This window comes from Salminus brasiliensis, chromosome 11, assembly GCF_030463535.1.
Source record: "Salminus brasiliensis chromosome 11, fSalBra1.hap2, whole genome shotgun sequence".
In the NCBI taxonomy this organism is placed as follows: domain Eukaryota; kingdom Metazoa; phylum Chordata; class Actinopteri; order Characiformes; family Bryconidae; genus Salminus; species Salminus brasiliensis.
The window spans coordinates 18,365,402-18,645,937 of NC_132888.1; the positions used below are offsets into that span (position 1 = coordinate 18,365,402).

The 280,536-nt window shown below is 41.3% G+C and overlaps 13 protein-coding genes across 20 annotated transcripts in view; 7 read left to right on the plus strand and 6 right to left on the minus strand.

Moving 5' to 3' along the window:
* Positions 1 to 3,199, minus strand: part of klc3 (kinesin light chain 3) — a 10,283-nt gene extending 7,084 nt beyond the window's left edge. Inside the window, exon 1 of one of the 3 annotated variants that reach the window (XM_072692047.1) lies at positions 3,151 to 3,199. In XM_072692047.1, the coding sequence (XP_072548148.1) occupies positions 3,151 to 3,172 (22 nt within the window). In that variant the 5' untranslated portion in view covers positions 3,173 to 3,199. Of the gene's footprint in view, positions 1 to 2,928 lie in introns of all 3 variants that reach the window. The other 2 variants (XM_072692050.1, XM_072692048.1) reach the window with 2 other exon arrangements.
* An 8,924-nt stretch (positions 3,200 to 12,123) lies between these two features.
* On the plus strand, positions 12,124 to 15,360 carry ckmb (creatine kinase, muscle b). Its single transcript, XM_072691158.1, has 7 exons — positions 12,124 to 12,180; positions 13,245 to 13,454; positions 13,582 to 13,736; positions 13,845 to 13,977; positions 14,147 to 14,442; positions 14,561 to 14,750; positions 14,865 to 15,360. Exons 2-7 carry the CDS (start codon positions 13,265 to 13,267, stop codon positions 15,041 to 15,043), a joined length of 1,143 nt encoding a protein of 380 aa, XP_072547259.1. The 5' UTR covers positions 12,124 to 12,180; positions 13,245 to 13,264; the 3' UTR covers positions 15,044 to 15,360.
* Positions 15,361 to 15,936: 576 nt separating this feature from the next.
* mark4b (MAP/microtubule affinity-regulating kinase 4b) lies at positions 15,937 to 72,221 on the minus strand. 3 transcript variants are annotated; one of them, XM_072692053.1, is made up of 19 exons: positions 71,131 to 72,221; positions 55,814 to 56,011; positions 54,914 to 54,967; positions 39,929 to 39,977; positions 38,291 to 38,356; positions 37,058 to 37,128; positions 36,821 to 36,877; positions 36,190 to 36,426; positions 35,624 to 35,743; positions 34,983 to 35,082; positions 34,660 to 34,769; positions 34,179 to 34,362; positions 33,585 to 33,796; positions 32,709 to 32,812; positions 26,078 to 26,353; positions 24,360 to 24,442; positions 22,015 to 22,059; positions 21,588 to 21,621; positions 15,937 to 19,914 (listed from the first exon to the last, which is right to left on the minus strand). In XM_072692053.1, exons 1-19 carry the CDS (start codon positions 71,179 to 71,181, stop codon positions 19,581 to 19,583), a joined length of 2,385 nt encoding a protein of 794 aa, XP_072548154.1. In that variant the 5' UTR covers positions 71,182 to 72,221; the 3' UTR covers positions 15,937 to 19,580. The 3 variants fall into 3 exon arrangements, with proteins under 3 accessions (XP_072548154.1, XP_072548152.1, XP_072548153.1); XM_072692052.1 differs by lacking the exon at positions 21,588 to 21,621 and having other exon boundaries at positions 19,752 to 19,914; XM_072692051.1 differs by lacking the exons at positions 21,588 to 21,621; positions 24,360 to 24,442.
* A 7,655-nt stretch (positions 72,222 to 79,876) lies between these two features.
* LOC140565735 (uncharacterized) lies at positions 79,877 to 80,926 on the plus strand. Its single transcript, XM_072691784.1, has 2 exons — positions 79,877 to 80,800; positions 80,898 to 80,926. Exons 1-2 carry the CDS (start codon positions 79,966 to 79,968, stop codon positions 80,924 to 80,926), a joined length of 864 nt encoding a protein of 287 aa, XP_072547885.1. The 5' UTR covers positions 79,877 to 79,965.
* On the plus strand, positions 80,907 to 82,942 carry LOC140565304 (uncharacterized). The gene has a single exon (XM_072691159.1). It carries the CDS (start codon positions 80,950 to 80,952, stop codon positions 82,342 to 82,344), a length of 1,395 nt encoding a protein of 464 aa, XP_072547260.1. The 5' UTR covers positions 80,907 to 80,949; the 3' UTR covers positions 82,345 to 82,942.
* Positions 82,943 to 83,394: 452 nt separating this feature from the next.
* On the minus strand, positions 83,395 to 87,872 carry LOC140565872 (uncharacterized). The gene is made up of 4 exons (XM_072692055.1): positions 87,559 to 87,872; positions 86,287 to 86,497; positions 86,045 to 86,151; positions 83,395 to 85,803 (listed from the first exon to the last, which is right to left on the minus strand). The coding sequence occupies exons 1-4, from the start codon at positions 87,703 to 87,705 to the stop codon at positions 84,409 to 84,411; spliced, it is 1,860 nt and encodes a 619-aa protein (XP_072548156.1). The 5' UTR covers positions 87,706 to 87,872; the 3' UTR covers positions 83,395 to 84,408.
* Positions 87,873 to 89,614: 1,742 nt separating this feature from the next.
* LOC140565871 (uncharacterized) lies at positions 89,615 to 95,766 on the minus strand. Its single transcript, XM_072692054.1, has 5 exons — positions 95,436 to 95,766; positions 94,369 to 94,579; positions 93,586 to 93,665; positions 93,396 to 93,468; positions 89,615 to 91,963 (listed from the first exon to the last, which is right to left on the minus strand). The coding sequence occupies exons 1-5, from the start codon at positions 95,595 to 95,597 to the stop codon at positions 90,519 to 90,521; spliced, it is 1,971 nt and encodes a 656-aa protein (XP_072548155.1). The 5' UTR covers positions 95,598 to 95,766; the 3' UTR covers positions 89,615 to 90,518.
* Positions 95,767 to 97,930: 2,164 nt separating this feature from the next.
* Positions 97,931 to 127,222, minus strand: exoc3l2b (exocyst complex component 3-like 2b). The gene is made up of 13 exons (XM_072692056.1): positions 127,005 to 127,222; positions 121,772 to 122,254; positions 121,090 to 121,316; positions 111,999 to 112,656; positions 110,255 to 110,369; positions 107,810 to 107,920; positions 106,956 to 107,056; positions 106,290 to 106,403; positions 106,051 to 106,186; positions 103,948 to 104,070; positions 103,505 to 103,660; positions 101,267 to 101,388; positions 97,931 to 99,310 (listed from the first exon to the last, which is right to left on the minus strand). The coding sequence occupies exons 2-13, from the start codon at positions 122,230 to 122,232 to the stop codon at positions 99,031 to 99,033; spliced, it is 2,604 nt and encodes an 867-aa protein (XP_072548157.1). The 5' UTR covers positions 122,233 to 122,254; positions 127,005 to 127,222; the 3' UTR covers positions 97,931 to 99,030.
* Positions 127,223 to 136,757: 9,535 nt separating this feature from the next.
* On the minus strand, positions 136,758 to 158,466 carry ppp1r14ab (protein phosphatase 1, regulatory (inhibitor) subunit 14Ab). 2 transcript variants are annotated; one of them, XM_072691160.1, is made up of 5 exons: positions 158,373 to 158,466; positions 157,564 to 157,767; positions 140,923 to 141,003; positions 140,769 to 140,801; positions 136,758 to 138,623 (listed from the first exon to the last, which is right to left on the minus strand). In XM_072691160.1, exons 2-5 carry the CDS (start codon positions 157,759 to 157,761, stop codon positions 138,489 to 138,491), a joined length of 447 nt encoding a protein of 148 aa, XP_072547261.1. In that variant the 5' UTR covers positions 157,762 to 157,767; positions 158,373 to 158,466; the 3' UTR covers positions 136,758 to 138,488. The 2 variants fall into 2 exon arrangements, with proteins under 2 accessions (XP_072547261.1, XP_072547263.1); XM_072691162.1 differs by lacking the exon at positions 158,373 to 158,466 and having other exon boundaries at positions 157,564 to 157,854.
* A 5,841-nt stretch (positions 158,467 to 164,307) lies between these two features.
* Positions 164,308 to 174,001, plus strand: spint2 (serine peptidase inhibitor, Kunitz type, 2). The gene is made up of 9 exons (XM_072692057.1): positions 164,308 to 164,791; positions 166,347 to 166,517; positions 168,008 to 168,070; positions 169,217 to 169,267; positions 169,526 to 169,681; positions 169,779 to 169,820; positions 170,039 to 170,209; positions 170,651 to 170,698; positions 172,311 to 174,001. The coding sequence occupies exons 1-9, from the start codon at positions 164,407 to 164,409 to the stop codon at positions 172,484 to 172,486; spliced, it is 1,263 nt and encodes a 420-aa protein (XP_072548158.1). The 5' UTR covers positions 164,308 to 164,406; the 3' UTR covers positions 172,487 to 174,001.
* Positions 174,002 to 199,891: 25,890 nt separating this feature from the next.
* Positions 199,892 to 248,390, plus strand: plekhg2 (pleckstrin homology domain containing, family G (with RhoGef domain) member 2). Its single transcript, XM_072691786.1, has 16 exons — positions 199,892 to 200,505; positions 214,807 to 214,884; positions 221,869 to 222,263; positions 230,591 to 230,691; positions 238,852 to 238,918; positions 242,869 to 242,915; positions 243,819 to 243,969; positions 244,296 to 244,427; positions 245,781 to 245,963; positions 246,104 to 246,196; positions 246,635 to 246,721; positions 247,032 to 247,065; positions 247,558 to 247,650; positions 247,876 to 247,974; positions 248,073 to 248,111; positions 248,374 to 248,390. Exons 2-16 carry the CDS (start codon positions 214,836 to 214,838, stop codon positions 248,388 to 248,390), a joined length of 1,587 nt encoding a protein of 528 aa, XP_072547887.1. The 5' UTR covers positions 199,892 to 200,505; positions 214,807 to 214,835.
* Positions 248,378 to 254,590, plus strand: LOC140565875 (uncharacterized). The gene is made up of 4 exons (XM_072692059.1): positions 248,378 to 248,619; positions 248,796 to 250,296; positions 250,401 to 251,415; positions 251,558 to 254,590. Exons 1-4 carry the CDS (start codon positions 248,512 to 248,514, stop codon positions 253,422 to 253,424), a joined length of 4,491 nt encoding a protein of 1,496 aa, XP_072548160.1. The 5' UTR covers positions 248,378 to 248,511; the 3' UTR covers positions 253,425 to 254,590.
* A 4,020-nt stretch (positions 254,591 to 258,610) lies between these two features.
* il15l (interleukin 15, like) lies at positions 258,611 to 272,819 on the plus strand. 3 transcript variants are annotated; one of them, XM_072692060.1, is made up of 5 exons: positions 258,611 to 258,826; positions 259,439 to 259,777; positions 261,991 to 262,038; positions 263,061 to 263,174; positions 270,128 to 272,819. In XM_072692060.1, the coding sequence occupies exons 2-5, from the start codon at positions 259,616 to 259,618 to the stop codon at positions 270,251 to 270,253; spliced, it is 450 nt and encodes a 149-aa protein (XP_072548161.1). In that variant the 5' UTR covers positions 258,611 to 258,826; positions 259,439 to 259,615; the 3' UTR covers positions 270,254 to 272,819. The 3 variants fall into 3 exon arrangements, with proteins under 3 accessions (XP_072548161.1, XP_072548163.1, XP_072548162.1); XM_072692062.1 differs by having other exon boundaries at positions 270,134 to 272,819; XM_072692061.1 differs by having other exon boundaries at positions 263,064 to 263,174.
* The last annotated feature ends 7,717 nt before the right edge of the window (positions 272,820 to 280,536 follow it).

The window sequence follows — 280,536 nt, forward strand, 5'->3', positions numbered from 1 at the left end:
ATAAATGAGGGGGTGTCCTCATGTTTTCCTCAAAGGAAAATAGCATTTATATTAATCACATTTTACATGTTTTTCTGCCCTAATCTCTTAACTACAGCATAATGAATGTGTTGCTCAGTCTGCAATACACTAGGGGTGTGTGAAGCTAGATCTCATGGAAAAACAGAATTCAGTAATGAAGTATATACTACTGTTCAACATAGTTACTAATGATTTGATTTTCCTTGTTCCTTTATGTATTTCTTAATTATATTTATTTATTTAGTACAAATAATGCACAAAAAAAAGATCTGAACAATCTTTAAAGCAACAAAGCATGATAAAAAAAAAAGCACAAACAAAAGGCCTTGAATCTCTAGACGTTTTGCCGTCTAGAAACAAAATTAAGAGCTTGGTCTGAATCTGATTCTGTGTTTAATAAAAGACAACATAAAAAGGAGAGTTTCTTCTTAAACGTGTCAGAAGGGGGAAGCATACAAAAATCAAGCTATAATCAGCACAACAAAGAGCAGGCCAGTAATATCTGACACAAAATCCTCCAGATAAAGACATGAACTACATTATGGTTTAATGACTTGCCATTATGTTGAGTGAAAGTGGTACACTGCAGTTATGCATTTTTCCTTTGCCCAATTAACCAATTAATTATAGACGGTTCTACTCAGTACAACACTGCTCTTGCAATGCAATGCAATGCTCTAGCAATCATTTCATTCAAAAACAGCCACTCTGTGCTATTTAATAAAACATGTAAATTATGGATGCAATGGAAAGGGGTGCACTGACAGTTGTGGGCCGGTGCTGATTTTGTGGGCTGGTGCTGATATCAGATTTTTCTCATACATACAATTGTGCTTGAAACTTTACATACACTTGTCATGGACAGTATTAAGCCGGTACCGGCATTCTGCCAGTTTTGCTAGACATCTGGTCAAAGGGACAACTGACCAAATATTAGGTGCACGGTGTGGATATTAGATATATTTTACCTTAAATGTTAAATATTGACCATGTGTTGATTTTTAGAAAGCTTTTCTTTTCTATTAAAGATTTTGTACACTTATTCTGCCTGGAAAAAAGGTCAGTTACAGAAGTCACTGAAGGCATAATATTGGCATGATATTCATATTCATGATAAGTGGGTATATACAAACCTCTGAGCACATCTGCAAAAATAGCATACAGATGTAAATATTTAACATCCATAAACATTTAATTACTTCTTCAGGGTTTCCACCACCAATACTGATAACCAGCTATATAAAAAAATACATGAAAATGGTAATGCAGTTTAACCCCTCAAAGAGCAACAGAAGCGTCCTAAAACAAACCCAATCCTGAAACCCACTATCTGAGTCTTTAAAACACAATGACCAGACATGACCTCATTTTCTCCACTTTCATTTCATCCTCAGAGATGAGATGTTATCAACACTGCAGAGAAGGCTTTTTTAAATCAGAACAGTGGTAAGGCAGGGAAAGGGTCTCTAAACTGAATAATGTTTTACAGTGTTTGTAGATGTGTGAGACATTTCAAAGAAAATGCCTCAGAAATAAGCTCACCTGTCACCACAATGTTTTTTAAAAACATGTTTACAGTCTCTGAATGAAGGACTCGGAAAACAGTGTTTTGGGGCTTTCTGTAGACACATCTGACAGCGTAATGAACTGGTGTGTCATGCTGTTGCATGCTGTTGAAGTTTTGACAGAAAACCTCAAAAGTCATGTTTAATGTCTCAATAACCCACTGCACACACACACACACCTGTCTCTATAAATGGTCATTCACGACACACACTGTTCCTGGAACCAAAGCATGGGGAGGTTTCTGTGGTACCACCTCCAAGTGATTTCTGCAGTCTGTCAGTTCTCATTTATGGTTGTTATACAATGAGATCAGCTGTATTAAGGTAATATATATATATATTTTTTTATTATTTAAAAAGATCAGTCATTTCCATAGCAGGACATGGTGTAAATGCCACTCATCAGTAATGAATTTATACTAAAAGCTCCAAAATGACTTAAAGAAATGAAACATTATAACATCCACTGAAGGTTTTTCATTCCTCTGTAAGGTTTGGAGCCATTTTTGTTATTTTTTTTTATTTTACTGAAATAACTGAACTAGCAACCAGCTAGTCTTGAAAGTACCCAGTGAACAGTAACTAGTTTTGGTTACATTGAGTTTCATCAAAGTTTGATCTTGTCCACATGTTTACAAGACAAATTTGAATAAATTTAGTTTAAGTACTTATCCCATTAGACTACATTACAGTCATAATTACCATCAGCTCAATAGGTCCTAAAATAGAGTCCTGTGGGACTCCACAAGATATGCTAGCTAAGTCAACCTGTCACCAATAATCCCCAGTTAATAGTTAATAATAACTGAATAATAAACACGGGGATGAACGTTTACGATGAGTAAAGCTTGTGTGAATTGAGTACACTGTGCTCTCACGGCTGTAAACACACCTCTGACAGCCATCAGACGACACTTTCCTGATCTATGGGAGGTAGATAAATCGTCTATCGCTCAGCGCAGCAGCTTAAAATAGGCTCCCTCTCTCGGCCTCAGGGCAGCCGGAACAGACCAGTGTGAACAGACGAGGCTCTAACACAACAGAAACTGCAGACAGAGCAGACAGACTGACCATGACGACGAGCAAACGGTCAGTTTAGCTGAAAACCACACTCGTCAGTCACCTCGACCTACAACCAGATTAAAGACAGCCGGAGAACAACAAGCGCTCAGACTAACAGACTCGACCCGACTCGACTCCACTCGGCTCCACTCGACTCGACTCGGCTCCCCCGAGCTGAAGTTAGCTTCGTACTTCTCTGTTTCTCCGTTAAGGACTGCAGTCAGGCGAGGGGAAAGGGTTTAATCCATGCGGCTGGAGAGGACAGTGGACATGGAGTTACCTGCCAAAAACTCCCTCTCACACCCACACACACCGAACAAGTGATGGCGACGCGTCTGGAGGGGACAGCCGCTCCACACGGCGCTAAGCACGAACCGCAGCTCCAACGCCCCCACGGGGTCCTCACGTCTCCATCTCCTCTACGCGCGGTGGATAAAACAGCATAAGCAAAGTGTTGTAAACAGGTGTGGACATCATTCACACCCCACACCAGCGACTCTACCTGACCGGGAGCTGCCCAGCATGCACAGCGCCGTGATGGACGTGTGTGGAGACTCCGCCCAGTCTACACCTTCATCACACATCCACTGGGACTGACTGACTGACTGACTGACTGACTGACTGACTCTCTCTCTCTCTCTCTCTCTCTCTCTCTCTCTCTCTCTCTCTCTCTCTCTCATCTTATTAGTTCTTAATAAAAAGTAATAATAATAATAAAAGTTTACACTTTACGGAATTTAAATTAAGATGTCATACGTTTTATTATGCAGTAAATAATATTTTTTTCCATTGAAGTATTCATTAAAAAAATTCACAGCATTTTATTAGTTTACTGTCGATTGCTATTTTTTTTTACCTTGTTAATATTTTTTACAAATAAAATTGAATTACTGTAATTTACTACTAATTTACTACTATATCAAAAAATAGATATCAATTATACAATGACATTATTAATGTATTAATTATTAATTTTAACAATAATTATTCATTCATTCATTTAAACCTTTAATATGGCAGATTTAATTGTTCACTGCGATATATTATCGCAATTATTTAATTTCTTTATTATTTAATTATAAGTATGAAATTATTTTGAAATGTCATTACTGTTATCCTTCAGTATAGTTTTACCATGTTTTATGCATTATATATATAAATAACTTAGTAATAATATTAGGTTAATAACTGTAAGTTTAAATCTGTCAAACTTTTGGAGTTAACTGTATTATTACACTGTAATTTCACTGTAAGTTATAATAACAGAATGTGTACATCTGTGTTAGTCACTTGATATTTAAGTTTAATGCAATTCAGCTACCATTTAAATAAAACAACAAAGTAATTTTTTATTGGTCTACTATAATACTTCAGCATTATTTTAGGAATAGGACTTTTATTTTTCTGTCATGAACACAGAGACAACACGTTCATCAAACCTAACAGACTAGTGGCTGAACAAGTGACTGTGTGTGCTTGTGTGTCTGTGTGTGTGTTATTGGACACTGGGGGAGGGAGGAGTCTTCGAATGACGTCTCTCTGGCACATTTTCAACAAAGCGGCTTAGGGAGGGCAGGGAGGGATGAGGTTCCTCCGGATGAGTGAAATAAGTGGCATTAGTCTGGACCCGCCAGACTTGCTTAGCTTGACAAGCTGCAGCTACACCAGTCAGGACACACTGATGTTTTTACCAGCATGCGAGTAAAGACTTACAGCTCGGACTTGGCTGTTAGAGCACGAGGGTCGGAATACTGCTGGGCCTTTGCACTCAAAGCAGTTCGACAACAGGCGAGGGGTCAAGAGCAAGAAAAGAGTGAGACACATGACCTCACAGGAGAATAAGAGTGAACAGAGCAGGTTTGAAGGGTTTAGCCAGACTGGAGCTTTAGGGAAGGCGAGGGTGAGAGCTCAGAGTGGGAAGGTGATGCAGGGGAGCAACTGTGGCCAGGCAGATATACGAGGTAGGGCTGATTGATGGATCAGCTGCTGGACACACAGGCTGGGGGAGGCAGACTCATGCCATATAAGGGCTGCTTGGCTGAGGGACGGACCAACGCAGCTCCCAAGGGGGCAGGTGGCACTTCTCACAGGGGGGGAGCCCAGGTCAAAAGATCCACCCGCATCTCTCCCACATAAAAGTACATATGAAAGACATGCATAATGTAGGCCCAGGCTGTAATCAGGAATATCTTACTATTTTTGTTCTTTCTTACATTGTGAGGACCAGGATGTATGTATATCTTCTTCATCTTCTTCCTTTCTCCTCTTTTGGGTTGGTCATCACATGTTGCACAAATTTTCCATGTAATTTCATATACTACCAGTGACTCATTGACCAGGTTTAACTTTGACTTTCCCCAAGGATATAAAACTTCCTACAAAGTACTGGATCTTTGAAAAGAACTTATAGAAAAGAGAGCTGTAGGTTCTCTGAACCACAATTGCCTGTGGGCTTAAGGACACTGGGAACACACTAGCTTTTCTGGTTTAGGTGGTGTCACCAAAGAGGATATGTTTACTCTTATACAGACTTCAGTGTTATGTTTCATTTAGGAGGAGAGAGAATAGCTGGGGGAAGAGCCATTATTTTCCATAGTGCACTGGAGGCATTAAGGCCTGTGTGTGAGTGTGCAAAAGAGGGGCTAAGAGGTATAAAGAGCGCGGTATGCAGTCAATGCGTCTGCGTCAAGCCTGTGTGAGCACCAGGTGACTACAACCACACAGCTGTTAGTGTACATAGTGGCCACCTTCACCAGAAGCAGGACTGGGATACGTGCTGTGTGTACGGTGCATGGATTGAATGTGTGGCCCGCTGCATGGCCTGCAGAGCTTGTGTGATGTCTTTGTAGGTTTTGAGTGTGCCGCACAGCTCCAGGGGCCTGGGGTTGTGGGTTTGATCCTCACTTGGGTCACTGTTTATGAGGAGTTGGAAGGTGTGTTCTCCTTATGTCCACATAGGTTTCTCTGGGTACTTCTGTTTTGTCTCTTAGCCATGCTATATTTCCCCCTTAGTGTGAGTGTGGGAGTTAATGGGTGTGTGTGCTACTCTGTGGTGGACTGATGCCCTGTCCAGGAAAAGTATTTCTGCCTTATGCCCAATTATTTCAGGAAGGCTCCAGGTCACGGACTGCAGCCCTCACCAGGAAGAAGCAGATAAGAAGATGGACGGATTGATGGACTTTAGCACCAATGCATAAAGTCTTCAAACATGCAGTAGCAAGTATTTCAGGATGCATTATTTCACAGCCCAGTGAACAACTGACATATATGTGACCCACCCACAAATGCATCACAATGCAGGAAGTGTACGAGCTTTGGATTTTAAAATGCAGGGATGCCAATCGAGACCCTATTGTTGCAGCTAGAGCATTGGCACTGTTCTGTTATTTAAAAAACCACTAAGCCTTTTCATTGAAATAAAGTGAACATCTAAAAGTAGGCTATGCATATGTCTGAGTGCTGTTTCAGGTTAAATGTGTTTCAGAACCGGACAAACCCTTTTCAATATCTGATCCAGCATCTGATCTGCTGATGCTAGCCTGATACTGACATGCCATCTCTACAATGTGTAGGCATTTGCAGCTAAACTAACGTTACCTAATGTAACCTTTCACATGCAGGCAAACTAACTAATCTGAATACTCCATTTATGCTACGCACACCAAGGTATTCTTTTAAATCCTATTAAAAACTCACACAACTCAGTTCTTTTTGTTACAATGCGTACATTAGAGCGTGTTGAGAACTGCATGATTTTTTGGCTATGTTCACAGTACAAGCCTCATTAATCAATCAATGTGGCTATCCTGACAGTTCCCATTCATACATTTAAATGACCTGTATCTGTCTGTAATGTAAATGAATCTGTACCGGAAACGCCACACAGATGCACATCAATACATTCATGCATGTCAACACCATCACCAACAACAAAAGCTGCCATATTAAACTGATTCATTTCCCCAAATATCATGCAAGATATTTGCCAAACAAATGCTTTGTCCTTTCGCTGACTGTTGGTGCTGAATGATCATTGGTACAGCCAAAAAGATGCATAAAATCCAGTCTGACCTTTACATTCATATTGTATGCCCACAAATCAGATGCCTTTCCAATCTAGGAGAATATATTAAAGTGATTTTGAAAAGATTGGATTTTACATGTCCACACAGCCCTGAGAAAATCATATCTATGCCACATTAAGGCAAAAAATTGTATTTGAGTCACTGCAGCCTTAGAAGAGTGTGAGAAGGCCACACTGTTAAACCAGGTGTAGTCCAGTGTGTCCAGTGACCATAGAAGAACCACTTTTAGTTCCCTACATAACCATTTATGAAAAGGAGATTTATGAGTGTGAACAACATTGTGAATATTCGCAGGATGTAACCGTTCTTTAATTCTGTCGTGCAAAGACAGACTATAGCATTAACACGGTAGCCAATTTGTTGTATCCAGAACAGCCTAGTTGCAACACAGCAGTGTTTTGCAGTGACTCTAGACACAGTGCCCTGTCAAATATTATGTAAAGCTTGCCAGTAGTTCTGCATGATATGTCAATTGCTGAATTCTCCACAATATTTTGCTGTAGTCCACAGGTATCCCTGTGGCTTATCACGCTTCTGAAGTGTCACTATAGGAGGAAGGTAACTCTTCTCATTGCATTATCTATAACCACCATCGTGCCTCCACACTTACTGCAGCTATTCCCTTTGAATTCCAAGGGCAGAGGTCAGTGGAAGGGCCAATAGATGGGTGGGTGGACAGACCCTGAGCTGAGTCAATGCAATTCAATCTGGCAAGCTGGCAGGGGGAAACTGACAACCTTGCGACTAAACATAGCACTGGGAGCACAAGGCGGTGGAAAGGCTTCAGTTTCAATGGAAGAGTTTCCCGTCCAATGACTGTGTGCACTCACACAATTCACATACGATGCAGACGTAGCAAATGTATAAACATCAAGATGGCCAGGACTGCTTCCTTACATTCAGGGTCAAATTCAGGTCCTGGATGGCAACAGCTCTGCATCGATCCTTCCCTCTGCTAACATTCTGAGTTATGAACTCTGCAATGCTTCAGCCCTCCAGGACTGGAGTCAGACATCTCTTCTTTATACCATGTGACCATGTGACGCAAGTCCCTCCATCTTCTTATGTAATATGGAGTGAAATAAAGATGGCCACCGGCTGAAAGCAGGTTAAAACATATGTATCTGGTTACTCCGGCCGTTGAGGCGATAGGCTTGTCAGTAGATGCTATATTGGAGGCTGGGTTGGCAGACCCTGCTGCCAATGTCCTGAGACTGAGGTGCAGGCGCAGGACACAGTGCATATATATACACGTGTTACATGTGCACTTGCTGTACACACAGTATGCAAAGTGATCCACAAAACCTAAAAGAGGTATCATATGGCAGCACAGCAACATGTGGAACAGGCTAAATATATCTGACATCGTTTAGTACTCTGAGCTTTCAAGAAATTTATGGAGAAGGTGCAGATTCAGGAGAGTGTGAAAGGAAGAAAATAAAAAATAAACCAAATGCTCCCAAGACACCATATTAGTTGACACAGCAAGTACTGGTTGTTGCAAAGCCAATAAGTTGACAGGGATGGATTCCCATTTCAGGAGCAGCTGCTAGTAAAGTGTGAACATACAGACGGGTGTCAAATTCAAAACCTGAAGAAATGAGTGGAGAAACTCAGCCAGTGAAAATGCTTCCTGACAGGTGTACTGTATGATACCGTTAAACAATTAACAGCCACCCATGCTCATCTGCTGCATAGATAAAATGTGTGGGAGGCCCAAGTGACCTTGATTTTGGTTTCAGATGGCAAGAGAAAAAGGTCTAAGCAGATCTGCCAAACCTTCACATGAGCTTTAAGAATATTTGTATTCAGAAGCTCTTGGGTTGCTTTCATGGTATGTTCTGGCTTATTATCCATCTGTACTGTGAAGCACGGTCCTATCAGTTTTGTAGCTTTTGTCGGAATCTGAGAAAAAAGGAATATCGCTATACACCCCAGTATTCATCCTGATACGTCTCTTAGCAGTAACACCATCGATAAACACCTCTAACCTGGTTCAATAAGCATTTATACATGACCATGCCATAACAGTGCCACCGCCATGTTTGACATATTATGTGGCGAGCTTTGGATCACAAGCCTTTCCTTTCCTTCTCCATAATCTTCCTCGGTCTTGCATGACCACTCTGTTGTTAAATGTTACCAGTGGTTTCTTCTGCAGTTAAACCCTCTTTATTTACATTCATGAAGGCTCTCTTGATTGCATTTTGGCACTGTTATGCTTGAGGGGTTGTTTTGTTTTTTAGCTTCCGCTTGCATCAACACCACCTTGGGCTGCATATTGAAAGTTCCCTTTAAACAGCGACCAAATGCAAATTCTCATAATCAACCCCAGACATTGTATTTCCCAATACAACAAGGCAACAAGCCAAAGTAGAGACATGGTCAGATGAGCCTCCCTTCTCCAAACTCTCCACAAGTGGGTGAGTGCATGTGTGGCATAACTAAGAGAGCAGTACAAGCCTGAAAACTACACTCTGTTGTAGATGGTATTTTGCTGGCATGCTTTGGGATCACTTGCCCCCTGAAGAAGGAAAGGGATGCTGCAAATCAGTTTAATATTTAATCTGACAATTAAATATCTTTATCCTAATGGGAGTGGTTTCTTCCAGGATGACAATGTCCTCCTCCAGGACACATTAGAGACAATGAAGGGCTTAGAGAGAATGCAAAGTATTGACAATATGATACTAATTATGTGATGACTTTCATAGTCAGCAGATCTCAACCCAATGAAACATGAATGGGAGATTCTGAAGCAACATGTTACTCACTCTCCAACACCATTCATTAAAACACCAACTGAGGAAACATTTTTTGGATGAACAGTGTTCTAGCCCTCCTGTCCAGAGATTTGTAGAATCTATGCCAAGGCACATTGAAGCTGTTCTGGTAGCTTGTAGTGGCCCAAAACCTTATTATCTTATTAGCATATACCCTATATTATCCTGTAATCCTATTATCTTATTACCTTATTAAATGTCAACTGCCTGTATTCTGTACTTTTTTACATATAATATATAGAATATAGATATAGGATATAGAAGACACAACATGAATAACTTGAGTCCCTTAATGTGTGAAATTCCAGGGGAGAACCCCAACTAGCCCCAGCAGACTAGAGCAACCTTGCAGCCCATGCTGAAAAGCTAGCGTGCATTTAAGGCCTTGAGAAATTCTTTGGATAATCTAATGAGTTGCTGACCTTGCAAAGAAGTCTTTTGAGAAATCTTCTGAATTGCAATAAAAAAATGGTCTCTGTCCATGTATTGCATGTTTTATTTTTATATGGAGAAATATTGTTTTGAGTAGATACATCTCGATATATCATTTGAACAACATGACAGATCACATGCTGTAGTCACATGCTTAAGGCTTATGCAAGTCTACATGTGGAACATACAGAGAAACATGATACTTTGATGTACACCGAGCTCTTCAAGGTGCAGCGGAGATCCCCTCCTCCACATCTTTTCCCCCTCAAGCTGCTTATTCTTGTGAGGTGAAAGGGGGTTTCTCCAGTGATGGGGACCCCCACACAATTAGGCACCCAACCTTCAACATAACAGTTCTTATGTAACTGTCCCCTCTCAGCACCAGGCAGCTGGAGCCTATTGGATACTAATTTTGGAGCTAGGCACTGGCCTAGACGTCTGCTCTTGATTTCTTTTCACTCTCCCTCCCCTTTCCTAAAGTCCAATAGATTTCACACCTTACAGTCAGACGAACTATGTGATAATCCTAATAAACAGTAATCTAGGATTTGATGTTAATTATCTCCCGTACCCCACCCTCATTAGTACATAAGTGTATAAAGCAAATGTGGTATGTCACGTTCAGTCTAATTTACCATGGGCTAGATGGGCCTAGTGGAAAACGGTAGTAGAGGATTGGTACAGGAGTCAGAGAAAGCACAACTGTTTGTGGCTGCTGAGGGCTGCATCAGTGACAGATCAAAAAGAGGCAGTGGCTGGCTTTGCATGTATCTGAGGAGACGTGATGAACAGGTGAGTTATTTGGCAGTAACACAGAAAATAGGAAAATAGGAAAAATTAGACAAATTCTTAAAAAAAAAACAACTGAATTAATATCAAAATGTTTCATTATGAGGCTGACTGCAACAATCACCGAAAAGAGCAACTGCTACATTTCAGTGTTACATTCTTACATTCTAATTATGCAAATGTGCAGTATTGAAAAGCCATTTTTCTTGAACCAATCACAAACTTCATGAATATTAAAATGAGTATTGTCTTTATAAAACTATCAAACTAAAGGTAGCAAGACTGTACCACGTTGTTTAACAACAGCTTTAATGCTAAAGATTGTAAGATCACATCTCTTGTGAGATCCACATTTAACTATTAAAATTTAATTTTTTCTTGCGGACCTTCCCTCATACCCCATTTCTCTTCTACAGAGCATTTAGAATGATGTGGCTCTTGTCTGGTCCATCATTTACCCTCCTCCTGGCTCCCTGTATCAGCAAGCTCTGGTTCTAATTTTTGAACGCAGAGATTCACAGCACCTTCATCCACACTTCTGTTTGGAACTACATACCTGTATGCAAGCTTAGGTCTTCCACTTCCAGGCTTTTGATATTGTAAGGGGATCTTCAGGGAATCAACTTACCCTAATATTTATTTTTTCCTTAAAAACTCCTCTGTATTTGGTCTCAAGGTTGGTACGTAATTTATAATGTCTTTTTCTAATATATAATATCTAAATACCTCAGTTCGGCCTCCACTGGTTGCACATTTTGTGAATTTCCAGATAAGAGTTACATATGCAAATTTCATGGGTAACCTTGAAGGATTAAAAATGACTGCAATCCTATCTGGGTTGTCATGATATTTCAGCAATTACTAAAATATGTGTCATAACTCACCTTTATGACAACAAAACTGACTAGACCTCTTCCACCAAAAACTCGCAAATCATACTCTAGCAAATCCCTCACTTGATTTGCCAGACCCTAGAGGAGCTGGTGTGGAATAACTACACTATATATAACTACTATGAAATTTAATCATTAAAAGCATGATTTTAGAACGTTCATAAGGGACACAGGTGCCTGAATGCTTCAGAAACAGGACAGGAAGTGAGTTTTGTGCTTTGGCTAATTCTCTCAGAGCTTCTCTCTGTACAGCTTGAGACTTTCAAATCACTGAGCAGTTGGGGACAGGCCACTGTAAAGGGGTGGGGACAGCGGTCACCCTGTCTCGGGTGTGGTGATGTAGGTTCTTTCCTTTTAGAACCTAAAGCTGCTATCAAGGAGAACTCCTCTCCAATAGGTTGAGAGCATCCAGGCACAGAGCAGCCAATGGGCATTAAGCATTGGAGTATATAAACCATGGTCTGACATCTTGCAAAGTTGGGCAACCCCTACATTGGCTTTGGTGAACAGGATCTGATCCCAAGGACTGTTACCACTTTCTCTCATACAGGTAATTGCAACGCTGGCTCTGCAGGTTGAAATGGGTCGGAATGGGGCAAAATGAAAAGTTTCAGAAAAAAAATATTATTATTATTATTTTTTTTTTACATCTTTTAAATTTGGTTGCTTTAAAGGGTAAACAGCAGTTTTTAACAAAAAGAGACTACAAGCTCATCTATAATATGGTCTTGCAGATGCAATTACTTGCAGCCTTCTGGAATTTCTCTTGTGGCATTTAGAAAAATGTTCAGTTCAGTGTACCACTAAAGCTAGTGCTGGGCCATTTTTCTCACACATTGAGAAGAATGTAAAATGTTGCTAGGTTTACTGAACTCGTCTAATTCAGTAAAAAGAACTGAATTCAATACAAAAATTTGAGAACTGCACATAGTGGTCTTTCTGTCGGAGGCTGGAATTAGCTGTGCATGCCACACCTGTTGTGCAATGTCAGCTGTTGTGGCAAAAGGGCACGATGGCACGACTGAATTAGGGTTTGGTTTAAAAGTGTCTGGAATATGTGATCCCTTTTCGAAACATAATATACGTAGCAGAGCAAAGAGTGTGTTGAATAACAGCTAACCACAGATTAGAGAACACTCCGTGATTTCTCTTAATTCTGCAGAATACAGTGCATGCAACAGTGTTCTCATGCTACAGTAACCTCCCAGAACTAAAACAGACAAAGTGCTTTTGATAAAAATGTCAGCATTAAAAGAATATCTAAAAGAGGTTCTAACTTTGGTGTGGACATGCACATGCCCACACACACACACCACCCCCTTGGAAACTAGAGAGGTCCATTTGCTATCTGGAGTGAGGGTTTGGCAGGCGTGCTAAAAATATCTTGTGAAGCCTGATACATTTAAGTATGTAGGCCATGCCCCCACCACTGTATGCAGAAATATGAAGCACTGGTTACAGTTAGCAGGTCAACCAGTTACTATGAGACCAGGGTTTGTCACCCATGACCGCTAGGAATAGCATAGGTACTTCGTTCATCTGTTACCTGTGTTACTTGCTGAGGAACAAACCGTAACGCCAATTCTGTCTCCTGACTTTATGTTCTTCAAACAGATCATCTAAAAAGTGCAATCATGACTAAGAACTGCCACAACGACTACAAAATGAAGTTCTCTCTGGAGGAGGAGTTCCCTGACCTCTCCCAGCACAACAACCACATGGCCAAGGCACTGACCAAGGACATCTACAACAAGCTGAGGAGCAAGTCTACTCCAAGTGGCTACACTCTGGATGATGTTATCCAGACCGGTGTGGACAACCCTGGTAAGAAGGCCTGCTCCTTAATTAACCCAAGTCTTCCATAGTGATTCTGGGTCAGTGAATGGTAAAGGTACAGTGCTTCACGTCAGCATCCTGTTCCATGACCACATTCTCCAACTCCTGTCCACAGGCCACCCCTACATCATGACTGTCGGCTGCGTTGCCGGTGACGAGGAGTCCTATGAGGTCTTCAAGGATCTTCTTGACCCAGTCATCTCTGACCGTCATGGTGGCTACAAGCCCACTGACAAGCACCACACTGATCTGAACTGGGAGAACCTGAAGGTAAAAAAAAAAATTAATTAATAAAAATAATAATGTCTTCTTTGCATTAGAGGACAAAGACAAGTGTCTTTTTTTAATCACATTCTTCTTTCCTTTGTTTTTTCGCAGGGTGGTGATGATCTTGACCCAAACTACGTTCTGAGCAGCCGCGTCCGTACTGGCCGCAGCATCAAGGGATTCACCCTGCCCCCCCACAACAGCCGTGGCGAACGCAGAGCTGTGGAGAAGCTGTCCATTGAGGGTGAGCCTTTGTCATTGAACTGCAAGGGCTCATATGTAGGCCCACACTTCAGTTACCCATATTAGTTCCACAACACATTAGTGTAGTAGAAGTTACTGAACAATCTGTTGTTTCCACTCATAATAAACAAGTAGTATAGCCAACCTTGCTTTGATCTTCCCTTTCTCAGCTCTGACCAGCCTGGACGGTGAGTTCAAGGGCAAGTACTACCCCCTGAAGGACATGACCGACAAGGAGCAGGAGCAGCTGATCGCTGACCACTTCCTGTTTGACAAGCCTGTCTCTCCTCTGCTGCTGGCCGCTGGCATGGCCCGTGACTGGCCTGACGCAAGAGGAATCTGGCACAACGACAACAAGACCTTCCTGGTCTGGGTGAACGAGGAGGACCATCTGCGTGTCATCTCCATGCAGCTGGGTGGCAACATGAAGGAGGTCTTCAAGAGGTTCTGCGTTGGTCTGCAGAAGGTAATACCTATATACACAGCTGTACGACATCTGGAACTTGGTTCATGCTACATGATCAGATGTTCTACCATCTTATATGAACGCATTGCTGAACTTCATGTTCTTTACTCTGACATAGATTGAGGAAATCTTCAAGAAGCACAACCACGGATTCATGTGGAACGAGCATCTTGGCTTCATCCTGACCTGCCCATCTAACCTGGGAACTGGCCTGCGTGGTGGCGTGCACGTCAAGCTGCCCAAGCTGAGCACACACCCCAAGTTTGAGGAGATCCTGACCAGACTGCGTCTGCAGAAGCGTGGCACAGGTGCGTTTAAAACCAGCATGGGTTAATGCGATGTTTTAGCCTGTTTTGGACAAGAAATCTTTACTGAAATCTTCGGGCCATCTGCTTCACCATTCGTCTTTACTTGTGCTCCAGGTGGTGTGGACACTGCCTCCGTCGGCGGTGTGTTTGACATCTCCAACGCTGACCGTCTGGGTTCCTCCGAAGTGCAGCAGGTGCAGCTTGTGGTTGATGGTGTGAAGCTCATGGTTGAGATGGAGAAGAAGCTGGAGAAGGGAGAGGCCATTGACAACATGATCCCTGCCCAGAAGTAAAGTGGATGTAGTGTTTCTTTGCTTTTTTTTTTGTATCTGTTCTTATGAGAAACCTCGTCATCAAGCAGGAGAAAAATGCTCTCGCATAACTTTTCCAAGAGACTCTCCTCCCTGCTCCCTATCCTTCTTCCTCTTTATCCCTTCTCTCTTTCCTGTTGCCTCGCTTTCCTTTTTATTCTCCCCTCCTTTTTACTGTCACCTTCTTTCCCGTTCTTTCTGTAACATCCTGGGATCAAGTCGCCGCATAGCTGGGGAAACTCTGACTATGCTGTCTTCACCTGAACACTTTTTTTGGTTGTACAAATTGAGTAAATAAAAAGCCCCATGTAACAATCAATAAATCTCATGTGTTATGGTTGCTGTTTTTAGGCCAAGCCAACTGCAGAGATGGACATTTTACAGTACATGACACACTTTAAAAAATAAAGGTGCTACCAAGGGTGATTCTATACAGAACCGATCCTGTAAATTGGTAAAGAACCTTTGCATTCTTTAAAAGGTTCTTCACACTTCTTTACGGAACCAAATATGGTTGTTCTATGGCATCACTCCAATCTAATTTCCTATAAATACCATCTCAACCTTGTTCACATGCCTATGACAAGTCTTTGCAACCCTCCACTACCCCATCACCTCTCCATTAACCCAGGCACCGATCATTCCTGGCTCCACGTATCGGGGGGCCCAAAGTCATCAGAGCTCTCTTCCCTCTCTTCAGTCTCCTCCCAGATCATCATAAGCTGATGGCCTGGTCTGAACTAGCAGAGAATCTTCTGAAGCACCTGTAACCAAATGTAACCAGTAATGTTACAAAACCACAGTCAACATCAAAGAATTGATCAAAAACACTTAAGAACCAATGTTGGTGGTAAACACAAAGAGCACAAGTAAGCTTCAAACTCAGTGAGTTTATTCTTCCGTCACTTCAAATGTTCCCCTTTCCGTACATTTAAAGGCAAAAGAAATAAAAAATAAAAAAGCGCAAAAACTTTCAAAAAACAAAACTAAATTCAATCATAATTTACTTTTTTTCTACAGAATTATACATATTTAAGTAGTCAGTTAGCTTTGCAGGAGCGGAGTGACAGCATGTGGTGGTTTATCTTCGAACATGATTGCTAATGAAGTCTTACTTGTCGAGACATCTTAACTAGAACGTTTTCGTTTTCTATGAGAAATTGCATAAACATTGCGCATGAAATGTTGCTTGCTGTCGAAAGGTGTAAAAAATGCCTCTTTTTTGGTCAGGATAACTAAGGCAACTTCCTATTCTGGTATCAATGCAAGCTATTTCTCTACCATGTGCCCAGCAGAGAGTAATCATTTTACTGACTGTAACATCTTTTTTGACTGATGCAACACATTAGAACACATTATAAACCAATGACAAACCGAAAACTACAGTGTTTCTTTTTCCATTCACTCAACACTCATTCACTGACCCTCTCCACTACACAGACACACACATTCTGCTGAATGAATCAGGGTTACCCTTTTCTTTTGTTTTCTTTTTTTTCCTTTTAATTCTGGCTGGGTCATTAGGAGCCACATTCCTTACTTCTTCCATTGTTATTCAAATACTAGGCCTTTACATTGACTAAACCTGCACTGGACAAATCCCTTTTGCACCAATAACCTGGGTTCCTCCGCTGGTATGGTCCCTTTCCTCACAGGCTAATTAGTCTGATCTGTTACGAGCTTCGAAAACAGGCTGTAAAATAAAATTAAATAAATATGCCAGAGGTTATGCATTAAGACTGAAGACTGAAGTTTATACTGACATATCAAGTCAGAAAAGGTGCCAGGTCATCAAAGTCATAGACAGGATGGATGGTCTAGATTCAGATCTTAAAAAAGCATGAGGCAAGGGAACCCAGGTACATTCTGCAATGCAGCTAGGTGAACAGATCCATTGTATTTAAAGGCATAATGGCATTTACAGCTATAAGGTTCAGGTTAATTCTGGTTCAGCTTGGTTCAATTCAATATCACCAGTATAAGTCGGGAAATTAAGTAAATCCAGATTTTACTGTAACTAAGATACAAGAAAGACAGAACTGGCTTTAGTGTCCTCACCTTTTTTAGACACCACAAACTAGGATGCAAATTCAAATACAGTAATGACTCGATACAGTAATGACTCGTTGATACAGAGAATTCAGAATTGAGAATTTTAGAACTCTTACAAGTGATATGGTTGCGGCTCACAATCAAACAATTACAGTTTTCAATATTTTTGCAAATCCACATTTTTTTTTTTCTTCTTTCGTTCAAATCTTGGCGCATACATCTCTACAGATAGCCCTTGTGCCTTAGCAAATCCAGAATGGTGCTCACAGGAACAGTACAGCTATAGTTATCCTTAATAAAGGATTTAATGAAGGATATCTGGTGGTCAGCCCATCTCTACAACACCCTAACATCACTAGAATGACCCATTACGAACAGTAATCATGACAGTGTTTTAAAGGGGCCTTTGGAGCTAAAATTACAAACAAAGTCATTTACAAGAAACAGTACTGAGAACGCATCACAGGAGAATTTGGCAGACATGTTTTAGCACCCCGACACTTCTTGTCACATTATCAAAAATAGTACATTTACGACTGCTAGATGACTCGAAGGCTACAGCTAGACTTGCACATTCCAGGCTTCATACAAATGCTGTACTAATCCATTCCGCACAGTGCAGGGAGCTCTGCTGGAGAGATGTCTTCTTTAAGGTCATGATTTGCTGTATTTATTCAGTGGTAAACAGTAAGCAGTCTCGTGTCCATTTAGCAGGGTCCTCTTTTGGCCATGTGACAGAGGCTTCTCACCAGCGTAATACTTACAGGAGACAAGCAGGACGCTGAAGCTTCGACTTGGCTCGACAGGTGTGTTGTACCATTCGAGGAAGAGATACAGTTCAAAGGAGGTGGTGGTGGTGCCTAACTCAACCCTAAAGTGCTACTGAATGACAATGAAGATCAAATTAAAGAAAATCAACTGCTGAAACGCAGGAAAGGGGGAAAAAAAGGCTACACAATGTTAGCGGCTCAGAAAAGCAGCCGATGCCAATTTCCAGCACATCTAGTGACTGCTTTTATTCCTGTTGGACAGCTCCTATGCCTGTAGTTAGGCAGCTGTTCACCTGGAAAAACGTTAACACAAAAAAAATATGCAGAAGAACCAGCAGAATGCAGCTCTACAGGACATCTGTACTGGAACTGAGCAGTATAAAGTTAGATGATTCTCCTGCCAGGTGTAAGTAAATGAACAGAATAGCAGCTGTTTAAAGGAAATAACATGAAAGGCTGAGACGTTTTGGTGTGTCTGGAAAAAATTGGAATAGAAAATAACTTGGCTAAAATACCTGACAAGTGACAGCGGGGAAAAAGGGAGTTCTCTCAGCAGGATGTGTGTATGAGTGTGTGTGTGTATGGCAGGCACGAGGCTCTCCGCATTTGGGTGTGTTTCAGAGTCTGTGTGGGCTTAGAGAGGAGGTGGGCTTTGGGCAGAGTCCGTTTCAGAGTCTGTTTGGGCTTAGAGGAGGTGGAGGGTGGGCTTTAGTTTTGTGGAGTGGGAGGTTCCTCCCAGGGGGTAAAAATGTATCAATTCCAAGAGATGATTCAAATGCATCGTTTTTGAATGTTAATTAGAATTCTTACAATATTATTCATATCAAATACGTTACTCATCATATGATGTTATATACTAATTAATATATACTTCTGGTGATCTAACATAATTATATCTTAATATAATGTAGGCATATACAATTTTCACAGCTTTCTATTGATCCATTCATCCTAAAACTGAAGACCCAGTGATGAGATACATACATACATATATATATTCTGGAGTTTTTAAACACTGTGTCCACTCACTGTCCACTCTATTAGACACTCCCATCTAGTTGGTCCACCTTGTAAAGTCAGAGACAGGAGCTCCTCTGTTGCTGCACAGTTAGTGTTAGTCATCCCCTATTCTTTCATCAGTGGTGACAGGACAATACCTACAGGACGCTGTCGGCTGGATATTTCTGGTTGGCGGACTATTGCCAGTCCAGCAGTGAAACAGTGAATACCCAGAAAATAACAGCTCTGTGGTGGTCCTGGCCATTGGAGAACAGTGTAAAATGAGGCTAACAAAGTATGCAGAGAAACAGATTGACAGTAGTCTGCACTTACAAAACTACAAAGTGCTCCTATACAGTAAGTGGAGCTGATATAATGGACAATGAGTGTAGGCATAAGGAGATGGTTTTAATAAAGTGGCTGGTCAGTGTATATTACTATTATGCACCATTTTTTTGTTTTTTTGTTTCCTCCAGTCAAATTTAGGAATTGAGCGTAACAGAATTGAACAGAATTTTGAACTGTACCCAAGTAATCAACTCAAACCAGATCAATCTGAGATTTATAATGCACTGAATCATTTCCTAAAGAATCAAGATAACTGAATCGGTCCTACATTTACTCCCCTGGTCTCAACACCCAACCATCCTTTTTCATTCTGTCCATCCTGCCCATCTCCTCCACCCCCTCCGCGGCCCTTAGAGTTCCAGCTCTTTGGACACTTTGGTGGCAATGTCCCGGAAGGCAAGCGGCGCCCCCCACAGGCGTCTGAAGCGAACGCCGCTGGTCTCGGTGGGGCCGGCAGGCAGGTGGCACACCTCAGCTTCGAATGCCACTCTGGAGCCAGCGGCGCCGTGCGTGCAGGACAGAAGAAAGGGCCCGGCCTGGTGCACCTGACAACCGCAGCCCTGCGCCGCCTCCCGCAGCGCCAGCACCACCTCCGCAGGGTCCCGCGGGCTCCTCACTCTCACATCCCAGCCGCATCGGGGGGTCCGGGGCTCTGCCGCTTTTTGATGCCCAGATAGATGGCGACTGTGAGGAAAGAGAGGAGGGGATTGTGGGCCGTGCGTGTGTGGGGGTTAAGGGGTTTATGGAGGGGCGTTGCAGATGAAATGAGGAAGATAAAGGTCAGATGACGTGCATGTGGGCGAGTGAGTGGATGAGAGGGGGAGGGGAGAGAGAAATAGATTAGAAAGATGCATAACAAAACATGTCACATCAACTTAACTTAAGCAAAGTGTGTGTGTGTGTGTGTGTGGGGGGGGGGTGGTTTTGCAAAAGAAGGGGTCAATACAAAAGGTTTAAAATGCCCCGAAATCCCCCCCCCCCGTGATTACAGTAATTTTCTTACTGTTGGGAAGTTATCATTTTAATGATCTGAGATTTTGCCATGATAGTGACAAGACGTTTTACATTTCAGAGGAATCAAGAGCTCTTTTGAGAATGTTGAAGGCACATAGCATTTTGTCGCTGTCACGCAAAAAATCTTGTATCTCACATTATAGTGATCTTTATCTAGTAACCTAATACTGAATTCCATGGGAAGTTCTTCTCCTGTAAATTTATTTTTAATATTTTTTATTTATTATATTTTGGAGATACAAGGTTTTGCATGACCGTGAGGATTTGCCATTTGTTCAAATTACCATGGCTGACCTATGATAGTTCATTAATAACCAGTCTGGTGTCATGTGCCTTCATTTTTAGGGTTAAAGAAAAATTTAATTTACACAAAACATGAGTCTGCAGGGCTACATTAGCCGGGTAATGCCAGAGGTAAACTAAACAGTAGTAATCATATTAAAGACAGCCAACATGACAGGTCTGGTCGAATTCATCTGGCATAAAGGGAAAACTGTGTTGTCAAAACACAACAAGGGTACTAAACATGCCATTACTGTTGTATGCTTACTCACAGCTTAAAAAGTACTATAGAGTGCTCCAAACGTGTGTATTTATCATGCATCCCAAATGCTTCACCTCCTGGATCAGGTCTGCATACTTATACTTTGACAAAATGCTTCACGTATGTACACATAATTACCTTCACCAGCGTCATGGACTCATGTTCGTTCAGTCACACATGATCGTATAATAAACAAAAACCAACAGGGATGTAGCACTACAGTACTACAGATGAACACCATCATTCATTACATTTAAAGGCTGAGCATGTCCTTCATACCATTCCATGATTTTTAGAATGAGTGTCCCAGTTATGAGGTTTATATTTCAAGCAATATCCAAAATTATGCTCTTAAAAATGAAAGTGCTTCAGAGGGTACTTGGAGCGATGCCGTAGAAGGACCACTTTTGTCCTTCAATGGTGGCTCAAAGCGCTGTAGGGTCCGGGAGCAACAAATCCCAACTTTAATGTGCCATAGTGTTGCTTTTTTCACACTTGTTTACTCTCTTAATTACAAGCATCTCTATTATCAACATTTCTTTATGGGACCAAAAGTAGTTCTTCTATGGCATTGCTCAAAAAAACGCTTTGTAGCACCGTTGTTTTTAAGGGTGTAGGGGATGCTGCTCTGTGAATCAAACACTGTTACAGGTCAAAAGAGGCAGGACAAATGAGGAGAGAGGGTCTATTCTAAATTATTCAAACAGTTAGTGCACTCCACAAAACTGTCACACAGTGAGTGTGTAATGCTATATACTCGGAGCAATGCTAAGGGGACCAAGCACGAGTTACACGTTACCTGGTATTTTTAACCTGATTTTTTGCTTCTGGGGCTTTGGAAGGGAGGGGAGAGAATCAGTGTGAATAGTTAGAGCCAGATTTGGATACATCTCTGGATATACAGGTTTAAGCTAGTCTGTAAATTTCACTGTGTTTGGAAAACTGGCCCTTAAAGTCTTCAGGTGAACTTCTAAAGGTTATATTATGTATAAACGTGAATGGAAGTATATACAAGAATTTTGCTGGGCTACAATCAGCTGCCAGCTTTGATTTAAAAACTGTTGATACAAAAAACTACAAAACATTTGAATACATATAAATAAATACATAAAAAACACTATATTAATAAGGAAATTACTGCCAAATTAGCCTGATTTGAAAGTAAAAGTAGGGTAAAGCTATGTAGGGCATGAAAGTATGTAGGGTAAAGCTATGCACACACTCACCTTGTGACCGGAGATCTGCAGACTCTCTCAGGTTCGTCTGTGACCCTCAAGAGGAAGACAAAGGTTCGTGTTAGGAATCAGCTGACTGGATTCAAAATGAGCATCTCTCACCCCGCCCTCTTCACTACACCACCCACACAATAAGCTTAAAGCTAAGCCGCTCACAACAGAGTGTTGCGGGGCCACAGTGACATCCTCACAACAGCAATCCAAACACATCACCACTATACAACACAGAAAGCAGCCAAATACAAACTGAACTTAGGGGTGTGTTCTGCAAGTCATGATTCAGCTCTTCTGGGATGTACAAACCTTTCATTGCAATGCAGTATGCATAAGCTAGCAATAACAATAGCTTATGTAGGGCTGTTGGATGTGCCACAATCTATCTTGATCTTCTTTTAGGCAGTAAAGCTGGAAACACTTCTACTTAAAGAATCAGTTTCATAGGCCCTAACTTGAAACTGTTACATAACAATTCTCAACTGTTTCTGCATAGGATGGATAACTCAATAATGAATCTAGGGTTTAAGGGGGTTAAGTACTAGATTTGTTTATTAATAAAACCTTCAGTTCTTTAATAAATATCTGCACTGTATTCAGTTCATTTACACATTGTGTATGTTACTCCTGGTCAAGAGGTTCTATCACTGTCTCTCTGTCAGTAGCCAAGTGAACAGATGATGAACTGATCTCCAAAAGGCATAGTTAAAGATGTTAAAGAGGAAACATTTTCAGCAGGATCAGAATATTCATTTAGTTTTGTGCATTTTTAGAGTGAAAAGAAGGAAGTTTGGGCACCCTGAGAGACTTGCGATTTCAGCTAAATTCTACCAACATCTAAGATATCACATATGCAAGCTTTATAAATGGCAAGGGGGAGAGGGGGTCAAGCACTCAGAGAGAACTGCTCGTAGCATCCCTAAAAAGGCCAATCAAAACCCAGCGGTGGTGCACTGTTCTACTGTGCAGAGACACCCTCACAAGTATGACCTTTATTAATCCCTTATGCTTATTATAACCTTAGGATTACTATTCATTAACTGCATGCAAAGTTATGCAAACTGGCGGAGTTGTCAGAACAGTGGGGAGAAAAGCCAGGATTCAACAGTGGGTTCAGAGAATTTAAGAGGTTAAAAGAAACAAAAATAAATAATTAGAAGAACTTATCATGCTTTGGGCTTGTGAATGAACTCAACTGAATACCAGCAATTTCTGGAAGCAATCACCACATCAGATAATGATTCTAAACACAGCTAGCATCTAAAAGCTGTGATGCTTGCCAAAGGGGGTCTTACGAAGTACTGACCATGCATCCTAAAAAAGTAAAAAACCTTTAACTATTTTATCTATTCCCAGAAAGAGACCATTTGACCAGGATTGCCCAAATGTTCGCATGCCACTGCATACTGAAGTTAAACCAGCTTGCGTGCAATTTGACCTGCAGCCACTTGAGGTCACCAGTGCTCCATGTAGCACTTACAGGCCTCTGCTCAAGCTTTAGCAAACATGACAAAGCAGAAGTCTACCATGCCCTGTAGATGCTCTTCATGAGGGCGTTTTCCTCCTTCTGGACAGGCTAACTCTATCAGGACGTTTCTGAGCTCTCCGAATATTATTGTATGGAGAGAAAGCAGATGTGACTGGCCATTTCAATTTGCCTCAAGCTGAGAATGGGGTCCTAATGAGGATAGAAAGCTGGTTACACAACTAATCCAGATTTAGAGACACCGGATACTCTCTGCTCTTATCAAAATGGACCAAACTTAGCACTCCTGAGGTGGCACAATACCATAAAGAAATAGGAAGTTCACCAATGGCCTTTGTAAGAGTCTCAAGTTGGCCAAAAGGAGCTCAACTGGGTGGATGAGTTTAGAGCTTTATGGTTCAGTAGAGCTTTTCACAAAGGAAGCCACATGATGGACCATGACATGAACCGGGCTAAGCCCAGCATTCCACCTGTGAATGAGCGGCGAGGGAGGAAGAACGAGATGAAGAAACACAGCCACAGCAGATGGATGCAGTCCGTGGTGCTGTGACGTAGAGTGCCCCTTGGTAACCAAACACAACTGGGCCTGCAACCCATCTACAACAGGCTCGAAGCCGTTAGGGACGTTTTGTCCTCTAAAACTGCAGCGGATGGTGTGTCACATGCATATCAACAGCACTTCCTGTCGTGATTGGAAGCTCTTCTGGTATGGGCCACAAGGGGGAGCTCTACCCAGCTCCAGCAGCGCAAGATCTGAACAGGCAGTGAAGATGGGGTGTGCTGGCAGGGGAGTGAATGTGGACAGGCAGATAGGAGGAGGGCGGGAGGAGATGGAAAGATGGGAAAGAAGACTTACTAACTGTTTTCGATCCGTGTGGCAGAGGGCAGCCCGAGACGGACTTGTTTGAGCTCTGACGCTTAGAGGGGTCAAGATTGACCCTAGGAGATGAAGAGGGGAAAGAAAGAGGACAGCGTGACAGGAAGCAAGAGAAAGAGAGAGAGAGAGAGAGAGAGAGAGAGAGAGAGAGAAAGAGAAGGAGAGAGAGAGAGGCAGGAAAATTGACAGAAATAAGACAGCAGCAAGGAAAAATAATATAGAGCACCCAACCTCAGCCAGGACTAAGGAAGAAAGGGATATGTGGGGATTTGGGGGTTAGAAGCTGTTGGTTAGAGTTAATGCAGGAAGGGTTAATGCAGAGTAATGCAGAGTAAGCTCTCTAATGTAAAGGTCATCTGAAGAACTTGCACTGAAAAGGTATAGCCAACCTTAACAGCCCTGTCTACTGAGACTGATCTTTAATATGGCAAGAATGGTGTGAAAGATGCCTTTTAGAGGTTTGTTTTTTTAATAAATCCTATAAAAAAACACATATCTTCCAAAGAACACATTATAGTTATAACTGGTTAATAGAGTCTAGTTATGGTTCATGGTTAGATGACAAAATTTCAACTTGTTTAGCTAATGTTTGCCTAGATAATTTGATGATTTGATAAGTCAGCTTTGGCACTTTTTTTTCAAACTGGAGAAACATTTAGCCGTTTAGAAGAGTGTAGAGATCTTCAGCTGTCTGCTCTTATAAACAGTGAAAAGTGGAAATGCCTCCATTTTGTATTCTTTTCTAGTTTAATACAAAAGGTTTTATTGCAAATGATTGTACCTGCTTCTCAGCTTGGGTAAAATGTAGAAATCTTGAAACTACAACATGAATTTCCTAATTTCTTGGTATTTAGTGGTGTCTCCTCCTTTTGCTTTAATGACAGCAAGCAATTAGGCCGCATAGATTCCACCAGTTTGTGAAAAAGTCTCTGATAAGTAGATCAGATGCACCTAAAAGTTGTAAAAATATGAGCTTAATTTAAAAAGCTACGACCATGATGCGACCATGATTCACAGTCATAAATTTGAATATATCTAATTAGGTCTGAATATTTACCTAGAAATAGAGCAGCATTTTACTGGTCATAACTTTTTTTTATTATAAAACAATTAGGTCTTCATTTCCCAAAAAAATATAAAAAAATTTTTACACAATTTTTACTGCTTTTTAATAATCTAACAATGCCCCCCCCTATATATTTCCTGTTTTAGAGATGCAAGGTTTTTATACTGCACCAATGATCAGTATGAGAGGGTTCGTCTGGCACATTTGTGCTTAGAAAAAGCGCAAGTGAGTTCACTGCTGATCCAGCACAGCGTTAATGCTTATTGCTGTCTGTGCACCCTGATGAACATTGCTTCCACTTGTCTGTCTCAAAATGCAGATCTAAGATGTCTGCAACTCCATCCGCTCGACAATTTTACATTTCACTCAACAATTGATAAAGAGGCGAAAGGAAACTAGGTAATCGATTAGTGGGACTGTCTGCCAACTGAGCCTGTGCCTCAGTTTTAAAATGCTCGATTAGCAGCAATACTGTTGTGCTGCTCAAAGGAATTTTTTATTTTTTTTTTAAATCACATTTTGTGAGAAAGATACAGCTGAAGACTCCAACTCACATTTAGCATATTTAAAAAAAATGCTAGTGTTTAAGGATGTGTGTGACTCTGGCCTGCATCCTGCTCTCTCCTCTTACCTGCGGGTGAGCTTAGAGGTGAGTTTGCTGAAAAGGTTGGAGGTGGCACGGCTGCGTGCATGGGGCAGGGGACTGGCGTCGTGGGACAGGGTAGGGGAGGTGGGCGGTGCATGGGTAGGGGTCCTGCGCTCTCTGAGCTGGCCTCCATGGAAGGTGCTGCGGACGGTGGATCCTCGGGTCAGGCGGGAGCGCTCGGCAGAGGAGGAAGTGGCCACTCCTGCCCCGGCGATGCTGTGGGTGGAGGGCGAGGCCGGAGGTAACCGGTGAGAGAGTGAACTGAGGAGAGAACAAGAAAATAACATTGTTTTAATACTTGTATTGTACTATATTTTCTATAATGGTTAAGGAATAGTATTTGTATTGCCCAAAACAGGAAGTTCTGATGCAAAAGTATTTCATTAGTGAAGTCACTGACCCACTGCAAATGGCCAAGCTATGTTAGTGTTAGAGTGTTAGAACGACAATTTTTTTACGAAGGGTATTAAAAACCCTCCCAACAGTGATGGAGCTCAATCGATTACCTTTGGGATAAGTTTGTGATCTCACTAATGCTCTTGAGGCTGAATGCGATTAAATCCTCACAGCTATGTTCCATAGTATTAAGCCTTTCACAAATAGCAGATGCTTTTGCTGCAGCAAGGGGGAAACAAACTCCCCATCACATTTTTTGGTTTCAGAAGAAATGTTGGATAAGCAGTTGTGGACATACAGAGGGCATTGTATTGAAATCACTTATCACCCTTTTATCGGAGTGGCAAAACATTCGATTACAAGCGATTTAGCAAGATAAAGGCAGTTGGATTCAACACTGATTCATCCAAATTATTAAACAACCAGCAATGTGTAGTCAGGAACCTCCAGCTAACTGAGGCTCAAGTCATATATGTTTGGAGGATAAAGTCTCATATCTGAAAGCTTAGAGATAAAAGCATGATCTTAGGAGTGTTTTTGACTGCTTTCATGCACATTTAGTACACTGCTTTATCCAGGTTTGCTTGCTCTCCCTTTTAATTAAACTCAGCACACTGCTAAACTCGCAACTACGGTGGGCTTGTCTTTTTCCCGACTGTTTTTAGAACGGGACCTCATCAATCAGTGAGCTCCCACACGTTTGTGTGCCTGAATTCTCTATTGTTTCTGCGAACTAGAGCAATTCATTTGCTTTTCATTAGCTTTGTGCATTAAAAGGATACTGTAAAAAAACTCTAGCACTGCCTACCAGTCTTTTTGCCACTTAATGGGAGTCCCTGCAGAGACTTTCCATCTATGACATCACCTGCGTACCCTCTAAAGCGTATACTGTAAGTGATACTGCATACCAATCCGTCAGTTCTGACATCCGATTTGATCTATGACTTCTAAAAATGCAGACAGTTCACTTTGCAAGAGTGTAAACATCTACACTCTTAAAAGTAAAGGTTCTCCTTATAATAAAGCTGTTTATGTGTGAAGAACCTTTGAATTGGTTAAGCAAAAACAAAAAAACCCCACCAACAACCATTGCATCAAGGTTCTTCAACCTGTATGCGCTTTTTTTGGAATTGTGAATGTCCCGACATATGCTGAATTTGCTCAGCCATACTGAGACCAAGGCAGATTTTCCATCAGGGCCAATAAAGAACATTCAGCTCTAAGAAAAAAAAGTCCACAGAGACAGGTACAACAGGTCTCTATGTGCTAAAGGCACTGAGGTCGTGCTCAAACCCAATATCCATGCTTCTGGTTGGAGTTCACATTGGAGATGGCCATGATTTAATCAATGGTACATGACATACTGAGAGCAATAACAAGTCTGAGGCAATATGATCAGCTTTCAGATCAAACAGATGGGGCCCTCAGCGAGCCAGCGCTGGCTGCGCAGTTAAGCGAGAATGCGCAGCGCAGGATGCTGAGTCACCCAGCTATGAGATTTCACTTTCTCGCAATCTCTCACTCACTCTCTCTCTCTCTCTCTTTCAGAGCACAGAAACAGCCAGTTGGGCCAAATTAAAGCACAGCCTTTAGCAGCAAGTGCACATGGCTGCACATCTGATCATCACAGAGCAAATGAGGAGAATGCTGAGGGGAAAAAAAGCAGTTAAGAGAACCTTTTATAGATTTATAGATTCTGTCTGGAACACGTGGAGACCTACAACACGAAGACACACGCAAAGACAAATATAAGGGAATAAAAAGAGTAGAAAAGAGAAATGAGCAGTATTAGGGCTGTGATGGTACACACACACACACACACACACACACACACACACACACACACACACACACACACACACACACACACACACACACACACACACACACACACACACACACACACCACAATTTGAACATCACAGTTTGGTACAACTGGGAAAAACAACAGAATCCTTCAAATGTATAGTGCAAGGTTTCTGTTAATTGATTTGATCATTGACTAAGTCCCACTTAGTTCCACATAGTGTTTAGTGTATAGTCCCCCTGAGGTAGTCAGTGCAGCCAGAACATACACTTGTCGCATTGATCATCTTTTAATGTAAAAATTATTTAAAAAATATCCAAACAGTAAAAAAAAGTTATGCATTAGTAGAAGTGTTTCTATTTGTTCCACTTAGGCTGTATGCAAACATGCAAAGCTTAAGTTCTGTAAGTAATGTTCTGTTACACTGCTAATAATAAGTATAAGATAAGGAATAAATATAGTCAAGAAAATTACAATAGGACCAAATTTCTGTTATGATACCAGTAAATAAAATAAATGACGAATAGTTGGAGTATTATTATAAAATCATTTCACCACAGGGACCTTTTTTTTAAAAATAATACAGAAAGAACTGATTCAATGCTTTAAAGGTAATTCTACAATGAATCGCGAACAGGCCCATGAACTAAGAAGGTAAAAAAAAACAAAGGTCAATTTTGATTTCAGGCTGACCTCAATAAGGGGATAGACATGGGTCAGCAGCAGGACTGAGGGAGATTGGGTGAGAAATCCAGCTAGAGTGAGGGAGAGGGAGACAGATTTGCAGCAGAGCCAGGCTGGGTTACTTCAGTTTAGGTCTCTGTTGAGCAGCTCTTGGTGTCTGGCCTGCTATGCCCTCTCAGTGGCTCTGGCTTTGGCGCTGCGCTAACAGATCTCACACGGTGCCTCAGCCTCGCCACTGGCCCGAGGCCACTTCACTTAACGCTCTAAATAACCCCGCACTAAAAGAGCTGCCTCCACACAAATGCACGCACATAAACACACAGGCTCTAATGGAGCCTCATATAGGAACTCTTTTTGGACACCCACAGTGTGGTCATTCTCTGCAAACCTGGGGCAGCTTTTTTAAGGCACAGATGAGCATGTTTGCACACAAATGTCTGAGTGCGGTACGTCATTTCTTATTTGTCAGGTCTGTAGGAAGACAGGTCATGGTAGCTGTGTTGATCACATTAAGATTAAGATAACACAAATACTTTAGCTTCCATTACCCCAAATGTAGTTGATTAGTCAATCTCAAATTTCAGAGATGTGAAAACAAAAGTGGAAAAACAAACAAACAAATCAACAATGAAATACCCAAATGAACAAATAAGTGTATAACAAAGTGTCTAACCCTAAAGAAACAGTGACTGAAAACGGCATCAGTCACTGCAGATGCAATCAAACTGTTTGAGCTGCCGCAGCAGACAAACAACGGAAAAACAGTCGGTTGAATGGATCCATTTTATGATTTCTACAAGCGATTAGATTAAATATGCTCAAGAACTTCTCCACTACTGGTAGAATTCCACTGGAAATACATGCTTGCCTGCTCTTTGTTGTCATGTTCTGTAGACTTGCTAGTGTAACTCTAATAATTGTACATTTACATTTACAGCAAGGACTGCTATTGGTGTAGTGTGGTGTGCTTACTTACCCAGTACATCAAACCCTAGTGCAGTGAAGGTGTTTTTGTTGCCCACTGTTAGGATTTTACTATTACTATTTACTATTTTACTTTATCTAATTAAAACAGGTCTATTTAATGTCCATTGCATGTCTGTTTATGGATAAAGTCCCACCCTTTTAACAAAAAGAGACAATCAGCTTGCTGTTTACGACATGAGCAGAGGAGGGTCCACACACTAGTGGGGAAAGCGTTCCTCGATGTGAAGGTCTCCGCAAGTGCAGTAGCCAGAACAAGCCAGAGAATCAGGTTTTGAGAGCATCATTAAGCCAAACACTACAAACTATTGATATGATTGATATGAGTTTTTTTTTAAGATTTGATCAGTGAGTCAAAATGATAATTTGAACTTCAAAACTCATTTCAAATTGTTTGGACTCTTACAGTTTCTAGAGATTGGAGCCTGGTCTTGTGTGACTGGATGGCCACATAGTGAACAGATTTGTCTATAAGGACTTTGATGCAGCTCAGCCTTTTTGGTAAGATGTCCCTTAAATTTTGTTTTTGGTGCATTACTAACAGCTACACTGCAGAATGATATACTAGTAGCAGAAACCACATAAACAAGGCTATGTGAGATTACTTAACAACTCAAGAGGGTTGAGGCAAGTGTGAGATGACGACGAGGGATGCATTTTGCACCATGCTAATGGGTGATCATAAAGTCCCACTACTATTTAGCTTTATTGGCCTTGTAGCTGCAGTGCAAAACTAAACAAGCAAACAGGTCCCTGCTGATTGAGCTTACTTACTTACTTAAGGATCAAACTGTAAATGAGATTTCATTTATCCAGTAACTCATCCAATCATGTAATGCTGTATAATAAAGTATTTCTCAAGCACACTTTTCTAAAGGATTCCCTGTATCTGCATGTCACCCAGCACAAAAGTGTGCATCCTCTATGTAAATATGCAACAGACAGATGTGCCAGGACACTTGTCTGTGTGTACAAGAGCCTGCATTCAAGCATGCCAACAGCCTTCACTGCTCTAACAGCTCGTGGGTGAGACATGTGCTTGACCGACAGTGCTGTGGAGGAAGTGCTGGGTCAGGCAGGCACAGTGCCAGCACAGCCAGCCTCACGAGCTGCAGCCTCGACCAGTGCACTCACCCTCCCTCTGTCAAGGTCACATGACTACTGCCTTCTGCTACACCCCAGAGACATAAAGAGAGGGAAACAGACAGAGACAGACAGACAGGCAGACAGAGAGAGAGAGCGAGAGAGAGAGCGAGAGAGAGAGAGAGAGAACAAGCCAGAGCCAAAGAATACCAACTGTGGAACAAATGCCATCTGCTACTGCTGAAATACAGAGCATCAAACCAGATCTCAAATAGGCGGCTGTTTTTCTGACTGTTTTTTAACAGGTAATATCAGCTTTAAACAATCCACCCCGTCACAGATCCTCTTATAGGCGTGGAAGACCACAACTATCAGCATTAGTGTGATAATGCACTGTGTTAATTAGTTCAATGAGAAACATTTGCTCATCATGCTAAACAGTAGTTATTCACCTGTAGCAAGCAGTTGGCTGTAAAAATTTGTAGTATAACGGTACGTGTATTTGGACTGAACGGTCAAAGTACGGTTTGGTCCATACAGTCGTACAGAAAATACACAGAACGTGGTAAACTGAAAAAAGGCTGATGAACGTAATGCTGAACCAAATTTGCACAGTATTGTGGGAATTGTAGTGGCTAGTAGGAGTAGCGTTATGATAATGGTAGTTCTGTTAGCTCTTCCCCCTCTTCCTCATTTCTTCACTCTCTCTGACCGCAACATCTTGAGAGAATGGCTCACATACATTTAGTTTTGTATACAAAGTATTTCACATTTTATTATCTGTAATGAGGACCTGGGAAAGGGTGGTATGTCTGTGTTGTTCGACAGTTGTACGGTGTGTGGAAACAGATGCAGCATGTTAATGTTAACATTTTACTGCTTAACAAACTACAGGCTGTATTAACTAACTCAAGAGGGAATATATATGGCACTATGTATAATAAACTGTAATGTGCAAGATTGTCTGTTCAAATTGAAATTGAAGAGTTCAAAGTGAATTTCAAAGTGAAATTTAGAGGGTTTCGTTGTTTATTCCTGTTGCACCCAACTATTATGGCCAAACTGTGATATGAACCACAGTACCACATGTACCTTTCCACCCTTATTAAAAATAACACCGTGCTTGATATGGTTCTGCACATCAGTTAAGTGACCACTTCCTTTCAAAGTTAGTGGCTCTCTCAACAAAACCCATAAGCCTTGCTGCTAAAATAAAATACACTATATAGACAAAAGTATTGAGACACCTGGTCATTCATCGTTGTAGTTTTGACTATCCAGAGAAAGTTAATAACGAGATTGTGGAGCATTGAGGATTTGAAGATTTGATTGCATTCAGCAACAAGCAACTTAGTGAGGTCTGGATGTTGGATGATCACCATTCTACCTTATTCCCAACTCATTACATTCAAACTCATTTCAAGTATTGTTTGGAGCATCATCACTCCAGGGAAAACACTTCCACTGCTCCACAGCTCCACAGCTTTATACCCCTTTAGCCTACACCTGGCCTTAGGCAGGGTGCAAGTAGGTTCGTGTTCATCTGTTTAAGAAATTCCTGATATATTCATAAGAAAGGGTGTCCACAAACATTTGGACATACAGTGCATCTGGCTTGTGAGACTAGTTAAAAGGGAACAGTATTCACAAAAACACACTTACCTGTTCTCCTTGCCGTTCTGCAGTAAAGAGTGTCGATCAGTGCTGGAACGGTCTGTACATACATATGTGTTTCTACGGGTCATGGCACTTGCTGGGATGTTGTTCTGAAATAGGAAAATAAATACATCAATAAATGAATACAGTCAGGAGCAGAACATACCCGGTGCACAGATTTAGCCTGTAAACATATGAACAGAGTAAAAACACATCACTGTTCTTTCCATTTGTGTACACATATACAATACATGAGCAGCATCTACTACAAACCACAATGCCAATTTTAATCCAATCCTTATAGGGACCTCGAGCCAGTTTACATTTCCGTTGTGATTTCCTAACACACCTATGAAAAATAACTAGCACTTTATGTCCCCTGATAACCTGATTGAGTGGGGTTTAAATCTAAACAACCAACAATCAAATGTGGACTGGTCATAGATCCCCCGGACTGGATTAAAAAACCCTGCAATAATAAGAGTGTACATTCTAAGTAAATATTTTACATTCGGGTAATCAGAAAAAATAACCGATGGATATAACTAGAGCTAAAAAGTACAATTACTAATGCTGATGAGGACTCGCCCACTAGATTGATCGCCAGGATCTCTTGCTACCTGCATCAGACCAGCTGCCCACCCTCCCCGTACTGCTATCTGCCTACTAATTCCACTGAACTCCGATAGATTATTATTATTATTATTATTATATTATATTATTATTTAATTTAATTATGATTTATTATAAATGATAATTTATAAGGAGGATTGGTCCCCCTTGTGCAGGGTAGGGTTCTAGGTCTTTTTACATTTATCTTTAGTAACAATTCTTCTCATCACATCCTCATGAACAGACAGTCTGATAAAGAGTTTCCCTCACCGTGGTGACCGTGACGTCCTTGCGGCGGTCAGGGATCTCCGCCTTGTTGGGGTTATTGGCCGTGCTGACCATGGGGCTGGAAGGGGGGATACTACGGCTGCCCACCACACTACAGCTGGTCTTCCGTGCAGCCAACCGCTCCTCTTTCAAGTCGGAGTCGCCCGCACTGGTGGGGCTGCGTTTAGGGTGGGCTGCCGGCACTGCAGGACCACCTGAGAGACACAGAGAGACGATGTGAATCAGAGAACCCAGAGAACCAGGAGGATTTATGCCATCTCGTAAACTAATACAGACGGGTTCGCTCTTTAGTACTCTGGATTCACACTAGTTTCCTCGCTTTTAATAATATACACAAAGGCTCTTAAATGTGCCATAGTGGAGAATCCTCACACTGTATAACATGAGTGAATATGCATGTTACAATTCAGGAGATGCATCAAAGCTAGAATAGGGTCTTTAGTGTCATCGACCCTAAATATTGTCTGGAAAGTACTCAACCAGTCTCTGACTAAGCAAGCATGCAATTGCTGAGCCATTAAGGGTCAACCATCCCAGTTTTGCTAACGCAAATGAACTAGTGAAGTGTAGACTTACAGAAGTCGCTATGTCTCCTCTGGCGGTGGTAAGTGGAGGCGCTGCGTTGGGTCTTGCTGTGGGTTGAGGCTGAGGCAGAGCTGGATGTGGAGGTGGACGAATGTTTACTGGTACCATTGGTTATAGGACTGGGCCGCATTCGTGCCAGAGACAGACAGCTGCTCGACCTGGAATCACTGCCATCCTATGTAAATGAAGAGTGTAGGTAGACAGATGAGAGGTGGGCTGCACCAGAAAAACTGAATACTGAAGACTTCTGCTTTTTTTTTTTTATTTGATCTAATCTGGTAGTCATGTGGACCCACATGCTAGTCAGCTTGGCTATATATCTAGTGAGGCCATGAGCTACAGATCAGGGAGGGGAAGGAAAAAAAAAATGGAAAGAGAGTTTTGTTCAACAATATTTATATAACAATATTAATAACAACTTTGAATGTAGCCATAAAATCGGCTTGTGTAGGTCTGACTTCAGGTTTCGCACCTCACTCTTGCGGCCCAGCAGCAGGTAGGTAGCAGTGATCTCGTTGTACTTCTGAGTGGTCAAAGCTTCCCTGATCTCCTCACGGGAATAGCCCATGCCTATCATTACCTCTGTATTGAGAAAAAAGCAGAGGAAACTTTACTTTACAAAAACAAGACGACTTAAAATAAAATATGGCAAAGGACTACAGGTATGGTGGAACCCTAATGCTAATAGAAATCGTCAGAAGCATTCCGTGTAAGCCTGAGCTAGAACAAAACATGGTAGATTTCCAGAAGCAGGTGTGGTTGCATCGGTAGTAGAGAACAATAAATACCACTCACCTATCCGGTCTGGATCATTGTAGTTTTCTACAGGCTCTACGTGTGGTTTCAGCTCATCGCCCTCATATCCAACATTCATCCACTTATCCTTCATGATTTGCTAAAGGAGGTCCAGACAAAGACAAAGGGAAGTTAGACACTAGAAAAACAGGGATGCAATCCAATTGAATACCAACAGCATGAAATAAGTGTACTAATTAACCATTCAAGATGACAGTATTCAAATAATGGGATACTTGCTAATTTGTGGGAGTAAATATGTTTAATAATTTACTCTTCTACTCTACAAATTCTTTAATGTGAGCACACTGTCAGGGACATGGTTGTTTAGGAGGGGGCAGAGATGGTGCAGCTGTAACTATTCTAGGTGAGGTTAGCTAGATGTTAACTACTCTAGCTGATGTTAGTTGATTCAGAACTGCTGAAAACCTATTTTTCTGACAAACTAATGTAGGAACATCGCCAACTGAGAAGATAATCATTTGTGTAGAAGAGTTGCCTTTAGTATCCAACACTACTGAGTAGAAGCGCTAGCACAGGAAGCGTCCTTTTCACACCTGACATGAAAACCTAGTGAATCAAGTACAGTCAAAGATTTAGCACAACATTAGAAGTTACGAGTTGCAGTGAGTCCTCCTAACCTCTAGAGTGCAGCGCTTGGTGGGGTTGAGCACCAGGAACCTACGCAGGATGCCCTCGCAGTCAGTGGACATGTAGAATGGCACTCGATACTTTCCTCTTAACACTCGCTCACGCAACTCCTAATGGAGGAAAAAAAAAAAAAGTAGAGAGAGTCCAGCCTTTATTAAACACCCCTTCTGACCAGGCCTGCCTCTACAAGTCCCTCCGGCGCTCAGAGACAAAGAGAACACACTTGACCTACATTACATTTAACACAACAGATAAGCGCAGAGCAGTTCATGCACAATGTGTCTACATGTGCCTCAAAAATGCTTTGCATAGCCTCAAGAAAAATTCCAGAAATAGAATACGTGCTGGAGAGCAGCAAGATGCTGTATGAGCTGTTTGAGCAGACGCTCAAACAGGGTTCAATCAATGCAACTCAAAAGCACCTGCTGGCCCAAAAAACGTCAAACCATTAAACCATGAGGAACCACGTCAAACCATTAAACCATGAGGAACCACGTCAAACAATGACTAAGAACCTGATCAAATATTAGAACAAGAAATACTCAAACTTGCTGACCTTGAGGTTCTGCCCATCAAAGGGTAGGGATCCGCTGACCAGCGTGTACAGGATGACCCCCAAGCTCCAGATGTCCACCTCAGGACCATCATACTTCTTCCCCTGGAAGAGTTCGGGGGCAGCATAAGGGGGGCTGCCACAGAATGTGTCCAACTTATTGCCCAGTGTGAACTCGTTACTGAAGCCAAAGTCCGCAATCTTGATGTTGGAGTCTGCATCGAGCAGGAGGTTCTCCGCCTGAGCATGAGGTGGTGACAGAGACAGAAAGATACAGAGAGAAATAAATGAGAAGGGAGAATTAGTAATAAAGTATGGTGTGAATCAGGGTCTTAAGTCTGAATTTAATTGAATGTAGGGTCTCTGATCTCTGATTAAGGAGTTGAATAAGAGTTGACTCTTGCACATATGTGTTTCTAGAAACGGAGGATTCTCCAAAATGAATAAAATAAAATATTTTATTGTTGAAAACTAACCAGTACAAAACTAGTAACCATTTTGGAGAAACCCGGCTTTGAACTAACATCAAGGAAATGCTTAAAAAAACAGTCAACTAGAACATTTAATGGGCTATTATTATCATCATTATCATCAACATGCTCAAATGAACTGCCAAGAACACAACAAAAATTACCTTCAGGTCCCTGTGAACAATGTTTTTCTGATGACAGTAGTGAACAGCAGACACAATCTAAAAAGGACAATAGAATAATAAAAAAAAATCTCATTATGTTAATAGCATTAACATTACCAACTTTCTATAAATAATACACCATCAAGACAAGACATATTTAGACAGTCAGGCTAAATATGACTATGGTTCAGGAGTGTGAAGACAGGCCTTGGAGATTACTATGGGGATTGCTCTCACCTGCCGAAATTTAGCTCGCGCCTCCTTTTCCTTCATTCTCCCATGGGCCACGAGGTAGTCAAACACTTCACCTGTTACAGAGGGAGAGAGGCGTAAGCAGAGTATTAGGCACATTAGGCTTTGTCTTTGTGCAACAGATCAGCTAAATACATGTGAAATGAAGTGTGAAGAAAAATTGACGTTCTTCAATACAGCTGCTTCGATTGACCCTTTTCATAAGAACTGCAGTACAGAGAATTACTTTAGAAATAAAAACAGTAAATGAATGTTTGGAAATTGTTATTTCTTACAGAGTTAAGGACAGTGCATAGTGCATACTGGATAAGGCTTCTAAAGTGCACCTATATTGTAGACATACTCAACAGATTCAGTGTTCATTCACTAAATACACTTTGACAGGGTAAAGAGTATCATTTATGTGTGGTCAAAGTGGGTGTCTTCCTCCAGTAGAAAAGCAAGGGCTAGATAGCGAGTGACCATAAAGAGATTTAGGAACGGACGAAGGAACAGTTTGCCGGTTGGAAGATTTGTTAGCATGTTCACACACGTGTCTCAGCCAGGACAGATTGGGCTTATAGTGTGAGTGTGTGGGCTGCTAAGCTGGCAGCAGACTCGTAAGCCGGCAGTAAGAGTGGAAGAGTAGAGTGGGTGAGACACGCTGGAGTTAAAATAAGCTTCATGTAACTAAGAATAACCTTAATGGTTGGAGCGGGGGCTGCTCCCAGAGCCATGTCCGGGCTCATGGAAGACACTGTGTGATGTGATGCTGGAGGTGGAATAGAGATTGGCTAAAGAGCAGGAAATAGGCTAAAGAGCTGCTCCCGGGGCAGAGGAGATGATTGACGTGACAGATGCATGTATTGTATGTGCATGTGAACGTGTGTGCAGGGAGTGAGTGAGGGAGGACTCCTCAGTCTGAATGCATGTTTGTTCATGTATGTTCCACAGCTGGAGGGGATAAACAGATAATAAAGGGACGCTGCTGTATTTCTGCACACATTTGAGGGCTTGCCAGTTCATGTTTGTGGAGGAAGCCCCAAAAGTGAGGTTGGAGGAAAGAAGGCTAGTTGAAAGTAGTAGTAGTTCCGTAACTGACCTGAAGGTCAACACTAAATCTGAGGCAGCAGACATTTAAAAGTATGTGACGAGATTACCCTTAAGCAAAAAATCAGGTTAGTCTTGATTTTGCTTGCATTTGCATTCTAAGATAGTGTAGACAGAACATTTCCTTACCGCCACTGGCATACTCCATAATAAGGTACAGCGTCTTCTCAGTTTCAATCACCTCAAAGAGCTGGACTGTAGAAACAAAATACAGAGAAATCAGAAGGTGAATCAGGACCTGTTCACATATATTCAGATATCTGCGAAAACATGTTTGGGTCTTTGTGTTTTGGTATTTGGTCCAAATTAAAATGCAATTTTTCATATCAGGTTTCTGTAAACAGAGATCCCTGTGTTTTCATGTAGGTGGGCAAAATGCAGCACTCTGTTAAGTTGTACATGGTGGTGGTTGTATTCATTTTCTGAGCATGCATTTACTTTCTTCATTATACCACAGTGCAGGGGCATGAGAATTTATTGCACTCAGTTCTTCTTAATGGAGTATAAATATTAAATCTCAAAGACATACATGACTTGATCATTATTAAGTCAGATTTGAAAAAACAACATCATCAAAAAAACCTAAGCTTGATCAAGACTGCCCTGGAGTTTCATAGACAGCATAGCTATGGTCACGTAAACAACCCCAACGCTCCATTCTGATTCTAAATTAGAACATCTGTAAAAAACAATTTCTCACATCTCTTCAAGGATAAAATTCTCATATCTAGACGACAATAGCAGTTCCAACAGTATGTAAATGTGTTTAAATTTTTATCAAATTAACATTTTTTTAAAAATTTTTAAGTTTTCATTTTGCAAATCGGAAAGTCTTTAATATCTTCCAGGAGATCTTAATCGTGTGCCTAAATATAAATAAGCTTGAATATAAATAAGGCAGAAAACAGTAATAAAATCACATTCTGTGAAAAAGAGTATTCTGCCAGAGGCCTATGTAAATGTAATAGTGTCTGAAGGAAGATTAATTAGATAATGAAGGTTTGTTAGTTGCAACATCATGTGATTATTAGAAACTTTTTTTGTTGTTGGTACAAATACCTCTGCTTTTGGCTTCACACTCTGTATTCTGGGCGCTATGCAGAAACGTAATGTTCCTCTTAAGGTGCTGGATATCAAATTTTATGTCAAATGTATTTTTAAGTATTATGGAATTACTGGATAACATGCTGATGTGAGCAGTTTAAAGACTGTCTTTTTTTTTTTAAATGTTGTTTTCAAAAATAGGAAAAACGCTGTTAAAATATCAGGATGTGTGAGAAAGATGCCTCAGACAGTCAATAAAGCACAGCGCCACAGCGGCAGGTGTGTCTAATCCTGGACTGTAGTCTTGTGTATTCAGTGTAGTCGTTTACCCACGGTCATAGTCACTGGTCTGTGAACAGTAACTATGAACATAAGCATGAACCATGAATCGTAGCTCTGCTTCTTACACTACCATAGCAACGTGAGACACCACAAAAACATAGACTTTTGAAATATTATACAGCAGTTTGCATCTAAAAGACTGATGAGTGTGCAAAGTGAGGATGGTGGCAGAGTGTGTTGTTGGAGAAGAATGGCATACACTCTACAAACACACACACACACACACACACACACACACACACTACTGCAGGGGCAATAAATTGAAGCAGTCTCCAGAGCCTGAGCCAGGACAGCAGCTTGAAGGATGGAAAGAGGAGGGAGTGGTTTAAGGTTCATGGTGGTTTAAGCTGTAAATATTTGCCTAAAAAACACAGGACTCACCTATATTTGGGTGGTTGAGGCCCTTCATTATCCGTACCTCTCGAAAGAGCTGCGGGAGAAAAGTATACACATTAGGAAACTTCAGAAAACACACTTTCTGCATTCAACACTGCAACACTGGCTTTTCTAACAAAATGAGCAAAGACAGAAAAGACTATCTGTTAAGATGGAGGTTATATTAGACACTGCAGCTTAGCTGCAGGAATGTTAACATGGAGAACCAGTACTATATCACAATATCCTATAATAGTATATTACAGTATTTTGGTATCAGATAAGATTTAAGTGTATATTCATAAAGTTAGGGAACTTGCCGAATGCTGCTACTCTATGCTACAAGAAGGTCTTGTAGTTCTGACATCTTGTTGGTTTGTCTTATAATGACACCAAATCACACCCAGATGCTGGTGATCAGCCAAGACAAGTCTGATATCTGCCATGTACTTTTTTGAGATGCTAAGTTAACTTTGCTTACCAACCTCATTTACATAAATTCAAACTAAGATTTGTATAAATTAATGTGAAAATCTATTGTAAAACTGCATAAAAAAGTAAAAAATTGCTTATTTTTGTTTTTTATAGACTAAAGACAGTCATACTGTATGCTAAACCACACAAACAGATTTAGATGTGCAAAATGAAAGGTTTTACTGGCATATATCTACTAAAATGAAATTGGTGACAGTCTAAATCCATTGTTTGTTAGCTGTGTTAGCCTAGCATGTCCCTAGCAACATGTCTTGGCTAATCGGCTCGACCTGGGGTAAGTGATAAGTCATGTTAGTTTGATTTTTCAATAGACTACTGCTTTAATGCCACTGTGTCACAGCAATAGTGATACACCGGTATAGAGGGGTCAAATGTTTGCAGAGGGCAGTCCACCCAAAAACCAATGTGAAATAAAACGAGACGCAGTGAGTCCAGGTGGTGACTGTAAATGAACCATTCATAATGCGACATGTACTGATGTTTAATCAGTGTACAGACAACCCCCCACCATTACCATCCCGTCGACTGCCCCCCAAACCCCAGCTCACTAATCACTCAACCCTGGACAGCAGCATACACCCACATATTCCCAAAGGAACTGAGGAGATGAAGAAAGAGGTGGTGTCTTTAGCCTCTGGAGAGCGTCAGGCCTTTACTTTGCAGGTTTGGGGAGTTCAGATTTGTTCGGTCAGCGTCTGTTTTCACAGCCAACACAATGTTTCCACCTTTGGGCTAAAAACACTGTTCGCAAGGATCTGCCAGGCTCCAGGAGTTTCTGACTACACAGCAGACAGCTACACAGCAGTCAGGCCCATCACAAATGAATGAATAAGACGTCCCCATAAAAATTGGCTCCCAAAGCGTCATCCTCTATTACTGTTCTCCCGGAACCAGGAGGACGCAGGGAAACAGCGTTCAGAAAAACGAGGACAAAACTCATTAGCTTATGCTTCTACCGTTCTGCTTCACCCCACATGGCTTTGTTGTTTCCATGTCTTCTGAAAGCACGAAGGAGCAGAACTTTCCACGAGTTCCTCTGACATTGTTTTAAAGATCAGAGCCGCTTCACCAGCCAACTGCTTTTCCATCTGCGCTCCCGCTCTGAACGCTACACAACTGGTTTTCCAGACACAAAGCCTTGCTCCTGGATTACGTTACTCTGTTAACGGCAATTCCCCGCTGACCAGTCAACGACGAGGCTTTTTCTGGGCCTGAAATAGCAGCTCTTTGTCTGTCCAAATACTGACTGATTGAAGACATGTCCCCCCCGGAAACACGCACTCATTCCCCTTCTTACGCCAGCACACTCTCTAACCTGACAAAACAGGTATCGCAGCAGGCCTGCTCTTTATTTACATCACTGATAGATAAAAGATTGTAATCATCCTCTACACTCGCTTCAACAGCTGGGTCCGGAACACTCTTTAGTGCAAAAGAAAGAACTATTCACTTCTACAGTGAAGCTAGTAAGACAGTACAGAGACCTAGCACAATGATCTATTGTAACACACCCTTAGAAGTTGATTTGCTATACTATTCTAATGTACAGGACTGACTAGTGACAGAATACATGTTACAAAGTGTTACATCTTTACTGTTACAAAGGCTTTCTTGAGATTATTCATGTAGAACAGCCAGAGTCAATTGAGCAAAAACTGCTACTACTTTGCAGAAGAAAATCAATAACTTGATCTAAAACCGATTCATTTAAACTATCACCTCTTGCTAAGGTTATTATTAGTAATATTAATACAATTATTTGATATTCATAGAGTTCTTACCTATGTTAATGTGTAACATTTTATTCGAGCAAACACATTTTATTTTATATTTTGGGAGGGGAACAAAATGAGATACAAAGTCCCTGAATGGTTTTGATAAAGTTTACACTCAACCTTTTACAAAAATAAAAAATCAATTACAAAACAAAGGATGCAAACAGAAAGTAACTATGCTGTGTGGCAGTTATGAGCAGGATAAAACAGTGACCAGGTTACAGTTGCATTATAAAAATAAGATGATTAGTGGTTCAGGCATATTTTAAAGTTATGGCTGTTTCAAGTCCGATCCAGTTCCGATCCTTTGTTTTTACCACTGTTTTCTAGCAGGCATTATTCACATCCTGCCACAGTGAGGAGCATTCTGAAATGGTAATAGAACAGTTTATAGCCTGCTGTGTGGAACTGAGTTTCAGTGGAACATAAAAAATTGATGTAATATATGTGGGCATAACAGCCAAACCTGGAATGAAACAAGTGATTATCTGCTCAAGGTAAAAAACAAACAAACAACAAAACAGTACAAAAGTAACTGAGGCTCAAATTGTACACATTTAGAGGACTAAACCTCATACCTGTGAGCTGTGACTGTTTTAGTAGTATTAGTCATGTACACTATGTTAAGAATACATATCTTTACCGTCAGTATTTCCTTTATTAACACACTCAATACACAAATTGCTTGCTCTACAGCTCATCGCTGGGGGTTTTACACTCCTCTAACACTTTATTAAGTTACCATGACCTATTCATTCATACTGCTACACTCTTATCACATAGTGTGATCATATTGCTGCTACCTTTTTTTTTTATTTCATTACTTTTCCCATGTTTCATATTTATGTCTACTCCTTTTACATTCTATTATTTTATTTATTCAATAATTGCTGTTTGGGTGCAACTGGGACCTTGAGATCTTGAGATTTTTTTTCGTCCCACCCTATGTACCACATGTGATGTGAGTGACAAAGTTTCCTTTATCCTTTAACCAATGTTTTGCACTGGGCATGGTGGCCTTGGACTCATGTGAAGCTCCATTTTATTAACAGTGCTTTTCTATGGAGGTTAATACAAGCACAAAGTCGAGTTTTGACTGTTTTCAGGCCGGTTTAGCAGACTGGTTCATCCAGGTCATAATGTTGGCTTTCCCTTTCAATCGAACTTAGCATGCAAACTATGGTGGGCTTGTTTCACCCCCCCCAACCACCACCATCACCACCTGTGCGTGACTTTACTTCTCCGTAAACTCTCACACATTGTGGTGCATGGATTCTAGTTGTTCCTGTGAATTTTTCCTGTGAAGCAGTCCTTCTGTATCTTTCAGTAGTCTGTAAAAGGATCAGAATTCCTACTGAATCTGTCTGTAAAGCCAATCGCATAACAGCTCCTTCCCGTTTTTGTGCTTTAGCGGCATTACATTCAATGCTTAATCTTACATTTAGAAAATAGAATAAAATAGTCTTAATATGTTATTGTAGGGCAGCCTTTCATATAGAGTTATATAACCTAAATATCATCTGATACTGTAATAGATCATTAAAAAAAATTATGAATGAAATTATACAATTAATATTTCAGCCACAGTCAGATCCAAACCTTATATCTCCAAAACAGCAATTTAAAGACAGAAGGAACAACCCTTCATAACTATCAAGGAAAGTCAATATTAAAAGACTGTATTCTAAAGCATTTCTATTGGTCTATTAAATCAGGATATATAAACTGCTAGATTCACATTATGTCAAAAAGTGGCAGAAATGCAGATATATGGTTTTTGCGTGACAGCGCCAATATTGTTATTTCTAAGCACACGCTTTTAAATCACATCCGCCATCATTGCACAGTTGGTTATGCTTATTCGGTGACTGTTTTTCAGTCATATCAGTTTTTGCAATTTCTGAGCTCCATCTGAGCTGCTGGTTAACCTTAACTTAACCTCTCAGCGTCAAAGCTTTCCACTGAACATACTGTGCATACTCGCACAAAACACTGGCCTCAGCTCGCTAAGCTGTTTATGTCACGCCCGTATGGCTCACACACACGCACACAAACACGAGAACACACACACACACACACACACAAACAAACACTGCCGCGAAAGACAGGTAGGTATATTACATAATGTTGCTGTTAATGTTGAGAGGATTACAGCCGGGCCTTACGGCAGAGTGAGCAGCAGGAGATGTCCACATGCAAAACCCTTACCAAGGCTGCAACGGCACGACACTTCCATACACAGAGCAGCCCTGCACTTAGGTTGGGTCATGTGATGCCAATGCTAACTCAAAGCATCCCCATCCACATGACCTCAGACTGTAGGACACTGAAAACACTCAATCCCCCAAAAAGCATGTACATAAACACACAATCACAAGCTGTCCCCTTGGGACAGGCTCTAATTGAATTGCAGAGGCAAGCGCATCAGCTGTTCACCTGAGCTCTAAAGATAATAATCACATAAGCCTGTCTGCTATAGCGCTCTCTACCTTTCTCTCTTTCTGCATTTCTGCCTTTCTGACCTCCCATTGAGTCGATTTGATAACAACTGTTTAACTGGTTTAATGAATCTCAAATTACAGGGAATCCTGACAGATAAGACCTTTACGTCTTAAAACAGCATTCATGTTCAAGACCGCTTAATATGTTGTATCAGGGATGTGAACTAATATTTCCAGGACATTTTTTTATGATTTATTTCATTTTCCAGATGGTTTCATGAATGGACAATAGACTCTAAATGTCCAGTTTTACCACATTTGTACAGGATGTGAGAGAACTCTGAATATTTAAGATGTAGGTTAGCTCTGTTGGCTTATCTGAAGTGGAGGCCTCTGTTATAATACCCCAGTCTTCTGCCTGCTAAACGTAAGCAACTGCATTGATCACAGTCTAATAATTAATGTTTCTCCTTATGATATGCTGTAGCTAAAGCTGGAAGTGCTGAATAATAAATTTGAGTTACATGATAAATTAAGCTTACAGAGGAGGAGATTGTGGAAGCCATGTGGTGCCACAATGAACATGAACCTACTAGACTTCAGTTTATAGTAGCTTGATTTTACAACATTTTAGTAGTATTAGTCATGTACACTATGTTAAGAATACATATCTTTACCGTCAGTATTTCCTTTATTAACACACTCAATACACAAATTGCTTGCTCTACAGCTCATCGCTGGGGGTTTTACACTCCTCTAACACTTTATTATGTTACCATGACCTATTCATTCATACTGCTACACTCTTATCACATAGTGTGATCATATTGCTGCTACCTTTTTTTTTTATTTCATTACTTTTCCCATGTTTCATATTTATGTCTACTCCTTTTATATTCTATTATTTTATTTATTCAATAATTGCTGTTTGGGTGCAACTGGGACCTTGAGATCTTGAGATTATTTTTCGTCCCACCCCATGTACCACATGTGATGTGAGTGACAAAGTTTCCTTTATCCTTTAACCAATGTTTTGCACTGGGCATGGTGGCCTTGGACTCATGTGAAGCTCCATTTTATTAACAGTGCTTTTCTATGGAGGTTAATACAAGCTGTGTGCAACACTAACAAAAAAAAGGGTGTCCACAAACTTTTGGGCATTTAATGTTTTGCATTTATTGATTATATTCATTCCAATTTAAGTTATGCATGCAACGTTAATGCACTTACTATTTTTAGCATTTAAAAAAAGGACTGATTAACGCTTCATTTAGTTTTATTAAAATCAGTCAGAATTAATTCTGCTGTTCAGTTGAGCTTTTATGTTCAGACTCATTCACACACCCGGTCTCTCTCTCTCTCAATTTCTCTCTCTCTCTCTCTCTCGGATAGAACTTCCCGGTTCGTTTCCCAACGTCACTGTTGTCATGGCCACCTGGTATTAAGGCCAGCCCCGTTCTCAGCCTGTGCGCGCTCTCTCTCTCGCTCCGTTGTCCCTCGGGGCCGCTGGTAAACCTGTCACTCCTCCCTCTGTCGCTCCCTCTTTCTCTCACTCTCATTAGACAACATTAGCTGAGGGAGAGCAGGGGGCAGGGGAGGACACCACCTACCCACCCCCCATCCCGTCCTCTCGCTGACAACAACTGCTTCCCCCCCAAACTCACAGCTAGGCAGTGCTAATCAAGTCCCAAGCTCGTTTTCCCCCCTCACTACTTCTCCCACTAGCGTGAGGGATTTACACAAAGCTGCTTATAAAGTTGTCTTGCTCTCTCTTTCTCTTTCATTGCTATTGTGGACGGAGGGTGACCGCACAGGCAGCACTGGACACGCGCATTTGCCCAGCAAGGCGCTGTGTTTTTGTCTCAGTGCCCCCTCTTATACCTCCCACCACTTAATCCAGTTCTTGTGCCAGACTTGCAAACCTCTGACTGTATAACGTAGGGTGTTGCTCGATTACTTCATTAAACAAGAAATCACTGATTAACCTTTATCTGCTTTAGTATAATCATTGATTATACTGTACCTTACCTCTATGAATAAGAACATAGTAGCTTATTTGCATGACAATGATGTATGTAATCATTTTCCTCTCCAATATATATATATATATATATCTCAAGGTAACACCAGCTAGACCAGTAACATACACTGCATGGACAAAAGTATTGAGACACCTGCCCATTTATTGTTTGCTTCAAAATCAATACTCTTGTTTTTAGAGTTTTTAGTGGTTATTTCTGCTTTTTTATTTCCCAACTCATCCCAAATGTATTGGATCACCATTATTCCAGAGAACACGGTTCTACTGCACCCCTTAGCTCAATGCTTGGGGCTTCATACCCTTCTAGACCATGACTGGCATTAGGCATGATGCCAAAAGCTTAATAACATCATCTAGAGCAGCTAATATCTAGCTAACATCAGGTAGATAACATTATCAAGCATATGGACAGCAATATCTAGAGTAGTTAGCATATAGTTAACAATTGGTAGAGTAGTTAACATGCAACATTTTTACTTTAGAAAATAGCCCATTTTATTTTGTCCAAGATAATAAATGCAAACTAATAAAATATTACATATATGTATTTGATCATTGTTATGGATCAATTTTAACATTTTAAACTTGGCACAGAATTTCCGGCCACCTTTGTGTCAGGATGCATTAATGCATGTTACACCTCTATGACCCACCAAGCACCATCTAGACATTAATGTTCGCGCCCTCCCACACACCAGCCTCCAGAGCCAGACAAGCACGGAAAGAGTGCGCGTCAGGGGCTATGATAAATTTCCATACTATAGAAGTGACATGTTCGCTTAGTGTCGAAGCTCCCCTACAGTTAATGGCCTATAGGATCAGCAGGGTGATGCAGATGGGGATTCCCACAGTAATGAGGCGATGCATCGTCTACAGTGCAGCACTAAAGCTAATTAACAAAACCCTGACTGCATCAGTAAGACTCACTCCAGCCTATCAAAGACAGGCAACATGATCACATGAGCTGAGCAAAAGCCAGTCCTTCTCCAGTGTCTCCCGCTGTTCCTGGGTTACGCAAATAGCGAGGTGTGTTTTGCATGAAGTAGAGGCAACACAGCATCTGGCACCTGAAACAATTGCTCTCACAGCAAGTGAGTGTCACAGTGACTGATCTTCAGACTGAACTTCAGAGCTTTCATAGAAGCAGTAAGCCCCCGGGTTAAAGGAAGGGTTCACAGAAAAGCACATTTACAGTTTCCCCCTTTACTCCAAATAAATGTTGATTAGTCAAGACGTTTTAAACTGGAGCTTCGAGACTAATGTAGCTAAAAGCAATAGAGTTCTACATCACCCAAAGCCTTAAATGATGCCAGCCTCTTACCTCTGCAAACCTAAAGGCAAAACTCCACACTCCAAACATCTTTTCACCAAATGAGGAAACTGTCAATTAGATCGGTCAGTTAACTATTCCTTTACATTTGCTCCCATAACCCACAATAACCTATTGTATAGCTCTTCTTAGGCTTAAAGGAGCTTTAAATGGTTCTTCAAATGATGCCATTAAGCAGGGATGGGCAATTCTGGTCCTGGAGGGCCGAATTCCTGCACAGTTTTGTGCTTTTACCTGCTCAAGCACACCTGCTTTAACTCCCCTGTTAACTGCCAGGTTCAGTGGGTCTGTTAGAGCAGGGAAATCAGCTCTAACTCCGGTCCCTGTAGCCTACCCCTGCTATAGACTAACCACATTGAAATATAAATGTGTGAGAGAGTGAAGAACCTTCTAAAGGTCTAAAGAACAATCACTTGTTGTAAAATTTCTTCTACAAACATGGTTCTTTAAGAAACCAAGTGGTATTTCCCTTTAAAGCACCTATATATATATTTTTTTTATTTATATAAAAATGTGTAACATAATCATTAGCCCTTTCCAGACATGCTTGAACTTTCCTTACCCAGAGGAGGTGACTTTCTGAACAATTCACAGTGGGTGTGATAATGACATTTTTTCTTTTGCAACTGGATGCTATTTCTGCAGCATGCTTTTTTACGTCATGCCATGCCTCCTGCAAGCACTACACAGGTGCCGCCCCTTTGCCTAAACCACAAGGAACATTTCCTGTAGTGACAACATAAAGTGTCACTGACACAGAAAATCTTTAGCTGTGCACTGACCAGTGAATAATTAAGAACTCCAGTTTTGTAGTGCAGTCTGAACCATAAGGTCAAGCATTATTATCTGTCTCAACTATCTATTATGGCACCAAATAGTCCTGCATGATGAGGCCTTGAATCAGGAAACAGGAAAAAACAGAGAAACAGGTTCTGAGAAACAATTCGAAGAAATGTCTGAGCATTCTGTCCTAAATGATGTGTATATATTTCCAATATAGTCTGAAATAAATCCTACGATTAAGCTGTATAGCTTGACCTGCACCGGCCTTCTACTCCTTAAAACAGAGCAGAGGAGATATGAACCCAGCCTCCAGGCATCCAGATTGTAACTCATGTAGATAAGGATGAGACAGAAGACAGCCAGCAGGCCAATTAATTCTCTCAAGATTTACATTCATATTCTCATATACACTGAGTAGAGGCAGCACTAGATCGCTTTCTAGTTTTCCTTTTTCTGATATTGATACACTAAAGGTTTTAGTCTCTGTAAGACCATTTAATCTGACATTGCTTCTTGAAAAGCTACTATGCTTTAAAAGTGAGACATTTTTTACTTGAGCACTATAATGCCGATCATGATATATACCGTACAATATATAGACATCACCTCAGCCATTTTTGCTGACCTCAACATTGTCAATTGTGTTCACTTGCAAGCTTGTTTATACAAGAATGAACATCATCAATATTTTTGCCAGTCTTTTTTGTTTTCTGGTTGTGACCAGCCTACTCACCAGCAATCAACCCTTCGGTCCAAAATGTGCTTTTAACAACAGTCTGGAAATGAAAACTATATATCACATCATATCACAACATTCAGGCAATGCTTCTTGTTCTTACCAAGAAACACTCTAATGAACATTAAGCGGAGAGTCGCTAGCTGACCTAAAACTAAATCCCAGCTTCTAAAGCCTGACTGCCTGAGTCATGTTTTAAATTGTTGTGAAAAGCATTGTGAAATATCATCACAGTCATGCAAAATCCTTCCTTCTCCAAAAAACAACTTCTTTTTAAATGTACATGACCTTATTCCAAGTCATTTTGCAGCATTTCTATTTGCCTATTCATTGTGAAATTCACACAATGTAAAAGAACTGACAGATCTGAATAAAGCAAAAAAAAAAGTAAAGTAAAAGTAGTAAAAACAGAATAAAAAAACAGAATAAATTCTTGCAAAATAAAAACAAAGGCAGTTAAAAGAACTGTGGCTTGTTTCATTTTGTAGTAGTTTTCTTCTGAACTAGCTAAAATACAAAAGTTTGGTTCTAGATTTTTTATCGATAGCCAATTAATGAACGTGTAGTTATACAAGGTGCTCCTGCTTGCCTGCAATGAAACGGTGACCCCGGCTCGAAAGGAAAAACTCAAATATGGCATTTTTCTGCTTATGCATATTTTAGAGCACAATTTCTATTGTTTTTCATTCAGTTCTTGTACAACTGTATACATACAGTGTATATTCTGTAATTAGAATATACACTAGGCACACACAAACACACACACACACACACACACACAAATACAAAGATAGATTGCTTTCTCAGGAGCTGGTTCCTATGTCGCGGCCCCTTGGAGGTCCTTCCCCACCCCCTCCGGGTCCAGCTACCCCCATTGTTCGTCTGTCTGGAACAGTGCTCCTGGCCGCAGGAACTTGAATGAGGAATACCCAACCCCCCTCCATCGCTCCTCACCCTGGCGGCCTCCCAAAGACTCCTTTTTATTAAAGCAGCACTCCTATGATAGGCCCCATCAAAACCAGCATCACCCCCTGCCTGCCCTGTGTGTAATAGTCTTGTCTCCCAGGCCTAGCAGAAACCCAATGGCTGGGAAAGTCCATGGTCAGCTGATTGTGCTTGGCCCCTCCACACCTAAATGGGATTAAAGTGAGGGTCTTAGGAGAAAGAGAGAGAGAAAGAGGGCGAGAAAATGAAGTTGCTGGCCCACATCCAGCCCTGTGGTCGTGTCAGATTAATGCTACTTCTAAGATTACGCCAATCGCTACTGCAGGGCCAGTTACAGGGGGCTGACATAGCCTAACTAACTAACTGACGGAAAGGAGTACTGTCTAGTTCCGTGGCCATGTGGGTAAGGGACCGCCCAAGCATAAATCTTGAAAGAAAAGTGCCTACTAAGTTCCTGTAGCTAATTTATTTACTTTATGTTGTGCTCGGACACGGCTGTAGATCACAGTAGGGGTAGATGCTTTGTTTAAAATAAGTCATTAGCTAAATAGCTTCTGGTTTCAGCATGGGTGTGCAGAAGGATGCCGTCAGTGATACAGTCTTGATTGACAGGTCGTCTGAGCAACAAAAAAAAGGTCACTGTTTTATCAGCATTGGTAAAACAGAAAACGCTGATGAAAGCACTAAGAGTTAGAAATGGCTTGCTTAACAGTGTACTGAATAGGGGGGCTACATCACTATAATTGAAATGAAATTATTGTTGATTCGCTGTCTTTCATGATCTGAGGTTTATGACTTTAATAATGCTTATTTATTGGACTCTTAACTTATCTGCCACTATTTATATTACCAATATTAACTATTCTCATTACTCGCATTACTCTTACAATCACTGCCATGACTATATTAAGGTATACTAGACCATGATTATTATATTATGATTATGATAAGAACAGTTCAACAGTATAGATGGTTTGGTAAGTTCTATCAATAATTTATAAATAGTTCTGATCAGAGGACGACGGGTTGGGTCCCCCTTGTGATTCTTGGTTACTCCCAAGGTTTCTTCCTCCAGCTCTGAGGAAGTTTTTCCTTGCCACCGTCGCCGTTGGCTTGCTCACTGGGGATCTTTGATTTTTCCTGTTTTTATGTTATTCATTTTTTAATCTTTTACTAATTACTAATAAAGCTGCTTTGTGACAACAACAGTTTTAAAAAACGCTATACATAAAATCTGACTTGACTTGACTTATTTAAGGATTCCATTGTACAGTCAAGACAGATTATAATGTGGATTGTCAGTCTGGAAACGAATTCCGGGATGCAACAGAAGAAGGGTCAACATGTCAAAACATGCCTGAAGCATGTAAAAATAAAAAGGTTTTGGCCATAATGAACAAAGAAATATTTGCAAAAAAAATCTATTGGAGAAAAAAAAAAGAATGCAGAATATCATAAAAAGATAAGAGAAATCCTTGAGGAAAAAACAAGTGGTGCAGAAGAAAGGAAGCACGAGAAGGGAAGAGAAAGGAAGTTAGTGAGATAGAAAACGGGGAGCGGCAGGAGGAGTGATCAGCTGCAGGGACAGAGAGGGAGAGAGAGTGGAGAAGCAGGCCAGAAGGTGTCACCTAGTGTATTCTGCTCAGGGGAGATAGTGCTGACGAGACTGCGGCCAGACTGCTGCAACACTACTGAACTACATCTCTGCAGCTCACACAGCACCCTGATCTCAGTCCCACCCTGCAGCAGCCACAACATAATACAAGCCCATCCCTCTTAAATATTTACATACTACTTATAACCAATAACAGGTACTGAGAACATGTAAACACTGGGTTTATAGTATACTGGAAAGCTGCTGCTATAACAGCAGCATTTATGTAATAATTACCCTAACCCTTGCAATTCTTTAATATTGTAATTTCGTAAGAATTTGCTGTTTTGGGTCCACATAGATGACCATCAGCATATTAGACTTAATTGGTCTTAATGTTTTGGCTCATTTGTGTATATACAAATGCTCTAATAAAATCTGATTTCCTTTCAAATCTAAACTTACTTTAGTTTACAGAGAGCCTAATAATCTATAGCATATGCCTATAGATTGTTAGGCATATAAAGATATGTTGGCTGTTTATATAGTCACGTGAAAAACAAAGGACACCCTCTTTAAATTCTATGGTTTTACGTACCAGAAAAAACGGGTCCTTTTCATATGAGGTAAATACAACCTCAGATGAACACCACCACATGAGAAATTACACTATTCACCATTATTTAACAAAAATGAAATGAAAAATGAAAAACCTAAGTGTGAAAAACTAAGCACACCCTTTAAATCAGTAGAATCTTGTAGAACCACCCTTACTAGCAATAAATTGAAGTAATCATTTCCCGTATGACTTTATCAGTCTCCCACATCATTCTAGAGAAATGTTGGCATACTCTTCTTGTTCTTGCTCAGTGATGTGCCAAAATCGCCAAAGGCAATAATTTAAGGTCATGATTTTAAGTAATTAGTCATTTTTGTGCAACCCTAATCAAGTCACAAACATGAATAGTTTGATTAAACCTTATTGGACAGTATAGATGCTTTGGAGATCCTTGAAGTGAATAACATTCACACAAGTATCTATTCAAATCACTTCCCCCTAAACCTGATCCTAATCCTAACATTAAGCTCAAGTGTATAAGCGTATAATGCATATAAAGTGAGACCACTAATTTTGCCATAATGCAGTTATTCCATGTAGGCATATTTTAATGATTCTGCTATGGTCCATTTTAAGCCTCCTCCATTTTCAAGCCTTCATTTTACCGCTGTGCTGCTGGTAAGGCGCCATAAACAGACATTACTAACAATCTCAAAAGCAGTAATAGAAATTTTCACAGTTTTACGAATGGAACATGAAAAGTCAGTGTGAGATGGGCTGCACAGTACATTGCTTCAGTATCGGCACTGCAGCGTGCACATGCGCAATACTCACGTCGCAGGACGCGCAACGTCAAATTATATCAAACACTTCACGCTACAACTTTGCTGCTTGATAAATGAAACTCTGGTAGATCTGTCATGAAAATGAGAACAGTACAGATGCAGATTATATCTGCCCAGTATCATTCATTTTGCTCCGATCTTGGATACCTGGAGTACATTATTAATATCATGCCATGTTGGATCACTGACTTCTGGTGAAAATTCCTGTATTTTTAATATTGCAATATATATTTTATATGATATATCATTTAATAATATTGCAGATTTTTTTCTCCCTCCAATATCGTGCAGCTCTAAGTATCAGTATCAGTAGTCATAGTAGTGTCATTGCATCATTGCAAAAAAATGTGACTTTTTCACCACATCATACAGTCTTTTAAGCATTTCATGAGACCAGTCTCAGCAAAGCCAAAGCCTCCCTTGGCAACAAAGCAGCGTATGAATGATCAGTGCCACTAACAGCAATTCACACATCAGAAGTGTGAAATTCACGCGCTCTTTCTCTCGTACCAGCGCATACTGTTGTGTCAGACTACAGTTATGCCGATCAAATGAAAACGCTTGCTTAAAAGGTGTCCAACATGATAAACAAGGAGTTTCCAGTGCTGTGGCTGGAAGGACGGCGGGCATTAGCAGATATTAGCAGTCGATGGCGAGAGCATTCGGTCCTGTGCAGAGGAATATTTAACACTGAATAAATGAGAGTATTGTTGTGAACAGTTGCTGTTCAGCTGTGGCAGAGATCTGAATGTGTATTTAAATCCCTAAGCTGCACCTTCGCCAACCCTCTATAGAAACCTGTCGCCTTAAGCGGCATGCCTATTATACAAATTCAGTCAACGCAGAGCTGGAGTGGAATACACTGTGGGTTTACTGTAGGTAAGTACTGAAGCTTAAACTAAGAAGATAAACGCGTACAAAACATATTTCCCTCTTTTTTCCAATCGAGCCGCTCATTTTATCTGGAATGACATTTACCCGTGGATTAACATTTACCCCATTTAGCTTCTGTAAAAGTGATCAATGGACAATGCACTGGGGTTATCCAGATTTTATGCAAACTGGAGAGATTAACAATGCAAACTATGCGGCACTCTGATAGCTCTGAATACAACAGCACTGCATCACTCAGCATTGTCTAAAACAGCCATCACACCAACACCACATTGAAATCAAGGGGCTTCCAGGCACAATATCCAGGTCAGAGTTCATGTTTTTACAGGCAGTTTATGCTGTAAGTGTCTGAGAAAACATCTCAACAAAGCCTCTGATCCAGACCTTGTGATATAAGACAAAGGCTTATTGCAACATATACTGCAATACATTCTACATTCCTTACGTTCTTATCCTATAGGAGACCACTGGTTCCTTCTCAGCTGCACATCCTACTTTTGAAAGCATAAAGAACAGGAAGAAAAAAGGTTCTTACGTCAGTTGGAAATCTTACCTTTTGTAGGCTGGTTGGGTTGAGTTGGGTTTTGTCAATAATCTTTATTGCCACCTGAAGATTGAATAAAAACAGGCCATAAGTGGTTTGAAGGGACTGTGGATTAACATCTACCTTGCATATAAAAAAGGTCACATTTCACACTGCTGTAAAAGTTGCAGCAATTAAACACACCCCATATAGTTGATCATTCATTTGTGCTCATTCTTGGTCAAATGAGGAAAAAAATAGCTTTGAAACTTTACAGGTTTCTAAGGCAGGATCAGGGACATCCTCTAGGGCCTAAAGGGTCACTACAGCTTCCCTGCTCTGAACACTGAATTGTAATTAAATACAAATTATCTTTAAAAAGAGCCATAAAAGTAGAGACAGACAACAATTAAGGTGGGTTCACATTCAAGGAGGTTGTACAATAGAGGAACCCTTTACAGGACTATATAGCAGTGGTTCCACACCCTGGTCCTGGAGGCCCCCCTGCCCTGCACTGTTTAGTGGGTCCCTGCTCCTACACACTACCATCAACTCATGAAGGGCTTGTTAATTAGCTGATTAGCTGGATCATATGTGTTTGGGAGCAGGGTAAATACTAAAATATGCAGGGCATATTTGTGATTACTTCAAACTAGTTTGAGGCAAGTATGTGACACGTATTTGCATGATGCTAATTGGCAACTATAAGCTTTAATTTCTTGTAGCTCCAGGGCGAAACTAACGAAGCAAGCTATGAACACATTTCTTGGCAGATCCACTACATTCAAAGTAAGAGGAAAATTATGTCACATTTTTGCCCAAATTATCCCTCTAAAGCAGTAAAACCAGTCCACTTCATGTGGAAGGGAGCAAACCAAAATCTACGATAACCTGCAAAGGCAGCAAAGTAGCAAGATACACAAGTCTTACCTCTCTGCCAGTCAAAATGTGGCGTGCCAGCTTGACCTTGGCGAAGTTGCCCTTGCCGATGGTTTTGAGCAGGCGGTAGTTGCCAATGTGGGGATGCTCGTCTGAGCAGGAGGCGATGGAGTTCCGGCAGCGAGCTCCAAGGGAACGGTTTGACCAGGCCGAGCCCTTCTCTGAGCGACTGGCCGAGAGAGAGGCATGCTGGGAAGAAGACACAAGAGAAACATCCTGAGAAACGCCATGGTTAGCAGCAGTGGGGTGATCTCTGTATGGAGTTGTGCTTAGCTTGGAGCTAACTAAGCAAGTAGCAGACTCACTAGTGCAGGGACCATAAACCGTATAACACAAAAGTGGACATAATCTGTCATAATATGTTTTAGTATAAAACAACGTACAACAGCTGTGGTTGCCGGCAATGGAGTGATTTACGTTAACTGTAAATGTTCAGCACCACTCAGCTGAGAAGCGAACATAGTGATTAGCATGCTAACTAAAATAACTTGTTAACATATAAAAATGAGCAGATTGATGCCAGATAATGAAATACATGCTACAGTACAGTGGAGTGCATTGCATTTTACTATAAAACTGTGACTACAGCTCCTATCAGCGGAGAAGGTAAATTAGTGATTAGCATGCTGACTAACTCAGCATGCTATAAAGAGTAAAATCACGGAAACATGATAATACTGACTGTCTGCAGTTAATCTGTTTAATCCGATTATTTAGAGTCAGTGGGGAAGAAACGTTTGTGCTCAGACGTGGTTAACATTAGCATTTCCTCTGCTTTGGATCTTCAGATCTTCTTTAGAGGTCAGTGGAGCCAAAGCTGATCCATTATTGGTCGTGTATGCGAATGACAAGGCATATTTACCATAAGACAACCATATTTACCATTGGCCTCCGCTTTTATCCCATCCGTGCAGTGAACACACACATACGCACCAGTGAAATACACACAGTGGACAGTGAGTACACTGCCCGGAGCGGTGGGCAGCCATTGCTGTGGTGCCCGGGGAGCAGAGAGGGTGCAGAGATTGGCCAAAGGGCCCAAAAGTTGCAGCATGCTGAGTCCGGGCATCAAACCCACAACCCTGCCATCAATAGCCCAGAGCTCTAACCACTGAGCCACCAAAGTTTTTGTGCATAAAATTTATTGGGCCCTGAAGTTGCCAATGCGAATCTGTGGCTCACCATGGCAAATCCAATTGAAATGGATTCACAGTAGAGAAACAGACTACTTTTCGCAGCTTATTAGCCATAAATGGACTGTATGGACGGGAAGGGAGTGGTGTACTTTGAGACTTTAACAGGGTTAACATATTACATAACTAACTTCCATCCTCACTTTTGACTTGATCTCAAAGGCATTAAGAGGCATGACCAGCACATGTTCATACATCTGGCACGCCATACTTAATAAAGTGACCGGATGTCACGGCTTCTTAATTTGTCAAGGACAACTTTTATAGAGGGATTTGCCCAGTGGATTAATTGATTAGCACTGCATGGAGCTGAGTGGGGTGTAAATTGTTAGAAAACACTCGTTGATTGGATTACAGACAATGCTCTGGCTTTATCGCACAGGTGTTAGTAGCTTCTAGAGCTTTGGAAAGACAAGCTGATCTGTTTATGCTATGCACCACCGACATGCTGGACGTTTTGCTGCCCTGTTTTAAAAAGCAAGAATGAGGGTGCTGCACAGGACCTCAATGCCATCTCAGATCTAATCTATTCTGGTATGTGCTACGCCATTAAACTGCCTTTGCACGCTGACGCTAAGTGACGCTACAGCATTCTTTCCTCCTATGTGCATCTCCCTGGTTTGGCCCACTTCTCCTAAGTCAACACGCAGTAAATATGCAAGGCTGGGTTGCTCAAGCTTTCATTTGGTATAGCTGATTCCTTTTTATGAATGCAGTAGAGATTGCTAAATGAGGGCTATATCCATACATAAACTAGGTTTGCCAGTAAGTGACTCTGAACTTTAAATCCACTGGTTGTTATGAAAGGAGACCAAGTCAGGGTGGACGGAGGTGGGGGATGGTAGTGTCTACACAGCAGACACACTGTAGGTCTTGCTGTTCAACCTAAGTATGCCCTAACTAAAGCTCCTTTCATATTATACACCCCTTCATTTCAGAACATTTAAGAAACAGAGCTGTAATGTGCAGCACACATATTTTACTGATTGCACGGATCGCCAACATGACCCATGAATTCTCTGACCACGTACCTAGCCTTGAGAACATTTATAAGCCTAGACATGTTTGGTACAGAAAAGCACAAACATATTCGAATCATATCGGATTTGGCAGAAAACGATAATTAGGCAGATTCTTATATCCAATACCAATAACTGTGGAGCTTACTCTGCTAGTGTCTGCATTACGTTTGTTTTCGTCTCCAACATAAAATCTTGTCAAGCTAATTTAATGGACAAAAGTACTGGGACACCCGATCAATTATTGTCTCTTAAGGGTTTAAAAAAAAAAGGTTCTCCTGCTTTGGTTGAAGTGACCATCTCTACTGTCCAGTGCAGTTATTCTACTACATTTTGGAGCAATGCTGCAGCATTTGGCATTAGGCTGATAGGGTCTTGTTTATTTGCTCCAGAGAGTCCTATTCTATTGGCAATATTTCTCTACAAGGACTAGACAAGCTGTGTGAGTGTGTGTGCATTTGCACACCTGTGTAAGCAATTGGTGCAACTTAAAGTAGCTGAATGTGTTCATTAAAAGAGGTGTCCACAAAGAAAATTCTCACATCAGTGCATCCTGAGATCTATCTATAGTCTGCTTCTTTAGTTTGGATCTTATGCTGGAGGCCTAAAACCACCACATACTTCTCTAAAGCTGCGTTAAGTTGCTTATGAGATTTCTGATCTGGTATATTTATAAATACAGTCAAAATATGAATAAAATTCAGGCAACGGCTACGGTTTACTTTATATATGCAGTGTGCTTCTTGTTTTTATAGATTATTTTTACATCCATGTTTTTATAGAAGCAGGTTATTTATTTACTGAAACCTAATCAGCCGCTGTTGTTTTTTTGAGGTTAACTCTTTTTTTTGAGACAGTGTGTGATGTTTAAGGACTGGGGTTTACAAAGGGCTAAGTGATGCACATAAGTTTCCATTACTTGTCTGCTTCATTAGCTCCTGAGCATCAGTGTAAAACTAAAAAAAGCAAAAGCCGAGCGACTACATTTGGAACAAGAGGGAAATGGTACCCCTTTGATTTTTTCTGGAATTTCACATTTTACATTTTACTTGCATCTTTGTCCTTTAAACAGTTTGTTTAAGACTGATACCCCATATGCCCAAATGTCTGTAGATCTTTTTGCTGAATGCAATCAAATCCTCAGAGCAATGCTACTACTAGAACGCCAAATCAAGTAGAAAGCCTTTTTTCCTGGACAGTAGAGACAGTTACTCCAACAAAAGCAGAATAAACTTTTTTTATACCCTTGTTACAAAGGAAACAACGAACGAGCAGGTGACCCAATACTTCTGTCCATATAGTGTAAAATCAAATGAGCACTGTTCTGATTGGCTGCCTTGCTTTCAAACACCCAAACGATCAATGTGAACAGACAGGGCTAAACTGCTGAAGGCTGAATAGACAGTTATGTAAATGTGCTGCTTTTCCCCCCTAACATTAAAATGGGCTGTGTTCGCAGCTTAGCGTCCATATATGGATTGTACGGAACGGCCACAGAATGCTACTTTTTTAAAAGGGAGGGGGAAAGGTTTTCCATGAGACTGGCCCTGTAACTCCAGTGTCCTCTGTGTCCTGTCTGCTGTGTCACTCTCCCGTCCCCCAGTCACCTCCCGTCCCCCCAGGCTGACGATTATCTACAGCCCAGCTCTGACCTCCATGAGGCAGGAGCAACAAAAATGCTTAGTCAGGTCCTTTCGCCCTTCACAACCCTTCACACAACACACACATATGCACAAACATACCCTACACTCAAACTCCAACCACATCATCCGTCTCATGCTGCCATCCATTTTCCCATTTCTAGCCCCCACTTTGGTTGTCCTTTCCACCCCCACCTTTCATTTTTCCCCTTTCAAGGAGAGCACATCGATTCTCCCACAGCCTGCCTCTCTGATTGCCACACCAATTTATTCAGGAGTGGGGGTGGGGAGATGCAAGTAAGGGGGGGCAGGCAGGCAGGACGAGGTTTGGAGTAATGCAATTTAGGATGGCGGGGTGGGGGTTTCCACACCTAAAAGTGACACATCACTAATTGCAAGAGGATGCTATGATGACCATGCATTTCAATTGAGCTAGGCATGCTCCACCCACAAATGTGTTCCTTCATAGTTGGTGTCGTGAGGCTGGACAAGCTTCAAAGAATGCTGGTAAGAAAAATCCCATTTAACCTAATGGAACAGTGGAGCACCCGATAGTTTAACCGTTACGCTGTCAAAACACCTACATTTAATGTGTGTTTTCCACACATGGGGAATGCCTGGGCTAAACTTCAGCCCTGTTAACAATATCCAGTATTTATTTCCTCCCATTTTTACAAATTCCAGAAAAAGTAAATGTATTATAATTGTTCTTTACATGCAAGAACACACAGTGTCACTGATTTGAAGCATCACTATTTGCCTGCGGTCATTTCCACCACCTAAACCTCCACTTTAACCATAGTCCATGAGGTGGGCCCATCTAAAAATGAAAGATTTACCATTCAAATAAGGTAAGGGAATGCTAAGGAGTTCAAAAATCCATGTGTTAAAAAACCTCCCCCGATTTCACCTATACTCCCCCCTCAACCTCTAGGAATCACTGAAATTGCAACTGCCTTAGGAACATGCGTACCACAGTCCTCTGTAGTCTGTGTGGTTTGTCCGAGTGCAAATTTTCACGATCATCCACCAACCTGACACCTCGTCAGCTTAGTGTGTCTGGGTCTTAGCATGGATTAGGTGTAGATCATCGGATGTGTAATTGAGCTAACGTTAGAATGCTGGAAATTTATATTTTGTCGTCATTTCCAATGAGCTTGGTTTTATTTAGCTACAACAACATGGCCCAGCTCTGTAGTGTAGCATTTCAAGCTATAAACTCAATGTTATGTGGTAACTCTACAACAGCCACATCGTAGGGGTCCTATGTGAATAATTTATTTACTCGTGCACTACAGTTTGCCATTAAGTTGAATACGGGATAGAGAATGGAATGGTCCATTATTCATCAAAAATTCCAATCCTTATTACATTTACAGAGACCGATTTGGGAATAATGCTATCTACAAAGTAGGCAGGAGCAACCAGAAAAACAAGCGGCGGCCACTGTTCATTTGTTCTGTTCCTACAAAAGCTCAGCCTGGCATAAAACTGTCCACGAATGAGAGGATACACTGCTTTAAATGGAAAAGATGTAAGCTGATTGTTTGGGAACAAAAGGCACGCTAGGTGGAGCAGAAACAGATGACGTTAGCTCCCTTATAAAGTATGTGTGCACGCCTCAGCGGAAGTCTCTACCATTTTTAAATTCCTAATTACCTCTCTGAATAAAGCCTTCCAGGGTGATCTGCGTTGCTTTCATTTACTCTGTCGTTTAGTTTAAATTTTAATTCGTGTATCTGAACAACTGACATTCAGTACCATTAATATGTTCCACCCCAATGGTCTGTCTGTGGCTTTCTTTCCTTTTCACCTTCATCTTTCTGTTGAACACTTGCCGTTTTCCAAACCACATCATGTTCATCACAAACGAGGGACCAGAGGAGTTCAAACTGGCTTGAAGCAGCCATACTTCTCTAGTACAGGCGAGGGAACTTTGTTTTGGACGCTTGACTGAAGTCCCATGGTCATACACCCACCCCTGGCTCTGGACAATAGACCTTCCCTTTGGGCAGCATCCTGCCTGGGCTAAGCCTGGACTACAGAAGACTACAGGGACAGGTCAGGATTTGTTCATCCCGTCACACACACACACATCCGGCTACTCCGCAACATCAGTCATCTGTTCTACCTTCACTCTCTCTGTTGTACGTCCTGTTTTCCACAACAGTGTTACACCCAAATCGAGCAAGTTCCTCATTTTAACCTCTTCTAAACTCCATTTCCCTGAAAGTGATGACTCGACAACAACCGAACCTGCTTGTTTACAGCAGCCATTGCTGCAGGACGTCATGTCATTTCCGTTTAACAAAACTTTCCCCCAACACTAACAAATATCAAATTCAACATCCAATCTGGTGGATAACAGAACCAATAAAACAAACATACATACATACATACATACACATATATATATATATACCACTGTCCAAATAATTGTGGACAGTACTGAATATTGTCACAGTCTTAAGAAAACCTTACACCTCGAAAAACAGCTACAAATGTTATAGTAGAAGCTAAAAAGGTAATGAGGCTGGTAAGGATGCAATAATAAAATGTGAGCTCATGTAACTATCTGATCATTTTCACTTACATATGTATCTGTTGATATTGAGACAAACATAGGGGTGGGTGAAATGAAAACCAATACAATACAATACAATACAATACAGACAGCCATGATGTAGCCTACTCAAAGTGTGTTGTGAAAATCTAATCACAATACAGATTAAATAAAAGCCATATTGCCCTCCTCTAGATAAACGGTTATACAACGTAAATAAAAAGCAATATTCAAAACTGGGAACTGTAGAAACTGGGACTAAAGCTACCTGGATTATCATTGCAGAGAAATAAAGGTGGACAATAAGACAATATTATATCAATATCATGATGTATTTGTTTTTGTAATAAATTATACACTTCTGAGTATATTGTGGATAAAGTCACAATTGTCTGCTGTCCACACGAGAACGGTCACTGAAAATAGAGCTTTATGAAAACGTCTACATTAGGTAGCACTACATTTCAGATTTCTGCATTTGAATATTTGTAAATACGGTTTTATTAAAAATATATAATGTTAGATTTAAAGTCAGTAATTTTGTGATTTGCGTAGTACACTACGTAGCGATTCCTGTGTAATTTCCTTCTTCGTGGAGGTTTGATGTCTCTTTCAATGAGGTACTGTCACCCCATTGTCACCCCATGTCTCATGTTTATGATATTTTTAAAGAAAAAATCACTATTAGTGCATTTAGTCTGTCAAAATATTAAGATTAATATTGTGTATGGCAAAAATGTAAAAAAAAATGTGAATATTGCTATATAATATTTTTTAACATTTTGCCCAAAGCTACAGAGAAATCGAACATTTATTCTGCAGGGTTACAAATGCTCGTTCTGCTTTTCTCAATGATAAGAAATAATAGTCAACAGACATCTCTCTGATGTAGGTAAATATTTAAAAGAAATCTGTCATAAATAAATCAAAATAAAGCACAAGAAAAATGGAGTGGACAAAGTGACGACACACTGAAAAAAGACAAGTCACTGTTTGCAACATAAGGGAACGTACAAGGAATCCTAAAAAGCTCCTCCTGTCCTGGTCTTTAATTCTAGGCCTGAGAATTTAAGGCCACGTTTTCCTGACTTTTGCTTTCAGTCATTGTCTAGACGAGACCAACATTGTTTACAGCTAGCTCACGGTTTCATTTTGGTGTGAATAATTTAAAGTCCTTTTCAGAGTGGGTGTTTAACAGATGACCCATAAAGTCTGCTGCTATGCCACTGCTTCTGTACTGACTCACGCTTTGTGACTAGAACGCCCCAGTCTAAAAGCCCGGTACACATGACTGTGTGCTGTTGTTTTTTCTCCTGTGGTAACATGGCCCAGCAGCCATGGTAAGCAATGCAGGGCTCTGACAGCCAGTGACAGAGAGCGTTCGGGCAGCTTGAGAAGTCTCACCTTGGCATCAGATGAGAGGGCCAAACAAAAAGCCCCAGCTGAGACCCATCTGGTAAATGCACAGTGCACAGAAAGCCCATCCCCCACCCCTCTCCCAATACACAAAGGGACGCCACCAGCATCAGCTGTCAATCGCCACAATCAGCATGGCAAACAAAATCATGATGCAATCCCAGAACAACCAAAGAGACTAAATAGAGCTGTTACAGTCCTGTCTTTTCAGAAAACATTATTTTCGCTTATTCAGAGTTTCATGGTCGAGAACGTAAGCTTTTTCTGCACTGGAAATTAGTTCTAATGTCAGCAGTGATGTCAAATAGGCTTTATCTGAGCCCATTGCTTACAATTTATAGCATATAATGTTATTAGGCCTAACAAATGCCTATGGAATACAGCAAACTACTTAGATAACAGTCATTTAAAATGATTACAGCCAGCTGTCAACTATTAACCCTCTGGCAATAGACAGAAATCATTCAACCAAATAAACTGCAGTCTGGAACTATCTGTGATTTCTACACGGTTCCCACAATACTGACAGATGCACCTATATGGAATTGTGAGCCAATTCCATTATCTAATATTTTTCATGTCCACCTGGCAATGCAATACATGAACATTTATCAAATGTGTCAATTGGGGCTACACCTATACATACATACACCTGGACAAGCATCATTAAAGTGACATTATATGGTATTTCAGCTTATGACAACAGCATCAAAATCACTGTAATAACCTACTGATTGTAATAGGGAGGATAGCGCCTCTGTCGTTGCCACTCAGCACTGCACTCATTTGTGTGAAACCTTGTAACACTACCCTACTGCAGTCTACCATATGCTTCTTTCACTTCAGATGCCAATTCAGTATCTCTCAGCTTGTCCAGAAATGTATGTCTACATCATACATTTCTGAACAGCATGCAAATGACACTTCCTGACTGTAGGGGGAGCCCAAGGGCAGGACATAGCAATTGTCGCATAATGCTGCTTTAAAGCAGTAAAATAAATTAAATGCAGATATTTTAACAAACTGCCACTATTCACATACTCATGGGCTACACATTAATTACCTAATTACAATAGCACCTGTCAATGGATGGGCTATATGAGTCAGTTCACTCAGTTGGAAGCAGGCAAAATGATCAAGCATACGCATCTAAGCCACTTTGAAAAGGACTGGTACTGTGATGACTAGACGACTGGGTCAGAGCATCTCCAAAATGGCATCTCAGGCAACAGGGTCATGAGCGACTATGGCTCACTGACGCACGTGTGCACACAATGTAAAAGACAGCTGCTGTTTTCAAATGGTGCAAAAATACAAACAATGAATAAATGGAGTTACAGGGTTTTGCTGTAACTCAAAACAGATCTGCACTTCCGATCATTCTTATTTACAGAATAGAAATAGGTCATTCAGATTCACTGGTTTCTAAGAAACAAGCAAGGCCTATGCTTTCCCAGTCTGTCTGACCTCTGTGTTGGATTATCAGAGGTATGCAGCTAATGGCTGGTTGTCTAGCTTTTCCTGAGGAACCCTGAGGAAAAAAGGAGGGGTTTTCTGCTAGTTGGGTAATTGGACATAAAATGTCCAGTTGTTGAAATATATGATCAGATTTCTTGTTCCTGTAAGGGTTGAATTCCAAAGCACACACTTACAAACTTACATGCATTTGGGCACACACACGAACTACGAAGGATTAGGACTGATTATGAGAGTTCTTGATTATGTGCCACACTTTGACTACCTCTGGTTTAGAGTCTATACAGACTGCAGGTCACACATCGGCTAACCCTGGAACAGAGTCTACACAGACTGCAGGGCTTGCTTTGTCTAACCCTGATTCAGAGTCACTACAGACTGCAGGGCACGCTTTGACTAACCCTGGTTTACAGTCTATATAAACTGCGGGCCACACTTTGGGCAGTCCTGGTTCAGAGTCTGTACAGACGGCAGACCACGCTTTGTCTAACCCTGGTTCAATGTCTATACAGACTGCAGGGCATGCTTTGACTAACCCTGGTTTACAGTCTATATAAACTGCAGGCCACACATTTGGCAGTCCTGGTTTAAAGTCCACACAGACTGCAGACTAAACTTTGTCTAACCCTGGTTCAGAGTCTATACAGACTGCAGGGCACGCTTCGTCTAACCCTGGTTCAGAGTCTATACAGACTGCAGGGCACACTTTGTCTAACCCTGGTTCAGAGTCTATACAGACTGTAGGGCACGCTTTGTCTAACCCTGGTTCAGAGTCTATACAGACTGTAGGGCACGCTTTGTCTAACCCTGGTTCAGAGTCTATACAGACTGTAGGGCACGCTTCGTCTAACCCTGGTTCAGAGTCTATACAGACTGTAGGGCACGCTTCGTCTAACCTTGGTTCAGTGTCTATACAGACTGTAGGCGACACTTTGGGCAGTCCTCGTTTAAAGCCTACACAGACTGCAGGCCACACTTCTGTCTAACCCTGGTTTAGAGTCGATAGAGGCTGCGACTCCACTTTGGGCAGTCCTATGTTGGGGTATAGAGTCTATACTGGTTATGAAGAGAGTCAAAGGGGACAAGGCCACTATACTGATAGCTGCAGTCATCATTTTCTGCTAAGGGAAAATAGTAAAACAACACAGCTGCCACATCAAATGTATTTACAACTCATATCTTTACATCTACAGTTTATTAAGCTGTCCTCATATGATGCAGTGAATTATAATGTCGGACCTGCATCTGTCGTCAAAAAGGCAAAATGGTTAAAATGCTTATGCGTAAATGCTAGCCACTTCCTAAGCAACTACACCACAGTGTGAAGAAATAAGGCACAGTCTTACACAACTGCCTGCGAACTTCTCTTTAACGTACATGCTACTTTTACTGTCTGGTCAACAAAAGAACCCAAATGATTAGGATGAAAAAGGAAAAAGAAAACTGTGGTTTTTATTACAAGAATATCACTCACGCCTCGGTTTCTTCAATTAAGTGATTTTCTGGCACTATCAAGAAAATGTCAACAAAAGAACCCAGACGTTTGCCTCTGCCTATTATCAAGAAGAGAGAAAGAGAGCAAGAGAGACATTGGTTTACTTAGCTATTGGAGCAAGACATAAAATGGCTGCCAGTTTGGCCAAGCAAGACCTGTTCCAGTTCAGCAGATCAGTCAGTTTCCACAGAGACAAATGACCCTCAAAAGGGCAAAAGGTCTAGACTCCTGCATCATGCTGGTCACCCTTGACTAGTCTTGGGCTACTTGCACAAGAGAGATAACTTGATCATCTTCTGACCCACATAGCCTGTGAAGATACACTCGGCCTTCTGTGTTTTGACACTTAGCTCTTTCTTAGTGGACAGAGAAGGGGGTTTGCATAATCTGCCAGATTGGTTTCTCTCCCCTGACGCACTTCCTAGTGTGTTTGCTCTGTGCTATTAGATCCTCTCTCTCAGGCTCTGGTCACTTCCACTGGGCTCTGTTGGACTCTGTGGAGTCTCTTTGTCATCTGCTGTTAGACTATAGAGAAATGTAAATTCTTTACTGACATAGCAAAAGGTGCTGGCCATGATATGCCCATTTCAGATGCTCTTGGTAATACATGAACAATGTTAAAATAGTGTTCATTCATAGGTGGAGCATGCGCTCCTAGTGTGAAGATGCAACACAATGATCATCACAGAGACTTTCAAGAGGCAAGAACCAACCGCACAATTGCTTTTAGAAACTCCCATATCCTTCTAATGCAGCACTGCCACATTCAACACCTGACACCTGTGTAATTATTATCTTATGATAAGAGCCGATGCTTTTTTAACAGAAAGCATGTAATCTCCATGCTCTCCAGTGTACATGCTAATGACTACAAGTTTGAAATGAAAAGGTTGAAGAAGTAAAACAATAGATTCACAATCATGCAGGTCAAATTTAAGAGTGCAACCCTGATACGCCGAGAGGTTTCGTCATCTTCACAAGGTTTTTTCTTCTCAGAAGAAGACTTTCAGAACTTGCTCACATCAGCTAGAAGAGTTACATGTAGCTTATAATCAGCTAGAGGAGTTACATGCAGCACACATTAGCTAGAGTAGTTAACATCTACCCAACCTCAGACAGAATAGCTAACATCTACCCAACCTCTGACAGAGCAGTTAACATCTTAGCTTACCTCAGCTGGAGTAGTTAACATGTAGCTTATAATCTGCTAAAGGGGTTAACATCTAACTAACCTCAGATCAAGTAGTTAACATGTAGCTTATAATCAGCTAGAGGAGTTACATGCAGCACACATTAGCTAGAGTAGTTAACATCTACCCAACCTCAGACAGAATAGCTAACATCTACCCAACCTCTGACAGAGCAGTTAACATCTTAGCTTACCTCAGCTGGAGTAGTTAACATGTAGCTTATAATCAGCTAGAGGGGTTAACATCTAGCTAACTTCAGATAAAGTAGTTAACATGTAGCTTATAATCAGCTAGAGGGGTTAACATCTAGCTAACTTCAGATAAAGTAGTTAACATGTAGCTTATAATCTGCTAAAGGGGTTAACATCTAACTAACCTCAGATAAAGTAGTTAACATGTAGCTTATAATCTGCTAAAGGGGTTAACATCTAACTAACCTCAGATAAAGTAGTTAACATGTAGCTTATAATCTGCTAAAGGGGTTAACATCTAACTAACCTCAGATAAAGTAGTTAACATGTAGCTTATAATCTGCTAAAGGGGTTAACATCTAACTAACCTCAGATAAAGTAGTTAACATGTAGCTTATAATCTGCTAAAGGGGTTAACATCTAACTAACCTCAGATAAAGTAGTTAACGTGTAGCTTATAATCAGCTAGAGCACACATTAGCTAGAGTAGTTAACATCTACCCAACCTCAGACAGAGTAGTTAACATCTACCCAACCTCAGACAGAGTAGCTAACATCTTAACAGTAGTTAACATTAACTAACATCAGATAGAGTAGATAACATCTAGCTAACCTCAGTTAGAGTATGTAGCTTGTAATCAGCTAGAGGAGTTACATGCAGCACACAGACGGGTTAACATCTAACTAACATCAGCTAAATGGGTTAACATCTAGCCAACCTCAGCTAGAGTAGTTAACATCTAGCTAACATCAGCTAGAGGAGTTACATGCAGCATCAGTAGGTAGGTAACATACAGAAATACCCGAGGAGTGATTTCAGTATTTGAATAGTGGCAATCTTGATCAGTTTACGAAGTAATGAGCACCCGTGCATATCCATGGTTTGCAGATGCTGAAGAATAGCAAGAACTATTGTATACGGTCTGGAAATGATTTGTGCTCTCCTATTATTTTGTGAATCGTTGGCAACATCGACAAAATGTGTCTCAGTGGGTTACCAAATACAAAACAGTTCTGCACTATGAAAGTGCAGTTATTCCTAAAATAAACAGGCAAGATTTATAAGTTGCGATATTAAAATCCTGGGGGAAAACTTTCACTGTCTGAACTCTAAAGTCAACTCTGAACTCACAGCAGTAAAACACCCTGTGTTAGCCAGCTGATTTGCAGAGTCACAATGCAAAATACTCGACTGCTTGTTAATTGTTTTCCTCATTCTTTCTTGAAGTGTGTTTCCCAGAACTCACAGCATATGATTAAAGAATGAATGGATGACATCTACGCCCGACCTTCTTCTGGAACCTAAATCCCAATGCAATAAGACAGATTTTTATTTAGATCTAGTCTCTTGCTTCATTTTAATTACACATACCATTATGACCGCTGGGAGCTGTGGCAGTATGGCATTAGGGTGGAGATGGAGGGAGGAAAATTGCATGTTTACAAAGCATTAAAAGATCACAATAAATTGGTTACGATAGTTAACTTAATGCTGCTCCCTCATACAATACAGTAGCTCCAGGTGTTTCAAAGAGTGTCGAACTGGAGTGCTGCAGGAACACAGGAGTGTTCGCTTTAGTGTTCGGCCTGTTTTAACATGCCTAATGGAAGTCGTTGGCTAATTCTCATGACTGTCACAAGCTGATGAGCTGTCTTTTAGATATGATCCTTGCAGATCCTCGAGGTATTCTTCTGGCTTTCATGTAGGTTGTAAGGCTGCTGTGGAAAGGAGAGTCTGCTGAATGAATAAATGCACACGATTTGGAGCAATTTTTCTTATCCTGGTCCTCTGGGCTCACCCAACGGTTGCATATTTTGTGCACTCAGACGTACCAATGCACCAAGCAGAGTCTGATATACCTGTTCTATATTGTCTTGAGAAGTTATTTCCCCCACGTCTCTTGTTCATAACAAGACTGATGGTGACTGGCAAAAAAAGAGGTGTGAAGTCAACACCCACCGTCTAATGGCTTAGCTTATTTTACCAAACAGAGAACAGTCTGTGAACAAAGTACCAGCAATATCATCTCACAGCAGATAGTAGTTAAATAGACGATAAATAGTTTAAAACACAATTATGGTTGTAAAACAAACATATATGAAATTATGGCTAAATAAAGGCAAAAATATGAAACGGCAGGGGGGGGGTCCCTTGCTAGACAGTAAATATGGCCTAGGCCTCATAGCACAGATCAGTGCTTCGTCATTAGCATAAAGCATATTCATTTTTCCATATTTGACAACCTGCAAGATGACCCAAGTCCTGTCCTAGCAGTTGCATCAACACAGATTAGCAAAACAACATTTTCCAAAATACATGAGACTGGATGCTCTAGCAAGACTGGATGCATTCGCCTTTATGCAGAGCTGGGCAATGTGACAAGGTTATCATGGGCATGATAACACTGTCACAGTATGCTTTTCTGACGAGGCCTAGATCACGAGTATCATCAGTACTTCCAGAACATTGATCATGTGGAAGTGCTGTCTGCTGGTGCATTTGTCCAGACCACCTTATTTGCAACTAGGGATGGGCAACAGGGCGAAAACGCAATAGACTAAATGTGCTGCACTATATTTTGCACTGATGATGCACACAAAATCACTCTCAAAATTGAAATACCTATCAGTAGTGATAATACGCATTATATAAAAAAACATTAGAGATATTTTCGGCATATCACCCACCCTTACCATTACATCAGCTTGTTGGTATAACAGATTTAACACCAATTCCATTTTAACACAGCTTTCCAGAAGTGCTGAGCAGGGTGCTGAATCATGCCAGCATTTCCAGAGAGAGCAGTGGAAAAGGGCTTCTTTCCACTGGAGGCCAGACAGTTTTGTAGACAAGGATCTAGTGGGCTGATGTTCACTTCAGCGCTGCCAGCAAGGCAATGAAGAATGTCAGAACTTGGATTGTAACTAACTAACACTACACTACATCTTAAACAGACACCATTTCCACAACGTGTGTTAGACCTGGGACTGTCAGGAGTGGCTGCCTGGCCTGCTGCAGTCTAGCTGGTCTTTCCTAAGCCTACACTTCAAGGTAATGCGATTCCATTACTACGGATTGATGGACTATTCGTGCTGTGATGTTCATAGATGAGGACTTCACTTACATGGTCTGAATTTCTGTCGTTCCCAGGCTGGAGGGCTGCACGAGAAGACATTGTCCCTGAGCTCTTCACTTCACTTCACCACACTTCCAACGACGACACGTTACGTACTCCTTCTATTTATATAAATATATATATATATATGTATGTACAATATATATATATATATATATAGGCCCAGCAAAGCAAAGCTGATGTCATTTGCCCCCCTGCATCTCACACCCACGGTTCTTGCTTGAGGCAGCCACTGCCCTCGGTCAATCAGACAGACAGTCAGTCAGTCAGCTAGTCAGGCAGGCTTGGAGGGTGGCCTGGGGGTCGTTTTCCCCCCTGTTAGAAGCACTAAAAGAGCGATTTGCTCAAAAAATCCGCATTTCCAGTTACATACAGTGTTGTGTCACCGCCCTATGCTGAAGAAAGAGAGGGGCGACGGGGTCCAGCCTTAAAATCTGTGCCTACACGGAGCTCGTGGTCGTGTTTATCTGGCTGGAGGAACAACGGCTCGTTTTGTCTGCCGATAACCGATAAAAAGAAGTCCCGTCCAGTGTTTCCATTATTGTGTCCGCAGGCACGGTTTCTCGGTACGAGAGTACGAGGCAACTCTTCTCTCTTTTCTCTCTGTCTTTAAGTCAGACGAGACCAGACGAGGAAAAAAAAAAAAAACAAAGGAAAAAAAAAAGCCAGACGAGCTGATCGTGTCTCTTTTTTAAGAAGTCGGTTCTCCTTTTCTAGCAGAAAGGTGCCTCTCGGTGCCTCTCGGTTGCCTCAAACCACTCCCTCACAGACAGTGTCCCCTTCGAGGAGTCATCTGCGCCCATTTCCAGGAAAATAAATAAATAAATAAATAAAAAGCCCACCAGAAACAGAAGCTCCAGCAGCAGCAGATGTGAGAACTACACAGAAATAAAAACGGATGTCTCCCACCCGTACCGCCCTCCGTTCCGCCGGAGCGAAGACGTTTTAAAACGGCCAAATAAAATATAAAAATAAAACAAATATATACAGCTATATATACCGAAGAGACGTCCCTCGGAACATCTCCTCTCACAGTATAAAACCAGGCTGCCCTCCCAACCTTCCCTCCCAACAGCGTGTGACACGAGCATCAAGGAAGGCCGTCAGGGTGCGCTTATGGGCGTGGTCGGCGATAGACACGCCCCTCCCTTTCTCTTAAAGAAACAATTCACCCATTCATTCATTCGCGCGGCAGGACCCTCTCCCAGCACAAGTAGGCGCCACATACACACGGTTTAAGGGATAGTTTAACATGCTTAATCAAAAAAGCGCAGTATGTCCTTAGTTCTAGATGTTTTTTTAAACATTCATACATATGCAGTAATGCGCATGCAGTGCGCAAGTCTTCTGGCACAAACAGGGGCACATCAGGGTCTTATGAGGCCCCTGAGCTCAAGCACATTTGGAGGACCCCCACCCCCACTCGTAAAATACCAACAAACTCTGAAATCAGACAAGAAATGTTGCAGTTTTATTCATGTCCAGTAGTTAGTGTTGTTTCATGAGGTTGTACTTTTAAATATTTGAGTGCTGGGGACTTTTAATTTTGTAAATGTAAATAAAATAGTATATGTAGAGTATAGGTAAAATAGAGGGTTACTTAAAATATGAGCTGGAGGACCCCCTGTCCTGCACATTTAAGTGGTTTCCTGTTCTATCGCATACCTTCAACTCAGGAAGGGCTTGTTAACTAGCTGATCAGCTATATCAGGTAAATTGGGAGCTAAAATGTGCAGGGTAAAGGGGCCACCAGAACCAGGACTGGGAACCACTGATCAATTTTACACAAATAATAATAATAATAAAAAGAAAAGCCCCTTGAATTAAAAAAAAAGTCTTGTGCCATAGTATTGGGTAAGGAGTGTGAAAACATGTATTAAGTTTTACATATTTAATAAAATGTAATTATTAATTTATTATGCGTTCAAGGACTATCAGTTCTTTTATGTTTTCATTTTACGTATACAGTATGTTTGATCAAATTGTCACAAGTGCAGAAGACTGTCCCCCATTTTTGCGTCATCTTGGGCCTTGTGGTAGAAGGACCCACCCGCCAAGCTCCCTGGCAGTCAGAAGATCCTCGGCACTGACCCAGTCAGTAATCCATCCCTGGGCACAAGTAAAGCTAAAAGTGGTTAAAACAAAAGCTAATTGGAGGCTAATATGAGCAGACCAGGCCAAGGTAATTGCTAAATAACCCAGCTAGCACTGCTAATACAGCCCATGCAAAATGTCCTGGCCCACAAAACGCAATGAATGAAGGCCCAGAAATGGATCAGATACTGTTGCCAGAAATGTGAACTAGATGTAGTTGTTTAGAGGTGGGTGGGGAAATGACTGTATCTCGCAGCTGAAGCAGATAGCTTTATCAGTAACTGAAATAAACAAACTGAAAGGTAATATGGGCAGAATACCAAATTGTGAAGTATTGATTTTTGCTGTATATTTTACAATACTCATTCATCATTCACACAATAACCTGTAGATGTGGTGCTACTGAACTGTTGTTTTGTTGGGAATTGTAAAACATAATTGTACCTATTTCTAATTTTCAGAAACTCAGAAACTAAATGCAGCTAAGATTATTACTTAATAACTTAATGCAGCTAAATAAAAGGGTTAAGAAAACAACACAGCCTAGGACCACGGCCGTAAGTATAGTGGATGTTGCTTGTGTTGAGTACTGCAGGACTGGGATTGGGGGCCACAGCTTTTGTTTATCTGTTTGTCCTTGGGTAACATACACTTCCAATAGCTTTCACTGTCCAGTACTTTAGGGGGACACAGCTCCCTCAGTTTCACAGATCGCCTGAGGCTGCAGAGTGGATTTTTCAATAGGACTAATGGATTGTGGTGTCTGCGGTAGGCTTGGTTTGAATTTCCTCCATTTTTCCACAGTCATAACACAAATGCAGCTGGTAGTGACGCACACATTGGGAAGATCAGGCCAATCAATATGGGTTACTACTGATCAACAGTGTGCAACTGTCAGAACAGATGACCGACCTTTAAAAGAACTATTATTTATTTTATTTTATTTTTGACAAATTTAACTCTCAGTTGAATGCCCACCCAGTTGCAGTGAAGTCTTTTCTAACCTTAGTCTAACCTTTAGCCCTGTCTAGAACAGTGGTTTGCAAGCCTGGTGCATAAAGCTTCGTGCCCTGAACGTTAAAGTGTTGACCCTGCTTGGAACATACATTATATGTCCAAATGTTTGTGTACACCCCTTCTAATGAATGCATTTAACTATTTTAAGTTGCACCCATTGCTGACACAGATACACACACACAGATAAGCATTGCCAATACAACAGGCCTCTCTGAAGCAGGTAAACATGAACCTATTGACACCATGGCACTTAATGCTCTTTTCACTGAATGAGGTCAAATCCTCACAGCAACTAACAACACTAGTAAAACGCCTTCATTGGACAGTAGAGACAGTCACTCCTACAAAAGCAGAATAGACTCTTTTCTTAATAGCCTTCATTTCAGAAGAAACAATAAGTAAGCAGGTGTCCAAATACCTTTGTCCATATAGTGTACCTGATACATCTAATTGGAAAATTAAGAAGCACTACTGAGTTGAAGGTGGTATGTTGGAGCAAGATAGCGCTAAAAGTGCAGGACAGGAGATCCTCCAGGACAAGGGATGGGAACCAGTGGTATAGGGATGTGGTCTACTCTTTGTATAGAATATGGAATGAAACCAAAATAAAGTTTTATACCGTACATAAGAAGCCACAGGCCCATTGGGTGAATGCAGGGTGTGTAAATAAGCCAGTCTGATTGTGTTTTCTGTCCTGGTTTTCAAGTTATTCTAAGTTATTGATAAGTAATTTTATTATTATTATAAGTTATTTTAAGTATTGTGCTATAATGTGAAAGTAACACACCGCCGCAACAATCTTGTATCAGCATTTTTGTCATTTTTATACTTTTTAATACTTTATACTATATATATATATATATATATATATATATATATATATATATATATATATATGAAACTTATATTGAAACTTCTTGTTACAGTAACTTCTATTAAATATTAAGATTGGGTTTTGATTTTCCTGTAAATGTCCTTATTTTGGGTTTGTGTCGACAGCAACAATATGTAACATGTTTACATAATATGTAAACTGCACAATATGTTTGTGAGAAGCTTGTAGATTACAGCCAATCACATCAGGCAACTCTATTAGCTGACAAATATGTGTTTACAGTCTTAAACATGGAATTTTGAATTCTGTGCAAATTTAGTATACCTGCCAAACAGTAGGAATGTGAAAATATCCTAAAGGATATATATATATTAGAATAGCAGTGCAGTGCGTAAGTAATTGGACATAGTGACACTGTTTTTAGATTTGTACTCCAGCACATTGTGGTAATGTGTGAAATGTCAGGCATGTGTAATACCTTTTTATATATAGTCCCTTCATTTCATGCACAAAAGAGTATGAAGAGTCCAGAGTGAAAAGTCCAGAGTTCATTCCAGATATAGCATTTTAATCTTAACTCTGAGCAGAGAAAAAGCAGGCCGGCACGAGACTGAAAAATCTGAATTCATCTGAAGTTCATGAAAAACATAAACAGAACAGGAGATGAGTCAGTACTAACTGCTGGGTTCATGATAAAGAACCATGAACATATTACAGGCCTGACAGAGCATCGGCTGGGACCAGTCCCAGTGTTGTCTCTGATCTCTGTGGGTTGTAGATGTCAGGCAGTCTGAAACTGCAAAAGACTTTAACCAAGCAATAAACCTGCAAAAAGACATTACATGAGGGCATTACTTATAAAAATGTCTGTGGTTCCTACATGGTTAACTGAATATAGATGCGCCCTCAAATTAAAATTGACATTCTGCTCTGTAAACCATGTTGTTTCATAATCTACTGAACTGCAATACAGAGCCAAAAGAACAAATACTTTGTCATTGTCCAATTACTTGTAGTTTGCAATATAATTTTCTATGACTGATCAACAGTAAAGTACTGTATTGTCTTTAAGAACAGACGTGTGTGCGCCATTAAAACATAAAGGTCCTTTAAATGATTCTTTGAACAAATCCATAGAAAAATCACTTTCAGTCCCATAAAGAACCATGTTAGCAAAAGAGATGCACAAAGAGTCTGTGAGTAAATTACAAACATGGTTCTTTATGGAACCAAAAATGGCATCACTCAAAGAACCCTTTGAGGCACCTTTATTTTTAAGAGTGTGCAGGCTGAACCAGAGGCCTACTTCTCTTATTTAAGCCCTTAGGACCATGATAAACCTTTAAACAAGGGTGCCTCAGTTCTCGTCCTGAAGGACGTCCAGCCCAGTTTGGCGATTTCCCTGCTGATTGACCTCTCTGTTAATTGCTATGTTTAGAAGATGTTTTTGAGCAATGAAAACCACACCTGTGCTGGACCTCTGGCCCTCTAGGACCAGAACTGTACAAACTCTGGTTCAGAAATCATTGCTAAAAAGACCTCAGAGTGTGTATCAGTGTCTGATTCAGTGGTCAGTGGCTCAGACAAGAACATTAATTCCTAGTCTGACAAAGATTATGATGTCTGTGAACACTTCAGCACTAAATAACCTATTTCTGATTTTGGAACTCTCACTGCTATTAAATGTTTCTCCGTCTTTGGCTTTGGACCACAGATCATGTTCACATTAAGACCTTAAGCCAGTTTTTTTTTTTTTACCCAGGCACAGTCAGCATGCCTTTTGTGCCAATAAGATGTCTGGGGCACTCAGAGTATAGAGGAACTTTATGAGAAACTAATTAATGGGTAGAGGAGAACAGGGACGGCTAGGTATTACAACACTTTTTCTACACAAGTAAACTGCAGACCACTGCTACAAGACAGTGTAGACATTGTTTCCAGCATCAACAGTTATTTACATTCAACAGTAAAGGGAAGCGAAGATTTCAACTTAACCCACAGACAGGGTTCACTGCAACAGACTAGGGGCTAATTGGAACACTTATTATATATATATATATATATATATATATATATATATATATATATATATATATATATATGATTTGGATCCTATTCTGTGCATAAAAACAATACAGAACATACAATGCACATGGGGCATTCAAGAAATATCTGTCTGTTATTTCTGTTTATGGGAAAAATGTACAAATGGTGCTGCCATATGGATGTGAGAAGACGGACAAAAGCCCTGCATTAAATTCCATGTAACTTAATGTAATGTTTTCTCTGCATTCGTGTGTGGCTGCCCCCTTCCCGTTCTCCAGCTACTGAAAATCTTACTTACTAAAGTGAAAGTGTGGAGTGAAAAATGAAAAATGTACTTGTACACTTAAATGATCATACAAAAGTATCAACATTTAAACATGTTTGTAATATTCATAATATTACAGAAAGGTATTAGTGTGCTGGTGGGTGATGTGGGGACAGATTAGTGGTGCTAGTACACAAATTAGCTCTGTAGTTTTAATTTACATTGATCAAAGTTTAGCCGGATGCTTTAATAAAAACAATATATTTAAATACACAAGGTGTTGTCTATTCTCTGATATTTTTAACCAGTACATTAAAGGTCTGAATGAAAAGATAAGCAGAAATATATGGTATGATGTATATTTTTTTCTCTTGGAAATTGGAAATTATTCAATTTCAATACTACTTGAGTGAAAGTAGAAATCTTCCCAAATAAACTGTAATAAAAAACAAATGTAGAGTAACAGAAAACAGTCATTTAAGTATTGTCTAGCTCTGATCAAGACTGAACAGTCTGGAAAGAGCAACACAGTCCTTTAGCGCCATCTTGTGGTCAATAAGACAAGAATCATCCTGCTGTATGTTTGTTCTATTAAAAAAATATATATAGATGATTTAATTAGGTTAATTAAAGTCATTTCTATAATTAAGCAATTTAGACTAGTATGTTTGTCGCAAAAAGTGTTAGATTAGATTTTAATATGATAATAATTATTTACTAGACAGATACAAACATGCACAGAAAACAGGTGTTTTCCATTCTTCCATCCTGTGGTCGATCACTGCCATTGTGTAAAAACTACATGTAGGCCAAAGCCACTCATCATTTCGCACACACAGCAGATTTGCTACGCGACTGCATTACAATGCTGACCTCCAAATCTTCACATCTTAGATGTGGGTAAAACTGTGGTGGTTTCTTGACGAAACTCATGCCTCTGGTGGTTATGTGAAAGATTCGGCAGGCTGAGATGACAGCAGGTCTACATGCAGAGCATTTCCTCAGAAAGATGCTTTTCTGATTTTACTGAGTTTACTTTGCCCTGACACACCGGCCGGCAGCTGCTGCATCTTGCTGGTGGGATATACTGTAGGTAAGCTTTTCTCTTTTTTAGAAATCTTTGCAATGTCAGTATGTTCACAAAAACAAGATGTGGAGCATTTTTAAGTATTTTAAGTAATTAAAAACACAGGAAACAAAACTGTGGTGCAATGGGTTCAGGAAGTGTGTTCTATATCAGCTTGACAAACAGAAAATGTAGTAAATTACAGTAAAAAGTACAGTACATATATGTAAAATATGTATAAAATGTATAGTCAGTTTCACACAAAAATGTTGCATCTCTGTTTTATTTATTTACTTACTTTACTACCATTTTCATGATACATGGACCATTAGAAATGCTCCAAAATGACCAGGAAAAAAAATAAGAATTTCTTAACTTCTGTAAAGTTGCAATGTTTGAGATTTATGTGTGACAGATATGGTTTACTATCATATATTATTATATGTTAATATATGACTGGAATATATGTCCCATATTTAAAAAAGTCCATGTTTGTGAAAACCTTTTCTAACGAATGCATTGAGCTATTTCCCTATAAAACCATTGCTGACACAGATGTGTGAATGTATGCGAGAGATGTCTCTGTAGAGATGTGTTGACAACAGAACAGGACTCTCTGGAGATAAACATGAACTTATTGGCACCATGCTTAATGCCAAGTGTGGACTAAAAGGGCATAAAGCTCCCCAACTCTGAGGTGTTGAGCAGTGCAACTGTGTTCTCTGGAATGATGGTTGGTGCTCCATCTGATACTAAGGATGCAAATATGCAAATAAATTCTTACAGCAGTGCTTCAAAATCTGGTAGAAAGCCTTCCATGGACAGTAAAGACAGTTACTCCAACAAAAGCAGGATGAACTCTTTTTTTAATAACATTGATTTCAGAAGAAACAATGAATGAGTAGGTGTCCCAATACTTTTGCCCATATAGTGTATGTTATATTTATGTGTATAGGATTGAATGCACTGTTTATCTGCCTGCTTTCCCACATAGATATGTGTATTGGGAGCAGACAAGTACTAAAGGCACAAAATAAAAAGAGCTTACCATTGTCTAAATGCTAAAGAAAAAGATTTAGTGAAAGCACTGGAAGTTACCAGACATTTATTGAACTGTTGATGCAACAATTCTACTGCATAGAATTTACTGCACATACTTAAACTTTCATCTATAGAGAAGCTCAGTGGTGACTTGTTGAATTCCCTCTCAGGTCAAAGGCTGGAACCATGCTTGGGCTCCTGAGTGTGGTAATGACCCTCACAGCCGCAGCTGGAGCTTGTATACTGTCATGCGAGTGTGTGGACAACACAACCACCATCAATTGTCCAAACAAGAATCTTTTGGAGTTGCCTCGACCTCCACAAGGAACCAAGAACCTCTACGTGAATCACAACTGTATCCGAGCACTACCCAGTGAAGGTCTGGAAGAACTTCTGGTCCTTGATCTCACTAACAACCAGCTTAGTGAATGGCTCACGGGTACTACCACTTTACCAAATATGAGTAGCCTTACCCAGCTGTTTTTACGAGGAAATGAACTTAGCACTCTGACAACTGGACAACTTAGGGGACTGACAAACCTCACCCTCTTGGATCTCAGTGAAAACCACATTAAGATTCTCCCACAGATGTTTCTCCAAGGTTTGGCCAACCTTCAGGTCCTCACTTTGAGCTTGAACAAGATACATAGCCTGTCGCGTGGAGCGTTTGAGGGAGCGCCTGCTCTTTGGGAGATCCACCTGAACAAGAATCACATCAAGATGATAGAAAAGGGTGTGTTTGAAAACTGCACACATCTAAACAAACTCGTCTTGTCCAACAACCATTTGAGCAGTGTAGAGGAAGGGGCCTTCTTAGGCCCACAGGGCCTAGTTCACCTTGATCTCAGTAAAAACAGACTCACCACTGTGCCCACTGGTGCCCTTAGAGATACCCCCAATCTCACTAGCCTCTATCTACATCAAAATGGAATCACCTTTGTACCTGAATATGCTTTCTATGGCCTTTCTTCACTACTAATGCTGAATCTGAACAACAACCCCCTTAATAATTTAACTTGCGGCGTCCTTGAGGCGTCCTTGCGAGGTCTTTTTCAGCTTGGTGAACTAGATTTGAGTTCCAGTGAGTTGAAGGATCTGCCATCATCAGTGTTTCAAGATTTAGGCAAACTGAAGATCCTTAATCTATATGACAATGCCTTAACATCACTTCCTCAAGGCCTATTTAACAATTTAACAATGTTACGAGAACTGCAGCTTGACAAAAATAATATTCATATCATCCCACCAGATCTCTTTCATTCACTTTCAAAGCTCAGAAAGTTACATCTGGACAGTAATCTAATCTCAGATCTGAATTCGTCTGTATTCAGAACGCTGAGCACGCTAATTCACCTTGATCTTAGCAATAACAACCTGGCTTACATTTCTAGGGGGCTTTTCGCTGGTGCACTGCGCCTAGCTCACCTTGATCTCAGTAAAAACATGCTCACTGCCGTACCCACTGGCGCCCTTAAAGATGCCCCTAGTCTCAGCAACCTTTACTTGCAGAAAAATGCAATCACCTCTATTCCTGAAAATGCTTTCTTCAGGCTAGATCGATTGAAGAAACTGGACTTGAGCAAGAATCCCCTTGTATTTCTAGATGAAAATTCCCTGAAGGGCCTCTTCAATCTGAGCGAACTGGACTTGAGTTTCAACCAGTTGCAGGTTCTGCCCTCACGTGTCTTTCAAGACCTTGGCAAACTAAGGAGACTTATTTTGTACCACAACGCCCTGGCATCGGTTCCAGAAGATTTGTTTAACAATTTGACCCAATTAAGAGTATTGCTGCTTGACAACAATGACATTTCATCCATTTTGCCAGAAACATTTCACCCACTTACCAAACTCAGAGATTTACAGTTAGACAACAATAACATCTCTCATCTCAATTCATCTTTATTCACGACACTGACTCATCTGCAGAGCCTTCTCTTAAATAACAATGCTCTTTCCAGAATTCCTGAACACCTTTTCCGATCGACACAGCAGCTCAAAGAGCTTCAACTGACAAATAATCATATCCACTCTATCCCAAACCTTACTTTCAAAGGCCTTAAGACACTCAGATCTCTAAGACTCAGCAATAACCGCCTTTCCGTCCTCCATACCGAGCTCCTAGCTGGTCTTGATGACCTACGGGAACTGTTGTTGAATCAAAACCGAATTGGGAGCCTCCCGGTTGGGTTTTTCTCAGGACTTAAAAACTTACGAATGCTCGACCTGGCCAACAATAATTTAGGCTCCTTGTCCGCCGATGATTTCAAGCATCATTCCAAACTGAGAGAGTTGCACCTGAGTTTCAATAAGCTTCGTAAACTACCACATAACATGTTCAGGTCTCAGGGAAACCTTCAGATGCTCTTCCTGCAGGACAACCGGCTGTCCCACCTGCCTCCGAAAGTGTTCTCCCCTATGACCTCTTTGCAAAAGCTTGATCTAGAGAATAACCACCTTCACCATCTAGCCCACAAACAATTCCACGGTCTAAAGAACCTGGAACAACTACACCTCAAATCGAATAAACTGCAGTCACTTAGTAACGGGACCTTAGAGGCTTTGTCAGCTCTGAAATCCATATATCTTAGTGAAAATCCCTGGGATTGTTCTTGTGCGTCTGACATGTATGTCAGAAGATGGATCAGAATGAGTACACATTTAGTGAAGGATGACCCCAAATGCTCGGCCACCTCTGGACGCCTTGCTAATCAAGACCTCAAGACTTCTTTCTTGTCACCACAGCATTGTGTCAATGTTGCCTGTTTCTCTGCATGTATGCCTCAAATGCAAATGCTTACAATCATTATAGTCTTTATCTTGAATGCTCATATATTGTGAGGTCTCTCTGCTTTTGTCCTGAGTTGTGTTTTCTCCTTGCTGTTGTGCAGTGGTTCTCACTTTTTTTTAATAGCATGTACCACCCATGACCAAACAGGGCCTTCAAATACCACCTACACGTCTCACAGGAACACATGCAATAAACCCTGTGGGTCACACTTCTTCACTTTCATAGCTACACTACTGTTATTAACATTAGTTTCATAGGCCCTAAAACAGAACCCTGTTGGACTCCACAAGATATGCTAAAAGCAAATTGTTACAAAAAAAAAAAATCACAATCATTTCTGCATAAAGATTAATAGCTAAATAATGCACCTACAGTTCAATGGGTTATGCATTAAACACAAACAAATGTTATGTTATGTAAATTCCAAAAACTTTTTAGGTATCAATCATTGACTCTGCATTGCATTGCATCTGCACTGTAACACAGTTTGAGAACCACTGCTATAGCAAATATGTTATGTATTTTAAGCTTAATGGTATAACACAAATAATGTCTATTGTAATAATCTGCTCTTGTGACAGAGTGATTCTTAGCATTGAAAAATCCCTTTTGAGCTTTTGCTAGTTTTGCTTTAAATAAAGTGTTATTCTTGAACGATGATGCTTGTCTATCCTGTGTGTCATAATTTCCAGCAATTTACTTTTGTCATAATGTTCCTTCATAACATGTCGTGCAAGAGCTGCATCTTTCAATTCTATATCTATATTTTGGTCATTTGAGGAAGTCAGAGGACTGGAGTGCCCTGAGGTCAGATCAAATCCACACACACACACACACTTTACATTTCTTGGAATGGTTTGGAACAGGACTTTTACAATGCACCCAAACAATCAGAACAGATTTAAATAATCCAATCTGCTTTGCTGGTTATATGAAAGTAACTGAATCTCTACAGGAATGCAAATACAACATTTTTTAACAATTTTCAGAGCATTTCTATTCATTTGCTCAATTTTATTTACTAAACAAAACAAAAAAACACAACATATTGCAATAACCTGTGCACATTTTAGGTTATTGACTTGTTTATGTCACTCCAATATATAACAATGGGCAAATATGCATGTATCTGTCCATCTAAAAACATAGTTATCACACTGTTAACAACTAATAGGATGTTTATTAATATTTATTAATCAGATTAACTAATGACATATCAATGAATGTCAGTGCTAAGTCAAGAAGGTCATTTGAAATTAAATTTAACCCAAACATAGTGGATCAGCCAATACGTGATTGGTGTCTGAAGGCTTTGGTTTTACTGGATTTACGAAGACACTCTTAAAAATGAAGGTGCTATAATTCTTTGAGCGATGCCATAAAGAACCACTTTTTACAAACAAGATAAGAGCATAAAGAACCTCTGAATTGGTAAAGAAGGTCTTTAAACCAATAAAAGGTTATTCACACATACATCTCTTTTTTACATGCTCTTCTATGAGCTCTTCTATGGCAGGGGTGAGGAACGGGGTCCGGCGCAGTTTGCTGATCTCCCTGCTCCAAAACAGGTGAGTTTAATCAGGTGTGCTTGAGCAGAAAAAGCACAAAACTGCGCAGGAATCTGGCCCCTACCCCTGCTTTCTGTTATTGCAAAGAAAACCCTTTATAGCGCCTTTATATTTATGAACTTTAATAATGCCACACTGTAGGAATGCACATCTATCCATCCATACATCTACTCAGCCCACTTCTTCCTGAGTCATGGTGGGTCCAGAGCCTACCCGGAATCAATGGGCACAAGGCAGGAATGCCCCTTGGACAGGGCACTGGTCCATTGCAGGGTATAAGAAACCACATAAGGAAGTCTTTTGAGATTACTTAGCTTGCTGTGGTTTAATGAAAATGTGTGGATATTGCTTTTATGTTAATGGGTAGCTATAAGCCTCAATTACTCAGCAATATGACCATTGTTGCTCCAGTACGAAACTATAGAAGTGAACGTCAGGCCCCGAAGATGTCATGGCAAACTGACCAGATGTGGGCTCAGGGGCAACTGTGCATATTTGTACTGTGTCCTTTTTTATACTGATCACTACAGACACACTATAAAAGATTCACTGATCATACGCACATTTATGACTCTTCAAGTTTCTCTGATAACCAAAACTCCTCCCACACCTGTCACAAGTATACTGTTTCTCCCCCGTGTGCACATACATGTGAGCTTTGAGGGTGTTAAGCTGGGTGAAACTGCGCTCACAGACGTTACAGCTGTAAGGCTTTTGTCCGGTGTGTACGCGCTGATGTCTGCGTAGGTTCCCTGCAGAGGAAAAACCTTTTCCGCACACGTCGCAGCTGAAAGGCCTTTCTCCGGTGTGGGAAAGCTGGTGGGATTTGAGGCTGTTCTGCTGGGTGAATGTCCTGCCGCACACCAGGCAGCTGTAGGGCTTCTCCCCGGTGTGAGTCCTTTCATGAATTTTCAAGCTGCCAGAACTGCGGAAGGACTTTTCACAGACACCACAGTTGTGAGATCTGCTAACACCGTGCTGATTCTGGTGATTCTGCAAGCTGCTAAGGGAATCAATGCTTTCCCCACAGACTCTACACAAGACAGACAACTCCCCCATGTGAGTCCTGTGGTGCAAGTTCAGTGCGGTCACACAAGTTGACCCCAGGCCACACACCACGCAGCTGAAGCCCTCTTGTCCTGCGAGCCGGCCGTCGTGCAACCTCAGCCCATTGGCCTGGCTGAAGCCTTTCCCACATGCTTTGCACACGTAAGGTTTCTCGCCCGTGTGAATTCGCTCGTGAGCCTTTAGTGTGTTTGGCTGGTTAAAACTTCTCCCACAGGTGTGGCAGGTAAACGGCTTCTCACCCGTATGGATTCTCTGGTGGCGGGACAGATTGGAAGGACAGGCAAAGCTCTTGCCACATGTGTTGCAGCTGTGCCGCTTCTTCACAGAGCGGTCCATTGCATGTTTTTGGAGAGTACGAGCTGCACTGCAGAACTCTGCGCAAGCTTTACCTTTACAACACCTTTTCGCTTCATGAAGTCTTTTATGACTTCTCAGCTGCCTTTGATGAACGAACGCCGTGCCACACTGACAGCAGATATAAGATCCAGAGTGTAATTTCTGATGTGCATCCAATCCACGCTTCCTAATGAAGCTCTTACCACACTGCAAACAGCTAAAGGGTTTCTCCACAGCTGCATGGAGAGCCTGGTGTGCTCGGAGGTGAATCAGCTTGCTGAAGGTTCTTCTGCAGTTCTTACAGCTGATTTTATCATCTCTTTTCCAATAGCTGCTCCGTGCCTTCATGAGCTTCGCCTCTTTCACATTGCTTAAAGCTGTAACTGTATTTGCTTCCTTCTGGACCGTTTCAGGGGGAACATCAACCTGTTCTGAACTGAGGATGTTTTGTTCTTCATCATTGGTCTGTTCGGCATTCTCCATGCTCTGTTCAGGTCTTTCTTCTTTAATGAGCATCAAACCACCCATCCTGGTCGACTGTAAGGTAGATATTAAATTTGATTACTGGCTAAAATTAAGATTTAATACCACATGAGATGAGCTAAACCCTACGTCAGTGAATATCTAAAAGAAATCCTGGGTGAGCACCTAGGAGGGGGAGGGTTATCAGAGGAGGTTCCTTGCATACATGCTTGGATATCTAAACTCATTATAGCATTTATTTACTTGCTTGGGTATTTGAATGAGACAACACCACACAATGTAAAATGTAACAGACCTGCTGTGCTGTTGTGGGGAAAGCAATGAGAGACTCTGGTTGGCCAGTATCTCCACTCTTTTCTTCTCTCAAACTTTGAGAATCAGCAGAAATGATCTCCTCAGGAGCTGCAGGGAGTCAGGATACATTACTGATGAATCTATGAGGGTACTTGAGGTCCAAGCCAGGTAGAAAACAGTGAACTTAGCAGAGAGGCATCTGATCAGTACAGTGAAAAGGAAGGACAGCAACACGACTCTCACCTTTATCTATTTGATGGCTGTTGGGTATTTCTTTGCATCCTTGCTTTCTTCTCCTCTTAGCCACCCGCTTCGGTTTCCTCTTGAGGTTATCCTGTGTAGTCTGACTCGGAGTTAAATGCAGATGTAAAACTGCTGAGGTGTCACTGAAGAGCCTGCAGATGTTCTCCACCGCTTCCTTTATGTGCTTTTCTAATACAGCATTTAGCTGAGCCTGAAATATGAGACAGTTCACAGTAAACAATGATAAAAAAAAAAGATGACCGTAAAGGTCAATGCTTTGCAAATACAAAAAACAAACAAAAAAACAGACAATTTGTAAAAAAAATAAAACAAATACAAGTTTGTTATTCTTGTGTTTCGTAAAAAGCAAACAAAAATCTAACCATTGAAAATAACTAGAAAATGCAGAACCTGCTAAAACAAGCTAATGGTTATTATTAAAGTGAAATTATATAAGGTGACAATATGTTTAAGCCCATTCCCATTGCAACTAATGACGCTATAGAACGATTATTGGTTCCATAAAGACCTTTTATAAAAGACCTGCGAGTGTGGAGAACCTTTAAATTGGTACAGAACCTTTACATTAGCTTCTTTAACCCTTAAAAAGGTTGTTCCCACTCACACCCCGACTTCAAAATGGTTCTTTAATGGTTTCACCCAAAGAACCCTTTGTAGTACTTTTATGTATGGGTGTAATAGACAGTTTTTTTTTCTAGAAGCATCTCAGTCTTGAGATCAACTAGTAGGTAGAGAGAGAGAGAGAGAGTCCAGAGTGATGCTCGCTCGACCACTTTAGGATCATCTTTGAGTCAGGACGTGTTGGGAACTCCAGCCAGGTCTAGTCTACACCTCTGCATACAAACTAACGAGGGCGAGCATTGAAGAAAACACATGAAAACACACCCCCACTTCAAAAAAGGTTCTTCAATGGTTTCACCCAAAGAACCCTTTGTAGTACCCTTTATTGTTGGGTGTAATAGAGAGTTCGAGTAACTGTAAGGGTAAGCTATATGTGTGTGTGTGAGAGAGAGAGAGAGAGAGAGAGAGAGAGAGAGAGAGAGAGAGAGAGAGAGAGAATGTCCAGAGTGATGCTCGCTCGACCACTTTAGGATCATCTTTGAGTCAGGACGTGTTGGGAACTCCAGCCAGGTCTAGTCTACACCTCTGCATACAAACTAACGAGGGCGAGTAGGTAACCATATCCACGCAGGCTGGTTCGTTTGTTTGTTTGTTTTTCAGTGTAAATTAAGGTTAATACGGGTTACCGACCTTTATCTCTGCTGATAAGATCAGAGAATCGCTCTCTTTAAACTCCCTCAGCAGTGATTCATCCAGTACCCTGGCCATGCTGTTTACCGTGGCCTCAACAAGTGCCTCCAGGATGGAAAGCACTCGAGACTCCAAAAGCGACATCATCCGTTGACTTTCTGCAGCATGTGTTTGTGAAGAGAATATTAGAGAGAGAGAGATATATATATATATGTGTGTGTGTGAATCATATGAACAGCTGTTAGACTGGCGCTACCACTGCTATGTCCATTGCTGTGTTGGACCGTGTCGGCAGGAGAGCAGCTTTACTCACTGCTGCCGCTCGCTGGACCGGGGCGGCACTGCGTCCAAAACCTCACAGCCTACTAACCCACAACGATCCGCCATAACATTGAACACACCGACATAACGTGCATAACATGTTACATCGTTACAGTGGCAGGTGTCAATAGGTGGGCGGTATTAGGTAGTAAGTGAACAGTCAGTTCTTGAAGTGGATGTGTTGGAAACAGGAAAAATGGGCAAGGTGTAAGAATCTTAGTGAATTTAGGAGAGTGACAGCGTCTCCCAAACGGCATGTCTCACATCAGATAGTATGAGTGTTTAAGGCTACATTACAAACTCATGAGGGAAAATTCTACCAGTAATTAACTAGCTAGCTAGCTACAATATCCCAATTATTCAGAATATGGCATGCTCATCCAGCTAGATCATGCAAGGCTAGCTAGTGTTAGCTATAGCTAGCTATATAGTTGGAGAAATAAGGAATTCCCTAAATAGTAATCTATGTCAGACAGGTGCCATTGTAACTGTTGCATCTGCTCATCGGGGGTCTTTATTGTGTATGTTTTGTTGGTCTCTTTTACTCCTATTACTGGATCTCTGTAAAGCTGATTTGTGACTGCGCCAGTTTCCTGTTTCCAACCTGCACTGGTCGCGCGCGCAGCCGGGGGGCAAAGTCTCTTTGGAAACATAGCCGGTCAGTTAGTGGTGAGGTTAGTCCTCTTCTGTAGTCAGTGTAGATTTCACAGTTTGTAAATTCTTGTTAACTCAATAATAAAAGAGTTTCAAAGTTGGATCTGTTTGTTTCGTTTTTCATATTTAGCTATTTTTGGGAAATGCATGTGACCCCCTACAGTACAGAACACAGATAGTGCTACCATCTCTCGTAGAGGAGGTCATAACTACACATTACGAGCTAAAGCGTGCAAAATATGCTTAAAAAAATAGCCATACAATAGGAAACTTAAAACAAGTGTTACTTAATGAAGAATAGTATCATTTAAATTCATTCATTAAACAGAGGAAAGGGGCCTTATTCCCCTCCACTAACTGCAGTGAATGTGGTACTTTGCTAAAAGTATGACTACATTTGTAGCTTCAGAGAAGGCTTATCAAGTAAAATGGCATCAACAACAGTCGCTCCCTGTCGCTGCTTTCGGCCCCCTGGTTGCGCGCGCATCTCTGTGATGACGTTCCACAGAGACCTGTCTCTACAAATCAATTTGACCTTCAAAATAAAAGTCCTCCGCGCCGACTGACTTCTGTTGCAGCAGGATAAAACGTGTTGTTTCCATGATCTCCAGTCAGATTGTATATGTACTTTCTCCCAGAATGTGTAAAAAAAAAAAAAAAAAAAAGAAAGAGATGAAACACTTCAGTTTATCCTGCCAGTAAAATGTGTTTCGGCCAGAGGGTGTATATCTAATTATCTATCTATATCTATATAATTATATATATATATATATATATATATATATATATATATATATATATATATATAATTAGATATAGATACATCTATATATAGAACATACTTCGTCTGTTCTTACTCAATATATAGCCACGGTCACATTGTTTTTTTATTGGTTATCACAATCGCAAAACACTGTATATATATATATTTTTTTTGGCATAAATTAAATTATGATTAATGGACCAATAGAGATGCTCCTAAATGAGCGTCTTTTTTAACACGTGGTTTCTCCGTGAGAGTGACATTAAGTAAGCTGTGTCTGAAAGGTAGATGCTTTCCCAGTCATGTAGAAATAGAAAGTTAGTAATATTGCCTTCTGTTTTATTGGACGAAACTGCTTGTGGCAAATAACAACACAACTAAACGCTCATATTTAGCAGTGAGCTTGGCAACGTGAGGACGTCTTCTTGTCTTCGTGATCTGGTTACAGAGATCTTCATCATTACACTGCCTTCTGACACAGAGTGGACAGCAAGTCATCAACTCAGCTTCCTGAGTACCAGAAGAGTAAGCTATGGTGTTCTCAGCAGGACCTTCTACAAAATATTACAATATATAAACTGTTAATTATAGTCTAATATTTCATTATTTCCAATGAAAGCTGCAAAACAGTAACATTTAAAGCAGTCATACATGTTTCAGATGTTGTGCTGCAGGTACACTGAGGTGGTCAGTGTGGTCAATGTAAAAGTGCAGATTTTGTGGTAAATGTTCTAGTGGAATAGTCTGCAGCAGTTTGCATTTGTATTTGTGGTTTGGTGGACAAAAGCTGCAGTTCAATCTGGAAATGGAAGATGTACACTATCAGGTGACCCAGATAGTCTGAATGCAACCTAACTATTTATCTATCTTATTTGGTTCACTGGATGATAAGACTAGGATTTCTTGTAGAAAAGGTCAGTGCAGTAGAGGACACAGGTTCACTAGGTCCAGTGCTATTTCTCTTATGTATTTTAAACACTCATATGTATGAACAATACGAACTTGTCTTTGGGGTGGCAGATATTCACTTCTCACAATCAAATTGTAGTATTGAGAGAATAACACCACTCTTAGACAACAAAAGCACACTTCAACAAGAATAATTTCTTTATCCTTATATCGTACACTCATTTGCACAGTCTGTTGTAGCTGGAGCCGATTTCCAAAATAACTGCAAGACCTTTTTCAGACCATATACAAACGGCTGCTACAAGGCACTGCATCACACACATTTGTGATCATTGTAATTCCTGAGATAAGCGTACTTCTTCCCACACTTCTGACAGCTGTAAGGCTTTACTCCAGTGTGAATCTGCATGTGGGCCTTCACATTGTTGGGCTGACTGAAGCATTTTCCACAGACTTCACAGCTGAACGGCTTCTCCCCGGTGTGAACGCGCTTGTGCCTGCGAAAGTTTCCGGCGGTGCGAAAGGACATCCCACATATTTCGCACTTGTGTGGTTTCTCCCCGGTGTGAATAAGCATGTGCATCTTCAGCCCATTGGGCAGGCTGAACGCCTTTCCACAAATGGAGCATTTGTGGAGCTTCTCATTGGTGTGCAGTAGCCTGTGCACTTTCAGATAAGCCTTGTTGACAAAGGTCTTTTTGCACACGTCGCATCTGGACACCTTCAGTCCCGAGTGATGCTGCTGGTGTGCGTAAAGCCCGGATGTGCTGCTGAAGGTCTTGCCACATACCTTACAGGTGAAAGGGTCGCTCTCCGAATGAAGTCTTTGGTGTGTCCTCAGAGCGTAAGTGGAGCTGTAGCACTTGCCGCAGACCTCGCAGCGCTGGGGGTTCTTCTCGGCTCCGGGTTCTTGGACAGAGCCCGTATGAGTTAGCATGTGGTTTCTGAGGGCGTAGTTGTACACAAAAGTCTTGCCACATTTCTCACACATGAAGGGCTTGACCGCTCCGTGCATTGGCATGTGCTCCTTCAGCGAGCCCATCTGACTGTAGCGCTTGCCACACACCGCACACTCGTACGGCTTCACACCCAGGTGATTGCGCATATGCCTTCTCAGATTCTCCCTGTGTCCAAACTTCTGGCCGCAGGTCTCGCATGTGTAGGGCTTCTCTCCGGTATGAACTATCTGGTGCTTCTTCAGACTGGTCCGGCGCTTGAAACTCTTGTCACAAAGGCTGCACTTCCACGGCTTCTCGTCCGAATGAATCCTCCTGTGAATATAAAGCGTGCTCGACTGTGTAAAGCGCTTCCCGCACAGTTCGCACTGGTACGGCTTCTCGCCCGTGTGAAGCCGCTGATGTGCCTGCAGAATGTACTCCAGGGTGAAGCCTCGTCCACATATGCCGCAAAGGAACGGTTTCACTTGCAAGTGGACGCGTTCATGCGTCTCCAGGTCGACGAAGCTCTTCCCGCATGTTTTGCAGGGGCGCAGCTCCTTTCTCTTTTCACAGTGACTCAGCAGGTGTCTTTTCAGTGCTTTTAGAAATCTGTACCTCTTCCCACATTTCTGGCAGGTGTGAAGGGCTGTGTTTGCGTGTCTTCGCTTGTGCTGAATCAGGTTGCACATCTTTGTAAAAGTCTTTCCACATTGCTCGCATTTATGTGGCGTCTTCTCCTTTGGCACTTTAGCTTGGGCGCTAGCTTCCTCAGCTGATGGAGCCGCTGCATTTTCATCATCCACAGCAGATGGGGGCGCACCTGTAGAAATGAAAAAACAACTGTAATCTAAGCAGTTTCAGTAAATCCGGTCCTGCTGTGGAGGAAGATATCCTCAGGGTCCTCATTACTGTTGTGTCATTTAATAGTAAAATTCAATCAAAGTTTTCTTGTCACATGATCAGTCATACACGGCACAACAAGCAGTGAAATGGTTTCACGACTGTCCAGTCACATTTATACAAGGATTAAAAGCATGTACATAGAATATATATACAAATATACAGCATCATATACAGTGGTGATTTAAACACTAAGACTTTAGACTAAATTCATTATCATATCCCACAATTTAGACAGACATCCACTTATCATAGCATTTGTGTATTTGAATAAGGCAGCAAAGACGTGGATGGTATCATTATAATATTCTTTAAAAAATTGGTCTTTTATTTCCATCTGACTGCTAATTGGGTTCTTATTGGGTCTATATTTTAAAAAGTAGGATCTGTTCACTTTCCATGGCTGAAGCTACTATACTGGTTTCTACACAGGTTAAGGGCCTTGGTGTTATTGTGCATAGTCATCTTTTCTGTTTCTAGACATATAAATAATGTCTCTAGGGTTACTTTTTACCACCTTAAAAACATCTCTAGATAACAGCCTGGCTTCATCACAACACTCCACAGATGTTTTAGTCCATCTAGTGGTTACATCAGACGTTGACTATTGCAATGCAATCCTCACAGGCATTCATAACAAACTGATTAAACCACTTCAACTGATTCATAACTCTACAGCACGGATTATCACACATTCCAAGTTGACTGATCATGTTACACCCTTGATGATTCAGTTACACTGGTGTCACAACAGATTCATAAAAAAAAGTTATTACTGACATTTAAAGATCTTCATAATCTCTCTTCTGACTGACCTGCTTCAGATCCATATTCCATCTCGTTTGTTGCACTCTTCATCGGCAGGCTTTTTAGTCTACCAGTCATCCATTTTAGTACAGCGGGTGCCAGAGCCTTTTCCTACGCTGCACGCTACACTTCGTAACGCACTTCCTCTTTATGTCCATGAACTGGATTATATTGTGGAATTCAAGCAGCTCTTAAAACATATCTCCTGAAATATATTATTTATTTATTAAGTCTAATTGTTTTTAATTTGGTAATTATATTGATGCTCTATGTTTTTCTTGCTTTTATTAAATGTTCTAATGTGTTTACTGATGTTTTATTGATCTATGGGATTTTAGGAATCCTTGAGTGTCATTAAATGCACCAATAAATGATAATTATTATTATTATTAGTTCAGTACAAAGTTTCCTCTGTAAATCAGAACCTAGTCTCAGAGTGTTAACCCCCTTAAATGCATTGACAATATACCCATGTGGGCTGAACACAAACAGACACTATTTCAAAACACATGTTCAGAAATACCCAGAAATAAGCAGATTCATACCTTCCATGATCATAAATGTTTGGTTCTGATCTTCCTTCAAAGCAGAGCTAATAGTCTTGTTGGACTCAACCTCCTGTGTGGCAAAACAAAATAAAACACAACAAAACAGAAATTATGAGCAAATGAGAACCAAATACTCTTTGGAAAAGGCTCACCAAAACTACTGGAATAAGCACTGGTTTGAACATACCTGATCGTCTTGTTCAGCACCCACACCGGTAATAGCCGTCGCTGGTAATACCAAAACCACCTGCTCTTTCTGTACACTCCCTGAGAGAGATGCAGACAGTTACTGAAGGTTTCAAATATGTGAGAACTATGACTTTAATATTACTCAATATCACAAACACACAAATATCAACAGCATAACTCTAGTTTTATGAACTATAAGACATGAACATCTGCTTATACAATTGATTTTAGTGGCTTATTTTTTCTGTTGTATGTACAGTAATAATGTGTAGTACCATCATAATGTAATATAATTAATGTAGAGGTCTGAAGTTTACATACACTCACCATGGACATCAGATCTGCACTGAGCCTCTCTAACCTTCCCATTCTACTGTGTGCTGCTCAGTCCAATTCTACCGAGTGCTGTCAAACAAACCCTTTTCATGTGGGCACAGAAAAGCTGCCAGCTGTAGTCAGTCATGATCACTAACAGGAAGTTAAGATGACTTCTGATGAGTGCGTGTAAACGTCCAACCACAACGGTACATATTTATACATGAATAGAAACAATACATCTAAAAGGTATTTTCTGATGTTTCTGACGTAATTAACTATAGATCGTTATTTTTAAGTTGTTATGTTTAAGCCTTAGGAGTTGATTACAATTTTTTTTTTACCTTTGCCACCTGAAACCTTTGTATTAGCATATGATAATTATCTTTCTGCCACCAGTTTTTTTTTGGGTTGGAAAAAAGAGCTGCTGTTTTTGTGTTCTCTGCCTCATGGAAAACAGTCTTACCGGACTCTCCTGTTTCAGCATTCTCAGAGGGGCCAGCTGCCTGCTTTGGCTGCTGCACCATCTGCAGACTCCAAGCGTTCTGCAGTCCCCCAAAAGCACTGTTTGGGTTGGCCGCTTTAGACTGTTTCACCACGCAGCAGAACTTGAACAGGCGGCATACTTTCCGCACCGCCTCCTTGGCTAGAAGCTCCAGGACAGCACGGAGTTGTGCCTGCAAAGTCAGATGCAAAGATATCGCTAATCCTTTCCAGCTCAGTGTGCATAATATGCAACACAATACACAATTAACCATTCTTCCTTAGTACATATCAGCACTGTCCAGTGAAGAACATGCGTCTCCAAAATGGCAACTTTACAGGCTTATAAAAAATATATATATTTATATATATAATTATGTACAGTATTATAAGTCATGTACAGCATTTCTATTGATCCATTCATTATTTACACAGTGTTCAAACCATGGAGTAAACTAAAAACATGGAGATACAAATGTGTGCAAATGTTCGGGCACCTGTGGTCAAATTCAGTTGATAGTGAAGTGAACATACAAATACATGCTAATGCTAATTTAACCTAAATGTAAAATTACTGTTATATTTAATATATTGCAGGACAAATTATAACCAAAAATGTGGCAAGTGAAAGGTTATACAGCATTTTATAGGTGCTGGACAGTTTGTTTTACTTAGAAAATACTAGAAAACTACTGTAACATTAATTTAACAAAATAAAAGCCTTTAATAAAATAAAAGCCTTTAACTCTTTTAGATAATATTGATATTTTGATTTCACTTGATTAAATCTATGAAGTATACGAGTTTATAACTATGCCTCTAAAGCTTTTCTTCAAGGTTAAAAACTAATCAGGGACAGTTTCGCACTGTGGCTTTAAGGAGGCGTAGCATATTTAGCTACCAAACAAACCTGAACATTTGCCTGAATGTAAAACAGCCAGCACTACGTGACTCGCCAGCACCACTGCGCGGGATGTCCGTCTGTCGATCTCGTTAGTTAGCCTGGGTTTTTATAAAACTTTGCTCACTTGCGTTATCGATTACACTTACACTCCTGAGCTCTGCCTCCTTTCCTGCACACTCTGGATCACTGTCGTGTCGAGGACCGTCAGTCTGGCAGCCGAACAGTGCGCAGATCTCAGCGTGGGCCGCCTCAGTCAGCAGGCTCATGATCAGCGCTGCTTCACTGTGAAACTCTGCGTATTTCGACATTGCGCCTTAACCGGAGCCGCATTTATGAAAACGGACACAAACTGACGCGTAGCGCGGAAATCTAGCTGTGCGAAACCATGTTTGTGAACAAGAAACCCTGTTGTTTTGGCTAAATGTGTGGTTTCTCCGCTCGAGTTCAGCATCTGGGAGCACCAAAGATGTTCAACAAATGACGTCACTCGCACCGACTGAAGGCATTTCAAAATAAGAGTTGCAAGACGCTTAAAAACCCTATAAATAAATATACAGAATTACAAATGTCTCACAATTCTTTTATGTAGTTTCTTTCCATATTTTTTTTTTTTAACATGAGAACAGGGAAACCATTTTCACCTATGTATTGTATGTTAATGTTGAGAATTTAATGTAAGTCCATTCATAATTTTGGACCTTTCCTATCAGTCCATTCATGTAGGGACCGGGACAACTGTGTATATACTAGTATAACTAGCTAGTGGAAAATATTTGTAAAAGTTTACTGCATTGATTAATTGTTGGCTAAACAGTGAGAAATCTCTGTAAAGACATTCATTAGCTAAGGTTAGGGGAAATTAAGTAGCCTGTTTCAGTATGAACTAAACTAACGGTTACAGCACAACCTTTATTTGTGGAAAACTGGGTGACATACCAAGATGAATATGTATAATGATTAATATGTATAATGTGTGTATTTGCAAAATGTGTACAACTACCTGCTTTATGCAGAGGGTGGTGCTGTTGTGCTGTGCTGTGAATTTCCTGTGACAGTCAGGAGTACAGCAGTAAAAAAAAGTTAACTGAGTTAACTGGTGGTACTTACCAGTCCTTACTGATTACTGTGTTGCCGCAACCAGGAGTTTTCTTACTGCATGTATTTTACTTTAGCAAGAGGTGAAACGTCCAGGCCAAAATGTTAGAGGGGCCTACTATATTCAAAGGGCCCATATCAGAAATATTTATAGTATTTAATATTTTCCTTGAGGTATCTGTTACTTTGCCTTTCAGATGGATATTAGATAAATGACTTCTGTTCTGCATTGTAGGGAAAAAACTCAGAGCTTAAATATGTAATTCATATATTCAGTATTAAAATTGTTATCGGTTGTTACACACGTTACATAAGAATGTATGACTGAAATGTATGAGTGAAAACAGTCCTTTAACAAACCTATGAACGGTGGGATCATAAATAATTAATAATGATGAGCTCTGCTCTGATTGGCTGGTAGCTCACACAGACCCGACACAGACACGCCAAGCATAATATTATGCATGCCAAGCATAATATTATAATATATAATATAAACACAATTATCCTATCTAGAAATCTGGTTGGCTACATTTAGCTTTTAGCCTAGCATTAACATGTGCTTGTGTTTGCTTCTGTGTCCAGCACTCTTGATGACCAGAACTAGTACTAGCCTTTTCTTTTACTCTTGGAAGACATCTCCTTGTCCAAAAAGCAACAGGTAACCACAGTTAACTTGATCAAGTATATCATTCATCCTGCAGATGTGGTACAGCAGCCTCAGGCAATGTTCACAGTAATTCAGTGATTTTGAGTATGGCATGATTGGTGGCACCAGTGTTTCTGAGTGTTTCTAGAGGCGCTGATATCCTGTGATCTCCTTTTATCACAGTCTCTAGAGTTTCATCAGAATGGTCTAATAAAGAAAAAGCATTCAATGAGATGGAAGCAGATGGAAGCACCTTGTTGACACGAGATGTCAACAAGGAATGGCCAGACTGTGAGCTGAGAGAAGGGTTACTGTAACTCAAATAACCATTGTTTGTACAATTGTGGTGAGCAGAAAGCATCACAGACTGCACAACCCATCGGACCTTGAGGCAGATGGGCTACAACAGCAGACTATATGTCGGGTCCCACATATAGTGGGAGAACAGAAAGCTGAGGCTGCAGGGGGCACAGAAACTCACCAAAACTGGACAGTTGAAGAAAAGTAGGCTGCACTGATGATGGCACACAGACGATAGGGCCAGAATTTGGCACCAGTAAAATAAATCCATGTACCCAACATGCCTCACGTCAACAGTCTGGGCTGGTGGAGGTGTTATAAAGTGTGGTTGATGTGGCTCAAGAGATAATACCGCTACCACACCATGTGGGAGACTGGAGTTTGATTCCCAGTCTGGCTGACTATGCTGCGCTACACCAATTAGAGTCCTTGGGCAAGACTGCTAACACTACATCGGCCCACCTCTGTAATACAAGTTACATTGTAAGTTGCTCTGGATAAAAGTGTCAGCTAAATACCATACATGTAAATGTTTTCTTAGCACACTTTGAGTCACATAGGTGTGATTTCATTAAAAAAGAAACGGTAGACAGTGAATTTAGCATCTTTCTCATTTATTATTATATGATTTAACAAATGTATAGGGGGTTTCTATGTCCAAAAGCAGAGATAATTCCAAAGAAAAGGCTTGTCTTATATCTTTAAATATACAGAGTACCCTAGAGCACATTGAAAAGATGAATCTATGATGCCTTTCGAAGTGTCTCTCCCACATCAACAATATGCAGACCAGTCAGAAGCTAGACAGATACGCCGACTGAAGTAGCCCAAAATTAATAGTGTTACACACAGTTCCTCTGGCCTTGAGAAAGGAAAGACATTTAGAAAACAAGACATTTGTGACAAAAAAGTGCTATCCAAACATTTTGGTCCATTAACTTGAACAGAAAGTCATTAAATGCATGTATTTATACTGTAAATGAAGGATATGGATAATTTGCAGTTGCACTGCTGAGTATCACACAAATGTGACAAATTGTGGTGCAATAAATAAAGTCTATCTGGCATCTGGTACATAAATAGTAGCCCTTGATTTGATTTTTTCCACAGGCAGATGTGAATTATATCATCGGTATTGCAAAACAAGTTCTTTTTATGATACTACAAGATGACTGCAGCATAAAATTATTCATTTAAATATGAGAAACATAATAACAGAGACCATAGATCATTGCATAGTACCTTAGATCAAGTATTAAATCACCATGTAACAATTAAACACAAAACAAGTTCAGTCCCATCAGTACTAGCATAAAGGCCAATATAGGAGATGGTCCAATTCATTCAGATTCGTCTCTCTAATTTTTTTTCTTCTAAACCATGTGATGGCTTCTATCAGTAGTTCTGAACTGTATTACAGGCCTAAGTACTTTGTTGATCCCAATACTAATATAAGCTAAATTAATACATTTTACACAGGTTGTAAAAATATTTTCCATTCAGGATCAGTCTAACAGCGCTAGAGAAGACATCCATTGAAATGTCGACATCAGCAGGAAGTCCTCTTGTATGGCTTGGCAAATGATACAGCTTGTTTTCGCATTCAAACCTGTGTCTGCTGACAGTCCTCACAGTTCATTACAGAGTCAGAACGACTCAGCAGGTTTTCTGAATGCGTAACATTCTTCCTTGGTGGGTTACAGCATGTCGTCCTGGATCTCCCTGGCTGGAGTGCTCCTGCGGTTTCTCCTCAGGCCTGAAAAGCATGAGGAAGCAGTGAGGGCAATGCGACTCAGGCCCACGTTCAGGCAGTGCACTTCCGATGTTACTGGCACGTCAGCGAACAGAGCGCGATCTCTGGACAGCCTTGAGAGACTGTCGCTGTTCTCAATGTCCTTCACGATGTTCAGGATCTCCTGCCTCTCCATCTGCCGAGTCATGCCTCGGATGTTCAGGATGGCAGACACGTGCTTCTTCCTATAGTAGGAAAAACAGGCATTATGTTTATTACCTTTGTTAGGGCACTGTTGTGTGTGTGTGTGTGTGTGTGTGTGTGTGTGTGTGTGTGGTATACCTATCAACAACCTATTAGCAACATTCATTGAGCATCTCTTGGATATCGTGAGGACATAATTAGCATAATTAATGCTGCAGTTTTTCAAAAATAAACTAGGACGCACTAGCTTGTGAGTCCACAACGGTGCCCTATTCACTACATAGTGCACTACACACATGCAAATCAAATCATTTAATGTCCTTCATGATAATTGAATTGTACAAGTTATTAACAGTTTATTATTAGGCCATCTTGGTTTGATTTGCTGTTATTGAAGTGCTGAACATCAGCTGTGTTCGATGTTTGCATTTGGATGGTTTTTCATGCCATATTTTGAAACACGTTTTGGATGGAAACCACTGTAGCAATCTAGCAACCCTATCTGCCACGCACTCTGAGCTCACACACATAACGCCATGTCCAAAGTAGTTCACTACCTTATTGAATTCTGTTTTCTATTTAGTGACCTGGATTTATAATCGGTCATTTCATGAAAAAATGTCTCCTCCTTTTTTGGAGGGAAGAAGGAGTGGACGTTTATTTGACAACTTAGCAGCTAACCCTAACCCTAAAAATGGCTTAATTATGGCAGCAAGTTATGGAGGACTGAAGCACTGAGCACTGGTGGCTCAGTGGTTAGAGCAGTGGGCTACTGATTATTGATGATTATGGGTTTGATACCTGGGCTCCACAGCAAGCTGCCACTGTTGGGCCCTTGAGAAAGGCCTTTCACTCTCTCTGCTTCTCTGGCGCTGCAGCAATGGCTGCCCACCGCTCCGGGCATGTGTGCTCACTGTCACTGTGTCACTAGTGAGTATGTGTGTGGATGGGTTAAAGGCCAAGGTCTGTGAATATGGTTATCTTGTCTTGAAGGCCAAAAAAAGGCAGTAATGGGGTCCTACAGGATAGCAGTTTGCTTACAGTGTTCTCTAAAGCTGTCGGAGCTTGACTCTTTAGTTACACAGTTGGGCTTGTGTTGCAACCAGTGGCACAGGGAACCTCAATTAAATAACAGCAAATTCTGGATGCACACATCACACTGTCTGTAATATAGCTGAAGATGGCAAAAAGATGGCTTGTTCAGTACAATTATGACCCAACACACACTCAACATTCACAATGGACTGCCACAAAGGTTTTGCCCTCATTGCCTGTACAATGCAGGGAAGATGGCCCAAGAATAGCTATTCACAGTAACTAATATTTTGACCAGGGGTGCCCAAACATTTGCATGCTACTGTTTGTAGATTAATAAATCCCCACCCTAATGCTTGATGCTTAACACCCCATGTTACAATCTGCCAGCATGTCTTGTGAATGAATATTAAAGAGCCCTACTGATTGTTTTTGTCTTTAAGTAGACAACAGCTAACCGTCTCTACCAATGGACGCTTGCAGCTGTAGACAATTTGAATGTGTGAAATGGAAAGTATGCACTACATATAGGTAACTCATTTGAGGTTTCCTGCTTTATTTAGCACACATTCCACAAAAGACTACTTCCTCAACTTTCTGGAGTCCTCAGGGACTTTTAAGCAGGCAACTGCTCTCTCCAGGTTAAGCCACATCCAGAGTATGTTAGGCCTGGGCAGGATGCCTGTATTTTTGCTTTGTCTTTGTCACAGCTCAGAGATGGACAAGTCCTCTTCTTTCATGTGAATCTGGGATAACCAAACAGAGTCCCATAAAAATCAGGAAGCCACTAAGGCCTTGTTTGCTTTCACAAGGCCCTCTTACGTCGTCTGGCTGAATGGATGGAGGTAGCTATGTTTTTTGCCAAATGACCTGAGATCCCTGCTTACTGACCTCAATCATATCAGGGTGTTGCACGGTGTCCCGGCTGTGTGCGACAGAGCAACTATCTGGAAACCACTCACCGTACATCAGGGAATTCCCGAACTAGGACTCCAACCTCTATTTGGATGGAAGGCGTGTCTTCTAGTAGGATAATCTCAGATATGTGGGGAATGGCGCTGTCTAGCCATGAGGCAGAGGACTCCTAAAGTTCAGAAGAAACAGGATGATGTTAATAAATAAATAAATAAATAAATACAGGTTTAACAACTTTTTACATACCAAAAGAATGTCGCTGTCTTGCAAAAGAGACAGCATGTTTATGTTTAGATATCTGGTCATTGTTCTTTATATTGTATCTAAAGTTAATGAGGATTGAACCAATAGAAATGCTCCAAACGACTTATATTGATTTACAGTTTAGGTTTTTTCCTTCTTCTGTCAAGTTACCATTTTAGAAATACAAAGCTTTTGTGGGACAGCGACGACTTCTTACTTCAACATAACATTTACTTTTCAATTAATTAATTAAGCAAGGTTAATGGGTTACTTTTGTCTGTGTACATAATCTAAGGAACAGGAGGATCCATAAACCATAAAAGCATGAAGTTTCATTTTATCAGGGGTGAGAGAATGTATTGGAGTGGTGGGAGCAGGAGTGTGTTGAGTTGGACTCATATGCTGAGTACTAAATCCCAAAAGTGTCCCTCTCTTTGGTCACAAAAGTCACGTCTTATTCGAGCATGCCTAGACCTAATGTCACCAATGTTCTCTCTCTGCAACCTTCAATACGAGCTTCTCACATGACAATCAGACACAAATCAGGTCATCTGGGCAGAACACAGACACAGCACCAGAATAATCTATTGTCAATTCATAGTCTGGAAAAACACTAGCCGGAGGATTCAGCAATGGAGCAAATGCTATTGTAAATCAGGTGACATATGTATGCCCACTTTATGAAGAGTGTTCATCCTGGCTCTGGGCTTGACCTTAGAGGTCGGCCATGGCTTCAAAGTCCCAGGGCAGGACGCTCCTCTGTAAACAAAGCCATCCTGTTGTCCACAAAGGTGACAAACGGATGTTTTAACTGGAGCAAGGAGCAGGAGCAGCACAGGCGAAGAGGGGAGAGCGAGGGGTCGGAGAGATGACCTCTGAAACCGAGGGTATTTCTGACTGTGCATCGGCATTAGTGTAGAAATGGTCTCAGAGGTTCACTACCTTTTAGAAGTTTAAATGGCAGGAAGCTGTAAAAACAGACATTTTAGATGTGTCTAGAATAATGAGTAAAGTTCTACCTAAAAAATAACGGCGAAAGCTACAGAACAGAAGATTAAGTTACAATCAAAGTTATAACCAGCATGAATTTATAATAAACACATATCCAGAAAGCCTCATGTTCAAATCTTCCTTGATCTTGTTAAGGCTTAAGATCTGACTTTAAGTCAAAAAACCTGACAAAAAATGACCTTCTATTTAAAAAGGTATTTACAGTTTAAGTACAGATATTTATCACTTAATAATCCTTGTTGGTCGCAACTTGAAACTATTAACATGACAACAAATGGGGCTCTCGAATGGCCCAGCTGTCTAAATGTTGGCCCTATCATCGGAAGATCACTGGTTGTCATGATGCCACAGCCATCCATGGATGGTAGAATGGCCCTTCCTCTCCCCACCATCACTGTTTAACGCTACCCAGCAGGGAAGCTGCCAGGGATTTTAGGCCCCATTAAAATCTATTACATTGGGTTCCACAACTCTAACAATTATACCAAAATTAATAAATAAATGGATCTTAGTTAATTAAATTTTAGCGTCCCTGTCAGTCACAGGCTCTTAGAATCGTCCTAACTTCCCTCCCCATATGGCGCCCCTGCTCCCAGTGCTGGTGTCTGTAGCTGATGCAACAGAACTGGCAGTTAGTGTTCTCCTCCAAGCGTGTTCAGCTGTCCAATGATGTTGCATTAGCGGCAGTTCGAAAAGATGTGGTTGCTGGCTTTATGTGACTCTAACGACTCACATTCTAGCCTCCACCCTCACAGCACTGGTAGAACTGTGTAAAAGGTGTGAAAGGAGGAATCCTAGCTTGAGGATGGATATTTCAAAGGTCTAAAATTGAGATCATAATTGGATTTTTTAAATTAGTGGTGGATTATTATCACACGTCTTACACAGACCAAACATGAACATACTATTGCAACAAACATTACTGTTTTCCTGATAATATGGAAGGTTCTCCTGTTTTGTGGGCACTGCCTCCATATCCTGCAGTGGTCACATTTTCCATATGGGAGAAAAAAAGCTGCCGTGTGACTCACCAAGTCTTTGAAAAGTGTTTTGAGGAGCTTGCCCTCGTCGCGGAGGCGGCCTGCCATCCTCTTCCTCATCTTGAGTGATGTGCAGATGATTCTGCCCCTCATAATAGCCCGAATGTATTCAGTCATCACCCGCCGATGGACTTCTCCCACCAGGACCTGCAAGGAGTCCGTCAACAACAATGCAGAACAAAGAGGCCTTAAAGTAACAGATTGGCAGCAAGTCAAATGTACACAATTTCCCTGTTTTAACCCACTAGCCCACGTCTGGCATTAGGCATGCTGCCAATGGGTTTACTCCCATTACTGCTTAGCTGCATTAACCTTATAGCTCCAATTGAAAACTATGGTAGCAAGACACCAAACAAGCGTCCACTAAAGTTTCATAGTGCAGTAGCAGCGCAAGTTTCAAGCGCAAAGTTCAAGTAGATAAAGTGTTTGTGGACCTGGTATGGTGGGCTGTCCATTCTCCTGAACTTCTTGAAGTGCTCCTTGATGTGGGATATGATCTGCTCAAAGGCTTCTGTGTTGCTCAGCCATTTCCTCTTCACCAGCTTGTCAAAGTAGGGCTAAGACAGTTGAGAGGGAAAAGGTGTATCAGCAATTGAAAAACAGCCACCGAACGAACCTTTCTGCTAGCGTTCAGGATGGGTGAGTTTTCATATCTAGAATTCCTAAGAGTGGAGTGGACTTCCTGTCAAAAAAACAACAACCTTTAGGAAAATCCATTTTTAGGCTGAAGAGAGGATGTTCAAAAACACTGTAGCCCACGGGGCCTGGCAATGCCCAGCTCGGCTGCGGGCGCTGAACGTAATGTGTGGCGTTCAGCCAAAAACATCTTGTTCAAATGTGTTTGTCACAACAAGCTATTTTTGTGGCGCGGCCCTGGCTTGTGTGCGAGCCAACATCCCTGAGAACAAACCGCGAAGGAAATACTGATAAGAAATTCTTAATGTTCTTGGACAGAGGCACATGACCAACAAGGGATCGGTACATAATGAATGAGTGTGTGGGTGGGTGTGTGTGTGCTGGTGACAGGTATTAAAGGCATTCCTTTCAAAGGGTCCAGAACAGTAAACTTTTTTAGTTTGGCATATTTGGAATAATGAGAGTTCAGTACATGGAACATACATACCGTGACCCTCAAACACTCTTCATTCAAAAGAACATCTGGTATGACCAAAACAGAACTGGAAAAAGGCCAATTCCCAACACCAAAACCCTTTTCATAACAGTCTTGACTCATTATATTTACAACCCCAAGATTGACACACACACACACAGCCCACAAGCGAAGGCCCTGCTCAGAGCTGGCGAAGTGATAAAACATATATCCAGGAGAATATGGTGTTGTTAATACTGGAGCAGCTCATCACCTTCAGACTTTGTTAATTAAGGGAATATGAGTTGCTAACTCAGCACACAATGAGATGGTGAGAGATAGTGAAGCAAATTGTGAAGCAAATGTCCACTCTCCTGAAAATAAACTGAACGACCTCAGCTGAATACCAAATGAGTGATGTGACACACATCAGAAGGAAAAGTACCTATGAAGTTTTTACCAATAAGACTTGAGAAACAACCTCAACACTCACTCCTGAACTCCCTTTGGCGAACCGTCAACTGAGCACCGTGCAGCTTAATTTAGGGTGTGTCAGTGTGTCTTTGCTATCATAACGACGGGAAAGGTACCCTTTGCGCAGCTAATAAGCCTCCTAATTATTCATGGGTGTGTTTTAGGCGTAACGTGCAATAAACCAATCAGCGTGTCACTTGCCCTTACACTTAAGAGGCAGGTGCGGTCTGACTTTGGCGGATTGCTGTTTCAATGTACATACACAGATTTGTATATTTTTGTATCGTCCATGCACCCTGTCTCATGTCTTGTCTGTGGATCTTGCACTATTGTATCATGTCCTACCTATTCTGCACTGGAGACTTAGCCTAACAGTGTTTCGTTGTACTAAACAACCCTATAATAAGTTTAATTAAATTCAATTGAGTTGAAAAAGTCAAACCCAGGGAAAGCAAGTTGGGGCAAGTCCAAAAGCTAACCCAAATACAGACTCTCCAGCTCTCCTGCTAACAGCACATTGAGCTGGGAGGACACAACAAGAGGACAGCAACTCTATCAGGAATAATCAGCTCAGGATAAATTTGTGTTTTTGTTACAGTGTTAAAATTCTGTGAACTTTGGCAGTGCTATAAACCAGCTAATAGAAGCAGAGCCTATTGTTTTGTTTTACAAGCCCTCTGTGAAAAGGAAGGAAAACAGTGTGTTTAATTCTGAGGCAAAATAACAGGGTTGTAAATAGGCTTGTTTAACAAAAAAATAACATTTTTCAAGCCAACCAAAGTCCAAATAATATTAAAATAATAAATACTGAATAAATGCATGCTTTGGCCCCTTTAAGGTTATTTCAAATATTCAGGAAAGGAATTTGGCACAAATTGTTTTACCAGTAATGCAATTACAGGAATGGTAGATTCTGTGTGAGTGAACTGGGCAAATATGTCCATGTGTGCTTGATTGTGAGTGACAGCCTCACCCTGATGTGCTCAAACAGCCGGTCGTTCAGCACTCTCACACTCAGGTTTACAATCCTGTCCAGGGCAGTATTGGCTCTACGACTGGAATCTTCGCTGACGGCAGGGTCACACTGTACACACCGCTCCACAAATCCCCTGTTTACAGTACACACACCCGCACATTTTGAGATAAACACACCTGAGCGTAAATATATAAACAAAGAACTTCGCAACTTCGCGAAACCTTGTGGAAACACACCTGAAGGGTGGGCAGCAGTTGGCCAAAGCGATGGTCTTGGCAACGTAACCATCTTCATTCTCCCCAGACTGACTCATAAGCCCTTCATGGAACATTTCCACCTTTCTCTGAAAGCTTTGAAACATAGAGCACAGAGTCACACGAGGTTCTCACAATCCTACCATCTACTTATTATAGTAATTACAAATATTATCCACTGACCACTTTATTAGAAACACTTCTTTTGTAAGTCAACCTTGCTGGTGCACACTTACAGACTGTAGCCCATTTGTTGATGCACAGTTCCTGTTTGTTTTCCACTAGCCCTTTATCAAATGTCAGTCTCTTACCACAGAATCATTACATTGATTTAATATTATTGTCCAGTGGTCTATTCTCAAGCCAGCAACATCACTGTGCCTGGCATATTCATATTATCCTGAACTGAAAAGTTGAGAATGACTTCCCACACAAATAATATTTGTTCAATTGTGTTCCTGTGGTCAGAAACTGACCACTAGTGAAAGGCTGTACAGGTCATAACAGGTACTGCATGACACATGAACGGCCAGGCTACAGGCTGTAACTGTACAACTGATAGGCAGGCAGACCTCATAAAATGGCCACAGAGTGGAAGTACAAGGTACCTTTCAGATGACGTGGATGGTGAGTGTATTGCTTTCTCACCTGTACAAGAAATCTGCAAGTCCATTAAGGCTGCACTGGGCAACTCGCGAGCCCAGATTCTGGTTTACTGCTGCAGATCTTTCTAGATCCTCCTGCAGCCTCTGTAATGAAATAAAGCACAATAATCACTTTTTCTCATGTTCTTGCTGATGCGCGTTGGTAGGGCCTATGACAATATTAACACTGTAAATGCCTCCACCTGAAACAGGACATATTAAATGATGGTATTGCATGAGTTTCAGGTCAGGAATAATATAATATATGAAAAACAAAAATTGTTAAATTGTAAACAATATACTTTATATAATTTTTCTAAAAATACAAAACTTTCATAAAATATATTAACTATATATAAAATATATTAAATAAAAATATACACCTTTCTTAATTATAAAATCATCATGATTTTTTCATATGCATTTTCAACACATTTATTTTGGATGAAAAGGTACTTCAAACATTTACACAGTAGATTTCATTATTTCAAAAAGTGGTGCGAGTGTTTAGTGATTCCCTATGAAGCCACTAGAGGCTAGCAATGAGCCTCCAAAAACAACAGTGATGTAATGGAAACCGGAGGACACTGGGAAGTTGTCATTTATTTTGGCTCTGCAAGAAGTCCATTCTTTCACCATGTTACACTGGGATGTGTGAATGCTGTTCAAAATACCCCAGCTATGTCCTCACAATGAACTTAGTTTTTAAAAGTCAAGGCTCATCTTAGTGGCAGTCCAAAAGAATAACACCACCACAATACCACAACAAGACAATTCATTTATGTTGGACTTCACTTTCTTATTTATGTCCTGTAGGCCTTTAAGAAACATCTGCAGTTGATTGGAGTAGATGCTGACCTGAATAACTGTGCAGGCCAGTGGGATCTGATATTCCTCAATGTGCAGCGTCTCCATCCATCTCTTCTCTTCCTCTTCCAACACTTGAGACAGCTCGTTGGTTACTTTCCCCTGGAGTGCAATAACAAATGTAATTAATTATAGAGTAATTGAATTAAATTGAATTATAGAGTAATTATAGAGTAATTAAATGGATCTTCTAAAATAATGCAAAGGTGTGCAGTTAAGGAGAGCTCTGCTTAGGGTAATAAAACATGTATGAGAAGGTAAACACAATCTTCATTTTTCAACATAAATATATCTCTGCATATGTCTTGTGGCCTGGCACAAAATGTTCTGAAACTCTGATGACATTGATACTGATATGAAAATCCTGGACAACAACAAATCTAACAAATTTAGTCTGAAACAGCTTTACCTGTAAATGTCTTTCTGTGGGGACGATATGTTTTTGGTAGTTTAAGCCTTTTAACTACAGTCATGTGAAAAGGTTAGAACAATGTAGGAAAAATGTAGGACACCCCCACATTTATTAATACTTCAAATGTCTAAAATGAGAATAAGGTGCAGCACATTAGCTACAGATGATAAGAACAGTCTGTCTTATTTAACCCTCAGACGTTTCGTTTGTTTCTGATAGGTAAAGTGGGTGTGATCACCATGGCAAGATCCAAAAAAAGCTTTCTTAGGCTATCAGAAAGATGGCTGTGTATGCATATGAGTCTGGGAAGGGATTTCAAAAGAACGCTTAGGAATCAGCCGTTTCACTGCAAAATAATTTACAAGTGCAACCACTGCCAACATAGCGAGGTCAGTCCAACAGCGGACCACAAAATGCGTAGGGAAGTCTCCAACAATTCTAAGGTTCTACAGGTTGCTCTTACCACAGCTGAAGTCAAAGTACAGCATCTACCATCAGAAAGAGACAACATATGTTTGATTTTTTTATGGGAGCTGTGCAACATTGTTGTCAAAAAATTATCAGAGCAAGACTAAAGTTCTCCAGAAAACACCTAGACCAACACCAGGACATCAGGGACAATGTGCTCTGGACAAATTAATCTAAAATTGAATTATTTGGACTTGGTAACAGAGGACATGTTTGCCCTAAACCAGACACAGCATACAAGAACCCATATCAACTGAGAAGTGTGGAAGTGGAAATGTCATGGTGTCATTGGGGCTGCTTTCTACAGTAGGGCCTGAAGAGCTCTCCAACATAGAATCCACTAAGAATTGTGAAAGAGGCCGGTAGATCATTGTAGGGAATGGCTATATATATATATATATATATATATATATATATATATATATATATATATATATATATATATATATAGAAAAGATAAAGGTTCATGGGGTGCCCTAACTTTTTCACATGACTGTATATTGGTGTTATATGTGCAGGCATATGTCACTTCCCTGTCATCTAAGCCACCACGCCCCACTTTTGGTTGAAACCCAATAGGAATGCTGACACCATATTGGAAATACTTCGCATTTCGCAAATCTAACAGTAAAAAAACCCAGTGTATGATTTCCTTTACTTTCCCAGAGAGCCAAGGAGAGCAAAAGGAGATTCTGTGGCTTCAGGCCATTTATAAAGAGGGTGTAAATGGTCAACTCTGAAACCCGAGACACTCATTATTACTTATTTCTGTCACAATTTGTATAAAATGCTGCTAATTGCTCACTGGCAACAACAAGACATCATTGTTTGCCACTGGATTTGGGCTCCTAACAGCTACACATTAGTAAGGTATTTTTACTTTATGATTTTAAATGGTCAAAATATTTACAGCTGGACTGCTTTCACCCAAAAAGGGACGGGCCAATTACGCAAGAGAACCCAAAGTACCCAGATGTGCTGTCAGTACACACTCTTGAAGTCAAAGTAGCAGGAACAGCATGTTCAGTATTAAGTAAAGATAAAGAGAGATAAAGAAAGGTTGCAAAATGGTCACGTAAAATGAATTATGACTGGTTTTGGTACATTAACCACAAACACGTCATGGACCTTAAGGAAAAGAGTATCACTGAGGAATAAAATGATTTAAAAAGAACAGCCTGTAAGGTAAACTCACTCACTCCTTGTTTCCAGGACATGCCTGTGGGTTATTGTGTCTACGCTATGGGCAGTGTACACAGGGTCTCATACCTGCATGAACTCACATTCAAGTTGCATAATTAGCTGAGGGGAAAAAAGCCTTGTTTTCAGAGCGACTCCTATTGTGTGGTGCTCATTGTGGACAGGAAAACCGTGAGTTGACCCTGAAATGCCGCACTCTAATTGGCTACACAGGTCGCAACGACCAGTCATCCCTCGGGCTGCACGGGAAGTGCCGTAGGTGCACCCTTTTCCGTCCACAGGGATGAGGAACACGGCACTAGAGAGTTGAGGACAGGGGGAAAATAAGGGGCAAAATTGGGGATTCGGACGCTTACCCTGACTGAATTTAGGCAGTCCAGCTCCAGCTTGTCCACGGTCTCTGTGGGCAGCAGCGGGTCGAGCTGAGAGCGGTTGATGGGCGATGTTATGCTCACTGTTCCAAGGACGTCTCTGCAGCAACAACAGGAAGAGTCACTCAAACAGTGCGTCTGGACCTCAGTCATAAGGAAACATTGAAATATGACGGGATAGGCGTGGGAGTGTGCTTTGAGACTCTTATCAACAAGAGGTTATCAATAATCATATTTACTAAAATTACTACTACAGGATGGCGCTGTAAATCACACAGCAAGTTGCCCAGGAACTATAGCTCAAAAGGGGTGACAACCATAAATGGAAGAGTTCTGCAAAAATCTAGTTCATTTACACAATTTTACCCCAACCCAAGCCAAACTTTGGTGTCCTTACTTCTGCACTGGAACTATGAAGCTAATATAGCTAAGAACTAATGGTTCACCAGTTAGCATAGTACAAACTGCATGCACACGATCCTTTAAACATTCAGGATTCAGGATATTGTTCTTAGCCATGCTATTCAAGCCTTTCAATTGAATATACACCATCATCAGACGATTTATTAAACCATTCAGAAAATAGTCTTTATAGGAAAGCTACACTAGACACCTTCTCATTAGTTGTTTCTTCTGAAATCAAGAGTATTAAAAAAGACTGATTAGTAAATTAACTGTCTCTACTGTGCAGGGAAGGCTTTCTACTAGATATTGGAGCATTGCTGTGAGGATCTCATTGCATTCAGCGACGAGAGCGTTAGAGAGGTCAGGATGTTGGATGATCACCATCCCAGCTTAATCCAAAATATTAATATATAAATATACAATATTTATCATTGCTGTGATAAATTATATCCCAATTTCCACAATATTGTGGATACTGTCCGTATCGCAAAGAACACTGTGAAGAAATATTCACTACACAGAGCAACTGAATTTATAATATTTGTACTAGTGATTATTAGTACTTATTAGATTATTATTATTTTATAATGGCCCTGTTTTTATTATAAATTTTAAAATATTTCTTTTATTTTGATAAATACAAGCCTAATTTGTATTATATCATATCCTGTGGTAAATGAGATTGCATAACTTAGTCTAACTTTGTCTATTCTATGCAGATTGCATAGAAGTCTACAACTATAGTCTATATAGAACCATTATACCGCTGCTGTCGCTCCATTTTTCTTTTTTTTTTTTGTTTTCTCCGTTGTTTAAACCCTGTAGCTACTCTGTACACTGTGTACGCTGGTTGTCCTTTCTTGGACCACTTTTGGTAGGTACTGACCACTACATACCTGCAAAACCCCACAAGACCTGACTGTCGTTTTGGAGATGTTCTTACACAGACTAGCCATCACAATTTGTCCCTACTCAATAACAGACTGTTCACTTATTGCCTAATATATCCTACTCCTTGACAGATGCAACTGTAGCTGAAGATAATCTATGTTTTTCAGTTTAAGTGTCAGAAACCATGTAAGCAAATCTATTTGGGAGTACTCAACAAGGTCTGCATGGCATTTGCATGATGCTAATTGGTGGACCATAAGGTTCTAATAGCTAAGTTAGCCTCCAGTACAAACGAAGCCTGGCTGAGCGACTTAACTGGGGGGAATTGTCTAAATTTGCTTACTGAATTTACTATTCCTTTAATGGAAACCTCTGACTAACCACTATAGTTATTTATTTAATCTACAGAAAGTAACCCAACATATTGCTTTACCTGTTGTAGATGTTGTAGAGCCAGTCTAGAAGAGAGTAGATGTCTGTAATCTGCAGTTCTCCGTTGGTGATGGCCTGCAGGCGTCGGGTTACGGCCTGGTGGTAGCTCTGAGCGTACACCTGGAAGGCATCATACTCCTCAGGGTACACGGACACCACGTTCCGGCGGGCAGCCCCCAGGTCCTCCACCATGTGACTCCTCAGTTTGTCCAGGTAAGCCGCTAGCTCGCCTGCCTGGATGTCTGCATGCTGGGGTAGATTTGCATCAGCAGCCTCAGTCACGGCCTCCTTCCAGCGCTTCTTCAGCTCCCTGGGCCGTGGCCCTCCTTGAACGGCCCCCTCACTCAATGCCCAGTCCCGGTCGACCTGCTCCTCCTGCTGCAGGACTTGCACCACTAGGCCCAGGTTGGGTCCGGCTGTAGTAGAGCGCAAGGACTCCCGGACCACATCCCACAGCTCCTTCTGCAGCGCCTCGTACAACAGCTCCACATCTTTGGCCTTGCGTCGGCTGCTGTCTTTGCTGGGGCTGGTAAGATCCTCGGGGGAATTTACACCTGCTGGTGAAGAGGACATCTCCATACACTCCTGTTCCAGCTCTAGGATGTGGGTGTCCGCCAGGAACAAGTCTCGCTTGGTCACTAGCTGAAGAATCTCCAACACTGAAGACGTCAGGGAGAGAAAGGGAGACAGAAAAGAAAGAAAATGAGGGATCTTTGCAAAATGCATGAACAAGAGCCTAGGAGCATATTTATCAACCTAGAACTGATGAGAAAAGCTTGACAGGGCTCTTTTAAAAAAGAAAGGTACCAAAAGTTTTATTGGAGCAATGCCATACACTAATCACCTTTGGTTTAATTAACCTTATTTTAGTAACCTTAGAATGCAAAAAGGGGGGTCAACCAAATAGGGTGTCATTTTTGAAATATTTTATCAGTCATTTACACAGATGCAGTCACTGAAGACACTCTCTCTGATTAAAAACTAGTCTTTTGTAGAGTTTTTCCCATGAAAGAGGATACCATGGCATCTGCTTTGATAAAAACCTCTCATTGTAACACATCTTTTAACGTGTTAAAATGCACCAAAGGCATATTTGTCACTTCGAGGGCAGTTCAGACAGACGAATCCAAATCCGTATCATTTTCCTTCTCCACGTTTTGTCATTGAACACATTATTGAGCTTCAGAGCATCTCCAGAGGCCTGTTGCTTTATACCCTTCCTAGTGCTGAATTTCAGGAGGCTCACCAGGGACCACATGGTGCCAAACGTAAATCTCTGCTGACAATTCTTACTGGAAAGAGAACAGTGGAGGTGGATGAATATGTCCAACTGGTTCAAGCAGCTTACAGCTAGAACACAGTATAGTGTCCAAGAAGATACATCATGTAGTTGAAGCATGAAGTGATTGATGTTTTAAACATCACCCACAGCGAATATCACTCAATCACGTTTAGGCACGACCATGGCCCTTTTCTATTGAAATATTTATTGTTTTCTCTAGAAATTATTATTTCTTTTAATTTTCTTAGGGAATGTATTACTTGTAATTTCTTAAAAACAGAAATACAATACACAAGGCTTTTCAACTTGTCAAGGACAATCCATGCACTTTTACAGTGCCATGAATTACAGTGATCTCACTGGTGCCTCTGATGTGGTCAATTGAGCACTTTTTACATTTGTAATAAAAATCACTGATGAAGTAGACCAGTTCCCCCTGAGATCAGTGGTAACACCCATTACATCATGCCTGACCTTCTCATTTAGGACAAGCAAATTTCTTTAGACAAGCAATTTGTTCTGAGTGCTCAATGACAGGACTTGACTCAGTCAGAGGTTTTCCCAAATGTGGTTGAGTTGGTTCACAAGGACAGACAAGAGGTAGCTGAGACATTCCACGTATGTCTGTTTTGGCCAATAAAATGCCTCTCCCTAAACGAAGTCTCATAGGACAAACAATTCAAATCTATTCAAATTGGAACATGGATTAGCCAAAACATTAACATGATTAATGAGAACGAGGTTCAGCCGCTCCTAGACCTTCACATTGATGGAGATATAATAAGTAACTCTGCAAATCACAAACTGGTGACTCAACTGAGTCAGCTGTGTGTGGGTAAAGGTGTAGGACAAGGGTCATCAATTCCGGACCTGGAGGGCCAGAGTCCAGCACAGTTTCCTACTCAAACACACCTGATTAACCTACAATTTCATAACAACCACTTGGAAACCCAACTGCATAGCGAACACCAAGCAATCACGTGGAACAACCACTGCCCCTAGAACTCCCAATGACCAGACGAAAAGGGCTTAACACTGGTCTCCTCTGAGACTTACAAAACCAGGCAGCACCTCTTGTCAACCTGCCGCTGACATACTCAGAGGAAAGCATTGGGTCTCCAGCTCCACCTGAGCAGGCCCACAGCTACCAGCTGCCAACATCTCTTAAGCACGATGAGGGGCAAGAATGCCTCTACCCTCCCAAAGAGAGCACTGCCAGAAGTGATAGCAGTAGTGCATTAGGAGTCCCTCCTTTAAGCTCAGTTTAAAATGTGAATCCCACTTTGAGAAGTTAAGGAAATGAGAGAAATTAGCCATGGTATTAGATCCAGACTACACTGGATGCGCTGTATATGTTATCTACAAACAAATCACCCTCTATTATGTACAGAAGAAAATATCGACACTGCTTTATATACTTGCCATTTATTTTTTATGGCCCAGATGTGTCAAAAATGAAATAAATGTCTGCGTAATACGCATAAGCCTGGCCTGCTGTTCCCTCAATATAATGTATCAGATTCCACACAGCATGTGCTGGACGTCTTATGTAATCTCTTTGTCCAGAAATACACAGGGCTGCCTGATTATATAGCATTCCCACTGTACCTTGGGGAACCTGGAAATGATGTCATTTCCCTACCTTATTCTAAGTCATTTGGAGACAAGCACTTTAAAAATCATTGGGTTTCAAGACAGGATTTATGTGATAGGTTTTCACTAGGGGGCATAATTTATTGCATGCAGATATATTATTTGACAATAAATGGAAAAATGTCATTTTTATGTTGAAATTACTGATTCACTATTTTCAGCTCATGCATATGCAGTCAGTAATGTTGGGCATTTCCATCCTTTTCAACTTACAGACTGTGTGAAATAATCTAAAACTCTATATCAAAGTTACTATTTGGTTGTTTTCAGACCATTAATTCCATATTAATGTGCAACAGTGAGTTTTCGCTGGAATATGTCTAGAACAAGTACTTAGGAGTTAAGTCACAAATCAGCTGTGAAAGCTGTGAAAGTTCTATCAGTTTTAATATACAGGGTTCCTCATATGGTTAAGCTGCCCATTCATTTCCTGTGAAAAAAAATATCCTCATTTCAGCAGAAAGGATGCGTGGAAGCTCGGCTGGCGCCCAGCTTATCCGTCCCTGTCCCATTCGAGGAAAGAGTGTGTGCCGATATGCCTACCACATACTGTCCCTCTTTGCCTCCTCCTAGCATCATAACAGCCCGAGCCGCTTTGCCAACCCATCGGAAGGAGGTCTAAATATATAATACAATACAGGCCTGCTGCTATCACAGAGGAGGAGGAGGAGGAGGACTTGGAAAAATGAGCATGGTCCCTGTTCTTGTGTCAAAACCTAAGAGCCACTTCCTTTGGTAGGTCCATCCGGCTGAAGACCTCTCCACCCAAGGCCAGAACGTAATTCCAGGGGTGAGACAGGATTGGAATGGGCACCAGTTTGAACACACGTCTGCTTCTCTCTCTCTCTCTCTCTCAGCCTGATCCTGATCTCTGCTACGCAGAAACCTGTGAAGTATGCCCTTGAAACCACATTGAGTCTTAATTGCCAGATGTTGAGAGCTGTGCTGCGTTCGTATGGCTTATCCCAGAGTCATTGAAATGGGGACGACTGCCAAGAATGGGGAGGGAAGGGTTATATGTAAGCGACGAACACTGGCTCTTTGTTTCCAAAGGCACTTGCCCTCTGAACTTGCCTTGAAAAGTGTGCTAAGTTTATGTATAGATATACCACCCTTCCTTTGCTAAAACCACAGTAATGTTATCATTACTACATCCACCTCTTAAGACATGCACAGGGAATTTACTGGTGTGGTGAACGTTTCCACATGAATAAAATATATTACATCAATGCAATTTGGCCTTTTAGTTTTCCTACTTTTGGCAATATTTTATTCATCTGGAAATTATGTGCATATTTGGAACCAAGGAAATGTACTGTAGCACTTTTGTTAAGTGCAGGGATCTGTGGGAAAAATGTTTTTGGCATTAGCACTGCAGGGGTGGGGTACAACAACCAACTCCATGGTAAAGTAATGACTAAGCAAGATATCCTCTAACACAGCACCTGCATAATCAACATCACTGTCAGCTGCCATTCTGTCACTATTCAGAAGATTATTCAGAGTTTCTGGGCAGAAGCTAGTAAAGGATCCAATTACGCTCTGGCCCAAAATCTGGGATTTCTCCAGATTAAACCCATGTGGCACTTATTATTCTGCTTTACATCAAAGCCCTGTACCTTTGTTCAGACAGCCCTTCAACCACCCCATCTCCTTGCCTTCTTTTGAAACCCCCTCTTTCCACTTCTCTATCAATTGTGTGCGGGGGTGGATAAATATTTTCTTCCAAATGTGAGAGCAGGGGCGTGCTGGGTTTCTATTCATTGCTCAAAGCCCCCAGAAGCACAGCTAGGTCAAGTCTGCTAGGCTGTGGTGTTCAGTGTCCCTGGACTAGACTGAGCCTGTCCCAATACCACTGGTACAATTCCATTAGTGGCAATCGACAGTACGATGTAGATGCATGTGATAAAGATCGGGGTTCAGAAGTGCTGGAGCATTTTTTTAACCCCTTTAGCCCATACTTCTATATATACATTACTGTCATAATTAACACCAGTTGAATAGTCCCCGAAATAGACCCCCCTGGGACTCCACAAGACATGCAATAGGATCAGATCAATAACTGAATAATAAATCTAGGGTGTAAAGGGTTAAGCTCTTAAAGAGGTTCAAGCACTTGGACATGGAGTGGCCATTAGAGAAACTGCTGCCCCTCCTGCTGACACCATTTCTGTCACTGGAGACTGCTGGGCTGGGTGCAAACTGATGACATGAACCCAATATCTGAGGACACGCTGGTTTCCCTCCCAGCCTTAATTAGTGTGAACATGTACAGTGTTCAGAGACCTAAATTAGATCATTTGGAATGTCTGCCCCACCTTGCGCAGTGGGGCTATTTAGCTCTTCAATTACCGGTTTCAATTATTTACTTTGTGAAGAAATAAGGTAATCTTATAAACATGTGTAAAAGTTTAGCTGAGGTAGGTGACACTGGCAGCTGGTGGAGTCAGTTACGCTATATTGCACATATGTGAATACTGTATTTTAGTGACCAAGGTCATGCTTTGACACTGTTCCCTTGGTGGCCAAAGCTGTGTGGCTCTAAGTGCAGTTACAGTTTTATGGTTGAGGGATGTGGGTTGTAAATCAATGAAGTCTGGAAATCATTTACTACTTTGCGGTGCAACCACCTCAATAAATGCTCTCCTTATCAGTGTGGGTTTCACCAAATCTAACCAGAGCCCATCCCACTGATCAAAGACAGTTGGGCAGATGTTTTTCACAGTTACCAGACAATGGAATATTGACAAGAAAGAAGAGACATAGCTGTAAGATTTTACTACCTTTCTCAACAACTCACTTCTTCTTATTTCTCTTATATACATAGAAATATTTATTTCATGACCAAAGAAGCAAGAAACTCTCTAAAAAGGAGTGCATTTGGGCAACCCACCACCCCATGTTTCCCTCTTAACTTGGCCATACCTCTCAGCCCTAGATCCACTTATTAGCAGGGGGCTCTGGTCCTTCACCACAAAGCAGAAGCTACCCTAACTCCATCTCAAAGTTCTCTGAATTCTCTGAACCCCCTTCACTGGACTCAGTCTCGTCCTATATTATCATACGCTGATCATGTGTGTAAAAGCTCTATCTGATGTTTAATCTACTGTTGTCTAGGAACAACATGACACCTCAATTATGCTCATGCATTTACTTGAAGCCAAATAATCATCACCGTTTCTTTGTTACTGTCAAAAGCTGTAATTTTGAACAAGAAAATGAAAGTAAGAATATGCATAATACTCCAACAGATTATCATTAATAAGTGATAAAAGCACAGACCTGAAAGGGTTACCTCACCGTTATTGTATCTGAAGCCTATCCTTAGCACCTTATTGTTTTTACACAAGTGATTAATGTGCAAATGTCCTCATTTACTAAAACATGTTAAGTCCCCATTTCCTGCTGTTAAAACAACTGCAATGCAATGAGAATCTCTCTCTCTCTCTCTCTCTCTCTCTCTCTCTCTCAACATCACCAAGGAATGTGCTGCCACTTGAGAACAGCTGCCTTGACAGAATAATGTTTGTCTTTGACACACAACTAATGTCTGCAAACCAAGCACTATTTTCCCCATACTGGGCACTCTCTTAGGAACCTTCATGAAGGTTCAGGCCGAGTTGCGAATTATGGACTAATTAGGGCCATGACCCTCCGAAGGAAGAAGACGTAACACTGGAGATGGGGAATCTAAAAAACATATGACACATCATTGTAACCGTACCCATTAAAAATTCAAACTCCATGTCAGAAAGGCATTTATTACCACAGAATAACCAAAACAAAACTTCAAAACTGATACTACCAAAAGCTGCGACACTATAAAGTGCAACAGCCACTTAAGGAGATTGTGATGGTGTTGATTCTTGTAGTCAGTTTTCTGATACAATCGAATAAACACCATGTTCTTAGGAGCTGAACACACATCAGAATGGGAACTCAAAAGCGTTGCACGAGGAAGTTAAACCTCTAAACGGGTACTAGGCTAAAAGCTAACCTTAACCAACTGGCTACAATCTCTGCAACTAACTAACATGACGAGAGAAGAGAACGAGAGGACAACAACATTAAAATAATGACAGTATTTTTTATTTTTTTTGTTACAATACTAAAAACAAAGCTATGCTATGGTAGCCATTGTGGCTCATTTTTAACCAGCCAATTTTTCATGAGCCCACTATAAAATTATAATAACAGGGTTTTATTGGCCACATCTGAGCATTTTTCACCCCAACCAAAGTCACATTCTTACTCTTTATACATCAAATAACAACTTGAAAGACTGAATAAATGCATTTACTGGCATCTTTAAACTGAACTAGAACTAGAAAAAGAAAAAGAATGAATATCAGTCTTCAGTTCACTGATGTCTGCTTTAAATTAGGTAGCCAGGATCGTTGTACATTGTGGTTAAATAATAGTAATAATAATAAAAGCTACACTCCCACCCACACATACACAGTCACACACACAAACACACACACACACACAGAAAATCCTGGCATAATTCGTACTCTGGTTCAGACTATTAACAGTGATCTTCTATTAAGAGTCTGGGTGGAGCTAAAGTGTTGTATTGTGCATTCTGACCAAAGTGGAGAGTTACTGAGAACTCTTGAACATAAGAGCTTGGAAAACCAGCATGACCGTGATTGGGGAGGTTACCAGAAAGTTTCCCGTCAACATAATGTGCTTAAACATACAAATAAAAGGCCTTTTTGTGCTGTGTCAGCTGGGGCATGTAGAGCAGCAGCTTGTCACCTTCCCCACCCCCATCGAAAGAAAGCAGAGACATGGCCAAACATGACACAGTGGGGTACATACGCAGTTCCCCTTTACACAAATTCCTCCTTCTCGATTTTCCTTCGCTTTGCTCATACTGTACACGCAAGAAAACAGTGATGCGTTAAGGCCTTCAGCTGTGACAGCCTGCATTGTGTTTGAAGATAAGGCCAGGTGATGGTAATGTTATATGGCCGTATCCTGTTGGTTCACTGGCACAGTGCGAGTGATTATCTTTTAGAGGAGGGGAGCATGGAAAATGCTTGGGTTAAGAGTTGGAATCCATGTCACCATTATGTTCAAACCAGTATGTGCTATGTAAATGTCCCCTGCTATTCAAGTGCCCCCTTCAGCAGATCATTCAATAGCATATTTTCGATGTCACGCAAAAACCTGGTATTTTTCATAAATAACAGGTGAACCTTAAAACCTTGTTGTAGTTTTGGAACATTTCTATTGGTCCATTCAGCATGAGATTTTAATACAATGTATAGAACAACTGTTAAGATTCACATTATGACAAAAACACCAATACACACAATATGTCCAATGTTTTTGGACACTTTCTAATAAATGCATTCAGCTACATCAAGTTGAGCCCATTGCTGATACCGATGTGTAAATGCACACAGACAGCTTGTCCAGTCCCTGTAGAGTCAAGTACTGCCAATAGAATATGATTCTCTGGAGCAGATAAATATGAACCTATTGGCGCCATGCCTAAGTCATGTATAGGCTAGAGGGGTATAAAGCCCCCCAGCTCTGAGCTGTGGAGCAGTGCAACTGTGGTCCATTCAGTACTTTTGGGATGAATGGGGATGAGGTGTGGTGGTAACCATTCAACATCCTGACCTTACTAATGCTCTTGTCACTGCAATCAAATCCTCACAACAATGCTCCAATATCTAATAAAAAGCCTTGCCTGGACAGTAGAGACAGTTACTCCAACAAAGGGAGATAAGGATAAACTCTTTTTTAATACCATTGATTTCAGAAAAAAAACAAATAAAAGCTGAGCATGCTTACTGTATCTGTGGTCACATCTTAAGGCCAATGTGAACTACATGTCACTTATATATATAATAAAAGGCTTTCAGGAATCGGACCATTACCATTCTAAACCGTGCCTAAACAGGCCCTCTGAAAGTATGTAACCTGATCCGAGTGTACTTGCACACCTTGCACAATTACCTGCCTACAATGCATGATGGTCATGCAGGTCCAACTAAACAATTAAGCTTCCATCAATTTTCTGTACAGACTGCATGCAATAAAATAAAAGTTCATTTGGAAAATGCTTTATGTATTTTTCTCTAATTTTCTGCATAAGAAAATCTTCTAGATCTAGAAAGCAGCATGTATACATGCTTCTTACCGGAGAGAGGCTCCCTGGGTTTGACCTCTGGTACCTCCTCCACCGGCTCCTCTTCAGGTCCAGGAGATGCTGAGCGGTCCACCATGGACTCCCTCTTCTGCTTGCCCCGGCCCACGATCTTCAGAAAGGAGAGTCTGCGGCTGGTTGAGTCGGCGTCACTCTCTGAGCACAGGTCTCCATTGGGCAAGCTTTCTTTACGGTTGTTCTCTCTGCACTTGCCCGCCATTCTGCACAGTGAAGGAAACAGATCAGAGGGCAAGAAAGCAAAACAGGTCTGGTAAGGTTGTGGAAGGAAGGGATGGTAACATCTCAGTCTTCTAGAGGGCTCTTAAGCTCTCTTCAACAGCAGATGGTCTTAGACACCTGGTCACTTTGGTGTAAACACACCCAAGACACATTTATAATAGATACAAATCTGATCACTTCAGGAGGTGATCTGAGCCACATTTGAGCTACATGTTATAGCAGTGAAAACACATCCATCTCTACAAGACACATTCAACAACCAAGATGCCAGGAATTATTCCAGCCTAACAAGTGAATTTGCATATTCCGTCCCACACAGCAAACAGATTGAAACCATTAAACCTTGAAGCTTAGGTGTGAGTATCACACCAATGTGTTTTTAATACATTGCAAAGCATTTCACAATGTCATGCAGCCCTAATTCACGCATTTGTACCTTAAAAGGCTCCCATCTGAACTCCGTCTGCCCTTCTTCTTTCTCTCCATGGGTGAAGGCATGCCGATAGAGCCCTGAGGAGAAGGGGTGGCGCTGCCTTTACTCCTCCCCGACATGCGCAGGCCCTTGCCCAGCTTGCCCAGGGTCTTGAGTGGGGACACTCCTCGGATGCGATCCAGTGTCCCTTTGAGGGAACTGCCCTTTCCAGATCCCCCACGCCTCTCCTCATTGGCCTCGTTCTCGTCCTCCTCATCCTCGAACGGGTTGCGGTCCCGGGGCACTCGCCCATCCAGCAGCGAGCCCCCACTGTCCCTGGCCCACTCCTCGTCTGAGCCGTTCCCCTCGAACGGGTTGTGGTTGAGGCTCATCTTGCGGAGAATCAGCTCGCTGTGAGTGTTCTCCAAATCCACGTTCACCTTGCCCCCCTTCAGCCGAGCTGGGAGGTTCTTAAGGATGGGCATGTTTCTGCCTGGAAGATAAACACTAAGGAAATAAAGAAAAAACAAGTGTTATAAACCACTTATACAGCATGTAATAACAGAAAGTGTTCTTACAAACTTCTATAATCTACAAACAGCCCCACTAGTTTGTACGGAAGTCCCTGTAGTTGCAAAATCTAGAATGTACGCACAATATGACCTCCTTCATGGATCAGGAAGGATCAGGAAGGGGCAAGAGCCCCCTTATCCATGATAAAATCACTGTAATGGATGTAATGGATGATTTACTGAGAAAGATGCCATTAAGCACACAAGCATCCATCTGTCAATTTCTACTTAGATAATTAATAGTGCACATGCCCAGTGAACATGACAAACCCTTTACTAGTTAAAGGGTGGACATGCTGAATTATATATCTGAGTCAAATGAAGTATTTAGAGAACTGGACTAAGTGGATTAAGTGGACAAGACAGCAACTATTGGGGGATGTCACACAAAATTGTGGTCTATTTTTTTATAAGAAATTAAGTATTTTGAAAAAGGTTTTACTCCAGCATTAAACCAACATTAAACACTGTATATTCATTGCTGATGTGACCTCTTTGAGCAGTTATAACTTCAACCCAAAGTTTCCAGTAATGGGTAATCTGGAGGAATCTGGAGGAAATTCTGTCCCATTCTTCCTTATAAAACTGCTTCAACTCATGGATATTTGTGGGCTTCCTTGCACAAGCTGCTCTTTTTAGGTCTTTTATTGGGTTAAAGATTGGACCAGGCCACTCCAAAGTCTCATATTTTTCCTGTTTCAACCATTTTTTTGTAAATTTACTTGTATTTTAAATGTTTAATGTTTAAGGTTCATCATCCCTGACATTTCCTGTAGAATCTGTGGGACAATCCAGAATTCATAATTGCCTCAAAGCAATTGCAGCAAAGCATCCCCATTACACCTCCATCATTCTACACAGTTGGTATGAGGTTCTAATGTTTAAATGCTGTGGTAGGTTTTTGCCAGACATGAAAAGTCCCTGTAGGCCAAAAATCTCCACTTTTGATTCATCTTAGGAGGATAATTTAGGTGCTATGATGGTAGCTTCATGAACTCTGACCTTAACTGACGTAAGAGAGGCCTGCAGTACGTTTAAACATTTAGTTGTAAACTGTGCGAGATAAGACCGTTTGATGTGTCACTACTTTATGGTGTGATACCAGGAATTTGAGTCACACCCATTTGTTTGATTTGACAGACGTCTCCCTCCTTTATGACTCTGATATATTGACCAGTGTTCCGTCTACATAAGGATTAGCAATGAGCTTTTGCAGCCTGGAGGCTGAACGGTTCGTTCACATAGTTGGATATGAGTGCTTTGCCGATATCACACAGGAGCCCTGCTCTATGATCCCATCTCTGCAGACTTCCTGTCTAATGGGGTGGACAACTTGGCTGGTGACAAATGTGAAAGGAACAGTGCTGAATCACTTCCTGATTGCTAATTTGCTTGTTTGTGTATGAGCATGTGGGAGACGAGACTTTGCCTCAAACAAAGTATTAAGCTATTGACCAAATTCTGAGTGGCAGCTGGCCAGTTTTCCTGCATTCTACACCACAGTAACCTGAAGAGGCACAGATCATTCTTGTGACAGGCTTTTTTTAACCATTAAGGTCATTTGTAAAGGTATTTGTGGAACTAGCGAACGATTAACTAACGGAAATTGGTCACTGATTGGTGACATTCTTGAAACATCTGCAGTCAGGATTTCATTCTGTACTACTGGTAATGAAGCTGTGATTACAGCAGTTCAAAACAGCAAGCCATATTTGAAGTATAACAGTTGGTAAGCTTTGAATTCCTGAAGAGGGCCTATTGTTTGCAGCTTCCTAAATGCTTGGAAGTAATAATATACATATGAATTTTCCATATGGGCGAACCTGAGAACAGCCAGGATAAAATCAGACAGCTTTTTTTTTTTTATATTATTTTCTTCTGGTAGAAGAGGAAGTTGTCCATTAGCTCAAGTCCAGATCAATGCAAAGCATTTGGGTAGTGACTCTTATTACCTACTGCTTTGCTCACTTCCATGCAATCTGTTTAGTGTGATAGACGAGAGAAATGCATCTTCTTTTGCAACAGGGAAGTCAGAGCAGCTGCTATTGCGAAAATAGGGAAATATACTTATTCTGCACCACCAAAAACCCAAGAGAATGAAGACACTGTTAAAAAAACAGCTGAGTCAAGAAAATTCAGCAATGATGCTGAATACTGTCACTGAAGCATTCTGTATGGCTTCTATCCAGAACCTGATTGGAGCCTTGTGGAGCTGAATTTGTGGGCGGCCTGTCCACGCATGTACAGCTCTCCTACTTTTCTCAGAACTCCCCAAATCACCTTCAGTAGCCAGCAGTCCAGCTCTAATGATGTGTTTTACAGTGGAGCCGTATTGGAAGGGAATGGGGGGGTTAGATCTTTGGGTGAGATATAAAGGCCATACTGCCGCTTTCTCAGGCTAACTGCAGTTCCTGTCTTGCACAGGTAGTGAACAAAAGGGGGAGAGTTCCCAGCATTCCATCCCACAATGTGGGGATTCTCCATGCAGTGTCTTGGATGAACCCAAGAGGCATCTCATGGCTACAAGGAGAGCTAATTATAAACCATGTATAATGAATAACAAACAAAAGCCACCCAATGGTTAAAGGGTATTGAAACTCTGCTGCCCTTTAAAATATAGAGTGAATTGGAACCTGCAAGTCGTCTCAACTTTTGACTGGTCAGTGTTTTGAGATCAATAGCCCTCATGCTTTGGTTTAATAGCTAACCACTGTTGTGGATCACTGGAATATCCTGAAGTGTCCTGCTCGACCTTGCTCTAGCTTTTCCCATCTGGGTTGCTCTATTACAGCTACCTTTATTTATTCTTATTCTCCTGACATATTTGATCTGGTGAGCTGGCTGTTATGTAGGGGCTTCTAAACTAACAGCATTACACGCTTTAAGTCTTGTGTATGTATGGCATCGGAGGTACTGCTAATCACAGCAATGGCCCAGCTGTAAGGGAATGCAAAATAAAGCATGAGATATTCCAGTCATTCCTGTCAGAATCTGTTAAAATTGACTTTAAGTAGTCTTACTTTGTCATTTCAAAAGTACAACCAGCTCAAATAAAGTAGCCAATGCCAAGGATTGGGAATTCCACTCTTGGGCCAATATGTGTTGATGTGCAATAAAAGGAATGCAATATTACTTCTTAACCAAAGGCATATGGCTGTTCTCCATCCTAACAGCTAATCCTGTTCTAAAGGATGGAGTCATAGAGAGGCCAGGAGGTAAGGAATAAGCCGAGGTAAGGAAGCGAGAAGGCAGTGCTACAGTGTAAAGAGAGAAGGTCTGGTCTCAAGATGTGCCAGTGAAAGGGTGTATTGGCCAGGGCTCTGGCACTGGACTACAGGCGCTGGTTGGAGGAAAAGCCCTGGAATGTTGGAGTGATCCCAAGAAAGCCCTGCACGACTTTCCCCTGAGGGATGGTTTAAATGCACCCAAGCCGTAGAGGCATATGACCAGGCACATGTCCAGCACAACGCCTTGGACGCAAGCAAAGAAAATGCCTCTTCGCTGCATCTCAAGGTTAAGCAGGTGCCAAGGTTAACAGGGGTAAATTCATCTGCAAGCTACATGTGATGCCTTTATCCTCAAACACATAAGAAATATGATGAATGACTGGAGAGTACATGGTCCGTGCTGTAGCTTTTCTCAGCTGTAATCGATCCAGTTGGAACCCTGGAACGTTAGAACAAGTTATGTCCAATCTCTACTTTTTGTCTTTTGGCGTGGTTCACTCCTATTGTTGCAAGTGTGTTAGACTAAGCAGAAAAAAGCCTCTGAAATTCGATTAGCTCCCGGTGGCTTTGCCAACAGTCTCAATGCTGGAATATGCCCTGCCATAAAGCTGATTTTTCCATGACACATTACGTTTCGCAAGGTTATTGTGGGGGTAAATCTTTAACCGCTCGCTTGCAGACCAAGGTCTAGATGTCATTAGAAAGCACAAGAAGGATAAAGGTTTCTTTTCTCTGACACAGGAACCAAAAAAGTCTGGGTCAGCTCGTTCAGATTTCAATTCCCAAAAAATGATCAAATAGACCCTGGCTTGCACTGAAAACGCCTCAGCCTAGCACAGCTGATCCAGGGTCAGATTCCTTACTGTGCTTGCAGCTCACTATCCCTCAAATCTGATCCAGAATCAAACTAAGGAGCTTTGTGAATCAGCAGGTTTTTTCCAGACTAACCTCACAGAAGATCGTAGGTTTGATGAGAGAAATGTAATCGTTATCCAGACCAATCCTGCAAAAGGAACTTTGAGCTGAATACAAGCCAATGGACACTGACCTTGGGCGTACTTGAGAACAGCTCAACAGCCTGAGTGGACTCTTGGAGATTTCATTCATTTCATTATTCTACATGTATTCATTTGCTGAGTTAGAGTTCAAACTAACCACAGTCTTAAATTAACGCTGTCAAAAGAAAAAAGCCTTTCAAAGTCTAGGACTTAAGTCTTAAGACCAGCACTGTGTCTATGACCAGTTACATAACACAATCTATCATTTTAACAGCTAGACACATCTGCTCGTGACTGGTACTGACCCTTTCTTGCTCTGATAATGCAGCATGAGCTTCTACGCTGCATGAATTGCAATAAATTTACCATGTTCACACAGCTCTGCCAGAGAAAAGCGCTGAGAGCAGCAGTCTGAATTTTTAACTGAAAGGAAAACAGTAGTAAAGAAGCAAAAACTTACACAGCCCATCCTGTTAGAGGTGCAGACAGGGACGAGACCAGGAAAAACACACACACACACACACACACGCACACGCACTCTCCACGGCACTCTTGGGTGAAAGTCTTCTGTTCGAATCTTGCTGGGAATTCTTGAGTGAAGCTGTTGCGCAAAACCACAAGCCGCGCACTGCGCCCTCGCTGCGCTTTTATTTTGGTGGGTTGGCCCAACGTCCACAGCTTTAAAGACGGTCCGAAGACGAGCTCTAACCTGCAGAGCTTATCTACTCCTTTCAGTCAGGTTGACTTGAGGTGTACGCTCCGCTCACAGCCATGTGAAGCTGATTTGCATTTGGTGAAGAGCTTTACTGTTTGGCTGTACTTCTGTACATAGCTGAGTAACGGTTTTGTCTATTTGGAGATACAGCGACCACACGTTGGACCTCATTCACCAACCGTTTTTAAACCCCACTGAGAGTTTGGACTAAGATTCTGTTATTCATTTTTCTTATATAGGATTTGTTCATTTTACGAGGAGAAAATAGACTTTCTGTTAGGACTGAAATGTAAGAAACTTTATAGGAAGATATTCCATTAAAAATCCATTAAATCAAGATTTAATTTCAGATCTAAAAAGCTCTATACACTGCAAACAGTGGGCTTTAAGAATCCTACAATTTTAATTTCAACAAAATTGCACAAATAGAGATCTATAAACAACAGAATCTCACATTCTCCAGCACCTGTTCATTTACCAGCCACCCAAATGTCACAGAAAGCACCACTAAAGTCCACCTGAACTCAAACCACACCTTTTCACCTGGTTACTTCCTGTCTCTAGAACATATTGAGCCCAAAACCTCCTGAATTATTATATATTTTTATAACTTTTCATAACCTCTTCACTCTGCTCCTCTTCACTGTGCACTCTGTGTGTGCAGACTATTTAGCCATTCTACCATTCTCAAGCAAAAAAAAAGCAGAGCTAGCTCAGAGACCCTGTATGTGTACAAGTATACAAGAAAGTATGGATGGATAATATGGCCTGCAGATATCACAGGTCTTCAAACTATTTTCAGATTACACTAAAAAAAGGTTCTTCAAGGGTTCTTTGGTGAAGTTGACGGTTCTATATAGAACTATGAGAATCATTTTTATGTCTAAGTGTTTTTTAATAGTTTTTTTCTACTTGGTTAAAGGTTTGCTTGTTTTTTGTAACATTGATGATCTGGTTACAATGGCACCTGTCAAAGGATGGAGTGTACATATTAGGGCAAAAATGAACGGTCAGCCCTTGAAGTCGGTGTGTTGGGTCCAGGAAAGGTGGGCATGTGTAAAGATCTAAGCCACTTTGACAAGGACTTTATTGTGATGTCTAGACGACTGGTCAGATCATCTCCAAAACATCAGGCAGGTCTTTTAGGTTTGTTCCCGTGATTCAGTGGTCAGTACCTATCAGTGGCCGGGGGGGTTAGGGGGGTGGGGGGGGGGGGGGGAGCTACTGTACTGAGCTGCTTTGGTGGCACTAGGAAGACCTACACAATATTAGGTTTTAATGATATGGCCATTGGGTGTATCTCACAGCACAGAGGGAAAACATGTTGATTTCTTGCCAGCTTGATTTTAAGATTGCATGGGAATTGCATTACACACAATTCCCGTGGCCTCTCAATTGCTATTACTTCAACTAATTCATAAGACAGACAGTCTCTTGTTCTTTCTAAATATCTATAGTTATGCTGTCCAGTGTATCTGCTGACATATACTTATGCATTTAAAGCCATTATGATCAGCCTGGGACCTCCCACTTTTACTGCCTTTTCACAGTCATGTCTTTTTTATTTTTTATTTTTTCTCACAGTCCAGTCAGGCCGGACACGTGGCAAAAGGAAGCCAGCCAAACACCTATTGGCCTGTCCGGCAACACAATGGAAATGACAGCGGAGTGCGTCACAACGACTACATTTCAATCACATCAGCCTGAAAAAAAGAACGACATTGTTTTGTGGCCGTACTGGAGGAGTGTGTCTCTCCAAACACTAGTTTTCCTTCTAGTCCTGGCAGCCAGCATGAGTGCGAAGGAATGACTTTTCCTTTTGTGATAGGGTAAACACTTGAGGGCTTAGCTGCTGATTTAGGCTGTAAACAATGGATGGACCCAAATATCTGCCCTCTCTGCTCTGATAGCGGCCTGTCAGAGGTCAAACTAGACTGCAGAAGTCGCTTAGCTGCGCTGTACTTTCTTAACAATAAAGGTGCTTCAAATAGTTCTTTGAGTGATGGCATAGGAGACCCATGTTTGGCTCTATAAAAAATGATTGCAATAGAACCTTTTAAAGGTCTGAAGAACCTTCACTTCATGTAAAGGTTCTTGGTCAAGTTAAAGGTTCTACACATATTTCTTAATGGAACCAAAAATGGTTCCTCTGTGGCATTGCTCAAAGAACTATTTGAAGCACCTACTCTATATGGACAAAAGTAATTGGACACCTGCTCATTCATTGTTTCTTCTGAAAACAAGGGAATTGAGTCTGTCCTGCTTTTGTTGGAGTTGCTCATTGATTTGATTGCATGAGTGTTAGTGAGGTCAGGATGTTGGATGATCACCACCCCACCCACCTCATCCCTAACACCCCACCACATCCCTAACAACCCACCTCATCCCTATTTTCCCACCTCATCCCAAAAATATTGGCTGGCGCATCATCATTCCAGAGAACACTCTTCCACTGTTCCAAAGCTCAATGCTCAGGGGCTTTATACCCATATAGCTCACAACTTGCATTAGGCATTGTGCCAACAGGTTCATGTTTATGGGCTCCAGAGAGTCCTATTGTATTGGCTGTACTTTTGTACAGAGATTAGACAAGCTGTGTATGTGTGCATGGGCACATCTGTATCAGCAATGAGTGGGGGAACTTGCATTCATTAGAAGGACTGTCCACAAACATTTGGACATGGAGTAGAGTATATTTTGAATAACTTTTCTTTAACCTCTCTATAAAGAGGAAAACTTCAATCATTTGCTCTCTTATTCATTAACTCGGGTTTGGGAAATAACCTGCACAAGAAAACAAGGAAAATAGCAAGTGCTCACCTTTCTGTGTTGTGTAACGATTTGCTGTCACATGCTTTAAGTGCTAATCTTTGCAACATCTCGTGTGAAGAGTAGCAAGATGCACTGCATTCCTGCCTCACATTTGACTTATGGCCTAATATATCTGCAGGCACCTCTCTTTCCCATGTTTCCTCCTTGATAATCAATTATGGGCCTCTGACCACTTCTATCTGAGTGGAAACAGAGCGAGGACATCGCACGCTTGTTCCTGTTGATTGTCATGGGGCAGAAAGGAGCGTCAGGGAACTGCAACTGGCGCCACATCTAAAGACCAGCGCCGAATAAATAGTGGATAGATTGCGAGCCGGAGTATATTCCTGGCTTTGGGAGCAGGAAATAACACTGCATAACATTAAGGTTCTTCATTGTTGTGTGCGCTCAGAGTCCCTCCTGCTGCCAGCAAAGGTCACCTTGGCAAGGCCTCAAAATGTTTCCACTTTGCTGAACGAGAGGGCATGCTGTTTAGTGTACATAGCTAGTTTGTTTGTTTATGCTAATTGGTTTCATTGGTGAACTTTGTCCACATTCTCCGAGTGTATAAATAGTTGTAGATCTGCACTGAAAGCTGTGGATCTGATAATAGAAGGAAAGTGCTTTCCAGGTTCATACCATTATAAAATGCCAGAAGACATAAGATACCAGGCCAAGACATAAGGGAATGGCGCTCTAGTATGCAATGAATGCTAATGTCCTTGGTAGGAATCAGTACCCCGATACAGTACATGACCGTCCTAACTTTTTATTATGGATGCATTCTAAGGAGTGGAGGCTGGGCAAGTGTGCTTAAAATTAAAGGTGCTTTAGATGGTTCCTTAAGTGATGCTTGTAACCTTTAAATAAGTAAAGAACCTTTAGGCCTTTAGGCAAGGTTCTTCACACTCACACATCTCTATTATAAACATGGTTCTTTATTGAACCAGTAGTTGTTCTTCTATGGAATCCCTCAAAAAACATCTGTAGCATGAGTGTAGAGCAAGAAGAAGCAAGGCCCCATAACGACTTACTGTATGTTGCTACTCATTAGGAAATACCATATCTTAATAATAGACAGTCATATTAGAATTTGACTATGAATATGACCATCTACAAAATAGTGGGAATCACCACAATTGGCTTGGGTGATTGTGGGTGTACCACTTGCTGACTGCTTACAACTGTACTTACAACTGACTGGTGTGCTCGCTTATTTTTAAATCAGGCCTTGAACCAGGTCAAGTTCATTCCAAACCAGGGGCGGTCATAATATTCTGATGTATGTCAATCTCTTGACTGTCTTAACATGTAGCAAGTAAACAAACTAATGTTTTCCATTAACGTAAGATCTTTTCTGCACATACACAGTATTTTCCTTTGCGCTGGATCAAGTAAGATGCTAGTTTTTCTATCTGCAGTTGTTGTGCAAGTCCCTTGCAGATAGAATCATACACAATGAATTGCGCCATTCTCTTCTTCCCTCCCAGAGCACTAGGGCTGAAACCATATCCCCCTGTTTGTCATCGCAATTATGCAACCGCCGCTTTGCACCTGTGAGCGAGGGACAGCGGGGGACGCTCCAATCATAGCCCGCCTGCATCCTGCTTCGGACGGCCTAGCACAGGGCCAGAGGAAGTGCCCCCTAGTCGTGCCATCACCCCTTGCTGAAAAGGGCCCTATTGAATGCCCTCAGAGCACGAGCCCTGCCCGTGCCAAGCAATCTGCCGCTGCCCTACAGACTCAGCAAAGAGCTGTGACCAGAAGAGGAGGGACACCGAGGTTATCCTTTATTCACACTGACTGGAGCTGGTAGCATCCTGGTGCTGCTTGGCCCATGGTAAGGCCGTCTGTCATCCCCGGTAGGATGAGCACGGCTTGGACGTCATAGAGTGGCCCTTTGCGCAGTCAGGGGTGCATGTTAAAGCTATTTTAGGAGTGGCGTAGCGGAAGTTGTCGCTCAGTGTGACACTGAATTTGCAGTTTGAGGAAGGAGATATTATTACGTCCCTGTGTTTCCCACAGTTTTATGGTTTATCCATTTACACTTGGTTCTGAGATAACTGGATTTTCCTGATTCAGCAGATCAAGACGTGTCATTTCTCACTTTTATACATTATTTGAGGTGTACACAGTAACCGTATAAGCCATAATGTACATGTTTATAGACTAAAAATTAAAGTGTGATGTCAAAAACAACTAGAAGAACCACTTCTACTAGCAGTTCATTGAAGAACCTTTCCTTTAAATGTTTTTTTTTTCCAATCATTTTTTACATGCACTATATGTCCAAATGTTTGTGGACACCTCTTTGTGGACATTCAGCTACTTGCACCCACTGCTGACACAAATGTGTGCATGCACACACACAGCATGTCTAGTCCCTTTAGAGAAGTATTGTCAATAGTATGGGACTCTCTGGAGCAGATAAACATAAACCTATTGGCACCATGCCTAATGAAGCATTGTGCTATGGAGCAGTGGAACCTCCTCCAATCCTGTTGGGATGAGTTGGGGAGTGATCATCCAACATCACTAATGTTCTTGTCACTAAATGCAACCAAATCCTCCAAAATCGTCCCTGGACAGAAGACTTATTTTTAATACCCTTGAATTCGGAAGAAACAGGTGTCCCAATACTTTTGTCTGTATAGTGTAGATTATGTGAGAGTGATACCAGTTAGTTCCTTTTCTCCTAGAACCATACACTCTTAAAAATGAAAAGTGTTACAAAGGGTTCTTAGAGCTATGCTGTAAAAGAACCACTTCTGGTTCACTGAAGAACCCTTTTTATTGTTTTTGTAAATATTAAATGTGAGTATAAAGAACCTCAACATAATATAAAGTTCTACCCTTAAAAATAAAGTTGGTACAAAGCGTTCTTTGAGTGATGACACAAATGAACCAATTTTGGGTTTATAAAGAACAATTGTTGCAAAGAACTTGGTCAAAACCATGAAATAAATTGACAGTTCTTTACACTCACACTCATCTTTTTTACACACATGGTTCTTCTACTGGTTCTAGCTACAGTCAGTCTGATAAGAATCACTGAATCAACAAGGCAAGCCATTGGATCCTCCATATCTATATACATCATTCTATCTATACTTGTAAACTATTTGCAAGTATATATATTTTAGAACCAGAAGTGGTTCTTCTATGGCATCACCATAGGTACAATCAGTCTGATCAGTCAGTCATTGAATCAACAAGGCAAGCCGTTCATGGATCCTCCATGGTCTTTTTAGTAGTTTTTTAGGATATATTTTAGGAGTTTGCATTTAAGTCAAGAACAATTTGTTTTTAAAGAAGGTCCATTCATTCATTCTAATTACTTTCAGACCATGTCCATCAACCTGAGACAGAGCTTGTTTCGACCCTCCGAGCACAATGGATCAGAGCCTTGGGTAATTTACTGGCAAAACCAGTCATTGCTGTTTATAAGTGCTATAAATGGCAGGACATGCAGGACGTTGCCGTTTATGACAACAACGCCGGCCACTTGACTGCCGTGTGTGCGTCATAAGTATGCTCAAATAAACAATGTGCCTAACATCTGTGTAGAGAGTTCCATAGCTACGGTCAGTCTGATAAGAATCACTGAATCATCGGGGCAAGCCGTTGGATCCTCCATGGTCTATACTCGTACACTTTATAGCCTAAAGCCAAATTGTGGAAAGCATGTAGAATTCTCATCAGAACTAAAGCAACTGATGTTAAACTGTCTTTAAATTCCAGGCAGTTGTATCGGTATAGAGACTTCAGTATGACAGAGAGCTTGCCTGACCTTTCTTGCCTGTCGTTCACTTTCCTTGAAGCTGAAATCCTCAAATTCAGTTCAACAGTACAGTCACCAGTACAGAAGAACTCAAAGGTGCTTATTCACCCAACAAGGATCAGCAGCACATACAGAAGTAGAATACAGAAGCAGAAAGGTTCCCTTTTGTCAACAGTGGCAACTCAGTCAAACCTGACTCCATTGGTCTTACCTTGTTTATCGGCTCTACAGTGGTACGTCCCCAAAAGTCTCAGAGCTGGGACATTCCTGTGCCTCTGAGGTGTTGTTTGAGTGTCGATAATATACCGTATGTAGTGGCAAAAACGAGAGCGACTGATGAATTGAGTGTGCCTGTCCCAGCCGAAGGCGCGTCTGGACCCTGGGGCCGGCTGCAGTTGCTTCCTGAGCTGTTTTGCAGTAAAGCTGATGCTTTTTCCTCAGGAAGCCGGCCATCCCCTTTCCTTCTTACCAACCAACAATCCCCCCCCAACTCCCTACATCCCTACAGGCCTTCTGATAATACTAATTAGCCTGGGAAGAAGCATTATGGTGGGTTTCCCTTTGAAGAGCACTTTCTTCTTCAATTGTTTATTTACTGTCTTTCGCCAACAGCCCTGATCGATAAGGGAAGTCTTGTGCCAAAGCCCATTGGCAGTGGTTTCAAGGAAGTGAAGTTGAATGGGGCAAAGCTGGAGATTGTTTCAGAGCCTTCTGTCCTGCTTCGGACCCCTTTTGTCCGACCGAGTGTTTGTTGACGCTTGTCCCCAAGACAAGCCTCCCACATCTGAAGGTGGTTTCCCACTGTAACAGCAACACCAGCCTGCCTTGGGCCCTCCGACTAGAGCCGGACTGTGCGGTGGTGGGACAAGGCCGAGGTCAGTGGGTGCACCTGTGCTGTCTTTACAGGAGGCCTTTGTTTGTTTTTTCCACAGTGAGACAGTGGAGTATTAGATCTACAGATCTAGAGACCCTGGGCTTTGATCACCACTATGGTAATGGTTGTCACAGAGCTATTTTTACTCCTGAGGTCTTATGAATGAGCACAACTTGCTTCACAACTGCTTCAAAGATTTACTATGCATACCATGCATATTTACAGTGTAGTGGGGAAAACACAGAAGACAAAGTGTTTGGCTTGTTAATGAGAATGTTTTTACTTGTTCACTGTGTTTTTTTAAAACCCTTTACAGTATAAAGTTTCGTATTTCGTAAAAAGTTCGTATTACATTTATGAGGCTGCAGTGCAATGCCAGAAGACAGACACAGCTTGTTTTGCTTGTTCTGGGCTGTTTTGGTATTAATCTCTGCCCAAACAGCACTTACAGTTTTGTAAGTGTCAAATAGAAACCTCATTCCCAGAAATGAATACCAGTACAGAGAATACAACGCCCAGCACCACTTTAATGCCATTGAAATCAGCTGATATTTTAGGAATATCCTGCTGATGAAAATGTCAGGTACAGTAGTAGAAGTGACTGGGAAGTGACTCACAAGGACACAAGGCCTATTCGGATCCAAAAATCACTGTCAGGCCTAAAACACTAAGCAACAAGTAGAGCTTGTTTTTGGTTTGGGCCGACACAAGCTATTGAACAGTGTTTCAGATCACATCCGATTAAAAGAATGAAGCTGTGTCAATCTGTACTCCTGTCAGAGGTAACCAGTGGACAGCTCTGGCGATTCATGCCCTCAGTGCCCTCTGTTGGTTCTTTAAGGAATTGACTTTATTGACAAAATTAAGTCTTAAAGGCATGTATTTACATACTGTGTTAGTTCATGGCTCTTATTATACTACCACTTGCAATATTTATGTGGGTTTATGTACCAAAAGCAGTCATTATAATATATATATATATAATTCAAATAGGCTCTTTATGCTATTGTAGCTTCAGGGCAAATGTGATTTGCTGTATAGGATGTGTAGAAGACTATCTCCATAAAGCCTGAATTTAAAGCAAGATTAGTGCATTGAACAATTGCAGAGTGAAAAAAGGAAAGGCATAGCTCCATGCAAAAGTCTGCCAAGGTCTCGGATCTTACTTAGCTTGTAAAGGCTATGGCCTGTTCGTGAAGCAAATGTCAAAGCTTTCTCTTATACTCTTACTCTTCATACCTTGTCCCAACAACATCAGTTATGGGCTCCTCTAGGCAGCTGTCTAGCACTCAGGACATGAAAATAATAATAATTGATGCCCACAAAGCAGGAGAAGGCTATACATCCCCCAAACAAGAGCTAATAGACTCCTCACTGCTGTAAATCACGGCATTTACAAGCTGTGATACTTGTCAAAGAGGGTTGCTAATACGTTAATACTGACAGTGGAGGGGACCCAAACGTTAGATGTGAAAGATGGCAATCAAAAGTAATCTTGTCTAAAATATTAAAGAGTGCATCATCTTTAACTTTGTGCTTTTTGAAAATTAAGACATTGTTTTTTTTTACTTAGAGGAGAGGAGATATTTCTTAAATATATTAATCCTGTCTGATTAAAACCTCAAATCTCCAAAATAACAGCTTTTCAGGAAAAGTAAAAACCTTCTTAGCTTTCAATGGAAGTCAATGTAAAACATTGGAGCATTTCTATTGGTCCATTCCTCATGAAATGTTAACACCATGTAAAGAACAACTTCCAGATTCACATTATGTCAAAAAAAGTGAGAAATAACTAACATAAAAAAACAAAATTTTGCTTAACAAGGACAATATGCTAATTAATATGGACAATCTGGGCTGAACTGGTTCAGGCAGCCATATATTTTGTGGCTATATGTAAATTAATTTCCTAATCGTCGTTGATGACATTTCAGGTATATTTTATTCGAACTAAAGAAAAAGTGCTTATCCAGAGCAGTGCATGTAAAACCTCAAGATCTCACCGCTATAGAGGTGTGTAATAATGAGAGACTTTAGATTATAACATGTACTTTTTTCATGTTATACAGACAGTCCACAAACCATGAACTGAAATCCAAACTCTTTATTCGAGACAGAAACCTCCAACTATTTCAACAAGCAAGTCCATACTTACCAAATAAAAAAAATCCATTTCAAAAAGGCCATTTTGATAAAGCGGGTAGAAAAAACCCTGAGGATGTTACATCAAACATTAGAGTAACGGGCCTCTTAAGATAGAAACAGCTGCTTAAGCAGGACACCTACAATTGAAAATGACACACCAGATGTTTTCAATTAGTGATCCTTTCTGCATTTAAGTGATTTCTAATCTGGTCTGATCAATTAGTCAGATCAATTCAACCCAATTGCTGTCTCTTCAGTTATTGAATATTCTTCAGAAATGTCAAACACATACATGTTCATTTGAGCGTGACTCCAAGCAGCTAACAGTATAGCAGCAGCAGCAGCAGTAGCAGCAGCCAATAAACCAATAGCTCATGATTTAAATAGAAACAGAGCAGGAGATACTGATACTGTTTACATGATTAAAAGAAAGTTGTAACATTGACATAGGATTGAAGACATCACTCGCAACCACTTTAAAATACACAATTTACAATATATTAATTTCAACCAAAACACTTTTGCGTCGGATGTGAAGAAGTTGCCTGCTAAATGACACTTTTAAGCAAGGTAAACATCTCATTTTGCACCAGACAAAATAATAAAAAAAGAACAATCAGGGCAAACAGAAAAGTATTGGAGACATAAGTATAGTGTGTATCAATGGCAATGTATAAATGTCTTTGGTCCTACACAGTAAAATGACCACGACTGACCTAACCCTTAAAGTCTGGAGTCATATGAAGACAGTGAGAGCTTCTTCAATACACAGCGTATGTTTACAAATGTTAAAGATGTTGTGATGGGTACCTTTAGCACATAGACCACTAAAGTTGTTTAATCACTCTGCAGTCAGTGCCAAGTCTATGTTAGAAACTCTTAATCTACCGGATAACAAAAGTAAAACTGCTGCTATCACATCCTGTAGTAAATGTTTTTGCTTTTCAATGGACAGCAGTGATGCAGAACATTTTATAAAGTATATGATTTCATAGTGTCAGGTTTCATAATGCTATAATTAGATAATTATTAAAAACTTAAATTCTGTAGTGACATGTACTGCCATAATGCTCTATTATGTGTTCTATAATACAGCACTATAGTGCAATATATGAAGTCATAGGATCTTGCTTTATAAGGTGTTATTCATGAAACTTTCTATACCATGAATTTAGGATTCATTCAAATAAAAAAACTGGGCAAAAGCTCTGAATCTTTCTGTATTGGCAAGACCCAGATGGCCAGAGAACCAGGAATCCTCGATAGAAAATGTGTACATGCCTTTGATACTGTATAAATAAATAGCTCAAAACTGCCCAAAACAAACAAACACACAAACAAATATTACGAAAAACACTGATGACTGACGATGTATTTTGGAGACCCTAACAGACCTTATATTTACAATGAGGCAGTGATAGCCATGCTGAAAGTCTGTAAAGGTGTATAATTAACAGTGTGTATGGGTGTATGTGTGTGTGTGTACAGGTTGAGCGCTGGAATAGTTCCCTCTGGATGCTCTTCATGCATTTCAGTTAAAGTCTGTGTTCCAATACTGAAGACTGTTGGTGGCGTGTTTAAGCAGAGACATTGTGGTCCACGCTAGCAGATGGTGCTCTCAGTGGATCTCAGTGTCGGGGGAGCTCTGGCGGTTTGGGAAGATGTGGAGCTGAGCGTGTTCAATGCCGTCATTGTGAAGGTCCTCCTGTTTCTGAAGCCCGTGAAGCTTCAGGACCAGCTCTGTAACGAACGTCTGGACAGATCATGGAGAAACGTCATATACAGGAGACTGGGTGACTCCTTACATTTACACCACATGTCTTTAGACCTTTACAAATGTACTCATTATAAATCAGAAAGGACCATGTGCTGTGGTGATTAGTCTGATCAAGGCTAGAGTTCACAAAACTTGGTACAAAGACAAGTCTTAACTCTTCAGAGCCACCAGTGGTTTTCTTTCTTTTTACCCCCCACTTAGCCAGGAACCACTCAGCCAGTTTGCACTGCTACGCAGATATTTACAGATAAACATTCCTCAGGACGTAATAAATGTCAAAGAGCACAAGGGATTAAACAGTAGAGTGAGCACTGCTCCGAACTATCACTCTCTACCAGTTAATGTAGGAGGGATTCCTTGCTCTCGTGGTGTTTGTCAGCAGAGGGCAGCAAAGGAAAACCTTTCATTTAAAACAGTGACCTTTAAATATCAGCCTTCGAGATGGCTTCTACTCTTTTTGGTGATATGATGTAACTGTATGTCACACTGGATCAGAACATCTTGGAGCTTTTTTGAGATTTTTGTTTGAAGATCTCAATTGGTTAATAAGTTGGATACCCCTGGACTTCCATGGATGCAGCTTTCCAATCATATAGCTATGTTAATATCTTTGCAAGTAATTTTGTTTTTGTTGTAAGAATATAATATGAATATTTCAAGACATTTGTTTAACTTGTTTTAAATCATTTAATTAAGTTCATTTACTAATTCTGAATTTTAAGTATTATTTCTTAAAGACGCAGAATAATCTTCCAATGGAATAATGGAAGAATTACTCTGTAATATGAGTAACCTTGTAAGTCGCTCTGGATAAGAGCGTCAGCTAAATGCCATAAATATAAATGTAAATAAGACCCTTTCTTATCTCATAATACACATATCAGAATATAATGACCACCCCGGGTTTGAGATACACTTGGCCCGTTATATCAGCTCCACTTACTATATATGTGCTCTCTGTAGTTCTAAAATTACAGACTGTAGTTCATCTGTTCCTCTGCATTCTTTCTTAGCCTCCTTCCACCCTGTTCTGCAATGGTCAGGACCACACACGACCACCAGAGCAGCATTATTATTTGGGTGATGGGCCATTCTCGGCACTGCAGTGACACTGACATGGCATGTTAAGGTCTGTTGCGCTGGTGGATTACGAGTGGATTAGACACAGTAGTGGTGCTGCAGAACTCGAACACCTCAGCGCCACTGCTGGACTGAGGAGGATGACCAGGACAAACAAGGTGGACCAACCAGGTAGGAGTGTCTGATAGAGTGGACAGTAAGTGGACACTGCACTGCAGTGTCTGTGACAAATATACCAGCACAACACGCACTAACACACTCACCACCACCATGTCAGTGTCACTGCAGTGCTGAGAATGACCCACCACCCGGAAAATAACTGCTCTGTGGTGGTCCTGTTGGTTCCTGACCATTGGAGAACAGCCTAAAAGGAGGCTAAGAAAGTTTCAGAGAAACAGATGAACCACAAACTGTGACTGTAGAGCTACAGAGAGTTCATATATAGTAAGTGGAGCTGATAAAAATTGTCATGGTTTTCTGATATGACTGTATATGACTCTCATAATATTATTAGAACAATCTCAGAAAGAGAAATAGTTATGTTTTAATCCATTTACCTACTCAAGTCACTTCTTTGCAAGTGACACAGAGCTAGCTGCATTCAAGAAATGAGCCAGGCTACTTTACAAGCTCTTCAAGTGCACAAGGGCAACATTACATGCTATTTTAAAAAAGGTCTTTTGGTGGAAGGACTTCTGAAGTCCTGACTCTTGCACTTTTTTAACACTCTAACACATTTTAAAAGACAAGCACAATGACTGCTCTTTACAATATTATAAAAAACTAATTTATTGTCTACTTATTTTAAATTGTTTAGATTTACTGACACTGCCGATATCTCCACTGCTGGTCACTGAATCCCTCTCTGTGCTGTGAAGTACAGTTGTGTAAATGTGGCTTTGTGCAGCAGAGGACAGACCGGCTTTGTTATTCACGATGGGCCACTGTAATGGGTGGGGGGGTAGGGGGGGTTGGGATGCTTCTGTCACTTCAGGCCGAGAGAAAAAGAAAGCATCTGCCAAATTGAAAGCAAAGACATACCTCTGTGTTGTTGTTACATGTTTGGAGAATATCCTGTAAGATAAGAGGTTAAAACAAATGAAAGAATGATCATGAAAAATGTTTTTTTTTTATATATATATATATATAATTTTTTTTATGAACAGCTGTATGCATCAGGTGAACAGAGCTGTACCTGAAGCCTTTTTGTCCTCTCCTCATCACTCTGCAGGTCCAGAAGCTCATCAATATTCACCTCCTCCGGCATGTGCTCTTCCTGCAGAGAGACACAGATTCACAGTGACAATCCAACATCGCCCAGTAGTGCTCTCTGCAGTCCCTGTGGTGAGTGCGTGTGTCGGTGGTTGTCATGCTGCCCCCTGTGTGTGTGTGCACGCTGAAAATAGTGAACTGATTTGATTTGATGCAAATTTGTAAATCATTTCCACATGAATCATGTGGAAATCAACAAAACTTGGGAAATGGGTTGAAGTGATTTATTTCCACCGGGGGGTGGAAACAGTGCAGAGAAGTATGGAACCAAAAATATACTTGAATGAAAGTCAGAAATATGTATATTTAAACTTAAAAAGTATATATAATATATATTTTTTTTGGGCGGGGGTCCCTTTTCTCCCACTGCGTCTTTTCAAACTGCCACCAATGTGGCAATACACAATACACCGGGTCCCCAACTCCACCACTCCAGCTAACAGACCCCTGTGCCGGCCAACATTGCTTAAGAGTGATGAGGGGAGAGAGCGCCATCTACCCACCCTGTGCTCTGCCGGACTCCAGCTGCTGATGGCAAAGCGGCATGGCTCAGAATTTTAACTCACGACCCCCAGGCCATCGTGGTAGTGCATTAGACTGCTGAGCCACTCGGAGCCCCACTATATGCACTATTTTAATGAAGTAAAGAACAGGGCTCATATCCTACATGATTTACCTGACCATTTTCCAGCCTGGGGGGTTATGTATTTCATGATACACAGTATTTATCGTAATATTTTAACATGCAGACAAAAGGCATCAGTAGCGGCAGATATTTAAATACGCTCCCACACTGAGTACAGTGATTTATACTCAAAATCTGCAGCACTTGCTCTAATTAAACAGCAGTAATTATACTCTGTGTAATGAAATGTGCAGTTGGTCCGTGTTCTGTAAGCACTGATGATGTCTACAATGCGCTCAGAAAAGCTTAACAAAATTGACAATCACAATTTCAATAAAATATTGTTGTAATGCCCACCTTTATTTTCAACCTCTCTTTATTACTCAGAATTAAACAGGATATTGTTGTTACTGTGCCTTCAAGACCTATGCAAATGACCTCTATTCTAACTGGCTGTCCTGTGTTAAGCTGTGTACTCTGACAGTGCTGCAAAGGGTTTCCTTGAGCGATGCCATAGAAGAACCAGTTTTGTTTTTTGTAAAAGAGATGGAGAGTGGAGAACCTTTAATGCAACATTATGCAGAATTTTTGATATGTGGAATGTTGATATGCCGCTGACTTGTAATAAGGAGAGTAGCGTTGCTACTCCGGGCTCAGCATGCTGCTTATAGCACTACGAGTTACCCGAGTGAACTTTATGTAAAAGTCTGTAATATTACTCTACCAAGACATTCTATATGTTTCATTTACTTCAGATATTCGTTCTGTATCTCTCAAAAGCCCAGGAACAGGAAATATCAATTCTCGCATATAGCTGCTTTAAATTGGTAAAGAATCTTTACAATGATTTCTTTAAACCTTTAAAAAGGTCTCCACACCCTTTTAGCACCTTTATAATTAGGAGTGTGGGCTAAAATACTCTTTACAACTTCAACCTGAATTGGCTAAACTGCTGTAGACTACATGTAAGTTTAATGTATTCGCTTTTTTTTAGTGTATTCTTCTAACAACCTCCACTACAACAGGACTGCATGGCTCCTCAGCCCTATTCCTGGAGGCCTACTACTCTCTTCCAAAGTTTACTCCCAAACTTAACTAATCACACCAACATTTGATATACAAAACAAGTGCATACTTGCCTGCTAACCCTTCATGAGTGTCCAGTTTCTGAGCACAGAACAGCTCCTGACTACCATGCCACACCATCACAGCATACAGTGTCAGGGTTTCTGCTGAGTTGTGAATGGTGTACCATCCAATGTTGAAGGTGGCTAGTGGATAACAGATTACAGGCAGGCTCAGTGCAGAAAACCAGACCTCATGAAGTGACTAGTATAGGCCAGATGTTTAGCAAGTGTCGATTATACATTGTGATATCTAAAGATTATATCCTTAAATGGTAGACTGGATGCTCTGGAGCATTTCCACATGAGCCTAAGGTCTCCACACCCAATGGCAAGCTATGTGCTATAAAGACCCCCAGCACTGGACTATGGAGCCACTACCTTTGGAATGAATTGGATTGGAGTTGTGATCCAGAACTAATCACCCAACATCAGCACCTGACTTCTTGTAGCTGAATCCAGTCAAATCCTCACAGCAATGCTAAAACATCTAGTGCAAAGCCGCCTCACAAACTACCACAAACTAAGCCGGGACAAACTACCTCTCATTTTGAAAACAGTGTCCTTCATCTAGTCTCCACTGCCCATTGCAGTATATCTGTGCATGGCTTCTAAAGTTGTCTGTAAGGGTTAGAAGTCCTACTACACGAGCAGTGTTACATAAGCGGAGTGCTGCTCTGCGTACACAGTGGCTGAGCTGTGAAGAGCCTGCACCATTGTCCTCTCGCTCAACTCCACAGCTGTCCATTCTGCCCTGACAGATTTCACTCACTACAGCTCTCTCGAATCCACTGTAGTGTTAATAAGCAGAAGCTTATTAGGCGCCGCCCACTCTTCTTTGTTTCGAGTCTCTTCACAGGTTTATGTAAATCTAAAACACCAACAATTAACCCTTTAAACCCTTATGAGCCTGTATATGAGCCCACATCTCAGCGCATCAATATGTACATTACATTTTTGGCATTTGGCTGATGCTCTTATCCAGAGCGACTTACAGTCAAATTATGTTACACAGGTAGGAGACGAGCTGTGCCAAGGACTCTTATTGCTGTAGCTTGGTGCGTTTGCCCGCCGGGGAAATCAAATCGTAGTTTACCATGGGTAAGGGGACTAATAACTGAATAGTAACCCCAGTAATAAACCAATATGGCCTAGATTTGCATTGAAAGTTCCAGACAAACTATTTGGCGTCTCACGTCTCTATAAACGAACACCGATCAACTTTGGGTGGACATTTAAATACAACCTGCACAGTGGGGTCTGCCAGTGTGCCCATGGGATCCAAAGGTTAAAATGCAAGTTCATATCAATCAACATATTCTGTGTCCTTTGTAAGAATATTTAAATAGCATACAGACAAAAAAACAACAACAGACATGCATTTAATTTCCATAAACATACAGATAATGGGCCATGTGACTGACTGAATACACACCTCTGTTTGGTTTTACACTGCAGCCGTGCCCTTAACACACTTCTGTAGTGGCTTTGTGCCCCAGGACTCCCCAGTCTGAAAGTAGGCCAAGTGCAATTTCTGTTGGAAGCTTTTTAGCCAATCATTCATGGAAGGCAAACTTGCATCTCTCCACTCTGCGTGTCTCCACAACAAGACAAGCTGGCCAACAGCCAATCAGAACCGAGCATGCCATGCTATTTACAAAACACAGCTCAGCAGAAATACTCTGTACCGTGAAGAATACCTCAGTTGCCCTCTAGATGCACTGTTTGATGCCAAAACACAGACATTATGGTCTGTTTCTGAGGAAATAAACAAAGCTGACTAAATCAAAATCCATGTGAAACAATAAGAAAAGCCTTTGAAAATGTTTGTCTTTGTAACATATTCAAACATACAGACATTCATTATATTATATATATTATATGATATTCATTTTAACATGATTGAGAGATGGAGGAAACTGAACTGAAGATGTATAAATAATGTAAAATGTAATTCATGTACAAGCAGTTTTCTTAGTTAATGTTAATGCTTTAATACTTTTCCCCATTTGGCTGAAATATTATTCTTGGGAGAAGGTTCTTCCCACTCCTCCATGCAGAATTCTCTCAGCTGTGTGATGTTTTAGCTTGGATTTTTGGACAGGTGGTCTCATTTTCCTCATGTGTTCCTGTGATACAATAAAATGATACAATAAATAATTCATAGTGGATTCTATGATTGAGAACTTGCCAGGCCCTGCTGCAGCAAAAAAAACAACAACGTTGGATTCATCCGTTCTCATATTCAAACACATTGTTCCAGAAGGTCTGGTCTTGGTTTAGGTGTTCTTTGGCAATAAATTACATTGATCGCTGAATATTGTTCTAATGAAAATCAAATGTTCATATGTTTACATATGTTAAAAAAGACAAAGGCTTACATGTCTGTACCTTTTCTGTTAAAATACATGCAGTTTTAGCTTCCCTTCTGCAGCCTCACCCTTGTCAGATTCAGGCTATTTGAGTATGCGGTTCTCAAGAATACAAGAGCAAAAAATAAGTGATTAAGGAGAAGTGGTTGCTGTTCGCTGCCTCTGGTGTATGATAAGGTTACTGAGAGCCATGGGGAACTGGGTGCAGAGGAGTATTTTAAAAAATCTGATACTAATGTCACCACTGAAAGGTCAGTTGGAGCAAGATCCAAGCCGTCTCCCCTACTGGGGTGTCTGTGACCTTTCTTTCAACTCAAATGCTACCGAAATGCTCACCAGCGAAAATGTGCCAGCAGGTGCACACACATACACACTACTTACAGAGCACTCACAAATGAACAAGACGTTTCATTTACCTGAGAGAACCTGAACAACTCCTAACATTAGGTGATCTGTGAGCATTGTGAGACTCTGGGGGCCCTATTTCATTTATCAGCTTGATTTAGGGCATGTTGATGCATCTTTGCTATTGTAACGACGGGAAAAAGGACACCTTGCGCAGCTCGAAGTGCCAGGTGCGGTCTGACTTTGGCAGATTGCTATTTCAATGGTCTGGGAAAGCTAGCTGAAGCGGTGGAGTGCCTCGCCTCTAGAATACTGTAATTTATTTTATATTCTGTTTATTGTTGAGGTAAAAGTTTGCATTGCTGTCAACTTAACACCTCTACACACCTCATTTCGAGACCACCACGGCCAGCAACCGTTGCTATTTAAACAAAGCAGGCGGGGGCGTGAGAATAGACTGTTGGCGGGGTGTATCGTGTAAGATAGGGCCCTGGATGTGTCAAAAAAGTCAAGCTCTCAGTGTGTAATCATTTATGTTAAATTAGTAATGTTAAGCTCAAGCCTGATGAACTTGTTTTAGGCTTTCAGCTACAAATGCTACATTTATCCAACACGTAGTGATGCACCAATCCAGGTTACTGTATCAGTATAGGCACTGATCTTATTAACCCTATCAAACCCTATCAAACACCTTGCTCGTGCTACTTCCAATGGATATGCCTGTTTATGGCAACCATCTGTGGCAGTTCTTCCTTAAAGATTACAAAATCATTTTGATGGCACATCAACTATTAAGAATGGGGTCTCTGCCTTTGTCACTCTGGGCCAAAGAGCTGCTACTGCACTATATAACCTTGGTGGAAGATGCACAAGAGCTCTCACGGCCCATCTCACACACCAACAACTATGGGTCTTCAGCTAGCAGTTAGAGGAACCCACCTTGGTATTCCTAGTGTGGACAGACATGGCAGAGGCTGTGAAAACACAGAAGACGTCGGAAGATGTTGTTGGCTTTTGCTAAAAGAGATAAAAGGATGCAAGACAGATGCTACGCTAGTGTTCTTCCTGTTGGATGAGTCAGAAATAACAAATTAGCTGCTTACTTGTCTTGTATTGTTATTGTTGACTCGCAGGTTTTTGATCATAAGGTATGTCAGCCAATTTCCACAGAGGTTTAGCCACAAGCTAGACTGAGGTTATGTTAGCAAACCTACTAACTAGATGCTATTGCTCTTTTGTAAGGTTAATTTAGGTGACTAGCTGTTTTTGTATGTCTGCATCCCCAAGCATTCCTGAGCTATATGTTATATAGTCAGGTGTTAGTAGCATATTGTCTCTATATGCAGGGTTCAGGGTCAGGGTTCATTAGCTTGACATGCTACTCCACCTTGTCCGTCGGATATGTGCGACTTATTTTGGTTCTGTATCTCTCAGCTTGTTAGCAAATGCACGTGCACAGCTGTCTATGATGGAGGGATCTCAAAGTGCTTTATACAACAGTGGTGTAAAAGTGAATTAAGCTTATTGGTATGGAGCCCAGTAGCAAATTATTATTATTTATTATATAAAATAATTCAGTGGGCTTACAAGCAGTCAGCATATGATTTTTTTTGTGCTACTGTTTTTCTGGAGTGTGCACACATTCAGGATTCAGGATTCAAACCAAGTTCGGTAAGGGTTACCGATTTAATGATTTGTTTAATCACAGTAACAATAAAATGTGTAGTAGACTCTTGATAGACTCTTGTAGGTTTTCTTGATCAAGACGGTAGTCTACAAATCTACAAATTCTTAGCTTCGTTAGTCACAATTTGCATTTATTTTACACAGCAAATAAATGTCACAGCATTCATGAGAAATTATAGTACAGATTGAGAAACAGAAACTTTTGTTGGCCTCAAATGGTTAAATATATTGGTCACAACTGATCCACATATGATACTGTTCCTTAGTCATAGTAAAAACAGTATATACACAATTCTAAAATTGTTTATAAAACCAGATCAATACTATTGATATTAACTGCAAAATCCTAAATGGATGGTACAGTGTAGAATATTAGCCTCTACTGTACGATTATGCTCATGTATGTAGCAGCTATGAAACACAAGTGCCTTAACTGATCCAAAATCCATGCACCTCTCAAACCTAACAAACACACACATACACCTTGTGGGACATTTTGGGACACATTCTGTTTGAGAAAGGATGTGTAATTGCTGTACATTAGAATATGCAGCATGCCTGGCTGCCCCTGTTGCTGGTCAAGGGACTGAGCTCTCTAACTTTGTCTTTCAAGCATGAGTGTTTGAGTGAATCACTCTATTCAGTTTAGCATCAGGGGATCCTCCAGGGCTGCGATTTAGTCCTCATTAATTCCAGGCCAGTGGCTTGTGGTTAATGCAGTTTTTTTCTATGCTCTGATTTTGTGAGCTCCCACTTTTTCTACTTTCCTTCAATTGGAAGCAGGCAGCTGCGCACCTGTATTAAATTGTGGCCTATTGTATAAAAAATGTGTGTTTAGATTAGGCATTAGGATTTTGCAACTAACAAACTATTTTCATAATAATAATAATAATTAATAATCGATTATAAGAATAAGAGATTATTTGGATTATGAATCACTGAGTTGCCAAATAACTCTTGTGGAGCAAGAAGTGTTTAAATTTAGCTTGAGATTGTTTTACGCATCTGCTTACTAACCGTCAAAACAATTTCAAAACAGACGCATTAAATAATTCACTGTTGCAATGAACTTTCCTGCTCATATAAAATATTAACGAAACTCCAATATATTTTTTCTGTAAAAATTAAAGCCAATGATGTGCAAAGTAGCAGCGATAAAATAAAACAAAACTATAATTATTTTTTAAAATGTTTAGATCTGCAAGAAACACAAAAGGGAATGAGATGTGAGACAGTAATTTTAGCTTTCAGTTTGAAAGTATTTTGTGTTACTGCTTCATTTGTATTATGCCTTTTTATTTGACACGTTCTGGCTAGAGACACAATATCGTTGACCCTTCTCTGCAGCAAAGCTAGCAGGACCTTATCTGTAACCAGCAAGGTGGATGGCCTTTTTTTACTATGTAAACAAAGATGTAATGTTTTATATGTAAACAGATGCCATGTTGAGCGTTAGCTAGCTACATTACTCACATTCATATTTCAACCATATTTCAAGGTCTCGGGGTTGAAGAGTTCTTACTTAAAGAGTTCTGCTTTTTACACTCAGCCATTGTCTATATGAGACTCCCACACATTACAGATATATATCTATTCTCCACTCACATACTGCAGAGCTGTGGCCATGTGGCCTTATGTCTCTGTAACACACGGGTTGCAGTCACAAAAAAAAAGCATGCACCTAAAGCATGGAACCTTTGTGGAAGACCACTCAATTTGTAGGAGAGCAACATTGTTATTGTTATAGAAATTTGAAAGTAACCAACACTTATAATAATAATAATATTTGGTTGCATACACCCTGCTTGCAATACCTGCATAAAACTGGTGACCCACTGTCTTCACCAATCTGTGACGCTCTTCCAGGGTTTTTCACAGCTTATTTCAGCCTGTTTGTTTATTTTGGGGGTGTCTCGCATTAGTCTTCTCTTTGGGTTGGTAAATGTATGCACGATTGGGTTAAGATCTGGTGATTGACTCGACTTTAAAACCGTTCAGTTTTTCCAAATTAAGTCTTTTGTTGGCTTGTGTGAACAAGGGGGATACATTCTTCCCTGCCCTGTGAAGGTTGTCACTGTTGTTTTGAGGGTCTTCTTCACAGCTCTTACAATGTTTCTGTTATCTATGTCCAATTTCTCTCTTTTCTCAGCTTTAAAATGGTCTGTCTTTCCCCTACGTACAACCTTCTAGTCTTCATGTTGGTTTATCCTTTTTCACCAACAAACAGTTTTCTGAATGAAACCCAGAGCTCATACCAAGGTCAGCCATTGAGACATACCTCTACATGTTCCAATATTTTTACCCATTTGGAAAGTGGGTAGGTTCAACGAAGAAGTGCCATGTTGTACTTTGTTTAACACATCCATGCATCCAGATATTGATCAGCCGCCCTAATATTCAACTCATATTCTCAAACCCAAATATCTTCAGAGTTGAGCCAAAACAAAAGAATTAGCCCTGCTGTCTCAATACTTTCTGAGGAGACTGGATTTCGAGTCAGTGAGCAAGTGTTCAGACTTTATTCCCGTATCTTATACAGTATTCTGGCAGACATCACACAGCCAGTGATCTGGGGTAGAGAAATGCTTAAGCCCTTCAAAGCCCTTCACAGAAGCTTCATCCAGTCCAGAGAGAAATGTCAAGTGCTTTGAGCGTCATCTGTTTTCATGTCTGTAAACTGTGACTCAATGCTATGCCATTTCATATGAAAGCCATTTCAGCCATTTTACATTTTGAAAGAATTGTTTGTTTGTTCTTTGCTCAAGATTTCTCAGTAAAGGCTTCCTAAACAGCTCTGCATCCTTCCAGACCCACAGGGCTGAGTTGTCTTGTTACAGTGGAAGGATGTGTAGAAGCACCTGTGGAGGTCTTCAGATCTGTAGCAAGGGGGAACGTCATTTTCTTTTCTTTCACTGGCTAGCATTGCGAAGAGTGATGACCCAGACCCAGAGAGAGTGAACCAGCCAGTGGACCAGCTAAACTGTCCATGTGTGCCCGCATGGGTACCCCAACTGGGAACCAGAACGTTTTGTCATTAGGTTCCATGTTAGCCCCACATATGGATGCTCACCAGGGTCAGTGATGGGACCATGAGGGGTCAAGCATGATCCCCATCTGGGTTGTACATTGCATATGGGACCTAGACGGGACCTATGCAAAATTAAGATTAAGACTGTACCAATGGGGCCCATTTGGGGAAGCCCAACTGGGTCCCAACAGCAAAGAACGTACAAGTATGTACAAACCCAAATGTACAATTCCCCTGGAACCCACCTAGCCTGTGTTCCACCCACATGAGCATATTGGCTAAGTGTGCTCTCTGGGAATTCTGGACGCGGATGGCTGTGGCATCACTGGGGATCGAACCTGCAAGCTCCCAATAATAGAGCCAAAATGTATTTATTATTTTTTATCTAATTAGCTCAGAAATATGAATGATAATAATGAATAATTTGTATTTAAAAGCAGTTTTGACTGGAAATTAAATTAAAATGATGGGTGGTCTCATCAACATTTGTACAGTACTGAATGTCTACAGATCTTAGATTGCTTGCTTCTATTACATATTCTCTTTCACACTCTCTCTTTCTCTCCCCGCCTCACACACTCCCTGTCCATTTCCTGCTCCCTCACTTGCTTTTTTCCACTTGCCTGCCTTTCCTCCCTCTCCCTGGCTGTGCATACACAGCATTTTATTAGTGTGGCTCTGCGGGAGGGGTAATGTGCTTTTAAGCTGCCATTTTCACTTTATATCCCCAGGAGACCAGGGAAAGCGGTCAGAGACATTTGGTCAGTCAGACGGCCAGACAGACAGATGTCATTATTCATCAGGACAATAGGTGCTGCGTACATTTTATGCCAATGTGACATATAGAAGTAGTTGAGTATTCAAACTAACCCAATTTCCAGCAGACCAGCTCAATGACAAGTCAATTAGACTTCCACTGATTGAGCAAGTCTCACTGAAATCTATAGGAATGGCTTCAACCATTTAGCCCACTGTCAGCCACATATGACGGGTATATGGTTTAAAGCCTAACTCTGTGAACGTAATCCTTACTATTCAACTACCTCTGTAGCAGCAGACTGCAGATTGTAATAGAATCTTCACATCATTTGTGTAGATCTGCAGTAATAGCTGTTTTGAAAAAGCCCACTGGATTTTCACACCCATGAGGATGTAGACAGCACTCATTTATCAGGATTACATAATGGATATAAGACAATGATAACAGTTAAACGAATACCCCAGCAACCTCTAATCTCTGTGTGACGCATCTGCAGCATGCCGTACAGTACCATGGACAATAATTTGTACTTCACAAACAACAGAAACACTACTTACTTATACCAGCTAATGGGAAGGTGCTTCGGTGTCTGCCCATCGGCATCTATTTATTTTATTTTTTTTCAGTTCAACTATTGAACAGACAGATAAGCTGAAATCCACAGTAGTCTACCACAGATAGAGAAAGGAATGAGAAATTGTGGCATACTCCTTTAACCCTTTAACAGGCATTTATACCTTATTTTGTGACCTTGGAAATACCAATTCTTAACTTGACCTTATTCCCCTCATTGAATAGAGTGTGTAAAGCTGTATATATATATACTGGGTGGGAATGTTGTGAAAGGACATCATTGTCATGGTGTGATGCGGCTTTTCAGACATTTTCTTTCAGTTCCATATGCTAGTTCCATAAGTTATTTAAGGAAAATGTGATTGAATTTTTACCCTGAAAAGGGAATGTGACCGCTCAGTTGAGTTGCCCAGTTAGGGTGAATAGAGGTGGATGCTAAAATTAGCTCAGCATAAACACTTCACAAATTGTATGTGAATTTAATTTTGTTTGTTGTATATTTAAATCCATTAATGCTTTACATATCATTTCTGCCATATCCACCATAGCTAAGCCTCACTAAAGAACACACTGAATGGTTCACATTGGACGATTAGAGTACTATGGTCACCTTATTGTCTTGTGTTTAGTAATGTCTAAGCTTGGAGGTATCCTTTGATTTATTGGTCTATTCTAACTAGCTAAGATTTTTCTTGGGTAAATAGCAAAGCACTTTGTAAGTCGCTCTGGATAAGAGCGTCTGCTAAATGCCATAAATGTAAATGTAAATGTACATTGAAGTGCATTGAATAGCTATAGCCATAACTATTCAGATACAGAAGGTGATAACCATAAGGCTGTAATTAAATGGATAGACATTTGTCCATGTTTTATTTAGCACAGTAAACTCCATTTCATTCTAGTTCTACTGTATTAAAGTGACTGTTCTGTAATGCTTGTTCATGCCTAGAGTTACCCTAACTTAGCAACTCAACTGGGAATAAGGGATCCAGGAACACAATTTCACTAAATGCAAATGTATTTCTTACATTTTTACTGTTACTGTTATTTGTTACTGTTAAAGGATTAAGACAGACTCATCACCCTGAGTATGTGCTGTGCGTGGTGGCAGCAATGGATTAAAGTTAACCCCGTGGTGCACTGCAAAAAAACCTTCAGCAGAGCAATCCACACTCTTAATCTGGCCTTCTGATGAGTCTCTGGTAGAGCAGCAGAAGCCTAATGGCTCTGCTTAATGGGGCATGTGATGCTGTTTTTTTAGGCAGAGGGGAAGTGATGTAGCGGGTCTGGGGGTGGGGTGGGGTGGGGTGTGGTTGGTGATGCACTGGGGCCTTTCTTTGTGTGGTACACTGACATATGGGGTCTTTAAATCCCCAGCCCCCATTGCCTTTAGTCATGAAGAACACCCCAGGAGGTGGAGATAGCATCAATCAATCTGAGGATCGTTAGCACTGAGACCTGGATGTCCAGCTTCACTGTGGTCAGACCCTTTCGCTTGGGCAGGAAATGAAGGGGGATGTGAGGGGGATCTGATTACAACCTCGCTGGGGTCCATTCTGTCTTTAGCATCATAGACCAGCAGATAATACTCTTTAAAATGAAGGTGTCAGACAGGGTTCTTCAAAACAATGCCGTCAAAGAACCACTTTAGAAGTGTAAAGAACTTACAACCGACATTTCTACAGTTCATGTTCTACATTAAAAGGTTTCAATGAAATGTTCCAACATCCCCCCCCCCGAAATGTATAAAATAGACAAAAAACATTTAGAACCATTTAGAACCAGTAAAAGCCTTCAGTATTTCAGTACGCCATAGAAAAGTCTTTAAACTGGTACCTTTATATCAAATAAAAGTCCTTTAGACCCTTAAAGGGTTATTTACACTCACACATCCATTAAAAACATGGTTCTTCTATAACATCGCTGTATGTATGACTCTGTATTACTGTGCATCCTCACGCATGAGCAGGTGGGGCTCAACAGCCACTATTGTTCTCCAGTGATTAGATTGTATCTCCCAGGTTGTGACCAGTCATGGCAGCAGGCTGTCTTTCATTACACTGTAATAAACGCTGTGCTTGCAGGGAGTGCAGATGTGCCCTATTGGGTTTTTATTGAACCCTTAATGTGCAGATGTTGTGGGACAATGGTAAAACCATTCAGACCTGACAAAAGATGAAATGGCATGTCTTAAAAATAACATAGAATGCTGAAATTATGTTGAAGGACACAGTTCGGATAATGCTGTTAAGGGGGAGTGCCTTGGCTGCCATGTCCAGCTACCTGCGATCCACATTGCTGGCTGTAGAAGTGGTGCTGTTAGGCAGATTTACAGCACAGTGGGTGAGCAGACCATGTGGCAGGGTAGCAGCTATCGCAACACTTGTCTCATCTTTCCCTTCTGCACTGCACAAGTCTGGTTCGTTCTAGCACTCTGGGAACATTGCTATGCATAGTTACTACACACGTCCGGTAAGTATTACAGAGGAAGTCCGCTCTTGCTTTCTTGGACACTCTTTTTCATTTCCTAGGAAAAATATCTAAAATATTCCCACACTGTCCAGTCCTTGTAATCTGTAAATAATCAGAAAATAGTGTTGCATTCAATTTCTTTCATTCAACAGTGATAAACAGCAAGTTTAGTGATGCACTCGCCAGCATACTGGGTACTAGTTGTGAATAAATTGTGTTTTTTCTTCCCTCTTCTAAAGTTAAAGGGAATTTGTAATGATTTTTCCAAATTCCTTCATAAATTAATTGTTAAGCTTCCAAAAAAACCCCCAAAAAACATGGAGAGTGGCTTGGAATGAAATGTTCCTTGCAAGGCAATTCACCAGGGCCGAACTGTCCAAACAGGAGGTGAAGCAAAACCCCTCTAAAATCTAGATGTTACATAAAATGGGTATAAATACGCTGATGGATGTCTGCAATCGGTTTACAATCTAAACCCACCCAGCACTAGACAACATACTGATGTTGGTTTTTGGGATAAATCTGATTTGCCCATCATGGACTTTATTTAGCCCAAAAAGAGACTAGATTAAGCCCAAAGTGGACATCGTTTCAGGCCAAATATAGCCCTAATCTATCCATGAAAATAATTAGAAGAAAAGATCGCGAAAAACCCAAACTAGTCCTTATGAACAAAATCGCTGCTGTTTAAAACGTATATACTGACGTCTTGGAAAAGAAAGAGATGCATGACTGCTTTGTCTTTGAGGACGTCTTTTTTTCTGGACATCATTTCACCTTTCACTTTTCAACCAAATATTAACGTGGTTAAGATGTGTTTTTGATGGGAGGGAAATATTTATATTTGTTGGGTAAATACATTCATGGTTGAGGGGTACATATATGCAGAGTGTTGTAAGATAAAATAGTGCCTAAAGAAAATTTCACATCTCATTATTTTACCATCATCAACATTACATCTAAACCCCCAAAGACACATGTATGTTCACTGGGGTTTGCGTAGTACATATCATTTCTATATTTGGCTATATCCTGGTTCCACTCACCAGTACTGTAAAGACATTTAACTTGGTAAGTTTCTCTACAGTGATCATTTCACACCAACCCACTCTGGATGACATCTGACCATTTGGCCAAATTATGCACTGATTTTTTTTTATTGCTGGAATTCCCCTTTGTGATATGGGATATGTAGTTACAGTCTCATGGTGTCTTAACCAGAGAGGAACGATCCCAAACAATTGCACATACTGATGTTTACATTATAAATAAAATGCAGGGAGTGTTGGGACAAATGGGATCAGTGCAATTGGGTTCAGTGCAATCAGTGCAACACATATACACACTTAGGGCCATATTCATGAAGCCAGTCAAAGCAGGAGTTCTGATCTAGGATGTTTTTCAGTCAGGATATTATTCATTAATAAAAGAAGTAATTTATCTGATCCTAGATCAGCACTGCTGCCCTGAGAAGCTTCATTAATATGGGCCCATGTGTCCATCAGTGGCAACCAATACACAACCTGCACATATCCTGCCTCAATGGAAATGGTGTATGTTTTCTACAGCGCTGCTGGGATCAATACCGCTCAGACTGCTGTCCATGTAAGGTAGCAAGTGTTCCAGTCACAGTTAAAACTGTTATACTTCATATCTGGCCCCTGATATTTCCCACACTTCTCTTGGGAACTGAATGCTCTTTCCCTAAAAAATGTACCCGAAATACTCCAACACTAGCCACTCCTGCCGAGCTGTAAACTCAAAAAGGTTGGATTATGTCAGATAAGCTAGGCCCTAAGCATTTATTTGAGTGGATCAAAAAAACAGTCATGATCTGTGTGTCCTGGATTGCTAATGTTATCACCTGAATCTGACTGCCAATCCAAAAATATCTGCCCAGAATTCATCATTCATCAAAATAATGGCTACCTGCATTGGTTTGAATAGAATTAAGGACTGCATTAGGTACACTAGGGTATATCTTTGTATGTAATATGTATGTAAGCCAGTACAGAGTATCATTTACTTTTAGATTCACATTTGACTTAAACTGTGGGCATTAATCAGTTAAAATACAAATACAGAATTATACAGTGTGGATTCGGGTTCTGTGGGTCAGTGTGTTCTGTGGCTTTGCCTCCTCTGTTCATATCTACCTGCAGTGTAATGCAACCATGTAATGGCCATGGGTGGGACAGCTTGAGGGAAGTATTTAAGGTACAGAAACATTAGATTATGTGGAAGTTCACACAACTCATCGATCGATCGCGATTATTTAATGAAAAACCATTAAAAGGTTCTTTAAGGAAAGGTGTATGGTTCTTGTATGGAATCTCTGGTGGTAGTTTCGTATTTAGGTGTGTAGGATGCATGTCACAGGCTTACCATTACAGACCTATACATTTAACATATGTTAATAATAATGACTTTTTTAATTGTTTAATTAGCAGATGAACTGTTCCTGGGTTATATAAGTTGAGTTATTCAAAGTGGTCCAATGTGAAATGCAGTCTTTACATGCGATGTCACAAATATACGCAGCTTTATATTATATGTATTATTGTTAATGTTAATGGGTTATTTGGGTTATATGTTTGCTCTCCTTTCTAAATGTACATAAAACACACAATTTACATTAATGCCATTTGGCCAGTGTTCTGTATAGAGCGCTTTGCACTTCTATCATGTTACACAGAGAGGAGAATACGGTGTTAGGAGTCTTGCCCAAGGACATTTATTGGTGTAGCATGGTACGCTAATCCAACAGAGAACCAACTGCTTTTTAGGCCAAAACCCTTTAAAAATATATAAAACAATTTCCCCAGCTTTAGACAAATATTTTGCAATTATTATGTATAATAATAATAATAATAATAATAATGTGTAAAATTAGTGCATCTCGATTTTTTTTCGTGTCGCCGGTGAAAGTCCCCTTTTAAATGAAGACACTATCTAGTATCATCGGAACACATCTGCATTTATGCTTAAATTTCCTACGATAAGAGTAAATAAAGGCAGTTTCCAGTGTGCTGAATGAATCCCTATATTCCTACGGACACCGTAGCCAGTTAGCCAGCCTCCACCACCACTATCAATAATGTAAAGACTCACGCCCTTCCGAGTAAACGGGGTTATATTTAGACACTAGATACAGAATACAGAGGAAATCTGTGCACATCTGGTCAATCATACCGCACAGCTTAATCCAGAAACACGGTGAATATTAAATAAAATCCACACAATGGCGAGTCCTTTAACTAATAACCTGTTTCTTATTGTGTGACACACCTGCTTAATATCACACACGCGACCGTTCATTTCCACGTGGATAATCCTGGGTGTTCACCTACCCCCCATTCAGCCACACACACACACTGCAGTGTGATCCACGTCTATATTAAACAGTTATTCCACAGAGCTCATGTCAGATCCTCGCTGATGCTCTTTACCGTCCAGGTCTCCAAGGGTCATTAAGTCGTGACCATCAAACATCAACCATCAACAATCATAAACAAGTGAAATATCAAATATTATGAAATGAACCGCTTCGTGCTGGTTTGGCCCCGTTACAGTACTCACCCTTCCCGCATAGAGTTCGTCTAGACCCGCGTCTATCCATTTCTCCACATCCAGGCGCCTCTGGAGCTCTTTACGGTTGTATTTCACAGTGACTCGAGCTTGTCTCTTCTGCACGCTCAGACCAGCCTCCCGACCGCCACCTCTGTTCGGTGAGTGCACTTTGTTGCTATATCGTCTCCCGACCCGGTTCGCAGCCATGTCCAGCTGTATGGAGTGACAGTGTGCAGATGGGACAAGGCTGGGTTTGAGAAGTGCGCTAGCGGAGCACGAGGAGCCGCGACATGTCCAGCAGGAGCGAGGCGCAGGTCCTAGTGCCCCCGAGTTTCTGACTCAGCATAGCAGGTCCTAGTGCCACCTAGCTCATGACTCAGCTAGCGGGTCCTAGTGCATACGAGTCCCTTACTCATCTAGCGGGTCCTAGTGCCCCCAAATTACTATCTTAGCTAGCAAGTCCTCGTAACCCCGAGTTACTGGCTTAGCTAGCATAGCAGGTCTTAGAGCGCCTGAGTTTCTGCTTCAGCTAGTGGATGCTAGCCCTGGACTCCCCCACAACGCTGCCTTGCACTCTAAAAATTTAAATAATTGACATCCACAAAGCAGGAGAAGGCTATAAGCAGTTTCCTCAGTTCGTAGTGTAATTAAGAAGTGCTTGTAGGATTAGCTAGAAATGCAAATCAAAACCCTGACTGCAAAAGACCTTTAGGAACATTTAGCAGCCTCTGGTGAGGTGGCATACTTGTAAATGTTCCCACTGTGGGAATAATAAAAGATGATCTTATCTTAAAAGTCAGAGTCAGAAGGTTTCTCACACAAACTTCTTAGATTGCCCGGGTTTATTCCACCACTTTGGTGCCAGGACAGGAAAAAAGTCTGGATGCTTGTCTTCTATGAATCTTAAAGGATGGCAGGTCAAGCTTAGCCCTATTTGAAGCTCGAAGTGTTCTTGGTACAGATCGACACTTTGTTCATTTGGAAATCAACTTAATAAAAAAAAAAATCTAAACTACAGGACACTGCAAAAAACTCTGCATCTGTACAAACAAATCCGAGCATTAACTGGGCTGAGCCCTGTATCTTTACATACCCAGCCACGCCCCTGCCCAGGTTTCAGATGCAGGTTCCTTTATTTTTTGCCATCCCACCTGCATGTGAATATGCACACTAGCAACTTCTATTCAACCAGAAGGCCAATTACACAGTACATCTAACATTCGCACAGCCCAAATTGTAGTCTATCTTTAACAACTAGCCTTAAAATACTTTGTGTAACGCAGGAGTGGCTCTGAATCCACCAAGTCCTCAGCAGAGCGCTCACTAAAACCTGTGACTCTTTTTTCACTCATTAAAACTTTTCTGCCACTCTTACTCCACAAACATAACAGGCCTGAGAAGGGCCTTTCTAAGGGCCTGTCCCAAATATCCACTGTTGCGGCTTGTGGTTTTGAGTAAGTGCACGCTAATGTTACTTACTAACATGCTTAACATGTTAGACTTAGACATGTTAGACATGTTTCAGACTGTGAATAAAAAAATATCATATTTTTGGGAAATGGCCTAATGTCCTTCCTTTGAACTGTGCGCTATTTACTAGGATAGTAAATATAGACTGCACTATTCAGGAACAGGTGAGTATAGTGTGCAGGGGCGCTCTATGCGTTAGGGCGATTTTACAGGCCTGTGACTGACAGGAGCCCTAAAAAAGTGTTATTTAAGTATTTTGGCAGGACTGTTGTTTGGCAGAATTGTGGAGTCCAGTGTAATACCGTTTCATGGAGCCCAACATTTCTGGCAGGGCCCCTGATAGTGTGTGTTTAGTGAGATCATTTTGCACATTCTGATAAATCTCACAACCTTCTGGGAAGCTTGTAAACAGAACAAGACCAGTGTAAAAAAAAACAAAAAAAACAAGGCAGACGTTCACTAATTAGCTTTCAGTACACATTTATTAATGAGTGTGTTCACAAATGACAGGGCTTTGAAAAGAAAACACATACCTTGTTTTGCCCGAATTTGAAAAATGAATGCTAAACTAATTACAAACATAACATTCTTGTTGCTAAATGCAATCAAATCCTCCAAAATCTTAGTAGAAACTCCTAACAGGACAGTAGAGACAGTTACTCCAACAAAATAAACTCCTCATTTAATACCTTTAATTCCAGAAGAAATGATGAATAAGCAGGTGTCTCCATATAGCTTCAGTACGTCAGCTAAACAGCATAGGCAAAATATTCATGACCCTCTTAAGCTAAAAATCACATTTAAAGAAATGCAAATATTCAAGGTGACGTCTCTAATGACCAACAAACGTACATTCGCCTGCTGCACCGTTTTGCTTACAAAAACTGAATGACGACATTGACCAATAGAGGACGCTCTAACACTAAGTTTGACTGAATCAGTAAAAAAATTTTTTACACATAATGTCATCAGAGAATCTAGGAAATAATCTATATTTATGAACATAACAACTTATACAAGGTCACCCAGACAGACATGCGTTCATTTTCATTTCATTGTATATTGTGACAATACACCTAAAGTGAAGGGAGCAGATTTCCTCTACAACTGGAGACCTTTTATTGTGCATTTACTCCTCAACTGCAAAATAACTAGTGCCTCGATCCTTGATGACTGAAGCGTAGGTCCTAACATTGTGTTTTGTATCATTTAAGGACAGTTGTAAATGACAAACTGCCTGTCATCCTGTAAAAACTGCAGGTCAGCTGTAAATGGTTCAAAATGGTTACTACAACCTCTATTTGTAATTGTGAGATATTTGAATATTTGAGTGTGTGAGATTTCCATTCTCAGGAGTAAGCAGTAGAAATGAGTTCCCTGATTCATTTCTTTGAGTTAAGACCATGCTGTCAGCAGTGTGGTTGGAGACTGTAAGGGGAAGGAAGCGCAAAGAACTTGGGCTGGAGTTTGCTAGTTTGAACCAGGCCTTAAGCTTATGATGATCTGAGAGAAGACTGTAAGAGAGGGGGGGGGGGGGTCATGTGTTTTGGGCTGGAGTTTGGGTAGCTTCTGCTTTGTGGTAAGAAGCCAGTCACCCTCTGATATGTGGAGCCAGTTTGAGCTAGGAGGCCAGGCCCCCTCCAATAGTGGATGTAAGACTAGGAGATATAACTGAGTTACATGTTTTGCACCTTGGGTTGGTGGTTAGCAGGTTTGGGGTAGTGTCAGGACTTCATAATACCCCATTCAGCAGACATTTCAGCTTGCAAATGTCTCAGCCCTTGACATTTCTTTTTTCAGTTTTGACTATGAGGGCTATTCTAAAAGTAGTCCATGATGATCCTCTTTTCAGCTTCATAGATGCTTTGAAATTTACATCCTCGATTTGCTGTTCCTTTGTGGAATGAAGGGGGATTCTCAAAACTGGTGTACTAGGCAGTACTGACATGGCAAGTTTCACATGCGTGTAAAAACAACAGATATTTGGCTGTGCCAAGTCCACACAAGTCACGTCCTGATGTACTGGAGGGGATGAGTGTTAAGTCATTACCCTCCTAGTGTCAGGAGCATTGCTAGTGCTAGGGGGAGCTATGAATGGGTGAGTTAATTGGCAGTACCAAATATCGAGAAAAACGGGGAAAATTAACAACAACAAAAAAAAGAACATGCCAAACGTTTGCTAATTGTGACCAAACAGTTATACAGTGGGGAAAAAAGTATTTAGTCAGTCACCAATTGTGCAAGTTCTCCCACTTAAAAGATGAGAGAGGCCTGTAATTGACATCATAGGTAGACCTCAACTATACCTCAAATTCTGAAAATCACATTGTCTGATTTTTAAAGAATTTATTTGCAAATAATGGTGGAAAATAAGTATTTGGTCAATAACAAAAGTTCATCTCAATACTTTGTTATATATCCTTTGTTGGCAACGACAGAGGTCAAACGTTTTCTGTAAGTCTTCACAAGGTTGGCACACACCGTTGCTGGTCTGTTGGCCCATTCCTCCATGCAGATCTCCTCTAGAGCAGTGATGTTTTGGGGCTGTCGGCGGGCAACACAGGCTTTCAATTCCCTCGAAAGGTTTTCTATGGGGTTGAGATCTGGAGACTGGCTAGGCCACTCCAGGACCTTGAAATGTTTCTTACATGGCCCCATTCATTCTTTCATGTACACGGACCAGTCGTCCTAGTCCCTTTGTAGATAAACAGCCCCAAAGCATGATGTTGCAACCCCCATGCTTCACAGCTGGTATGATGTTCTTTGGATGCAACTCAGCATTCACTCTCCTTCAAACACAAGGAGTTTTGTTTGTACAAAACAGTTCTACTTTGGTTTCATCTGACCATAAGACATTCTCCCAATACTCTTCCGGAACATTCAAATGCTCTCTAGCAAACTTCAGACGCGCCCGGATATGTACTGGCTTAAGCAGGGGAACACGTCTGGCACTGCAAGATCTGAGTCCCTGGCGGCGTAGTGTGTTACTGTAACCTTTGTAACGTTGGTCTCTTTCCGCAGGTCATTCACTAGGTCTCCCCGTGTGGTTCTGGGATTTTTGCTCACCGTTCTTAGTGATCATTTTGACCCCACGGGCTGAGATCTTACGTGGAGCAGTGGTCTTGTAGGTCTCCCATTTTCTGATTATTGCTCCCACAGTAGATTTCTTCACACCAAGCTGCTTGCCTATTGCAGATTCAGTCTTCCCAGCTTGGTGCAGGTCTACAATTTTGTTTCTGGTGTCCTTCGACAGCTCTTTGGTCTTCACCATAGTGGAGTTTGGAGTGTGAACGTTTCAGGTTGTGGGCAGGTGTCTTTTATACTGGTAACGAGTTCAAACAGGTGCCATTAATACAGGTAATGAGTGGAGGACAGAGAAGCCTCTTAAAGAAGTTACAGGTCTGTGACAGCCAGAAATCTTGCTTGTTTGTAGGTGACCAAATACTTATTTTCCATCATTATTTGCAAATAAATTCTTTAAAAATCAGACAATGTGATTTTCAGAATTTTTCTCATTTTGTCTCTCATTGTTGAGGTCTACCTATGATGTCAATTACAGGCCTCTCTCATTTTTTTAAGTGGAAGAACTTTCACAATTGGTGACTGACTAAATACTTTTTTTCCCCACTGTATGTTTTGTAGCATACTTCACAATGTCACAATAAAGGTTAACATTCAAGCAGGTTCTTAGCAGCAACATGGGGTTTTAATTATTCTTTTTTCCCCTTGGTCTTCTGGATCTCATCTTGATCTCCAAAGCTCCACTGAACTGCCATTTCTTAATAACACACCCCTCTGTAGAAACCGCAAGCTGAAACTGCTTGGCTCTTCTTATAGGCTTCCCCTGCCATGTGGTCATCGATTACTTTCGTTTTCAAGTCTTTATTAAAGTGAAAGAAAAAGCCATGTTTGATGAGTGTTCAAAGAGTCAGAACATTTATAAAGGTTGTAAATTTTATCCAGCTGAAAGCAACTAATCATAACTAATTGAGACATTTTTGACTTTGCAACGCTTGCAGTGTCCAAATGTTTGATGATGATCTGGATTTTTTAAATGTTATATAATGTCTAAAACAGTTTTCTGTTTGATTAGCTACAGAAGTTGTGTTTATTAATCTCAAAGAAAAAAAAAGACTAAATGTGGCATTTGGCGAAGGGTGGCCAAATCTTTGCATAAGACTGTACCTCAGTGAAACCTGATCTGTTTTGAGCAATTCTCAGTTCGTACATGTACAAGTAAAGTCATTTTTATGGAACTAGAAAAAAGAAGCTTACATGTAATGTTTTAATAGAATTTGAAGTTGTCAAAATATGAGATACTACAGCTACTTCATAGCAACAATCTACAACACCTTAACACCACAGCAACCACTTATCAACACCATAGCAATCACCTAGCAACCACTTTGCAACATTGTAGCAACCATTCAGCAACACCATAGTAACCACCTAGCAAAAAAAAAAAACAGCCCCCCCTCCTAGTGACCCCACAGCAACAGCCTAGGAACTGCCTGGAAGTGGCAACAGCTTAAAACAGCGCTACAGAAAAGTGCCATCTCCTGCTCCTGGGCTCCTCCTACAGTTGAAAAGTTTCAGTCACTTTGAGCCACCATTAAAGACACGCTTTTCTGGACAAGCTGGATGAGAAAGTGAACGAAGGATGCGAACTGACATGGTACAGTAATATTACCGGATTTTACGCAAATATGACTCAGTTCTCGCGAGCGTTGTCCTGCCCACTTCTCTAAAGTTACATACTGCAGTTAGCAGCGTGCCGAGCCCGAGGAGCAAGGGCAGCAACACTGTTCTCACCATTACAGATCAGCGGAGCATCAAGATGAAAATGCTACAGTGTTGCTTTAAGCTGCACAGCATTCTGTGTTTCCTTCAGGAAATAGTTTTAATATGTAATGTTTTTTTTTTTTTTCAAACATTCCAAAAAGAAATAAATAAAATAAAAACAGCTAAATATATTTTAAAAAGTCATTTCAGTGGTTTGAATTGCATTTTAATTTAAAAACTCCAGCTTTCCACTGTTCAGTGAAAGACTCCAGCCTACTGGCTTGGTTGTGAACTCTGTTTAGCAAGATGCTAAAGTTAGCTAGTGCTAGCTAGCTATCAAAAGTCTGACTCTCCTTGTCGAAAAGTTACAACATTAGCTAGCTGTGTTTTTGAGTCCTTTTGTTTAAAATAAGCACATTTAGACCAGTGTAAACGCGTGTGAGCCTCTGGTGTTTATGTCAGGTGGTGTTTGAGGAACAATGACGTAATCCTATCAGGAGGTAAAGTGGCCTGTGAGGGCGGAAGACTACACCTGTTAGCAACGACACCCGCAGCATTAGCAACACCGCTCTGCTCTGCTCCGGAGCTTAGGAGAACATCATGGCGCTTCTTTTCGCCTCCATCTACCTTCTGTGCGTAGCCGCAGCGCTCGGTCAACAGGAGGGCTGCGTGTGGGACACAAACGCCGAGGTGAACCGAGGGCTCGACCCGGCGTCTCTAAACGCAGGCGCGACCTACGCAGCTCACCTGCCGGAGGTGCGGGAGGACGAACGCTGCCGAGAGGAGTGCTGTAAGAGGGACGACTGCCAGCTGGCCCTGGTCGGCACCCCCGCGGACGGCCAGTCTCAGTGCTATTTGGTCAGCTGCCTAAAAGAGGGGAAGGATGTGTGTGTTTTGGTGCCGAGCACACAGTTCAGGTCGTACCGAAAGAGCAGCCAGAGTCAGGAACCGGAGACCGAAACTCGCTCCTCCAACTTCTCCTCAGGTAAACAACACAACAGCCGGCTCAACAGCCGGCTCAACAGCGCCCAGCCCCGGAGCAGGGCAGATACGGATGAAATGATATAGCTAGTAGATTTAAATGTTAAAAAAAAATTAATGAAGATGTTTAAACAGCATAAGACTCGTTGGACTAGTGAATTTCCGCTGTTGTTTAGATAGTGTGTCATTTCCTTGTGTCTCACACCCTCTTCACTTCTGGGTTTAATGGTTAACAGCATCGTGTCTTCACTGGCCTTCACAACTCTACTGAACTGGAGACCGGACCTTCAGCACTGCTGTGTCATTAGACATTGCCCAAACAATTATAAACACATTATTGTCTGGATTTTAAAGTTTATTAAATTTAACATAACACATTCATCAATTACAGCTGCTTACTTAATTACTCCTGTTTGTTTGTATTGCTAGAAAACATTAAATTCATCCTCATTCAGCTTAATGATGCTGTCTGGCAAACACCTCATATCCCCAAAATGTCAAATTAAAAAAAAAAAGGGGGGGGAAATTATCTTTCAAAGTAAATCAGTGAGAAATATTTTTAATATGAAAGGTAAAGCTACCAGATTCAAATTATATCAAAAAGTAAAAAATGGCAAAATGAACCATAAAGGTAAAGATTCAAATGTTGTTCAGAGTAACCCAGCATTCATCACATCACATCACCCACAAATACAAAGTGAAATTTACCTCATGTTTACTGATTCTTACAGAAGACCAGGGTTAAATGCCCTAATCTACCCTATTCAGACAGCCTCCCCTCCTGGGCTGCCACACCCATAGACATTTCATAGTTAATGTGTGAGCTGGTATACGAAGTTAATTAGAAATGGCTGAGCCAAAGATGCAGTACAGGTGTGTGTGTGTGTGTGTGTGTGTGTGTGTGTGTGTGTGTGTGTGTGTGTGAAACCGCAGGGATAATTGCGCAAAAATGCAGCAGAGCAGCTCTACTATTTTTTTTGTTCACCTTTGTCTTATTGTCTTTTGTCCTTCTCACTAAATTGCTTGACGAACTTTGCTTTTGAACGTTGGTGACACGAGTGTGGGTACAGGTCAAGCGCAACAAAAGAAAAGGTGACCAATTCATGAAATTAAGGAAGCCTGATTAGTCATATTCTAGTAAAACCTTGCTGACTGTCTGTAAACCTGAATATCTGGTTAAAAAAAAAAAAAGTGGTAACTGCATGCTTAAGAGATTGAGACGTAAACAAAGACATTCAGAGGGGTTGAGTGAGATGCCACTCTGATTCTACTCATTGTAGAGAAACGTAGATTTGAACCCACCAGTGAACCCGTGACGGATGGAGTTTCTTTAGAGACTATTTGCTTTATTTTTCATACACAATGGAGGTACTTATTTTTAGGCTACCTTAAACAGTGTCAGACAGTGGACTGGTACCCATTTTGTGTATGTTTGTAGGGGCATTAAGATTTGGTTCAATCCAAATCTTTCTGAATGATGCTGACTATGTGATGGGGATGACCTAATTGTGTGAGGGGAAATTGTGACAGAATTGATCAGTACACTCTTACTCTTCCAGATGACTGCCGCATGCAAAAGGCTGTAGGATTTTGCCGGGCTGCTTTCCCCCGATTCTACTACGACGTCACCAACCAAACGTGCAAACCATTCATCTATGGAGGCTGTCAGGGTAACAACAACAACTTTAAAACATTGGCAGAATGTGAAGCAGCTTGCAGTGGGGTCACAGGTACGTTTTTGTGTGTGTCTGTGTTCTCTGAGATTCATGTTGTAGTTTGCATGGTTTGTTTTTTTTTTTTGTCCTTTATAAAACTGCTAGTCCATGTGGAAGTGGTTTATAGCTTTGTACAATAACAACTTAATTTTTTTGCAAATAGAACCCTGCCTCTGAAACCTGTAATGTGGTTTACATTATGTGACACAGACTAGAATTGCTCCTGTAGTGATAGCGGAAATTGCGTGGGCCAATATTCTGTGCACTTTCCAACAGGACGATTTATCAGTCATTATAAAAAACATGCTCATTTTATGGGTACGGTTTATGGTTCACTGTTCATGACCAACCTTTTTGAAGGCAGACTCTGTCTTTCCATGTCACATAACCTTTAAAATAGTACATTTCTATGGTGCTCCTTAATGTTCACTCTGGTGTCCCAGAAGATTCGCTGACTTGGAGTTTTTCACTGTTTGGGCAACAGTTAAATGCCTGTGTCTAGTTCAGTGCTGTCAGTCATATAACTGGGCTTGATAACACATTGCAAACCCTATTTGAGGACAAGACAAAACCTGTTGATAAGAATTTACATATTAGACTGTCACTTTATCAAGAAGGGAATCACACATGGCCATTTAAGTTTGTGTGGTGGGGAAAACAAAGGCCTGGACTGGAGATAGACCTGAGAGCCCAAAACCAAGAAAAGGAAAGGACATGTATTTTACTTTTTTCCAACTTAACAGGGCACTGATTCTGAACCCACGCTGTGGGTGGCTGTGCGTCAGGGTCACTCTGTTGGGCCTTTCGAACTGCTGTATTTGAGTGTTGTTGCTTTGAAGTGCTCTGAGGTTGAGGTAGAGTTCATCTAGGTAACTTGATGTGATGTGGTTAGGCTCACTTAAATGCTGTTCAACCCTTTTTTTTAAGTTTATTAAGTTTTATGGATGGGACGGAAACCCCACGCATTAAAGTTTAGAAAGAACAGTGGAAACATAGGGCTTTTCCTGCTTTGTCAAATACTTCACTTGGTGTCTCACTCAACCTAACATCAAGTCACCCGTCACCATGAGACACACTGCGGTGCAGGTGGTTTCTGCTTACAGCTAGTTGCTGAATAACCGGTTGAGTGACCTCTGTTGCAAGTAGATTACTTCCTCAAACAGGCCACGTTCACAAAGACTTATTGTCACTAGAGTTTTGGGCCAATGATGATGATTCTCTGAAGTTCTCTGTTTCTGCTTTACATGATTTGTGTAAATTTGGGTGATGAATGCAGCTGAAAAGACTAAAATAAAGCTAGAGCAGGTTCTGTGGAATTTGTGTGTTTCTTCAGTCATGTAACCATTTTCTTTCATGTCTATATGATTTCATCATTCTACACTTCTATAATAATACTTAAGTACCTTTTATGCGGTCCAGAATAAATGAATAGTTGAGTTCTTGTGAAAGCGATTCATTGTTAATGTTGAGGGAATTCATTTTTCTTTGTTTGTTCGGTGTTTTAGGTGATGTCATTGTCACTCAAACCCTCCCAAAGCGCAGAATGGCAGGACCTGAGAAGACTAAAGGTAATACACACGTACCATTAGAATGATCATTATTATTCTTATTATATTTTTCTTTTCTATTTAAAAAGAAGCTGTTGAACAAATGTGTATATGTCAAGAGAAATTAACCAACATTTGTGTTGGACAATTGTGGCATCAATGATCTAAACATGGTCTTTCATTCAGAATGCTGACATTTTCAGCTGCTCAGTCTTTCAAGGAAGGTCACGCACTACATTGTGTTCCTCTCCGAGGGCTTTTTCTTGTCATCATCCTATTTTCTGTCCTTGAGACATATGTAAGCACTCACTTAGTGTGTTTATTGGTTTGAAAAAAAAAACTCTCATCTGGTTCACGATCAGGGGGTGGAAAGTAAGGTGTAAACCTTTTATTTGCCTGATCAAATGTAACTGTTAAGGTTCTTTTTAATCTAAACCCGGACGCTAGTGTTAAACTTTTTTTAGCTTCAGAGATATTTGTAAAATGCAGTGTGACTGTAGAGTGATATCGTCACATCCATCTTGTAGAAATACATTGCAGCCCTGCACCTTGGTAAAAAGAAATGAACTAATGAAATAATGACCTCTTCCTCTGAGGTTTGGACCATGAGTGGGGTGATGCTACTAATGGGCATTGCTGTTTTTTACACAGGGATATATTGCCAGTCTTTTTTCGCTTTTTAAATTGAAATGATGAATTAAATTAATAATTTTTTATTGAAAACTATGTGAAGATTCCTCCTTTTTTTTAAGGAAATAAAGAGCAAACATGTCATAACTTTGAAAGTTTTTTTGAATACTGTGTAAAGGTCTAAATAACAGGAAATGTATGTATAAAACTGTACTTTACTATATATTACTATATACATAAAATGTATAACTACTTACTATGTTATGTAAGTATAATAACAGTGACATACAGCTACTTTCCATTGCTTTTTTTTTTTAACTTTCCAGTACTTTTTCACCAATTATACGTTTTCGTACATATCTCGGGTTGTTGTTATAAAAGGAATCCACTTCGGATTTGATGTGCTGTGAAATGTTATTTGAAATGTTATTTAAGCCAAACCATTTGAACAGAAATCATTTACAGAGACTTGTTTACTAATAATGTTTTTAGCTATATTATTTTATTATTGTCTTAATTTCATTCCTACTTCCACAGATACTGCTCCCAAGGCTCCCCTGCCTAAAATGACATCAGATGAGTTTGCAGGTGTGTGTTTTGGTTATAATTGTTGTTTTGATTTCTTTTGAAGGAGAATATACATTTGTGACCAACACTGAGGAAGGCACCTATTAGATAAATTGTCTGCTTTAGTTGTTGTTTTTAAATAAAATAGATTAGACCTTCTATCAACATTGTTATTATTGTCCGAATGGATTTTTTTTTTGTAACTGGTTACCCTTGACCTTCAGACTTTGGTGGTATCTATGGAGGTAATGTCATATATCTATTTTTTTTGTTTTCCAGCAAAGTGTCAGGCTGAACCACAGGTTGGGCCCTGCAGGGCATCCATGCCACGTTTCTACTACAGAGATGGTACCTGCCAGCAGTTTACTTATGGTGGATGCCACGGCAACCAAAACAACTACGTCTCAGAGGAGGAGTGCATGAAAAACTGCACTGGTAGGCCTGCATTTTGCCTTTCTTTTACTGCCTGATAATCTGGTTTTATTTTCAGTTTGAAGTCATTTGATTTCAACTTGACTTCTTTTCTTTGCAGTGACAGTTATAGACATTGACGAGGACATCAAGCGTTACCAAGGTAGTGTGCTGTGAGCAGCATCAAGTACACTGCCAAACTGTGAGCTCTTTAGTGCTGTCTTTACTATTTCAGTGGGCGTTGGCCGGCTGTATGCCAAGTTTTATGCATTTTGTTCATATATATAATTTAATCATATATTATATTATTACATAATCTGTCTAACAGTGTTAAGTGTACTGTTCACTGGGTCAGTAAGCTGTGTGTTGTGTTCTGTACAGAGGGGTGCACTGTCCCGTATGACACTGGACTGTGCCGTGCAGCTTTTCCAGCGTTCTACTTTGAGGCCAGCACTCAGTCCTGCAAGCGCTTCATATACGGAGGCTGTGGTGGTAACAAGAACCGATACGCAACTGTGGAGGAGTGCATGTCTCAGTGTGCTGGGAAAGATGGTAAGACGAGATGGAGTTCTATGGAGTTTCCATGGCTAATGTGAAGAGATTCATTAATTACCTGAATTGCAGGATCACATTAGCACTGAATTACATTCCCTCAGAGGTTTTAGCAGCAAAGTCAAAGCTGCAGTTCCCCATTGTGACCCCCTTACTGACTATGTAGTAACATATAAATGTTTGTAGTTTTAAGGAGGACCATTGATGAGCCAAGCTGACCTAAATAAATGCCCAGTGTTTATTTAGACAGTTTTATAATGCAGTTACAGTGGCAAGAAAAAGTATGTGAACTTTATGGTTTTATGAAACATTAATGCAGAAACCCATGCAATTCCAAAGGCTTCACATACTTTTTCTTGCCACTGTATGTAGTTCATGAATAGATCACCAGAATGCCTAAATGTTTACAATTAGTCAGAAAAACATTTGTTGTTCCTGTAGGGAGATATGATGAGCATGGACACAATGCACGTGCTCGCTGGACTCCAGGTAAGGCAGAATTTGGTTTCTCAAAAATTAGAAAATAGAAATGAGACCAATTTTACAGTCATGTTTACATATTAAAATATTTCATGATTTAGTTAGACCATGTATAAGCATTGTACATTAATCCCAATTTAAAATGGTCTAAAATCCTATTTGAATGGGGTTAGATTTACATGGGGAGGTGGGGTAATGATATTACCAGAGTTTCTCAGTGATTTTAGTTCTGTCTGATTTCACTGTGTCAGTCATTTTGTTGCACCCCCACATCAGTAAGATTTCAACACCTTTTGCCTTCTGTAAACGCAATGTAAAAATAACCTCCGGGTTAACCTCATCCTGTAGAAAGGGAGGTTTTTCAAGATATGTTTTTTTATTTTATTTTTTCTTTCTCAAATACTGAGCTGCTTGGCACAGATACCTTGGGTTGCAGTGCTTCTGGCGTTAAGAAGGTCTGGCTTCTTGCGTTAAGTCATTGTTTAGTGTAGCTAATAGACTGGTTTCCTGTTTACAAACATTAATGGGTGTGTGTGCTGTCAGGGAGCAACAGCGCTCTGAAAGCATAGTCAGCCAGAAGGTAGTAATGTTGGTCAACTGCTGCAACAGAGATTTTGCACTGTTTAGGAAGCCTTGCTGACTCAGTAATAAAATACAGTTTTGGATCGATTTGTTTGTTTGTTGAAGAGTGCTGCTATCTTTTAGTTTCGCATGCATCTCTATGATTACGTTGCTCAGAAACCTGTCTATAGCCTACATGCGTGTTCTGAACTCATAGCTGCTAATTTTCAAACCATAATTTCTTTATTACTTCTTGGGTTATTAGATTGGTGGTTACAAGAAGCTGGAGGTGCAGGCAGTGCGAAAGTGAAGTCGTTTAAGAAGTCGTCTCGGTCGTTTAAGCCGAGATTTCTTATCCTGTGTGAAGTTTTACAGACATCTTGCAGTAAAATTCCATTGCTCCATATTCCCGTGTATCCACACTAATCCTGCCAGAATAGAGCTTAAGTTTACCAGTATTCGCCCTGTAATTGATGTGCAACAGTTTTAGGTTAACAGGTTAGGTTAATCCTAACCTTTTAGGTTAATGTGACTGCCAATCCTTGGTGGTCACATTACAGAAGATTTAGAAATAATACAGTGGTCAAGCGGACAGTCACTATAATCTGTGGATCAATCGTTTCGAATCCTTGCTACTAGCCTTTGGCAGACAGAATAAAGCACAAATTTCCCCACATTACTCCAGTTGCGATGCTGGCCAGTGCATTGCATGTAATAAGGGGAGAATATGTATGGGTTGGGTAATTGGTGATTTGAATAGAAATAAAACTGAAAAAACTTTATAAAATAAAAGTGCTAGAAAGGGGTCTTTGATGCCATTGGTTATCGTTATTATTTGGCTGCAGTGTTTTTACTGATAAAACAGCAGCTCATCATTATCGGCCTGTTTCGTTCATGCTGTAGTAGTTTGCTGTGTTTTCTTTCTGTAGGATAGTAAAGCGCTTGTCTAAGCATGGTTCTTTTACTTACTTGGCGCATTTTATAGCTTAATAAATGTTGTTCATACCATTACGAGATATTAATTCATTTCTCTCTCTCCTCGATTCTCTCTAATTTCCAGCCTTTTTCCTGGTGGCAACTCTGGCCGTCATATCGGTGGTCCTGCTGGTTGGCCTGCTTCTGATCTCCTCTCGCCGAACCAGGCAGCAGCTGACCTTTACGCTGGATGATAAGCAGGAGCTACTGCCTGAGGAGTACCCTCCTGCAGAGGAACCACCCAAACCAGTCTTGCATTAAATCTCTCCTCATAACTTCTCTCTCTCTGCTCTCAACACTGTATCTCTACACTCCAACATTAGTCCCACAACCTTCTGCACATGTTGTGTTTGGGGAAATACTTGTGGAAATGTTGCTACAATATTAATTCCTGCAAAACATAAACTGAAGATTAATGGGTTGAACATCCCTGATTGGTATCCTTTACTAAGATACGATGAAAATTGTTCTCAATATGTTAAACCATCTTTGATGATGTCTAGGCTATTACGCCAACCTGGAAATATTCCATTTTTGCAACGTTGAAGACTAGAGAAAACTAAGCATGCCAGTTGAGAGAGAGTTAGAGGACTGAAATGTCATGGTCCTTAAACTTATTTTGTTATTATTTTATACATTTTTAAGCATTAAAATTAGTATATTCTGTATGTATATCATTTATACCAAATTCACAAATGATGGCCCTTCATTTGTTCCCTGGATACATACAGTGCACAGAAATCTAATATACATAAACGGTATGTAATTGGCTACAGAGCTACATTTTATTTAATTGTTTTTTAAACATGGTTGTAAATTCATACACTCCTGTTTTAGATGAGGACAGCATATCTGAAAAGTACAAAACGGAACACGATGACTCAACAGAACCTAATGATGAAAGAGTAGTAGAGTAATGTACAGTATACTTGGGTCTATAATTAGGTTTTTGTTTAATATGTGACTGGAATACTGATGGTGGCTATTTCAGTAATAGAGCTCCAAGTGGGAAAAATTTAAGAGACTACCCTATATTATGATAAAAAAAAAAACTGCTCAAATAATGCAAAGAAATTACTATAATAATTATAACGCAAAGAAGTTATTATTTTTGACCTTGACTGCCAATCACCGCTTTCTTGTCTTGGCAGACTCTCCACTAGTCTTTAACATTTGTGTTTGGTGACTTTATGGCATTCATAGTCTGCAAATTCAGGTAACTCTGCGTTGTTTGATGAAATGCCTGGAACAAAATGGCTGGCATACACATATATATGCAAATTTAAGAGCACTAAATGAAGTGGTCTCTTCATTTTTTCCAGAGCTGTATTTGTACATAAACAAAACCACATTGTTCATTTTCTTATTTTGGATTTCGGTTCACATCACCACACAAACATGTTGAACAAACTGAATACAAATGCCATCACTGAGCACTAAATACTGCCGCAATTCTAAACTAAACCTTGTTTGTGCCTCCCATGTTAATCCTGTTTAACTCCCATGTTAAACCTCATTTCTCACTTTCTGCATCAGGTCGTGGATCAGTTCGGGGTGCTTCTTAGGTTTGTCATATGCAGCTTTAAGAATCATTTATATGAAGGGACTCTCCACCACTTATTTATTGATTATGGTATATGATTCTGTATTGCATACTGGTTTACACACAGTTCTTTTTAGTTATTTCTGCTTTTTTTTAACATTTAATTTTTTTTTTTGTCTACATTTTCTGGTTTTCTGGCTTTTTTAAATACAATAATAAAGAAATGGATATTAGATTTGATCTTGATGTATTGTTCATGTTCACCTCATGCAGCATGTTTCTTGATCGAGACTGACTCCGAATGATCGTTGTTTTTGTTGAAGTGCAGCCTCCTTGCCTCATTTGGGAGCGTGTTGGATAACTGGGGCAACCGGTTTCTCAGGAGCTTATGTTTGTGCTGGTGGACAAAATGCAAAGCACAGTAAATTGTAATACAGGTAATGCTGTGACTTGACATCCTTAATCAGCTTAAAAAATAACATTGTGTGCAGGTCCACGTATCTGTGTGTTATTCTGACTAGTGAAAATGAACCTAATTGAAGATATTGCTCATTGAGTTTTGACTAGTTCTATTATGTATTTAACATGCCTGCTGTTTCAGATCTCTGACATCACTTAGGTCTCTACAATTCTGGTGCTGACTAGTTATTTGTTTATTGATCTCTAAACTAGAAACTAGGATTTGTACTACTCAAAATGACAGTGGAGATGGGCAAAAGTATTGGGACAATTGTGTATTCTGAAATCAAGGGTATTAATAACAGGCTTTCTACTAGATTCTGGAACATTGCTGTGAGGATTTGATTGCAGGATTCTGGATGCTTACCGCCCCCACCTCATCCCCAACTACCCAACATCCCACATCTCTAGTTTTTACTAGCAAAAAGGTCATTCTAGATAAGATGTGAGATTCCATGTAAATCGATGGTCAGAATTACCATTAAGGTGTCGTTATCAAAATGGCTTCATATTATTATTATTATTATTATTATTATTATTATTACTAGCAAAAAATGAGGTCTGACATTCAAATGTTTATTAATATAAAAAAGATCTTGAATTTAGTTTTTGTTAGTAAAAAAGAAGTACTGCTTGCATAGCGGGTGGCATTTTACACTAAATGTTTTAGTGGCTCATTCTTCCCCTTATTTATTTATTTACTTACTCACTCACTCACCACCCTTATTTCTTTCTGTCTTTAAGAATTAAGAGGTTGGCAAGTATGTTCTGAATCTTCTGAATGTGGCTTGACCTGTTAGCTTTCGTAACTTATGCTCCCACAAGGGGGCGCTGTTGGATAAAGGCTTATTCTGGATCTTCCTGCACTGCAGTGAAACTGCAGGAATAGTAAAGAGCCTTGCCTGTGGTTTTAATGGATAGCAGGCAACGTCACCTATACTACATGGACAAAAGTATTGGGACACCTGCTCAATTATTGCTTCTGAAATCAAGGGTATTATATCCTGCTTTTGTTGGAGTAACTGTCTCTACTGTCCAGGCAAGGCTTTCTACTAGATTTTGGAGCGTTGATGTAAGCATTTCATTGCATTCAGCAACAAGAGCATCAGTGAGGTTAGGATGTTGGATGATCACTCCACCTCATCCCCGACCTCCCAACTCGCCCCAAAAGTATTGGATGGAGCACCATCCATCATTCCAGAGAATACAGCTCCACTGCTCCACAACTCAATGCTGGGGGGTCCTTATACCCTTCTGGCCCACATCTGGCATTAGTCATGGTGCCCATAGGTTTGTGTTTATCTGCCCCAGAAAATCCTATTCTTTTGGCAGGATTTCTCTACAGGGACTAAACAAGCGGTGTGTACGTGCATTTGCACATCTGTGTCAGTAATGGGCACAACTTAAAGTATGCATTCATTAGAAAGGGTGTCCAACAAACATTTGGGCATATAGTGTGTATGCCAGCAGTTCCCTTTGCTAATTGCAGCTGAACTCTTTCTTCCAGCAGACGCAGTCTCAAGTGGAGACAAAGGCCAAGAGTGCAGTGCATAAAACATGCTCCTAACTGACTCATAGAATCAATCTCTTTAACACCTAGTAAAACAGACATGTTCAGGGACCAGCTAACTGCTGTGTTCACTGTATTCCACAGGAAAGTTGCCATATAATAGGATTGTCTTATTTCATCCTGGAATGTCTCTTTAAAGTAAATGTGTGTGTGTATGAGTGAGCGAGTGAGCTTGACACAGTGAACTGTGCAGCGTGCTGGGTTTCTGTCTTTGTCTCTGCAAGCTGAGACTGCTGAAATTAGGTCATAAAGACCAAACGATTAGCTCATTTCCCAGCCATGTCCAACCAGCCCCTCCGCTCACACAAAGCCGAGAAACGAAGGAAACCCTGAAACAAAGAGCGAGTGAGAACATTTGCACTGGGCATTGTGCTTAGGAGTAGCCTGCACTCTTAAACATGAAGGTGCCATAAAAGGTTCTTTGGAGTGATCCTATAGAAGAACCACCTTTTTGTTGAGGAACCTTTCAGTGGATGTTAGTGAAGCACATACTGTAAAAAGTCTGAAGTTCTACAGGCTTTCCTGGCATTCAGTGACATCCAAACCAAGAACCACTGAGAAACATTTATCCTGCCAGTAGTTAAAGTTTACAGGCTCTTGTTGAAGTTGTAGGTGGTGGACTTTGGGGTTTGATTCTGGAGTGACTGACCACCTTAAATGGAACCTTGACTGTAACAATATGTAGGTCTTAATATGGTGTACTTCAACATAGTGTGTTCAATAATAATCAGCCAATCCATCAAAATACTTTATTACTGAGAAGAAGACATACAAAAGCTATTTGAGTGCTAATAGTGCCCCCTAGTGGAAAACTTCGACCTGTCTGAGTAAGTTCTTTCCGCTTTAAGTACCGTTATTGCCATGCTCAAACAGTACGATGAGTTCTAAGTAGGCTGTCTATACATCATCTTTCCTCAGACATGTCGTCTTTTTGAGATGTGACAAATGCGTCCAGCCGGGATTTCTAAATTGTGTAAACTGCATTCAATTTATGTCTGCGTTTGTTTTTTACAGTCGCCACACATTCTGTGTGTGGATTTATACAGCTTTAAACACCTCTGTTGAAGCCCAGGCTTCTCCCTGCCACTATTGGTCTACATGTACCTGCATAAGCATCAACCATTGGTCAAACTGCTTAAGTCCCTCCTTTATACTGCCACTATTGGTCCAAATGTATCTGTAGCTACATCAACCGTTGGTCAAACTTCTTTAGTCCCACCTTCACACTATCACTATTGGTCTACATGTACCTGCATCTACAGCAAATATTGGTCAAACTGCCACGGCCAATTGACCACAGCTTAAAATAGTCTAAACGCAAATGTAAATAAACACATCAGTTTAATTAAGCCTTTTTTTTGTTTACATTGTCAAGAAAATAAGAAACATGTTATGAAGCAGGTGGCAAATCTAAAATATTTTTATATTTTTTAAAATTATATATATATATATATATATATATATATATATATATATACACAGCCACAGTCCTACTTTAAGCCCCCCAACCACAACATCCTAACCACGACGAGCACCCATGTGCCCCCACTTTTTCGAAAAAAACAAAATATGGCCACCCCTAAGGGGACATAAGGGGACTAGCTCGAGCGCCCAACAGTGACAGCTTAGTGGCTGCGGGTATCGAACCCACAACCTAGTAACCCAATAACCCACTGGTTCCAATGCAAGACCATGGCATTATAGTACTGCACATGTACATGTGCATCTGAAGCTGCTTCAGTAGCAGCTTATGACAGCGTGAATTACAGACTGGTTAATGCTGGTCTTGTGCTGGTTGACCCGCATACAAACACTAAAGATATGCTGAGTTTGCCATCTATCCTGTTTTATTCTTCAGCAGGAAAGTCTTAATAATACGGGTTGACTACACCTTTACTCTTCACTCTACATTTCGAATCCTTTTCTTACTAAGTCCTAACTCTATAATCCCGCCCTGGACACTAAGAGTTAAAGCAGTGTTCACCAACCCTGCTTCTGTAGATCAGTCTTCTTGCAGATGCTAGCTCCAACACTAATCAGCCCCATCTCAATCATCTGATTACTGCCTTCAGAAGTGCTTGATTGGTAGATCTCCAGGAGACCACTACCTTAAAGAGGAAAACTCCTCCTGAAACTGGGCCTGCTGTGTCAGACGAGACAGATGTGACAGAAGTTTATCCAAGAGCTCGCTGCTAGCGTTCAAACCACAAACGTGCAGTGCTAGAAACGGGCCCAGTGTTTACATAGTGGTTAAAATCCTCCCCTACAGTCTCCCACAGACTGCTGGGACACTTATATTTGTCTGTGTGTGTGTGTGTGTGTGTGTATGTGTATGTGTGTGTGTCTATGTTACATTTACCCTGACCCTGCGAACTCTAGCGTGTTGTCAGTGCCCGTGGTCATCTGGTTTCTATCCTGCCTAAGTGTAAGTGTGATTGTTTAGCATGACACGGCGGCTCCTGTCCCGTCCCTCACACAGCTGCCTGCTTAAGCTGCACAGATACTCCACATTCCAAATACGTGAGTATGCAGTCGCCCCCTTACACACACACTTATTTGTGCGAGAGCATCTGCAGCTTACTTTATGTGAACATATGAGTGTTGTTTATGTACCAGGCTAACTGTGTGTAATGTAAAAGTACTAGAAAAGACTTGGGCTGTGAATTTGAAACAGTTGCTTGGGATAAATTAGGTTAACACTCCAGGGTTTTCCAGTCTAATCACTAATCCCTATGTACCATGAGTATCGTGCAATAGATCTCCATGTAGTTAGCAAAAGCAGTGGCGTTTCTAGCTTGTTTGGCACCCTGGGTGACCCTTCCTCCAGCACTCCCCACCACATCCTGCGCCACATAATGCACTACTGGAAATGTCATGAAAGTTCACCAAATCAATAACATGCCAGCAAAGTTAAAGTGTTCTACTGCACTCTACACTACACACACTATCATATGAATAGAAATGTGTGAAATTCTATTTACTGTAGCATGAGCTAGTTATGCAAAATGCACAGTGTGAACGCTCCCGTCTCTCCAAGACAGATTCGACAACCAAAAAACCCCTCCCAGTGGAACAGAAACATCAGTAGTAATTGCCGCTCGCACAATTAGCTAATTTGCGTATATTTCGTCCCACACAGCGATCAGATTTCAGTCAGACTAACCAGAGACAAATTTGACTACCCAGTGTGGCTAAAATCTTATTAGGAGTCAATCCAGATAACAGTCACCTAAGGTGACCAAACTGCTGGCAAATTGGATCTGGTGAGATGACCGTCCGCACTGTTATTTGCAAGCTATCAGATCCGATTTGCATGCCCGGACATCACAAGCCTACATCTACATGGGTTGCTGTGGAAACAACATAGGCGCATATCAAGAAACTTTAAAACTTTGAGAAACTTTGTGTCCAGAGCGTCCAGATTGAGACACATCTGTAAAAATCTGATTTCGCATTTTAAACCACCTCCAAATGTGGTTTGGATCCAATTTGTATTTGTAATTTTTTAGCTTTTTAGATGTCTAGATTATCAAATCAATCTGGATGCAATCTGGATATGCCAAAAAAAAAAAACAGATTTGCAGTTTTGGCAGTCTTAACTTAAGGGACTTAATTCTGATTTGATAAAGTCAGACTCTTGTCATTTCAGCCTGGTTATGTGAACACAGCCGTAGCACTACCAACACGGAAAGCCGAACCTATTACATCAAGGTCATTGTAGCAGTCAACTGGAGACAGAGGCTATCGAAGGCTCTATGTCTGCTTAGTTGACATCATGGCAGTGATTACTCTTGACATGATGATGTTGCTATAGGAGAACTTCCATGATGCTTTGAGCTTTGTGTGTACTAAAAAGCATTGTTATTTAGTGTTGATGTTGTTCTGAGAGACATTTTGGCATGGTTAGTTGGGTGTTTTGATGATTTATGAGTAATCACCATTGCATCGTGATGTCAACTAGGTCTACAGCCTTAGGTTAGATGACTACAGCTCTTTACAGCACGTAATGACTGTGTGAAAGCAATGTGTAAGTGGCTGTTGGCTGCTTCTGCCTACAGGTACTCAGCACTGAGTAGTCTGCTACTCATTTATGGCATTTATGGCAAGAGCGTAGGGTCAGTATTTGGCTCCATTGCATGTACATAAAGACCAGACCTGCCTTGTGTCAGTAGTCTAGGCTGGTGTGGGGAATTTGGGCCCATTAATACCAAACTAATCAGGTCAAATAAATGTTTTTGAAACGTAATCAAAATGTATTGTTGTTGTTTAGTTGTGTAGTTGTTTAGCGCTTTGTACAACAACCAAAGTAGCTGCAGCTTAATCATCACTATAACAACATAGACTATTTGAGCATTGTTGCTGACCATGTGCATCACTTCATGACCACAATTTACCCCCCTCTCCTAATGACTACTTCCAGCATGATCATGCACCATGTCACAAAGCTACAGTCATCGCAAACATCGGTCTCACAAACATGACAATGAGTTCGGTATTCTTCAGAGGCCTTCCCAGCCGCAGGATCAGGAATTGCATGACACAAACATGTCAACATGGACCAGAATCCCAAAGGAATGTTTTCAACTTCTTGTGCAGTCCTTGCCATGAAGAGCTGAGGATGTTTTGAGAGCAGAAAGAGAAGCTCTGTCTTATATTGGTGTAGTGTAGGTAATAAAGGGCTCGGTGAGTGTATTTATTCAGATCAGATTAGAACTAGACATGTCTGTACACCTCCCTCACTAAGCTCTAAAACACTGCTGCTTCCACAGCCTTCATAATCCAGACTAGAAACAAGGCCCAAGAGAACAGCCTTTGCCTTTGTGATATGGAGAAAGTAGTCCGTTTATGTAATGATGATGTAGATCAGAGGAATAAGAGGGCGAGGACATGGGGACAGGAGTCTAGCCACCTCAACATTCTTCTTTAATTTGAGCTATTTTTCCACTTTGTGGCATTTTTAGAGCTCGGGATTGTTTTTTTAATACAGACACTGTGACCCTGTCCTCGTCCTCTCTCCTTTCTTGCCTTTTTCAGCGCAGACTGTCCTTCAGAAATGCCACCAGACATCCCATTTATAGGCAGGGAGACTGACGACGGACGAACGGACCGAAAAAGAAGAAGAAGAAGTAGAAGAAGGAAGGGGCTGTGAGTCAGGAAAGAGGGAAGAAGGAGGTCGGTCGGTGTCGTGGGAACTGCGAGCAGAGTCTGGATCGCAAAGCTTTGCCCTCCAGAGGATTCACAACTGCTTTCAATTTTAGATGGGGGTCACTCAAATTTCAGTCCCCCTTCCGCCATCACCCCCTCAGCCCTGCTCCAGCCACGCCCACTCCACACTCCACACAGACAGAGCCATGACATCATCCCCAGCCTGGGTGCAGTGTGTCTCCTTCTGCCCCTCACCCCCCGCGCACTCTCTCCTCTTTCCTCTCTTTTTCATCGCCCTCATTTCTTATCACCAGTCTTCTGGAATTTCTCTTCTCTGCCTTTCAACCCTGGGAGCCTCTCGACCTGACTCTGCTCCTTTTAAAGACTTTAAAGGGGCCGTGTCCTACATTTTTCTTGGGGGGGGGTTGTCCCTCAAGAAGGTCCCCTTATAAAGTTTGTGTGTGTTTAGCTACCAAAAATGTAATTTTTGATGTATATATGTAAATGACCTCTTTCCTGATTGGCTGCCTTGTTTTGTGCTTGATTCAAACATCAGGCCCGGCTAAAACACTTCTTGCTCCTTGTTCTAAAGAGGCGCTGACGGGGCAAAGAGTTTAGCACGAGTGTAGGGGTGAGAGGGCCCAGAGGGGGCTGACAGGAGACTTCTGGGGCAAACGTCAGCTCAGTAGAAAATAAACACACACTTCTCAACACCACACAGGTATTATCTGGAAAAGGAAGGCAGATGTCTACTTTAGGCCAGCACCTATTGTTGCCTTTCAAAAATGTCCAAGTAAAGTCTAATTCAAAACTGGGCTCCCAAACCCAATATTTTTCATATTTTTCACAGTATTTTCACCATAAACTTTTATGTACCATTAATCTGTCCTTCATAACGCAAAAAATACTGAACTGTGCAAAGTTTAGGAATCCTATAGTGTCAGAAGTTAGCAAAGCCCCCTTTGGCAGAAATCAAATCTTGCTAAGTTTGTCAGGCACTTTCTGTAGCTAAAAGTCTCTGAGTTCTTGCAGTTGGATTTTTCCCACCACTCTCCTTTGCAGATGTTTAGGTCAGGGGAATGTGAGGGACATTCCAAAAGCTTCAGTTTGTCAGTCTTCAGGTAGTCCGTGGTGGATGTCGAGGTATGTTTTGGATCATTTTCTTGTTGTCAAAGCCGTCCCCTTTTCAGCTTCAGACTTTTAACAGCTGGTTGACAGGATTTGCTGGATTTTTGTGGAAGCCATTCTTCTCTCCACCCACACAGCTGTTGAATTTCCAGTGTTCGCTACTAGACCTAGAGGTCTAGACCATCATTTTGTGGTCATTCCCCCTTCTACGTTTTGGTGTAATTGCTTGGTCAGTGTGTTGAGGGTTGTAAGAGCAAGTTAGCACTTGCCCTGCAGGCTGCATGCAAATGTCCACTCATGTAATGTTGCAAGATTAATCCATCACTTTTTGTGAAGAGAAAAACCTCAGCTAGTTAGAATAGACTAATAGTTCAACGATACCTCCAAGCTTTAGACATTACTAAGCACAAGTCAATAAAGTGACCATAGTACTCTGCTATTCGTTCAAGTACTCTCTGAAGAGGTGGGTCTTCAGTCTGGGTTTGAAGACAGTGGTCCGTTCCACCACTTTGGTGCAGGACAGAAAAAAGCCTGGACGCTTGTCTTCCGCGGATTTTGAGGGATGGCGTACTTGAAGCTCGAAGGGTTCTAGGTGTGGATCGGCTTTTGACCATTGCCATCAAGTATGGAGGGGCTGGTCCGTTCTTGGCTTTGTAGGCCAGCGTCAGGGTTCTTCCCTTTTGAGATGTTTACATAGACAGAAAGGAGCTGAGTATCAGCACAAGACATGAAGAGTCAGATAATTGATATTGATAAGTCTTTGCATTGCTTGGGTTGCAAAGATTTTAAGGCAACATGATGCACTTTAGTGATTTTGTAGTTCTTAACGACTGCACCAGTGGTCATTTCCAAGAAGATTTATTGGTTTAGCCAGTTTAGATTTGCTTGTTCAAACAATACAAATGATTAATTCATGCATTAGCATTAACCACAAGCGCAGTACTCAGCCAGCGTAGTCACACTGAGCAATTCAGAAAACGGCAACTTGCTGTTGAACTAGCCTAACAGTGATGCCAGGCAGTCAACCATTAATTTAAGTGTAACTGTATAACAAAAAGAAAGTAGCTTGTCATGAACAACTACATGCTGATGGTGAGTGAAGGGGTGCAGAGACACACCCAATACACAAAGAGATGATGGGAAATGGGAAAGTTTCAGGAACTGCATGTGGGAGTACTGTTCAAGCCCTGGTGTGCCAGACTGAAAAGCATTCATCCATGTGCTTTATGTAATTTGTGTAATACACAATTGCTTGTTCAGGTAACACAGAGATTCTCGTTGGCATGATATCAGGATGAAGTCAGTTGGCCTGACATGTTTTTGCTTGTTCATGCTAAGCAATTCTCTTGAACTTAGGGGTCTGGGGTTCACTTCTACTGCTAAAAGCCTTCCCCTGCAAAAGCAGCTTCTTGTTTGTAGGTGTTCCTACATGATGAAATGCCATGACTCTAGAAAGCCCTGTTTATCTGCGCTCGAGTGTTTGTACCAAGGAAAATGAGGAAAAGCAATAAACGGATGAATCTAGGTCCTACCATTTCACAAAATGCACATAGAAATGTGCTGTTTGAAATTAATCCACAGCTCAAATTAATTTCTTCTGTGTGAAAGCAAACCAGTGACAATGAGCCCCTCCTCTAAGCTAGCCTAGAATTCCTCCTGGCTGTGGACTTATACACTGGGAACACGTTTGACCCTGGTCTCTGGTGTAGTAACAGATACAGAGGACATGGGACAAGACACAGGACAAGTAACCAGGACCAGTGTTAATCACTGCCATATAATAGTAATCTAGCTGTTAGTAGCTGCTATAATCCAAACCTTGTCAGACATATTGACCAGTTATTCATTTGTGTCCATAAGCTACCACTACCTGACTGGCATCTGATAGCAACCTTCAAGCCGAGTGGCAGCTGCCAGTCAGCTAGTCAGCCAGTGGCAGCTGTTAGTGGCAGCTGCCAGATAGCAAGTGGCAGCTGGAAGTCCATTAGTGGCAGCTGCCAGTCGGTTATTGGCTTCTGTCCCGCCAACTCCAATCATACCCACCAAGCTGACTCCTCTCCTCGAGTAATGCAGTTTATAAAGTAGGCTGATTATTTGTTTTTCAAAAAGAGGAAACTGGGATCACATGGGTGTCTGTCGTGGTTGGGATGTTGTGTAGGCTTAAGGCTTACGTTGTTCACACCCAGCAAAAACGTGTGACAGGTGAAAAGACATCTAGAAAAAGACGCCCCTTATTTGTCTTAATTTGGTTGGAAAGAAGTAGTTTTCAGGTTGTTTCAGTGACTTTAACCCAACCTAATTACCTAAATAAAAGGCACCCAAAGCATAATGGGAGCACCTCTAGCCCACAAATGTATCATGTCACTCAGCTATTAGATTGCTTTTTGACATTCTATCTTTAGCCACAAACAGTTACAGAAAGAAAGGCATTAGAAACATACATAGAGCCCCGATAACTGAAACCATTCTTGCCTTTTGATACAACCATTTATGGCATTTATGTGGGTGTGAATGTAATGATAGCATTTCGATGTAAAATCATTGCCGCAGGGTTAAGAAAGCTGGCTATTGCAGCATTAGCCTCACGGCCGCCTGGCTTTGCCCAGCTTTGCTACGATGCCGATAACTTCCGTACCACAGTGTTAGCATTGCTATTACAGTATTAGCATAGCTTCTGCCATGTTAGCATAGCTACCGCAGTGCTAGCATAGCTACCGTGGTGTTAGCATCACTATCGCAGCATTAGCATATCGGCTACGATGGCGTTAGCTTCTGTACCGCGGTGACTGTCGGCCTCGCTCAGCATCGCTATTGCAGCGTTAGCATCTATATTGTGCCGGCCGCCAACCTGGCCATATTGCTATTGCAGTGTTTTCATTGCTGGTGGTTCGTCAAAACTAGGCTTGCCTTAAAAGGTTTAACAAAGTCAATAAAATAACTTTGAATATAATATAATAATTTCTTTATAATATAATAATAAGTTCTTTATATATATATATATATATATATATATATATATATATATATATATATATATATATATATATATATATTTTTTTTTTTTTTTTTTTTTTTTTTTTTTTTTTCACAAAACCAAAGGTGGTCATTCAATGGCATTGCTTAAAGAGCCCATTCTTATAAATTATTTTTTTTATTATAAAGCACCTTTATTTTTAACAGTGTACCCGCTGTGTGATGATTTTTTGCACTGCTGCCACCTGATTGGCTGATTAGATAACTGCATGGATGAGTGGGGGTAATAGAAGGTAGGTTTTCTATGAAGAACAATCTAATTTGCAGCCAAGTTCTGGTCTGGCATACCTGAGCCAAGAGCTCAAATCATCAGGTTTGTGATTAATGTAGGCAGATGTCATAAAAACCGGCCTTGGGCCTGATGGATAAATCATTCTGTTGATAATTACAAGGTGGAAATCTTGTAAAGTACCTTAAAGTAATAATTCATCGAAACAATCTTTTACTCCAAATGCAGTCGATCAGCCACGACATGTTTGGTGTGCAAAGTTTACATTAGCTTTGCGCTGGAGCTGTAAGGTTTGCTTCTGTGGTTTCTGACACTGTATAACATACTGTTATAAAAAGAAACAGACAAAACTCAAGCCTCAGGGCGACTACTACTACCGCTTTTAGCTGTGTGATTTATTTTTGTACAAAAAATAGCAATGGGGAACCCTCAGGACCTTATAGGCCTCTTAGAGAAGGCCTAATCATTTCGGGGAACAATAATTACAGTACTTTTTTTTGCTTCTTTTTTATTTAAGACAATCTTCATCTTGTTCTCTTTTATCTACACTCTGTACGTACAGTACTGCAGTTATTTTATTGTTATGTTTTCAGTGGAGAAAATAGGTAAAAATTTTTACAGACCAAAAAAAAATTGTCCAATCATATGATTTTTTAACTGTGTTTCAGCCAAGTGAGGTCTCCTATTATTTAACACAGAAGGCCATACATGTTATACCAGGTCTCTTTCCTGGAGAGTTGCTATAGCACTGCATCACTTAAGATCAATTAAATGCTACAAGCTCAAAATACAACACATAGATTGTCTTTTACAAGCTTCAAATGTTCAAATGGTTTATCTAGAATGCACCAGCATTAGCTTACCACTGACATACTGTTAGAAATCTCGAAGGGTTGCTAGCAGAAATATAGAGGTGGGTGTATTAAATATTACAAATTTAATCAGAGATGGAAAAATCGATCGATCTGCAATTGTCTGATATTTTTCTTAGTCAATCCTGAAAGCCGATCTGGTCATATTCAATAGTTAAGGATTTTGCAGCTCTGCACAAGTCTCAGGAAGCTGCAGTTCCTTGTTCAACTGCTACCACTACAGAGCTCGCACACTGCTGTAGAAACCCATTAAAGCCAGTGTTGCACTCTAGTGTTGTTCCATGTGCTGTATTCATCAGTCTGGCATTACCTTTTTACACAAACTCACAACTAATGTGCCTCTTGGAGGAAGCAGAGTAAAAACTTAACACCACTAACCAGATGCCCCTCTCGAGAGCCCACTCAGCCCAGTACTGTGAGTATCAAACACTGCTAACCACACAAAACAGCAAACAGTGCAGAGCACATTTAAACTATGGCCAAACATACAGCAGGAAAAGTCGGACAGCTAAAGGAATCACGTCCAAGGTGAAAGAGTTTTAAGTCTAGATAAGCAGCCCTTTTTGCACTGGACATCATGGGCAGCTGGTGCTCTGAGTTCGACAGCATTTTAAATGTAGCTGAATGTGGCATCCAGACCCTCTCTTGGTCGGCAATCGTCCAATTGAGCTGAACGGTGATCAGCGATCAGTATTGGCCCCACACTAATCAGTCCACCTCTTTACAGCCTGAACTGAAGGCCTAGCTCTAATGGTCATGGTCTGCCACTGGGTAACAGTATGACCAACAGTGTCAAGCACATGTTTTTGAGATGACTGAACAATTCAATGTGGTTTAAAGAGTGTAATGATTTAGACATGTGTGCACATTGCTAATGGATGGACTAGAGGCTCCCATTAATCCTAAAGCACATTGGCCTCAGAGCTTCAGTGTAAAACTGAGGGCAAGCTTGGAGGGTTTTGTGCTTGTTACCATGTTTGGTTATCAACAACATTTGGAGTAAAGGGGAAAATGATGACTTTAACTGGAGCATTTTAGCAAGAGAACCGATGCACACACATTTACACAAACAGAACTGGTGAAGTCCTCCTTGTGATCTTGGAGGACACACAGTCGGTGTAAAATTAACTGTCTGTTCGACGCTTCCAGACCACATCTGTGATTCAACTGATTTTTTGGGTGAGTCTATTGCAAAGCTGTGAGCCCAGGACATCAGCCAGGTGAAATGTGGGTGGCAACCTTTAGGACGGCCAAGCATGTGTGTGGCAGACTTTATGAGCAATTAATTGTATTTATGGCACAGTAAGCATTATGGGACGGTGCCCGTTCTCCAACGCCTCTTCACTTGTAGGGAGAGGCTGCACTGTGATGTCAGATAGAAGGGAAGTTGTTTAAGGTCATCACTCTCTCTCTCTCTCTCTCTCTCTCTCTCTCTCTCTCTCTCTCCCTCTTCTTGCTTTTTTTGTCGCCCCTCTAAAACAAATAACACCCCATTGTATTTTTGCAAGATAGAATCAGAAGGAAAGAATGTTTGGTGCTGATTCAAAAATGTAAATAGCATTTTGAAATTGGACAAAAAAGAACTCATACGTCAACCGAGCGAAAGAATGGAGCCATGTTTTCCCATTTCTCATTCCTAAGTGGACTGCGAATTGATTTGTTACATAACCACGCACTGAGATCAGATAAGGGCCATTAGCACTAGTCTGTGGTTGGGATATCGTGACGGGTGGTTCGTGTTGCTCTTTCATGCTGAGCCGAAAAGGCGCTCTTTAATTCCCCTGCGCTGATTATAAGCTCTGCTCTGCATTTCTCTCTCAGGCGCACCTCTGGGTCACCTGTAACTGGGGGGCATTTTTGCTGTTCAGTGTTTTCAGGCAGTAGAAGCAACTCCGAGTTGACTTCATAACGTCTTCATTAAAGGCATCCTCCAATGTCCAACTGTATTTACCTTGGCATAGCTGAATAATGGGAGTTCAGTACGTCACCGTGAACACCAAACACTGTTTTGTCGGTAACAAACAAAACCAACAGTCGTAAATCAGAGCTGTAAAAAGGGCCAATTCCAAAACACCAAAACTGTTACATAACAGTCTTGACTTGTTATGTTTATTCCCTCAAAATGTACATATCCCAGCCCATAAGCGATAGCCTTTCAAGGCTACATTTAATTGACCCTTCAGGGGAATATGTAAGTCAGGCAAAAATGCTAAAAACTAATGCTAGGCCGACATGTGAAGCACAGCTTGGAGGTTGGTCGTGGGAGGAAGCTGATGAAGCAAGCCGGGTGCTATGACAAGCTGGGCAAAGCAACAAAAAAAGAGGACCCAAGGAGACCCTACTTCTATACCTTCAGCTGTGCTGATTGGACAGAGAGAGGGCCCAGAAAAGACAGCAGCACTATTTGGTAAGTAATAAATACTATGCTACACAGTGACGTAAACGAGCCAATGAATAATTATATTTCTTAAACCCACCATAAAAGTAGAAAAGGGGTGTTTCACTATGAGGCAAAATAACAAGGTGGTAAATAGGGTTGTAAAATCAACCAACCGAAGTTACGTACTTACGTACTATTTCTACATCAGAGAACAAAATAAAATTTCAGTAATTGCATTCTATGGCACCTTTAAGTTTAAGTTTGTATCATATGAGTGGCGGGATGGTATCTTATGATGACTGGCTGCAGTGTGAATCAATGACATGCTCACAGGCCCAACGCCCTAAAGACACACTAATCATCAGGACAGTCATTTGTACTATTATTTTGTTTGGAAGTCTTGCACAAGCAATTGTGACATGGAGAACGCAACACATGTCCCAGCTGGAATGCTTTTCGTTGGTTGGAGTTTAAACGCTTCTGCGTTTATTACCATGTTTGGTGATTGTGGTCCTCTTGGGGCATATCAGCCAGATTTGCCATTGGTCCGGCTCCAGCAAGTAAACACCACTATTCCTTTGCTGAATAGATCTTCTGCCTCATTTTTCATACAGTTTAATATCACAGTGACCCCATGACACATATTATATTGATGTAATTTATATAACGTTCACTGAAAACTATTGCGTTGAAGGTGCTGTAAATCAAGCATTTAAAAATAAATGAACCTCATGCACCAAGCAAAATATTTACTCTCACAAATACACTCGCATGACATACTCGAGATTATTTTTAGCGGAGTAAAGCAGTAGGACTTTCTCACTTGCTCATTATCCCTGCCAGGAAGTTGGGTGATGAAGACTCGTGGAATGTCAGAGACTTTTTTTTTTCTTTCACAGCCATGGACCACACTGAGCTGGGCCCACTGTGTTTGATTAGTGGCTACAGAATTAGCCTTATAATTCTCTTGTCCTCAGAGTGGGGGTTGTCGATGCATGCGTGCGTGAGAGAGATAGACAGAAGGTTTAGAAGCAATATGTTATTCATTACGATGTTTTGCCTGTTTTTTGCAGTAATGATCTGCAGCCAAGTGAAGAGAAAGAGGATCTGTGTGCTGGAGAAAAGTGATCTGAGAGTTTAAGAAAACTTCACATTCTTGCTGGTTTTGGATGCCAGCTTGACCCAATAAACGAAGACCCCTCCAAACAAACAACTCGAAACCCCCCCCTTCCCCGCCCCCCCTTTTAACTCCGTCTTCCCTGCTCTTGCCATCCTTTCTCCTCGCTTCCTGTGGCCCTTTCCCCTTTTTCCACTGCCAGTCTGAGAACGTGACATCATGTGCCGAGCATTCTTGCCGCAGCATATTCCTGACATGGAGTCACTAAATAGCTTTGGTCTAATACAGGATCTGTGTTTTCAATGATTATGGCAACCTTTCCATTGGTTGACGAAACACTGCTGATCTCTTAAGTGGGGGCATTTTGACAGCCTGAGGAATGAATGAGCTGTACTGCTAAAACTGTTATAATGAACGTAATGAATGGATCTGTTCTCTGTTGCTCAGTTCATCAGCTAATAAAACTCCTAACGCCTAATAGAACCAGCATGCCTGACGAATGCCACCACCTTTCAAAGTCGTCTGTCCAACAAACCGCTTTAACTTTTATGTAGCAGCGAAGAAATGGACAACTCCTGTACGGTAATCTGTTGGAATGCACCCATGTATCATATTAACACTGAAGAGTATTATAGAGCACAGTTTTTAGGTAAATGTGAATTTGTTCCATGATCGACACTGTCAACAAACTCTAACAAACACTACTGACTACTTGACCTAACCATGCTCTGCCCACAAACACATTCTTTTGTATGATTGTCCAAATTCACAAAATGAACAGATTAGGGATGCACCGATACCACTTTTATCTTTCCAGGTTTTCAAGTGCCAATACAGAGTACTGATACCAGCTCTGACTTAAGAGAGAGAATCCTGATATCTATAGTGTTCCACTTTTTATAGGTTGTACTTTTTTATATCTTATCCCAAATAAGATATACTAAGCTAAACAAAGAACAGCATTTACTGGTTGAGTAATTGCACATTTGAAAAGTTTCAGAGCTATGAAAAAATACAAATTAGGGAAGCATAATGTCAAACAGCTTTTTAACTGGTGTATAAAATTCACATTTCAGAGCAGTGAACAATAACTGTTTAATGTCTGTTTAATGTTAATAACTAATCAGTAATGGACTGTTTGTTAAAACGTTTGGTTTTATAACAAAGTATGCAAACAAAAATGTACTATAGGCATCAATACCGGTGCAACACTAGTACAGATTGTTGGCAAAAATGATATTCCACCTAATGAAAAAAATTAAATTAATTATATGATATACTGCGATGGACTGGCGCCCTGTCCAGGGGGTATTTCTGCCATTGTGCCCACTGAGTACAGGTAGGCCTGGACCCAATGTGACCCTTACCAGGACGAAACAGATATGAAGATGGTGGTATCTCTTCAATTAAATGTAGTTTTTGGAATTACTAAGGCAACACAGTGGCCTAGTCCAGCTCAGCAGCATAGGATGTTTAAAATGAGGCTGTTCAGTATGAATTTCATGGTGTTTAAAAGGTTTGTTTTTAATTTCAGATCATTATGTTATGCCCATTACACCCTTCCATTCATTTTTAGAACATAAAAGTACACAAAAAAATTATGTCTGATCATTTGTTGGCCAAAAACTAAAAATGGTTTGGTTGTCACACTGTTTTCAAAGTTGTTTTATCTTATTTTTTAAGATACGTTAAATGTACTATAACACTGCCAAAGCTCATTGCCCACCACATTTAGCAAAACCTACTGGTTTGTTTAGGGTAATTTGTTGTAGATGCTAGTCTTACAATGTCAGTTCAATGTGTAGCAGTGTAAGCTTGCATGTAGCAAAATGTATGCATCAGCTAGTTAACAACCTCGAAATTCAGGGGATCCGGTGATATTCAGAGGACAAATTCAAGTTACTTGAATATTTAACTTCTCACTCACACACCAGAAGTGGGCTCATCTATTTGTGCGTCCACTCAAACAAACCAATGATATTATTAGTTGACAAACGATTAATAAGTTGACTGCCGTTAGAACGAGGCACACAGTAGCAAAGTGAATTCGTACAATTTTCATAGTTTGATTTTGACCCCAGAGATGTTCTGCAAAGTGTGCATGGATATGTCCTATTTATAGCGTAGTTAAACATTTTTTTTGTTGTTGTTGTCAGAACTACGCTACTAACGCTACTATACGTCTCTTGAGTGTCACAACAAGTCCCTCGGAACGGTGAAGCAGTTTTCAAGTTGATCAAGGTAATCACAATGCATATCACACTGTTAAACAGAAAGACCTTTTATCGACTATCCACAAGACAGACCTTCAAAATAAAAGTCTATGTTTATTTTACGTAGAACTTCTGGTGTGAAAGTGAATCCGTTGATAGAGATATAGACAACCACAGCGATAATAAACATACAATGAGTGTAATATGCCTAATATAATGACCTATGAGTGCTCAGTTCATGCTCAGTTCAGTGGAGAGCGTCCATAAGCTCATGTCCTCTTCTTCTTCAGATATGGTGCTCGATCTTTTTGTGTTGTGTTGGAAAGCTGGTTAGCTATGCTGTAAACAGCTCTAAATAACATTGGAATGTTGGAATGCTGGGTTAGCATTGCTAGCTACTTCATGAAAAGCATCTACAGCAGTAGCCTAACTGAGACTGCCTTCACCTTGAATGCCATACGACCACGAAACCATTTGATGCAAAATGACTGGAAATTTTGGAATGTGAAATAAGGTGAATACATTGTATATACGTGTGTATACAGCTAACTACACCACTGGCTGGGACTCAAAACTTGTCCAACCCAGCAAAACAGTTGCTATGAAAGAATGCATCCATGGACCTTTTGAAAATGTGATCAGTAGGCACACATCTCTACAGCTGTCTTTACAGAGCAGCCACTCAGCCATTCAGAATTACATTGCTGCTATTAGAAGCAATTAGTAAAATCTCCTATTGAGTAAATTCTCCTAACTTCTGTTCAAAGTGAGCTGCTATAACACTTCATTACTGCATCCGTGCCTAAAAGACTGGTGTGCATTTGTCAACTCTTTCCCTCACTATGACTGCTCAAATATTCCAAGCATCCTTTTACAAGGAAAAAGAATGAGTGGACTCAAACAAAGTTACTGCCACCAGCTGTGGCAACACATACTGAGCTGCACTGCACCGCCCAATTCTCTGCTACCACAGCAACAGGTGATGGGGCCAGGGGCCGCATTTCGCAGAGCCTTCGGGCTCCGCTGGGATTGCTGGCAGAACCTCAGACAGCAATGCTCTCACATTTGTCGCGTCCAGCCCACGGATGGAAAGAGACAGGAAACAAGCCTTCTGTTTACTTTCTCAAAGGCCCCAGTCGTTTCCTGCTGGTCATTTGGTCACTGAACGCAAAAAAGTTCAATGTATTGCTGTACGCCTACCCGGCACGTAACGCTTGACTTGAGCAGAGCCTGCCTGACAGAGCTACAGAGAAAACCAGATTATGCTCTGATCGTTCATGTTAAAATGATTGCAGAAAAAAAATGTATTAAACATCTTGAGATATTCATGCATGGGTGATATAATACTCACATACAGCACTGCTAATTATGTATGTCTCAAGTAGCTTTGTTTGGTACAGTAATTACTCTATAATGAGGTTCATAAAAGATCAATAGTCATTATGTTATAACCTAAAATCCCCAAAACTTCTCAATTGCTTCAAATCCTATCTCCTCAATCTCTTAGCTTTTTGGAAATGAATTCAGGCTACTCTGCAAATCACAAGTTTCTGATTTATGCTTTAGCTTTTTTAAAACACAGAATGTTGACATAAGTCTAAAATGTGGCAATTATAATGACGAACCTCGCTGTTGCTGCTACACACACTTGACATGGATTGACCTTGAGAAAATAGTTAGAATGCAGACACAACATTAGCAACAATAATGACGGCTGAATGCGTGTTCTCATGTAACAGTGCTCTCTATTGTGTTGGGATCATTTTTGGCCCTTGCGCTGGGTTGAGTAACGTGTGCTTGCACAGCTGCAATATTGCATCACCTCTAATCCACCAACAATCATAAGAGAGACAAATTATATAGGTGCAAGGTCCGACACCGTGGTTATTAAGCTTCAAAACATGCGCTTCATAACAAGGTCCCAACCTCCTGCAGAGCCTTGTAATTGGTCTCCACCAAGGGGGCCCCTGTACCGCTCCACATGTATATTCCCACCCTCCGGCTGCGTAGATGAATCATCGGCCATTCCAGCAAGCCTTCAGCTTCATAGAGAGACGGTTCCACTTTTCTCAGACTGACTCATACCTAAAGGTGATTTAAGTGTTTAACTCATGCAACGTTGCTACCTCCACTGCGTCACCGTTGGCCATGTTGATTCTGGTTTGCATTCTGGACAGAAGCTGAGGATTGATTAGTCATTTGCTCACTCATTCGTTTGACCCCCGGCAAAGAGCACAGAGAACGGGTGGGGCTGCTAATAGTGAACCCCTGGAAACAAGTGTGAGGTGGCTTGTGCCAGTCACCACCGTCTGTTTCACAGCTCCAAGTCAGAGCTAGTGACCAAGGATCCTGTAATTACACTCTTAAATAAAGGTGACAGTGAAGTGGTTCTTTGAGAAACTGCTGTTGGTTCTCTATTGAACCATGTCGGAAAAATAGATGTGTGTTCAAAATATATTCATTATACAAAATGTAAAGGTTGCATGTCAATTTGTAGTAGCTTTGTACTAGGTTCTTTACACTCACACGAAAGCATCCATTGAAAAATACATTAGCACCTTCATTTTAAAGAGTAAACCCAACACTATTAAAATAAGGGTACTTGGGGCTCCAACCAAGGGTACTTGGGGTACTTGAGTTAAAAAGCTTGCACTACGATTTGAGGACCACTAGTTCTCTTGACATCAGCAGCCTGAGTTAGAGAGAGCGCAGTTGACCTTGCTCCCTCAGGGGAGGGTTGATGGCACACGCATGACTCCTGTAACTCATGATACTCCTAATGTTATGGTAGGTCAGCACAGATGTCTGTTACCTGTTGGATCAGGGCTGGGGAGCCACGCTTTCCTCAGAGTGTGCTGGCTACCTAGGCAGTTCGAAAGGACGAGATGTGTGCTAGTCTTCAGCCTCCTTGTGTTAGGGGCATTGCTAGTGATAAGGTTAGATTGGGGAGCAATTAAAATCATTAAAATATATAAAATAATGTTTTTTTAAGTAGTTCTTGACTTGGATGTATAAGTGTAGGAAATACCTTCAGTTGAAGCCATTAACTGACACTTGGTCTACCACTTATCCACCAATATTGGATATTTGGTCCAAAGAACCCATTATTTTGAAGAGTGAAGCATTATGCCTTCTCCTTGGGCTTTCTACCCCAGGCCCTCCATGAGCCCATGGAACCCGGGCCAACCTCTTCTCGTTATATCTAGGTCACTGGGATGTGTGCGGCTTGGGCTGAGAGCACAGCTTAATCTATGGGCTTTCTCCAGCAGAGTGCTTTCAGCTGTGGTGCATGCTGAGCGTTTTTCTCCCCTCCTTGCTGGGAGTAGTGGTTTTGCAAAGCAGCAGCACGAGTTCAGAGCGGTGCTGCATGGAACGCAACAGCTCACAGCCCCATTGTCCATGTAGGTCTTTTTGTATTTGGGTGATGACTGGTTCTGGGACAGCGAGACTTGAATGTCTGTCCAAGAATGCAGAGGGGAGGCATGGAAAAACCTTCAGGAAGCCTCCCAGTTCTCCATCTCTCCTTGCTGGAGTCCTCCGAAATCTATCCACCAGCCCTACCCCAAGCACAGAAACACTGCTTAGGCCATCATCAGAGCGGAGGAAACCATCATACAACTACTGTTTGGCCTTCATCCTTGAACTTGTGCTGAAAAGCAGAAATTCTTTAAAATCATGGCTGTTTTGCGTTGCTTCTTTGAAAGCTCTCTAGTGCGCACTCTGTAAATCTCTGTAAGCCCAGGTTCTTGTTTTAGTTCCCTGGCACAAAACAGAGGAGAGGGGTTTCCTCCAGATTTACCTTCAGATGGAACATAACCCTGGATGTCTACAGGGACTTGTAACGACTTTTACGGGTCCCAATGCACACTTGGTTGGATGAAGTATGGTCGAGCTGCGAACTTAAAATAAGAAAAATGAGCGTGATCCATGTTGGCCTGTCCAGTAAAATAGAACTATTCAAAACAAAAACAATGGTTGATATGGAAGCACATGCTGGCGCAAATAATTATTGGACTACAAAAACACACTTTAGAAGTGGGAATTTTCAAGGGAGCTGCACTGTGAACTGCATGGTAATAGTGGTCTCTTATTGTAATACTAGACATTGGGAATTATTACTCCATTTGACAGCCGTTGGTCCTGGAGAGGATGGAGAGCTGTCTGTTTGTGCAAAGACTGTTGACCTAAAGCTGGAAGTGAGCATTCTTTGCATTGTGCCCCCACCCCCACCCCCCGTGGAAAAGCATGGCCCTCCTGACTCTTAAAGGCAGTCTATTTGTTTGCTTAGAAGTTAAATGTGAGCTAGGAATGTCTCTTGTCCGTTCCCATTCTCCTCAATATGCCTGTGTGTAGATTACCTTTCTGTCTGTGTGTGTGTGTATCGGTGAGTATTTGATGAGTGATTTAATTTGGATCTTATTAAAAAAAGCATTTTAGAACCACCAGAACCGGAATCATTTTAAAACCACTCTAACTCAACCAGCAAGCTGGATGTGCAGTCAATAAAGACAATGCCAGATGGTGACAGTGGTGCTCAACCAATCAAACGTTCACAGCAAGCACCCACAATAAAGTTAACCACACACCAAACCTCTGCACCCAACAAAAAACAAAGAAATGATCTAGAATGGAAAACTATATGTTTCTTGGCATAGCTAAATAATGATGCGCTATTTAGACAAAAGTATTGGGACACCCACTCTTTTATTTGTTTTTTCTTCTAAAAACAAGGGTATTAAAAAGAATTCTGCTTTTGCTGGAGTAACTATCTCTACTGTCCAGGTAAGGCTTAGCACTGCTGTGAGGATTTGATTGCAAGAGGGTTCAATGACAAGAGGGTTAGTGAGGTCAGGATGTCAAGTCAAGTCAAATTTATTTGTATAGCGCTTTTTACAACTGTTGTCGTCACAAAGCAGCTTTACATAATTAGTAATTAGTAAAATACAGAGACAAAAAAGAAATAACGTAAGACATGAATGTCGGATGTCGGATGATCTCCACCCCACCTCATCCCTTACTCCCGAACTCATGGATGGAGCACCACCATCATTCCGAATCATTCTGAATGACAACCCCTCTAGCCCATGCCTAGAGTCCTGTTCTATTGGACTAGAAAGGCTGTGTGTTTGTATTTGCACATCTGTGCAAATAAGTAGCTAAATGCATTCATTACAAGGGGTGTCCACATACATTATACATATGGTGTACGTCTGAACATGACATATTGTGAACGTCAAATACTGTTGTCCTCTCTCACAAGCAAAAGCTACATAAGCAAAACGGAGCTGTGGAACTGGCTTATCCCAAACTGTTGAAATTACATTTAAATGGATAAACGCATCACATACTTACTGTTTATACATCAATAAAAAACTGATTAAAATGCATTCTATGCCACACATAATAAATTAACAATACCTCACAATTTCATCTAAACAAAATGAATAAGCATAAACTGACTTTATTTCCTCAACATAAAATTAAATTATTAATGGAATTAATTCAAACATTTAAGAGCAGTTCGTAAGTACAAATGCCAATGTTTCAACATCAGCGTCAGGTGGTCTCCACAGACCTACACAAAGCTGTAATAGTAAAATCAGTATGATGAACTCGGAGTGAGACAAGAGGGTTAACTTTCCAATTACACATCTTACCTTTACAGCTCAAAATGCTCCTGAAATCAATTACAACTGCAGTTGTACTGATGGAATCTATTGACCCACACATTCTGGGATAGGTTTCTCAAAACTCATGCTTATTAATGGGTGAAGTGAGCATCACCCTGTGCACTTTCTCTACCAGTTATGGTGATCTTAACACTAAGATGCTTTTGGGAAACTGGGCCAGGAGCACTTAAATTATGACCAGAGCAATCTATACTTAATCTCTTTAGGCATCTAAAGGTGAAAGGAGCTGAGGTATTCTTTGAAGAAAGGAGTTCACTTGCACAGGAAGTTCAAGGAGTCTAAGGGTACATGGGACACATAAATATTTCCCTCCCTCCAACTTTGATTGCAGCTTCCTTCAGTGCATGTCAGTTCGTAGAATTGCTAGTTATGAATGTAACTGTGGTTCTGTGAATTCCAGATGACTGCCAGAAATCATCCGTATGCACCTGTATAGAGGACAAGATCTCGTTCCAACAAAGTCATGCAGTGGCATGTCAATAGACACTGACAGTAATACAAATACCCTGCTCACACGGAAGTTGGAACCTTCTTGCAGATTCCCAGTAACTGATATGTCATGTGGAATGGATAAAACCACAGATAAAACTAGTGGTGTATAATCATTCTTCCTGAACACTAGTGCGAGGCACAGTGAATGAGGAATACCAACAACATTATGAGGAATGGGATACACTAAGAGTAAATCAAAGGTAGCACCAGATAAGATTTTCAAGCCATCTCTGTAAGGGCAGGAATCCTTGAGCTAGGAGAACATGCAGGTAAAGACCATGTCTGTGAGGACATCTGCCATTAAAACTCGTTTCAGCACTTGTGACAACATGCTGTAAATATATTTTGGCCGTAATTACAAACACAGACCCTGGTGTTGGGCGCTGTATGAGCTTGCAGAAGTAAGAATGTGTGCATTCAAGCTCATAAAAGGCCTGAACTGGACGTTATATAGGGCATTAGTGAAGGACATCGTCTCAATAAACTGATTACCCTACTAGAAAAATAAGAACTTCAGTGGAACTCTGGATCGATCGTAGTGTGAATGTTTCAGGCAATACCAGGCCTAAACCACAATATGGTGAGATTCTCTAGCATGTGCTGTTTCAATACCTAGATACACACCCCCTAGAGACCCCAGGGTGGTTCTAGAGGTTGGCATACTGTAGTGGTTACAACACTTCGATTCCCTGGCTGAATAAGCACACCAAGCTACACCAACGAGTGTCACTGGGCAAGACACCTGGCTCTACATTTACATCATTGGAGGCAATCTCAATGCAGAAAGATATTGAGATGAAGTTCTGCAACCAGTGGCAATCTCATATCTCCACAGTCTGGGACTGAACTCTATCCTCCAAGATGACAACGCTCCAGAACGATTGACTACCTCCAGAATTTGGGAGTGGAGATTATGGAATGGCCTGCCAGCAGTCCTGAACTCAACCCCGCTAAACACTTGTGGGATCAGCTTGGGTGTGCTGTTCATGCCAGAGTGACCAACACAATTACGTTGGCTGACGTTGGTGATAAATGCTGGTTGAAGAATGGGATGCCATCCCACAGCAGTGTGTGACCAGGCTGGTGACCAGCATGAGGAGGGGGTGTCAGACTGTTGTGGCTGTGTATGGTTCTTTAAGGCTCCTGTTTGTTAAATGAATAAAATGTTAAATTGCCAATATGTCTTGTTTCTTCAAACTTCAATCATCTAGTCCACCAAACAACAAAAAAAGAGGCAATGGCAGAATGAGCTGTTGGCAAATTTGAATGGGTGCACCCCACATACTCAGCTCTGCTGCCCATCCCATAAATGCATGTTCCTTACAAATGTGGCACAATTTAAGGTAAATTAACAGGCTTCCCAACAGAATATGATTTATTGCCAATAATCATTGTTACAACAAAGAAATAATCTACCAAACACAAATGTCTAAATGCTAATGCTAAAATTTGCTAAAGGCAAACAAAACCACAGGTCACCTAAAAAGTTCATAAATTAGTCATATTAATTAATATGACTTAATAATTCATTTGTGCCCTACATTTTAGTCTGGAGTGCTGTTCGTACTGTGTGAATAATCTGGACTTTTTCAGTCATCTATTTAAAAACGAGTTATAACCTATTTCTAACAGGACTGATCTAGCTAGAGTTCGAGTTCTGGGATCGAGTTCGCAGAGCGGAATGAATCTTTTTCGAGTTGAATCGGTTCAGTTGGTTCACCCAAATAAATGAATCATCCCCGGGCGACACACGCTCACTCCTATCTCCCAGAGTGTGTCACACCGCCCCAGGACGAATAAAGCAGAACGACTCCTCGACTGCTGAAGCTTGTGCAGATGTTGTTCTGAGAGTTGATCTTTCCGTTTCGGACTTTGAATCCCGAAGACTCCTCAGTGAATCACTACCCCGAGAGAATGAATGCATCCGAACGGGACTTGGGGCAGTTTTTTAATTGAATAGCTAGCTACATTTGTTAGTTTAGTTTTATTGAGCAACACTTATAGAGGTTTTGACCAACCGGGGCAGGTTTGGTCAATTTCCATCCACCATTTCCTTCTCCTGAACGACTTTCCCCCTCGCTGAACTGCTGAGTGACGTGTGACCGTTAGCCGGGGAGCTGTGTGAGTCAGAGCGGAGCGGAGATGTGGAGGAGAGAGAGGAGAGAGAGGAGAGGAGAGGAGACCTCACTGCCGGGCTGCGAAGACGATGATTAGGAGCTGAACTCGGTCGTGTTTGGGGGAACAAAACGCCCATAACTTTTATTGTGTTCGCTGCAGATGTGAGAGGTGTTGACTCATGCGAAGCTGGGACGGTTATTCGGTCGACGGACGAGGCAGAGTTTTTCAAACACCGCTGGAAACGGAGCGACTTCAGCACCTTTGATGACTCCAGTCCGCACACCTGTGAAGGTAGGTCAGGACTTTGGAACCGGGGCGGACTGTGGACATGTAGCTAGATAAAGCCACAGAAACGTGAACGTCAAAGCGTTTAATCACACAGTTTGGTCTGGGCTGGAGAAAGTGTGTTGGTATATCTACAGTAGCCCAAATACAGTCATTGCTTTGGACTATCTATCTAGCTACTTGAGAGGAACTTCAATGAAGGTAAGTTGTAGTAGCTAGGATAGCTTGTAAAGCTACAGTTCTTCAGTTTGACTAACTTTACTGACAGATCTTCAATATATTGATCACACAGACTCTGAAAATAGCAAGGCTCCGTTTTACATGTAGCTATATAACCAGCGTGCTCTTCACCCCACATTGCTTTCTCTTAAGGTGTACCTATAAAAGCAAGGGCAGATTCAGGTATTATGTTACCTCAGGCACTGGAATACTTGGATTTCACTTAAATGGCATGATTTTATTTAGCTAATTTTCCTCCTAAAATGACATTTCTAATAGAAAGAAATCTTATTATGCTTAAACCAGCATGTTATTTACCCTGTTCGGTATAAGCTCCCTATTAAAGCAATGGTAGGTTCAGGGATTATTGGACATCTGCACTTCGTTGTGTGCACTAAATGCTAAAGCCATTTTAAATTCAATTTCTCACCTAAAATGACTTTTGTAATTGAAATATCCTGTTTCTGGTATTCCCCCTATTGCTCCCTAATGAGCATCAGCTGAAATGACTCCACAAAGGAGTTTCCTAAAGTGTCCCCTATCACCTGATAGCCCCTGAACAACTGATATCCCCTGATATCCCCTCTATATGCATTCTGCGTCCCGGCGCATTCTTCTCGGTGTGATTTATTACCCCAGTCTTAGCTCACAGTGCTGTAAGACATTTCACTGTAGAGCTTGGGGAGGCCTCTCAGCATCAGATGTGCTGTTAGATAAACGGAAAGCGTGCGCTGAGCACTGGCTTTCTCTCTCTGGCTCTCACAGTCCCCCCCTTCTTGCTCAACCAACCTTATTTTCTTTAGCAACTGGAATGCTGAGTATTCAGGGTGAACAAATAAAACATGGCAATGAGTCCCGTCTGGTCTCCATTGAGTTGTTCATTATTCCAGCCTGTAGCACGTTGTGTTATTAGCTGTCATGCCAGGCATGTCAATGCTTTCGACCTCCGCAAACACTAAAGGCCTGTGATTTAAACCATTTTGGACAAGAACATGGAGCCCCTAATGGGTCATTTGTCAGAATAATGCAACAGATTTGATCCATATTCTAGTTAGAATAGATCAGAAAGCACATATGTGGGAGATACTTGTGCCATAGCTTAGATACACATGCTGAGAGTTGACGTATTTGGCAAGTCTGCCGAGCGCTATTTGCTGGAGCGGCAGCCAGCTCCTGTTTATTTTCTGTGTAAACATGCAGTGGACCTGCTGGACACATACATGTAGACCTTGGCTAAAACATGACAGTGCCGGATTCTGGCCTAACGTTCCTGCTAATATCTCTGTCACAGCAAAACGGAGCGCTTGATCTCCACAAATACAGAATTATTGCCCCCCAGAAGAGATTTCTGTGCTTTCCCAGCCACATCGTTGCATATCACAGGGAAAATAATATCTCTCTTAAATATCAGCCTTGGGAGTTTTTGCAGGGAAAGGGTATTGTTTAGCCACTCTGCGTCTTTCACAGAAAAGAATAGGGCTCGGAATAGGCCCTGCAATCTGAACTGAGAGGCAGGAAGTTGGACTAAACCCTCCCTCTGTGTTTGGAGTGTTGAATGTGAAGGTTACATGCTAAGCTGTTTGCTTTGAAAACTGGCATCCCTTTCACCTCTTCAGCAGGGGAAAGTGTCGGCCTGATTTTCAGAGAGCGACCCCATCTCCTGAGCATGCACAGAGAATAGCCCTTCTCCCCATTTCCTTTGCAGAACCCCAGCTAGAGGAATGTGGCCTGATGAGCTTCCCAGTTGCCTGCACAGGCTCCGTCAGCATAAAGCCAGACTATATGCATCTGTATCGCATCCTACATTGCTCTTTTTCAGGACTGTGATTCAGTTCTACAGTGGATAATGACTCCCGAATTCCAAGGAAACTATTTTCAGTCTGAGGGTGTGTGTGTGTACTACACACACTTACTTGTATTTGCTCTATTTAGAAGCTTGATCAACAGCAGGATGGTTATTTCCTAAATATTTCCTGGCACATCTTCTTTGTGGCATTGTAATGAATTTAACGAGTGGCACAACTGTCAAAAATTCGATCCTCAGTGATGCCACTGCTATCTCTGGGCGGGAATCCATAAGAGCTCAATTGGCCTTGATTTCATTGGTGGAGTAGGATGGCTCTCTCTATCACTCGTCACTGAATTGACTAAATTTGGGAAAATCCTCCTAACATTCGGAAGGTTGCTAACATTCCTGGTTGCCTGTAAGTTGAACATGTAAAATATAACCTCATTATGATTGGCCAGAGGTGTGGGGGTGTGACCTACAGGCAGCAAAGGCACCAATCAGGATGAAGTGTGATGGATGCCTGGAAGAATAAAACACACAGAATGTCCAGAAGATTTTAGGTGATCGTAATGGTTGTAATTAGGATTTGGGGAAAAAATATTCCTAGGTGCATCTTTTATTGGCATGGACGATTCCATGGGCATGAATCTAAAAAATTATTCTCTAAATGTCAACCAATGACGGAATGTAAAAGGCAGAACTTCAGAAGTGCAGAACTGCAAATCGTGATGTGCCTAGAAATTCAGTACAAGTAGTTGTTTTGCCATTATAAATATACTAGAGCAAGAGAACAATGTATCCCCTATTAAATCATTATTACACATACAATTTATGCAAAAATGACTTGAGTAACACAGTACACTTAGCATGTTACTGTCCATAAAACTGTCTGTATGACCTTTCACATATACAACATATCATTTGCATTGATAGTTTGGGTCAGTTGGGGCTGGTCTTCCGCAAAGCTATTTCTGAAAAAATAATAAAAAAGCTGTTACAAATGTCAGCAAATGACTGTAATTTCACTGTTACAGTACATTTCAGTAAAATTCCACTGTCTTGCACCTTAGTTTCAATTATGTGAAAACCACCGGCCCTGCTCCTGTCTGTGTGTGTATAGTCTTGCAGCGCCCCATGACCAGAGTAACACAATATTCCCCAAGTACAGCTGTAGATGAAAACAAATAGATCAATGATGTGTGTATCTGGCAGACGTCCGGGTGAGTATTTAAATGGAGACAGTTTAATGTGGTCTCAGACGGACTGCTTCCCCCTCACTCTGACCTCTCCGAGGCCCCCCGCTCCAACCCCAGCATGGACCTCTAGCAGTGGAAACCTTCCTTTTATGCCCGTCTCCCTCGTGCAGCGGCATTTCCGACCTCTAACACACAGGCGGCCTGCTGAGGAGAGAGATGTTGGCTCTAGTTGAAAGGGTGAGCCAGTTTGGAGAGAGGATGGCGGGGGGGTGGGAGAAGATCTAGTTTGCTTAAGTTTTTATTCCTTATTTGTGTTGACAAGTAATATAGAGGCATGTCAGGCTGGAGCAAAAACAGAAAACCGGAGCACAAAATACAATTTAAATACAAATTTGTTTTACCAAAAACCCAAAGCAACCGCTCATACTTAATAATTGGCCTTGCTCTGTTTGGCTGCGTAGGATGGTGCTTCCCCTCCCACATCACATGGCAGTAGGGGGTCTGGTAGCTGATAAGGTTAGTGTTCTCCTCTAAGTGTGTTGAGCTGACCAGTGATTTTGAATGTGTTGGTAAGTTAAAAGGATGTGATGATGCTTCAAGAGACTTGGTGGAAGCTTTTGTTAGACCCCACATTCCCAGTTTAGATACATTTTGAGTAAAAAATCAAACTAAAATTACTCAAACCACTAGTGAGTGTGCTCCTATGAAATAACTACAATTTATATAAAAATGAATTTCAGCTCTAACTTTGTTCACGTGTCTACAATAAGTCTTCGCAACCCTTCACCACCCCGTCACCTCCCTTTAAACCCTCTCATCTATCATTCCTGGCTCCACTTATCAGAGGGGAACTGGCTTCCTTCCACAAGCAGAAGCCACCCAAACTCCAGCCCAGAGTGCCCCCCCTTCTTACAGTCTTCTCCCAAATCATCATTAGCTGAAGACGTGGTCTGAATAGCAAAAAGAGTTCTTGGCTTGGGTGAACTGTACTTGGGAAAATAAGAATGTGAAGGTTTCCACAACAGTGGCTCTTTAAAGAGTTATCCATTAAAAGATTCTTTAGGCAACCAGAAGTGCTTCCTCTATGGCATCCATGACAAGAATCTTTCTTGGCACCTTTTCTCAGAGAGTAATCTTTTATTTACAGTAGACGAAGAGTGACTGTATCACTAATCTAACCATAAGGTTGATGATGTTAAGGTAATTTAAGGAGCCACTCCATGCCCTTACATTATGATACAGGTACACTCTTCAAAATAAAAGTGCTAAGAGGGTTTATATGTGGGATGCCACAGACAAAAACATTTGATTGCTTAAATCTCCCAATGGATGCTTTTGTAAAGGAGATGGGAGAGTGTGACGAACCTTTTTTAAAATTTAAAGAACCTCCACGTATTGTACACAAGGTCCTACACCAATGTAATGCAGTATGACATGTTGACGAACCCTTAAACTGGTACAGAACCATTATACCACTGTTTATAAACCCTCCTCCTGAAGGTTTCAACTACAGCCCAAATCTTACACACCCCATTTAGCCAATCATAGACCTCCAAATGCAGTAATTAGTTGGATCAGATGAGGTTGGATGAAGTCTTGGGAAGGCAGCTCTCCAGGAGAAGGGTTAAAGACCACTGCTTTATAGTATGTGAAGGTTCTTTAAATGGTCTTTAAATGGTTCTTCACACTCACAAATCTGAAAAGTGGCTTGTCTCGCTCCTTTTGTAGCCTCTCTTTTTAAGAGTTCAAGTTGGAAATTAAAGTAAACCGAAGTTCTTAAATACAGAACCACAGTTCAGAGGGTCTGTGTTGCTGAGCTGTGTGAGCAGCACTCACGTTGTGTCTGAGTTTGTATTTCTGACTGCAGGTGTGTGTATGTGTCTCTTCTGACTCAAAAAGAGTACTGTCTGTCTCACGAATTTGGCAGCATCTTCTGTGAGTCATCTGTCCCCACCCTGCCCCCCATTCATTTTGAGGCACACACACACACACACACTACAACTTGTCCGATCACTGTCTGTTCCTTGTCGTGCCGTGATGTGTCACTGCTAAAGTCCCAGACACTGAGGTCTTTCCAGCATTATTCCAACAGCTCTTGCTGTGTCTGGCTTTCACCTGTGTCTGAATCATAATCCGTTTAGCCACCAACTGCTCACCTTTGTCCTATGTCCTTTTATCTCTTATCACGCATCTTCTGTTACCCTTCTTGGGCACATTGCTTCACTGTCCACACTGACCCTAATGCTTTTTATTAATTCATGTGTCTCTTCTCGATGTCCACCCACCCAACTTTTACTTTACTTTACTTTACTTCCAAGGCTACATTTACCAAAGAGGTTTTGGGCAGCATGACAGTAGCATTACTGATGCTGAGTGCTGATTGGCTGGCTAGCTGAGCAGTTCATTAGTTCAGTTCAGTTCATTTACAAGTTACAGAGTTACAAAGTCCTATAACTGGATTTTTAAATATGGCAATCTTTAATGTTACGTTGTTGAGAATTTATGAATACATGTTTGCAGATTATAGAACAACAGTTCTACAAGATCCCATTAGTTTTGGACTCAACAACTGATCGGACCATCTAAACAAGCTGAAATACATTACTTAGCATAATTTCTTTCTTTCACAGTTCAATGGTTAACCCTAAGTAACACAAGGTATCATGTCATTTTCAGGTATTCCTGTTTTGAATTTTGTTAAATTTGCTACATTTTTATTAATCATTCTAGTAAGGCTTTGTTTTAATGTTACCTAGTTACTTGTGTACTTTCTTCAGATTGGACTTCAGATAGAGTTTCAGATTTTGATACTTTAGAGCTTTAGATACAGACACTTAAAATTTCATTCCCCCAGTTGATGTGGAGCTCACCAGCTATATATAATTAGTCACGCAGAGAAACAAAGGGAATTTCCCTGGCAGTGAGAGACTCAAGACTCTTCCACCCCCAGTCATCTCTTTTTACAGTCCCATTCTTCACTACAGCCGATGACACTTTTACAGGGCCTTGGGAAAGTTGGGATGTTGCAGCTTTTCCTGGTCAAACCCTTTCCCCCTTACTGCGTGCTCTCTAGGGTAATGACCGCTTTTGTGTGAAATTACGGCACACACATTTAGCAAACACCAGAACACTGGAACCCCCCGAACTACTTATCATTTAATGCTAAAGGTCCTGAATTCTCACAAGCTGACTGGGAATGCCCCGATCTTTTCGGCAGAACAGATCATTTCATTTGCTCTATAGTAGATGCTGTAATTCCTGTTCTTGAATCAGAAACAAATTACTGAAGCAACCCCTTTTACTCAGAAGTCTATCAGTGTCATGTTACACAAGTGTGGTCCAAACCTCCACAGCTTCAGAACATCCAGTTTAGGACGTGCTGAGGGCTTGAAATATATAAACGACATCGGTTTCTAGAGTGTTCAACAGATGTTCATGCAAATGCATTCGTTCATACACAGAGTTCAGTTAGGCCTATCTGTCATGCTCGTAAACATTTCTGCTGGAGAGAATTACAGAGAGAAGCTAATTGAGCCATAGATTTTTAATGGGATAAATGTGCTTTCTGCTAATATGTAAACAAGAGATAAAGCCCACATCTGCTGTGAATAAGGGTTAATATTTGCAAGACCAAGTAGTACTGATTTCAGGCCTGCATTTTGGCCTCCAGTCAACATAGAAATGCCATTTTGGTCTCTCTAAAGTGGACATCTTTAAAAGCTCTGTTTTCAGTGTTGTTGTGTGGACGGGGAGCTTTTAAAAAAAGCTGAGGTCACAACGCATGCATGTTTCTGGCTGAATCTCTAATACTCCCTATATAGTGAACTACATAAGTCATACAACTATGTCTACACTCAGATAGCACTAGATTTCAGATTTCTACATATGATAAATGTGAATACTGTTCTATTACAAATATATAATTCTTTATTTACATTTAGTATCCATCATTTCATGACTTTAGGAGTAGTGTGCCATCTGGGATTAAACCCTTTCTTCCTTTTTTGTGGTGATTTGATGTCTCACTTTAGGAGGTACTGTTGCCCCTATACGGGGCTGCTCATCAAACATCGTCTTCTCTGTGAGAACAGACATATTTAAAGAACTTAGTTTTTACAAACATCAGGATACTGGATAAGGATAGGGCTTTAGAGACAGGGTAGGGCCTCAGATGCTGATGTGTAGCTTTGACCCTAACCCAGTACCTTTTGTAACTCACAGCAAGATTATGACCAAGCCTCCAAGAGTGTCCTGGTTAGCAAACTACCAATCCCAGACACTGTCTCATTTACTCTAAATCTAATATCATATAAATAAAGGGTTCATTGGAGTGATACCTTAGAAAACCCACCTTTGTTTACCCAAAGAATCTTTCATTAGATGGTTCTTAAAAAAATTCACTTAAAAACATGAATTTGAAGGGAACCAAAGCAGTTCTTCAATTGCATTGCTTTAAAGTTCAAATACAGCAAATGCCATTCTGATACAGTCACTTAAACATAGCAAGGACTTTCATTATGCTGTTTAAACATCCACATTTCAGAGGTCATTTCTCTCCTGCAAATGCATTGTATATGCTATTTACATCTGCAACTGTCAGACGCTATCAGTATCAGTGCTGCCAGTACCAGTTGGTCCTTAGCTTGCTGTGAAAACCAGGCCACAAGACCACATGGTTGTCTGATACAGATGACCAAGTGAGAAAAAAAAGATGCACAACAAGGCTAACTGCAGGAGCCACTGCCTCAAAGACTGGACAACCAACTGACTATGCAGCATTTTTTATTCTCACTTGAAACATCCCTTTTCACTTTCTATCAACTGTAAACCGCTGATGCTAAACAAGCTAAAGGTAGTGTGTTTTGTTACTGGCGCTTAGATGTAGCACACTGGTTCGAAGGGTTTGAGACAACCTTAGGAAGAATTTCAGCCAGTATTCTGGTTCATCTCGAACAGAAGTTCTCTACAGCTGGGGCTTGAGGACCACATACGGTGTGTGGCCTACATTGCTCGTCTGCACGTTTCCCCTCCCCTGCCCCGACTCAAAGTAAGACCCATCCTGCTCCTGCCCTGTTTTGCTGTGTGTAAGATATGGGCATCGACTCCAGTCGAGCATTTTCCATTGTTTTTGCCCACGCCACAATAGAGGGCCTTTGTTGTCAGGGGGAATAAGGAGGAGGCCGAAGAGCCTGTTGCTGTGGGCCAATGAATCGGAGGCTGAGCCCACTGGGAAACATGAAGGTCAGCTAGAAAAGAAACAATGATGTGGTGGTCCCTCTGTGTGCGGCCGGACAATGGGCCAGGCAGGCAGGCTGGCACTGACCCCTCCCGCACTGTCCTCTACTGTGGTTCCACTGTTTATTTTTGTGTGTTTGGGGCTTTTTTTTTTGGGGCTAGCTTCTCTATGAGAGCGGGTCAACTTACGAACATCAAAGTGCAACCTTGTCCTTTGACACACACACAGCTTTTGTTTTATTACACAAGCAGGATCTGGCTTCTTACAGTATGTTTTATTGGTGTTATACAGACCAGATATGCATGTATCTGTATATGTAATGAGACGTTATGACGTAATGAGATGCTCTAGCATCGTAAACACATGTAACATTTCTTGTTAGCAAAAGTTAACCTTGACCAGTCAACATACTATGAAATAGGTCTATGGAAATCAGAGGTTATTTACTTCAAGGGATATTTATCTTTCATGTGTGTGAAAGGACACGTTTAGGGCAGATCTTTAGGAGAGATCTTACAGCTAACAGTGTTGCTTAGTTTCGTTTAGCTAAAGGTGTAATGTGTAGGTGTCCCAATACTAAATGTGTGTGTAAAGGTGGATAAGCGAGTAAGCAGCAGGTTAAAGGGGTTAACCCTTACAGATGCATAGCATTTTATCAAGCCTTGACCGTTTTACTAGCCTTGAGATTATGGCCGAGTCCTGTTTTCACCAGTTTATTTTCTTGAAAATGAAAGAACCCTTACACACACACACACACACACACACCAAACAGACAGTGCCTACAGTGTGACTTTGGAGTGTGTGTGTGAGCGTGAGAGTGTTGGGGGAAGCCTGCAGTCAGACGTAATGAATACACACCACTGTTTACAGTAGCTCCACAGCAGCTCTGCTCACTGCGTGAATTCATATGTCTCTAATGGCCCACAGATTTCCAGTGCATGCATTATGTTTTAATGTTCTTCTTCTCTTATATTAAAACCACAAGCTAACATGCAGCTCATTTGTTTCATTCCACTGCTTCCAGTGTGATGACATCACTGTTAGCTTGCCGTATGCGTACTGTCTGCGCAGACATGCTGTATGACATTGTCAAGAGCCAGCTGGATCATATTAGTGTGTAATGCATGCGATCAGTCATTCCTAAGGTAAACAACTCCGGTCCCTCTCACACGTCGAATTTTTAACCTGGAATTGTCCTGCTCCTCCTCCACAATCAGTCACACGAAGGGAAAAACTCCCTGCTTACCTTTCCAAACACTCTTACACACGCACATAAACACACACACACACACACACACACACATATTTGTTTTTCATTGTAAATAGTTAAATTGTGTATGTGTGTGTGTGTGTGTGTGTGTGTGGTTGAAAAGGTGATGGTGGGTGAGTAGGGGGTTGCTTTTGCTTTACCGTTTATTTAGCAGTAATAAAGCTCCATTTGACAACAAAGCTGTTATTTTTCTATATATATATATAGTTGCGTATATAACACATGCTTTACTGTTGAGGACACTTAGCTTAGCTTCTTCGCCCCAGTTTGCCTGATGTATAAGAGCGGAAACATGATTTTACTCGTGTGTTTTTTCTGAAGACCTGAAGTTGTTTAGTCTGATGTCTGTAACCTGACACTGTCTTAACCTTCATCAAGCACAGGCCTAATAACAGGACATGTGGTCGTACATATGTTCATATTTTGTAACCACAAGCTACTAACTATGGGCTTAGGTCTAATTCCTAGGTCTGGATTAGCTCTAATCCTGGACTACATTTCTTTCAGTGGTGAATCTCCATTCCGAATGTTGTGTAGTCCAGAACTAGGCTTAATCCCTGTTGGGGAAACCAGCCCTAAACAAAACAAAGATCAGGATTGGCAGATGATTCTTTCAAAAATATTATGCCATTGGCCAGACATTGGATTAGATTTGGTTGTTTTTTTTAACTGATATTTGATTATGTGTTTATTGAACTCCAGAAGAGCAGAATGATTAGATGATGCTGGACTACTGTGCTAATCCACCTAGATTTATCTAAGATTAGATAGCCAGCTTTGTAACCTGCTGTATTTCACCTTTCTGTTAGTCCCAAAACAAGTCACTTGGCCTCATATTCTCAGACAGCTGTCTGATACTTGGACTAGCTTAGCAAGTGGGCTACAGATCCAAAACCATGGGGACAAAAACTTACAATTCAGCCTTTAGTTTTCTTCTTTAGATTTCTCAGGTTAGCAGATTGTTATCCTGCTAGCTACATAACTAAGCAAAGGTTGACCAGCTTCCATCTGCTGATTCAGAGCAGTTTAACGTTTGCAGTTGTCAGACTGACAGTTTGACAGTTAGCAGGATGAGCTAGTATGGAAGCCACATTAACATAGAACCATCAGCGCTACTTGCACAACTTACACTACTCCCGTCCTGGGTAATACCGTGTACCAAGGTAATATTCTGAGACGTTACAACGGTTTCAGAAAAGTGACTAGTGCCCAACCCTATCCAGGACCATTCTGTCGATCCCTAATTTAAATCCCTGATTAACAGTTTGGTCCTGAAAGTGCATGAAAACAAACACAGACACACACACAGCTGTCCAGCTGTGTTGCAGGGCTCTGTCAGCAAGAGTGTTTGTCAGGGTGAAGAAGAAGCCTGGGCTGGAAGAAGCAAGCAGATGCACCTGGAAGCATGCCATGCAAGATACAACTTACACACAAAATTACAGGGTGGAACAAGCCCTCCCCTGCCGCATTTTTCATCACGACATCATTTCTGCTCCAGGAGCATGTTAGGCTGCACTTTGACACCGAGGTCGGCCGCTTTGCATTAAGAGCAACAGAGTGGTGTTAACCTTGCGCTAACCTCTGGGTTCGCTAGATGTTGGCCCATTTCCACTGGCCTGAAAATGGCTCCCATTACCCCAACCCCCCCAGCCCCAAACAGTGTTGCTTATCCGCTATTAGAATCACCGCAGCCGTGGAGGGGGGGGCAGAGTTAATTCTTACCGCAATTCCATTTCTGGAATTCGGCAAACAAGCTCCGGAGCCAAAAAAGTATACATGAGACTTAACCGCGGGGCCGTGTAGCATTCTGAAGCCTTCGCGGTCACAGTTACAGGAAGTGAGATGCCTTTTAATGAGGCAACACTGGAAATGGGGCTCCGAAAGGCCTGGGGGCGTGTGGTGAGAAATGCTCTGAAAGACAGCGCATGGTGTCACGCCAGGTTCATTTTTAATTTTGCTCTGATTTCAGAGAAGCCTAAAACAGAACTCGGCTCATGAGGATTAACTGCAGTGAAAAACACAAAGGCGAACAGAAGTGCCTCGAAAGGAGAGTTAAAGCCAGACCCAGACTCTCTTGAGTGTATTGGCCGTGAGATAGCGGACACCTCCTTATTGCCACACGTAAATCAAAGCTCAGCAAAAGGCAATTGTAATCCCTTTGAATCCTCTGCTTATTATTCAGTTATTAACCTCAAGGCCACGTTCACAAAAACATCTTGGTATCTGGCCATTGATTTCAATGAGAACAATATGGTGATGGACAACAGACATATGTACACTCTTCTGTCCATTGAAAAAGTTCAGAGTGGAGTGGAGCTGCTGGAAAAAGCACATGAGCCATCCGGTTCAGTTTCATCAGTTTCATCTTTTTGGAATGGCTGTCTTATGAGAAGTGACAAATGATGACCAGAGCTTCTCTGCTCTGGTCCATTTTTAAAATCCATCTGCGAGGATTCACAATGGAAAAAGCACAGTCCGCGATGGATTCTGGGTCTTCCTCTAAAATATAGTGTTGTCTGGAGCGGAATGCGCTCGGCTGCCTGAATGCAGCATAATTAAGCTAGTTAATAAAACTAGGCAGCAATAGAAATTCTGGGTGGATATCTAATATTTTTTTATGTACACATCTGCCAATGACGGGACCAATAAACTTTTTATTTGTAAGTTTGGACCATGCCATGGGACGTGAAAGTCAGAGATGGGATTATATTGGATATTAGATTGTGAGGAGGAGTAGGAAATGTATCTAGATTGGCATAATAGAGACATATAATATTTATCATTAATAACAGAGTGTCAGTTTCAGTCAGATCTGTCAGCTGCTTATCTGGTGATAATGACAATTTATTAATGTCTTCATTTTTTACTTTTCATATGGTTTGGGCTTCAGTAACTACTATAAAACCAGTATCTAGGTATGAGTTTGAAGTGTGGGTCCACATATGGGCCTCTAAAATTCAAAGGATGAACCTTTCAGTGGTAGATCAGAAGTCAGAGGCGAAGGCAAACGTCTAGCTTTCCCAGCCATGTCTTGAGTTATGGAAAGCTGCTGGAAAGCTTTTGAACAAGTCTTTGTTGAGCTGGACCCCCTGCTGGTGGCAGTCTCTGACGGAAGGGAGAGAGTGTGGTGTGAAGGCCAAGGGCAGGTGTCACTGTGGGACGGATTCTACCCCAACACCATAAACAAACACCAGCGCGCCATAGCCTTGCCCTGTCAGCCCTAATGATTTCCTTTCACTGAAGCCCCAGTCCCCATTGTGCCGACAGGACACATGCTCAACACACTGCTCGGGCGAGAGAAGAGCACATTCTTGTGTCTGTGCCAACCATTACATATGTTCAGCTTTCTCCTCTTTTAAAGGAGCGAGAAAGGCAAAAGAAAGCTTCTACGAGGCCCTGTAGCCCCCCCCAAACAATTTCTATTGGGTTTCAGTTCTTTAATTGCCTTGGCTCTGTATGTAGTTTTTCTTCCCTGGGTGATTTTTCCCCCCCAAAGCCTTCCTCTTTCAGCGAAAGAAACGGAAGGCAATGGAGCACTGATAAAGACTATTGGACTTTAGCTTCTCTAACTCTCCAAACTAAAGAGAAGAAGCCCGGCTCATTGAGAGCTATGATGTTATGACGGCAACGCTATACCAGACGTAAAAGGATGGACTTAATCTCAAAGTTTATTAATGTAGCAGTATTTCATTTCAAGTCATTTTCAATTGTTTCTGTTGGTCCATTCACCATTAAATGTTCTACACAATGTAAAAAACTATGGTTAAAAGTTTGTGAACTACAGTAAAGTGCACCCACTGCTGACACAGCTCTATAGAAAGGCATTGTTAATAGAATGTGACGCTCTGAAGCAGCTGTACATGAGCCCAAGGTCACCATGACAGTTGCCAATCGTCAGTTGGAGGGGAGGAACAGTGGAACCATATTTTCTGGAGTGGTGGAGCTCCAGCCAATATCTTTGGGATGAGTTGGAGTAGCCTTTGTGATCCAGAATAAGTCCTCCAACATCAGTACCTGAAAAAAGCTAGCTCCAAAGAGTGTAGGCAATTGCTGCAGCAGAGTTGGGGGGGGGCACCTTTTTAATACTCTTGATTTTTGAAGAAACATTGTCAACAGTAGGTGTCCATACACTTTTGGCCATATAATTTATGCGGTTTTCATTTGACAGCTACACTGTGGAAGCAAAATAAGCATTGCACAAAGCCCAGTTCTACAGGAACGTACTTTTCCCTCTTGACCTCTGTGGTCAGGAATAGCAGTCAGTTCTGCTCAACTTCCAAACCCTGTGTTTACTGCTTTGAGTGTGTATGAGTGTGTTGTGCAGTGCACCTGGGAGTTAACAGCTCCAGCGCTGAGAGATTTCTTGTTGAGTGATTGGGAACATTTCTTTCTGCACAGAAAGTTTCATACAAACAGAACCTCAAAACTCATTCAAACCATCACACGTTTTTTTAATGCACTCTTTTATAGGCAAGAACAGAACAGGGCTGTATTTGATCATTATATTCTTGCAGTGCAATTATTAAGGTCAAGATTGAGAAAGTGAGTTATGGCTTGAGGTATTTTACTTTAAATACTAATGGAACATCTTTTGCAGGTTTCTACTTCCTGTTCCATATTCACACCATGCCTGAGGGAGCGGGCCGGGATAACCAGAAGAAGTCCAGCAACCAAGGTCAGCATGTGGCTTCCAAAACACTGCCAGCTGAAAATCAAAGGAAATTAACACAGTATCCCCAATCAGTGAGGAATCGGGCAAATGGCCGTTTAATTCTTGTGTTGAGTGATGCAAAAAACATTTAATGATGTTTAAATTGCTTTGCTCTGCAAAGCAACAGATTCCCATAAAAGTTCAAACAGCAATATGTATCCAACTGATTAAAGAGAAAGTCGTATCTCTTGCCACAATTCTCAGGAGAAAGAAGCCATGAAGAACATTCACTTGCAGGGCCTCTCGTTTATCATGTGTAAATAAATGTGTAAATAAATGTGCCCATTACAAATGAAATGGTAAGATTCAGACGGGCACTTTTGCCTTCAGACACTACACTACAAGTCCCAGCTTGGTCATTGTGTTAGGTTGTACATGCACCCATGTTTAACTGACTTGAAATGTCATGAAAATGTTCTATTGGAGTAATTAAATCACTATGTGCAGTACATCATTAGTTTTGTAGATGCATTCTGAACATCTGAAACATACAAACACGCACTTGGTACAAACACACATTCAGGTAATCCTAATACTGTCTCTGTCAAAAAAAACCCTCTAAGACTCTAATCTAATACTAATTTATGTAAAATACGGATAAAGACAAAGACTTCTGTCCGTGTGTTAATTCGTACGAATCTGTGCACATCCTCTGAAAGCTTACAGATATGGATGGAACAGAGCATTACTACTGGAAATTGTGGTATCAGTGTTGCTCATAGTACAAGCCAAACATGACCACTGCCATATAGACACGATGAAGGGCGCTTGGACGATTCTCAGGGCCTGTAACAGACGGGGGTCCTAAAAATGTATTAATCCTTTGAGTTGTGGATCCCAGTGTAATATCTTTTTATGAGACCCAAAATCCCTGGCAATGCCCCAGGTGACAGTGACAACGTTTGAAATGGATGTATTCCTTTGCATACGTCAAAGGAGTATAAGTAAGCCTTTATTGAATCAAGTTCAGTTTTATGCATCGTTATAGTGCTACGTTGTATAGAATATGCTTTTGGTCAATATCTGTTTCAGCAAGACGGGGCTAGGCCATATCTGAGAAATAGGTCAAAGGTCAGCCCAGTCCTGCAAGTCTTATTGCTCCTGAGCGCAACGTCTGATGGAGTCCCGACCACCTGTGTACACATCACCAAAGTGCTGGAAATCCCACCAATATAACACAGATTATCTTTATAGAAAGGTCTAATGTTCCATAACATTGCTGTCCCTACAACCTTGGATCTCCAAAATGTCAAGGAATGAGGAGGAAAAACCTTCTGAATTTTCAACTGAAGTCAATATAAAATGATTTAATTCCTTAATTAAACTTAATTGTGAATTCCATTTGGAGCATTTCTACTGGTCCAATAATCATGAAATTGTAAAGAACAATTGCTAGATTCAAAATAGGCCAAAAAGTGAAAAATGGCAACAGCGATATAGTGGTAATTTTAGGCAAGCTTTTGCTGTTTTAAAACACATTGATTCATACCTAAATGGAGTTGCAATTCACATGTTAATAGCAATTGGACAGTGTAGTGGATAACATTACAATATTGTGTGAATCCCTGCTTAGTCAGTGATATGAGTTTATTCAGCACTACATTTGGTTTTCTCTGAAACATGCTTACAGTTTCTCTCATTAGAGTGTTTACATTTGCTGGAAATTAAATTTACGTTTAGGTTTAGTTTATGTTGCCTTTTTTTCTTGCGCCCCTGCCCCTCAAAAATATCTGAGAATGCCAAAATCCAGGACATTAGTTAGAGGTCCAGAATAGGGTCCTGACCTACAATTAAGTACTACTGATTTTTAGCGTCCTCCTACTTAACAAAGAATACTTGTTTACATTATCAGGGAAAGCCAACATAACATGGAAATATCCTGACAGTTGTTATTGTTTAGGGTTAGCCAGTTCTGGAATGAGCTCTGTAAACATGAGCTCTGATCACAATAGTGATGCAAAGCTCAATTAGCATGTTTAAATCCTTCACTACATGAATTTGACTGTACAGTATCGTACCATTACACCGTCACATTTCATTGTCCTATTCAGGACAACCATTTTAGGAACCTGTTCCTTTAAATGATAACAGTAGCGCTTGCATATCACGTCAGTCTGAGCTAAGGCCAGAGAATCTAATAGAATTCTTTACACTCGACTATGTTAGCATCCGCCACACTAGAAGGTTATACCTTAGCTCAGAAATCTTATCCTAATGCTTACAAGACCAGAGCCAGCTTCAACTGATGGACATAAAGCATTTTGACCTAGCACAACATGCTAACGCCCCTAACCTGCAAATCTTTATAAAATCAGAATCAGGAAAATACTCTGGAGACACCGACACCCATTTTCTCATTTCACTCTCAATTGTACTGGCCCAGGTTGGAAAACAGTGAAACACAAAGTGGGTAGCCCACACGTACAGGTTTTAGCCAACCGGCCAACTGTAGCTTGGATGTTGCCGTCAAAAATAAACCCTGTCTACTAAGCTCTTCTATCATCTGAAACTAGGGGTTGGTGGTGGAGCTGGAACCAGCACCACTGCAAAGTAGCTAAAGATACTCAGATGGGGGGAGTGATATAATTCTAAGGAGACTGCTTGTGATGTAGGAAGGGGAGCCAAATCTAAACGGCATGTTGAATACCCCATGGTTTTCTGACATAGGCAACCCACCAAAAACAGACTGGGTTGTCTGAGTTCCTAGTCTGTGGGTTGGTAGGTTCTCCAGATACCCAAATGTTTTGCATAAGCACTATAAAAAGTGAGTTTTTCATAATATGTCCAATTTAATTTCTTTAATTTGTTTACTGGAAAGTCACTATACGTGGTTTCACTTCTGCAGCGGTGGTTTAGCTGACTCGGCCACAACTTGAAAACACATTGGCCTGGCCCTGGTAGAGAACTTGACACGACACGAAAGCAGCACTGCATGTTTCCAACATTGTAATGGTGTTAATGGACTCTGAAATCACACTTCTAATGTTCTGGAATAGATTCGTAATCTGATAGAGAAAATAAGCCTCAGTTAAAAACAAAAGGCATCAGAAATATTCATCACGTCTCAGAGTTTGTGCCAACACACTCTTTGTTGGTACTTATTGTCAGGCTAGCGGTGTGCACTGAACACTTTTAGAGAAAAACATACGATGTCTGGTTTGACCACATCCTCGCAGCCAGGTGCAGAGTACCACATCTCTACATCTGTGCAATGTGCGAATAGAGGAAGTAGCACCTTACGACTCTTAGCTCACAGAAATATTACTGGAAAATATTAGTGGGTGCACCATATGAAACCTCATTGTGAGCCCATAAGGACCTTATTGTAGCAAATATGGTAATTTGGTAAATACGTGGTTGTTATTTTGACCTAGCGGAGAATGGTTCTAGTCAAGAAGAAGGTTGATGGCTTTCCTTCTGAGAGGCTGGTGTTTCAGTGTCTTGTTTCTATGACCTTAGTTTGCAGATGATTGCAGATGTTTATCACAGTTTAGGAAGGAACGTTTGTAAAGAGTCTTTCTGGTTTTGCAAGGCTGCACACCGATATGTGTTTAGGCAGGAAGAAAGGGGTGTGGGTGTGACACACACATCTCTTTCTGTTTCAGTCATATCAGTTGAACCGTTTGTCAGGCAGACAGCCTGTATAGTGAGTGATGAGGACTCGGTTGGCAGTATCGGAAACAGAGAATAATCAATAGTGATTTTAGTGACTTTGATCACAGTGCCTTTGTCCAGTGGCAGTGCAGGCTGCACATTTTTCGAAAAGTTTCTGGTTCTGGAGTAAGAGGACCAAGCCGTTAGCTAACTGCCGGGGATGATCACCATTGGCCTTCCTTGTAGACGATCTCTGAGTCTTCACCAAGAATTTGCCTGCTGGTAATCAGGTAGGTGTCGCTGGTTCTGTTGGCTTCAAGTTCTCTAGAACTTTGCTGTGTTACCCAATTAACCAGACCTAATATTTCATTCCTGCCCATCACTGAGGTGGCTACATTTGGACTGGTTGATGTTAGCATGAAAGATTTTTTTGAAGGCTTCATAATACCTTGAACCTTTGCCTGACCTAAATGGCCTGAAATGACCTAAAAAGCAAGTCTTTAGCTATATACAGCGAAAGCACTATAAGTAGTCATGTGCTGTGAAGTAGCTGTAATTTGAAGAGATCATTACAAACACATGGTCAGAATTATGTACAACGAGGGTCAAGTTTGGTAATATAGATTTCATTACTTGAAAACTCAAATCATTTAGACTGGAATATTTATAGAGTGGGAGTGCTTGGACTCCCCCCAGCTTAAATCATCTTATAGTCTGTGTATTACAGGAAATTTATGATCATACTTAAAAGTAGTTTCCATTATACTTAATTATGAAAATTGTTGCAGCACCCAGCCAATTCTTACAGCCTGGATGGTATCAGGGCCCTTAGCCTGAGTAATCCTGAGTAGTGATTTTAAGCAGTATGGGCTGTGTTGGTTCCAGAGGATGCAGCAGGTTTACATTGTCACACTTCATGCATTTGTCCAATTGGATTTATTTCAGGCTTTGAAACAACTCAGTCGGGGCATTCTTTTTTTCTTCTTCGCTCAGTACAACCGAAAGAAAACTTGTCAAAGAGCTGGCAGCTCAGTACTGTAAGCCAGAACTGAGCCGACGCTAATCATACCAGTCCAGCTATCAATGATCTATGCTTAGCCGTGGAGGGCATTACTCGCTTCTTCTGCTATTTCGCATTTTTTCACGTGAGACTGCCGCCATATCACTGTTGATCTTGGGAAGCAGCCAGCGAAAGATAAACACTTGCTCTCGAGCACTTTATGAGGCCGCCTAAATCAAATTTAGACAATCGATATTGCCAAAGTGCTTTCAAAGCCTTGGAGTAAGGGGAAGGGTTTTTTTGTTTTTTTGCGAGCGGTTCCAGCTAACGGTTAGAAGGAGCTCTTGATGGATGATGGGCAGGCTTGGCAGGCCGGCGCTGAGCAAGAAAGTGGGTAACGGTCAAATGCATTGCCCTGCTCGGTCACAGGAAGTGGAGGATTGTTCAGCTCTGTTGGCCTGCACTCTGTAAATGGGCCACCATTGTAGGGCCTGTAGCTCCACATTCAGCCCCAGACAATGTTCAGCCTTTCTATCCACAATGACCTGTTATTGCTGGCAGTGATGGCTAGACTGCTTTGTTAACATGTGCACATGTACAGTATCCTTCCAGATCCCGCATTGTTGCACTGTCTTAGATGCACCAGTGGCGACACAGGGAGCGTTCTGTCCGAATGATTTGTGTGTTTGCATGTTTGTTCATCCAAGAAATTGAGGGCAGGATGTTGCGATTCCTGTTTCCTGTCTTTTCACCGTGTGTTCATTTTTGCTGTGCCTGATTGACAGGCCGACTCTCTTTTTTCTCTTTTTTTTTTTGCTGTGAATTAGTGCAAAGTATTTTTGCTCAATCACACCTTTTCAGGCTTCACTGTTTCCTTAGCCGTCGTCAGAGGAAACGTTTGCAAAGCCGCATGATTTGAGACTTCTTCTAAACATATACTTCTGAACAGCTTTACTGAGGCAAGCGAGAAACTGATAACTGGCTGGTAATTTTACACGTACCGAGAAAACGCCCTCGCATCTACTGCTGAACATAGGCCTACATTACAGTTCAAATGCACAGAGTAACCTAACCATTTAAAATAGTCTAAAACCAAGATATATCTCTTACTTGATCAAAATAGTCAAGTACTGCACAACTTTCTTGTGCATACTAAGTAGGAAGATGTGAGTGTCTGGAATGTGCCAGTAGTGGAGCTTTAGTTTTCTTCATCATTGGGAAATCTGGTTATAACTTAAAAAATAGGTAGATAAATTAAGTAGATTTCACTGTTATAAAGGTATGTTTCTACATTTTACATTTTTAATTTCATTCAGGCTAATATTGGACCATCAATAAATTATAAACTGATAAACTGATTGAGAATAGACTGTAATTATTTCCTTCAGACACTTTGACACTTTCTGAAGTTCATTCTTGATGTTCTACAGTTTTCTCACTCGCTTTAGAATCGCCTACAGTTCTGTTCGCCATTCTGGACCTTACATTTCTGTCTCTTTGTTTTCAGATTCTCGGTTTTACTTTTCAGCCTGTGAAGGTTCACAGGACTCGCATATTAGAATGTATATATTTTACTCATAGTAAAGTCAAGTCAGGTCAAGGTTGATTTGTTATTTGCATAATATGTCAGAATATTCATGTACTGAAGTGCTTGTAGTGAGGCTCAGGTAATTACTCTAAAGACAGTAGTTAGAGTAACTATAGAGAATATACTAAATATCCAGAAATGTACTAAATAAACAGGATGGTCCTATAAAAGACAATCTGGGAAACATACACACAACATATTTAGACAAAAGGCAGCAGTTGTGTTACTACAGTAGTGCAGAGAGAAGACTACCACTACAACAAGAGAAAATAGAATATGGTGAAAACTATAAATATGTGAGGGTGCAAAGTTGCGGTGTACATCAGTAGGAAGTGTCTATGAGGATTCTTTATAAAGTAAATGTGTGTGTGGGGTGGGGGGTGTAGAAGCATTGTAGAGCTTATAGAACATAGAAACTAATGTAGAGTGTGAAGTTGTTAGGAAAAGTTCTAAATCCAAAAAAGTCCAAATCTTAACATGACGGTTATAAAACAGGTTCAAAGTTAATATAAATAAAATAAAAGTTGATTGATTTTTAATTTAGTTTTCCAACTTGATTGTGTTCTTTGGAAATCTGAATGAGAAAGTAATGATGGTAATTTACATGTTGAAACTAACTTTCACTTTCTCTCACTCTCATGCTTCTTTTTTTCTTTTCTCTCTTGCACACACTCTCACTCTGACTCTCATTGTGTGTCTCTTTCACTCTTTACTGCCTCTCTTTTTTTGTCTGTCTGATGTCGACGTCTCTCTTTCTCTCTCTCAGCTGCTAAGCGGCCCTCCTCCGTCTCCTCTCTGAGTGGGATCGTGAGCCGGATGGCCTCGTCAGGGGGTGCGTCCCGTGGGAGCTGCACTTCCGTCAACACTGTGTGCTCGGACAGTGACCGAGCAGCCAGCCTCAGTTCTTCAGCCTCCTCCGCCTCACTGCAGGACGCGCACTCCTCCTCGTCCTCTTCCTCTCTGCCCTATGGAGCCGTGCCCACCTACACGTGCCCCCAGCGCCAAGGATCCGACATCAGCCTGGACCTCACTCCCCTGTCCTTGCTGCCCGGAGCCACTCCCTCCACACCACTGCCCAAACTGTCCCGCCTGCAGCGGGTGGCACTGGAAATCGTGGAGACTGAGCAGGCCTATGTGAGGGACCTGAAGAGCATAGTGGAGGTAATACACCCCATCACCCAAGACATGTTTGATGTTCGAAGGTTGCTTCTGTAGTTTTGCTCTAGAGTTATAAGGCTAAGTTAGCAGCCTAGGATAGCATCTCTTGCAGTATTATGCAATGATATAGATTTTTGTTGTTTTACATTGAATGATAAGAGACTGTTTTAGAAACTTCCCAAAAAAGGGCTTTTTTTGATGTTTTACTTAATACTTCAAGTATTTCAGGAGCAAGAATTCCCTAAACGATGAACAATATAACATTATTATCTGTTTATCGTCGCTTTCCATCAAAGATCTTCCTCAAGATTTGATCACCACCTGGGACACATGAGACATTCCGGATATTAATTGAAGCTATAAAACACAAGAGGGAGTATGTTATTGTGAATAACACCACAGCTATCGTGCTGTAGATCAGGATTCGTCAGTTCCGGTATTGAAGGGCCAGTGTCCAGCACAGTTTAGCGATTTCCTGCTTAAATACACCTACCAGTGTGTCAGACCCAGGTGTTCTTTAGCAGGGAAATCGCCAAACTGGACGGACGCCTGTGAACTCTGCTGTAGAGCATCACGCCCAACAATCTGAGTGTTCCTTTGGTTTTATACATCAAAGTAAAGCACAGAAGTCCTGAACATAGTATCAAATGGGTTTTAATTGTTGGCAATTTGTTTTGCTAGTCAACACAATAACAATGTAGCATTTTCCCAGACGGAAACAGATGATGTTAGCTTCTAATACAGCTAGTACATAGTACTTAGTAACATGTCTGCGCATACATTAAAGGGAAAGTTAGCAGGCTATTTAAGTTATTACTACATAAATGAATCGTATACTATAATTACTCACTGGTATAAAAAGTATTCACCCCTTGGATGTTTTCACCTTTGATTGCTTTTATAAATGAAGTGACTTGGGATTTATTTTGTATCCATCCCTTACTTATACTCTTCAATAACGAGTTTCGTCTTCATGGTGCATTTGTAGCCAGGAGTACTGATTGACCAGTGACTGAATCTTCCAGACAGGTGTCTTTGTACTACGGTTACTGAAAACACATTTACTGCACTGCACTGCACTCTCCATTTCACTAATTGTAATTGTTCTACTAGCACCAACTGCTTTTTTCTTCCCAAAAAACAAATTCAATTGACCATGCTTCCATTTATAAAAGAAAATGTGCTAGCAAACAGACCTGCTCGCTTCTTTGGTGAAATCTAATGTATCCGATTTTTGGTGTTGTACCTTTTAAGGTTGATCAGTAGTAATGGATAGCTGCAGTGTAAAGTCAGTGATCACTTAGCAAACTTCATTCTTGATTTTCCATGGCTTTCTCAGGTGATCTACAGTTATATCAGAATCATCTACAGCTCTGTCCATTATTTTTGACATATCTCACATTTTCACTTCCCAACATTATACAAAGGCTTAAACCATTCAAACATTTAAACATAGAATGCATGGTATAAAAAATACTATTTGAGATTACTATTCAGTGTGGTTTGAGGCAAGTGTATGATGACTATCTATGCAAACCTCAATGCGAACCTAGAAGCTATAAATATATTACACTACCCGTTAGCCACATTTGCCTTATAGCTCCAGTGCAAAACTAAAGCCGTAAACTACTTTACTCCACTAAATCTGTGAAAAGCTAAAGATTGTGAAGGTTAGATTTTCAGCTGAATCATTGCTTTAGAAATATTTTTCTAAACTAGGTGCCCCCAACTTTTGACAGGCAGTGTACACCTTTCACGCCGAATGCTTTGAAGTGTAACATAGCCACTTGGACGAGAGACAGACACCAGGAGATTTTTATATCCAGCCTGTCTCTTCCCAAAGCTTACGTGCCTGAGGCGCTTCTGCCGAGCTCTAGGAATTCGAACTGACACAAAGGCCTTTACTTCTGCGTTAATGGTATTATATTTACTCCAGAGGTTATATATGAGCCACATAGCTGATAGGAGGGAAGAGCTGGATATTTGGCCCTGCCAACGGCCATTTTCTCCTGATCACTGTGAGATGTGGTGGTGCCATTCATCACACTCTCAGGTGGAGCGGTGGAGGCCATGGCAGCAGATAAAAGCAACCGTAAATTTAATCTGTCACTTCAAACGCATGTTTGCACTGTTTCTTGCTGGGGTCGGCCGACCTGGGACAATGAGGAGGCTGTTGTTCATATCTCACATACACTTTCATATACACACACAGACACACACACAAACACAAGGATCAGATGGTGGTGAACAGTATAAGAGATCTCTTTGTAGAGACTCTCAACACATTTGTCATTTTCCATGTGGAGTCGAGCTGCCTGAAACAATGACCTCTGCAGCAGGTCACTGGGCTTCTGTCAAGACAGGTGGAAGGTGAGTGGGTCAGTAATGTTAGGGATTTTGCATAATGTCTGCTAGCCACACGATGAATGATGGTTCCTCTGAGAAGAGTTGAATTAGCCAATCAGGGTCATGCGTTACAGTGATTTCACCATGTTAGGTGGTATTATACACAACTTGAAGTGAAACAGCTTTTATGAAGTGGCATAAAATTAGAATTTGATAGAATATACCATAATTGTGGGCTGTGGTGTTTTCTACCATGGTACATCAAGCAAACATCAATTTATTGAATGACTTTATTCATGTAAGGAATTTAACATTTTTCTGCAGTTGTAACCTTAAAAATCTTTCTTTAGCCAATTGCTAGCATGATGTTTTAGCACCATATGTAGTAAGCCATTTTTACTGTTATGTAAAACTGTTTTAGCTTTAAATATCAAATTTCAGTCAAAAAAAGAAATAGAGAAATTTCCAATAGCACTAAGCTCACACTAATGCCTATGAAAATGTTGTGGCGTCCCCTCAAAGCTTGTGAAAAAATGCTTTATCTGAAGCTTGTAACAAACACTAAATCAACAATGTAGCATTTTTACCGTAAAATAACACCGGACAAATCATGTTGATGCTCCACTGATCTGTAATATGGAGAATTGCCTCGCTGTTGTTGCCACTCCAGGCTCGGCACATGCAGTATGTAACTTTGGTGAAGTTACCCACATGCTTCTTACACTTTCAGTGATGGTTCTGTATCTCTCAGCTCCTCCAGAAGAACGTGTTCTTTAGTGGTGTCTCAAAGCTCAAATTACCCTTCCTGTCTGTACAGTGTTGTACAGTATAGTGTTGCTTTAACATTTATATTACTTTGTTTTTTATTGCAGTTTTGCAGTGACGAACGAGTCCTGGCATTTTCCACTACTGATGGGGCGTGTCAAGGACTTTCTGAAGGCCTAGAGTGGTCAGCCAAGCTTACTTGGCTAAATCTAGCTAGTTACCACATGATAAAAATCGTGTTTGGGCAGATTTGAAGCGCTTCATTTCCAATCTTTGTGTTTTTCTTGTGTGAAAAACACCTTTCCAACACCATCAGCAACTTGAGTGAAAAGTAAGATGAGTGTTTTCGGCCCCCGTATTTCTTTAATGATAGCATGCACTTGAGCTGCATGGATTCCAGAAGTTTGTCTGATGAATAGATGAGATCCAAGCGTCATCTCTACACAAGCTTCTGTGAAAGAGAAATGATTAAAAATAAGGTCTGTAACAGTTCATAATGTCAATGTCTCACATTTGCTTAAATTTGAGTATTTATTTTGTCCCAGAAAAAGTCTCCTGGATAGTTCTTTAGATAGTTCCTGGATAGTAATTTAAACTTTTAGATTTTCAAATTGACGAAGCTTTTAAGTATTTATTTCCACATTTAAAAGCAAAGCTTCTCCGATTTCCAATGTGGTCTCAGACTTTTGGAGCCCACTGTATCTGTGCTTGTCATCAAAGCCTTTGACAGCAATCAGAAATTGAGAGTAGACACGGTGGTTAGCAGCAAGACATTTCTCCCAGACAGCCAAATGTTTCTTTCTCAGATTCATGATCAAGCTGATGTTTAGCTTTTTTATGGCAACCCTGCCTCTGAGCCAGGAGCGTGGGCAGATCCCGCGGTGAGTGACGGGGTCATTCTTACCGGGGGCCCGTGAGCAGGATTTTTATGCAGGCTTTTGAAGTAGCGGGCATGTTGCCTATGCTGACCATTAACAGGTGTCGGTCAGGTGCACTGTGCGGAGAGTTGCGTTGAGAGTGATGTGTGTATGCGCATGCATTTGTGATTGTCGGGAAGGGAATCAAGCATGATTGGAGTGCATAAAGTGAAACGCCTGAAGTGTAGCCCATCACTTTGTGGTATATTCTTATTTCCCTGATCAGTTGACTGAGTTACGATCCAGAGACAGCCAGGTGAAGAGATGCCTTCAGCTGTGATCAGAGAGAGGACAAGAACAGAAAACTGCAGTTTTATCAGTCTGCAGCTTCAGAACGGGACATAGCTGCTGGGTGGGGGTTTGTGTGACACACTGCTGACTCGGGAATTTGCACATATGATTGGTCTGGATCCCTCGCTGAGCTGCTGTTAGTAATAGCCGTCTGGTTTTGATAGAAAGCCCCTTGAACGATGATGTCAAACCTGCTTTAAAAGGCTTGAAAGAGCTTTCCTTTATGTGTGTGTGTGTGTGTGTGAGTGTGTGTGTGTGTGTGTGTGTGTGTGTGTGTGTGTGTGTGTCTGTGTGTGTGTGTTGTCCATTGTATGACTTTTTCTTATTTGTGAGTGCTTTCGAATGTATGTGAATATGTGTGTGTGTGTGTGTGTGTGTGTTTGTGTGTGTGTATGTGGAGAATGGGGGAACATTTGGGGAAACAGACTGAGTGAAGCCCCCTTTTCCTTTGCACTGTATCCCAGCCAAATAGGACAGGAAATTGGGGAGGGGGGGCTTTGGCTGTAACCCCCATTCTGGGGCACAAGCAGAGGGGCCCCGCTCACAAGAGAGAGGGACACACTTCTTCTCCTCCAAACTCTGACCTAGTTTCTCAGACAAAGGCTCAGAGAGAGTGCAACTCTTAGTGACTCTCTCTCTCTCTCTCTCTCTCTCTCTCTCACTCCCTGCCTCTTTCCTTCCCTTTCCTTTGTTCACCTTCCTCTCCAGAATCCCTCTCAGCACTTTCTCTTTCTTTCTATTCTTTCCTTTCTTTCTTTCCTTCTTTCTTTCTTATAAACCCATTCTTCTTCTGTTTCTCTTGTGGTCGACTCTCTCAAAGTTGTTTATCCACTGCCGTCCATTAATCCCAGAACATGACCGGCCTGCAGGTCCAAACGTCTATTACACACTCTTATAATTTAATAATAACCCAATTACTCTGAATTGTTTTCCATGTAATTACTGAGTAATAAGCCTTTGGATGTGAATAAGCAAAGAAGCTGAGGCTTAACGTCTAGGGAGTATTCCACAAAGCTGAATTTCTTCAGTTAGCCAAATTATTAACCCCAAACAGACCTGTCCATATGCTGCTGTTGCTAGGATGAGCAAACTTTACAGAACATTGGCAATAATAATACCAGTCGACCTAATGAGAAACTGTAGAGCTGTAGAGGACATTATGGCCCGCTCATTTTGTATTAGTACCCTGACCCATGTCCTAAATGCCTGCACACAATCCTGTCTCTGCCCAAGTCCCACTTTCTTTATTAGTGCTTCTACCTGTGCCTTGTTTTCCTATAAGTAGGCGTTGTGTTTCTTTGTCTCTTAGTCAGGTCTTGTGTTTGGTCTGTTGGTCGTGTGTTGTGTTGTTCATGTCCGTGTTCAGTTCTGGATTTGGTATTTAGTTTATTCAGCTTTTCCAGTTTGTGTTGAGGTTTTATAAATGGATCCACATTCTTTTTCTTGTGACTTATCCATTGATATAGCACATTTTGTGTGTAGTATTGGCCACACTATTAATACATTTTTTTTTTTACATTTTTGTTTTTAAAGAACATGTTTTGTTGATTTTCTAAGTAAAAATAAGTTAACAAATTTTCAACTTATCTTCAGTTTTGCTGGATTTAATCATAACATTTAAATGTGCTGTAACCTGCAGAATTATACATTTTACATGTAATATGCCGGGCTGACACATCAATTATGTTTTGCATCTAAACATTAATGTATAGTGTTTTACTTCATTATTCCTTTGTACTTTATGTATTAGTTTGCATTTAAACTCGCACCTTTCGTAAATTAGCATTTTCTCTGCTGCTGAGTGTAGAGTTATCAGATGAAATAAAAGCATTTCTATTGGACAGTTTTCATTTTGAGCTTAACCTCAAATGTAATCAGAAATCCTGTTTTGTGAAGTCTCCCCTACTCTGATCCTTATGTTTCACTCTGACATCCCTCACTCAACCCTTCGTCTGCCTCTCCCCTTCTGCTCCCAGGCAGCACCCGCGTCAGGGGAATTCTTTCTGGCCCGTGGCAGACTGTAAATCAGTGTAATTACAGTGTCCCGACTTCGTCTTTGCCTTTAAAAGGTGATGAATGCGCCGGGCCCCTAATTTTCCACCTCGTTTTGCCCCACCTCGGGCCTGTTTGCCTTCCCCAACACCCCGGTGGCTCTGGAAACAAACACGGGCGAGGAAAAGCACCCCATTACGCACTGCAGGAATGCAGCAGAGAGCCATGGGGACCGAAGGAGGGGGGCAGCCAACCGCCACATCGTCTTGCATGCCTCAAAATGTTTGTTTGTTTATAGCTATTTATTGTAGTAGTCGAGACTAGAGCCTTTTTTAGGTTGTTTAGTTTTCGCCTGGTGGCCCCTTGTTCTATTAGCTATGGGGTCTCTATTTTCTCAGGGCAGATTGCATCAGTAGTTAATGCCAGCCGTGGCACTTCCAATTTCTCCAGGCCTTCACAGTTCAGAAGAACTCGCCGAACGGGTGTGGAATTATCAGATAATGTTTGTTTGTGCTAAAAAGCTGCCCAATTAGAGGTTAATGAGGCCAAACAGACACTGATAAGGTGCTGACGGACACTCTTGATTAGCAACACCAGCCTAACAGAAGTCTGGTGCCAGCCTGGGACCAGACAAACTATGGCCAAAAACGTATCAATTGGCTGGAACCAGTGTTGGCTACTGGCCTCAGGCGCAGCTGACATAGCTGTATTGTAGAACATTTAGTATTTATAGATGCTGTGCTGCGATTGAGAAGACTGTTTTCCACATTACGTCAATAAAGTAACTGGATCATGGCCGCATTCTTAGTTTTAAAAGTTTAGAGCCACACTTTAATGAGTGATATTCACCACCTCTGACTGTTTCAAGTATTAGCTCACAGCAAAGGTCCAAATTCCAGTGTTTGGGCCAGAGACGATCTGGTGTCGTTACACTGTACTACCCGTTCAGAAACATTTGAGAACATTTTCAAAAACAGTTACATCATCAGAAGTTCAGAGGTCATTTTCATGTTCAGTGTTATGTCCCGAAAAGCAACTGTTGCTAGCTCCCCACCAGTGGGCAAAGCTTTGATAGGCTAGTCGGAAGGTAACAAACGTGACCCATGAAATTAAGAGATCACAAACTGTTGATGGGCAGTGTACTGCTGAGTTGACCACTGCATGGTCAGCCCAGTCTAGCTCTGACATCCTGGGCGTGTCCACATGTGTGTGTCCTGGCAGGCACCTCTCGGCTGGGCTAAATGGAGACCCTTGGCTGTGTGTATCACAGCAGCGATGAGAGAGAAGATTCATTTTCTCATGAGACCAGCTTGTGGCTTTATTTCCCAGGTCAGAGGCACACGAGAGGGAAGATAAATATTGTAAGAGGGAGGGCCTTTTACCACTATATTAATTGTGTTTTGCTTTCTTGGGCCGCTTGGTTTGTTTACATGGAAGATCTTAGAGGCTCAAGTCTGACCTTTTCTCTCATGTAGAAAGCCGCTGTGGAAATTAAATTACAACAATGCTTAGCCTTGTCAGAGGTGAGATGAACATCCTGCTGTGAAGAAGGGAGCCACAACCATTATATAGGCCTAGTCTTTTTAGACTGTAGAATCTGCACACAAATAAAGAAACTCAAGGTATACTGTAAAATATTTAGTCAACTTGGAGAGTTTTGACAATGCACTAAGCACTAAGCCCTTCCTGGGACTTGACCTCATGATCTCCTTACACTTGATGAACAGGCATTTAGACTGTAGGGCCACTCTAGAGCTGTGAAATTACACTACATAAAAACATAGTTCTGAGTAAATTTACCTTTCCACTCTTTCCTGAACTGCTTGCTTGGCAAGAGACAGGAGAGCATAAGTTCAAATCCCATAAACACCTTGGTCAGGAGTCTAAGAATAGGAAGGCCTCCCTTTATGTGATAGCTGCAGCACATTAATCTACTAATGTTCTTGTGGTGGCTCATTACTGGGCTAATTACACCTCAAATTTTCACTGCACACTTCCTCTCTCTTTTGTCTCTCTCAGGACTATCTGGGCTGCATCATTGACTGTGGAGACCTGCCACTCAAACCAGAGGAGGTCAGCACCCTCTTCTGTAACATAGAGGACATCTATGAGTTCAACAGGTCAGTGTTCTGCTGCTCTTTTCCTTTTTCTTCCATCCTTCCTCTTCAATTTTGTACAATGAAGTCACGCACAGTGTGAACACTGTGTGAACTAACTAATAAATCACAAATTTTCACTACAACATACATCGATCAGCCATAACATTAACATCCTTGTTTCTACACTCATTGTCCATTATATCAGCTCTACTTACCATATAGGAGCACTTTGTAGTTCTGTAAGTACTAAAGACTGCAGTCCATCTGTTTCTCTGCATGCTTTGTTAGCCTCCTTTCATGCTGTTCTCCAATGGTCAAGACCCCAAAGGACCACCACAGAGCAGTTATTATCTGGGTCGTAGGTCATTCTCAGAACTGCAGTGACACAGACTTGGTGGTGGCGTCTTAGTGTGTGTTGCACTGGTACGAGTGGATCAGACACGGCAGTGCTGCTGGAGTGTTTAAAAACCTCAGCGTTGCTGCTGGACAAATATCCAGCCAACGGTGTCCTGTGGGCAGCGTCCTGTGACCACTGATGAAGGACTAGTGGATGACCGACACAAACTGTGCAGCTCCCGTCTTTGACGTTACATCTACAAGGTGGACCAACTAGGTAAGAGTGTCTAATCCACGCGTACCAGCACATCAGACACTAACACACCGCCACCATGTCAGTGTCACTGCACTGCTAAGAATGACCCAAATAACCCCCCAAATAATACCTGCTCTGTGGTGGTCCTGTGGGGTCCGAAACATGGGCTAAGAAAGTATGCAAAACAGATCGACTACAGACTACAATGTGCTTTATATGATCGGTGGAGCTGATACAATGGACAGTGAGTGTAGAAACAAGGATGTTAATGTTATGTCTGGTTTGTGTATTTTTTTTTGCTGTTTTAAGGGAATTTTCAGTTAGAGAATAAGCAACAGGTAAGGTAATTTAGCAAACAAGCTAGACCCCATGCTAGCTTTCATATACATTTGCTTTCATAAAGAACCATGTATGATAATAGGGGTGTGTGGGTGAACCTTCACTCTATGTAAATGTACCAATTTAAAGATTTGTCATACTCACACACATCTCAGGGTGCAGACATGGTTCCTCTATGGCATCGCTCAAAGAACCTTTTGTGGCTAAGGAATTGTCTGTATTGCCCATACCAGGAATTTCAGTTCCTCTCAGTGAGTCAGAGTTACTTTGCAGAGAAGCAACTGCCTGGGTGGCAGTAGCCTCCTATCTGTTTAATGTGAATCAGACACAATGGCTGGCCCAGGCCCTAGACGATTCCTGCGAAGAGGACAATGTTCAGGCTGCAGCCAAGAGGGAGCGTTTGTTTTTTGATCCTCTCCAGCAGACTATCTTCACTACTATCCTGCACTGCTTTTAACAAGCTCCAGTCATAACTTTTTTTTTCCTTACAAACAGAGAGGGAGCATATGGTTTATCACACCCTGAGTTCATTCAGGGAGCACTGGAGTGATCTCAGAGGGACTTTTTTATATATAAAAGCCTTTGTGTGTGTATATGCCTCTCTGTCTGCTTTATGATAGTTAATGACCAAGCAGTGCGTAGTGTTTATATGTCGTCTTCAGTTGGCTAGCCCACTTTCCACATCATTTTTTAGCACCGCTTCAGCTCGTCATCGCTGCTGTGTGTAGAAGCCTCTGGCACCAGGGCTGTTTGTCAGCTGGTTTCTGACACCAGTCAAGAGTAAATGACGTGAATCGGGCTGTGGTTTTATTGATGAGCTAGCGGTTGGCGGGGGTGTGACCAGGGGAGTGTTACTGAGTTCTTGGGAAGAATCCTCCTCATACCTGCCATGTTTCTTCGTTTTTTTTATGCCTGCTCTCCCGCAGAGGGCCATGTTTTCACACTGCTTCCTTCAGCCGACCCCTCACATTACAGCCCCTCTGGTGACCTAACTGAGCTCCAGAAATCGAACATGGCGCCTTTCGCAAGCCCTCCTGGGAGATCCACTTTGCTGTGTTGAAACAGAAAACGTACAAAGGTCCTTGGGTGTCCTCGAGGCATCTTGCGTTGTAATGTCTGTAAAATGCAGAGCTTTCGGAGCCAAGGTTTTGTTCTCTCCTCAGGCGCTTGGAGGCTTTCCCTAAAATTCGATTTGCCTGTAATGAAGAGAATGGGAGTTAATCAGGCAGTTCCGGTGCTGGAATCTGCCTCTCCATCAGTGCCTCATTCTTGATCCTCACTCTTTGCCCTAATTGTAAAACACATTGCTTATAGTAGAGGGTTGACCTCGATTTTCTCACACTTTAGCTGCCTTGCCTTCCGCTCTTCTTCGCCCCTAAAAGCCTGTCCTCTCATCTAAATGGAATGCAGTCCCTGTTTTCACGCACAGCGCTGTTGTGTCTATTTTCTTGGCACCGGCCGGCACGTTAGCCTGCATACGGATGTCATTTTACCCGGAGCTTAAAGCGGCCGGGCTCTGAGGTAGAAGTCCAGCCCCTGTGGTGAACCAGCCACACATGACCTGTCAGAGAGAGTGAGGGCGCAGTGCATGCTGGGCCAGCAGACAGGCCGTCTTCTGTTCCCACACTCATCAGCCCAGTTATAGCGCAGTGCTTTGTATCGTTCTCCAGCGCTGGAATGCTACAGTACGTTTTTAGTTTTTATTGTGCAGCAGCTGTGGCGGAGCAGATTGTATTTACTGGCTTCGGATTCCCCCATCGCGCTGCTCAGTGATGAAAAGCGATTCCTCTCTTGACTCATTTCTTCTTGTTTTGCAACAGCTCTGCAATGATTTTGGAGCATATTGATTAGGCCAGATTGTCTCCATTGCCCTCATTCTTCATAACACCTCACAGTGAACTGAAGACTGAACCTTAACTGTGGTTTCATTTATATAACTGCAGTACTTTCATGCAGCTGGAGCTATTTTTCTGCAGCATGGCCCTTCAGTAGCCCCTTGCTTTCAAGAACTACTGTACTTATCACAGGTGCAGGCCATGTTTACTACGTTGTAGCAGTTTTTAATAACGAGGTTTGTTATTTTTAGTGGTTACCTCATATCAGGACTAAGACTTGCATTTTAGATTAAGGACGTTCTTGTTCAGTTCGGTCTGTTTTGACACAAGTGAACGCTCCATCTGCACTTTGGGTGTGCACTGAACAAATGAACGGGCAGCCAAAATTCACTGGCCTCTGCCTGCTTCCATGTGAACCCTGGTTCAGCTCAGTGCTGGTGAGAATGCACTTTTACGATAGTCAGCACTAGGGCTGGGCAATTCATCGACATTCAGAACCTCTAATCGACATAATCTTGCCCATGTTGATTATTTAGATTTGTAAAAAAAATCTGTACTTTCCTCACTGTGAGTGTTCATGCACTGGTATGTTGTCAAAAACATACTTTTGCATGTGATTCTTGCCCTGTATTGCCCTGATTGTGATATGTCTAGACATGTGTCCTCTATGTTTTTAGTAGGTGTGTGCAATCAACATTCGCCAAGATTGGAACAAGCAGTTGGCCATTGGTCAGTTTATTATTTTTGTGGTATTATTTTATGATAATATATATATTTAAAATATTTTGTTATATTATTATTTCATTCGATTTGTGTTGCAGATGCCTCATATTGTCATTAATGGGCTTCACAACAGATTCATAAATTAGATATTGTAAGAATGACAAATTCTAGCTCAATAGCAAATACTATTATTTATATGGGCTAATGAATGAGCGGGTGCATTTCACATATTCATTTAGGCCACACAGTGTCCTACCAAAAAAGACCAAAAAAATCTAGATTGGTAAAATGATACATCCTTAACTTTTAACATCATTTTTATGTACATAAATCTTTTCAATTCAAAGCATCTTTAACATGCTGCAGTTTAGGTATTAACATGACTAGTCTCTGCAGCCTCAAGTCATGAATGAATCATCTAGAACAGTAGGCCCATAGGATGCAGTCCGTTGGGTGTGACTGCAGATGTATGGACCACCAGGTCAGGAGTTTACACAAGTATGTGGAACATGGGAGGCCACCTTCAAAAGCATATTCCTCATCCTGGAGGTCATAGGGTGTAGTTAGTGGAACCACCCAGACAGATTCCTTTGCTAAGCAAGATCTAGCCCCCTGCTGGATTTCTATCTTCTGCATGACTCCTATCCCCTTTTGGGTCATGACCTGTCACTGAGCCATGCTGTTACTTAAGCCCTCCTTTGACCCTTCCGGGTTAAGCTGGCCGGACTGTTTTTACAAGTACGCAGTAGGACCCAGGATGAAAAAGAATGGTATGATTTATATACAATATAAATATATATATTCAGTTTATGGGAATAATTTCCTCTGAGAGTCTTTAATTTGCTGTTTTTTGTGGTAACCACTGCTAACTAGGCATCTTGGTGCATCCTATCAGAGTGAAGTGGGATGGAAGGGGTGGAACTTTGTTTGTTTCTTCTTCTTGTTACTTGTGTTGTGAATTTTCGGTCATTTCATTTCTAATGGTTTACGGCCGTATTAAAAGGGACTGCGGTGTGAAGTAGGCTACTGATGTGGACACTGATCATAAAGGACCATAAACCGGTTAGCTGTGCCAACCCACTGACGCTCTTTAGAGCTATTTCGAGCAGTGCTTCTCAGCCCTGGCCTTGACCCTGGAGACACACTGCCCTGCACATTTAGTTGATTCCCTGCTTTAACACACCCCTGCAACTCTGAAAGGACTTTTTAATGAGCTGATTACTTCAATCAGACATATGGAGTAGACGTTAATCCTTGCATTACACATTTCTTTTCTATTTTGTGTACATTTAGTGTATATTTATTTGATATGTTTTATATAGTCCTTATACTCTCTCTTATTGTTTCATAAGAGTGGACAGTTATCAGAGCATTTCACTGCTAGTTTTACTGTGTTTAACTCTTTATGTGACAAATAAAACTTTGAACTTGAGCTAATTTAGCTAAAAGCCTAACTAAAACCCAGCGCGTCTGCTTCACCGGAGCTTCATAACCAAGCCATTGCTCTGGGGGAAGAATTTTGATTTGGATGTGTTGGTTTCTCCTCCACAAAAAACGTAAAGAGCAGACATATGGACATTTGGGGAGATGTTTTAGTCCCTCAGCACTCTGATCGCTTAGTGTTGTGTTCGTATCACTGTTCGTAACACTGCTGTTCAAGCAAAACCCTCCTCTTTTTTTATTTACTATGACACCCTCTAACTGAGCATTTTCTATTACTCACTGTATGTTTTTCATAACTATTTTTTGGATCTTAAGAGGGCAAACATCGTGTCTTAATGCCACCATTTAGTACTGTCATAGAATATGTAATAAGTGCTGAAGAATCGAGACTCTTTATAACTGACAAAAGAATGGAGTGGCCTGACCAAAGGTTTGACAGCTTCACAAAATATAGGCACACAGTGAAAGAAGCTTAAGTAATTTACTCTCTTTATTGTCTTGGACATATCGTGCTTGCAGCATTAAGAAAAAAAATGGTGGGAGTGGGTGAAAATAGCCAAACGACAGTAGGACATGGAGGGGGATGAACAAGGGAGCAAGTGAGTTGTTGAAACAATATAGGGAGAGGTTAATGTGGAGATGGAAGGAATGAAGGCAAGTATGGGAGGTTCTGCATTTAAGGCAGCTTGCAGGTGACTCCCTTTCCTGATCTTGCTCATAACTTAAGCAGTATGCTGCACTAGGGAGGAGTCACCATCAATACACTTCCTTTCACTGTTGCCGGTGTTAAATTCAGTGGGTCACTTCCCAGTTCCACCACATAATGATTCTAGGCCAGCACTTTTTGTGGAACACATGTGGCTTCTGTGACTGTGAATCATTATACTGTAGCCGTTATTAAACTGACCCGATAAAAGCCTCGATCGGCACTTGCCCTAGTGGTTCCATTTATTAATTTTTCATCTGACCTCAAATATGTATCGCCTCACTGTTCTTAGAGCCTGTATAAGTGTTTTGTGATTGAGAGCCTGGGAAAGTAATAGCGCAGATATAACAAGCATAACTCAAGGCCTTGGCTCAGATGGCCCAAGAGTTTCCTGGGGCTTTGACTTTTAGTGCCAAAACCTCATAAGAAGTGCCAAGGCCTAATTAAATCCAACTTGGCTATCAAAGTGCAGACATGCAAGCAAATGCAAGGCCTGTGATCACAACACTGTACCTCACTATTTGCCATTTAGTTAACGGCAACATCTTTGTTGGGGCATACTTCCACACTGCCAAACTGCATATTCACTAACAAGCTGTCGTACCTCTTCATTCCTGCTGAACCTTAGAAATCACAGGCTTCGGAATGGAACCTCAGCCAGGCCAGCTCCTTAGTGTGTTTTGCAGCACAGAGTGTTCATGAATTCCCCTCCACTTTTGGTGCAAACCAAAGTGAAGCCCCCCTCACCACAAAGGGCAGCCACAAAATGAGCGCCGTCTCCAGGGGAGGAGGGGGATTCTGAAATGCTGGTGTGCTGCGGTTTCCCTCCGAACTTTTCCCCCTCGCCACATGAAGGCGCGACCAGAGTGTTTACAGAGCGCCATGCTGTTTCTTTAGGGACGTCAGGAAGAGTTCCCCCCCGAGACTGACCAGTCTAGTGGCTAGAGGGCCTCTTGGTGATGACGGTTTAAAGTTTGTTAATGAACTGGATGAAGTCCTCTGTGGTCAGCTAAATCATCACATGCTCATGTCAGGCCCTCCAGAGATGAGTGAGCACCCTCACTTCAGAACATTCAAGAAATTGAATTTACTTGATTCAAACGGCAACAAGGATGATTTACATCCTTTGACAAATGGGTCAATAGAAATGCTCTAGAATTACTTGTAATGTCATTTTTCTAATCTTTTTCTATTAACTTTAATTTTGTTCAGGCCAAGCCTTGAAAATGGTTGTAGCATGAGAAGAGATTGTGGGGATAACTTTGAGAAGTTAGTCTGGAGTGTAAGGGATAAAATTTATCGGATGCTACATTGAAAGGAAGAGGAACTTCAAGCACGGTTCTACTTTCAATCTTCAGTTATTTGTTAACTTTATTAAAATAAGGGATGTTTTTTTTCCTCCTGTTACCATTTTGGAGATACAAGGTCTTGACCTGGCAGCGGTGATATATATGACATCAGCGTGACTGTGCCTTTCGGGTCACTTCCTGCAGGGAATAATTGTGCTGATGTAATTCTGTATTCATGTGGAACCGATGTTCACTTTTGATTCAACCGAATTCAAATGAGTCTTTCTTGCAAAGTTGCACCAACTCCCCCTGAGATCAGATCTGCTCCACAGTGCTCTGAGAAAGCCTGGTTTCTTCTATTTCACATCTGACTCACAATAGTGATTGTTTTACAAACCTTAGCCTCAACTCCCTCTCTTGCTCTCCTGTCCCGCCGCTGATGGCGGCCAAGATAATCCAAGCCTGCTGTTTTTCATTCATTCAGAGGCTGAAAGGAGAGCTCCTCTGCTTTCCCCCTGCTCACTGCCATTTAGAAGATGTAAATCATGTGCAGAATCCAGGTTCACTGGGAGAAAGAGAGACAGAGAGAAAGAAAGCATTCTATGTGTTGTGATAAAGCTGTAGACGTCTTTGTTGAGAAGCGGAAAAAGGTTAGCTGGCAGCATGTAGCTTACAGTTTGACACTGACACGTCCAGAATCTTTAAGCTTCAGGTCCACAGACTTGGCTTGTTATGATACAGGCAGAAAAAAGGGGCTTCAAGGTCTATTGTGGGGATCTGGGGAAAGTGGGCTGGAGGGGAGAGGGTGGTCAAACCAAGCCAAAATGAGATGTACTCCATCTGTGTGCATTTAAGCGATAGTTTGAGTTGAATCAATGGAGAAGAAACAAATGAGCACTATGTGTAAATGGAGACAGGAGTTGAAGTTTGCTGAAGCCATGAGCATCCTCTTGAACACGAGTCCCAGATGTTTCCATAGAAAGAGAATAACAGTGCTCAAACAAAGACGCGTCCCAAATCCCAACTCGGGGACACTTTGCTTATGAGCCCTGTGATGCTCCACTGCAGATTTTGAACATTCATCATTCACTTGTACGCCGGCTCAATTGGACGAAGCGAGGGACGTTTGCAAGGACATTAAAGTCAGACACAGCAGATTGACATTTGTGAGAATATGAAAGTAAGACACAGCAGACTGCTTTCTCACGGTGCATAACTCATTGACATCTGACGCAAACCTTCTCTCTTTGACAGTGAGCTTTTGGAAGACCTGGAGCGCAGCCCACATGCAGCAGCTATAGCGGAGTGCTTTGTGGAGAGGGTAAGTAACAAAAAGCGAGGTCAGAGGCATGTAATTATGTAAGTGGCATAATATGCAGTGCGGGAAGACTCTATGATGTCATCAATAGGCTTGAATGTTAAATTATGTCTTTCTTTTTTTTTTTTTAAATATTCATATATTACCTCCCACCCAGTTTTAAGTTTAGATTTCCTAAGGCTACAAGCTACCTCACACCAGATCTGATTCCATCTCAGCTAGAGCAGTTTGACTCCAGAGTTAACCCCGATTCCAAGGGGATGGGAATCAAGAGTCGATTCCAAGACTCAGTTCCACATATTCAACAGGATCCAAACATGGGGAGATCTGACAAAAATAAAAAGTACAATTATAATTAAGTAAATAATATACTAGTTTGATGGTATGAACAAGAAGGGATCTTGACAATCACCTCATTCTAGTTGATCTTAGCAAGGCAATTTTGGCAGCTGAGTCTAGCTAAATAAACAAGCTGACTATCAAATTATAGCTATACTGAACCTGATTCCCCTTTGGAGTCAACTCTCGATTTCCAAAATGTTTGAAAAGAGAGAATCAATAGAATCATTTTTTGACTGCCCTAAGCTAGCATTTTTAGCCTAGCCACATTAAATGTCACCTTGTACACTTCTTTTTGCTGGAAAAGGTTGTGAGCCGGTTATCTGTCGCCACATAAGTGCACTAAATAATGCTAAAAGTCTTATTCTATTAAGTCTACACAAACAGAAATGTAAAAATCTGTGTGTCGTTGTGTTTCTGAGAATGCTACGCGCAAAAGCTGCAGTTTGTGCTCTCTGCCAATAGGTGCAAGAGACCTGTGATATGGGATAGTTCTGGTGCATGCTGTAACACTATTTGCTGCTTACGCCTTAGCCCTAATGTGGTCATGTCAGCCAACATGTTTGATGTCTGCAGTTCCCTTCTTCAGTTTTGCCCTACAGCTATGAGGCTAATGTAGCCAATGGATGCTGGGTGGTAACCAATCGGCATTTTGCAAACTGCATGCCTAAATCATTAAGTAACTAGCTTACACCATGTTCATCATCTCAAACAGACTTGCAAATCTTACATACCAACATAGTGTGGTTTGGGGCATGTGTGTTGATTTGTGTTAATTTTATAACTGCTAACTGGAGCCTATAAGCTTCAGTGCAGAGCTAAAGAAGCTATTTTTGTACCCTTAGACGATTTTCTGGATGTGGGCTAAGAGGAAAGAGCTTTTTTTAATGAAAAATTTCTTTAAAGTTCTTTAAATGTTGTACTTCTTCTTCACTTATAATGCTGACCTGGTCAAATTGTCGGCAGGAACAGCTTTTGTAGAACTGTTTTAGAAAAGCACAGCTGTGTGAACTGGCCATATGCTTGGCAGTGTGGCAGAGGCACAGTAGTAGCATGTTGTCTGGGTGGTGTTTGGGTCAAAGACAGATGGGCTTTGTGAATAAATCCCAAACACAGCAGCAAACTGTGGTGACCTTTGTAAGACATTTTCACTCACACACTCCATGACACAGTGACATGACAGAGACCAGACCCGGGTGGCATTGGAGGACAGACAATACCATCTTTGTTTTTGGTGGGAGAAGTCTTGAATAAGTCAGTGCTGTACTCTGACATGATTTAGGAAATGGCTTACACTGTTAAAAAAAGGGTCCTAAATGGGTCTTGGCTTGGACATACAGTACTGTGCAAAAGTCAGAGACCACCCAGCACAATAACCATTAAATACAAGTTATTCAGGTTTTTTTTTCAGGAGATATTTCTGAGCTGATTAGATATAAGATAATCCACTCGTGTAAGGAAGGGGAACGTCAAGAACAAGAGTTTCCAAAAGTAGAGTTAAAAGAATTGGTCCTGTCAGATATAAAGCACTTTCATCATCAAGCTTTCATCATCTCGCTTCAGTCAAAACCAGGGGGGTTTCTGTCCGGCCTTACACTGTGAGAAGACAGCTCATGCGGAGATGATCAAGAAGGTTTTACTAAGAAAAACAAACTAAAAAGAAGCTAATCAAGCTGCTGAAGCTGCGGATGTTCTCAGAACAACAGACTGATCATCCCAGGGTCCAGAGCTCAAGATCATCGAATGTGTTTGGGATTACTTGGATGGTAAAAAGCAGAAAAATGCTCCTAACTAACTAAGACTGAACTTTGGACATGTGCAAAAATCTCCCTGTGGATTTGAAGGGTGGTTTCTGGTTTCTGTGCAGTACTGTACCTATTTACATTGGGTGAAATGTCTTTAAAAAGCTTTAAAAAGCACCACCCATTAAAAGCTTCTATAGGGAACTAGATGTTGTTCTTTTAAGCCATCACTCCAAAGACCCTGAGTGTAAAATCTAAAATGAAACATGTGCATGTCCCCTTGCTGAATATCCAACCTTTTCCCGATCTGTAAGGCCTGACGTTTTCCTCCGGCTGAATAGGCCACTGTTTGGATCAATTAGTATCAGCAAAGGAAACGGAGAGTACATTTGATTAAGCCATTACCGGTGGGTTATTTTGGGTTCTCAGCTTGACTAACCTCCTCATACAAGCTTAAGGCATTTTAGGGACCTGTCTTATTTGGCATTTTCTCAGGATCCTCAGCGATAAAAGATTAGGTTCTCAGTGACCTGTAAAAAAAAGCAGCGGTCATTTTTTTTCCAAAACAAAAGAGTGTTTTTTGGAATGGACATCAGATTCCAAATAAAGCACAAATCAGATGTGTTTACATGCTTGTACAGATGCACTCCAGTGAGTGGAACAGTTTCTGCCAAGCAGCCCATATCTGGCCAGATCTGCTGCTGGCCATTTCGGTGCCCAGTTCTGAAACAGGAGCAGATGAAGGACATCACTTGATTATGTTGTTGTGGGGCAGCTCCCGTGGCAGGCATTGCAAATGCTTTGTGGAAACATGCTAACATTAGTGTTTTTGGGCGGCAGTGGCGCGGTGAGTTATGGCTCTGAGCAACTGAGGGGTTTCTGGTTTGAATACAGGATGGGTCATAAAGCTGCGGCTGGAGGTCCCTACACTTACTCTAATCACTGCACTCCTGAGATAAGCTGTTCCAAAGGAGCTGCAAACGACTCCCCTGCCCCTTTCAAAGACTCTAGACCAATTTGGAAAGGTCAGACTTGCATGACAGCCATGGTCTGATTTATTCTGGTTATATATGATTAGGTTGTGAGTTGTCCAAGATGTGTTATACCTTTGAGTTGTACCAGGAAAAAAGCTTGAAATCAGAAAAGTCTAGTGTAGTACTGTACTGTGTTGCTGTGGTGACAACACTGTCTCTGAATCACCAACACCAACATTTATATGTCACCAACATTTATTAACAATCACCAACATTTATTTGTCCAAATCTAAGTGCACAACTTAACAAGTTAACAAGTTAACTTGCAGTAACAATGCGCAAGTTAACATTGTGATGTTTGCTAAAGGTGCCGTTTGCCTGTACACACAAAATCATTGAAAACCAAGTTACATTCAGTAGACAATCATTCAACTTACAGTTCAGTTGCATTTCATAGGCATCTCTAATGGTCCATGCAAGTAAAGTAATATCTAAAACTTTAAATATTATAAATAAATAAACATAAAGAAAACAAAACTTCTGTTTTTAAACAAAGTCAATCCACCAGCTCATTCATGTTAATGGACTCTCCGCTAAGTAAACACAATGGGCAATATTGAAGTCAGCAAAAGTTATTGAGTGCATGACCATATGTTGCATGATAAGTTGATAATGTAATTATTATGATAGGTCTATACAGGACAGCCAATAAGAACAGAGATCAGTAATATATACCCATCTTAAAGGCACAGTGCCAAAAACAGGGTAAATAAATATGGGAAAAACCAGACACAAGAAAAGTAAGTATGACATTCTAATGAACCTTTTGAAGGGATACATTTGTGTAATATTCTGTCCAATCAATCATTTCCGTCATCTTTCTCTTTCTCTTGTTCAGAGTGAAGCCTTTGACATTTACACCATCTACTGCATGAACTATCCCAAGTAAGTGAATGACTTTTACTATCGTACTTTTGTGCATTGTTTCTCTATTGCTGTCATTGCTGCATTTTGCAGTGTAGCCGACAGAAGTCTGCAGTAAGACATGCACATTAGATTACTACATCCTGACTCACTCCTGCCATTGTTTTAGCTTTTAAATGTGAGCAGCCTCCTTCCCTCATGTGCTGACAGCACAGAGGTGACTGATCAAACAGCAAGCGCTTCCTTAAGTACTCATTAGCACATGGGTTCAAAAGTTGTTTGTTAAGGCATGTGATTGATACTCTGCCATCGCCTCCGAATCAAACAGGTGATTGGCAGCGAAAGGCACTTGGGATTAATGCAGCCATGGTTTTCATTAGACAGTTTTAGTTGCTGGTCTAGTGGAAAAATCAGGCATATGACGGGATCGCATGCTTGGGTGATGACTGCTCAGGCTTACATTTCAGACCCGTCTGCTTTATTCCCACGGGCCACCAGTGCTGCCGCAGCAGATGTTCAGCTAAAGCTGATTCCTGACCCAACTCTTACAGCCACAGTCTCAAGTATTTACTCACGAATACAGACACACAACCAAAAAACACTGGCTCAACTGCGCTGCTCTCAGTGCGCCAGTTTCCGAGTGTGAACCTGAACCGTGTAACCCTGCCATTCCTCTAGGACCAGCGCTTTTTCGGTGATGCAGTTAGCAGACGGCTCGGCGAGCGCGCTTGAGGCGCTGAGTGTTTTTGTAAATAGTTTAGGCTTGGCTTAAGGGCTTTCACAGGCCATCGGCTGAACGCATTACCGCAGGGCCCACGGTGAGATGAAGTGCCTGCCAGGCAGAGCTGCTTAACTGATGAATCTCCCAGCAGACCACCCTCAGAAAGACTGACTGTCTCTGTCTCTCCCCTCCACCACCACCAGCTCAGTGGCCGTCCTCAGGGACTGTATGAAGAACGAATGCCTAGTGCGCTTCTTCCAGGAGAGGCAGGCCACCCTCTGTCACTCGCTGCCCTTGGAGACCTACCTGCTGAAGCCTGTGCAGAGGATCCTGAAGTACCATCTACTACTGCAGGTCAGTTGGGAAATATAGACCTATGTAAGAATTGCAAAGCACTATTTCACACACAGGCTGTGTTGTAGCCAAGTGTATATCCCCATGTTGCAGTTTGGTACAGTTTCATACTAGTTCTAGTTCCCACTTTATTGCCCAGTTTCCTTTATTTATGATTGCTCACATTTAAGTGCTGAAGGAGTCATAAAGAAATAAGCTGCATCAGAGAAAAATGTGCTGGTCCTAGAGGAGTCAAAAGCAGAAATGGCCAGAACAGTGCAGAATGCCTCAAGCATCTACAGCTAGCACTTTCAGAAACATTAGACAATGTCTCCCCCTTCTGGCAGGAGTTGTCCAAGCACTTCGACAAAAGTGATCCAGGATACGAGGTGGTGGAGGACGCCATCATCACCATGACAGCAGTGGCCTGGTACATCAATGACATGAAGAGGAAGCAGGAACATGCTGTTAGACTCCAGGTACTCTCACAACTATTGTTTTCTGCCCACATACAAACATACTTGGTTGAGTAATATGTACTATGTACAAAATATTTTTAAATCATCAAAAAAAATCAGGTGATTTGAGTAGAGAGAAGTCCGTAGAGAGAGAGTTCAGTAGGGTGCTCGCTCGGCCATTTTTTAATCTTATTTGTGCAAAGATCCCGTGGAGAAGCCAGCCCCAATTTGCTTTATGTGTCTTAAGGGTTTTTACCCTTGTGGTGTGGTGACTGTATTGGTACTGAGCTAGCACCTGTCCAGCGTACACTGTAAACTTAAAAATAGGAATTGTGCTGTGCTTGTTGCTCTACTTGATGCTCCACTCACCTCTCAGTGAAAATGAACAGGATGCATGACCAACTAATTCAACTAATGAAAGCTGAAGTAATTTATGTAAGATGTAGAAATTCACTTCACTCAGCAGCAGGGCAACAGGCTCTTACTACCAGCAGTCACAAACAGCAGTCTAAAAATGTTGCATTAAGTAATTAGTAAAACAGTCATTGGTAAAGTGTCCTAGAGCCTGTTTACAGCTGGTATTTACGTGCATTTTGTGTAGGCATATTATCTAACCATAGTATTAACCAGATTCAGTTATCACTTGTCATTAAAATGTGACCCCAGTGTGACCAGATAAGATCCTATTGTATAGTCCTGTGTAAAAAGCACACCAGCGAGTACATCATTTCCGTTTTACGTCCTGTAAACAAAGGTTTCTAATGAAAATTTACGTGCTCTGGGAGACTGTAAACCGTTCAGAGGAATGGCGGTGGCGCTACAACACTGGTTCTCATGGCAGAAAATTAAACGGTAATAAGAAAATGCGACTGACTATTTAAACTACAAGAAAATTTAAACCACAAGGAAACTGTAAAACTGCTCTCTTGTAGGCATGAGTTTGAGCGCACACATACAAACACACACGAGAGAGAGGGAGGGAGGGAGGGAGGGAGGAGCCAAGATCCACAGGTTTGCCATGCTGGAATCAGAACCGCCGTCCGTTTACACTTGTATTACATGTGAATAGGATCTGTCTCTGACCACCTCCAAATAAGTGGTCCAAATGTAATATAAAGACCATGTGTCGTGGGGGCATTTACAACTGTTTTTTACACGAACAACAGAAACGTGATCCGATCACCAAAAACACATTAATGTCAGGTGTAAAAAGACCCTTACTCATCAAGGTCACATTGGTCCAACTAACACTAATCGAATCAGTCTTGACAACTCACAGCCAGTCAAACAACGCAGCCAGTTTCACTGAGTCGGATGTATTTGCTAAGTGTAAATATAGATGTGGAACCTCACATAACTGTCACTCTCTCACAGGAGATTGAAAGCCTGCTGCTGAACTGGACCGGCCCGGATCTCAGCGGGTTTGGAGAGCTTGTTCTGGAAGGTTCTTTCCGGGTTCAGCGAGTCAAAAAGGAGAGGGCCTTCTTCCTCTTTGACAAAATGCTGCTCATTGCCAAAAAGAGGCTGGATCATTTCATCTACAGTACACATATTTTTGTGAGTCATCAGCATTGCTCATGAGAATTGTTTTAAACTCTGCTGCCTGGAGTGTCTGGAACACTTGCACACTTACACTGCAGTTGTGTGAATTCCAATGTGTCACAATCCATTATTTCTCCTCTTTCTCAATTCCTCAGTGCTGTAACTTACTCCTAGTGGAAAATATGAAGGACCCTAACTGTTTCAAAGTGTCAGATCAGACAATCCCCAAACAACAGCACATTGTTCAGGTAAGAAGTGTGTATAAATTGTAAAGGATCAGTTAGACATAAATAAAAAAATAAATAAATGTAAACAGTTATCTGTGAGGAAATTGCACATGTGGGCGTTTTCACACCTATAGTTAATTTGCTTTCATCTAAATTGGTTTGTAAACTTGGAGCGTTTTTCCCCTTGGTTTGGTTTGTTTTCACACAGAAAAAAGTTATTGGTCAGACCTGTCCATCTGGCCAGACATTCTCACCACAGACTAACCGTTCCATGTGGGGCAGAGCCAAGATCGCTTTCGCGGGCAGTTTTGGTCTGCAACCAATTAGTGTATTTACACCTGCCTAAACGAAACGCACCAAGGGTGGAACAAACCAGAATAAAAAGTGCAGGTGTGAAAACACTCTAAAAGTCTATGAAAGTTACTGTTGCTGCAAACTATGAACTATTTTGTTTACTAGGCTAAAAACCAAGAGGAGAAGAGACTGTGGCTGCACTACCTCAAGAGACTAATTGTGGAAAACCATCCTGCATCTCTACCACAGAAGGTGAGCTTTTGGACCAGTATATTGACACATATTACTTAAAATGTACTTTATGTAGACTAAAGGATCCCAGCTGGCCACCTATATTGAAAGATGTGGTTATCTGAATTCAGTGTCATCAGGACATCATCTCCTGCCAATGTCAATTTGACCTAGAATAGTGACGACAGCTGACATTGACTTTTTGTTGGTTTTAAGTTGTGATCTTAAGTAGCCAAAATTCAGTGCTGTCTAAACGTCACATGCCAACGTCATACTGTGACATAAGTTGTGAGGTATGGAGGAATAATTAATCTGTCTCTTTCTCTTATAGGCAAGGCAGGTTCTTGGTGATACATTTTGTCAGTGTAAGTAATGCATATGTTCGTTGGTGGTGTTTGTTTAATGTACACTGCACTGATGTTTAGCAACTGATTTGCATGTATCTATGTAGGATTGAAGGCATCTATCCCATGTTTTTAGACTACAAAAATTACTTAATTAGCCACCATGATAATGCAAGCTGCCAATCTGCTCATCTAGCGATAAAGTGGGTTAAGGTGATGCCATGGCCAACACAATCACCAGATTTAAGTAGAGGAGACGGGAAATCCAACCACTAAAGGTCTGGACAGCAGTGTGATTGTGTGGGAAGCAGTGCAAAACCCAAGACAAACTCTTAGTTGGCCTTCAAAGATGTATAATATTAATATTAAAGAATATTAGAATGTCAGTGATTATCATAACAAACATCTGTCCTTTAGAATGGTTGTTGATATGTGCAAAAGATACATTTCCATAACCTATGTGCATTATTGATATCTTTGTTAAACCCTTGCTTGTTATGTTTTGACATACAGCTCCACAGTTTGAGCAAGAACCAAACCGAAAGCCTGCCCCTTCTCCTCGGTTGGATGATGCCCATGGTTTTTACAGAGGAAGAAGGCAATCAGGTGTGTGCACAGGTTTGTAATGTAAAGGTATAGTGTTGTTACATAGTGTAGTGTATTTATGTTTATTTATTTATTCATTTATGTTTACATTTTTCAATACAATTTTTAAAGATAAGTTGCTGGGCAAACTAATTCCAGTAAACAGAAAAAACACAGGCAAGAATTACAAACCATAACAAACCATTTACTGACTCATTTGTACATGCTTACAATGTCATTCTGCAGAACCCCCAGAGTTCATCTACACTCCTGAGAAGGCCAGGAAAGGCCTCCCGCTGCTTCTGGAAGGGAATGTGACTTACCGCCGTGGGCGCAGACAGTCAGGTGAGTCTTTAAACAACTATACAACCTTGTATTATTTAATTATTTAATGTGAAAGAAGATATATTTAGTTAAACCTTATTTATGTGTGTATTCCGCAGCCCCTGCCAAAGACATAGAAGCAGCATTTCAGCAAAGTGGTAAGTGATCTTTGTTATATGTGTGTTGTTAATACACCTGCAGTATTCCTACAGTAATTCCTACAGTATAATATCAGAAGTTGTTTGAAATAAATATGTATTTTTCCCTTTTCTTCTTTTTCCTATGCTATGCCTAACCAACACCAGTCTCCTTAAAGGTAGGGACAAATTTTCATTTTAACAGATAAAAAGCACCGTTTATCTGTATTACTTCATAAGTACTTGATATCTGTACTAAGATCTTTGTATTTGTGGGTCCTAGGCTGGCAGCGAGGGTGAGCTGTGCCCACAGGTCGACAGCTTGGGCTCCTCTGGCAGTGCCAGTACACTCGCTTCATCAGTCATAGAAGTCGAATCAGGCCGAGAAAACCTGATTCTTGCTCAGGATGAGGATGATGACATGGCTCCTCTCCCCTCACCACCAACAATGTCTATCACAGAGGAAATCATGCAGTTTATCAACCAGAATTGTGTACGAGAGGGCATGGCAGAGCTGTCTTCTGATGTGGTAAGAAACGCACTTAAATACAGAACATAACAACTGCTTCGTAAAGACTTATTTGGATAGAGCGAAAGATTCTATTGGAAATATGACCGCAAATATACGTGCAAAAATTAGAAATATGAATACACATATCATACATATGTTTATGCATTTTTTAAAGTGTACCATTTATATTCCAGTTTAAGCCCAGGTCAGAGGCCCTGGATGTCCAGTCTACTGAGCCACAGGACCAAGATGAACATCAGTACCCACAAGTGATAGAAGAGGAAGATGATCAGCAAACGATTATTCCCAGCATCCCAGAGGCCGAGCAAGCACCATTAGATGTTATTTTAGACAATGAAGATAGCAATGGACATTCTCCACTTAGTTTATCAGCTGAGTTACCCTCCGAGATCTCATTATGCTCTTCCCCTCAAGTGTCCAAACATACATATGAGATGGAAGAGACAATACTCACAGAGTGTCCCAGCAGTGAATCTTCTGAATCAGTAGTAGTCATAGAGACGGCCATGCCTGAGGAAGCTGAGGGTCAAATAGTTGAGGACAACATTTCCAAAGATGAACTATCTCAGGCGAGACATAACAAGGAACAAGCCATCACAGAAACTTCAGCTGAACCAGTGTCTTTCTGTGATCACCCTTCCACAACCAGACCTGTAGAGAACCTACAGGCACCAAAGATGGAGGCTGAACAAAAGCTGACCAAAAGTGACAGGCAGATCATTGAAAAGATTCGCAGCTACTACGAGGCGGCAGAGTCAGAAGCAGTGGTGGAGGATGGGCAGACAACACGAAGGAACAGCTTCTCTGATATCCCCACTGGATTGGTAAAGGATTCTGTGTCACGCTTCAACGTCTTTGTTCACCAGGTCAGCCTGTGTGATTCTGAGAGTGGACGCTCCGATTGCAATGAGAATGACATCACGTCCCTGCCACCAAGCGTGCCTGACCCAAATCAAAAGATTGTTTATCAACCTGACTCTGCCGCTGCCTCCTGTGCAGTTCCACAGAGCAGCCAAGAGCAAAGTCAGAGTGATTCAAAGTATGATGATGATGATAATGAGCAGATTTGTGACTTCAAACCCTGTATGGAGCTTTGGAAAGAGAAGGAGAGAAAAGCTGAGAGTCTGAAAGTTAAGGAGGGCAGCCCTGCAAAGGTCAAAGAAGCATGTGCAATAGATCAGCCTTCCATAAAAGACATGAGGACCCATGTGCTCCATGAACAAGACCATGAAGACATCATAGAGCCAATAAGTCCCAAGGAAGCTACGAAAACTGACAAAATACTTCAGTCTTATGCTGGGACAAAAGATAAGATCTCCTCCAACGGTAATCTGGATGGCCTACCCAGTCAAATTAAAGTGGGACGTTTCTCTCGCCACAGTAAAGTGGTCACCTGCAGTAGCACATTTTACGAAGGGATGACTGATGTACCAGGCCTTGGATTCTTTGAAGGTGGTCCAGTAGATCAGTGCTTAGTAGAGAACTCTGAGAAAATTCTGAGCAAGGTACAGATGCTAGCACGAATGTATACAGCCAAGGCAAGCAGTATGAAGGTTCCCTTACATCAGAAAAGGACACGGGGAACATGGGTAGTGCCCAATAAAGTGAATGCCCCTGCAAAGTCTCAGCTGCAGCTGCATCAGGCAGAGGTGAAGACACAAAATCAACTTTCAGGTGAGCCCTGCTTGATGTTTTAAATAAATGAAATACTCATATTTAAAGCCTTATTAATGTAATATAATAATGTAATATATAACCATCTTTATTCTTTTTCACAGATGTCCACATAGAGTCTGTTGTTCCCTCTCCAGCTGAGGCGTTTGGACATGTTATTGTTAGAGAGCAGTTCTCCACAACCTATCACCAAGAAAATGACTGTAACCTCAATGGGCAAAAAGAGCAAGAAGAAAAACTGGCCATAGATTTGGGATCTGATGTGGTGTCACATAGCTCTTCAGAAAGATCCCTACAAAAACACGAAGACCAAGCAATGCTTCACAAAGAAGACGAAGCCACATCACCACCACCCTGCTCTTTGTCACAAGAACAAGTTGCCTCTGAAACATTTGATCACTGTGAATTCGTGCTTGAGCAGAAGACTAACCACACTTTGTATTCGATCACTGAGGACCATTCAGTAGCAGTAGAAAAACTGATGTGTGTTAATGAAGACAGACCTCACAGACAGCTATCATCTGCAGACCAATGTTTAATTGAACCCACAGCTGCTCAGTGCCTCAAAGAAACCAACAGTGCCAGAGAAAAAGGTTTCGAGCCTGCTGAAAGTAAACCACTCACTGAGGAGAAAGTGGGTGAAATACAGCTGCAGGCATCAGAGAATTCCATTGAATGCCCAGTGTCTTGTCCAGAGGACTGCACACCTAGGGTATCTCAGTCACCTGTGTCCTCTATAGATGTTATTGAGACATCTCTTTCAGTAGCATCAGAACTGAACTTTAACAACAGTATCTCAGAATCAGCCAGACGCAGCGAACCCCAGACATCCATAGACATGTCTATCTCCGAGGTATCGGAGCAGTCAGTTTCTACACAACTCCAGTCTCAGCCCTCATCTCCACCAGGCATGCATAACCCAGAGCCTTTGAACGACAAAGAGGTATTAAAGAATGGTTTGTCTGTGTTGAGCCCTCTTGCTTCGCCTCCTCCTTGTGGACCTACCGCAGACAATCTTCCAAAGTTCACCAGCCAAAGACCTGACAATCTGCCAACCGCAATGGGAAGACGAAGCCTCCCTGCTAACTGGAACACATCAACACCTACATCATCCCAAAGGTACTTTATTGTGTATAGTTTTTTCATTGCCTATAGCAGCAGACATATAATAATGATGATTACTCTCTGCCTCCAGTTTAGGTCTCAGGTGCACATCAAAAAAAAAAAATTGATGTGAATCTTATTCTTGTTATGTTTTCAGACTACCACAGACTCAGCCTTGGTCCAGGGAGCAAGATCAGAACACCTCATCATCAGCTTCTCTGGTGTCTTCTAATATGCCACCACTGAGCAATAAGTCTTCAGGCATTACTTCAAGTTCTGCGTGTTCTTCAGAAACAAAGCGGCCTTCTGCCTTTAGCTCCAGTCTTCGGATGCGCTCACCCTCCCCCATTAGAAGCTCTCCACAGCTCAGCTCCTCTGCTCTTGCCAAGTCACTTGCTGCCTCTTGTATCAGTCAGACAATCTCTCAAAGCATGGCCAAAAGAAATGCTCGCCTTCAGGCTACCTCTCCTACTTCCAGTACTACCCCTTCCCTAACATCTGCTTTGAGATTGAGGTCTCCCTCACCTAAAGCTGTTACCCTGGATGCATGTGTACCATTAGATACTGGCAGCACAGCCCCTGCTGGGCAAATTCCGAAATGTCCTCCTTCCCCTTTCCGCTCTAACAGTCTGCGATCGAGCCCAGCAACTGTACACTCCCCTCCTCCTTATCAAAGCCATCGTTCAACGTCTCCACCTGTGAACTTTCACTCAGCACCCTCTACCCACACAAGGTCAGATAACATTGAACAGTCTCATCATACTAGTTTCAATGGCAATAACAATAACAACAACAACAGTCTTTGCAGTAATGGATGGGCCAGTAATCACAAAAATACATCATCAAATATGAGCGGAGCTCCTCATCCCCACGATCCACATCGAGGAGCCTCTCACAACAGAATCACTCGACCATTCCTGTCCTCTGAGCCTAACTCACGCGTGCAGTCGCCCTCGCCTTCTCCTACACCATCTCTTTTCACTCGAATTTGTTCCCCACCACTTGTACAAAGTAATACCAACACATTGATAACCAAGCCTCCCAATCCGCGGACCCCGAGACAAGGTGGGGCCAGCCCCTTTGCGCCTCTGTGTTTAGAGTTTTCAAGAACAGCTTCAGCTTGCTCTTTGTCCCCATGTCCAAGTCCTAGGATAACTTCCCCACCTCCTATAGGCATTCCTACAAACGTATGGTGCATTGCAAGCCCTCAGCCAAGGAACCCATCAACAGTGACACCTTCCTCCCCAACAAGAGCAGAAGCAAGTTCAGCTTCAAGAGGCTCCAGAATCACATCTCCACTGTCTGGAGTTTCTCATTCTTCATCATCCTGCTCCTCCTCTTCTTTCCAGAACCAGCGGAGACCAAGAGGTAGCAGTGTGCCATTTGTGAGCCTGGCAAGCAGGCCACCAAGCCCATCTAGAAACTTTGCTGAGAATGGACGATGGTCAATAGATTTGGAGATAGACACAACTAGCCCTCGTGGGATGTCCTACAATGGCACCCCTGTGTGTGTCAGCCCGGGACCTCAGTCTCCTGTCAGGCTGACTGTTGGAAAGACTGACCATGGTGGAAAGCACCTGACAAGCATTGCCTGGCCAGATGTGCATGAACTGCTGACAAAGTATAATACAGAGGACGATTCTGAAGGTACCATGGTACCTTCTTCACCGTGCCCCGAAACGGGACTGGAGGACTCTGAACTGGGACAGGCGACTTGCCGAAGTAGCCTTATCTGTGCTTATGTGGCCAGGACCACTCCTGTCCCTGAACGACACACTCCAAGTCAGTGCTCTGAAGAAGGAAAAAAAGAGGATGATTTGTCAACACAGGGGACTAAGACTCTAAAAACCAGCTATGCCACCACTGTCAACCTGCAGATTGCTGGTAGTGGGAGAATTACATCCTTCAGTAATGCACAGGTTAGCCTGACTCAGACCCTGGCACCAGTGACGGACACCCAGGGCGTGAGAAGAGTCAGTGTAAATGGCTGCAACCTCGCGCTGCAGAACTGCAAGAGGCTCTAAGTGGAACTCCTCTGAGGCCTATTTATGGGGCCATTTGCTTTAATGACACTTTAAAAGGCACTTTAGCATATAGCAAAGGAGTCAGATAGAGATCCAGGTCCAATTCACTGAGCTGTAATGACAATTTACGGGTTTTAAAAAAAAAATATGCTATGATCAGTGATCATTTTAACTCCTTGGTTGCCGACGGTGCTTTAAATACAACTCATGCGCGGATTACTTCTTAGCCAGGATTTCAGAAAATTCCCACAAGTAAAAAGACTGTGTTTTTTTGGACGCAGCAGTGTTATTTTATTGCTCCCTTTTTATACGTGAAGCATATTCTAATTCTTTATGTCTAATTTAACCAAAGCCTCTGTCACTAATTGCTTTTTCACTGGCTGTGATAGACAGTACTCTTATTTATGAAGTTGTCTTTTTTATGGCACTTAACTTTTTTCTCTCTGTTTTGCACATTTTCTCATATGTGGTCCAGACGTGTCTGTACAATTATTGGATTTCAGGCAAATTACTCTCATGTATGTGAAAGAAAGGTTAATTAACATCATGTTTTAAAGGTCTTAGGGGGAAAGAAGGGAAATTTGATGCTGCTTTTATTAAAAATGAATAAACCAGTGCTTTAATCTGAGGATACATTTGATTATTCTAAATTCATACTGCAAAATCAGTGCGTATGTATTCATACTGGCTACTTACTAGCATACTGGCTAATGAATTCATTCTATACAGCATGAATCATGAATTTACATCCATTAAGTCATTCTCTTGAGGCAACCCTTCAGAGCACTTTAGTAGGCTAATACATGCTGTGGTAATTGTAAAGTGAGCTCTTCATTAAGAATTCATGTAAAATGATCTCCAGTATATTACTGGTCAGCAGTTTTGCTGATTTGCTCATATGCAAAAGCAATAACCAAAACCATTGTGAATCATAAGAAGCAGGATGTTTAATAAATTATATATACTGTACCGAAGCCAGCAAAGACCAACCCACTGTAGCCTCACTGCAGTAAAGATAACCAAAAAAATGTACAGCATGAAATAATGCTTTGTTTTCCACCGTGTGCCATGACTGTCAAATCATGTGAATAGACCTTCCAATAATAAATTCCTCTGTGGTCATTTTTACTTAAAATAAATGTTGTTGTTGTTGTTGTTTTTTTAAATCTTGTTTGTTGTTCTTTTAATTTTGATTCTTCCAAGACACAACTAACAGACATCCACGTTGGCTAGCATCATACTGAGTGTTGGGGGGGGGGGGGGGGGTGAGTGTGATTAAAGTGTAAACTTTCAGCTTTAACAGAAAGAGTTCAACATACGATTGCATTAATAACCAAATAAGAAAATCAGGGTACATTTTTGAAAAGAAGGCTTGCACTGAGGCAGGGCTGATGATCTGATTATAACACACAGTTATGCTTCAGATCAGTCAAACATGATGGAGGCACTGTTATGACATGGGCATGTCTGACTGCAAGGGGACCTGGGCCTCTGGTGTTTATTGATGCTGTGACTGTTGATAGAGGTAGCATTCTCAGCATTTGGTGATGTGGGCCACCACGTTAACAAGGCTGCCCTTTATGGTGAACGTTGTGCTCTACTCTTTGCCAAGAGGTTCATATGACGAGGTAAGGAGCTGAACGCCCAGATATGACAGGTTATAGGTTTTGTGGTATTAGTATCTTACTCTAGCTACACTGTGTGCTCCTTGGTGTTCCAGGCATACCGGTGGTGTATAGAAGCCATGAGGGAGATCACAGACGGTTTGCCTGTGAAAGTGGTGGTTGATGTCTTGAGACAAGCTAGGCAAGGTATTCACAGCACTTCAGGTAATTTTTGAAAAAATATCTGAAGTACAGAACTATAGATATATCTTTGCTATTTTACCTGTAGCTGTTCACTAATATAAACCCCCTGAATTAAAGCTGAAAGTCTACATTTTAATGATATGGTGAGTTGATGAGAAAGGCAGCAATCCTGCTGAAGAAGTTTTTAAAAAGCAATCCTAAAGCATCCTCCTCCAAGGTTAAAGCAGCCAACACAGATAATGTTTCACAGACTCTCTCTTTCTCTATTTAACCTGCTAATGAGGCCACAAGGATGTCTGGTAATATAACCTGCAGCAGCTGCCTGATCCTTGTGGCTAGGAGTGTGTTACTGCGTAACACGAACCTATTGGCATCATGCCTAATGCCAGGCGTGGGCTAGATGGGGTATAAAGGTCCCCAGCATTGAGCTGTGGTGCAGTGGAACTGTGTTTTTAGAAAGTTGGGGATGAGGTGAGGTGTTGATCAGCCAACATCCTGACATCACTATTGTGGATTAAATTAAGCACCGTATAAAGTGTCTGTAGAAGATTAAAAATGAACATTTGCATACAACATTTGCATATGCAGATTTTTTTTAAAACCATACTGTTATAGTAATGCCATTAATGCAAGTGCTACCTCTGGTCAGTGGTGTTGTGAACCCTCCCCGGTACTCCTTCACTCCGTCACAGCTCAGTCTTGAGAAAGACAAACAAACCTGGTGGAATGCAGTGATAAGCACCCAGCACCAAAAGGCATTTCATGCTCTTCTTCGTGTGTAAAGAAAGACCAGATCTTGGAAGAGATTTAAGATGAGAAAGTCCTGATGCAGTTTGCCTGTAAATATGCTGATTTCCAGGAAGGGTATACATGAGAATGTGTCAGGCCCCTCCCAATTGTTTGCAAAATTACTTTTAGACATTTGAACACTACTAGTAACACTACTCATCTATGTGTTTAGTACTGACACACACAGTATGTCCAAATGTTTGTGGACGCCCGTTCTAATAAAGTCGTACCTGTTGCTGACACAGCTTGTCTAATCCCTGCAGCAATCCTCACGGCAACACTCCAACATTTAGTAGGAAGCCCTCTCTGGACTGTAGAGAGTCATTCCAACAAAAGCAGTGCACACTCTTTTCAAATACCCATTGATTTTGGAAGAAGCAATGAATGAGCAGGTGTCCCAATACCCAGGCCAAGAGTTATTTGGAAACCCGGTGCTGGAAAAACATTGGAGAGAGCACGTCCTGGGTTATTTTAACCAGCATGTTGGGTTTTAAGTCATTTACCACTGCGTTGGGTTGTTACAACATCCATAGTAAAATAAATCCAGTGTTGTACAAGAAGTTGGGTTGGGCAACCCTGTGCTGGAAAATCATCAGAGAGAACACAGAGAGGGAAGCAGTGTGAGAGAGGTCATGGGATGTCATTTTATTCGCTGTGACCTTGGAGTGATGTTTGTCCAAGTGATCCCTCCTTGGAAGGGAAACAGGGGTGCTGACTTTCCTCCATTTTTGTCGCATCTACTGCGCTACTGGTGGAAGCCAAACCCTTTAGTAACATTTTCCAGCTACATAAGCTTGAGAATTGTTTTTCTGAGATCCTCAGGAATCTCTGATGTTCGAGGCAAAGTACACTACCATAAAACTGTCAGTTTCCATGAACCTATTAGACTTCACTGACACCTGATGACCATCTGTCAAACACCTAACTTCAGTGACCTCTTTTAATAATATCAAAGATTTTAATGTTAGGTTTTTGTATCATTTGTCCTAAATCATCATTTGCAGCTTCTGATGATTTGGGAGGGAGGGAGGGAGGGAGGAAGAGGAGGAGAGGAGGAGGAGGAACTACCTCTGTGCAGGTAGTGCAGCCAGGAATGATAGATAGATGCCAGGGTAAAAAGGGAGGGTGACGGGGTGATGGAGGGTTGCTAAGACTTTGACATAGACATGTGAACAAGGTAGCGCTAGAGATGGTATTCATATTCCAAAAGTCCCCAAATATTAAGCATGGAGACCGCCCTGCCCTCACTCATCAAATACCAACAAATATATAAAAACCATAAAAGAAAAGCAGAAACAATATTAGGGGAAAAAACAACTAGCTACATTTCTATACTTATTACCATGCTTACACAAAACTGTGTAGCCAAGTGAAAATAGGATGGTGCAGAAGTGTACAACACTAGATACTGACCTCGGCAGGTAGATGGACTAAGGAGACTAACAGGAAGCGATGAAGCGTTGCTATGCCAACATGCACGTGCATCGCTATCCTCCATTTTTCCTAATAATTGTTCCAGATGTTAGCAGCTCCTCTCTTTCTGCTGGAAGCTACTTTTGTCTATACAATGTATTAATCTGTTAATAAATAATAATAAATAAATAAATAAATAAATAACGCTGTTGTCTACTGTAGTTGCCCTGAGTCATGTATGTATGAAGATGATTTACATGACATTAAGCTATAAATAATGTACGTTAAGACCAATAGATCTGAATTCTTCAAAATGTTCTTGAGACACACGCTGGACTGTTTTATTATACTATAAAAAAAAATGCAGGGTTAAAAAGAAACCCAAAACCATGTAGCCGTGTGAAAACAGGGGGGTGCAGAAGTGTACAACACTAGATACTGAGGACACTAACAGGAAGCGATGAAGCGTTGCTATGCCAACACTCTCCTGCCGCCATCGCCGCTGCACGTGCATCGCTATCCTCCATTTTTCCTAATAATTGTTCCAGATGCTAGCAGCTCCTCTCTTTCCGCTGGAAGCTGGTGGAGCAGCAAATCGTCTTTATTACTTGTCAACCATCGCTCGCCAACTTGAAGCTGCTTACAACGGGTCTCCACCAGGAGGCGACAAAACTCCAACAGTCCTCTCCCAGCTGCTGCGTCTCTGTAGCTCCGTCCACTCCGTAGCTAGCTAACTAACTAGCAGAGGCACTTTTGTGGAGGTTAGTACGCTGTGGGCGTTAAAGGGAAGACACTTTGCTTCTAGCAGGTTTAATAAGTTCGTTTGTGGCGCACTTTGTACCACAGCACGCAGCGCTAATAGCTGATGGCGACCAAGCAACGCACAGCTATGTGACTGTAGGGTCAGCTGTGAACTGTGGCGGCCTCTAAAGTGAATGCATTACACAGACGGTGAGCGTAGTGTGTGTCCTGAAGTGTGTGCCGAGACTAGCTAGCATGTACTAGGTGCAGTTCACGCTGTGCTAAAGCAGTCAAGTGGAGCCCGGGGGCGTTTCCTTTCGCTATTCTCTCTCTATTGAGACATTGCCAGTTGTCCCTGCCCATCTGTCTCCATCTCGGCAGTGTAGCAGAGGAAAACTTGGGCGAGAGAGAGAGAAAAAGAGGGAGGGAGGGAGGGAGGGAGGGAGCGCGCGGGCTTTTACCGTCATCTACAGCAGCAAACCAAACTGTGTGCAGAATGAAAGATGTGTGTTGCCCTCCCGTGTCGTTACGGAGGAGGTCGAGGAGACTTTTCTGACTGGACGTCGTTAATGAAAAGGCTGCTTGATAACGACACCACGCAGTCGCCTCTGGACTCTGATCAGAGACCGTTTTGCTTTTTATGCGGAGCAGGTAAGTAGCAGACTCTGCCTCACTGACCGGAAGCCCACTTACTAACACTTCTAGGAGTAGTAGTATGGCTATCGATGAGGGATCGATTTATAAAGTGTAAAATCACATTTTTAAGAAGTATTCAAACTTTTAAAGCTTTGCAAGTGCGCACTTGAGTCTTTACAGCTAAAAAAAAAAAAAGCAGCATGGTCAGCACAGGGTGGTTAAACTGGTTGACCAGCTTAGATCTTAGATCTTGACCAGGACTGGGTATTTAGCTGGGTTTAGCTGGTCTACACTAGTATGACCAACTTGACCAAACTAGCCAACCAATTTGACCATCTTAGCCATGAAGTTGGCCATGCTGATAAACTAGCTAGTCAATCAGTCCATCAATGGGCAGGTTAACCAGCTGGCTTACCAGCATTGGATGACCAGCCTCTCAACCACCTTGACCATCAAAGACCAGCTATCAATAAAAAGTGCTTGAGTTCTAGAGCTGGATTGTTTTTCAGCAGGGTTGTTGTGGTAGGTGTGGGTTGCAGTATCACAATCCCTTAAGCTTCATAATCACCCCAGCCATCACAGAGTTGTGTACATTCCTTTAATGTCATTATCTTTTCTCCCCTTCAGATGAACCCTGGGAGGACAAATGTGGATTTCTAATGGGAGTTAACTGCCTGTTTTAGAACATGATGCGCAGCGAGTGAAGGCCCAAAGCATGGGAATGGAAATGTAGCCCCCTGTGCTTTAAACACACTGTGTGTGTGTGTGTGCGTGTGTGTTGTCTGCCGGGCCAGAGCTGGGAATATGTCTGGGAGAAGGACGGAGCAGCACCAGTATTACATGGACTTTGCACCCTTGCTTCTGTACTTGGTCGCCGTGATTCTGAGACAGGCCAAGTGTCATTCCCTGTGCACCTCCGAAACTGTGGCCGAGGTGGACAAGCTCTTGAAAAACCTACCTAAAATGGTGCGACGTGTTCCTTTACTTTCTCAGCAGCACTGGTTACCAGCCTTCGTCCTAGCAGGTTGCTGGTGTGTGGTGTGGCGAAGTCTGGGTCCACTCAGTTGCCTTCTTTTCTCAGTTTTTAAATGCATGTATGTTTGAAGTGAAAGTGAAACCGGTTCTCTTTTGTTATGGAATGCAGTCATTCAGCTGTATAGTTGCTGATATAAACCGTGATCCAAGTCCATACAACGACAGAGGAACGTCAGCAGAGTCCGAAGGAGTGGCCACGCATTGTGTTATCTAATGTTTTCTCTGCTCCAACATACCATGGGCCAACACAATTGCTCAGATGCACAGATCTTACACAGTGATGTTCAGCACCTGCTTTAAGTGTGCTTGAAGGGGTCTATCCCTTCTGTTGTGGTGGATAAAAGATTACATGCGTACTTCAAACATGTACAAGTAATACGCATCATTAGAAGCTGGCTCAGTTGTTAATTGTACAGTAATTGTATTACCACCACTTTTATATTACTATAAAAGGCAGGCTAGAGGGCAAGGCACTATAACCCTCAAATGTGGTACTTCGTACCTGAATGTGATAAAATGGTTTATTCTAGTAATTGATCTAAATGTACATTATAATCCAAGCATATGTCAAAGTTTAAAGCAGTGTAAGGCTGTCATCAAGGACTGAGCCATTCTCTATGACAATTTTTTAAATGTGAAATCAGTGGGCATTATCAAAAATATCAGTAGGTCACTTCTTTATGAATGCCCAACGTATTCACTTGGTAGTTGAAATGAAGGTCTAATAACACCTAACACACATGCTTTAGACTGAGCACTGCAGGAACTGATCCAGGGTTAAAGACTGACTGATCTAAACAAATGTTTATTTAAAGGTATTTAAATTGTTCGTTGACATATAAGTAGTAAATACGTGAGGTCAGTTGGGCTGAAAAATGCTCAGATGCAGTTTTACAAGCCTGTTTACAACCCTGTTATTACCCTGTTAAAACATGCTGATTTTCCCCTTATTAATGATCAGCTCTATGTTTATTGGCTGGTTTACAGCACTAGTAAAAAGTAAGTGGAAGCTGCAGATTATACCACCGTAACAAAAATGCTAATTATTCCATTCCAATTAGTCTTACTTGGTGTCGTCCCGCTGTGTCCTCTCAGTGTGATGTGCTGTGAGCAATCTGAAGAGTCTGTTGCTGGGTTAGCTTTAGCTTTTGCTCTCATTTGCTTATCTGGGTTTGTCTTGCTCAAGGTAAAGATAAAGATATGCCAGTGCTTTTCCTTCTGATGTGTGCTTAGCTTCACTTTAGTTTAAAAGTCAGAAGAGGTCATTCAGGTAGTTTCAGTTTTTGTTTCTGAGGGAGCAGACGATGGAGAGGAGATAAGACGTAAAGGGCGTCAATATAACGAGTATTGGGATTTTGGAATGGCCTTTTTTCGTCCTCTGCCCATTGGGCAGATTTCACATCTTTTTTTTCACCAGCCAGGAGTTTTGGTAGTCTCAGGAATTTTTAATCTCTGAGATATTCGTGACCCATGTGCCAGCACAGCATGTTTCCCACTGTTTTCAGCACCATGTTAGGGCTTTTGGTTTAAGCGTGTGCAGCAGGCTTGCTGAGAATGTCAACACAGCAGTATCACTGGCAGGTTGAGAACAGTACAGCGGCCAAAAATATCCAACCCACAGTGGATAATGACCTCTGCTTAAGGGCTACACGGAGAACACAAAATTAGGCAAAAATTAAGGCAAAAAGATAAACCATAATCTCCAACTGTACACCTGTGAGATGTCTGATAAAGTGGCCAGCAAGTGTTCACAGTGTTCAAAGACTCCAGCAACCCAGCAGTGATGAAGCCCAAATGCCAGGGCAACAAACACTGCCAATGCCAGGACCACATCAGTGTCCCCTGTTGTGCGGAGAAAGCCCCCCCCCCCCCCCCCCCCCCCACCCCCCCCCCCCCCCCCCCACCCCCCCCCCCCCCCCCCCCCCCCCCCCCCCCCCCAATATTATTTGCCGAGCATTGTTCTTTTTACTTTTACTTTTACTTTTAATGGATTGAGTACTGAGCATGGTCGCAGATGGGCTGCATTCAATAACTATAACTAAATCTAAATCTCTGTTCAAAGCCCATTCATATTTATAGAACATTAATAATATTCTAATCAATTGATAAGGATACCAATGTGTGTTTTTTCCCCACTGTAACAGAAGTTGTATGACTGCAAGCTGTACACACCAACTCTGAACGATTACAGGGTAAGTGATGTTGCATTTGGGTATTTGGGGTATTTGATGAGAGATTGTTAGGATTTGTTTTGTGTTCTGAATCGAGTAATATAGGAGCCACTCGTCTAACACACTACCAGTCAAAAGTTTTAGAACACTCCCATTTTTCCTTTCCCCCCCCTCAATTACTGACATTTAAGCAGTTCCAGTCCAGTCAGTGCCCTGTAATGGTACGAGAGTAAGCAGGAGTGGTGAGAATAACTTAAAAACGGAGGAATCATGGAAATGATCATTTTCCAGTCATTGGTCTGTAGTATTGGAAGTCAAGCTTTGAACTCAAAGGTCAAAACTTAATGTTTACTTACAAGCCGTGTTGGAACAGACTGTGTTCCTGCATTCTCTGTCGCAGTATTTAGACAACACTGCACATTGAGACTGCTATTATAGTCACTAGAAAAAAGACACTTGACAAAGAAACACAGCATATTGTAACACTTTATAATTACAAAAAAGCCTGAGTGTTGTGAGTACAGTTTCCTACATCATCAAAAACCTCTTGGAAACTGGAGAACACTGTTGAGGTCTGCTGCAAGAAGAGCATCAGAAAATGACTTTCTGAGAGTCAACAGCTTCACAACACCTTATAGCAGGGCTTAATACTGGACCAAGTGGCAGTAAGACAGTAAGCAGGCTTGCCTGGGCCATGCAACACCACCAGTGGACTATACTAAAAAACTGAAGGTGTTCTGAAATTTGGGGATTTCCCTATCATAACAGACTTGCTAACCTTGGCAAGTAACAGGAAGTGCTTGATTAAGGAAGTCAAGAGTGCTTGATTAAGGAAATCACAAAGCATGCAGAATTTCAGCCCTCCAGGACCCCCACCCCTGGATTAGAGTATTACAGCTCTTTATTCCCATCAGCCATTTGAACACAGCTGTGTCCCAGTTACAGCAGAGTCTGAAATGTTTATGTACAGCCCATTGAAGGATTTGGGTGTTATTGTGCATATGCTCACTGCAGAGACATCAACAAATGTCTTCTGTCTCCAGCAGAACTGCTCCAAGTCCATGCTGGAATGCTTTGTAAAGGAAACAACTGTTCTTAGTGCAGAGACCAAGGAGAGGCTAAAACTACTCAGGATGCTGAAGAATCTTAGACGAAGAGTGAGTATGATTTTTTGTTATGATTGCATGTTAATAGAACGCTTTAGTTCTGCACTGTATAGAAGATGGACCAGATAGAAGCCCCTAGTGGTCCAACAGAATAAGGCGCTGTCATAATGACTGGAGGATTGCTGCTTCTGTTTCCGTTCACACTGCAAATAGCAGCCGGGGCCCTGAGTAAGCACAATTGGCCTTGCTCTCTCCAGGGTCTCCCCCAATCACTCCAGTGCAATGCTGGCCGGCAATGGCGTCTGCTAGCCGTTGCAATGCGAGCCGGGTACACAAAGCTTTCCTCTAAGCAACATGATTGCCTGGTGACATTGCATCAGCAGCAGTTTGGAAAAAGAGGTGATAGCTGGTTGTGCATGTGTCGGGAAAAGGTTGATTTTATTTTCCTTTAGAAATCAGGAAAGGGGTACTGACTAGTTCAGAAAGTTTAATGTGACATTAAAATGATTATAGCTAAGATTATTAATTGATTAGATTGATTAGATTTTTATTATTTAATTCTTATGTATATACGGTATATATATAATTTGAATCTGGCTGTCGTTCTTTATTTTGTGTTTAAGTTTCATGATGAATGGAAATAGAACATTCAGTAGAATCACTCCAAAATTACATGAATTTTTTTTTTTTACATTGACTTCTATTGAAAGTAAATAAGGCTTTTCCCCCATCTCCTGTAAAGTAACCATTTCGGAGATACAAGGTTTCTGTGTGACTGCAATGACAAATATACATAAATAATAATTCAATTCAATTATCAATAATCACATTTAATGAGTACCCTGGTGAGACGAATGGGCATTAGATATTTGAATTTACATAAGCACAAGATTCTGCATTTCAATACGTCCTGTATGGAACATTTGATGTCCCCTCTTTTTACTTTTTGGGCACATTGAAGTGCTTTTTTTCTATAATAATTACATGTTTATTATGCCCACTGCTCTGACTGTACACAACATGTGCAAAAACATTCCCATAGCCTTTTATAGATTTGATAGCTGCAAACCACTAAATATGAGTTTCTTCAGCTTTAAAACCTTAAATACGTTTTGTTCTGTTTTTAGTAGAGTGCACAGAGTGAAAGGATTATTTTTCTTACAAATTAAAAAGCCCAAAGTAGTGGTCTTGACCTGTTTGCCGGCATTTGCATGACATTTTAGGAAGCTGGAAGAAATAAGAGGTCTTATCTTGTTGTAATGAAAAGCATATGCTTTCTCAAGGCAGCCTATTCTCCAGTGTACTAGGCTGTCATGTTATCCACTGCTAGAGACAGGCATGAAATAACTTTAAATAGGTCTCTTTAAGATGTCCACAGTCTCTCGCATTAATCTGTTTTTTTTATTAATATAATGAAATTTCTGTAGAAACTCTTGCTACTTCCATATAGTTTTATTTATTTATTTTTATTAAAATAACCACATTACATAAAGTGTCCCTTTCGTAAAGTTTCCCTTTCGTAAAGTTTTTGTAAACTTCCTCCTTGTAGCATCTGGACACAACAAGTGATTTGTCAAGCAAAAGCAATTTTGTGACGATAAATTAAAGAGGTTAAAAATTAAGTTCTGCTGCATAAGTAATTAATTATTTGGATTTTGAATTGCTCAATTATCAGATATCTTCTATGTGCAGTGGACTTACTTAATAGTAAGTAAGTTAATAGTGAAGTCCATCATTCGGAGATTCACTTACTTGAAGATGTCTCCTTTGTACACTCAGCATGTGTCCATATGAGACTCCCACGCCTCACACTATCATAACTCTGCCCTTCACTCACACACCAGAGTGATGTTGCTGCAGATATGTGGCCATGTTGCCTTATGGCTCTGTACTGGTTTTATCTATACACTATCTAGACAGCTCTGCGTACAGTTTGGGGGAATATTTACTTTAAAAAGTAACAACAGCAGTAATACTGCATTCCACACTGCTATGGTTAAACTTTAGCTCTCAATCGGTGGTTCACTTGCCTCCCCAAACCGCTCCTAGTTAGCACGAGATACATGTGCAAAGATGTCACCAAATAATTGACTATTAAATTAGTTGCCCATTAATTAATTTGTCGATTTCATTGCACCCCTATTATACACTGGTAAGTGACAAACTTTCCTATGTTAAATCTCCCACTGGGAGCTAAGCTGGGGGTAATATTTAATATCTTTAAAAAAAAAAAAAATCCCACAGCTGTCCCAAGCTTCCTTAGAGCACCTTCCAATGGAGACAGTTTGTAGAAGTATGACCTGTTCAGTGATGCAGCTTCTTAGTAGTCTTAGAAGTACCTCTATGACAAGTGGAGGAAACAGCCTAAGCAGCAGCCAATGAGCGTGCGGGACAAACACTCTCTGGCAGTATACTGTGAGCGGTCAGAGCAACAAGCATGAAAAAGGGGGGTAAGCGTTAACTGAGGCTGCTGGTACCCGCCCTGTGGTTTGGTTTGGAGCCACTAAGTGAATAGTAATGGTAGTTTTCTCCTCTCTGCTGCAATGCGTGGGCTATGAAAGAGGCGATATTTGTTTGGAAATTATTTAATAATTTCTTGGTTCCAATTTCAGTCAGTACAGCAGTTCAGAAAATGTTCAAGTCATGTTGTATCTAGCAGGCATGAACCACAGTAGCTAGTGTGTGTTTGGTGGAAAGCCACTTGGGTGAAGATGTGCAGTATGTTTCACAGTGCTGAGAAAAATTACAAAGCATATCTTGGATTAAATGACTGTCATTTTGAAATTATTTCCATCTTCCATTTTATTGGGGGTGAGTTGATTAGAAGGAGTTGGAAAGGACAGGGGTATTTGACCGCCTGTGGGCAATGTTTGTGTGTGTTTTTGACTTTGATAATGATATTGCACTTTTGCACTGTTTATTGTCAAAACACATGTTGCTGGAGAAGCAGTGGTAAGGAATGGTGAGATCTCCAAACATCTGAAAAGAGCTTGTAACAATTAAAACAGTAAATCCCACTGTGCCATTTAGCCATTTAGCTAACCAGAGTGTCCCCTCTGTGGTTCTGGACGGATGTCCTGTTTTAAACATTTCTGAAAGAAGGAAATTATGAGGGTTTAAAGTTAGCAAAGCTAAATGTCATTCTTGAAACATTGCGAAAAGCCCAACTTTCAGTCTGTTCTGTCAGGAGACTGAGGGAGTGTGTTATTTCGTTCCTGTTAACATTATTGTTTATGCATTCCCTGCGAAAGCAGCTGGAGTGGTTTTCTGGTAATAGAAGGACAGCTATTTATTTGTAATACTGCCTTTTCTGTTAGAGTACTAAAAAATGTCTCATTTTGACCCTGTAGCCGCTATGTTGAAGTCTGTTCCAAAGTAGGAAATTCTTCATATATGGCCCAGAAACGTTGCCCTACACTTGGAGCGATTTGGAGGACGCAACTAATGTATCCTCCCTGGCCCTTGGTTACCAGTCCTAGGGCAGTTTCCACACATTGAACCTTTTACAGACATCTAGTTATACACATAGTTATATACAATAGTTATTGCCACCAGACCAAAGGGCAGTGTTGTGTGTGAGAGCTGTCCGAATGCTGGAAAGCTCAGTCAGGATTTGAATGTTCTCAAGTTCACTTTCTGGTTGCGTATGGCTGCTGTCCAATGAAAAACATGTCCATGTTTATTCCTTTTCTCCATGGTTTCAGCCTTGTAGCTGCTCTGTACACTGTGTAAATCATTCTGGATGAATAGACCAATAGAAATGCTTTAACTTACCTAGAATAAAGCCTTGTTTTACATGGTCTTCCATTCAGAGTTAAGAATTTTTTTACCTTCCAAATCCCCTTGGCCAGCTTGCTTTGTTCAGCAAGCACTGGACACAATCCAGTGGGAGTGTGAAAATCCAATGGCAAGAAAGCAGGAAAAATCCTAAAGATTCCACTTATAATAAAACCTGAAGTTAATATAGAAATAAACCAAGGCTCTGAACATCTCTTTTCAGGCTGTGCCTTGCTGACCTTGCTGTGCCTTGCTAAGAATTCAACCTTGTTCACACAAAAGACAAATACCTGAAAACAGCAACATCAGAGGTCAAACCATTGGGGATGGGCATTCTGGCTAATTTTGTGAATGCTTGTGTAGTGAATTTGTGTAGGTTAAAGAATGAATATTCAGATAGCTGCAGAGAAAAACTACAGCCGAAACAAAACGTTGGCCAAAATGAACTTGGGGCTGGAGTAGGCATACTTCAATATTGATTCAATAGAACATGAGTTTAGCAGCTCTGCTGATGATGTGCCACCAGAACATTTGCTCACTCTGCTGAAGGAACTCTGTGGAATCTGGCACAGAGATGTTAGCAGCAGATCTTTAAAGACCTGTAAGTTGCAAGATCTTTGACAGGCTGTTATTATAAAAACATAATCGCTTTTCACTTTATCTGTGAAATAATATTTTGGCTCATCAGAGTAGTCTTGGGAAATCAGTAGGTCTTCATGGTGGATAAGTAACAGATGCTGCCTCCTCACATGAGCTAAGGAATAAAAAGAGCCAGAGTGATATAAATCCCAAACTGAAATATTGTATTTCAGACAAAGGTCCAGATGAGGGGACAGCTCTGTCTGGCCTACAAAGCCAAGAACGGACCAGCCCCTATGTATCTGATGGCAATGGTCAAAAGCCGATCCGCACCAAGAGCCCTTCGAGCTTCAAGTACGGCTCGGCTTGACCCGCCATCCCTCAAAATCCGCGGAAGACAAGCGTCCAGGCTTTTTTCTGTTCTGGTACCAAAGTGGTGGAACGAGCTGCCCCTGGGTGTCCGAACGGCCGAGTCGCTCGCTGTCTTCAAACGCAGACTGAAGACCCACCTCTTCAGAGAGTACTTGGTCGAATAGTTCTATGGTCGCCTTATTGTATTGTGTTTAGTAATGTCTAAGCTTGGAGGTATCTTTTGAATTATTAGTCTATTCTAACTAGCTAAGGTTTTCTTGGGTAAATAGCAAAGCACTTTGTAAGTCGCTCTGGATAAGAGCGTCTGCTAAATGCCGTAAATGTAAATGTAAATGTAAATGTAAATGTAAAGGAGAGGGAACATGGGACACAATGAAATTAGACAGGACAGAATGAAAAGAGAGGGAACCGGGGATAGAATGATGGCAGAATGCAAGGAGCGGGGACATAGTAAAAGATGCTCCAAATGGCCTTTATAATTTCTGAATCTTTTTAAATCTGCTGAAACAACAAATACTCAACCATCTGTGCACATCAGTAGTATTTAGTCTAAGATACATTGTGAAAGACAGTTTCCTGAATACATTTACATTTACGGCATTTAGCAGACGCTCTTATCCAGAGCGACTTACAAGGTGCTTTGCTATTTACTCAAGAAAAACCTCAGCTAGTTAGAATAGACTAATAGTTCAAAGATACCTTTAAGCTTAGACATTGCTAAACACAAGACAATAAGGTGACCAGAATAGGAACTCACTAAAGATTGTATTTAGACCTACTTATTTACTAGTGTTCTCTATTGCTTAAGCACAATCCTCAAATTCTAATCTTTATTAAACACTCCACATCAAGAGCTTGTTTAGCTAAGATGCATGCATGCCTTTCTTGTTGTTTTCATACAGAATAGTAATGTTAAAACCACTGGTAAACTGTGAATGTCCATTAGATCAGGGCCTTCAGTTTAAGTCACAAATTAAAACTGCGAAACAAAAGAGGGAAAAAAAACCTGTACGATAATGCTAATTGTGGCGACCCTCACTGTGGGATTCTAGTTGTTTGTTAGCATGAGGATAGTGGCAATACACTTAAAACCATATTTGTCCATTATTGACGTGAACACACTCAAACTTTTGAAGCTCACTACAGATATTTAACATATATTTTCCATATATCAGCAAATTAAACCATACAGCATGGTGGGTAATAATCTCAGTGAGAATCAAGGTTTGCAGCACGAAAGGAGAGGAGACAGAATTAAAGATCAAAGGACAGTGAAAGGAAAGAGAAAGACAGATTATGTTTTTCAAAAACCATTATGACAGGAGAGGGGACAGGGGACAGTGTGAATTGGAGAGAAGACAGAAAGATTGGAGGACAGAATTAAAGGAGAGGGGACAGAACAAACAATGAAAGCATAGAATTACTTGGGAGAGGACAAAACACAAGATGAATGGACAGAATGTAATGTGGGGACAGAATTAAAGATGAGAGGTCAGAATGCAAGGAGAGGGGAGAGGAGACGAAATGAACGAAGGGGACTAAATGCAAGACGAACAGAGACAATAGAAGAAGAGCTGAGTGGGAAATGAGAGGACAAAGTAGCCCTTGTGCAACTCAGGGGCTGTTGCAAATGCATTTCTTATAACCTTAAAGCAAAATGTGCCTCTAGGGGTGTGAAAATTTGAACTACAAAAATGTTTTTTTGGCAAATAAAAATATTTTTATTCACTTAATAGTGATGAGATTCTGAGATTCTGGCAAAATATATAATGCATTAAATATATAATCCTAAAACATTGCCCTATTATTTTTCAGGCTGAAAACGAATCAGTCATATTACAGTAACTTTCTGTCACTGTTAAAAACACACTCAAAAACCTTGTATCTGTATTTGTTGTTTTACTTTGTGACATAATTTGAATCTGAGAGTTGTTCTGTACATTGTGTCAAAATCTAACAATGACTCAGCACCCCCACACAAACAAAGGTTTCCATTGTGTTTTGAACATGCAGACAAATGACAGACACTTCCCTGGAATGTTTTTTTTGCAGTAAAACAATTAGCTCATGTATTGAAATGTATTGACAGCCACAGTGTCACTGACAGTATTCCCAGCATCTACAGTAAGTGTATCATGCGTCTATATAAATAAAATTTGAAAAACTGGAGCGGAGTGATGCCCCCCCAGAAATGCAGTCGAGCCCAATGAATTTAAGTAATCTGACACAAAACTGTGCTGCTTGTTCTGTACTTCATGTATCTGTTGTCTGTTAAGTTGCAGGACAGGAAGCCGCCATGTCCAGTCTGTGAGTTCTACAAAGAAGAAAAGGCAGAGACATTCCTCAAGACCTTAGTTACAATTTTGCAAGCAATGAACACTATGGGTAACTGCTCTGGGTAGGCATTCGGACTATGGTCAGAACTCTGAGTTATAAAGGAACTGATTTCCATCAGCATTTATAAGCATGCTAATGATGTATATTGGTCTACACAAGGTTATATCAGACTCCACATTTTATTAGATGAATATTTTGTTCTATTAATCTGCTTGACAGGAAACTACCTCTAACATGGCAACGTATCATTTTTTTAATGCATTGTATTACTTTTTTATTATGTCTAAGATGGACTGCAATAGCATTATGAGAGGAGTTATAAGCAACACGACGCAGCTGAAATTTGAGAGGACCTATTTGTTGCATAATTATCCTAGCCTTGCGTAGTCAACTGTCTGTTTTTTATTATGCATTTGTCATGCCCATCACCCTGGTGTTTGTAGCTTCAGAGCTTTAAAGCTACAGACACCAACCTTCATCTGCACTGAAACACACCAAGCACTCAATTTCTTCAGACTACATCAAATGATTTGCACCAAAAGCTTTAGGATAAACGTAGCTAACTTTGCTTACGTATACTGTAGTTTCCCATTTCTCATTTTTAGACGTTTCATGCAGTCTTTTTTTTAACAACAATGTTCTCTTAAGACTTTTCTCAAGAACTAACTTAAGAAACTTAGGAAGTTTTCTTAACTTAGGAAGATATTGAGGTGAACGAGGCCCACGGTTTTATTATGGAACCAAAAGTGGTCCTTCTAAGGCATGACTGGAAGAATCCTTTGAGGCAGCCTTATTGTTAAGATTGTGTCCTATATAGGATTTGGTATGTATAACAGTGATAGAGTATACCGCAGCATTTAAAAGTTGTGACAGTATCTTCAAATGAGGACGGTATTTCAGAATTACACGGCCATAATAGTTAATAGTTAATTCACTCATGAGCATTTCAGATTGCCACAGGTTGGGGGCGCTGCTAATGAGTTTGTGCTAACGAGTTTGAAAGAAAGAAAGCAAGACTGGATGAGCCAGACTACTAAGTGTGCCTGAAAACAGTCAAAACCACTCCTACAACTATTCACTTTGTGCTCTCTGAGGGCTTGTCGTCTAAACGTGTGTTTTTTGAGCCTCAGTTAGCTGGAACCCGGACTGTGCTGTGGTGTTTAGCCTGTTAGCTAGCTAACTTATCTAAGCATCTCATTTTGTCTCTCTGTTACTCCCAACATCAGTCGTTCGACTTAACTCTCTCAGCGACTTCGCTCTCTCTTTTTGCTTTTCAGCACTTATATTATTTCATCTACAGCAGCTGCACTGAGCTGTCTGATACCAATGTGAAAAAGACTAGCTTAGCGAGTGGGTTACAGTACCAGCACCACAAAAAATGCCTTCTCTCCGTCCGACACCAGTCACTCGATCGGCCGAGGTTAGTGTAATGTTTAGTGTGATCTAAACATTTTTCTGTGTTGCGAGTGTTCTATGGTGAACAGATTGTTATCATGCTAAGCTAAGGCGGCCAGCTTATCTCTCCTGATTCACAACAGTTTGTTATTGTCAGACTGATGGTTGAACATTTGTTGAATGGTTTATTTAAACGTGTGCACAATGTTGTATTTGATTGTTTTTCAGTTTTAAAATAATGCAGGATGGCCCTGAGTGGTCCAGCAGACTAAGGCTCTGTCACTATGATGAGAATGCTGCTAGCCATCGGCAGTCGAGGCCCGGAGAGAGCACATTTGGCCTTGCTTTCTCCAGGGAAGGTCGATGGCGCTCTCTCATCACATGGCTTCGCTGCGATTCTGGCCATTGCTGGTGTCTGCGTGGTGGTGCGTCGGGTATGCGGCGCTTCCCTCCAGGCGCGTTGGTTGCCCGGTGATGTAGGATCAGCAGCAGTTTGAAAAATGAGGGCTTGACTGCTCACACGTCGGAGGGGGCGTGTGTTGGTCTGCCTCTTACTACTGCTGGGGCAGCATGTGCAATGGGGGAGAGAGTATGTACGCGGTATAAATTGGGGAGAAAATGGGGGGGGGGGTCTGATAAAATAAATAATTAAAAAATAATGCAGGATGAGGTTGTATGTAAGCTACATAAATGTAAAACCAACCATCTGCACTACTTTCCCCGTCCTCAGTAATACTGTATACCACGGTCGATACCGCCTAAATCTAATCCTACATGTTGCTTTACTTTGCCACTCTTTCACTGTCCTCTTTTCAGTTACAATAATCTGGTCAAAACTACTATAACAGTGCACTATATCAAGCATCTGTCTAAACACTAAGTCTTCCTTCAATCCCTTCATTCCATTAAACGAACAAATGAAAAGTATCTTATCAGCTTTTGCTACATTTAAGTGACTGTGTTTGTTGTCCACTCTCTTGGCAAAAACGGCTATGGAAAAGTACTGTCAATAAGGGACACTAAACTGAGTCTTATCAACACATGCTTTGTTCTTATTTTTCATAGCTGGTCTTGCTGATTTTTCTACGCACTACTAGGCCGGTCAGGTCAAGTGGAGTATAATTACTGTGATCGATAAACATTTGTTTGGCACGGCCTAAAGGTGCAGTGCTGTAAATGATGCAATGGAATCATATTTGTAAGAGAATTAAGGCACAATAAAGCTGTTCATTTTAATCACTGTGTTGTGTTTTTGAATAACCCGAACTGCTTCTTTCTAATTGATGAACCTAAAGACTAGTTTTGCTGGAGCACCATCAGCTGCATTGCATCTGCTAATGTTTTTTGCTCTGTACAACACTTTTTGTACACCAATTTTATGGTTTTAACAAAAATATTGCACTGTTTTGAGAAATAACAGACATTTGTAAACACCCCTTCTATTATCACTGGCTCAAAAGTTCAGGAATCTAGGGCTGATAAGCAGTTTCCTCGCCATTTTCCAGTCGACCAGGGTCCCTGGTGTTTATTGATGATATAAGTGCTGATAGACGAAGCAGGACAAAGTGTAGACAAAGTGTACAGAGCTTTACTTTCTGATCAGATGGAGTCAAAGGCTGCAAAACCAATGGATGGAGGATGGCACTTCCCAGTGCAGATGAACAGTGAGCTAAAACAAACTGTAAAAGCAACTTAAGAGCTTCTGGGATGGAATGGAATGTTCCTAAAGGCTGAATAAATCATCTGAGCTCAACCCAATCAAGCAGCTTTTCACTTTCTCAAGATAAAACTGAAATGCAGAAAGAACCACAAACAGGCAGCAGCTGAAGGCGGCTGCAAAAAAAGGCCTTGCAAAGCGTATCAAGCTCAGCATGGGTTTCAGTCTTCAGGCAGTCATTGAGTGCCAAGGTTTGCAAGGTTTTGCATGTGGAAATAAAGGCGCACTGCAAAAATGGCTGTAATTAAAGCATTAATGCAATATTTTGGTTTAATCCCTTAAAATTAAAGCTGAAAATTCAAAGCTGAAAACAAGCTCCAGTCTGCTGATTCTGGCAGTGGATGCCTCGATTGTGTGCGTCCCATAATGAAATGAGGCTTCCAAAGAATATTTGGAGCGCATTGGAGGGCTCAGTGTCAGAAAGCTGTGTCTCAGTCAGAGGTCGGGGTCTTTCAGCTGCAATGACAGAGATGGTTCAAGAGACAAGAATGTTCTGAAGTAGTCAGCAATGAGTCCAGATCTAGAGATGAGAGAGATCCAAGAACAGCAACTGGGAGACAGGACACCTTAAATCTGAAAGCCCTGGAGCAGTTAACAAAAGAATTGTGGTCTAATAGAGTTCCAGTAGGAAAGTGAAAGAAACCCATATATATAAAGTGAACCAAATATTCATACAAATGTTGTCCAGTCCATTTCTGGAATTATGTGCAGATGAAATCCCAGCTTTTTGAGCCCTTCAAGCTTCAAGTACAGCTCGGCTTGACCCGCCATCCCTCAAAATCCGCGGAAGACAAGCTTCCAGGGTTTTTTCTGTCCTGGTACCAAAGTGGAGGAACGAGCTTCCCCTGGGTGTTCGAACGGCCAAGTCGCTCGCTGTCTTCAAACGCAGACTGAAGACCCACCTCTTCAGAGAGAACTTGGACGAATAGCAGAGTACTATGGTCACCTTATTGTCTTGTGTTTAGTAATGTCTAAGCTTAGAGGTATCCTTTGAATTATTAGTCTATTCTAACTAGCTGAGGTTTTTCTTGGGTAAATAGTAAAGCACTTTTGTAAGTCGCTCTGGATAAGAGCATCTGCTACATGCCGTAAATGTAGAACTATAGTACTAGAGATGTTGTACCAGAAATGTACATTTCCACCTCGAGAACACAATTGGGGGGGGGGGGCATCTTATTCTCGAATTTGAACATTGAGTCAGATGGACGACTAAACTATGAGAAACACGTATTGTGCCGTTTCAGCATGAATATTATACAGTGGGGAAAAAAAGTATTTAGTCAGTCACCAATTGTGCAAGTTCTCCCACTTAAAAAATGAGAGAGACCTGTAATTGACATCATAGGTAGACCTCAACAATGAGAGACAAAATGAGAAAAGAAAATCAGAATATCACATTGTCTGATTTTTAAAGAATTCTTTTGCAAATAATGGTGGAAAATAAGTATTTGGTCAATAACAAAAGTTAATCTCAATACTTTGTTATATATCCTTTGTTGGCAATGACAGAGGTCAAATGTTTTCTGTAAGTCTTCACAAGGTTGGCACACATCGTTGCTGGTATGTTGGCCCATTCCTCCATGCAGATCTCCTCTAGAGCAGTGATGTTTTGGGGCTGTCGGCGGGCAACACAGGCCTTCAATTCCCTCAAAGGTTTTCTATGGGGTTGAGATCTGGAGACTGGCTAGGCCACTCCAGGACCTTGAAATGCTTCTTACGAAGCCACTCCTTTGTTGCCCTGGCAGTGTGCTTGGGATCATTGTCATGCTGAAAGACCCAGCCACGTTTCATCTTCAATGCCCTTGCTGATGGAAGGAGGTTTGCACTCAAAATCTCACAATACATGGCCCCATTCATTCTTTCATGTACACGGACCAGTCGTTCTAGTCCCTTTGCAGAGAATCAGCCCCAAAGCATGATGTTGCAACCCCCATGCTTCACAGCTGGTATGGTGTTCTTTGGATCCAACTCAGCATTCACTCTCCTCCAAACACAATGAGTTGTGTTTGTACCAAACAGTTCTACTTTGGTTTCATCTGACCATAAGACATTCTCCCAATACTCTTCCGGAACATCCAAATGCTCTCTAGCAAACTTCAGACGCGCCCAGATATGTACTGGCTTAAGCAGGGGAACACATCTGGCACTGCAAGATCTGAGTCCCTGGCGGCGTAGTGTGTTACTGTAACCTTTGTAACGTTGGTCTCAGCTTTCTGCAGGTCATTCACTAGGTCTCCCCGCGTGGTTCTGAAATTTTTGCTCACCGTTCTTGTGATCATTTTGACCCCACGGGCTGTCATCTTACATGGAGCAGTGGTCTTGTAGGTCTCCCATTTTCTGATTATTGCTCCCACAGTAGATTTCTTCACACCAAGCTGCTTGCCTTGACTGTTTGAGGTTGTGGGCAGGTATCTTTTATACTGGTAACGAGTTCAAACAGGTGCCATTAATACAGGTAATGAGTGGAGGACAGAGAAGCCTCTTAAAGAAGAAGTTACAGGTCTGTGACAGCCAGAAATCTTGTTTGGTTGTAGGTGACCAAATACTTATTTTCCACCATTATTTGCAAATAAATTCTTTAAAAATCAGACAATGTGATTTTCAGAATTTGAGGTATAGTTGAGGTCTACCTATGATGTCAATTACAGGCCTTTTTTTTAAGTGGGAGAACCTAGAAATTGTCAGCTCTCGTCACGGACAACCTGTTTATGCTAGACTGGAGGTTATGCATGTGGTGTCACAGGTGGCGGGAGTTACTGTGGCCATGCCCACTGAGTTGCAAAACGATTAAAAACAGATTCAGCAGGAATTCAGAGCGACACTTTTACAGACTGCCAAAAGCTAAAGAGAAGAGAAAGGAATGGACTTGCTACAATTTGTAGAAATAACTGGGATCCAGGCGCTGAAATGTGTGTTAGATGTGGTGAAGTCACTCTCTGAAAGCAGGTGCGGGGGAAAAAACAAGCCCTGGCTTAATTCGATTAAAAGGGAAAGCAAGCAAAACTGAATACAAAACTCCTCTAAATGAGGACTGGACGTTTCTGGCTACACACTGATATCCATTTGACCATTGGTTCTTTGGTAATTTGTATGGATCATAGTCGTGTCCAGCTGTCTTTTACTTGAGAAGCTGCACCTCCAGCTGCACAGTTAAAGAGGATAATTCATTCATGTTTTTTGAAATAGTCCATTTTTATATCATATTGTGTGACAGAACTGATAGTGTTGTGAAAGGTGTTTTTTAATTAAAATAAGGCATTTCAGTCATAATTTAAGCTCTTATTTGACTTATTTGATATGGTAAAGATTAGCCAATGACACATGATGACCTAATTCATGACAATATGATAACTGCTATAGTCCAAACTATATCCTGTTTAATTCAACACTTACACTGTATGGACAAAAAGTATTGGGACACACCTCTTGATCATTGAATTCAGGCACTTAATTCAGTCCAGTGGCCAGTGGTGTATAAAATATTTTACCTTCTTCAGGGCGTCCACTGTTACAAAAACTAAGGAAATTATCAGTATATATGATCCATTTCACCTGCAGTATCGCCAAACAGCCGAAACACGCAAGCGAAACACGCAAGCGTTGGGTCCCTAGCTCCAACCTCAACAGCTAGCAGACTGCTGTGCGATGAAGGGAGAGAGCGCCATCTACCCACCCAGACGCATTGTATTTTAATTAGACATTTATGTTTAAAGTACCTCACAGGAGAGAAATACAGGTGTTATGGTTCGATGTTAACTTGAATTGAATTGTGACACAAATTCAACATTTTGTTTTTAGAGTGCAAATCAGTGTGTATTGGATTTTAGTAAAGAGGTCAAGCCATGTGAAAATAACAGTGGTTTTGCCTTTCTTTTTGGTAAGTATTCTTGCATGTTCTAATGGAAAAGCAATGCATTGTGTGCACTGTATGTCACATTTTTCCACTGTAGTGATTGCTTTTTAATGTGGCACTAATTCATCTTCATAAGAAGCTACATTCAGCCTCATTAAAGGAGGAAAAGAGAACACCCAACACTTTCAGAGTGAAACCTTTACTGCTCACTCCAGCGGCGGGGCGGTGCTAGGGCTAGGGTCAGTGAACAAATTGGGCCTAAGCCCCAAGCTCCATACCTATATTACTTTTATATTGTATAAAATCCTATATTACTAACTATAAACATATACTGACCACCCCAAACAGGTTTAAGTTAAACAGTAAAAACACTGGTGCAGTTTTGAATGTGCTCAGAACTCTAACCCTAACCCTTCCTCTTGGCTCTGTTTCTCTCTCCTTAACATGCCTGTCGTTCTTCTCTTTTCCTCTTTTATTTCCTCCCTGGCTCCATTTGTCTCCGTCTCGTGTTGCTGTATCTCTCTGCTCTCACTGTTGGGGGTTTTACCTGCTTGCTCACACTCTTGATCTAGTAAAACAGTCATGGACAGTAATCAGCAGAAACATTTAATAACGCATAAGCAATGCATTACTCATTTCCCTAAACCACTTAGTGCAAGTGCTTTATGCCTACCGTCTCTGTCTGTGGTTTTACCACTGCGTACACTTTCACTTTCCTCTCTTTTTCATCTACTTCAGGTCACTTTGTGTAACAGCATTACAATAAGGTCTCAGATCCACATGAGAAAATTGTATTATATTATTAGTATTAGAATTCTTCCTTCTTAGAAACCTAATGCACTGGTAATCGTTAGCTTATGAGGGGGTGTGTAGAAGCAGGAGTTGTTGTTGACACTTTTTCATTAATGCAGTGTTCATTATTTCTTTTTAAACAAGGAGAAGAAAGGTTGGTGTGACAAAGCAAATATCTGAATATTCCTCGGTGGTCCACATTACAGGCAGAAACAGAAGACTTGCAAGAGGGCTGATTTAAAGTTGATTCACACAAGGATAAAATTGTTGGTACCCCTCGGTTAATGAAAGAAAAACCCACAGTGGACACAGAAATAACTTGAATCTGACAAAAGTAATAATAAATAAAAATGTTATGAAAATGAACCAATGAAAGACAGACATCGCTTCAACAGAAATATTTAAAAAAATAAACTCATGAAATAGGCCTGGACAGAAATGATGGTACCCTTAACTTAATATTTTGTCAGGGACAGTAATCAGCAGAAACACTCAATAATGCATAAGCAATGCATTACTCATTTCCCTAAAACACTTAGTGCAAGTGCTTTATGCCTCCTAATGGATAGACTACTGTCTCTGTCTGTGGTTTTACCACTGCATGCACTTTCACTTTCCTCTCTTTTTCATCTACTTCAGGTCACTTTGTGTAACAGCATTACAATAAGGTCTCAGATCCACATGAGAAAATTGTATTATATTATTAGTATTAGAATTCTTCCTTCTTAGAAACCTAATGCACTGGTAATCGTTAGCTTATGAGTGGGGGGGGTATGGAAGCAGGAGTTGTTGTTGACACTTTTTAATTAATGCAGTGTTCATTATTTCTTTTTAAACAAGGAGAAGAAAGGTTAGTGTGACAAAGCAAATATCTGAATATTCTTCTGTGGTCCACATTACAGGCCCTAGTTCACTAGTGTGTGTGTGTTCACTACCACAGATGGGTTAAATGCGGAGGACACATTTCGCTGTACATTGTACAGTGACAAATACATGCAGCTTTACCTTTACCTTTTTACCTTTACAGGCAGAAACATAAGACTTGCAAGATGGCTGATTTAGAGTTGATAAGCAAGAGATTAGAGTGAACCTATTGGACATGTGTTGGAAAAGAGTCCCAGGGCCTAAAGGTAAAGGTGCACATATTTGTCACTGTACAGCAAAATGTGTCCTCCGCATGTGTAGTAAACACACACACACACACACACATGATCTAGGGGCAGTGAGTACACACACAACCAGAGCGGTGGGCAGCCAACACCAGCACCCAGGGAGCAGAGAGGGTAAAGGGCCTTGCACAAGGGCCCAACAGTGGCAGCTTGCCGAGCCCGGGAATCGAACCCACAACCCTGTTATCAATAACCCGGCGCTCTAACCGCTGAGCCACCACTGCCCCAGGGGGCCAGGCTAGTGGACTCTTATAAATACCTGGGTGTTCATCTGAACAACAAACTGGACTGGTCAGTCAACACTGCAGCTCTCTACAAGAAAGGCCAGAGCAGACTCTACCTGCTGAGGAGATTGAGGTCCTTTGGAGTGCAGGGAGCGCTCCTGAGGACGTTCTTCGACACAGTGGTGGCATCTGCCATCTTTTATGGAGTGGTCTGCTGGGGCAGTAGCATCTCGACGGCAGATAAGAAGAGACTGGACAAACTCATAAAGAGGGCCGGCTCTGTCCTGGGGTGCTTCTTAGACCCAGTGCAGGTGGTGGGAGACAGGAGGATGACAACCAAGCTGGCATCCATGCTGGAGAACAGCTCCCACCCCATGCATGAGACTCTGGCAGCACTGGGCAGCTCCTTTAGCGACAGGCTGCTTCACCCCAAGTGTGTGAAGGAGCGGTATCGCAGGTCCTTCCTTCCTGCTGCCGTCAGGCTGCACAACCAGCACTGCTCCCAGCGGACCACATACACACACACTTAATCACATACACACACACTTAACTACACACACATGTTCATGTTCAGGGAATACTATGTGCAATATCCCACCCCCATGTGCAATTAAGAGTCTTTTACTGTAAATAATATTGTTTATTGCTTTTTTAATTCTTATCTATATTGTGTGTATATAGTGTAAATTATTTATTTATCTAAATTTTTGTAACTGAGTGTCCTGCTATCCCTTTCTGCTGTTACACTGTGAATTTCCCCACTGCGGGACTAATAAAGGACTATCTTATCTTATCTTATCTTATCTTATCTTAAATAGGCCAGACTGTGAAAGAAATTAGTACCAGCAAGTAGAGAGTTAAATTAGTCCAAGTATTTAGTAGACATAAATGCATGGATAAGTGCATTTGTGGCAGATTGAGAGAGAGAGAGAGAGAGAGAGAGAGAGAGAGAGAGAATCAAATGTGTACATTCTTATGGAAGTGCCATCGAGTCTAACGTTAAATTTAATTTAATAGCATCACATAATCTACAGCTACAGCTCTACTTCCATGTGCCTTGTAGCCAGATCTCATGCCCTATAGCGCTGTGCGTTCTTGACGTCACCAGAGAGCTGACCTGCAGATGAACCACCTGATGCAACAGCCGGAGCCAAAAGCCAAGAGTCGACTCCCTAAACGCAGCAGCAAAGGAGTCACA

Coding starts and splice junctions, on each gene's coding strand:
- LOC140565304 (XM_072691159.1), top strand. CDS start 80,950: ATGCTCACTGCCGTACCCACTGGCGCCCTTAAAGATGCCCCTAGTCTC.
- spint2 (XM_072692057.1), top strand. CDS start 164,407: ATGGCGCTTCTTTTCGCCTCCATCTACCTTCTGTGCGTAGCCGCAGCG. Junction 164,792..166,346: donor CTCCTCCAACTTCTCCTCAG/GTAAACAACACA, acceptor TTACTCTTCCAG/ATGACTGCCGCATGCAAAAG. Junction 169,821..170,038: donor GGACATCAAGCGTTACCAAG/GTAGTGTGCTGT, acceptor TGTTCTGTACAG/AGGGGTGCACTGTCCCGTAT.
- exoc3l2b (XM_072692056.1), bottom strand. CDS start 122,232: ATGCCCATCCTTAAGAACCTCCCAGCTCGGCTGAAGGGGGGCAAGGTG. Junction 107,921..110,254: donor ACTGCCTAAATTCAGTCAGG/GTAAGCGTCCGA, acceptor ATTGCACTCCAG/GGGAAAGTAACCAACGAGCT. Junction 106,187..106,289: donor AACTGCTGCCCACCCTTCAG/GTGTGTTTCCAC, acceptor TACTGTAAACAG/GGGATTTGTGGAGCGGTGTG.
- il15l (XM_072692060.1), top strand. CDS start 259,616: ATGTCTGGGAGAAGGACGGAGCAGCACCAGTATTACATGGACTTTGCA. Junction 259,778..261,990: donor TGAAAAACCTACCTAAAATG/GTGCGACGTGTT, acceptor CCACTGTAACAG/AAGTTGTATGACTGCAAGCT. Junction 262,039..263,060: donor CAACTCTGAACGATTACAGG/GTAAGTGATGTT, acceptor TTCTGTCTCCAG/CAGAACTGCTCCAAGTCCAT.
- LOC140565871 (XM_072692054.1), bottom strand. CDS start 95,597: ATGTCGAAATACGCAGAGTTTCACAGTGAAGCAGCGCTGATCATGAGC. Junction 94,580..95,435: donor AGGAGGCAGAGCTCAGGAGT/GTAAGTGTAATC, acceptor CTGACTTTGCAG/GCACAACTCCGTGCTGTCCT. Junction 91,964..93,395: donor AACATTTATGATCATGGAAG/GTATGAATCTGC, acceptor TCATTTCTACAG/GTGCGCCCCCATCTGCTGTG.
- plekhg2 (XM_072691786.1), top strand. CDS start 214,836: ATGCCTGAGGGAGCGGGCCGGGATAACCAGAAGAAGTCCAGCAACCAA. Junction 230,692..238,851: donor GACATCTATGAGTTCAACAG/GTCAGTGTTCTG, acceptor TCTCTTTGACAG/TGAGCTTTTGGAAGACCTGG. Junction 238,919..242,868: donor CGGAGTGCTTTGTGGAGAGG/GTAAGTAACAAA, acceptor TCTCTTGTTCAG/AGTGAAGCCTTTGACATTTA.
- LOC140565875 (XM_072692059.1), top strand. CDS start 248,512: ATGGCTCCTCTCCCCTCACCACCAACAATGTCTATCACAGAGGAAATC. Junction 248,620..248,795: donor CAGAGCTGTCTTCTGATGTG/GTAAGAAACGCA, acceptor TTTATATTCCAG/TTTAAGCCCAGGTCAGAGGC. Junction 251,416..251,557: donor ACACCTACATCATCCCAAAG/GTACTTTATTGT, acceptor TTATGTTTTCAG/ACTACCACAGACTCAGCCTT.
- mark4b (XM_072692053.1), bottom strand. CDS start 71,181: ATGTCTTCTCGTGCAGCCCTCCAGCCTGGGAACGACAGAAATTCAGAC. Junction 38,357..39,928: donor CCTCAACCACCCAAATATAG/GTGAGTCCTGTG, acceptor TTGTTTCTACAG/TCCAGCTCTTTGAGGTGATT. Junction 35,744..36,189: donor TTGATGGGCAGAACCTCAAG/GTCAGCAAGTTT, acceptor TTCCTCCATTAG/GAGTTGCGTGAGCGAGTGTT.
- LOC140565735 (XM_072691784.1), top strand. CDS start 79,966: ATGAGTAGCCTTACCCAGCTGTTTTTACGAGGAAATGAACTTAGCACT. Junction 80,801..80,897: donor CAGAAAGTTACATCTGGACA/GTAATCTAATCT, acceptor TTACATTTCTAG/GGGGCTTTTCGCTGGTGCAC.
- ckmb (XM_072691158.1), top strand. CDS start 13,265: ATGACTAAGAACTGCCACAACGACTACAAAATGAAGTTCTCTCTGGAG. Junction 13,737..13,844: donor TGAACTGGGAGAACCTGAAG/GTAAAAAAAAAA, acceptor GTTTTTTCGCAG/GGTGGTGATGATCTTGACCC. Junction 13,978..14,146: donor GGAGAAGCTGTCCATTGAGG/GTGAGCCTTTGT, acceptor TCCCTTTCTCAG/CTCTGACCAGCCTGGACGGT.
- LOC140565872 (XM_072692055.1), bottom strand. CDS start 87,705: ATGATGTCGCTTTTGGAGTCTCGAGTGCTTTCCATCCTGGAGGCACTT. Junction 86,498..87,558: donor TCTTATCAGCAGAGATAAAG/GTCGGTAACCCG, acceptor CTCATATTTCAG/GCTCAGCTAAATGCTGTATT. Junction 86,152..86,286: donor CAGCCATCAAATAGATAAAG/GTGAGAGTCGTG, acceptor GACTCCCTGCAG/CTCCTGAGGAGATCATTTCT.
- ppp1r14ab (XM_072691160.1), bottom strand. CDS start 157,761: ATGGCTGCGAACCGGGTCGGGAGACGATATAGCAACAAAGTGCACTCA. Junction 141,004..157,563: donor ACGAACTCTATGCGGGAAGG/GTGAGTACTGTA, acceptor GTCTCTCTGCAG/GAAGAGCACATGCCGGAGGA. Junction 138,624..140,768: donor CATGTAACAACAACACAGAG/GTATGTCTTTGC, acceptor TGATCTGTCCAG/ACGTTCGTTACAGAGCTGGT.